The 288,358-nt window shown below is 38.2% G+C and overlaps 6 protein-coding genes across 17 annotated transcripts in view; 3 read left to right on the top strand and 3 right to left on the bottom strand.

The window, feature by feature from the left end:
* Positions 1–2,218, bottom strand: part of LOC137250312 (solute carrier family 25 protein Shawn-like) — a 4,552-nt gene extending 2,334 nt beyond the window's left edge. The window contains exons 1-3 of the mRNA XM_067782891.1: positions 1,768–2,218; positions 1,548–1,702; positions 931–1,434 (exon numbers count right to left, since the gene is read on the bottom strand). Coding sequence (XP_067638992.1) covers positions 931–1,434; positions 1,548–1,702; positions 1,768–1,888 — 780 coding nt within the window. The 5' untranslated portion in view covers positions 1,889–2,218. The remainder of the gene's footprint in view (positions 1–930; positions 1,435–1,547; positions 1,703–1,767) is intronic.
* Positions 2,219–27,985: 25,767 nt separating this feature from the next.
* Tango10 (transport and golgi organization 10) lies at positions 27,986–53,227 on the top strand. 3 transcript variants are annotated; one of them, XM_067782888.1, is made up of 7 exons: positions 27,986–28,085; positions 31,394–31,521; positions 31,593–31,913; positions 31,979–32,456; positions 32,731–32,934; positions 52,438–52,595; positions 52,672–53,227. In XM_067782888.1, exons 1-7 carry the CDS (start codon positions 28,001–28,003, stop codon positions 52,927–52,929), a joined length of 1,632 nt encoding a protein of 543 aa, XP_067638989.1. In that variant the 5' UTR covers positions 27,986–28,000; the 3' UTR covers positions 52,930–53,227. The 3 variants fall into 3 exon arrangements, with proteins under 3 accessions (XP_067638989.1, XP_067638991.1, XP_067638990.1); XM_067782890.1 differs by having other exon boundaries at positions 52,676–52,818; XM_067782889.1 differs by lacking the exon at positions 27,986–28,085 and adding an exon at positions 31,195–31,323.
* A 46,242-nt stretch (positions 53,228–99,469) lies between these two features.
* On the bottom strand, positions 99,470–261,480 carry inaF-D. Of its 10 annotated transcripts, none has more exons than XM_067782881.1 (3): positions 221,278–221,349; positions 112,892–113,044; positions 99,470–106,823 (listed from the first exon to the last, which is right to left on the bottom strand). In XM_067782881.1, the coding sequence occupies exons 2-3, from the start codon at positions 112,977–112,979 to the stop codon at positions 106,003–106,005; spliced, it is 909 nt and encodes a 302-aa protein (XP_067638982.1). In that variant the 5' UTR covers positions 112,980–113,044; positions 221,278–221,349; the 3' UTR covers positions 99,470–106,002. The 10 variants fall into 10 exon arrangements, 9 of the variants coding, with proteins under 9 accessions (XP_067638982.1, XP_067638977.1, XP_067638976.1 ...); XM_067782876.1 differs by lacking the exons at positions 112,892–113,044; positions 221,278–221,349 and adding exons at positions 148,459–149,315; positions 160,287–160,800; XM_067782875.1 differs by lacking the exons at positions 112,892–113,044; positions 221,278–221,349 and adding exons at positions 148,459–149,315; positions 160,310–160,800.
* Positions 221,340–222,032, bottom strand: inaF-C. Its single transcript, XM_067782886.1, has one exon. It carries the CDS (start codon positions 221,852–221,854, stop codon positions 221,462–221,464), a length of 393 nt encoding a protein of 130 aa, XP_067638987.1. The 5' UTR covers positions 221,855–222,032; the 3' UTR covers positions 221,340–221,461.
* On the top strand, positions 230,787–261,947 carry LOC137250309 (uncharacterized). The gene is made up of 2 exons (XM_067782885.1): positions 230,787–236,367; positions 261,814–261,947. The coding sequence occupies exon 1, from the start codon at positions 232,514–232,516 to the stop codon at positions 233,414–233,416; it is 903 nt and encodes a 300-aa protein (XP_067638986.1). The 5' UTR covers positions 230,787–232,513; the 3' UTR covers positions 233,417–236,367; positions 261,814–261,947.
* LOC137248673 (niacin transporter NiaP) lies at positions 261,658–272,713 on the top strand. The gene is given in 7 exon segments (XM_067779575.1): positions 261,658–261,694; positions 261,814–262,159; positions 262,161–262,315; positions 265,298–265,338; positions 266,212–266,345; positions 267,508–267,731; positions 272,177–272,713. Coding segments are annotated over 7 exon segments (1,296 nt in total). The 3' UTR covers positions 272,536–272,713.
* The last annotated feature ends 15,645 nt before the right edge of the window (positions 272,714–288,358 follow it).

Genomic DNA, 288,358 nt, shown 5'->3' with positions numbered 1-288,358 from the left:
GATCCAATCCCCTCTGGGGTCTTCGAGCCATCAGTATACCATACTATACTGTTTAGCTGCTGAATGCTCTCAATTCTGCTTTCTTCCCACGTACCCTTGTCTCCCAGTTCTACTTTATATCTTTTCTCATATACTATGTGCCTGAGGATATCATCCCTCGGGAGTTGAGAGATTGGGATCTTCTCTCTCAATTCCTCTATGTTCCGGGACGATATGACTTTACCTTTGCCCGAGCCCTCCTTAACGATATTAAGGAGGGCTCGCTTGGCTGATTGCTCTATCGATATATGCAGCGGGGTCAGATCGAGGATAGCCTCCAGCGCTGTTGTGTGGCATGTGCGCATAGCTCCCGTGATGCATACACATGCCAGTCGCTGAAGTTTTGACAGTGCTTGCCTCGTCGTCGCCCGAGTTGTTCTCGATGCCCAGGCTATTGAGCCATATGTTATCATAGGTTTTACTATCATGGTATACATCCATCTTAGCACGTGTGGGCTACAGCCCCATGATTTGCCTGCTAGACGTTTGCATACCATGATGGACCTCGTGGACTCCTGTTAGAGGATATTGATGACAATTTGTGATCGGTCGCAACTATTGGATGGGGCGAAGCACTGCTACAACAACAACAAGGAGGATATCCGTAAAAAAAACTAAGCATCCGACCTTCGATATCGTAGGCTTGCACACTTCCTTTATACTACCATAAAATGCATGGGTTAAGAACCGAGCGTAGTGCCATTAACACGCAGATTAGACGTGGATTTAATCAAAACTGTTAAAAACAAAACGACCCTAAAATTGCTCTTACGACAGTGTTTCTCGTATATGTGCCCCTTACTTTCTGCACGGAAACATATACCCAATAAGCTTTCCAGCTAAAGCACGATAACCAGCAAAGTATAATATAAGATGCTCGCTATTACTTACCGAACCAGATATTGCACCTGCCATAAAGCTAAATCCGAACGTCGGTTCCATTACACCGAAGAAGCTTTTTATATTCTCATAACAAGTCCAGTATATGCCGGAGAAAGGCACATCACGTAAGATAGTTGGTGGTAGACCACGAAATAAGCCGAAGAAACCCTGCGTTTTCAATACTGCACGTATTGTGGATATCATTTCAGCGTGACTCATCTTTTGTGATTGCATTTTCGTGCGTATCAACTCGATCGGACTGACAAAGGTGACAGCACAAACGCGCGCTGATACTCCACTAAGCAGCGGTATGTGGAAGGGTATCTCGCGGCCACGTGGTGAGCCCTTCACTTCTGCCAAATACTTATAGTGGAACTCAAGTGCATGCATTTTAAACTGTTCGTAGGCGACGAAGTAGACAATAGTCGATGGAAGCGCTGACACTAGCGTGGGACTTAGTCCCGACCATAATGAACCTACGCCTTCGTTACGTGCGATTTTCACAAAAGCATCCTAATTACCAAAAACAAAAAAATTAATGTCTGACAAAAATATATGTTTTCATGTACACTATATTTGCGCACATGACTGTAAATATGACAGACATTTAAACAAGAAATACATACAATTGTGCCATTTAAACGATTTTCAGGTTTTAGTTGTGGCATAGTTGGATCACATGGGCACAAATGATCCATAAGGCCGTTGCAGTAAAGAAAACATTTATTTGCTGTACTTTGTTGTGCCTGTAGACGCGTCTTCACAACGTCCAATGGAGTCACTAAATAGAGTGTAAATTAAAAGTGCTATGTAGGTACGATGAACCAGATTTATATAAAAACTTACTGAAACATGCTGTTATAAGTGCGCCTGTACAAGCTGAAGCCACCTGTTGTAGTGGACGTATACGAAATCTCGGATCTTCTAATACAGGCTGTAGCTTCCTCTGCGTAACTTTTGTACTCATTTTGGTGCACGAGGGTTTGTGGAGTATATATATATGTCTTCATATGTACACACATAAGTTGTTTATAAAGTATTCGAGTTAACTGATAAGCCGGCAATATATTTTACCATATGTTAGTGGGTAGAGTTCATTGCTATAATACGCGATTTTACTCTTTAACTTGAATGTTTCTCCGTCAGATAAATTTTTTCCGATTTTCTGTTAAATGTATTACCAGCATATGAAAAATCAAAACTAGTGCTCAATTATTTTTATAAACTTTTCCCTACAAGAAACGCTGATAGTTTTACTAATACACTCACACATTGTAAATTTTACCAAGTAGCGCAACTAACAGCTGATCGGTGAAAATTCGCACATCACACGCACAGTTGTCGACTCAGTTTCAAAAAAAAACTTTAGAGATAATCCTTACAAATTTATGTATACAGAATATATATGGCGTTTTTGTTGTTATTGAAACAATAGTTTTATTTATATTAAAGCTTTTATCATTTTTTTTTTAACTTTGAAAAATCTCCGAACACCATTCCTTCATTATATGACATTCGACTGCCTAGTCCACTGCCTTCCACTCTATTCGCAACATAACCTCTACTTAAGCTGCCAAACTATATAGTAAACAATGCACTCACACTTATAATTGACAATAGGGCCGTTCCATTGGTTTATCGAGCTCTGGCTCTGGCTCAAATCTCATTGGAACGATCTGGATCAACTTTATGAGAACTGGCAGCACTAATATAAAACATCTGTTTTGTTGAAAATAAGAAGAAACGTACACAAAATTTTAAGATACTGATAGAATTATTAACATTTAAATAGTTTCGCACGTAAGCAAACTATTTAGTTTCCTTACATCATCTTCAAGTTGTTTACTCTTTCAGTGTTTTTGCTTTTAAATATGGCGAATTCTTTTATGTATACACAAATGTACACATATTTAGTTCAGTGCTAAAATGGCTCAACTATATGGTTGGCTCATCTCACCAGCTGATTTTATTTTTTTCATTTCACTGTAGTAGGGATTGTCAGAAGGAAATGGCAAACTTAAAATGAAACCAACGAATTTACAACATTTTCTTACTACATACAAATGTTGCTAAGTTTTATGTTTTCATTCCATTCCATTCGTCTAACAGCAACACTCTGATTTTGGCAATGTGAACAAATGTATGTTGTTGCTGTAGAGATGAACCAACCATATAGTTGAGCCATGAGTGCTACCAACTCAAAAGTGGTTGGCTGTCAAAAAATCTACTACAGAAAACGAAACGAACAGAACTGCTATACGGATAAGAAATTGAACCAGATAAATATCAGGATCACAACGTTGTTGTTGCATTTGCATGTTAAATTTCTATCCGTATCTCGCTCAAGTCTCAATGGAACGTAACTAATGCTGATCCTGCGATGACGTAAACATTGATACTCAAATTTATGTATGTTCCTTTGTTCGCTCACGCATGTCCGCATATTCCCAACGACAGCCTATATTCATGAAAAAGAACTCAAACTGGGAAAGCTTCGGACACCTGGTACAGAACAAAAGAACATACAGCAGATACCATTATGCATGTGAGACAGATACATAATTCTCAACGGAATTTTATGTATGCGAGAACAGTTTATCCAATTTAATCATGTTGTCACTACTGACTGTCATATGACAATCAAATGATTATCACGGTTGTTTTTTTATTTTTTAAATTCCGTCATTTTCAACCGACGAAAACCATATAAAAAGTAAGTTTAAAAAATGAAAAAGATAGCATTTGTTATGGTAACGCATTTACTATGGAAGCAGTAAGGAAGGCGGTCGGCATGATGTGTTGGTGCACAGTGGCTAGTCATTGTCGGCTGGGGCGGGTCCTTGCCAACCTTACTGTTCCTGCGCCATAAACAGAAAAAAGTTCCTATCATGCCTATCAAAACGAGCAGCTGTCGAATTCAAAACAAACTGACAGAAGCGCAGAGACCGACTCAAAACGCTTATAATTTAAACTAAAACAACATCCGGCTGAACCGGATGTCACGGACAGACCGTTAACATTCAAAAAAATTCAAAAATCTAAAATTCAAAAAAAAACTGGCGCAAAAAAAAATTACCGAACCGGACATGACCGGTTACTAACTCTAAAAACCAAATTCAAAAAAAACTGCTGAAATTAAAATAAAATAACCAAAGGGAAAATAAACATAAAGGGCCGAATATATATAGGGGGCGCCGCGGGTGGTGTTGCGACGCCCGGTGCTTGTCCCTCCCTCAATAACCATGGCCACCGACGCACCTGTATTTCGGTGGCCCCTTACCTGTGTGCCCTAAGTGCCTTCTAAACAAGTAAGGAAGTCAGCATTCCCATATTGTCAACAAATTTATTCAATGCTCATTATTACTACTAACATAGATTTCTCTTTTGTTTTCTCTTACTTCCTACTACAAGGGTTTTGGAACCTATTTAAGCTTATAAACAAATTTTTTTGAAAAAATTGTATAGCAATCAAAAAGGCTATATATGTACTAAAATAAAAATATACTATATATGTAATGAAATAAAATTTTTTTTTGTAGAACTTTGGTCAAATGCCCTTTTTTCTCCTTTTTTTTTTTACAAATCCATCTTAGGGCTGTACAGTTTGGATACAACTCTGCTAATTGGGGCCCCCTTACAAAATTAATAGTTGTTGTATTAAAATTACTTTGAGTTTAACTAAACATCAATTCGGTATTACACATAGTATAATGACAGTAATATGTACTATGCGCTGAGAAATTAGTCATAAACGCAACTAGGACTAAACTTGGGGTAAATCCTACCCCTCAAAAAATATTGTTCACAAGCTCAAGCAAAACGAAAGCTTTTAGCTTCATGGAAAAATTACCGAAGTCATTCACCTGTTCAGGTAAAACATGAACCTTTTAAACTTATAGTACAATTACTGAAATCGTTTTACTTGTTCAAGTGAAACGTAAACTGTTTTACAAGTAAGTGTTAGGGTTGGTATTGTTTCGGGTTTAGTTCGACTCAGTCACCCAAAAAAAAATGTATACAACAAAAAGTTTTGTTTTGCTAACGCAAGCCAACCCGCATTACTTGTTATTTGCGTCTCTTAATATAGAGTTAATGCATTTTACTGATAATGCAACTGAGCTTGAATTACGAATAAAACTTTATTCCTTACCAAAACAATATCAACACTTTTGCTCACTCCAAAATCATATTCGCCACAATGGCATCAATAAAAAAAATGTATTAGTAAAATTTTAGCACAACGCAAAGCAGATTTTAATGCCTGAAACACATTTTTCTTTGTTTCACAGGCAGTATAAATTGCACACCCATGACCATTAAAATATGCTTTGTTTTTTTGTTGGTTAAAATTTTTTCTTGTAGAAAAAGGGAATTTACTATGACTTAAACATTACATAGATATATACTCGAATATGGTTTTTTTTTTTCTTTTAATTAGCTTTATACCCTTTTTTGCAACACTAAATAGTTACGTTAAATTGATCTTCGTGGTTTTTAGTTATAGGACATAAACTTTACATTACTATCAATCTTGAGTTGTTTTTATGCTTTATTAATATTAGTGCCTTTAACTACAGGGAATTAATTTTTCTACCAAATTGCAATCCTATTTACAGTGCAAAGGTATTTAGCACATTGGTCTTTGTGTTTTATATAAACAATTCACTTTTAATTTAGTTGTGGTTACATTAACGTTATATAATTTTGCGGAGTCAAAAATATAATTTAAAAAAAAGGTTAAGGCTACAAATACATAATTTTAGTTCAGTAGTGGAACGAACTCACCGCTTTAACCGCTGATGTTCGTTATCGCAATTGGAATGCCCGCAGGCCTATATTCGCTGTCCTGTGATTGTCATTGTAGCAGGTTTATTGTAGCCCAATCTGGTCGTAGTTGGTAAGGGTTGCGCTAGTAGTGTTAGTGCCGGTATGGACGCAGTTAATAAAGATGCGCTAGTAGTGTTATTGCCGGCATGAGCGCGGCTAGTAAGGATGCGGCTGGTATTATTGCCGGTATGAGCGCAGTTAATAAAGGTGCGCTAGTCTTGGGGTCGGTGGAACCGCCTGTTGTTGGTGTTAACCTTAATGGCCTCAAGCCTATGTACGTGGCCCCGCTACGTGCGTTGCAACTGGTGTGGCGGTACGTCTGATGGTTGTTGCGCTCGTGGTTGCGCTTATGAAGGAGTTGGGGGAGGTACTACCGATGGTGATGCCCGTGGTAATAGTAGGCACCGTTGGTGGTGGTTGGCGCGGTGGTCCGAGGTGAACAAAAGACCCAGGTGGCGATAAAGCTTCGTGCTGGCCTTTACGCCGGTGGTAGTGTCCTCCTAGGTTAAGATATATTACCACCCAATTCCCCCTTTTTTTTTTTTTCTGCGCAGCATACAATTGCCACTTGAACATGCCTAATGGTTGATAGGTTAGAATGTAGATCTAATTCTGGCGTTGTTTTATTGATGGGAAAATGTTCACGTTGTAAGTCCCAATAATCATTTAAAAACACCATCGGTGAATACGTTTTACCACCATCATCTAATTTGGTGTCGATTTGGCCGGCAACTCGGCGATTTTTCTTGATTTAGTTTTTCTTACCAAATTTTTTCTTTCCTTATGTGTATGCGGCGGAAACTCAATCTTCAAAAAAGGGGCGATTTTTTCGTAGTGAGGCCGGTCTGTCTTTTTCTTGTTTTTTCGATATCTTTTTATCGCAACTTTCGCCACATCGCTAGGTGTGTTCGCGTGAACACGCTCCCAAGTGGATCGTAGCCGTAGACCGTAGCAGCAGACCGTAACAAACCTGCTTCGCTTTGAAGACCTGACGATGAAGTGAACAGGAAGCCGGATTATCTGTGGGAAGCTATTGCCAGGGATCTCCGACGACAAGCAACGTGGGGCACGACTCACCCCTGAGATAAGAGTCTCAAAGTCCTACTACGAAGCCAGCCGGGCAACATAGGTCTATCAAAAAAAAAATTTAAGTCAAGTTGGGAATAATTTCTGTTTCCTAGTTAAAAGGGCTTTGCGGCAATTAGACATTTGTTATGGAGAACTCGTCAAAACTCCGAAAGGTGATTTCTAGTGGGTATCGCTCCCACAGGAATGCAAAACAAAAAGTGTAGACATTTTGATATGGAGAACGCGTCCAAACTCCGAAAGGCTAGTCCGACCCAAGCGTGGACTGCCAGGGTGTTCACGGTCCTCGGTGAGTACGCGTGTGAACAACCTATGAGGTCATTGCTCGGGGAGAATACTGGGCGAGATGTCCCCGACCGCCAAAACGCCCAGACAAAAAAAGTCCAATTGGTAGGTGTATAAAAAAAAGGTTTATGTATATAAATTTATATGCAAAAAAAAAAAGAACTTCCAAAAGCTGGAAAAGAAAAGCGATTAAGCAATTTAAATATATCGTGAAATCAATGGGAATACTGACATTCCCTTCCCGAAGCCACTCGGCTACCGGCGAAAAAAAAAAAGATTACATTAACTCATTCATACTTGTCCCTAGTGCTCCCAACCGCAGTGCGAGGGGGTCTTAAGGCCCCCCTCCGAGACTGGTTGGGGCCACTAGGGTCACTCCAGGCACACACGGGTTGGTCTCAACACGCCCAGCCGCAACGCAGGGGCAGTCTCCAGGGGCTTGCCCCTGGGACTGGTTGGGGGTGTTGAGGCCTCCCGTCCATTCTCGCTGGACACCCCTCCTGCCTCCGCCGCAATAGGTGGAGCGGTTTCGGAACCGCTCCCAAGTCTGGTGGGACAGGAAGGGGTGTCACTCTGAATCCCAGCTCACCCCGTCACAATCCAGGTGGCACTATGGGTTGCCACCTGAGACGTGGGATGAGCTGGGGTCCTTGCAATTCACACACACACTCACTCTAACAACACAAATTCGGCATAGAAAAAAAATTAAAAAAAACTATTAACTGATATTAGAGAAAAATTGTAAGTTTACAAACGGCGATGGTTACTAGGACATGTTTCTGAATTTCACTTCTTCATCAGCTAGCTTTTCGGGAGCTGAGCGTTGAACTCGAGTCTCCAACATTCATATCAGTGCAAGCCTTTTTAGCTGCTACGCCATATGAATGTTCCGTTGTTCGCTGTACAATTGGTCTCTAAGAGTTGCCTTTTTTGTTTATATTCCTTTTGATCACCATGTAGGCACATACACTCTGTATGTAGTTTATTCCTAATGGTGTGGATATGATTTTTAGGCGTGCTTTTGAAAGCTTAGTAACATTTGTTCGGATTTTTACAGTATTTGTTTTTAATACTTCCGCTGTTACTATTATATCAATATGATCATATGTATTTAATTAGCGAGCTTTGCTCATATTGCTTTATACAATGGTTTTTGTAATTGATATTAGAGAAAAATTGTAAGTTTACAAACGGCGATGGTTACTAGGACATGTTTCTGAATTTCACTTCTTCATCAGCTAGCTTTTCGGGAGCTGAGCGTTGAACTCGAGTCTCCAACATTCATATCAGTGCAAGACTTTTTAGCTGCTACGCCATATGAATGTTCCGTTGTTCGCTGTACAATTGGTCTCTAAGAGTTGCCTTTTTTGTTTATATTCCTTTTGATCACCATGTAGGCACATACACTCTGTATGTAGTTTATTCCTAATGGTGTGGATATGATTTTTAGGCGTGCTTTTGAAAGCTTAGTAACATTTGTTCGGATTTTTACAGTATTTGTTTTTAATACTTCCGCTGTTACTATTATATCAATATGATCATATGTATTTAATTAGCGAGCTTTGCTCATATTGCTTTATACAATGGTTTTTGTAATTGATATTAGAGAAAAATTGTAAGTTTACAAACGGCGATGGTTACTAGGACATGTTTCTGAATTTCACTTCTTCATCAGCTAGCTTTTTGGGAGCTGAGCGTTGAACTCGAGTCTCCAACATTCATATCAGTGCAAGCCTTTTTAGCTGCTACGCCATATGAATGTTCCGTTGTTCGCTGTACAATTGGTCTCTAAGAGTTGCCTTTTTTGTTTATATTCCTTTTGATCACCATGTAGGCACATACACTCTGTATGTAGTTTATTCCTAATGGTGTGGATATGATTTTTAGGCGTGCTTTTGAAAGCTTAGTAACATTTGTTCGGATTTTTACAGTATTTGTTTTTAATACTTCCGCTGTTACTATTATATCAATATGATCATATGTATTTAATTAGCGAGCTTTGCTCATATTGCTTTATACAATGGTTTTTGTAATTGATATTAGAGAAAAATTGTAAGTTTACAAACGGCGATGGTTACTAGGACATGTTTCTGAATTTCAGAATTTAATAGTAACAGCGGAAGTATTAAAAACAAATACTGTAAAAATCCGAACAAATGTTACTAAGCTTTCAAAAGCACGCCTAAAAATCATATCCACACCATTAGGAATAAACTACATACAGAGTGTATGTGCCTACATGGTGATCAAAAGGAATATAAACAAAAAAGGCAACTCTTAGAGACCAATTGTACAGCGAACAACGGAACATTCATATGGCGTAGCAGCTAAAAAGGCTTGCACTGATATGAATGTTGGAGACTCGAGTTCAACGCTCAGCTCCCGAAAAGCTAGCTGATGAAGAAGTGAAATTCAGAAACATGTCCTAGTAACCATCGCCGTTTGTAAACTTACAATTTTTCTCTAATATCAATTACAAAAACCATTGTATAAAGCAATATGAGCAAAGCTCGCTAATTAAATACATATGATCATATTGATATAATAGTAACAGCGGAAGTATTAAAAACAAATACTGTAAAAATCCGAACAAATGTTACTAAGCTTTCAAAAGCACGCCTAAAAATCATATCCACACCATTAGGAATAAACTACATACAGAGTGTATGTGCCTACATGGTGATCAAAAGGAATATAAACAAAAAAGGCAACTCTTAGAGACCAATTGTACAGCGAACAACGGAACATTCATATGGCGTAGCAGCTAAAAAGGCTTGCACTGATATGAATGTTGGAGACTCGAGTTCAACGCTCAGCTCCCGAAAAGCTAGCTGATGAAGAAGTGAAATTCAGAAACATGTCCTAGTAACCATCGCCGTTTGTAAACTTACAATTTTTCTCTAATATCAATTACAAAAACCATTGTATAAAGCAATATGAGCAAAGCTCGCTAATTAAATACATATGATCATATTGATATAATAGTAACAGCGGAAGTATTAAAAACAAATACTGTAAAAATCCGAACAAATGTTACTAAGCTTTCAAAAGCACGCCTAAAAATCATATCCACACCATTAGGAATAAACTACATACAGAGTGTATGTGCCTACATGGTGATCAAAAGGAATATAAACAAAAAAGGCAACTCTTAGAGACCAATTGTACAGCGAACAACGGAACATTCATATGGCGTAGCAGCTAAAAAGGCTTGCACTGATATGAATGTTGGAGACTCGAGTTCAACGCTCAGCTCCCGAAAAGCTAGCTGATGAAGAAGTGAAATTCAGAAACATGTCCTAGTAACCATCGCCGTTTGTAAACTTACAATTTTTCTCTAATATCAATTACAAAAACCATTGTATAAAGCAATATGAGCAAAGCTCGCTAATTAAATACATATGATCATATTGATATAATAGTAACAGCGGAAGTATTAAAAACAAATACTGTAAAAATCCGAACAAATGTTACTAAGCTTTCAAAAGCACGCCTAAAAATCATATCCACACCATTAGGAATAAACTACATACAGAGTGTATGTGCCTACATGGTGATCAAAAGGAATATAAACAAAAAAGGCAACTCTTAGAGACCAATTGTACAGCGAACAACGGAACATTCATATGGCGTAGCAGCTAAAAAGGCTTGCACTGATATGAATGTTGGAGACTCGAGTTCAACGCTCAGCTCCCGAAAAGCTAGCTGATGAAGAAGTGAAATTCAGAAACATGTCCTAGTAACCATCGCCGTTTGTAAACTTACAATTTTTCTCTAATATCAATTACAAAAACCATTGTATAAAGCAATATGAGCAAAGCTCGCTAATTAAATACATATAAAAACTATTAACTTTAAAAAAAAAAATTAAAAACCCAGTTAGCGGACAAATATTTTTCCAATGCCGACTAACGGACAACATTCCGGGAAAATAAAAACCCCACTTACAAAAAAAAATAAAGTGCGTGCAGCACTGCCTCATCGGGTGAATGCAAAAGTCCGGAGGACACGACGTCAAGTCTCGTGACGCCTTCGACTACTGCCCCCAATGACCAGTCCGGACAACCTGATCCGTCAACCATCCCACCGTAACGTAGGTGGCAGCTGCTGTGGCTGCTCACTTGGACTGGTGGGATGGTCAACCTCACAGGTTGACCCGACTGACCCTCGCGGCCAGCGCCTTAGTTGCCACGTTGGGCGCCATCTGTTATGGCGCCCTCAGCAACTGTTAACGATAATCACTCCGGACAACTTGATCCACCTAACCATCCCACCGCAACGCAGGTGGCTGCTCCTGCGGCTGCTCACCTCGGACTGGTGGGATGGTCAACTTCACAAGTTGACCCGGAATGACCAGCGCGACAGCGCCTCGGGCACCAAATCACGCGTTGGGCGCCATCTGTTATGGCGCCCTCAGCAACTGTTAACGATGATCACTCCGGACAACTTGATCCACCTAACCATCCCACCGCAACGCAGGTGACTGCTCCTGCGGCTGCTCACCTCGGACTGGTGGGATGGTCAACTTCATGACCGGAATGACCAGCGCGACAGCGCCTCGGGCACCAAATCACGCGTTGGGCGCCATCTGTTATGGATTTGCATTTACTATGGAAGCAGTAAGGAAGGCGGTCGGCATGATGTGTTGGTGCACAGTGGCTAGTCATTGTCGGCTGGGGCGGGTCCTTGCCAACCTTACTGTTCCTGCGCCATAAACAGAAAAAAGTTCCTATCATGCCTATCAAAACGAGCAGCTGTCGAATTCAAAACAAACTGACAGAAGCGCAGAGACCGACTCAAAACGCTTATAATTCAAACTAAAACAACATCCGGCTGAACCGGATGTCACGGACAGACCGTTAACATTCAAAAAAATTCAAAAATCTAAAATTCAAAAAAAAAAACTGGCGCAAAAAATATTACCGAACCGGACATGACCGGTTACTAACTCTAAAATCCAAATTCAAAAAAAAACTGCTGAAATTAAAATAAAATAACCAAAGGGAAAATAAACATAAAGGGCCGAATATATATAGGGGGCACCGCGGGTGGTGTTGCGACGCCCGGTGCTTGTCCCTCCCTCAATAACCATGGCCACCGACGCACCTGTATTTCGGTGGCCCCTTACCTGTGTGCCCTAAGTGCCTTCTAAACAAGTAAGGAAGTCAGCATTCCCATATTGTCAACAAATTTATTCAATGCTCATTATTACTACTAATATAGATTTCTCTTTTGTTTTCTCTTACTTCTTACTACAAGGGTTTTGGAACCTATTTAAGCTTATAAACAAATTTTTTTGAAAAAATTTTATAGCAATCAAAAAGGCTATATATGTACTAAAATAAAATATACTCTATATGTAATGAAAGAAAATCTTTTTTTTGTAGAATTTTGGTCAAATGCCCTTTTTTCTCCTTTTTTTTTTTACAAATCCATCTTAGGGCTGTACAGTTTGGATACAACTCTGCTAATTGGGGCCCCCTTACAAAATTAATAGTTGTTGTATTAAAATTACTTTGAGTTTAACTAAACATCAATTCGGTATTACACATAGTATAATGACAGTAATATGTACTATGCGCTGAGAAATTAGTCATAAACGCAACTAGGACTAAACTTGGGGTAAATCCTACCCCTCAAAAAATATTGTTTCACAAGCTCAAGCAAAACGTAAGCTTTTAGCTTCATGGAAAAATTACCGAAGTCATTCACCTGTTCAGGTAAAACATGAACCTTTTAAACTTATAGTACAATTACTGAAATCGTTTTACTTGTTCAAGTGAAACGTAAACTGTTTTACAAGTAAGTGTTAGGGTTGGTATTGTTTCGGGTTTAGTTCGACTCAGTCACCCAAAAAAAAATGTATACAACAAAAAGTTTTGTTTTGCTAACGCAAGCCAACACGCATTACTTGTTATTTGCGTCTCTTAATATAGAGTTAATGCATTTTACTGATAATGCAACTGAGCTTGAATTACCAATAAAACTTTATTCCTTACCGAAACAATATCAACACTTTTGCTCACTCCAAAATCATATTCGCCACAATGGCATCAATAAAAAAAATGTATTAGTAAAATTTTACCACAACGCAAAGCAGATTTTAATGCCTGAAACACCTTTTTCTTTGTTTCACAGGCAGTATAAATTGCACACCCATGACCATTAAAATATGCTTTGTTTTTTTGTTGGTTAAAATTTTTTCTTGTAGAAAAAGGCAATTTACTATGACTTAAACATTACATAGATATATTCTCGAATATGGTTTTTTTTTCTTTTAATTATCTTTATACCCTTTTTTGCAACACTAAATAGTTACGTTAAATTGATCTTCGTGGTTTTTAGTTATAGAATATGAACTTTACATTACTATCAATCTTGATTTGTTTTTATGCTTTTTTAATATTAGTGCCTTTAACTACGGGGAATTCATTTTTCCATTTTTCTACCAAATTTCAATCCTATTTACAGTGCAAAGGTATTTAGCACATTGGTCTTTGTGTTTTATATAAACAATTCACTTTTAATTTAGTTGTGGTTACATTAACATTATATAATGTTGCGGAGTCAAAAATATAATTAAAAAAAAAAAAAAGGTTAAGGCTACAAATACATAATTTTAGTTCAGTAGTGGAACGAACTCACCGCTTTAACCGCTGATGTTCGTTATCGCAATTGGAATGTCCGCATGCCTATATTCGTTGTCCTGTGATTGTCATTGTAGCAGGTTTATTGTAGCCCAATCTGGTCGTAGTTGGTAAGGGTTGCGCTAGTAGTGTTAGTGCCGGTATGGACGCAGTTAATAAAGATGCGCTAGTAGTGTTATTGCCGGCATGAGCGCGGCTAGTAAGGATGCGGCTGGTGTTATTGCCGGTATGAGCGCAGTTAATAAAGCTGCGCTAGTCTTGGGGTCGGTGGAACCGCCTGTTGTTGGTGTTAACCTTAATGGCCTCAAGCCTATGTACGTGGCCCCGCTACGTGCGTTGCAAATGGTGTGGCGGTACGTCTGACGGTTGTTGCGCTCGTGGTGGCGCTTATGAAGGAGTTGGGGGAGGTACTACCGATGGTGATGCCCGTGGTAATAGTAGGCACCGTTGGTGGTGGTTGGCGCGCTGGTCCGAGGTGAACAAAAGACCCAGGTGGCGATAAAGCTTCGTGCTGGCCTTTACGCCGGTGGTAGTGTCCTCCTAGGTTAAGATATATTACCACCCAATTCCCCCTTTTTTTTTTCTGCGCAGCATACAATTGCCACTTGAACATGCGTAATGGTTGATAGGTTAGAATGCATATCTAATTCTGGCGTTGTTTCATTGATGGGAAAATGTTCACGTTGTAAGTCCCAATAATCATTTAAAAACACCATCGGTGAATACGTTTTACCACCATCATCTAATTTGGTGTCGATTTGGCCGGCAACTCGGCGATTTTGCTTGATTTAGTTTTTCTTACCAAATTTTGTCTTTCCTTATGTGTATACGGCGGAAACTCAATCTTCAAAAAAGGGGCGATTTTTTCGTAGTGATGGCCGGTCTGTCTTTTTCTTGTTTTTTCGATATCTTTTTATCGCAACTTTCGCCACATCGCTAGGTGTGTTCGCGTGAACACGCTCCCAAGTGGATCGTAGCCGTAGACCGTAGCAGCAGACCGTAACACATTTCAAAGCTCCATGCTAAAAGAAAAAAAATCGAAAATAATATTAAAAAATACCAAAAGCTGTTGGAATGTATGGGGCGCACTCAAAAAATTGAAACGCGAAAAATAATAGTGGTTAGTGGTGATTCATTTTTAAATGTGTTTCCGCATGAGGAAAGCGCTCTTTTGTTGTTTTGTTATTTTCTGAATTTAAATTGAACCTCGCCTTGGGCTTTGCGAATCACTGTTATAAGCATTCTCAGTATACATGAAATATACTTGCTAATATATTGTAACGAATTTGCTGCAAATCCTCTTATTTGCAATCCTCTGCTAAGTTCGAATCACTAAACTGTTGAATAAATAACTCCAATATTGAATGATAGAAAAATGGCCTTTATTAAAGTACTTCACAATAACACTTATACTTTGCTACTCGCTGGCTTAATAACCAAACTGAATAATAACTCAACTCAAACTGAATTACTTCTTACTCGCCTGCACCGCTTTTATAGTTTATGCTGCATACTTCTAGGTTCTTCGATTTCCAGAAGTTACTAGTTGTTTCGGCTACAAAATCGCCAGCCACAACTACGTGCACAAATTATTGCCCTCTCTTGTGACCACTGAGATAAGATATATGCATGTGTTTGTGCATTGCCGCTCCGCTGCTCGTATACGTACATATGTGTAGACGCAATTATTTATTCGTTTATGTAAACACATAAAGATTGAATTATTGATGTGAATGTTTGTAGTTTACAGTCTCGCGCGCACATAGCCGTATAAGTAAATGCATCTGTGTGTGACATCTCTCTGGGCTGCCTTATATATGTGTATACTTGATTTGATTATTAACGTAAATACTGCTTGGCATGGCCTTAGCATCGCCTTAGTGATGGGATAACTTAGGGGTGGTAATATCCGTGACACTGCCCTCCACCTAAGTCTGATCGTCCCGATCAGACAAATCTCTCGATCTAAACGTTGCCAGCCTTTCCAAATGGACCACTTTCATTTTGGTTCGTGGTTTACCGATGGTTTGTATGCGGTACACTACATCGTTGATCCGTTTTACAACTTTGTATGGGCCTTCCCAATTACACTGTAATTTCGGGGACAAACCTTTTTTACGTTGTGGGTTGTATAACAGCACCAAATCTCCTTCCTGAAAACCTTCTGAATTAATTGCTTTATCGTATCTGGCTTTCATCTTGTCACTCATAATCTTTGTTCGTTGCCTTATCAGATCATGTATTTCTCTTAGCTCTTCTTCCAAATCACTAGTGGATTTCCTGACATTTCTCTCCGCATTGGCATATATCCCAAATTTCAAATCAGCTGGCAGTCTAAGGTCATTGCCAAAAATTACTTTTGCAGGGGTTTGGCCCGTTGTCTCATGCACTGCTGATCGGTAAGCCATCAAGAATAATGGTATGCGGGTATCCCATTCTTTATGGTACTTGTCTACTACTTTCCTTAAGTGCTCCTCCAATGTTCTATTGAATCGTTCTACCATACCATCGGATTGAGGATGCAATGCAGTTGTCCGTGTTTTTCGAATGCCCAATGACTTACACATTTCCTGGAACACAGCTGATTCGAAATTCCTGCCTTGGTCAGAATGTAACTCCATTGGTACACCATACCTTGCAACCCATTCGTTTTTAACCACTTCTGCTACTGTTTCTGCTTCTTGGTTTGGGATTGGGTATACCTCTGGCCATTTACTGAAATAATCCATAACCACCAGTACGTATTTGTTTCCGCGGTTGCTAGTAGGAAATGGACCTGCGACATCCATGGCGATCCTTTCAAATGGTGCACCTGAAATATACTGCTTCATCTGGCCACGACTTCGGGTTTTGGGCCCTTTCGCTCTGTTGCATACCTCGCAATTGGCAATCCACTCGGTGACCGACTGACGGCAACCAACCCAATAGAATCTCTGTTTAATCTTCTCGAGCGTCTTCGTGATTCCAAGATGACCTCCGCTTGGACCATTATGCAGCTCGCTGAGCACGTCAGGAATCCTCTTTCTGGGAACAACTATCAGTTTATTCTTGTATTTACCATCCTCACTCTCCCATACTCGATGAAGGCAACCGGATATCAATTCTAAACTGTTCCACTGTGCCCAATATGACTTCGCAATGGGACTCTCTGCTGACATCTCTTCTCTGTTTGGTCTTTCATTTCGTTCGAGCCCTTGCATAACACGTGACAGATCTGCATCTTCTAGCTGGCACTTTCTTAGCTGTTCCTTGTCCCATTCATCTGTATATGTTATATTCATTAGCCGGACATCTATAATGTCTTCTTTAGCCTCGGCTTTTGAACAGTGCTTGCATTCCAAACTACATGGTCTTCGTGACATTGCATCAGCATTTCCATGGGTACTACCTTTTCGATGCTCAATGGAAAAGTCGTAGCTTTGTAGTCGCTCGATCCACCGTGCCAATTGTCCTTCCGGATTACGGAACTGCAGAAGCCATTTCAACGCTGCGTGATCTGTCCTGACACGGAATCGCTGGCCGTAGAGGTATTTGTGAAAATGTTTAATGCAGTCTACCAATGCCAACAGCTCTCTCCGCGTAACACAGTAGTTCCTCTCTGGTTTTCCAATCGAACGGCTGTAATATGCAACTACCTTCTCCTGTCCATCGACCAGTTGTGATAAAACGCCTCCTACAGCATATCCACTCGCATCTGTATCCAGAATAAATGTTGCTCCTGGAATCGGATATGCTAACATTGGGGCAGTGCACAAACGCTCCTTCAATGTTTGGAAAGCCACTTCTTGCTATTTCTTCCATTCAAAAGCTTTGTTTTTTCTTGTAAGCTCATGGAGGCTATGGGCTACGCTGGAAAAATTTGGTACAAATCGGCGGTAATATGTGCACAGCCCAAGAAAACTTCTCAATTCATGTAGGTTCTGTGGTCTTGGCCAATCCTTTACAGCCTCTATTTTTTCGTTCGCATTGCAGATGCCCTCTGTCGTTACCTTGTGACCCAAATAATTGACTTCCTTTTTAAACAGCGCACACTTTTTGGGACTTAACTTCAGACCAGCGCCAGCTAATCTCTGGAAAACTTCCTCCAAGTTCTTAAGATGTTCATCAAAGTTCTTGCCCAATACGATGATGTCGTCCAGGTACACCAAGCATGTTTTCCAATATAGTCCTTTCAGTACCTGGTCCATGAGTCTCTCAAAAGTAGCTGGTGCATTACAAAGTCCAAAAGGCATCACTGTAAATTGCCAAAGACCATCACCGACACTGAAGGCTGTTTTCTCTTTATCTTCCTCCTTCACCTCCACTTGCCAGTAGCCGCTTTTCAAGTCCAGCGTGGAAAACCATTTCATACCAGATAGCGAGTCCAGAGTGTCGTCAATTCTTGGCAATGGGTAGCTATCCTTTTTCGTTACGTCATTCAACTTCCGGTAGTCCACGCAAAACCTCATTTTTCCATCCTTCTTTTTTACAAGTACTACCGGTGAGCTCCATGGATTAGCTGATGGTTCGATGACGCCGCTGTCGCTCATTTCTTGAATGATTTGACTCACAACTTCCCGCTTCGCCAGTGGAACACTACGTGGAGCTTGACGGATCGGCCTCGCATCTCCAGTGTCAATTTGGTGTTTCACAACGTTGGTGCGGCCTGGTTTAGAATCATCCTGGTCAAATATGTTCGCGTACTTTAGGAGCAGTTGTTTTGCCTTACTCTGATAGGGGTCCTCTAGCCCATGCGTCCATGCCGTGATATCATTTGAAAGATCAGTATTACTAGATGAAACGTATTCCTGGAGCTGTTCACAGTTAATAACTACTTCGGCCTCTTGGCATCTTCCCAAAATAGCTCCTTTGGTCAAATTGAATGGTGACTTGAACTCATTGAGTACTCTTACCGGAATACGTCCATCTTGTTTTGTCATAGCCAGGGGTTTTCCTACAAGTATGTTCAGTGCTGATTTATTTGCTGCTTCGACAACCCACAATTTGTTTGTCCCACCATCTCCATCTACCTTTGCACAGATGACTGCTTCTGATTTTGGTGGTATTTGCTGACTCTCTTCCACCAGCACTCGTTTATTGCTGTAGCCTCTCTCGTAGCCGAAATTAAGTGGCACATCCATGTTCTTATATCGCATCGTCTTGCTTTGCATATCGATCTTGATGCCTTGGTTGATTAAGAAGTCCACTCCAATTATGATTTCATCAACAATACCTGCCACTATAAAATTGTGAAGTAACGTGACGTTCCCAATTGCTACTTCACATTCTACTTCTCCAATTACCTGGGTGTCCTCTCCCGTGGCTGTACGTAGTCTTGCTCCAAGCAATGGTCTTATCTTATTGTTGACTAAATCCGCTCGAATGATGGAATGAGATGCACCCGTATCTACAGTCAGTAACCGTTCCTTTCCGTCCACATGTCCTCCAACAGTAAGATTGCTTGACCTTCTTCCAATTTGCGAGATAGAGATTATGGGGCATTCAATATAGGGAGCCAGCTGTCGCCCCTTGCGGCTGACTCGCTTTAGTTTAACGATTGAGTGGATTTGGAGATTTGCTCGTCTCCTTCAGCTCTGCGTTTACGGCCACCCACATTGTTGGAACTATTGGAATTGCTACTGCAATGACGTGCAATGTGACCTGGGTTACCGCACTTGAAACATTTCATAACTCCGGCATTTTTCTGTTGTGATCCCTTCAGAGCTTCCAAAATTGTATCTACCCACTCCGGCCTTTCTACTTCCACACGATGAGCTTTGTATGCTGGTTTACTCAATAATGACGCCGTTTCCTGGGTCAATGCATGGGATACCGTTTCAGCAAACGTTAGTTTTGGATTCGCATATGTAGCCCGCTTCGTTTCCACATCTCGTATGCCATTTATGAAGCTCTGGATTTTTATCCTTTCAGTGTATTCCACGGGTGCGTCCGCATTTGCAAGATGAGCCAATCTTTCAATATCTGAAGCAAACTCCTGCAATGTCTCATTTGCTTTTTGGTAGCGGTTTTGCAACTCAATTTGGAATATCTGTTTCCTATGCTCGCTTCCATAACGTCGTTCTACAGCAGCCATCAATGTTTCATAACTGTTCCGTTCGTACTCTGGAATCGTCTGTAAGATTTCCGCTGCAGGCCCTTTCAATGCCACGAACAGTGCAGCAACTTTATCTTCCGCATTCCAGTTGTTCACTGCTGCGGTCTTCTCAAACTGTAGCCTAAAGACCTGGAAAGGAACAGAACCGTCAAAGGATGGTGTTTTTACCTTTGGATTACTCGCTGAAACTGCTGGACGATTTAATTGTAACTGCTCCATACGACCCTTCAAATCATCGACTTCTGCCTGAAATTGAGCGATTTTTGCATCCTGCGCTTCCAGCTTTGATGTTACCCTGGCTTCCTGTGCTTCTAACTGTGAAGACATTTGTGCCACCTGCAATGATAAGCGCTCCTCTTGTTCTTCCATCTTTGATGTTATACGGGTTTCCTGCGATTCCAGTTGTGAAGATATTTGTGTCGACATTTCTGAAATACGTGTTTCTTGTGCTTCAATCTTCGATGTTATTCGTGTCTCTTGGGATTCCATCTGTGATGACATATACGTTTTCTGTTCTTCTAGTTGAGATGCCAGTTGAGATGTTATATCTGTCTTTTGCGATTCCAGTTGAGAAGCCACTGTCGATGTTTGAGCAGATATTGCAGCCAAAATCATGTTCAAGTCTGTGCTGGTAACCGTCTGCGATGTTTCGTTTTTCTCTTCAATTTTTGTTGTCTCCTCGGCATCAAGGTGAAAGATATACTCTTCCACATCAATTCCTTCTGCTTCCATTGCCTCTCGTAGCCGTGCCTGAAGTTCGAGTTTAACGCCGCTTGTATTCAATCCACGGCTCTCCAACTCCTTCTTAAGTTGCTGGATCTTTAATTCACTGAACTTTGCCATATCCTTGTTGTCTTCTGGAATTTATTCAACAATTCCTCTTCTGACACCAATTGTAACGAATTTGCTGCAAATCCTCTTATTTGCAATCCTCTGCTAAGTTCGAATCACTAAACTGTTGAATAAATAACTCCAATATTGAATGATAGAAAAATGGCCTTTATTAAAGTACTTCACAATAACACTTATACTTTGCTACTCGCTGGCTTAATAACCAAACTGATTAATAACTCAACTCAAACTGAATTACTTCTTACTCGCCTGCACCGCTTTTATAGTTTATGCTGCATACTTCTAGGTTCTTCGATTTCCAGGAGTTACTAGTTGTTTCGGCTACAAAATCGCCAGCCACAACTACGTGCACAAATTATTGCCCTCTCTTGTGACCACTGAGATAAGATATATGCATGTGTTTGTGCATTGCCGCTCCGCTGCTCGTATACGTACATATGTGTAGACGCAATTATTTATTCGTTTATGTAAACACATAAAGATTGAATTATTGATGTGAATGTTTGTAGTTTACAGTCTCGCGCGCACATAGCCGTATAAGTAAATGCATCTGTGTGTGACATCTCTCTGGGCTGCCTTATATATGTGTATACTTGATTTGATTATTAACGTAAATACTGCTTGGCATGGCCTTAGCATCGCCTTAGTGATGGGATAACTTAGGGGTGGTAATATCCGTGACAATATTTTGTGTCCTATTCATTTGTCAAATTGCAGTTTTCAGCTGTGAAAAATGTTAGAAAACTTAACGTGGGAAAAATTAATGTGGGAAAAATTATTTCACTTGCAAAGTGTGAAATTACCCTTAGCCAAAGCACAGTCAAATTCTTCTTCTTATACTTTTTTTTTTTAATTTAATTTAATTTAATTTATTATTACGGCTGTTTAGGCCTAAAACGTAAACTACTAAGTACAATTTATTATTATATCACTTATTTCTATTGAATATGCTGTTGGAATGCCATTTGATTCCGATCAGCATATTTAATGGCGTGACAAACGGACGATTCTGGGAGCCAGTCATTTAAGGAAGGTTGGAAAGGACGCGTTTCCAATCCTCCAGTGCTCCCAGCTTAAGGCAACAAAATTTGGAACTTATATTTTTTCAATTATATTTGTATTTTAAGCTGTCGGAATGTATTGGTCTCCGATCAACACAGCTAAACATGTCTTTGGATGTTGGAAATTGAAAACAACGTGTACCCAATCACCCCTCAACTTTGATTAGTAAAGACGCTTGTTGTATATGTATACCCATAATATTTATAACAACACAACTTGTACATGCATAAGTGAACTAGGCAACCCTAGTTCAGTTATGCATTAGAAAACACATCTCTATGTACAATGACGAATCATTAAATAAAGCACGAGGTTGAAGACAACACGTATTTATAACATGGTGCCAGGTGTTCGAACCATTTATTTAATCAATAATAACTAAATTAAACAAATTCACAAAAGCCAGCAATGACTTTTGCTTCAACCATTGGGCCAATAAATTTGGCTACAAGTAATTTGGCAGTAGAGTGGAAAAATTGGTCTACTCAATTAAAATTTTTTTACGCGCGTCAAATTTGGAGGACCAACCAAACGCGCGAAAAGTCGCTTTATTAATACACCATCTCGGGGCAGAGTCCCTACAGATATTCAACTCATTTAATGAAGATGTGGAGGCGGTCGAATACAGTGAGTTGATTAAAAAATTCGAGGGCTATTTTGTGCCAAAAGCCAACATAGCGATGGAGCGCCACACATTTTTCACACGTGGTCAACTTACAAGCGAATCCATAAATGAATATGTGGCTGTCTTAAACAATTTAAGTTCGACGTGCGAATTTGGCAGTCTCCGTGACGACCTTGTCCGGGACATTTTTATATGTGGCCTGTCACACAAATTTTCAAAAATAAAGGAGAGGCTTCTGAGCGAAGGTGACATACGCTTGCAAAAAGCACTCGGCATAGCAAAATCCATTGAATTAGCCACAGCTCACAAAAACGTCATTTGAAAATTCGGGAGAACAAGAAGTGATCACCATTACGGCATTGACGCGTTCAAAAGGCAAGTGCAGAAAGCCCTTTAGGAAGGAGCAAACGACAACAACGAAATGTACGAAGTGTGGTCAAAACAAATGTCCAGCTGCAGGTGTCAAATGTCATGCTTGCGGTAAGCCAAACCACTTCGCCATGTATTGTCACAACAAACAACAACGGAAGAAATACATAAAAAAATTAGAGAAGGATGAAAGCGAAAGTGAAAGTGAAGACGAGAGCGAGGAACTTTTTGTGGGCGTCATGAAAAAACTAAAACCACGTCAGTCAAATAGGGAGTGGAACATCACCGTGCAAATTGGCAGCAGCAAGATTATTTGTCAGATAGATACAGGAGCACAAGCGAATGTTATGTCATTGAGTAGTATAATACATTGAAGCTCAACAATTTAAAAAAACATGTCAAAACCAAAATATCAACTTTTAGTGGCGAAAAATTGCCAACTGTAGGCAAGTGCAACATACGAGTGTTTTTTAAACAGAAAGTATAATCACTTGAATTCTATATTATAAATATGAATTGCAATAATATTATAGGTCTACAAAGCGCCATTTTGATGGATTTAGTGAAACAGGTCAATATGGTAAAGTGCCTAAACAAAAAGTTCGAAGATTATTCAAATGTGTTTGAGGGTCTAGGGCTACTTAAAGATGAATGTCATTTAAAAATCAATCCGGAGGTGGAACCAGTAACAGATCCTCCTAGGAAAATTCCGTTTACACTGTATGAGCCTTTACAAAAGGAACTAAATAGAATGGTGGATTTAAAAGTTATTACACCTGTTAAAGAACCAACCGAGTGGGTGAGCTCAATTGTGTTAGTTACAAAACCTAATGGCAATTTACGCTTATGTCTAGATCCACGAAATTTGAATAAAGCTATTTTGCGACCACGTTTTGCGTTTCCGAATATTGATGAATGTAAATCTAAATTAAGCGGGCCTAAAGTTGTTAGTACACTGGATGCGAATTCAGGTTTTTGGATGATGAAATTGGATGAACACTCCTCCAAGCTATGTACATTTAATACACCAGGTATCGGTTTTTATGCTTACCCTTTGGTATCAATGCAGCGACAGAAATATTTCATGCCGAAATGGTAAAATTATTTTCTGACATTGAAGGGTTAATAATTTACATGGATGACTTTTTCATACATGCATCTAACATCGCGGAACATGACAGAATATTGAAGAAAGTACTGTAAAGGGCTCAAAACGTAGGTTTGAACTTTAATAAAACCAAATCACATTTTTATAGACGCGAAATTAAGTTCATAGGGCATATTTTTAATGAGCAGGGAATTAAACCATAACAGAGTTACCAGCACCACGTTCAGTGCCTGAGTTACAGAGATTCCTGGGCATGATTAAATATTTAAGGGCTTTTATAGAAAATATGTCAGCCAAAAATAAAAACTTACGCGAATTACTGAAAAAAAAATATACAGTGGCATTGGAATATGCTCATGAAAAGGAATTCATTAATCTAAAAAATTAAATTAAAAGAGCACCGGTGCTGACGTATTTTGATACCCGCAAACAGCTGAGGTTGTCTGTAGACGCCTCTAAATTTGCAGTCGGTGCTGCTATTTTTCATGAGGAAAACCCGATTGCGTTCGCCTCAGCCTCTTTGACTAGCTCTCAGATTAATTATGCACAAATATAAAAAGAACTTTTCGCTATTTTTTTCGGCTGCGACAAGTTCCACCAATACGTTTACGGGTTGAAAGTTATTGTAGAGACCGACCATAAACCTTTAGTATCGCTGTTTAATAAACCTCTTTTTAAAATTCCACCGCGACTACAACGCTTTATGATGCGTTTACAACGTTACAACTTACAAGTTGTGTATAAGCCTGGCAAATATTTATTTGTAGCCGATACACTCTCTAGAGCGCCACTGAAGGAAAAAACCAACCTTGATGTGGATAAAGAATTGTATTTACAGTGCAATTTGTTAATGTCTCACATAGGACTTTCAGAAGAGTTCATAAAAGAAATAAAGAATGCCACACAAGTGGATGAAGTCTTGCAAAAATTGAAAAAGGATGTTAAAGACGGATGGCCATCAATTAAAAAAATAGTTGACCAGGCAGCCATGCCTTACTTTAGTTACAAAGATGACCATTCAATTGTAGATAATTTACTTTTAAAAAATAATCGCATTGTTATCCCCAAGCTACTTCGTAAAAAGGTTTTATTTAACATACATGAGGGCCATATAGGCGTGCAGCGCTGTCAAAGTCTAGCTAAAGAATCAGTGTTTTGGCCTAACATAAATAATGACACCTTAAACGGAGTCTCTAGGTGCGAGCTTTGCATGTAATACAGAGTAGCAAATCGAAAACAAGAATTGATGAACCATGAGGTACCAGATATACCATGGTACAAATTAGGCTGTGATTTATTTGAGTTCAACAAAAGAACGTATGGACTGGTCGTAGACTACTATTCAAAGTATAATGAAATTGGACTTCTTAACTCGGGTTTCTCAAGCTTGGCCGTAGTAACTAAATTGAAAATCTATTTTTGCCCGACATGGGGTACCGGGAATCCTTGTTTCGGATAACGCTCCGCCATTCAATTCTATTGATCTTAAAAAATTTTGTGCCGAATGGAATATTCAACATACAACTTCCAGCCCATATCTACCTAGGTCGAATGGCCTGGCCGAGAGGTCAATTCAAACCATTAATAAAGTGTTACATAAATGTCTAGATGAAAAAACCGATCCATATACAGCACTTTTACATTACAGAACAACTCCGAAAAATAGCATGCCAAGCCCAAGCGAGTTGCTCATGTCTCGAAGACTGAGAACTAAAATACCATCAATGACACAAAATATTGAAGCAAGGTTTGTTGATAAATCGGCGAATAGAATGGAAATCGAAAAACAAAGTAAAAAATCAGCTAAAAATTTCAATAAGAAAACCAGACCTCTTAAACCACTTAATGAAAAAGAGAAAATTATGTATAAGAAATCTCCCACTTCTTTTTGGTAACCCGGTGTAATAATTAAAAAATGTCCAGAGCCGAGGACCTATTTAGTTCAAGATACTGAAGGCGGGTTATATAGAAGAAGCCGAGAACATATTCTCAAAAAACCTTTAAATGAAGAAAATATAAATGAAAATGGCGCAATAAGTGATGATATGGCAAAAGACCGGAATGTAATAGATTACCATACACATGTAAGTGAAAAGGCTAAAATCCAAGAAAACAAGACTGTAGAAAATAAAAATATGAATTTTGAAAATACTAGTATAGCTAACCAAACTGAAATCCAATAAAACAAGACTGTAGAAAATAAAAATATGAATTTTGAAAATACTAGTATAGCTAGCCAAACTGATAAACCAAATGAAATGTATACAACTCAAAGAGGCAGAAAAGTTAAACCACCAGACAAACTGAACTTGTAAAGCATAATATTTCAAATTGTATTGATACATATTTTATAAAGGGAAGATGTTGTATATGTATATCCATACTATTTATAACAACACAACTTGTACATGCATAAGTGAACTAGGCAACCCTAGTTCAGTTATGCATTAGAAAACACATCTCTATGTACAATGACGAATCATTAAATAAAGCACGAGGTTGAAGACAACACGAATTTATAACAACGCTGTCGGAGTGCATGAAGATTCCGATCAGCACAGCTCAAAATATAATGGGAGGTTGAAAAGGACGTGTTTCCAATCCCCCTGCTCCAACTTTTGTTTGACGTTATTTTGGTTAAGCGCCAAATACACGACACGAACATTTGCGAACATTCCCGTTATGTCATGTTTCTGCGACCTTTTCTGTCGTGTATGGTGGTGTTTGCCAGTTCGTGTGTGTATGGCGAAATAGCTCATAATCGTAGTAATTTCTGAACGGAACAGACGTGCGCGGAAAAGTAAAATGGACAATAAAAAATTTCTGAGTGAATTTATTGAAATGTATAAATCTTCTCTCTTTTTTTTACGCTTAATTGCCACAGCGAGCAATATTGCTGCAGCACAATTGTTGTCCGTATTCATCGCTGTCTGAAAGAGAACTAATGTTCGGCCAAAAGTTCGTATGGTGTATGGCCAAAGCTGCGAACAAGATTGCGGAATGTTTCCGGAAATGTTCGTGTCGTGTATTTGGCGCTTTACACATCATATAATTCGATTGTTATATTAATGCTGTCGGAATGCGAGTGATTCCGATCAGCAACAGTAAATATAGGCTGAAAATACCGAATTCCAGCGAAATTAGTTGTTGGAACTGTCTGGAGTTACGGGTGGCGACTGATTGTCTTTTCCTTAGGGCCGGCTGCATTGTATTTTGCTGCTACCAATATTACCATTCCCTTTTCGCGCTCCAGTATCGGTATATCATGTAACAAAAGTTGGAAGTTGGCTGCTTTTCATGTCAGATGGCGCCAGTGTCGCTCAATCCGTCGTTCTCCATAAAAATACGTGTATTCTACTCATAATGCATAATACTGTTTTCACACAGAAACTTAATGATCTCATTTCACCTGCTAATGAAATCGTAAACTTTATGCTTTCACACAGAAGTAACTGCTCGATTAGTATGAAGGATGAGACAGACAATCATGGCGGAACGATACAAGCTGGGAGCATGGTGACATACCTACAAACAAAAAAAATTCCATGTACTTGTAAATTCGATGGACAAATGTCAAAATCGTACTGCGCCGGTAGTTGATGTATCAAATCAAATAAAAAAGGTTATAATCAGCTGTTCGATGCGGCCACCTTGTATCGTTCCGCCATGCAGACAATGACATTTGCTTTGAAAACTAAGAAACAGAAATGGAAGCGGAACGCTGCCAATAGAGTTGCATTGTGCTTTTGACTTCATTAGGCATTCGATTAGCTAATAATGAAATAATAATAGACTCGAATTTTGTAGGGAAGATTGAGCTCAATAAGCGTCTTAATGTAGAAAACTGTCTTTATTATTCAATAAGCCGTCTGTGTGAAAACAGTATAAGATTGATTTAAACACATTTGTAGGAAAAGCTGCTTATAGCTGTGTCTTTTTTACATCTATAGACGTTTACGCTTTAACTTTATAAGGACTGCTAAGCGTCAAACTTTAAATACACCTCTGAAATTGCTGTGCATAATATTAGTACTACTAAATTTCAGTACGCATTATAATCAGATGTAACTGAAATATGTGTCTATGTTTCACCTCTACACTAATTCTATGTATCACCTCTTAAAATGGTGCGTGTCCACTATTCATCGCAACTGATTCAACTATATGTTATACATTATGGCCATCAGAGGCTTGTGTCTCCGATTTTAGGTAAGGGTCTTTAGCTAGTTATTTAATCACTACCGCTAGATGGGTCTCCTAAGCATTATACAAGCGAGGATAAGCGTTTTTTTTACGCGCAAACATAAACGTATACGCTTGCAAAAAAAAAAAAAACACGGCTTATGTGACAGGACTTTCACTGGCATTCATAGAACTGCTTTGAACTCATCTATATGAAGAACGTTCATTGTGTCTCGGCCGTTACCGCTTTGTTCGTGGCAGAGCTCTGCTTAGAGTACTAATACAATTACTGCACTTAGTCATGAGCCAAAAAATTGTGCCTAAATGTGTACTTAGTCAAGTACAGACAAATACTATGAGTGATTAGCATATAAAATAGAAAATACATATGAGTGCCCCGTAGCACATATGTCCCATACATATATGACATTGTTGAGTCTAAACAGATGTCATAGTCGCTTTAACTCGGTAGCACGTTGATTTCGTGTGTAATACACTGTATACTTCGTTTATCATCGGTTTTAAGCTGGAGTCATTGGTGCCGTATGTCGTATCGCTGTATCCGTATCCCTAACGTAATCAGCTGTTTATCGTTACGACGGTAAACCAAAACCCAATTGGTTGGCTACGATACGGTTACGACCTTAGCGGCACCAATAATCGATTGCATTGATTCTCATAAGGTTGGTCGAATCAGCTGTTAAAAGGTTACCGATACGGTTACCGATAAAGCACCAATGTCTCCAGCTTTACTTTGGCGCTGTATTCAGTTTAGTTTCGTGTACATCGTAGTGTTGCTAGCGTCAGAAGACTGATATCATTGTAAATTTTACCAAGTAGCGCAACTAACAGCTGATCGGTGAAAATTCGCACATTCACACGCACAGTTTCAAAAAAAATTTAGATTATTTAGCTCAAATTTCAAAGTGAGATAATCCTTACGAATTTATATATATAGAATATATAAGGCGTTTTTGTTGTTATTAAAACAATATTTTTATTTATATTAAAGCTTTTATCATTTTTTTTTAACTTTAAAAAAACTCCGAACACCATTCCTTCATTATATGTCATTCGACTGCCTAGTCCACTGCCTTCCACTCTATTCGCAACATAACCTCAAAATAAACTGCCAAACTATATGGTAAACAATGACTGATATGACTTTATTCATTTTATTGCACTGTTAGTCTTACTTATTCCATTTAGTGTTTTCGTATAACACAGTTGACTTTCTTGCTCAATAAGACAATTCAGTACCGAACTGCTTCGTGGTAATTCATTTTACGAAGCAAGACTATGTAAATGTGTGTTAGTGGATATAAGTGCTTGGTATTCTCTGTTTGCATACGCACTAATACTCATTTTTTGATTAGTCCACTAATAACCTTAAAAGATGAATAATTCCAGCTCACTGGTTCGTGGCATTTATGTTCAGTTCATCTGCCTTTAAACACCCTGTCACATACCACAGATGACTCACATACTACACTATGGCAGCAGCATTGTAAATTTTACCAAGTAGCGCAACTAACAGCTGATCGGTGAAAATTCGCACATTCACACACACAGTTCTCGACTCAGTTTCAAAACAAAATTTTAGATTATTTAATTCAAATTTTGAAGTGAGATAATCCTTACAAATTTATGTATACAGAATATATATGGCGTTTTTGTTGTTATTAAAACAATAGTTTTATTTATATTAAAGCTTTTATCATTTTTTTTTTAACTTTGAAAAATCTCCGAACACCATTCCTTCATTATATGACATTCGACTGCCTAGTCCACTGCCTTCCACTCTATTCGCAACATAACCTCTACTTAAGCTGCCAAACTATATAGTAAACAATGGGCAGCAGTGTTGAATGTCTGTTCTTTTGCAAGGCGAATTCAGTATGGATTCGCCTTGGTTGTTTTGCTTTCGTGTTTTTGTTTGCTATCTGCTTTCATATTTTCTATTGTGTATTGGATGACAGCAACTGATTTATAATATGATTTATGATAAAGCTGGAGTCATTGGTGCCGTATGTCGTATCGCTGTATCCGTATCCCTAACGTAATCAGCTGTTTATCGTTACGACGGTAATGCGGCAGTTACCCACCGACGTGTGTCGTACGTACGGGCGTTTGTCGTATGAAGCACGTTTGACCGAACTCTCAAGCCCGTAGGAATCAATGTATGCGTCCGTGTACATGTACATAACATATTTGTGTGTGTATTGTTTACAACAAAGCACTGTTGCCATTGGCCAGTTTGCATGCATGCTTATGGAAACATCAACTTTTTCCAATTTAATTTTTGATATTGTAAAAGGCCGGAATACATATTAAATAAGTATAAATAGATTACATATTTATAATCAGCACTTTTACATAATTATTTCGAATTATTTTCACAATTTTTCAAACTTTAATTAGGTGTTTTTGCAAAAAATTGCAAACGGTCAAAAATTAGCGCACAAAAGTTTACTAGGCAACTTTGTCTAGTGAGAGAGCGATCAGCTGACACGTTCTTACGGAAAAAATCCAAATTGTTTTGATTTCTACGTTCCGGGCTACGTACGTACGGGCGTTGCACGTCGGTGAGTTTTCGTTTACATTGTACACTCATAAGATAGGTCGTGTCAGCTGACATGTTTTTGGTACGTACGTTCGTGAGTAACTGCCGCATAAACCAAAACCCAATTGGTTGGCTACGATGCGGTTACGACTTTAGCGGCACCAATAATCGATTGCATTGATTCTCATAAGATTGGTCGAATCAGCTGTTAAGGCTCCATTACTGATACTTAGCATAGACTTGACTTGGCTTGCGAACTGTCACTTACAGTTCTGTTAAATGGACATTGCATGTTACTGATTACTCAAAACTTCACTTGACTTAGAAGTCTGTTGAATTTTGATTTTCTATGTAAGTTCTAAGTGACGTTTACATTTTGAGATGCCATTTGTTTGTTTCCATTTCATTTTGACATTTTGTCATACAAATTGACATTTATTTAAAAAAAAATTTCAACGCTGATTATGATGCCAGATTTTATGCGCCAAGTGGAGTATAATCGTGGCTAAGTTGCCAAGTTTACGCCAAGTCAAGTCAAGTCTATGCTAAGTATCAGTAATGGGGGCTTTATAAGGTTACCGATACGGTTACCGATAAAGCACCAATGTCTCCAGCTTAAGATTTGTTACAAAATTAGTTAAATGTAATAAAATTAATAAATATAACAAGGAAAATATTAAGTGTTACTTGAGCAAAAATTAAGTAAGTAGGAGTCTGAGTAGTGGGCATCTGTGAATACAAAAAATATTTGCTCGTGCTTCAAATGTGGCAGGCAAAACGGTCGTAGCAGAATTGGATGCAATGGATAGTTCTCTAAATCTTGGTGGCGACGGAGATAAAAGAAGCAATACAGCGATTGAAATGGAAGAATGCGAAGAACTTAGTCAGGATTCGAGTGTGGTATGCCTAAGTGGTTCAATATTTATAATTTTAAATCGATTTTATGCTTATTTTTTATCTTCATACAATAGATGAACAACTCGCAAAGTGTACTGGAAAAGATTGCAAATCTCTATGCAGAACAATTGATGTCCGATATTATTTTGGTAGTGGGCAATGAACAATATCCCGCACATCGCGTCATACTTTGTGCCAGCAGCGAAGTGTTTCAAGTGATGCTGATGAATCCAGAGTGGAATGAGTGCCGCAAACATGTAATCGAATTAGTCGAGGAACCTTGTTGTACAGCAGTTTTTCCTCAATTTCTAAAATATTTATATGTTGGACAAATTAAAATATCATTGCAAACGGTGATGCCAATGCTGGCTTTAGCTGACAAATATAATGTTAAGGTAAAGATAACATTTGATGAAAGCATATATTAGATGTACATGTAATTGATTTAATTTTTATGCAGGATCTCGTCGAGCTATGCGTTGATTATATGATGAAGCATATTGCAAAAGCAGCAACTCAAGGCTATCTCGTTTCTTGGTTGCAATACACGATCGCTTTTAGTCCTTATCATACAGAGCTGACCGAAACATTAAAGCGCTTTCTTAAATGGAATTTGGAAATGGTTAGCGAATCTAAAGATTTTGTGGAGTTAGATACGTCAATTATGGTGTTATTACTACAACAAAATGACATTGTTGTCACTAGTGAGTATCAATTGTTTGGTATATTACAACGTTGGCTTTTGCATCGCAAAGAAGCTTACGATATTGATGATTCGCTGACAGTGGAAGAAAAGAATACTTCATTTATACAGCTGGTTGAACAAACTGTTGATCATATAAGATTTGCAATGATGACGCCACGTGAATTGGCACACTTATTACTCTTTCCTCTTTTAGAGTTTCACAAGCAGTATATCGTACAACGAATGGCAATAGGTAAGTGAAATAGCGAATTCCAGAAAAGTAATAAATATTATGTACATTAGACTGGGTCAATTTATTAACCGATATCGCGTCATCGATTTTTCCATAGGATTTGGGCTCAGGAAAAAAAGTTCCACTACGCATACCCAAAAAATATTTTTTTTTCAAAAGAGTTATCGACAAAGTCTTTAAATCAAAAAGTCGATGGCGCGATATCGGTTAACTTTCGTTCACACAAATCGACCAACCCTAATGTACATATTTATAAACTTCTCTCTATTATTAGGCATGAGTTATCAGTCTGGGCAAGATGATCGTGTGCGCGAAGTCCGCTATTCATCTGATGGCAAGTTGCAATTTACACCGCGTCTATATTCCAATGATACGTGGAGTGTTAGTGTACATGTAAAAGAGTTTGATCAAATCGAGAAATATACGAATTATGTCACTTGCTTCTTCTCACAGCGTAGCATTGCCGAAACCGAAGATGGTAAGATTTAAGTTCTGCATGTTTAGGATTTTTTTTTTCAAATAAATCTGAAGCATAATATGAGGTGATGTGTAATAATATCAATGAAACTAACGTCTTTCAAAAGCGAATTAATGTCAATGACATTAATTCCAAATCCCGAAAGAAAAATAATTTCAGAATCATTCATTTGTTTATGAGAATCATTATTGAATTGACAGTAATTCTCTTTGCAAAGCGAATTTATATCAGAACTTCTTATGGACGCCATCGCCGAGCTTAAAAATAAAAATCCGCACAAATTTAGTTCCAATATTAGTCGCATATGGGAATAAAAATTCAATTCCAAATAACCATAATATAATCCCATATTAAGATATTTTCTCAAATTAATTTCTGCGCCTGTAATTTCAGAGTAACCCCGTTTAATTTGCTGCGTCTCTCCCAAAAATTGTCATCCCGGGAGCAGCTCCTCGCAGCTCGACTGCTCAATGCCCTCCTGCTCCGGGAAGATGTTGAACCTAACCCCGGTCCCAGGCTGTGGTTCTGCTGCATATGTCCGAAAAGGATTTATCTCACCGTTCGGGCTGTTCTGAGTAAGAACCTAACGCTTGTCGCCCTCGCTTTCTACAAAACCTTTGTGGCGCCCTGCTATTTTTGCAACCTAATTGTAATGGGTTAACCGGAAAGATCGCAGAGATAGTTGACTACGTGAATAAAAATAATATCCGTCTAGCCGCAATTCAAGAAACAAAGCTAACTGCCATATCGGACCTCCGAACTTGCGATTGATACAACATGCATAGGAAAATCGTACAAGGGGCAATGGTATATTTAAACCCTATATCAGCCGACGGATAAAACGTTAGAAAGTCAAGGCATAAACATCCGGGCAGGCGATGTTGACCTAGAAATAATTAACATCTATTTTTTTTTGAGTTTGGTTGAATGGCACGGACGTTAGTCAATAACGCCAGGTTGTATATCAGATGGTTCTTTCTTCCGATTGTTGTTATTATCAAAGTGTATATGTAATTTTGGCGCCACTGATACACAATGTTAATACTATAGAGGCCAGAACCATGTGTAGCAGCTTGCGATTTGGTATTAATTCTTGTTATTGTTCGTATTTTAATTAAGGCTGGGTTTTACATGGCACCACGCCAGGTTATATTCAATTTGTCTTTAGTTAAGTTATTTATTTTTCATTTAGAATTGACGGTGGTTTTTGTCCAAAAGTATATTCAATTAAAATTGGTTTTTACATGGCACCACGCCAGTGACAAAATTACATTCAATTGTTGGTTTTTGTCCAATAGTAGTTTCATTTCATTTTCATTTCATTTTCATTTCATTTTCATTTCATTTCATTTAATCGGAAAAAAAATACATTAGTACAATAAGACAAATTGTCTTTTGTAGTACAACAAACATAATTCATATAATTCATTTAAATAAATAAATAAAAGATGCTAGAAAACAAGCATATCAAAAACAATACTACAAAACTTTAAATTTTTAATTTTTTAAATTTTAAATTTTGGTTAAATTAGATTAAGATAAGATAAAAATAAAACAAATGCCCAGTTTAAGTTTGTTGACTAGAAAAATAACTGAAAATAATATGTTTGTAGTTGCTTTGGTTTACATTATTCCTAATTGCAGCTGGGATAGAGTTCCAAATACGTACGGTGTTGACGAAAAACAGCCTTGTCGAAGCAACGAAGTTAAAGTTAGGCACAACTAGATTACTCGTCCTGGGAGACCTAGTGAATGTCAATTTCTCAAAAAGATATGCTGGTGATTTTGTGACAATCAAGCGGTACAAAAAAATCACACTTCTAGCTTTTTGGTAGTCAAATATGTTACATCCTAATAGCTTGGACCTCCAAGCCGAAATATGATCAAATTTTCGTAACCCGAAAACGTAACGAGTTACATGATTAAAGGCGACCTCAACTTTGTGTGCAGAACATGAGTCCAACTTGTTATAAACGAGCTCTGAATAGTTTATTATTGGCAAAAGAAGCTGTAGGGCCAGTTTTCTTCTAATATGCGGAGGTGTGAAAGGTGCAGATTGCCTAAGATTGCGCAAAGTGGTATACACTTTACCCATGACTGTATTGATGTGGTCTTCACAAGTTAGATTAGAGTTGATAACGAAACCCAAATTTTTAGTTCTAGAAACAATTTGTAAAGCCGTGTTTCCAATGTATATTGGTGAGGCAAGGGCATCAACGGACCTATTCTTCGAAATGGGCAAAATGAACGATTTAGTTGCATTAAGGCAGAGACCATTATTATTGGCCCAGCTCTGTACTGACAATAAATCATTATTTACTTTAAGACAGAGGTTGGCTACGTCCGTGAAACTACCAGACAAATATAATTGTATGTCATCTGCATATGCGTGCATTTTCATGTGCTGACAAACCGAAAAGATATCGTTTACGAAGATACTGAATAACAAAGGCCCAAGAATGGAACCCTGCGGAACACCTCGGGGTAGGTGTTTGGTCCCCGAAATTTCGCAACCAGTATTAACAAGTTGTGATCTTCCTGTTAAGTAACTCTCCAGTACCATCAAAGCACTGTAGGCAAATCCAAAATATGTTTTAAGTTTATAAGAAAGTAACGCATGGTCAACAGAATCAAAAGCTTTAGAAAAATCTAATAGACAAAGCAGAGTTAGTTGGTTTTTATCAAAAGGTATGCGTATGTCATCAAGAATTTTAAGTAGTGCCGTTGTACAACTATGCTTGGCTCTAAAGCCCGATTGGTGTGGTGATAAGAGGTTATTTCTAGAAATGTGCAAAATTATTTGCTCTGCTAGCAGCCTTTCAAAAACTTTCGACAGCGCGGGCAATATGCTAATGGGTCGATAATCACGGACCGAGTTTCCAAGCCGTTTCTTCGGGACGGGTACCATAGCACATTTCCACGATTCAGGAAACCGAGAAGTTGTGATGCAATGGTTGATGATGTGTGTGAAGGTACTCAGTATAAATGGTAGAATAATTTTTACAAATTTTATTGGTATACCATCAACCCCGATGGCATTGGATTTAACTTTAAGTAAGCACCTTACCACGTCGCATTCGGATACCGCCCTGAACTCAAAATTTTCTCCACAGTAGCGCCAATAAGCATTTGGAAAAGGCGAAGTAGGATTTACAGCAGGACTACTCACAAACGCATCATTAAGGGTGTCAGCATTTAGTTCGCATACATGTTTGTCCCTTCCATATACTCGCAAGCTTTTTAGATTACGCCAAAGAGTTTTTGGAGGTAGCGAAGGGTTTAGCCTTGAGGTAAAAAATCTACTTTTTTCGTTCCTTATTATCTTATTAGCGATATTTCTGGCAGCTTTATAGGCAAGCCATGCAACATTACTTTTACTCCTCCTCCACGATTGGTATGCCCTACTACGTGCTTTTATTGCCGCTTGAACTTGGCTATTAAACCACGGACACGAAACATTTCTAGGCCTACTTGAGCGAATAGGCACATGTATGTTAAAGGCATTAACGATTTTGCTGTTAAGGAACTCAAGTTTTTCATCAGCAGAAACTAGTAACCAACAATCACTCCAATTAACACAGGACAAATCAGAACACAAAGCATTATAGTCAAGTAAGCGGTAATCCCTAAAACTAAAGGTACTACCAGTATCACAGCGGATAAATTGTATATCTAAGGAACAAAAAATAAGATCATGGTCTGATAAAAATGGCATCTGGTCAAATTTTAAAACTATTGAAGGGTCAGAAACAATAAAATAATCCAGAAGACTAGGACAACAATTAACACCAAACCTGGTTGGCACATTGTTATTGACAACACTTAGACCAGCACCAGATACATAATTTAACATACTATTACTATATGAGTCACGAACAAGCAGATTAACATTGAAGTCTCCACAAACTATTAAGCTGTCATAGTCTACAAGGTACCGAGACAACGTAGCAAATAACATATCAGGGCTGTTGGTTTTGTGGGGACTATAAACACAAGATACAAGGACTTTGGTAGACAAGTCGTGCACCTCGACAAACAAGTATTCAATGCTCGAATCCACCGACTTGCAAATGAGTTTCACGTTAATGTGACTCCTACAATAAACTGCTACGCCACCTCCTTTCCTACCCACCCTATCATTTCGAAACAATTTGTAGTTATTAATATTAAAGTGTCTATCATCAAGATCCTCAAGAAGCCACGTCTCCGACACGCAAATGACATCAACACATGAGTTTTCAAACACATTTAAACTTCTGGCGTTAAAATTAACAATATTAAAACCATTGCTTTGCTGACATAATATGTTTATCATGGCAAGACTGCTGTCGCCCGCACCACACAACTTGCTGCTAAGGGTCATAATGAGTAATGTAAACAAAAGCAACCATACAAACAAACAAAGTCACAAAAGAAAAAACGGGCAAAAGGAAAAAACAAAAATTAAGATTAAAGAAACTTAAACGGACCATTTTTACATGTAGGAAAATACGGAGTATATATATGCATAAACAAATATAAAGTAAACATACAAAAGTTAAAACTAAGTAAATTATACTGCATACGCATACGGCTGATAGTCAGCAGTAAAGTTTTAAATCATCATTCGTTGATATTTTCACTGCTACGGACTCTTTGGTAACTCTTCCAAACACCTCACCACGAAGTGTAAATACAGAGACAAATTTGCCTGCGCGTCTCAGCTTGATAGCTTCTTGAAGCAGCTTTCTATTTTCTCGTGATACGCTCTCATATATTCTAAATTGGCCATCAATACCAAGCGGAGCAAGAGAGATAATAGATTTTGTTCGCTTTCGATGTTCACTAAATGCTCGCAGCGTACGATTTCGATCCATCGGACTATAAAATTTAATTATTATTGCGCTGTCTGCATTTGTTGATGAGCGCGCAATTCTAAAAATATCTCTTATTTGCAGCGAAAAGAAGTCAATCGACAGGCAGATTTGGTTGTATAGACTTTTCAAGTTTTCTCCCTGTATATGCGGCACACCAAAGATTACCGCATCAGAGGCAAATTCCGGCATCGCTTTCGCAGTTTGCAAACTCTTCAGTTGATTTTGCAGGTTACTCATTTCACTCTTGCAAACACCAACCAACGCTTCCAAATTGTTTACGCGCATCTCTGCTTCGACCGCTTTTTCTTTAGAAGCACCAACTTCCTCATCAACTCTCTTAGTAATGCTAACTTCAAGTGCAGTTAACTTACCAGATATGTTGTCAAAGAGAGACTGCAATTGGACCGCATGTTGTTGCAATTGGTCTGATTGTTGTTGGACCTTTGCCTCCAAATCACGAAGCGCAGCAAGAACCGTACTTAAAATTGCGCTCTCCTCCAATTTTGCTGTTTTAGCTAATGGAGAGCCCTTGCTTGACCGGCGTTTGAGAGGTGGAACGTTGGCAGAGGTAGCAGACATCATATGAAAAATGTAAAATGTAAATTAAGCGCGAAGCAACAAAAAAAAAAATAAACACAGAAGACACAGCGATGATGTATATTATTTTTTTATTTTATTTTTTTTTCGCAATCACACAATTATAATGAAAATAATTGGTAACACGAACAAACTTCTTGGAAAGTTGCTTATTTTCAGTTTTTGAGTTTGTTATATTAAAACCAAACTTTATCGTCCATCAATATAAATATTTGCACGGAGGTAACAAAAACACGTCCGAACACGCCTTCGATTTCACTTGTTCCAAATTAATTAAATTGTTGTTTCAATTAAAATTGCGGTACTTATTTTTCGGTTATCTTATTTTTGTAAAAGCATTTTCGTCGTATTAGGTCTTATATTTTAAAGAATTTATATTCATTCTGCTTATGTGTACATGACTGTACATTAATATATAAGGGTATTTTCTATCCCGTTATTTGTTCCATTTGTCCTCGGTGGAGTTATCAGAAAGGTTATGAATGTATGTAAAACGAAAGTTTTACTTATGTATATGTTTATATTTCACATAATTTTAAATTAAATTTCTATGTTGACGACATTTTTTTAACATTTTAATAATGTTATTTGATTTTCATTGTTCCGAATTTTTGCCCGGTTGCACTAATATATTTTTGCACAAAATGCTTAATAACGAAGTTTTATCGATATATATTAAAAAAATTGTTAAACGCGAACGCGTTTTATTTGATGCCTGATTTTTAATCAACCACGTGTGACAAGTCCCAATTATTCATGTGGTTGAGCTGCAAGGAATTTTAAGCACAACCTTACACGGTAACGCGAACTGAAATAACATCTGTATCCCTCCTACCACCTGCTGTCCAAGTGGCTATCGCCTGATATCAGTACGCTACTCTGTGGCGAAAACCGCCTTACCCTTGGCGATTTCAACGCTCACCACGACCGGCATTGCAGTGCTTTCCAAGGCAGTCAGTCGGCTCTATGTACCGGAGCGAGTCGGGATTTTTTCCGACCAAGGACTGTCATATCAGTGTAACCCCATTTAATTTGTTGTGTCCCTCCAACAAATTGTCATCCTCCAAGCAGTTCCTTGCAGCAGGACTGCGCCATACTCTTCTGCTCCGGGAGGGTATCGAACCCAATCCGGGTCCGTCTCCTGACCCCGGTCCTGAGAAATGGTTTTGCTGCGTTTGCCGGAAAATAATCTTTTTAGGACGATCATACTCTTGGAAGTGTGTCACGTGCAAAAGATGGTTGCATCGGATAGGTTGTTCTAGGCTAGATCCCAAAACCCGACGTCCTCGTAACTGTTACAAATCTTTTGTGGCTCCTTGCTGTTCACGTCCAAGGGCGTCCCGTAGCCTACGCCTTAGCGCCCCAGCAGTTGCGTCCTAGCCTTTCACAACTCAGGCGTAGTCACCCGTCACTTACTCCCAGAGTGACGTCGTCAGAGAATTCTGCAGTTAAACTGTAATGGATTAACTGGTAAGATCACGGAGATAGTCGATTTCATGAAGCGGCACAACATCCGCATTGCTGCGATTCAAGAGACTAAACTCACAGCAAGATCTGCTCTGCAGACCTGTTCTGGGTATAATGTCCACAGAAAAGATCGCGAGAGCGGAAATGGAGGCGGCCTCACGTTTATCATACACCACTCAGTGCAATGTCATATATTTGATCCCGACATCGGCCGCAGGGACAGTGTCGTAGAACGTCATGGCTTATCGTCCGGTCAGGCGATGCAAACCTAGAAATAATCAGCTGCTACCTCCCTCCTGCCACCTGTTGCCCCAGTGGATACCGCCCTAATATCAGCACCTTACTCACTGGATATAATCCCTTTATCTTTGGTGATTTCAATGCCCATCACGATCTATGGTATTCAAACTTGCAGGCAGACAGGGGTGAGATGTTGGCGGATCAAATAGAAGAAACGACGTTCTGCACAATAAACGCAGACGCCCCCACACGTATGGTAGGAAGCTGTCCCAGTTCGCCAGATATATCAATCGTGAGCGCAGAACTCGTAAACTGCGTCAATTGGCAGCCCATTGTAACATTGGCATCCAACCACCTGTCTATACTTATTTCGCTCGAGCGTACCGCCGACTTCATCGTCACCGAAAAACGCACTTTCATAAGCTTTATAAAAGGAAAGTGGGATGAATACAAATACTTTACAGACAACCGCTTTGCTGCCCTCCCTATCCCGACTGATGCTCGCCAAGGGTAGCGTGCTTTCCGCAAGGTGATTGAATCAGTCTCGGCTCGCTTTATTCCCGCCGGTAGAATTTCCGAAATTCGGCCTCACTTTCCGGCGGAGGCCGAAAATTTAGCGGGATCCCGGTTACCCCCAAATATGGGATATAAACCAACGCATCAGATTGCTTGTGGATGAACACAAGCGGGCGAAATGGGAGGAGCATCTAAGCGATTGTAACCTCTCTGCCGGTGTAGGTAAGCTTTGGTCCACCGTACAGTCCCTATCGAATCCACCTAAGCACAATGACAAAATTTCCATCGCCTTTGGCGATAAAGTGCTGTCGGATGCGAAAAAATGCGCGAGCGCTTTTTGTCGACAATATGTAATGCATTCTACGGTTGACAAAGATAGACGGAGGGCCAACAGACACGCACATAAACATCAATTCAGCGCGTCCCCAATTACTATCACCGCCAAAGAGGTTGAGAATGCCATCGGTCATGCTAAGCCATCCAAAGCAGTGGGCCCAGACGGCATAGCCATGCCGATGCTTAAACGCCTAGGGAAAGAGGGTTTCAAATATTTAGCACATGTCTTCAACCTGTCTCTTTCCACCTTTGTCGTTCCCGAAAAATGGAAAATGGCTAAGGTGGTCCCGCTACTAAAGCCTGGGAAACTAGCTAACATGGGATATTCATATCGCCCGATATCTCCAAGACACTTGAAGCCATTTTGCTCCCCTATTTCAAAGCAAATTTGCAACTAGCCTGTTGTCAGCATGGCTTCAGAAAACTTCATAGCACAACCAACGCGCTAAATGCCATTAGCATCCAGATAAATTGCGGTTTAAATCAAAACCCCCACCACAGAATAGTACTCGTTGCGCTAGACCTATCAAAAGCTTTTGATGTGGTCAACCTCGGAACGTTACTGCAAGACGTGGAAGGGTCTACCCTTCCCCCAAGTCTTAAAAGGTGGACCGCAAATTATCTGGGTGGTCGGCAGGCATCGGTGCAATTTAGAAACGCACATCAAATCCAAGAAGAATTAAACAAGGGATGCCAGGGGTGGTGTCCTATCACCAGTTTTGTTTAATTTCTACATATCAAAGCTACCTTCGCCACCAGAAGGAGTTACTATCGTTTCCTACGCCAATGACTGCGCAATAATGGCCACAGGCCCGGGCCCACAGATCGATAAGCTTTGCAACAGAATAAACGGCTACCTACCTGATCTCCCTAGTTTCTTCACCTCGCGAAACCTGACATTATCACCGACTAAATCATCGGCGACCTTATTTACAACATGGACGTCCCAAATGTCGATCATTTTGAACATCCACGTCGATGGCACTACGCTACCGACTGTCCTACACCACAAAATCTTGGGTGTGACGTTTGATCAGGATCCACATTTTGGTGAGCATGCAGCCGCAATTGTACCTAAAATCCAGAGCCGTAATAAAATCCTCAAATCTCTTGCTGGCCTTACCTGGAGAAAAGATAAAGAAACGCTCATTACCACTTACAAAGCAATTTGCCAGCCGATTGCATGCTTCGCAAATTATCTTGGTGGTCGGGAAGCCTATAGAATACTCACTGGAAGAAGCTACAGGTCTGCCAAAATACTGCCCTCAGAACCGCAACGGGTTGTCTTCTTATGTCCCCAGTACACTATCTACACAATAAGGCGAGAATACTCCCCATTAAGTAGAGAAATGAAATGCTAACCAAACTATTATAATCTCACGGTTTTATAATAATAATTTATTTGAAATTATATTAAGCGATACAGAAAACAGTTTAAATTATGGTAAGAAAAATCTTCAACTGAAAAAATATGACAAAACATTTTTTTCTTCATAAACTTGAATTACATAGATTGCTACAATTTCAACACCCCTTTTCAATCATCATGGCGCAATGATACAAGGTGGCAGCATGGAACAGCTGATTTTAAGCTTTTTTTATTTGATTTGATACATCAAAATACGGCGCAGTACGATTTTGACATTTGTCCATCTAATTTACAAAAACAAAGTACATGAAATTTTTATTTATGTTTGTTGGTATGTCCCCATGCTGCCACCTTGTATCGTTCCGCTATGTCAATCATGCAATCCTAGCTTCCCAGCCAGCATTTTTTGAAAATTTTGATCAAAAAATATTTAAATATCATACCCCAAGATGATTAAAAACGTTCAAATTTGAAAGCATTTTCTGTTCGAAAATTTATGTATCGTCGGGAGAAAAATGTACCATAAATGTGATTATTCTTGAATAACCATTTATGATTCATACTTCGAAACGCTTTTTGGTCATATTTGATATCATTGTAAGATTGAGATTTAATTATTTTAGATTAATATTTGAATGCTTTTCACAGTCGTTTTCTAATCATATTTCAATTGTTTTGATTGAAATTTTTGAATCATTTTTGAATGCGATTATAATGCATTTATTCTTCATATCTCATTCAAAATTAGATACTACATAGAAATCTTATTTCATCAGGGGAGGAAAGCATGTGGAAGTGAGTTATTTGAACTCACCGATATACACCTCCACTACAACATCCAGCATCAGCTATGATCCTCAACATCTTGAAATACGATATGGTACGGGATGGTGAAGCCATATCCAGGTACATACATATGTATGTCAAGAGAGTTTCACTTACCTGGGGTTCAAATAGTTCACAACCTTTATATTGTCTAATGGTTAGATTTGTATTTTCTGTAAAGCCGAAGGTAGAGAAATGGTTGGGGACATCTTTTCTTAGGAGCAGTATTTACATTATTTTTTGTATTGAAGAATACAATTTTAATATATTTTTTCTGAACTTCATGATTGAAAAAATGTGAGTATGTGAAAAAAATAAGATCTACAATGAAAAGTAAAATTTGAACAAGTATAAAATTCATTATTCGGTCAACAAAGATAGTCAGAAAAGATTCAGAAAGCTGAATGGAAAATGATTAAAAATTTTTAATCACCTAAAGTAAACACATTTGTGATTGAAAAGCTATATTCAGTTTTTGATCATCAAAAGCAGGCAAGCTTAACCAACGAAACGATATCATTTCGTTACGATAATCAACGTTAATAAACGAAACGAAGTCATTTCGTTTCGTTTATTAACGTTAAGATCGTCAAATTAACGAAATGATTTCGTTTCGTTTTCTGCCATATCAAAACGAAATCAAATCGTTTATGTTGATTATTAATTTCAAACTATGCTGGCAAAGCTGATTGATGGCGGAGTCATTAAAGGTGAAAGTATTAACCAAGCTGATTGCAACTTTTCTCATGAATTTTGACAGTACGAACATTTCTCAGAGTATTTTTGACATTACCACCAACGAATTACACAAACAAATTACATAGAGTTTGTGTGTGTATGTGCGCTCGTTGTTGCCACCTTACGGCTTCACCATGGCTATAGCATTGCCAGCACAATTCAAACATAAAGTATCACGTTTTCGTTAACTTTTTTAACGTTAACGAAAGCTTTTCGTTTCGGTTAAAAACGAGATACAATTTATCTTGATAATTTCTTTATCGATAATATTTCGAAGTGTTTCAACGGAAACGGTGGAAATTTTTTGATAAACGATTAGCTTAACGTTAAGGTGCATCCCTGATCAAAAGTATTCATATTTGATTAATTCTTTTGTTCAATTGTATGATAACTCATTATTTAGTTGTTGTTGTTGTTGTTGTAGCGATTAGGTTACTCCCCGAAGGCTTTGGGGAGTGCTCATTATTTAGTCAGAAAGTGTAATCAAATTGTATTGATATGTAGGGAAATTCAAAATTTAATCACCTAAATGCTGAGTGGGTTACAACATAAATTATTAAATCTACTTGTATTTAAAGCTTTTGTAAATAAATCTGCTAACTGATCTTCGGTATTGATTGCAGTCAGTTTTATCATGCCCTTTGCAATCATGTCTCGTAGAAAATGATGTTTTATGTCAATATGTTTTGTGCGTTTAATTTCAAAAGTGTTTGCCATTCCAATGCATCCGTTATTATCTTCAAATATTTCTATTGCTTGATCTGTGATTTGTTTTAGGTCTTTCAATAAACCATGTAACTATACTAATTCAGTTACTGCCGCACTCAATGCTATGTATTCTGATTCGCTAGAAGAAAGCGCAACGGTCGGTTGTTTCTTACTTGACCAAGAAACCGTACATCCATATACTTGAAATACAAAACCACTCACTGATTTCTGATCAGTCACATCACTTCCCCAATCTACATCAGCGAAACCAATAAGAAGCTTGCTAAGAGTTTCCTTGAATATCAACTTCTTTCTTTTGGTGCCTTTGAGATACCTCAAAACTCTCTTTAGGCATTGCCAATGCTCTTCACTTGCATTCTGCTGATATCTCTCCATGTAGCCAATTGAAAAACAAATATCAGGTCTTACGCAAAGGATAAAGTACATTAGGCTCCCTAGCAATTCTCTATAGGGCTTGTCACAACTGGATTTTTCTTTACTTTGCAATAGTTGTAATCCTTTTTCCATAGCACTTCGCACATTATTACAATCTTCCATTCCAAATTTTCTCAATACTTTATCAATACTAGCTTCTTGTGATAAAGTAATATGATCACCAAAATTCTCAATTTTAATTCCCAGAAAATATTTCCATTCACCACAATCTGACATTTCAAATTTTTCATTCAAAGTCTTTTTCAACCAGTTAATAGAAGCAATCGGCTTACCAGCAATAAGGAGGTCATCAACATACATTGTTACAATTAAGAAATCACCATTAGAAAATTTAGTGTATAAACAATAATCATGATTTGATCTTTTGAATCCTATACTTAACAAATGTTTATTGAATTTTTGGTTCCAGCATCGTGGTGCTTGTTTTAACCCATACAAAGATTTACGTAGTTTGCACACTTTGTCTGGTTCTGCTTCAATGCCTTCTGTAATAGCCATATAAATATCTTGCAATTCACCATGTAAAATTGCTGTTTTTACATCTAGTTGGTGAAACAGCAAATGCTCATGTACACCAACTGCTAGCACAACTCTAATTGTTGTAAGTTTGGCTACTGGAGCATATGTTTCATTGTAATCAATTCCTTCTTTTCGCAAGAAACCTTCCGCTACGAGACGAGCCTTGTAACGAGTTGGATTGCCATTCCTATATTCTTTTACTCGGAAAATCCATTTACTTTTAAGTGGCTTAACATCCTTCGGAGGAGATACTATGTCCCAGACATTATTTTTGTACATAGATTCCAATTCCTCATCAACAGCTTTCATCCAATAACTCACATCACTTCTACTTTCTATTTCTTTATATGTTTCAGGATAATCTGTAGGAGTATAGGCAGGCGAAGTAGCTCTATACCCAATACAATAATCAAACAGCTTACGTGAAGTTCGGCGCTCTCGTTCACTACGCCTAAGATTATGCTCATTTGGAACATCGTTATTCTCTGAAGGAATTTCTTCATCATTCTCATTTACAATGCCATTAAATGTATTTGTTTCATTTTCCTGCTCTAGTTCTTGCTGCTGTGGCTTTTGTTGTTGTTGTTGTTGCTGTATCATCTCTTCGCTGGAAATTTCTCTGCGTACTGGAACACAATCAGAAACACCATCTGCCACGAGAACCTCATCATCTTTTTCCCCTTCTTGCTCGTGGTAGCGTTTAATACGTATTTCTTTATTATCAGCTTTGTTAAATACTTCCTCTTTAAACAGGAAAACTGATTTATCGAAAACGACATCTCTTGCAATTAATATCTTCTGACTTTGTATGTCCCACAGTCTATACGCATTAGCAACATAATCAATCATTACTGTCTTAAAGCTCTTCGAATCTAACTTCTTCCTCTTCTGTTTGGGTATCCATGCGAATGCCTTACAACCAAATATACGTAATTTACTTACATCTGGCTTTACACCATACCACATCTCAGCTGCTGTAATGAAACCATCATATGACATTGTTGGACTACTATTTATGATATATACACCTGTATATACCGCTTCATACCACATTCGCTTTGGCACGTTAGATTCAATCAACATTGATCTAACTTTTTCCAACAAAGTCCTATTAAATCGCTCGGCTACTCCATTTTGCTGAGGTGAATAGGCAACCGTTGATTCCACTTGAATCCCCTTATTTTTGTACCAACCTTCTTGATCATTGGAAAAGTATTCCCTACCTTGATCAACAGTTAATTTCGATATAGAGGTTCCAAATTTAGCAGTTACCACAGCTTCATATTGCTTCAACATTTCAAAAACATCGGACTTCTTTTTAATATTATAGACGAATGCAAAATGCGTATAATCGTCTATAAACGAAACAAAGTACTTTGGTCCATCCCATGCAACAGGATCAAATGGTCCACATACGTCAGAGTGGATCCTTTCAAGTGGCCGTTTAGCTCGAACACGATGTCCATTGAAAGAATCTCGAGAATGTTTAGCTTCAACATAAATATCGCAAAAATAAAATTTTTCTCTATTTTCTTCTAACCCATTTACCATTTACTTGGTAATTAAATCATCAAATGCTTGTTGGCCAATGTGACCAAATCGTTTATGCCAAAGTTTAACCTTATCCTGATTACACATTAATGCTGACGACCGTTCGTCGTCACAAGAAGAAGTAGAAGACCGCTTAACCTCTATTTCAATTTCATACAACCCACTGATTTGCCCTGAATATCTAGCAGTTAGAGTCTGATTATCTTTAGCTACATCAATGAGAACATGGTTATCCAATTTAATTAGATTTTTATAATACCATTTCTCATTAGCCATCTGGTCACTCGCTCCAGAGTCAATTTTAAATTTAAAGTTTGAACCATAATCTTTCTGCGAATCGTTTCCACGATCAGCAACAAAACAAATACTATTAGCTTTTTTATTATTTACTGCTCTTCTAGCTTCTACTTGCCGACAATCTTTGGCTCTATGACCAACTTTTCCGCATTTAAAATACTTGCCTTGAAACCTTGAAGGCTTGTTCAAGTATTTCTTACTACTGAATGCTGTCTTCTCAGAATAATCCCTTTGATGACGATCAGATAACTTGATCTCTTCTGCCAACAATCTTTCTTTTACAACACTAACCGTCAACTTAGCATCACTTAAGTTTTGCAAAGCAGTCACAAGCGGATCAAATTTTTCCGGTAACGTTAAAAATAACTGCGTCAACAGATCTTCTTCATTGATTGTAGCACCCGCCATCTTCAGCTGTCTCACCAAATTTTCAAAAATATTCAAATGACTGATCACAGAATCGTCTTCCCTCATGCGGAGCGTTGCTAGCTGCTTCCGCACCAACAGCTGGCGCACAATTGATTTTCGTGCAAAACTAATTTGGAGATTATCCCACGTTTCTTTAGTCGTTGTCTTTTCGCGAACATATCCCAAACAATCGTTATGAATAAATCCAACTAACAAGTCTTTGGTCTTCTTGTCCTTCTTTAAAAATTCTGCCTTCGCCGCTTCTTCATTTGGAGGAGAGCCCGTTAAAACTTCGCCCAAACCAAGAGCATCAAAATGCATTTCGACACGGAATCGCTAGTCGTCGAAACCAGTACCATTAAACTGAAGTATCCCGTGATCTTTTAGTTCGCCCATAACCTATTATAATCTCACGGTTTTATAATAATAATTTATTTGAAATTATATTAAGCGATACAGAAAAGTTTAAATTATGGTAAGAAAAATCTTCGACTGAAAAAATATGACAAAACATTTTTTTCTTCATAAACTTGAATTACATAGATTGCTACACAAACAGTTCCTGTTGAGCATCCCAACAGACATCTGATTGATGAGCCAAAACTGCCCAGGGGCTTAAAGAGTCATCTCCGCAACCATTATAAGGAAATATGGCACCTGAGAACACAGCCGTACGAATCCAAAAAACAGAAGCAGGTCCTCAGTGAACTCCACAAACAGTCGTCAGACCTCTATGTCAGGAATTGTTCGGTGAATCCTGTACTCAAAGAACAATACCCTAAACTTGCAGAAGAGGGACGCACACTCCCTAGGGAAACGCGAGTCACTATAGCTCAATTTCGGTCTGGATACTCTAACAGGTTAAACTCTTACCTATCCAGAATCAACCCCGACATACAAAACATATGTCCTGCTTGTAACGTGTCCCCACATGACACCAACCATCTCTTTAACTGTATTGTGGAACCAATGCCTCTAACAACCCTCTCATTATGGGCCACCCCTGTTGAAACAGCAAGTTTCCTTGGACTGCCGTTAGAGGATATTGATGACAATTTGTGATCGGACACACCTATTGGATTGGGCGAAGCACTGCTACAACAACAACAACAACAACAAAAACAATAACAACAATAACAACAAAAACAACAACAACAACAACAGGTACATAGTGAGGCCAAAGGCCTCAACATTAAAGAGCACAACAAAATGCTGAACAGGCAGTTTCTGCTAAACTGTCACAAACCATGACATGCTAGCAAACAAACACCTCCATGGGGATTAAGGGAATATCTTCATAAGAACTATGACGAGATCCGGCACTTGCCGTTTGATCCAGATACGTAGCCCTTAGCCAAATCCATACAGAATCGGTAAATGCTTTTGCCAGGACACGCCCGATGAACCCTGTTATTAATATACAATAACCTACTCTTGTACAAGAAGAAAGCACACTAACAAGGGAGACACGAGTCACTCTGGCCCAACTTTGTTCTGGATACTGTAACAGGTTAAACTTTTGCTTGTCCAGAATCAGCCCCGACACACGTAATGTAAGTCCTGTATGCGATGAGTCCCCACATGACACCAACCATCTTTTCAATTGTAATGTGGAACCTACGCCTCTAACACCAATCTCCTTATGGTCTGCCCGTGTTGAAACTACAAGTTTCCTTGGACTCCCGTTAGAGGACTTTGATGACAATTGTGAATGATCGTGCCCATTGAATGGGGCGAAGCACTGTTAACACAACAACAACGACAACATAAGTCTTATAGTACAACAGAATATCGAACAGCAAAAATATAGACAATTCTTAAATCTAGGTTTGGTCAGAACACAAGAATAAAATAATAAAAAAAGATTTATAAGTTAAACGGTTTTATTGAAAACAATACTTACATTAAATAATAATGATACTAAAAGCTAGAAAATAATAAGGTAGGTAGGTGCTAGTCCTCACACTCCTCATTAATCTAGGGCGCCAAATCGGACCACAAATACAAGTATTTTTAATATCTCAATCCTTGATGGGAATTTTTTTTTTCCATAAAGCGATTTCTATTTCTGTATGTAATATTTGTTCCAAATAAGAGCTAAATCTTACCACAAATACGATTTTTTCGAATATCTCGATTCTTGCGCCACCTGGCGGTGATTTATATACTATATTAATTTTTTTCGCATAACGGTAATCCGTAACGGCATAAACTAATCGAGATAGATATAGACTTCTATATATCAAAATGGTTTGGGCGAAAAAAGAAATTCATTTAGCCAAGTCCGTCCGTCTGTCCGTTAACCTGAGTAAATTTTGGTGAAATTTGGTATGTAGGTTCCTGGGCATACATCTCAGATCGCTATTTAAAATGAACGAAATCGGACTACAACCACGCCCACTTTTTCGATATCGAAAATTTCGAAAAACCGAAAAAAGCGATAATTAATTACCAAAGAAAGTTGGTAGGTTGGTTGACCTTATTACGCAAAATAGAAAATTTTAATTAGAAATTCCTTAAATATAATCAGTCTGTACAGAAAAATACAATATCTGGCCTTCAGATAGTCAGCTATTTCACACCCTAGTAATCGTGTTCTCCAATTGGAAATATGAACAAATTTGTCAAATTCGAACACATAGCGCGTAACGTTGATGAAAGCTACATCGATCTTATGAGCAGAATGGGAGTTCAGCTTGCTGTAGACCAGTTCGGAGTAGCATATGACCGGCGAAATTAGCTGTATTGCAAGTTTTCTCCTCACATGGGGCGTAGTTAACGCCGCTGAACTTCGAAGGTTCCTTAATAGATTGTAAACTTTGCAGACAATAGAGTTTACGGGATCTTCGCATGTCAAGCTACTGTTGATGATAAAGCTAAGATTGGTCACTTTTGGCACCAGTTTTAGAACAGGTCCTCATGGACCGGCCAGTTCAACCTAACCTAACCTATGTTGCCGGTCCCTTTCCTACTAGCAACCGCGGAAACATTAGGCATTCGAAAAACACGGACAACTGCGTTGCATCCTCATTCCGATGGAATGGTGGAACGATTCAATAGAGCCTTGGAGGAGCACTTGAGGAAAGTAGTGGACGAGTTCCATAAAGAGTGGGATACACACATATTCTTATTCTTGATGGCTTACCGATCGGCAGTGCATGAGACAACGGGCCAAACTCCCGCAAAGGTAATTTTTGGCAGTGACCTTCGACTGCCAGCTGATTTGAAGTTTGGGATAGATACCGATGCGGAGAGAAATGTCAAGAAATCCACTGGTGTCTTGGAAGAAGAGCTTAGAGAGATACACGATCTTGTAAGACAACGAACCAGGATTATGAGTGATAAGATGAAAGCCCGATATGATAAAGCAATTTATTCGGAAGGTTTTCTGGAAGGAGATTTGGTGCTGTTATACAACCCACAACGAAAGAAAGGTTTGTCCCCGAAGTTTCAGTGTAACTGGGAAGGCCCATACAAAGTTGTAAAATGGGTCAACGATGTTGGTTACCGAATACAAACCATTAACAAACCACGAAATAAAGTAAAAGTTATTCATTTGGAAAGGCTGACAACGTTTAGATTGGGAAATTTGTCTGATCGGGACTACCAGACTTAGGTGGAGGGCAGTGTGGCGAATGTTAGCAATTTTGATGCATCACTGTGCTGCTACTAAATAAATGCACAAAAACAGCAAAGTAAGCAACCACACATATATATGTGCATGTAAACATCAAAGCAAGCAGCCACACATACATGCAAACAGCAAAGCTAACACCGAAAGAGATTACTCACACATATACACGCGTATTATCAGAAGACAAATGTAAATACCGGATACATAAAGAGAAATTAATTAGCATTAATTATAGAAGGCTGTTCGTAAAAAGTCTAGACCCTTGGAGAGATATGCGAACGAGGCAACAGAGAGTATAAAAGCAGCGCAATCTGAGGAATATTGATTTTATTTATCTTTATGATTTTATCACGCTATTAGTGAAGTACGCGAGTGTTGTAATTGTACTACTGCCACAGTAGAGTTGTAAATAAATAACATTTTGCATACTGAATATTTGAGTATTTATTATAGCGATTGAAACGTTAACAGAAGCTGCAAAGTAATCAGGAATTTCCCAAAATTCGTAACAATATACTTAAGTTGGGTGCGAGTTCGCTTAAAATTTAGATACTTAAACTAATATTATACCGGAACTTTCCAGCACTGCAACAATTTAGGAAAAAACCGTCAAAACTGTGCGAACAATAAAGAACAATAAAATGAAAAGTCGAAATGTGTTTGTTCTTTAAAATTTGACATTTTAGTTTAGATTGTTTAGTATGCTCATTGAACGTCTAAATTGTACTTACTAATTTTATAAATATTAATTGTACTTACTAATTAAATTTTCTATTTACCAAATACTTGTCATTGACCAATTACCAATACCAAGTATATTCATTACTGCACATCCTTGCACAAAAACTTTTAAACAGCAATATATCGGCACTTTGATGTTTGTGAGTGTGTTGTCGTTGTTGTGTTAACAGTAGTTTGTGTGAGTGTACCCAGCCTAGTAGCAATATACAAGTATTACATACATAGATATTATTAATACTTTCTAGATCACACCATAACATGGGAAATAGAATTCTTTCCACGCGGTGTCAAATATAATAAGGCGAAAATAATTTGGGGGGAAGATGTGCCGGAATTTGCATTGAAAACTGTACGCCTGCGCGTTACATGCAAATATCCGCAACTCGACGAGGAACGTTTTAAGGTAAAATAAATACGAATTATGTATATTTTATATTGATACGAATGCATATTTTCACAATTTTTCTCTTTTGTATTAGGTAGCTGTATTAATTACAGGTGTACAAAATAAAATCGATCACATTCTAACTGTGCATGAACGTACCGAATATTTTTCAAATAAGGTGCGCGTTTTGAATATGGACAATCTTATACCGTACGATGAGTTGGCGTTATCTTCCATTAAATTGAGCCCACATCTAATAGGCGCTGAGCGCAATAATTTGTCGATACAAGTGATTATAGCGCCAATGGGTCCGTATACGTGTCGTGACGCGCCGCAATTTGATTTTAAGTGAATTACAAATTTATTTAAAATATATATACTTATGTATGTGTGTATATGCAGTTGCACTGTTAGTGCATATGAATGACATGTTGGATTTAATTGAGTCAGTTTCACGTAATTAAATTGAAAATGTGTACTTATGTATGTACGTTTAATTGAAAAATTTATTAAGTCATATAATGCTGCATGCATTAAGTATTTTGCAACAATTTAATGACTTATGCACTATTTTTTTAAATCTTAATTTCAACGATTTTTTTTACATGCAATTAAACAAAATACTAAGCAGCAATAAAAGTTGAAATGTTTGTGTAAATTGGGTATATATTCGTTAATAGCTGTTGTTTTGTTGTTAAGGAGTTCATGCTTTTGTTTTCGTGTACAATCCTTTACTGGAGTTATTAATTTTTTTTTTATTTTATAATCAAAGCCGGAACATTTTGTAAATAAATACATTATATGAAATTTTTTAAATTTTGAAGATAAATTTGATGATGACGCAAAACGCTATAAGTGTCCATGGAGCTCTTTGCGGATTTCGATGTCATCATATTCTTCTTTTCTATACCTACAAGATAGTTCGTGAAAATTATGCACATAGATAATTGATCTAACTTAATTAAAATTCTCATTAACAAGTAAGGAAGGCTAAGTTCGGGTGTAACCGAACATTATATACTCAGCTGAGAACTTTGAATACAAAATAAGGGAAAATCACTATGTAGGAAAATGAACCAAGGGTACCCCTGGAATGTGTTTGTATGGCATGGGTATCAAATGGAAGGTATTAAAGAGTATTTTAAAAGGGAGTGGGCCATAGTTCTATAGGTGGACGCCATTTCGGGATATCGCCGTAAAGGTGGGCCAGGGCTGACTCTAGAACGTGTTTGTACGTTATGGGTATCAAATGAAAGGTGTTAAGGAGTATTTTAAAAGGGAGTGGGCCTTAGTTGTATATGTGAAGGCGTTTTCAAGATATCGACCAAAATGTGGACCAGGGTGACCCAGAACACCATATGTCAGGTACCGCTAATTTATTTATGTATGTAATACCACGAACAGTATTCCTGCCAAGATCCCAAGGGCTTTTGATTTCGCCCTGCAGAACTTTTTCATTTTCTTCTACTTAATATGGTAGGTGTCACACCCATTTTACAAAGTTTTCTCTAGAGGGCGTGGCTTCAACCTATTTCGCCCATTTTCACAGAAAACACTTATCGTCATAGAATCTATGCCCCTACCAAATTTCATAAGGATTGGTAAATTTTTGTTCAACTTATGGCTCCGCCACGTCCATTTTGAAACTTTCTTTTTATTTTGTATTTTGTTGCACCATATCATTACTGGAGTTGAATGTTGACATAATTTACATATGTATATACTGTAAAGAATTCAATTTTTTGTTAAAATTTGATTTAAAAAAATTTTTTTTGAAAAAGTGGGCGTGTTCGTTATCCGATTTAGCTAATTTTTATTTAGCACACATATAGTAATAGGGGTAACGTTCCTGCCAAATTTCATCATGATATCTTGAACGACTGCCAAATTACAGCTTGCAAAACTTTTAAATTACCTTCTTTTAAAAGTAGGCGGTGCCACGCCCATTGACCAAAATTTTACTAATTTTCTATTCTGCGTCATAATGTCAACCCAACTTTGGTAATGAATTATCGCACTTTTTCGGTTTTTCGAAATTTTTGATATCGAAAAAGTGGGCGTGGTTATAGTCCGATATCGTTCATTTTAAATAACGATCTGAGATGAGTGCCCAGGAACCTACATACCAAATTTCATCAAGATACCTCAAAATTTACTCAAGTTATCGTGTTAACCGACAGACGGGCGGACGGACAGACGGACGGACGGACATGGCTCAATCAAATTTTTGTTCGATACTGATGATTTTGATATACATATGTATGGAAGTCTATATCTATCTCGATTCCTTTATACCTGTACAACCAACCGTTATCCAATCAAAGTTAATATACTCTGTGTGCACAGCACAAGTATAAATAGATTACATATTTATAATCTGCACTTTTACATAATTATTTCGAATAATTTTCACAATATTTCAAGTTTTAATTTGTTGTTTTGGCATAAAACTGCAAACGGTCAAAAATTAGCGTACAAAAGTTTACTAGGCAACTCTGTCTAGTGAGAGAGCGATCAGCTGACACGTTCGTACAAAAAAATCAAAATTGTTTTGATTGCTAGGTTCCGGGCTACGTACGTACGTGCGTTGAACGTCGGTGAGTTTTCGTTTACATTGCACATTCATAAGATAGGTCGTGTCAGCTAACATGTTTTTTCTACGTACGTTCCTGGGTAACTGCGGCATATGCGCCTTTTGACGTTTCGTAACAAGTCTTGCCAGTTATTCCTTTTTTGCGATAACGGACGCCAATTGGGAGCACCAATGGAGGTCAATTCTGCCTCCACCTGCCTCTCCCAACTCAGTGGAGGTTTCCCGATTCCCCTGCTTCCAAACTGCGGTACCCTTGGGTTCTTGTTCCCTGCACTATCGTCATATCTGCGTAAAGGTCATACAGTCCATCCTTATACCTCCTTCGATACTCGCAGTCGGCACCACGGACAAGATCATGAATCTTACTTGACATCTGATTTCTAAAATTGATATGCCATTATTTTTATTTTGAGAAATTCTAAAATTCCTACTTATCACCTCTGCAGTCGTTTTTTCATAGTTTGATGAAGGGGCTACAACTGGCTTAGAGCTGCTGTTGCCATGCAGAATCGATTCGACGCTGGCAATAACAGTGGATCAACAGCATCGTAAGAAAGTGGACTAAGGAACTAATACCTAAACTGAATCCATGGTTTAAACGACCACACGGAGAGGCAGACTTGTCCCTGACCCAGTTTCTAACCGGACACGGTTGCTTTCGCAAATACCTGCACAGAATGGGCAAGGTTGATAATCAGAGTTGCCTGTGCCGTGGGGAGATAGAGGATCCTCGCCACACCTTCTTCGAATGCGGGCATTTCTCCGATCAGCGAAGGAGGGTTGAAGAGGTACTTGGCGACTTGAGGCATATACTAATCAGTAAACGAGAAGATGGTTGCCTAGCCCATTAGCGTGAGAGTGGCCATCGAGCTCACGGAGCACGCACCCGTACCCGAAGTAATGCTAAACGCGGTCCCAGGTATGTGGATTTCCGCGGGCCTTTGGAGGTTGGGTTTTGGTTGGTAGCCCTTCACGGAAGAAGGGAGTCCTACACTCGGAGAGTGAGGCTTAAATATCCCGGTGAGTGCATAGAGCATTTCCTCCTTCCACGAAACACAAAAGAAAAACACAACTGAAGTAGTACTTCCCAACTTAAATAAAACCAAACTGATTCATTAATCCTCAGCGCTGCTTTTATATTCTCTGTCGTCTCGTACGCCTATTTCTCCTATGGTCTAGACTTTTCGCGAAGAGTCTTCCCCAACAGCTGCTTATTTATTTCTCTTTTATGTATATTCAAAAGGCAAACTGTGTAAGAGTGAGTAATAACTTCTCTTATGTGCTGAATGGCGGCCACATGGTAGCGTGCTCCGCCTATCACACCGTATGCCCTGGGTTCAACTCCCGGGCAAAGCAACACCAAAATTTTAGAAATAAGGTTTTTCAATTAGAAGATAATTTTTCTAAGCGGGGTCGCCCCTCGGCAGTGTCTGGCAAGCGCTCCAAGTGTATTTCTGCCATGAAAAGCTCTCAGTGAAAACTCATCTGCCTTGCAGATGTCGTTCGGAGTCGGCATAAAACATGTAGGTCCCGTCCGGCCAATTTGTAGGGAAAAATCAAGAGGAGCACGACGCAAATTGGAAGAAAAGCTCGGCCTTAGATCTCTTCGGAGGTTATCGCGCCTTACATTTATTTTTTTTTATGTGCTGAATGTATGTGTAACATTCTGTGTGGCTGCTTGCTTTACTGTTGTTGTGCATTTACTTAGTAACAGCAAAGTGATGTACAGAAACGATAATATTCGTCCCACTATTATAAAACGACTTCAGACCCAAAAAGACATTGGAAGGAATTATAACCAAGTTAAAATACAAACACAATTTAAGCTGTATTTGTAAGGCTAAAAAAAATTGTTTTAAATTCTTCCGAAACTTTCTAAACATAAGGCGTGCTAAGAATCATTGCAGAGACTTCGCTCAAGCTGGACCATACATCTATACAGGGTTCCCGGTCATAAGGGGACAGAAGGTAACGAAAAGGCCGACCAGTTAGCGAGGGAGAGTGAACCACTCGATTAATCGTAAACTTCCCAAGCCGTATGGGAGAAATCAAAAGGAGACAGGATTTGCTTATGATCCATCAATTGTGCATATCATACGACGTTAAACTTACAAAGTTGCTCATTATCTAAAGAGAGAAGACTTAAGGCACACGATGTGCATGCTAATTGGACGCTGCCTTCCGGCGTCACATGCTTACTAGTTAGGCCTCGTCAGTAAAAGCAGATGTAGGAACTGCTGGTTGTAGCTAGAAATGGTTGAGCACGTTCTGTGCTCTTGTCCTGCGCTCGCGGGGTCAAGGCTCCAGCTGCTAGGAGCGGCACAGTTGCCGGATTTCGAGGTAGCTATAAAGGTCCTAGAAAACTTATAGTATTTGCGAAGAGGACGGAGTTATTTCATATCGTAAGTCCTAGAGCTGGATTCGATTCGATTTTTTTAAGAATCGATATTTTCGATTCGATTCTAGAAATAAATCGATTTAATCGATTAAATCGAACCAAACAAAGTTTCCCTGCAAAAATTGTTGGATTACGTGTTCCATTCTCTTCATGTTGGAGTACTCTAACGCAATGCGTTTGCGGACCACCATCAGCCGATCATTGCTCGTACTTTGGAAAGTACTCTCACGTATGTACTCTATGAAATACTCACAAACAAAGCGAGAGTGGGATCACCTACTCCTCCTAATTGGAGCACATTTTTTGTATGAATACAGATTAGTTTTGGAACATTCCTTACACTATGGAGTACTCGCGTTTTTTGAAGGGTTATTCAAATTTTGCTTATTCTTTGTAACAGTGTATTTGCTTACGTAAATAATTTCATAAAAATTGCCACTTCTGTTTTCGTGTTTGCTACTGTCTATGTCATAGAAAGTATTGATTTTATATATTTGTTAAAAGTGTGTTTCATAATGTTACTCGTGAAGGCAGAACATACCGAGGATCCAAGCATTGTGTAAAAGATCTGAATCCGTTATCTTCGACAATCCTAAAGGGTTGCATATCTGTGGCAATCATTCTAATCAAAGCACAATCCAGTTGTTTTTTTCGCTCATCTACAGACTTCCTTATGTTGTTGTTATTAGGTTCAAAAAAGGATTCTATAGGAGCTGTTGATGAAGACATTTGCATCAACGTTGGATGTGACCGCTTCAAGTGATTTAACAAATTGGTTGTATTTCCACCTGTTTTACATTTTTTGCCCACAATAACCTTGGAATGTGTTTGTACGATATGGGTATCAAAAGAAAGGTGTTAACGAGTATTTTAAAAGGGAGGAAGCCGTAGGTCTATAGGTGGACGCCTTTTCGAGATATCGCCATAAAGGTGGACCACGGGTGACTCTAGAATGCGTTTGTACGATATGGGTATCAAATGAAAGTTGTTAATGAGTATTTTAAAAGGGAGTGGGCCTTAAGTCTATAGGTGGACGCCTTTTCGAGATAACGCCATAAAGGTGGACCAGGGGTGACTCTAGAATGCGTTTGTACGATATGGGTATCAAATGAAAGGTGTTAATGAGTATTTTAAAAGGGAGTGGGCCTAAGTTCTATAGGTGGACGCCATTTCGGGATATAGACATAAAGGTGGACCAGGGGTGACTCTAGAATGTGTTTATACGATATGGGTATCAAAAGAAAGGTGTTAAAGAGTATTTTAAAAGGGAGTGGACCTTATTTCTATAGGTGGACGCCTTTTCGAGATATCGCCATAAAAGTGGACCAAGGGTGACTCTAGAATGCGTTTGTACTATATGGGTATCAAATGAAAGGTGGTAATGAGTATTTTAAAAGGGAGTGGGCCTTAGTTCTATAGGTGGACGCCATTTCGGGATATAGACATAAAGGTGGACCAGGGGTGACTCTAGCATGTGTTTGTACGACATGGGTATCAAATGATAGGTGTTAATGAGTATTTTAAAAGGCAGTGGGCCTTAGTTCTATAGGTGGACGGCTTTTTCGAGATATCGCCATAAAGGTGGACCACGGGACTCTAGAATGCGTTCGTACGATATTGGTATCAAATTAAAGGTATTAATGAGTATTTTAAAAAGGAGTGGGCCTTAGTTCTATGGGTGGACGCCTTTTCGAGATAACGCCATAAAGGTGGACCAGGGGTGACTCTAGAATGCGTTTGTACGATATGGGTATCAAATGAAAGGTGTTAATGAGTATTTTAAAAGGGAGTGGGCCTTTGTTCTATAGGTGGACGCCATTTCGGGATATAGACATAAAGGTGGACCAGGGGTGACTCTAGAATGTGTTTATACGATATGGGTATCAAAAGAAAGGTGTTAAAGAGTATTTTAAAAGGGAGTGTACCTTAGTTCTATAGGTGGACGCCTTTTCGAGATATCGCCATAAAAGTGGACCAGGGGTGACTCTAGAATGCGTTTGTACGATATGGGTATCAAATGAAAGGTAGTAATGAGTATTTTAAAAGGGAGTGGGCCTTAGTTCTATAGGTGGACGCCATTTCGGGATATAGACATAAAGGTGGACCAGGGGGACTCTAGTATGTGTTTGTACGACATGGGTATCAAATGATAGGTGTTAATGAGTATTTTAAAAGGCAGTGGGCCTTAGTTCTATAGGTGGACGGCTTTTTCGAGATATCGCCATAAAGGTGGACCACGGGACTCTAGAATGCATTTGTACGATATTGGTATCAAAAGAAAGGTGTTAATGAGTATTTTAAAAAGGAGTGGGCCGTAGGTCTATAGGTGGACGCCTTTTCGAGATAACGCCATAAAGGTGGACCAGGGGTGACTCTAGAATGTGTTTGTACGATATGGGTATCAAAAGAAAGGTATTAATGAGTATTTTAAAAAGGAGTGGGCCTTAGTTCTATGGATGGACGCCTTTTCGAGATAACGCCATAAAGGTGGACCAGGGGTGACTCTAGAATGCGTTTGTACGATATGGGTATCAAATGAAAGGTGTTAATGAGTATTTTAAAAGGGAGTGGGCCTTAGGTCTATAGGTGGACGCCTTTTCGAGATATCGCCAAAAAGGTGGACCACGGGTGACTCTAGAATGCGTTTGTACGATATGGGTATCAAAAGAAAGGTATTAATGAGTATTTTAAAAGGGAGTGGGCCGTAGGTCTATAGGTGAACGCCTTTTCGAGATATCGCCATGAAGGTGGACCACGGGTGACTCTAGAATGCGTTTGTACGATATGGGTATCAAATTAAAGGTATTAATGAGGGCTTTAAAAGGGAGTGGCTCTTAGTTGTATATGTGAAGGCGTTTTCGAAAATGTGGACCAGGGTGATCCAGAACATCATCTGTCGGGTACCGCTAATTTATTTATATATGTAATACCACGAACAGTATTCCTTCCAAGATTCCAGATTTTCATTTTCTTCTACTTAATATGGTAGGTGTCACACCCATTTTACCAAGTTTTTTTCTAAAGTTATATTTTGCGTCAATAGACCAATACAATTACCATGTTGCATCTCTTTTTTCGTATTTGGTATATAATTATGGCATTTTTTTCATTTTTCGTAATTTTCGATATCGGAAAAGTGGGCGTGGTCATAGTCGGATGTCGGACATTTTTTACACCAATACAAAGTGAGTTCAGATAAATACGTGAACTGAGTTTAGTAAAGATATATCGATTTTTGCTCAAGTTATCGTGTTAACGGCAGAGCGGAAGGACAGACGGTCGACTGTGTATAAAAACTGGGCGTGGCTTCAACCGATTTCGCCCTTTTTCACAGAAAACAGTTATCGTCCTAGAATCTAAGCCTCTACCAAATTTCACAAGGATTGGTAAATTTTTGTTCGACTTATGGCATTAAAAGTATCCTAGACAAATTAAATGAAAAAGGGCGGAGCCACGCTCATTTTGAAATTTTCTTTTATTTTTGTATTTTGTTGCAACATATAATTACTGGAGTTGAATGTTGACATAATTTACTTATATACTGTAAAGATATTAACTTTTCTTTTAAAATTTGAATTAAAAAAATTTTTTTTTAAAAAGTGGGCGTGGTCGTTCTCCGATTTTGCTAATTGTTATTAAGCAGACATATAGTAATAAGTTTAACGTTTCTGCCAAATTTCATCATGATATCTTCAACGACTGCCAAATTACAGCTTGCAAAACTTCTAAATTACCTTCTTTTAAAAGTGGGCGGTGCCACGCCCATTGTCCAAAATTTTACTAGTATTCTATTCTGCGTCATAAGTTCAACTCACCTACCAAGTTTCATCGCTTAATCCGTATTTGGTAATGAATTATCGCACTTTTTCGATTTTTCGAAATTTTCGACATCGAAAAAGTGGGCGTGGTTATTGTCCGATATCGTTCATTTTAAATAGCAATCTGAGATGAGTGCCCAGGAACCTACGTACCAAATTTCATCACGATACCTCAAAATTTACTCAAGTTATCGTGTTAACGGACAGACGGACGGACGGACATGGCTCAATCGAATTTTTTTTCGATACTGATGATTTTGATATATGGAAGTCTATATCTATCTCGATTCCTTTATACCTGTACAACCAACCGTTATCCAATCAAAGTTAATATACTCTGTGAGCTCTGCTCAACTGAGTATAAAAAGCTTCCCCGACAAGCAAATATATGTCAGGAACTAATTTATTATCGCTTGAATGCATTTTATTATATTTGTGACGAAAACTACACAGTTTTAAAATGTGCGATGGTTACTTGGCTCCACATTTGCGAAATCTTTAATTAAGATTATTCCGCATTCATAGCTATTTATGCGTTTTGATATTTTAATATCTTTCGAGGAAAAAGTAGCATCCTATATTGATTTTGGCATTAAATATAGAAATAAGTATTCAATGGAAGGAATTATTTACCACACGCGTCGATTTTTAATATGTGTCCAAAAATTTCAGGTGACGCGTTCTAATTTAGGAAGCAATAATCCGAAGGCGACAAAGTAATGCTTTTACTCTGTCAAGAGATTTTTACAAAAAAAAAAGTTTAAAAGTTTCATGTGGTTGGTGTAATTTTGGTGATATCGTTGTACACAGAAAGGAATTAACTAAAAAGATGTTTTGTGCTGATACAGTTTTCACCAGTTTCGGAGCCGTCTGAGGGCAAATATTAGGTTTTTTGTGAATATCTACTAATAAAGGAACAATTTCTTATTTCCGACTTCTGATGATTGAATTATTATTACAGAATTCTTGAATTCTGCTGCCAATTCCTCTTAAAAGAAAGCGTGAAATAAAACACGGAATACAACAAGAACTAACAACAAAAAATTTTAAGATCTGCTTGGTGCGGGCGCTGTTGTACTACTTCCCTCCTTTTTCACCCCTTCTATGTCATGACCGATTTGAGTTCAATTATTTTCTAATAAAAGGGACTTACACTTTGCAGGTCCATGTACCATGGCTATACTATACTATTGTTACGAATATTAGCAAAACTAAGGAGTGCTGCCGTCTCTAAGCCGATGCTAAGCAGTGACGTGAATGCACATCAATAATTCAATCATTATGTATCTACATAAACGAAACAATAACTGCGTCTACTTATATGTACCATGTACGTATACGAGCAGCGGAGAGTCAATGCACTAACACATGCATATATCTGAGATACTGCTATAAGTATGCAATGAGAAAAACTATAAAATTGTGCAATTGTAGTTACAGCTGAGAAGTTTGAGAGCTACTTGACTAGTAGATTCTGGAAGCGCCTAGAAGATGTATAAAATTGTGCAATTTTAGTTATAGCTGAGAAGTTTGAGAGCTCATGGACAATGCTAGTAGATTCTAGAAAATGCGAACGAGGAAACCCAAGTGTATAAAAGGCGACAGATGTAGTGGCGCTGTAATTCAGTTTGATTTGAGTTGTCAAGCAGTTACGACTAAGACGATATCTAGCGAGCAATAGCAGTATTATTTTGAAAGTCAGTTCATTTAAGCTATCAGTTTGGTTATTAAGCTATTCGTTGCACAGTTTGAGTGTTATTGTGAAGTATTTTAATAAGGGCCATTTTTCCATTATTCAATATTGGAGTTATTTATTCAACAGTTTAGCGATACGAACCTAGCAAAAGGGCAAATAAGAGGATTTGCAAGTAAAATCGTTACACTATACTAAACTCCCTTTATTTATGCTAATTTTGCGAAGACAAACCTAAATTTGATTTAACTTGATTATCATTGAATGTCATGCATACTTATTAGTATCGAGGTTAGAGATATCCCTATTCGGTTTCGGGCCTATTAAATTAGGCTTTAACGATTAGGAACACCTAACATTTAAGATTTGCATTATTTTGGCCGTCACATCTGTCTTAATGAAAACAACTTTTCTTTACAACATTCTTACAAACTATATAAACTATTCAACATGAGTATGAGTGTATGAGTGGATATCCTTGCTTTAAGGAGCCCAAATCCGCTTTAACTACATATTCGTTTATGGTGCGAGATTTAAATAATTTTTTAAGTACGAAATTAATTAAATTTTCTTTAAATAAGTATTTTCATGTTCAATTAAAAGATTGTGTACTCAATTTTAAATTGACGGCTGATAAAAAACAGCGAATTTTTACAAAACGTTTGCTAATAACTTTTAAATAGAATTGAATGATAATTATCCGCCACCGGATTATCATTAAAACCCGTTTTCAGGTACTCCTTTGACAATTTTTGTGATATTTTAAGTTTTTGTCAAGTAAAAAATTACCAATTTTATACGTGGAGTCAAGTAACCACGGTTGTAAAGAACAGGGTGAACTTTTAAAATTTCTAAAAAAATTCTTTATAGCGCCAATCAATTCCTGTTTTTCATGCGGTTACCTTGACCATGCTTATTTCAGCTGAAAACTGTGTTTAATACGTCTATGATAGACCAAAATTTCAAATCCCATTTTTAATTTAGATAAGATTTTAACTAAAGAGTATTTTAGTCAGCGACTATGATTACGGGCCACTACCTTTTATTATTTTTAACATATACTTATTTAAACAATTCACAAAGTCTTCTATTCGTTTAATCAAATTTTTTTGTAGCAAACCATGGAAACCCTAACATCGCGTTAGCAACTGCAGCAAGGTTTAAAGCCTCGGAGCAGCTTGAGTGCAGGCCTTATGGCGACATCAGTATAGCGCCATCTAATATCGGTCAAACGGAATATATTATCCGGTACCCTGAGCTTCGAAAGCGATCTTGGAGCCACAATTGAGCCGAAGGGTTGGTGCCAAGGTGCAGAAATTAATGGAAGGGGTTGGGTCTGCTGGTTACCCAGAAATAAGTAGATCCTACAGGCTGCCAGATTACAGATGCCGCGTTTTCAGGCGGAAATTATAGCAGTGAAGAAAGCAGCAGAAATTCTGTAGGAAGCGTGCTTAAGCTGCGTCAATATATACATATATAGATAGTCAGGCTGCGATTCATCTCACACAGTAGTTAATCAAGAAGTGTTCTGGAATGCAAAGAAGCATTGGAAAACCTCTGCTCAGGACGAACCATATATCTTTGCTGGCTTCCCGGTCATAAAGGGATAGAAGGTAACGAAAAGGCCGATGAGTTGGCAAAGGAGGGAGCGACATCCGCTGAGTCGACAATAACATCCCAATCCGTTTGGGAGAAACCAAAATTAGACAGGAGTTGCATATGATCCATCCAGCAGGAAAGGTGTGGAAAAAAGCGCGGGGCTGCAAAATTTCTACGATCATGTGCAAAGCCTACGGCCTACGACATTAGACTCACAAAGTGGCTCATATCTATGAAGAGATATACAATGGGCATACTGACTGAACACTGCCTTCTGGTGTCACATGCTTATAAGTTAGACCTCGTCGGTAACAGCAAGTGCAGGAAGTGTTAGCTGTAGGGAAAACGGTTGAGCACGTTCAGTGTTCATGTCCTGCGCTCGCCAGTTCAAGGCTCCAGCTATTAGGGGCGGCACAGTTGCCAGATCTTAAGGCAGCAATTTAACTGGGTCCTGCTAGTATTTGCCAAGAGGACGGAGTTATTCTATAACATATGTCCTGGCACCTGATTAGGGTTCTTCCGTTTGGTCGTCAAACAAATTCTGGTAACACTATGGATGCATTCAGTCAATATGAGGTTTTTATTGGCTGGTCAGTTCAAACTAACCTAACCTATGGAAACAACCTGAAATTTTAGATTTCACAAAGAGCTCGACACTTTTGTGAATGGCCAAATTGTTTGTAAACCAATTAAAGAATACAAATTTGGTCCATTACTTTGAGATTTGCTCCCAAATGACAACATGGTGTGGCAGCCGTGGACGATATCGTCAAAGCAGGTTTCATCCGCTAAGCGTCTCGTTTGCCAAACAGAATGTGGCTGAATATCTCTTTGAGCACCAAAGTTGTAACTCTTCAAGATTTTGTACAAGTTAACTAAAGATCCCTTGTGAACCCAAATATTTAAGTGATTTATCATGCCGGAACCACAAAAGGTGGCAGCATGGTGATATACATAAAAACATGAATAAGAATTCTATCTACTTTTTTATGCAATTCGATGGGCTATTGTCAGTTGAAGTATCAAATTATATTGAAAAAGTACTAATTAACTGATTTCCGGCCGTAACCTGTGTGGTTCCGCCATGGTGTTTAAAAATGAAATCGGATGTTATGGGCTATGTAGATTTTCAGAGCTAATTACCCGTTTGAAGTCCGCATCATTGTGTATCACATATGTCCAAAATGGTCCTTAATCTCAAAATAAATAACTCAAATATTCAGTATAGCAAAATGTTCTTTATTGAGAACACTACTCTGGTAGTAGTACTTGTAGGGTTCTTATTATTTTTATTTAACTTTGTATTTTAGTTACTTTGAACTTTGTAATTTTTAAATGTATTATCAATATTTTAAGTTTCAATATTGATTTTTCAATTTTCAAAAATATTCATTGTTGTGAATAATAAAAGGTATTGACGCATGCATTTAGGCGTATTCTTTATTGAATACAAGTTTCCTTATATATAAAATTAAAAAGTGGTTTCAATGTCCACATTGGCGATCTCTGCCTATTTTAAAAAATTGTGTGGTGTGCATTTTTTTTTTTGAACAACGTTAAAGGCGAAAGAAAAAGCAAGCCAACTAACTTTGGAGGAAGGAGCAGAGCAGTGTGGACGTAAAAAGAAAAAGTATTGAAAAAGAATTTTCTACACATACCGACACAACGGCAATAACCAAATAAAAGCAGCGGAAACGCTCTCGTGAGTTGAATTACTGAAGACAAAACGGCATGCACATTTGATCGTAACTGCTCGCCGAGCAAAAAATATTAAAAAAAAGAGTTAAAAAAAACTAACGGGAGAGCAACTTGTTTTTGTTTTATTGCAAATTCTCTTCGTCAGAAGTGAAAGAAAAATACCAAAAATATAAACTTTAAACACATCAACAACAGTTCGATCAGCGATCCAATCATTAACATATACCTACATACATAGGACGCGTATTTAATTGAATTCGGAGCAGTGGCAACAACAACAACAACTAAAACTAAAAAATACCAATAACAGTGACAACTGAGTGCAGTTTTGTATGAATTTAATGGAGCACCAATGACCAAACATTGTATAATGAAAATTGGAAAATTTCAACAAAGGGAGAAAGACTACTGCACAACTAAACTTTTTGAAAGCAGCGGAGTGCATTTTCAAAAACTACTATAGCATTTTCAGGTCAAATGAAACTTTTTTGAAGTCAAATGAAACTTTTTTCATTTCAAATGAACCTTTTTTCATTTTAAATTAAACTTTTTTCATTTTAAATGAAACTTTTTTCATTTTAAATGAAACTTTTTTCAAGTCAAATGAAACCATACTCTTAGGTAATTGTGAATATATTTATATCGTACTTTATAACGCTAAGTATTTATCAAATTTTTCTTTAAGACAACTATTTCTAATTAGCCACATTGAAGGCAAAATTTTTGCTTAAATTTTCTGTGTGAATTTTAGCTGCAGTTAAGGTCGGTTTAGTTTAGCCTTGCCTTTTGATCGCTTCAATTTTTAATAGATAAAGTAGCAGGGCTATACGCTAGGCAACTTATATACTACAGTTTAACCACCCAATTAAAACAAGCACCTATATTTTTTACTTGTATCTACTCCTGTTATATATAAATCACATTCTTCTTCTACATATCATCATCATGAAAAAAACCCTTAAAAATCAAAGTCAAAAAAAGTAAACAAAAAATGAAATTTCGCAGGCTCGAAAATTATTTGTTTGGATATCCGTAGTGAAACTTTTTTTCCTGACCCCAAATCCTATCGAAACATCGACGGCGCGATATCGGTTAATAAATCGACCCATTCTAATATATATATTCTAAGTATTACTTTTAAATACAATATACAATGAAAAATAATGGAATAAAAACAAATATATATGTTTTCAAAGTCCCAAACGAGTGAAGTGCAATGTAACTACGCCATAGAGTAGAAAATGTCAGTTTTTACCGTTATTTTTTTCAGCATAGTTAAAAAAGATCTCTCCACAGTCCACATGCTCTACTATATAGTTGGTAAAATTAATGTTTCTCTCAATACCTTGCTATCGTTCTATGTTGTTTGGTAAGACGTTGGTCAAAGAGAAAAGCATAATACAGAGGATTCAACCGATGTGTTAGTTGGTGTCAGACAGTGAATAGGAAATACGCTTACATCATGCTCTTTGGTTCCTTCTATTTGTTCTCTACGTTGTTTTATTAACGAAGTATATGTAGAAGAAGAATGTGCTTTATATATAACAGGAGTAGATACAAGTAAAAAATATAGGTGCTTGTTTTAATTGGGTGGTTAAACTGTAGTATATAAGTTGCCTAGCGTATAACCCTGCTACTTTATCTATTAAAAATTGAAACGATCAAAAGGCAAGGCTAAACTAAGCCGCCTTAACTGCAGCTTAAATTCACAAAGAAAAGTTAAGCAAAAATTTTGCCTTCAATGTGGCTAATTAGAAATAGTTGTCTTAAAGAAAAATTTGATAAATACTTAGCGTTATAAAGTACGATATAAATATATTCACATTTACCTTAGTAGTATGGTTTCATTTGACTTGAAAAAAGTTTCATTTGAAATGAAAAAAGTTTCATTTAAAATGAAAGAAGTTTCATTTAAAATGAATGAAGTTTCATTTAAAATGAAAAAAGTTTCATTTGACCTGAAAATGCTATATCATACTTGAAATCCTTTGCCATTGCACAAAACATTGTCCAATTTCATCAATCAATTTTAAAGCCATTGCACAATATTAAAACCATCGTCAAATTTCATCAATCAATTTTAACGCAATTACTGAATTTAAAGGGGACCCAAATTTGGAAGAAAAAAAATAACAAATATTTTGGAAGAAGAATTTTTAGATTGGTTTGGTCTAAATAAATATATATTGTTTGTTTAAACAGTTAGTATAAAATATAAATATTTTTAATATTGATATTTAATATTTTACTAAATTTGTAAACTCATTCTTCAATTTAGTTAAAATGTTTCATTCTCCACGACACAATACACACACTTCTACACAATATTTAAGTGATTCGCTTATTGATTTACAGAATAATTCTTCTCAAAAAGAATTAATAAATCCATATGCAAATCAAAATAATTCTGAAATGTGTGCTACATCAGTCAAACTTCCACAATTTTGGACTAATTGTCCGGAAGCATGGTTTATTCATGCCGAAACACAATTTAGTGCTAAAAACATTACACAAGAAAACACTAAATATTAACACATCATCACAGCACTTTCGCAGGGAGTGATAATAACTATTTTAGATTTTATCCAAAATCCCCCTATTAATAACAAATTAAAAAAAAAAAAAAAATAAATGTAAGGCGCGATAACCTCCGAAGAGATCTAAGGCCGAGGTCTCTTCCAATTTGCGTCGTGCTCCTCTTGATTTTCCCTACAAATTGGCCGGACGGGACCTACATGTTTTATGCCGACTCCGAACGGCATCTGCGAGGCAGATGAGTTTTCACTGAGAGCTTTTCATGGCAGAAATACACCCGGAGCGCTTGCCAAACACTGCCGAGGGGCGACCCCGCTTAGAAAAATTTTCTTCTAATTGAAAAACCTTATTTCTAAAATTTTGATGTTGCTTTGCCCGGGGTGCGAACCCAGGGCATACGGTGTGATAGGCGGAGCACGCTACCATCACACCACGGAAGGACACTCACTTAGCGAAAATTCGAAACTTGATAAAATTTTAAACGATTCTGAGATGGGTGATCGTAAGCCCTCAGAATTTTATCGTTCATTAATTATATTAGCCGGATCAAGTTTTAGTAAAAATATTTTAAAGAAAATTTGGATTCGTAAACTTCCTAAAAATTTGAGTATGATTTTGGCTAGTTCGAGTTCTAATAATATTACCGAATTAATAAAATTAGCAGATAATATTTGGGAAGTGATAAACAAAAATGAAGTATTTTCGGTTAATAATTTTTCGGATACAAAAACACAAATTTCTGTTGCTGAAAACTTGGTTAAAACCACCTCTTTGATGTGTGAACATTTTCAGAAACTTTCTTTGGAGTTAGGTGAAATTAAAACAGAAATGTATCGGAATAAATCTAGGTCGCGTTCCAATTCTAGGAACAATTTTAGAAATTCTTTTAGGCGTCGTTCTAACTCGCGTAATAATCCAAATTGGTTGTGTAGATTTCACTACAAATTTGGAAATAATGCTAGAAGTTGTGAACAACCTTGTTCTTATAACAAAAAAAAAAAAGATTCAACAAACTAAATTCTTCCGTTCCTGCAGCGACGAACAACGGAAATTTAGAATTTTCGACGCGTCGCTTATTTATTTTTGATAGAGAAAACAAAATTTTTTAATTGATAGTGGAGCAGAAATTTTGATATTACCCGCGTCTAAATTTCCTAATACGAAACGTTCCGACATAATTCTCACTGCAGCTAATGGCTCAACAATTGACACTTAGGGGAAAAGGCTTTTAAACGTAAATTTGGGTTTAAGACGTGAATTTCCTTTTACATTTTTGATTGGGGATATAGCTAAGCCAATAATTGGCGTTGATTTTCTTTGTAAATATGGTCTTCTTATAGATATTAATAGTAAATCCATTAACCAACCTCTCAGTTAATACAGTATCTTACTTTTGTGATATTCCATTACCCAAATTATTTGTGGTTGACAATAAATTTAAAAAATTCTTTATAGCGCCAATCAATTCCTGTTTTTCATGCGGTTACCTTGTCCATGCTTATTTCAGCTGAAAACTTTGTTTAATACGTCTATGATAGACCAAAATTTCAAATCCCATTTTTAATTTAGATAAGATTTTAACTAAAGAGTATTTTAGTCAGCGACTATGATTACGGGACACTACCTTTTATTATTTTTAACATATACTTATTTAAACAATTCACAAAGCCTTCTATTCGTTTAATCAAATTTTTTTGTAGCAAACCATGGAAACCCTAACATCGCGTTAGCAACTGCAGCAAGGTTTAAAGCCTCGGAGCAGCTTGAGTGCAGGCCTTATGGCGACATCAGTATAGCGCCATCTAATATCGGTCAAACGGAATATATTGTCCGGTACCCTGAGCTTCGAAAGCGATCTTGGAGCCACAATTGAGCCGAAGGGTTGGTGCCAAGGTGCAGAAATTAATGGAAGGGGTTGGGTCTGCTGGTTACCCAGAAATAAGTAGATCCTACAGGCTGCCAGATTACAGGCGCCGCGTTTTTCAGGCGGAAATTATAGCAGTGAAGAAAGCAGCAGAAATTCTGTAGGAAGCGTGCTTAAGCTGCGTCAATATATACATATATAGATAGTCAGGCTGCGATTCATCTCACACAGTAGTTAATCAAGAAGTGTTCTGGAATGCAAAGAAGCATTGGAAAACCTTTGCTCAGGACGAACCATATATCTTTGCTGGCTTCCCGGTCATAAAGGGATAGAAGGTAACGAAAAGGCCGATGAGTTGGCAAAGGAGGGAGCGACATCCGCTGAGTCGACAATAACATCCCAATCCGTTTGGGATAAACCAAAATTAGACAGGAGTTGCATATGATCCATCCAGCAGGAAAGGTGTGGACAAAAGCGCGGGGCTGCAAAATTTCTACGATCATGTGCAAAGCCTACGGCCTACGACATTAGACTCACAAAGTGGCTCATATCTATGAAGAGATATACAATGGGCATACTGACTGAACACTGCCTTCTGGCGTCACATGCTTATAAGTTAGACCTCGTCGGTAACAGCAAGTGCAGGAAGTGTTAGCTATAGGGAAAAACGGTTGAGCACGTTCAGTGTTCATGTCCTGCGCTCGCCAGTTCAAGGCTCCAGCTATTAGGGGCTGCACAGTTGCCAGATCTTAAGGCAGCAATTTAACTGGGTCCTGCTAGTATTTGCCAAGAGGACGGAGTTATTCTATATCATATGTCCTGGCACCTGATTAGGGTTCTTCCGTTTGGTCGTCAAACAAATTCTGGTAACACTATGGATGCATTCAGTCAATATGAGGTCTTTATTGGCTGGTCAGTTCAAACTAACCTAACCTATGGAAACAACCTGAATTTTAGATTTCACAAAGAGCTCGACACTTTTGTGAATGGCCAAATTGTTTTTAAACCAATTAAAGAATACAAATTTGGTTCACACTCAGAGAAAAACGCCGTTCTAAAATCCAGCACCACCGGAATCAACTCAAGCTTTTCATGTTCTTACTTTTTTGTTCTTGAAAAACGAACGACCTGTTCTTAAAACAACAACCTTGTTCTTGAACTGACACCATTTTCTTGAAAAACGAACGGCCGGTCTTAAAGTATGAACAAATGTTCTATTAATGAGAACGATGTTCTTAAATCAAGCCCAAGAAAAAAAACGGTACAATTCGTGTGCACTAGAATGTTAAATACAACACTTGGCAGCAGCTATCAAGCTGTTGTAGTGGCCCAGCGGCTATGATGTTGCGCTTGCGATCGTGTTGCGCGAGTTCGATCACCACCAAACTCTCAATTTTTTAAAACAATTTTTTTTTGTTCTATTTTTTAACTCTTATTTTTCGTTCAGTTCCATTCACATATCCACAGGTAATTCTCAAACTTGTTATGAAATGTTTTAAGTATATATGCAGATTACATCTTTAAATAAGAACAATTTCTGAATAAGAAGATGTATGAGAAAATGCTTATTATGCATTTTTTTCATAAACTTTTGAATTTTAATAACAATTTTTTGTTGTAAATATTCTTTATTTATGACAGAAATATTATTATTAATAAAAATTAAATAAATATATTTAAAAAAATACTTTCCCTCCCACCAAAAATCAAGCACGAACCGTTCTTAAATTGAGACCGAAAAATGTTAAATCGGCCCCAAATCGTTCTCGAAGCGTGAGAACGAAAAATCTTATTTTAAGCACAAATAGTGCTTGAAATGAGCACAGAAGGTTCACACATCAATACCAAAGTGGTCATAAAATACGAACGGTGTGCTTGGAAAAACTGTTCTTAAAACAAGCCCATTGGTCACAAGTTAAGAAAAAACGTACTTAACAGACTTTTGTCAACGAATGTTCTTAGTTTTGAACTTGTTTCGTTCGTTTTAGAACGATTTTTTCTCTGAGTGCATTACTTTGAGATTTGCTCCCAAATGACAACATGGTGTGGCAGCCGTGGACGATATCGTCAAAGCAGGTTTCATCCGCTAAGCGTCTCGTTTGCCAAACAGAATGTGGCTGAATATCTCTTTGAGCACCAAAGTTGTAACTCTTCAAGATTTTGTACAAGTTAACTAAAGATCCCTTGTGAACCCAAATATTTAAGTGATTTATCATGCCGGAACCACAAAAGGTGGCAGCATGGTGATATACATAAAAACATGAATAAGAATTCTATCTACTTTTTTATGCAATTCGATGGGCTATTGTCAGTTGAAGTATCAAATTATATTGAAAAAGTACTAATTAACTGATTTCCGGCCGTAACCTGTGTGGTTCCGCCATGGTGTTTAAAAATGAAATCGGATGTTATGGGCTATGTAGATTTTCAGAGCTAATTACCCGTTTGAAGTCCGCATCATTGTGTATCACATATGTCCAAAATGGTCCTTAATCTCAAAATAAATAACTCAAATATTCAGTATAGCAAAATGTTCTTTATTGAGAACACTACTCTGGTAGTAGTACTTGTAGGGTTCTTATTATTTTTATTTAACTTTGTATTTTAGTTACTTTGAACTTTGTAATTTTTAAATGTATTATCAATATTTTAAGTTTCAATATTGATTTTTCAATTTTCAAAAATATTCATTGTTGTGAATAATAAAAGATGTTGACGCATACATTTAGGCGTATTCTTTGTTGAATACAAGTTTCTTTATATATAAAATTAAAAAGTGGTTTCAATGTCCACATTGGTGATCTCTGCCTATTTTAAAAAATTGTGTGGTGTGCATTTTTTTTTTTGAACAACGTTAAAGCCGAAAGAAAAAGCAAGCCAACTAACTTTGGAGGAAGGAGCAGAGCAGTGTGGACGTAAAAAGAAAAAGTATTGAAAAAGAATTTTCTAACACATACCGACACAACGGCAATAACCAAATAAAAGCAGCGGAAACGCTCTCGTGAGTTGAATTACTGAAGACAAAACGGCATGCACATTTGATCGTAACTGCTCGCCGAGCAAAAAATATTAAAAAAAAGAGTTAAAAAAACTAACGGGAGAGCAACTTGTTTTTGTTTTATTGCCAATTCTCTTCGCCAGAAGTGAAAGAAAAATACCAAAAATATAAACTTTAAACACATCAACAACAGTTCGATCAGCGATCCAATCATTAACATATACCTACATACATAGGACGCGTATTTAATTGAATTCGGAGCAGTGGCAACAACAACAACAGCTAAAACTAAAAAATACCAATAACAGTGACAACTGAGTGCAGTTTTGTATGAATTTAATGGAGCACCAATGACCAAACATTGTATAATGAAAATTGGAAAATTTCAACAAAGGGAGAAAGACTACTGCACAACTAAACTTTTTGAAAGCAGCGGAGTGCATTTTCAAAAACTACTATAGCATTTTCAGGTCAAATGAAACTTTTTTGAAGTCAAATGAAACTTTTTTAATTTTAAATGAACCTTTTTTCATTTTAAATGAAACTTTTTTCAAGTCAAATGAAACCATACTACTAAGGTAATTGTGAATATATTTATATCGTACTTTATAACGCTAAGTATTTATCAAATTTTTCTTTAAGCAACTATTTCTAATTAGCCACATTGAAGGCAAAATTTTTGCTTAAATTTTCTGTGTGAATTTTAGCTGCAGTTAAGGTCGGTTTAGTTTAGCCTTGCCTTTTGATCGTTTCAATTTTTAATAGATAAAGTAGCAGGGCTATACGCTAGGCAACTTATATACTACAGTTTAACCACCCAATTAAAACAAGCACCTATATTTTTTACTTGTATCTACTCCTGTTATATATAAAGCACATTCTTCTTCTACATATACTTCGTTAATAACGTAGGAATAAAACAACGTAGAGAACAAATAGAAGGAACCAAAGCGCATGATGTGAGCGTATTTCCTATTCACTGTCTGACACTAACTAACACATCGGTTGAATCCTCTGTATTATGCTTTTCTCTTTGACCAACGTCTTACCAAACAACATAGAACGATAGCAAGGTATTGAGAGAAACATTACTTTTACCAACTATATAGTAGAGCATGTGGGCTGTGGAGAGATCTTTTTTAACTATGCTGAAAAACATAACGGTAAAAAGTGGTATTTTCTACTCTATGGCGTAGTTACATTGCACTTCACTCGTTTGGGACTTTGAAAACATATATATATATTTGTTTTTATTCCATTATTTTTCATTGTATATTGTATTTAAAAGTAATACTTAGAATATATATATTAGAATGGATCGATTTATTAACCGATATCGCGCCATCGATGTTTCGATAGGATTTGGGGTCAGGAAAAAAAGTTTCACTACGGATACCCAAACAAATAATTTTCGAGCCTGCGAAATTTAATTTTTTTTTACTTTTTTGACTTTGATTTTTAAGGGTACTAGTACCTAGGACCTACCTAATTATTTTCTAGCTTTTCGTATTATTATTACTTCATTTAAGTATTGTTTTCAATAAAACCGTTTAACTTAAAACATTTTTTTTAATTATTTTATTTTCAAGCTTTTAGTCTTTATTTAATTGCCTGTTATTTCTCATTCTATTTAGTTCATTTAGTGACTCATTATTACAAGTACTCTTTCCTGACATTTTGTTACAACCTAAGTCCTCAATACATAATCCTTCCAAAGACTTTACTCGACTGCGCCACGTATGCTTGTCCCTCCTCCAACTCCAAAATATTTTGATGTCACTTCTGCTGGACTGTATGCAATATTTGTTCCAAATATGAGCCAAATCGGGCATCATAGGTCGCTTTCTATTCATGTATGTATTATGTGTTCCAAATATGGACCAAATCAAATCGGACCACAAATACGATTTTTGTGAATATCTCGATCCATGCGCCACCTAGCGGCGATTTTTTTCACAGGTCGATTTCTATTCTTGCATGTATTATGTGTTCCAAATATGAGCCAAATAGGACCACAAATGCGAATTTTGCGAATATCTCGATCCATGCGCCACCTAGCGGCGATTTTTTTTTACAGGTCGATTTCTATTCTTGCATGTATTATGTTTTCCAAATATGAGCCAAATCGGACCACAAATTCGAATTTTGCGAATATCTCGATCCTTGCGCCACCTAGCGGCGATTTTTTCTTATTATTGCATTGTCATCGGGTTCTGAAATATATTCCAAGTTTCAAGCTTGTAGCTTATCGGGAAGTTACTTAAATTTCAATTACAAGATTCGTTCACAACGGCCGGCCTGTCAACTCAAGCTAAATAAAACCGTTTAAAAAGAGTTGAATGATTGGCGTCCATGTGGTGATATTAGAAGATTGAATATTGTAACTGTTCCCGATCGTTATCCCTTACCTCACATTCAGGATTTTAATATGAACCTTCATAATAAAAATATATTTTCAAAATTAGATTTAGTTAGGGCATATCACCAAATTCCTATGGCTGAAGAAGATATTTATAAAATTGCTATTACAACTCCTTTCGGTATGTTTGAATTCATGAGAATGCCTTTCGGACTTAGAAATTCTTCACAAACCTTTCAAAGATTCATAAATGAGGTAGTAGGTGACTTAGATTTTGTATATGCTTACAGGCGTCACTCGATACTTTTGTTGTTGCCAAAGCAAATTACTCGATGTTTTCTCAAGGTAGTCGTTGGTTTTTTTTATCAGATGTATTTATAAAAACGCTTTCTATACATTTTCGTGGGGTATTTGTGTTTATTTTACTGATTGTATTAAATTAATTAATTCTCTTTCCAAAAATCGTAATTATGCAAAGTCACTTTACCGCATAACTATATAGGATTCAATTAAAAAAAACTAAACAAAACTTGCTTGAGAATCACATTCGACATGACAGGGTTGCTTTGGCAACAACAAAGTATCGAGTGACGCCTCTTGACAAATATATACTCTTTGTTGCAAGTAAAGACGAAGAACAACATTTAAAAGATTTACGTATCCTTTTTCAACGCCTTACAGAGTACGGTTTAAACACTAAACCAAGTAAATGTACTTTTGGTGTAACAAGTATTGAGTTTTTAGGACATAACATTTCTGAAACAGGTATTCGACCTTCTGATGAAAAGGTATCAGCTATTCGCAATTTCGAACGTCCAAAATCAGTTAAGCAGTCACAGAAATTTATTGGTATGGTAAATTATTATCGTAGATACATTCCAAAACTAGCAGATTTACAAACAAAATTTATGACCTAATTAACAAAGTAAGTAAGAAACGTGACAAAACTTTGGTATGGGACGAGAATTCGAATGAAGCTTTTGAATGCATTAAAGATAAATTTGCATCTACGATACTGTTAACTCATTTTAACAAAGATGCTAAATTATCTTTAACAGTAGATGCATCTAACACAGCAATTGGGGGCGTTATACAACAAAATTACAACAAGTAAGGAAGGCTAAGTTCGGGTGTAACCGAACATTACATACTCAGTTGAGATCTGTGGAGACAAAGTAAGGGAAAATCACCATATTGTAAAAAGAACTTAGGGTAACCCTGGAATGTGTTTGTATGACATGTATATCAAATGGAAGGTATTAAAGAGTACTTTAAGAGGAAGTGGGCCATAGTTCTATAGATGGGCGCCATTTAGGGATATCGCCATAAAGGTGGACGAGGCCTGACTCTAGACTTTGTTTGTACGATATGGGTATCAAATGAAATGTGTTAATGATAATTTTAAAAGGGAGTGGGCCTAAGTTCTATAGGTGGACGCCTTTTCGAGATATCGCCATAAAGGTGGACCAGGGGTGACTCTAGAATTTATTTTGTACGATATGAGTATCAACTGAAAGGTGTTAATGAGTATTTTAAGAGGGCGTGGCCCTTAGTTCTATATGTGGGCGCCTTTTCGAGATATCGCCCTAAAGATGGACCAGGGGTGACTCTAGAATTTGTTTGTACGATATGAGTATCAAATGAAAGGTGTTAATGAGTATTTTAAGAGGGCGTGGGCCTTACTTCTATATGTGGGCGCCTTTTCGAGATATCGCCCTAAAGATGGACCAGGGGTGACTCTAGAATTTGTTTGTACGATATGAGTATCAAATGAAAGGTGTTAATGAGTATTTTAAGAGGGCGTGGGCCTTACTTCTATATGTGGGCGCCTTTTCGAGATATCGCCATAAAGGTGGACCAGGGGTGACTCTAGAATTTGTTTGTACGATATGAGTATCAAATGAAAGGTGTTAATGAGTATTTTAAAAGGGAGTGGGCCTTAGTTTTATAGGTGGACGCCTTTTCGGAATATCGTTATAAAAGTGGACCAGGGTTGACTCTAGAATGCGTTTGTACAATATGGGTATCAAACGAAAGGTGTTAATAAGTGTTTTAAAAGGGAGTGGGCCTTAGTTCTATGGGTGGACGCCTTTCGGGATATCGCCATAAACGTGGACCAGGGGTGACTCTAGAATGCGTTTGTACGATATGGGTATCAAATGAAAGGTGGTAATGACTATTTTAAAAGGGCGTGGGCCTTAGTTCTATAGGTGGACGCCTTTTCGAAATATCGCCATAAAGGTGGACCAGGGGTGACTCTAGAATTTGGTTGTACGATATGGGTATCAAATGAAAGGTGTTAATGAGTATTTTAAAAGGGCGTGGGCCTTAGTTCTATAGGTGGACGCCTTTTCGAAATATCGTCATAAAGGTGGACCAGGGGTGACTCTAGAATTTGGTTGTACGATATGGGTATCAAATGAAAGGTGTTAATGAGTATTTTAAAAGGGCGTGGGCCTTAGTTCTATAGGTGGACGCCTTTTCGAAATATCGCCATAAAGGTGGGCCAGGGGTGACTCTAGAATTTTATTATACGATATGGGTATCAAATGAAAGGTGTTAATGAGTATTTTAAAAAGGAATGGGCCTTAGTTCTATATGTGGACACCTTTTCGAGATATCGCCATAAACTTGGACCAGGGGTGACTCTAGAATGTGTTTGTACGATATGGGTATCAAATTAAACGTATTAATGAGGGTTTTAAAAGGGAGTGGCCCTTAGTTGTATATGTGAAGGCCTTTTCGAGATATCGACCAAAATGTGGACCAGGGTGATCCAGAACATCATCTGTCGGGTACCGCTAATTTATTTATATATGTAATACCACGAACAGTATTCCTTCCAAGATTCCAGATTTTGATTTCGCTCTGCAAAAATTTTTCATTTTCTTCTACTTAATATGGTAGGTGTCACACCTATTTTACAAAGTTTTTTTCTAAAGTTATATTTTGCGTTAATAGACCAATACAATTACCATGTTTCATCCCTTTTTTCCTATTTGGTATATAATTATGGCGTTTTTTTTTCATTTTTCGTAATTTTCGATATCGAAAAAGTGGGCGTGGTCATAGTCGGATTTCGGCCATTTTTTACACCAATACAAAGTGAGTTCAGATAAATACGTGAACTGAGTTTAGTGGGATTCAAGGGGTTGTGTAGCGCAATATATAGCTTCTCCAACCCAATTGTCAACCTCACCTTCGAGCGGCGAATCCCGTTTCACTAACAGACGAGGCTCTGGCGACCCCAAGCTCCTCATGGAACTTGGGGGTGGGGAGGGAGGGATGGCCTGAAGGTTTAATGTGGCCATATAAATCGTTCCCGAGATGGTCGGGCCAGCACCTTAATGGTGCTGTGTTACCGGAGCGTATCGGATCTGTATCCGACAAAGGACCATCACATCGATAACACTCCCCAAAGCCGTCGGGGAGTAACTAATCGCTACAACAACAACAACAACAACAACTGAGTTTAGTAAAGATATATCGATTTTTGCTCATGTTATCGTGTTAACGGCCGAGCGGAAGGACAGGCGGTCGACTGTGTATAAAAACTGGGCGTGGTTTCAAACCGATTTCGCCCTTTTTCACAGAAAACAGTTATCGTCCTAGAATCTAAGCCTCTACCAAATTTCACAAGGATTGGTAAATTTTTGTTCGACTTATGTCATTAAAAGTATCCTAGACAAATTAAATGAAAAAGGGCGGAGCCACGCCCATTTTGAATTTTTCTTTTATTTTTGTATTTTGTTGCACCATATCATTACTGGAGTTGAATGTTGACATAATTTACTTATATACTGTAAAGATATTAACTTTTCTTTTAAAATTTTAATTTAAAATAAAATTTTTAAAAAGTGGGCGTGGTCGTTCTCCGATTTTGCTAATTTTTATTAAGCAGACATATAGTAATAAGAGTAACGTTCCTGCCAAACTTCATCATGATATCTTCAACGACTGCCAAATTACAGCTTGCAAAACTTCGAAATTACCTTCTTTTTAAAGTGGGCGGTGCCACGCCCATTGTCCAAAATTTTACTAGTTTTCTATTCTGCGTCATAAGCTCAACTCACCTACCAAGTTCCATCGCTTAATCCGTATTTGGTAATGAATTATCGCACTTTTTCGATTTTTCGAAATTTTCGATATCGAAAAAGTGGGCGTGGTTATTGTCCGATATCGTTCATTTTAAATAGCGATCTGAGATGAGTGCCCAGGAATCTACGTACCAAATTTCATCAAGATACCTCAAAATTTACTCAAGTTATCGTGTTAACGGATAGACGGACGGACGGACGGACATAGCTCAATCGATTTTTTTTTCGATACTGATGATTTTGATATATGGAAGTCTATATCTATCTCGATTCCTTTATACCTGTACAACCAACCGTTATCCAATCAAAGTTAATATACTGTGAGCTCTGCTCAACTTAGTATAATAATAAAATTGAACCCATTGCATTCTTTTCTAAAAAACTTTCTGCAACTGAAATTAAATATAGTGCTTTTGATAGGGAGTTATTGGCGATTTACTTAAATATAAAACATTTTAGATATCTTTTGGAAGGACGACAATTTAAAGTTTATACGGACCATAAACCTTTGACTACTGCTTTAAATTCAAAAACAGAACGAAGTCCTAGACAAACGAGACACTTGGAATTTATAGCACAATTTACTGATGACATACAATACATTAAAGGAGAATCCAATGTTGTAGCAGGTACGCTATCTAGAGCTTTTGAGGTTAATGCAATATATAATACAGTTCTGAATTTTAAAATTTTACAAACTGAACAACAAAAAGATGATGACTTAAATCAACTTGTATCTGATTCTCAATATCTAAATTTAAAACTAATTAGTATTCCCTTTTTAAATTTTAATATTTGGTGTGAAATTTCAGGAGAAACTCCTAGGCCATTTGTACCGAGTAATTTGCGAAAGACAGTATTTGATGCTGTAACGATTTTACTTGCAAATCCTCTTATTTGCAATCCTCTGCTAAGTTCGAATCACTAAACTGTTGAATAAATAACTCCAATTTGTAATAATGCAAAATGACCTTTATTAAAGTACTTCACAATAACACTTATACTTTTCAACTAGCTGGCTTAATAACCAAACTGATAGCTTAAAGGAAACTGACTTTCAAAATAATACTGCTACTGCTCGCTAGATAGCGTCTCAATCCAAAACTCAAATCAAACTGAATTCCAGCGCCTCTACAATTGTCGCCTTTTATACTCTTTGATTTCATCCTTCGCATCTTCTAGGCGCTTCTAGAATCTACTAGTCCAGCAGCTCTCAAACTTCTCAGCTGTAACTACAATTGCACAATTTTATAGTTTTTCTCATTGCATACTTATAGGAGTATCTCAGATATATGCATGTGTTTGTGCATTGACTCTCCGCTGTACATGGTACATATGTGTAGACGCAATTATTGTTTCGTTTATGTAGATACATAATGATTGATCTATGGATGTGAATTCACGTGACTGCTTAGCATCGGCTTAGAGATGGTAGCACTCCTTAGTCACGTAATCAATAACTACCAAAATCGAGAGACGTATTGTTTCTTTTAAATGGCAATACTCTTATAAAACTCAAATGTCCGTTTTTAGTGCCACAATAACAAGGTGCTTCAAAATTCATCGTAAAATTTTACATGTTTTTTGTTTTTTTTAATTTACAAGCCAAATATGTATTTTATTAATAACTAAAAGTTATTTAAAGTGGTTAAATGAAATCTTATTTGATATCAAGATTAAACAGCCAACGAATTTTGGAAAAGGGGAGTGGCACTGCCCATTTATGCTAAAAAGTTTGATCTTAGTAACCGCTTTACCAATTTGTACCAAACTCGGTAGACGTATTGATTTCTATAAAAATTTAATACTCGTTTGAAGGCGAAATGCCTAAGCTTTAAAACAAATTTGATAAACTTTAGAGAAATGCAATAACGAAAAGTATATATTTATAAATTACTAAATTAATTAATTCTTTTATTTGAAATAAAAAATTAACTTGTACATAGATATCTTATTTTTCAATAAAGTAACAAATTGATTAGTAAATCTGTTTTTCATTGTTGTAATAAGAAATGAGAAACTTATTTTATCTTAACATAGTCATCGTCACTTGAGCACATATCTAACAAAGCAACCATTTCTGAGCTATACGCATCTGTAAGATCCTTTTGTGTTCTTACATACTTCATAGATGATATGACTGCAATCCTCTAACATGTTGAAAAGGTATTCGTTTTGTCTAACTAGTGATACTTTGCAGGTGTGCTAATATTTTATGTACCGTTGGTGTAAGTTTCTTCTCAGGATACTTTTGATGCAGCATCTCTGTAGTTTTAGATGCATATTCTCCAAATTTGGGTCCATTAACTGGTTCATGGCAGTTTAAAATATTTAAAATTACTCCCAATCTTTTCACAATATCTCTATCAACTCCTGTTATGCGAGCAGTCACTGCATCGTTTTCAAAAAATCTTCTTGAGGAGTTACCATAATTTGTATTTCCGTATCCATACTTTGGACAGTCAACTCTAAGGTTAATCTCTTTATAGAATGCATCCTGAATTATTTTTTTCTCCTGTTTTGTTTCTCCTTACATGTTGTATTGTCGTCGAAAACTTCTCCTTGTTGTGGTAGTGTATAAACCAGCTTCAAAACAAATTCCATACGTCTTATCCTAGCATGCAAAGGAGATATTCCATACTCATAATTTAGTTCGTCAGTTATTGAATCATCAAGATTTTCAAAGTCCTTTTGGCTCTTCTTATAAATTGGACATTTCATTGTAGATGTCGTATTTGTTATTAAGTTCAAAACTTTTCCGTCGACCATTGTTAGAAGAAAATCATGCTTTATTGTAATAACATTCCCCTCTTCAATTTCAATTATTGTTGGTTCTAATTTGGCAATTTGATTTTTTATATCACTCACTGTAGCTTTTATGAGTTCCGAAGACTCCTTCTCGTATTTAAATAATATCTGGCGGCACAATATAGTTGATGACGGACGTGGATTTTTCCAATATTCTGAAGCTTCGTATTTTAGTCGTAATGGAACAATAGAAGCCATGCGTAGGTAGGACACTCTTCTATGGGTTTTGTTGGTCTCCCTCTAGTTGGATTGGTTGACGTGCTAGACGTTTCTTCGTCCAAAAAAGTTTTGTTAGCCAGCCACTTTTCATGCTTACTGAGAAATTTTGAATTGTTACGATAGACGTCCTTCCATTTTCTTTCTATCATAATGTATTGTAAACCAATTTTTTCTTCCAGGCCTTCCTTTTCTTTAATGCTTGTTTCACTCGCTGATTCTCTCATAATAGCCTCAACGAAGTCCCGTCTTGACTTTGTAGATTTAAACACCGCAAATAGTTTTGAGGTTTCTAGATACATATTAGAATTGGCTTCGAGTGTATCTGACTAAATATTAAACTGTGAACTATATTTAAAAATACTAAAAGGAAAATAATAGCTGGACGACTATGACATATACTGGAAAAGCGACATATAAATTGGCAAACTTCTTTAAAAAATACAACATTAACACAGCATTCAAAACATCGAACAATCTAGGGCGAAAACTAAGAACCAACATTAACTCAGAGGATCCGTTTAGCAGCCACGGCGTATACAAGCTTACCTGCGGATGCCAGCATAGTTACATAGGACAAACAGGACGGCAAATAAGAACGAGGTTCATAGAACATATTAGAGATTACAACAAAAAAATACGGAATCCAAACATTATACCCGAGTCTAACTTCGCGAATCACATGGTCGAGAATGAATGTTCCCCAGGAAACATCAATAAAACAGTTAGGGTTCTTCACATACAAGAAAAGGGCCGACGTCTCAACGTACTCGAAAACATGGAAATCTACAAACAGAAAACATTCGACGGTAGAATAATAAACGAACAGATAAACACAATTTCTGATACAATATTCGAGCCTTTAAAACTTGTTTACAGGAAACAACTTAATCACACAGGTACAACAGACAAACACACAACAACAATTAACACACCAAAACAAAAAACCGACAAAGAAGGTCAAACGACTAAAATCACAGATTTCTACCTACCCCAGTCAGCCACACAAATCGATTAGTAAACCACCCTCGGTTCTGAACGAACACACAGCACATACACATAACTAAATATACACAAGCATCAATTTGACAATACCTGTTCATGTAGCTACGAACTATAAATACAGGACAAATGACAACAACAGATCAGAACGAAAATCGACACTGATGATGGCACAACGCCGAAACCGGTTTGTCTCAAAACAAAATTTGACAAGGGATGACGGAAAATCGTTCCAATATACATCAAATACTATTCACTTTATTTAAGTAAACAGAATACTTAGTTCTTTAATCTCCAAAAGACGAATGATAATGTGCATTGTATGATGGATAGCTTTATATACCTACTCAAATTATTAAAATTAATTTAAGGTATACAATTCGTAACTAAAAAAACGTATGTTGTTAATAAGTTCCAATAACAAAAACGACCTTACGGCCGTACTGAATTATATATACCTGCTCAGGCGCGTATTTATGCCCAAGGTTGTTTAACTTTATTTGATGTAAAAAGTGAAGTTGCAGCTGGACGCAGGTAGACTTTATGAATTTAGGTAACTGAATATTTCACAAATAACTACTGTTAATTTGACGGAGCACATATTTTAACGGCGGTTGGTCATAGGCGCAGATGCAAATGCGCACCACAATGCGTGGGGAGGAGCAGATACGAACGAGAGAGGCGAATCTCTATTTTGTTACATCCTGCAAACCAATTTGCAGATAGCCAACAGGGGAAATGTTCCTACATACATTGGTCCAACATCCAGCAATGTTCTGGATATTACATTGAGCTCCGAGCGTGATATATCAAGGTATGATTGGATGGTTCTCGATAGACCATCCTTCTCCGACCATGCGTATATAAGCTTCAGCATCCCACTAAAGAGGGTAGAGAAGGGAGGAACCTTTAGAAACCCTAGGGCAACGAATTGGACTAAATTCCAGAAACATGTAGAAACGAAACTGGGACAACCCAAAGAGGTTGCTAATGTAGAGGAACTGGAGGAGTCGAATGAATTCCTAACAAGGACGCTTATGACTGCGTATAACAAAGCTTGCTCTCTAAGAAGATTCAGAGGAAAAGCAAAGCCGCCATGGTGGAGCAATGAGCTGAGTCTTCTAAGAAGACAGGTAAAAGAAATGTTTAAACTCGCAAAGACCGCGGAAAGCGAAGCGTGTCGGGACGAGTACAGGGATCTACTGAGGATCTACAAGCGTGAAATTACCAGGGCGAAGAGAAACTCATGGAAAAGTTTCTGTACGGACATAGAGTGCTCCAGTGAAACAGCACGGTTGAAAAAAGTCCTAGCAAAGGGAAACATAGTCCAGGGACTAATAAAGAAAGAGAACGGGGAATGGTCACGTGATAGTGAGGAATCCCTTGAGGTGCTTCTCGATACACATTTCCCATCGGCAGACGGTTTAGAAGAACCAGCAGACATCACTCACACTTCGATCACGGAGCTAGTGGTGCCGGGCTTGGTGACCGATACCAAGATCGAGTGGGCAGTGAAGACGTTTTCTAAGTTTAAATCGCCGGGCCCAGATGGTATATTCCCGGCCATGCTACAATTCTCAAGCAGGGCGGTCGTGGAATGGCTTAAAATAATATTCGATGGGTGCATAAGACTGAATCATGTTCCGCACTCTTGTAGAACTGCTCGTGTAGCTTTTCTACCAAAGGCGGGGAAGATCGGTCACGTGTATCCCAAAGACTATAGACCCATTAGCTTAACATCATTTCTGCTCAAAACCTTTGAGAGGCTGATAGATGTGTACATAAAGTCCAACGTGGATGGAAAGCTGCTCTCCACAACACAGCATGCGTACACCAAAGGCAAGTCGGTAGACACCGCATTGCATAGGGTGGTAATAAGCATAGAGAAATCCCTGGAATATAAGGAGTATGCTCTAGGAGTATTCTTGGACATTGCCGGGGCTTTCAATAATGTTGCAAAATGGGCGATTATGGATGGTCTTAATTACATTAAAGTACATCCTGCCTTAATCAGATGGATCGGCTGCATGTTAAATTGCAGAAAGATTACATCACAATGGGGATTGTACGAGGCCACGAAATCAGTGGACAGGGGCACGCCGCAGGGAGGGGTGCTATCACCTCTGCTGTGGACACTGGTCATCAACCAACTGCTCAGGCAATTCGATGAGGGACCCGTAAAACTTACGGCTTACGCAGATGACGTTGCAATTGTCATAAGTGGAAAATGCCTTCCAACGATTAGTTCTTTGATGGATCGGGCGCTTCGGGATATTCATACCTGGGCATCTAATGTCGGGCTGAAAGTCAATGCGGAGAAGACGGATATGGTCTTGTTTACAAAGAGGTACAAGGTCCCAAATTGGACCAGGCCTAAGTTAGGAGCGGTGACCTTACAGGAGAAACCTTGCACAAAATATTTAGGAATCATCCTAGACAGTAAGCTGTCATGGAAGCTCAACGTGGAGGAGAGGGTCAAGAAGGCCTCAACGGCACTCTATGCATGTAAAAGAATGCTGGGGTGTACGTGGGGCCTATCGCCCTCTCTTTCTCATTGGGTTTTTACAGCGATTGTAAGCCCTATTCTATACTATGGAGTTCTTGTTTGGTGGAAAGCCACACAAAAAACAACATACCTCAAAAAATTAGAGGGGGTATGCAGACTATCGATGCTTTGCATTACGGGAGCCCTGAAAACAACCCCGACGGCTGCACTGTATGCCATTCTGCACATTCCACCTGTAGACCTGGTAGCAAAGAACAAAGCGTTAACGACCGCAACCAGGCTCGGTGCTTCGGGGCAGCTTGAGCGCCGACCATATGGCCATAGTAGTATAGCGTCCTCAGTCACAAGACGAACAGACTACATGATTCCCTACCTGCACTTTGAGGGAGATCTTAAGGCCACAATAGAGGTGGACGGTTGGCGCAAGGGTGCGCAAATGGCGGACGAGGCGATACATGTGTACACCGATGGTTCCAAAATAGTGGAAGGAGTAGGGTCTGCGGTATACTGCGCTGATCCGGAATTAAGCAGATCCTACAGGCTGCCGGATTGCTGTAGCGTTTTCCAAGCGGAAATATTAGCCGTAACCAAAGCAGTAGAAACCCTGGAAGAGAATAGCTTAAGCTGCAACCGTGTTAACTTTTATATTGACAGTCAAGCAGCAATTAAGGCAATAATCTCGCATAGCACAGCATCTAAATGCGTGTTAGAGTGTAAGCAGTCTCTGGAGAGAATCGGGACAGGGAGAAGCATACATCTATATTGGGTCCCAGGGCATATGGGAATAGATGGGAATGAAAAAGCGGACGAATTAGCTAAAAAGGGCGCATCCCTTGAAGCTTGCTCCGTAGACGTCCCAATTAGATTGGGCGAGATTAAGCGAAGGCGAGAGGTGCACATGATCGACCAAGCAGAAAAGGCGTGGGTTCAAGCGCGGGGCTGTAAAGTGTCGAAGATTATGTGTAGGTCTTACAACCTTAGATTAACACAGTTGCTTCTATCATTAAAAAGAGAGGACTGTAGACTCATGACGGGTATTCTGACTGGACACTGCCTTCTGGCGTCACATGCCTTTAAATTAGGCTTGGTCAGTGATAGCAGGTGTAGGAAGTGCGGGTTGGAGGAGGAAACGATCGAGCACGTTCTGTGCTCGTGCCCTGCACTTGCCAGGCTAAGACTCCAGCTATTAGGAGTGATACAGCTGTCAGATCTAGAAGCAGCAAGTGGCTTAAGTCCTAGGAAGCTTCTAGTATTTGCCAAGAGGACGGAGTTATTTTATAACATAGGTCCTGGTTTTTGATAGGGTTTTTCAGTTTGGTCGTTAAAACAAACTTCTGGTAACACTACGGACTCAATCAGTCTATGTGAGGTCCTCATGGACCGGCCAGTTCAACCTACCTACCTACATATTTTAACATTTTTTCCATCAAAATTTTAAAAAGGGCCTAAAAATAGGCATTTCGAAAAACAGGTATATCCGCCAAATTTTACCAAAAACAAAACAATTTTTTGTATGTTTCAATCCTAAATTAAATTGTCTTTAATAGCTATACAAGAAAACGACAACCAACCATTTTAAATACAACGAAAAAGAAGAAAAATTTCAAATTTTTCCCCAATGTTGAAAATTGGTCAACTTTGAGCGGCTCTACCTGGTAAACTATAATTTTCTGTGAAAAAAAGTTGTATATTCTTGCCATGCTTTAACGGAACATTTTCGAAATGTTAGATCAAATTTAAGTCATCATAAAGATGCTGATACTGGAATTTATGTTCCAAAAGATCTTCAAACTTATAAATTTGCATTTGTTCGAGTCATTAATAAACATTCATTACAACAACCATATGAAGGACCTTACAAAATTGTGGAAAAAGACCAAACATGTTTTAAACTTGAAATAGATAATAATATTAAAACTATTCCTATTGATAGATTAAAACCTGCAATAATTAAAACAACAGACACAAACAACACCAATAATTTACATAAAAAGAGGGTTACATTCAATTTGTTTAATGATACAGTTTCTTGAAGGGGGGGGGGGGGGGGGGGGTAATGTAGGGTTCTTATTATTTTTATTTAACTTTGTACAGTGGACCCTCGGTTAATGAACGCCCCGCATAACGAACATTTCGCATAACGAATACATTTTTTTGGGAAAAAAGTTTCGCTTTACGAACGAAGTCTCGCATAACAACCTAAACAGGGGAAACCCCGAATTCACATTATTGGGCTGTCTGCGTTTAGCTTTTGCTTCATAGTTCAGAATTTTGTTTTATTTTAGTGCAGAATTGTTCGTAAAATTAACAAGACGTGTTGAAACATACAAATTTTTTATTTTTAATTTTGCTTTTATAAAAATTGCAAAATAACTAACATAAAATGCCCTCAAAAAAAAATTCGGAAAAGGAGAAAAATACAAGGACCAAAATAACTATTGAAATGAAACTCAAGATCATTCAAAAACATAAAGGAGGTTTGGGTGTGGCTGATTTAGGACGTGCGTTCAACTTGTCGAAATCAACGATTTCTACTATCCTCAAGAATCAGGACAAGCTTGAGGTGCTAAACGCTTCAAAGGGAGTATCAAGAGTTTCTTCGCAACGACCACAAATTCTCGATGATGTTGAAAGATTGCTTTTGATATGGATTAACGAAAAGCAAATGCAAGCTGACACAATTTCGCAGAATATAATTTGTGAGAAGGCTAAAACGATATTCACTACTCTGATTGAAAAGTCGCCAGGAACATCAACAGCAAGAAGGGAAGACTTCAAAGCAAGTAAGGGGTGGTTCGAGAATTTCAAAAAACGTACTGGTATTCATAGCGTTATAAGGCATGGTGAAGCAGCAAGCTCAGACGCTAAGGCTGCCGAGAGTTATGTAGGCGAATTCAAGAAGCTTGTGGATACTGAGGGTTACTTGCCCCAGCATGTGTTTAATTGCGACGAAACGGGTCTTTTTTGGAAAAAGATGCCCAAGCGAACTTACATAACAGTAGAGGAGAAAGCAATGCCCGGCCATAAGCCAATGAAAGACCGCCTTACTCTGCTTTTTTGTTCCAATGCAAGTGGCGACTTGAAAATAAAACCGCTACTTGTCTATCATTCAGAGAATCCACGTGCCTTCAAAAAGCATAATGTTGACAAGAGTAAGCTAAATGTCATGTGGAAGTCGAACAGTAAAGCTTGGGTGACACGTGTTCTTTTTACTGAGTGGATCAATAATGTTTTTGGCCCCTCTGTGCTGAAATATTTGATTGAGATGGATTTGCCTCTTCGTGTCCTGCTTATTATGGATAACGCTCCTTCACATCCACCAAGTTTACAAGATGAACTCATTGAAGAGTTTAAATTCATCAAAATTCACTTTTTGCCACCTAATACAACCCCATTGCTTCAGCCCATGGATCAGCAAGTGATTTCTAACTTCAAGAAGCTTTACACAAAAGAACTTTTCCAGCATTGCTTTGACGTGACTGAAAAAACAAATCTTACTCTAAAAGAGTTTTGGAAAGATCACTTCCACATTGTTGCCTGTCTCAAAATTATTGATAAGGCATGGAAAGGCGTTACTAAGAGAACACTCGAATCTTCCTGGAAAAATCTTTGGCCCGACCGCTTTGCCGAATGCACATTTGAAGGACTCGACGCAGTATCTACGGATCCAATAACCAACGAAATAATATTTTTGGCTGACCGTATTGGGCTAGAGGTGGATGGAAATGACATCGCTGAACTTGTGGCAGAGCACAGTGAAGATCTGACTACCGACGAGCTTATAGAATTGCAATGTGATTTACAACAAGATGTTAAGAAGCAAACTTTATCAGACGAGGAGATAACCGAAGAACAGCAACCGTCTAGTGCAATCAGAGAAATGCTCAAAGCATGGGAGTTTGTGGCATCATACGTTAAAAAGCATCACCCCAGTCAGACAGCGGCAGTACGTGCAACAGAATTATTCAACGATAATGCTGTGTCCCATTTTGAACAAATTTTGAAGGGACGTCAGAAACAAACGACTCTAGACAGTTTTTTGCTTAATGTAGATTAATAATGCTAGGTACTAGGTTTCTTTCAATAAAAATTCAAATTGAAACATATAAGACTGTATTTTTTTTCGACCTGGAACGCATTATTTTAGTTTACATTGATTCTTATAGGAATAATGGTTTTGCTTAACGAACGTTTTGCATAACGAGCAAGATGCTAGAACCAATTGTGTACGTTAACCGAGGGTCCACTGTATTTTAGTTACTTTGAACTTTGTAATTTTTAAATGTATTATCAATATTTTAAGTTTCAATATTGATTTTTCAATTTTCAAAAATATTCATTGTTGGAAAAATAAAAGATATTGACGCATACATTTAGGCGTATTCTTTATTGAATAAAAGTTTCTTTATACATATATAAAATTAAATTATACTAGCTGCAGAACTTAACCGCTCTGAAACAATATTCTATAAAAGCGTGCAATTGCTGGCATATGCTGATGGCATTAGTATCATCGGCCTGAACACGCGCGCCGTTAGTTCTGCTTACTCCAATTGGGAAAAAGAAGCGGTTAAAGATGGGTTTGATGCAGAATGAGGACAAAACGAAGTATCTGCCGTCCTCGAGTCAGGGCATATGCGCCTTCGCAACCACGCTACTGTTGGTAGTCATAATGTCGAAATAGTAAAAAAAAAAAATAAAAAATAAAAAAACTACTTTGGACTAGGTAGACAATTGAAAAGTAAAGTCCTCTCTCGGCAAACGAAAATCATGCCCTACAAGTCACTTATCGTACCCGTCCTGCTATATGGTGCAGAAGCATGGACCATGACAACGGCTCTGGGAGTGTTCGAGAGAAAAGTTCTTCGAAATATTTATGGACTTCTACGCGTTGGCGTTAGCGAGTACCGAAGAAAATTTAATGATGAGCTTCACGCGGCTACGCTGGCGAGGCCATGTTATGCGAATGAAAGATGACGCTCCGGCTAAGAAGTGTTTCTATCTGAACCCGGCTATGGGAGAAGAGGAAGAGTGCGACCCCCACTCCGCTGGACCAGGTGGACAACGATTTAAACTCTCTTGGTGTGACTAATTGGCGCCAGTTGGCATAGCGAAGAAGCGACTGGCCAGAGAGGGTATGCAGAGTATCAATAGTACATATCCCGCCCTGCAGACCTAACGACCAAAAACATCGCTTTAGCAACGGCAACAAGGCTTAAGACTTCGGGGCAGCTTGAGTGCAGGCCTTATGGCCACAGCAGTATAGCGCCATCTAATATCGAGCAAACGGAATATATAGTCCAGTGCCTGAGCTTCGAAAGAGATATTGGGGCCACAACTGAACCGCAGGATTGGTGCCGGGGTGCAGAAATGCCAGAATATGCTGTACCCGTGTACACAGATGGTTCCAAATTAATGGAAGGGGTTGGGTCTGCTGTTTACTGTGTCGACCCAGATATAAGTAGATCCCACAGGCTGCCAGATTACTGCAGCGTTTTTCAAGCGGAAATAATAGCAGTGAAGAAGGCAGCAGAAATTCTGGAGAAAGCATTGGAAAAACTTCGCTCAGGCCGGACCATACATCTTTACTGGTTTCCCGATCATAAAGGGATTGAAGGTAACGAAAAGGCCGATGAGTAGGCAAAGGAGGGTGCAACAGTCGCTGAGTCGATGATAGACGTCCCAATCCGTTTTGGGAGAAACCAAAATGAGACAGGAGTTGCATATGATGCATCAAGCAGGAAGGGCGTGGACAAAAGCGCGGGACTGCAAAATTTCGAAGATCATGTGCAAAGCCTACGATATTAGACTCACAAAGTGGTGCATATCTTTGAAGAGATATACTATGGGCATACTGACTGGACACTGCCGGGATTCAAGGGGTGCGCAACCCTCCCAAGAGGTTGCCAGCGCAATATATAGCTCCTCCAACCCAATTGTCAACCTCACCTACCCGCGGCGAATCCTGCTTCATTAACAATCGAGACTCTGGAGACCCCAAGCTCCTCATGGAACTAGGGGGTGGGGAGGGAGGGATGGCCTTGAAGGTTTAATGTGGCCATATAAATCGTTCCCGAGATGGTCGGGCTAGTCCTTAGTGGTGCTTTGTTACCGGAACGTGCCGGATCTATATCCGGCAACGGACTATGAACACCGATAACACTACCTAAAGCCTTCGGGGAGCGACTTTATCGTTAATACAACAACCACAACACTGGACGCTGCCTTCTGGCGTCACATGCTTATAAGTTAGGCCTCGTCAGTAACAGCAAGTGTAGGAAGTGTGAGCTGCAGGAAGAAACGGTTGAGCACATTCTGTGTTCAGGCAGCAATTAAGCTGGGTCCTAGGAAACTGCTAGTATTTGCCAAGAGGACGGAGTTTTTCCATAGCATATGTCCTGGCACCTGATTGGGGTTCTTCCTTTTGGTTGTCAAACAAATTCTGGTAACACTATGGACACATTCAGTCTATGTCAGGTCTTAATTGACCGGCCAGTTCAACCTAACCTAACCTAACCTCCCGTACCAACCGTGGAATGCTCCAGTAGCAATTATTATGAAGAGCGGGTGAAACATTATCAATATCGCTGGGTGCTTCAACGCTACCTCCGTTTAAGAACACGTAGATGACTTCTCTCTAGAACCTGAGCACTCCCTGAACATTGGTTACCAGGTCGCCCTTTTCGTTCTGGCAGAAATTAGACCCGGGTTTGAAACCTTCCGTCTCTCTTCGAATGTAATATTGTGGCGAATTTTCACATCACTAAATAAATGAACAGCAACAAAAACATTAAAGCAAGCTAATCATCATTACCCACACACATACATACAAGGCAACGAGGAGATACTCATAAACACACGCATATGGCTATGCGAGAGGCTATAAACTACAAATATACAATCATATAGCTGGTAACAAAGTAGAAGATTCTAGAAGGAGAAACGTCTAGACATTTGGAGAAATATGCGGACAAGGCAACAGAGAGTATAAAAGCAGAGCAAGCTGAATAGTCAGTAATCAGTTCTGATTTAAGCACGCTATTGGTTGTTAAGTATAAGTGTTATTGTGAAGTACTTTCAAAGTAGTCTAATATGGACCATTTTGCATTATTGAATATTGCAGTTATTTATTCAACAGTTTAGCGAACGTTAGGAGAAGTTTTCAAATAAGCGGAATTTCACTAAATTCGTTACAATATTTTAAATTTTTCCTCTCTGTGCAGTATTTTTCGATCGGGTGACAGCCATGAAGCTTTATGGATCGTTAAATGTTTGAACTTTTATCTGGCTATGAAAGTATTTCGGGAAATAGCGAAGACCATCCTCCTCACTCCATTTATTATTATCTGAAATTGCTGTGTAAATGTATTTTTGTACACAATTTTTCATCGCCAAATACATAGAAAGAAGCGGTAGAGTCTACAGATCTCGAATTTGTATGTGTGTTCTATATGTGTATATTTCATTTTTATATAGAAAGTGGGCGTGGTAATCAACCGATTTTGTGATTCTATTTTGAAAAGAAAAAATGGTTATAAATAATGTTACAACATATTCAACCGTTTTTGAAATCTATGCAAAGATTTTCAAAAGATTTGAATGGCCTTAGTAGGCGTCGCCACGCGCGTTTTTTAAGATAGTCAATTAAAGTTTTTAAGTAAGTCCACCTTACGAAGTTGATGACGTAAAATTTTAGCAGTGTATCCTTATAAATTACGGAAATATCTCGTAAAGTATTGAATTATCACAGAACTATATTTCATTTTGAAATAATATTTCTTACAGGAGTATTAGTCGTGGTTAGAAGAAGTAGTGTGTTGAATTTCATTACCATACATTTCTCTATACGACAGTTATTGCAAAAAAAAATGTGATGACCTAGGGCGCTATCACCGATTAAAACGATAGTGACTACCGACACTACTCAAGACCGCCGGTTCTATGTACCGGAGCGACTCGGCGGTTTTCCCGACCAAGAGCTGTAATTTCAGTGTAACCCCATTTAATTTGTTGCGTCCTTCCCACAAGTTATCAACCTCCCAGCAGATCCTTGCAACGGGAATGCGCCATATCCTCCTGCTCCGGGAAGGTATCGAACCCAGTCCGGGGCCTGTACCTGACCCCTGTCTAGAGAAATGGTTTTGCTACGTTTGCCGGAAAATAATCTTTTTAAGTCACACTCTTGTGTGTCTCGTCCGCCCCGTCTTATTATCCCCTTTTTCCGGCACTAGCACACGAGTAGGCCAGGGAAACAGACTCTTAGTCCCTACCGCTTTCTGCACCATTTGCCAGCACAGAATATATATGTTTGCGACATCTGCCCAATGCAGTTCCTGCATTTAATACTCGTTGCGCTAGACCTATCAAAAGCTTTTGATACGGTCAACCACGACACGTTACTGCAAGACTTGGAAGGGTCCTCCCTTCCTCCAAGTCTCAAAAGGTGGACCGCAAGATATCTGTCTGGCAAGTATCGGTGCAACTCAGGAACATAACATTTAACTTCTACATATCGAAGCTACCACAGGCCCAAGCCCACAGATCGATGAGCTTTGTAATAAAATAAACAGCTATCTCTCTTATCTATCCAGTTTTTCCGCCTCGCGAAACCTGACATTGTTACCGACCAAATCATCAGCGTCCTTATTTACAAAACGGACACGCAAATGTCGACCATATTGAACATCCATGTCTATGGCCTTACGCTACCGATTGTCTCACACCCAATCAGGATCTACATTTTGGTGATTATGCAACCGCAATTGTGCCTGAAATCCAGAGCCGTAAAAAAATCCTCAAATCTACCGGCCAGACAAAGAAACGCTCAATACCACTTACAAACTACTGTTGCCGCTTTTATACTCTGCGATTGCCTCGTTCAATACTTCTAGGCGTTTCCAGAATTAACTTAGTTACTGCTATAAAATTATAACTACAGATGCACGTGTATAGCTTCTCATATGCGCGTGTATATGTGAGTGTTACTTGCACAAATTATTGCCCACTTTTGAGCGCATCTCAGATAAGATATATGCATGTGTTTGTGCGTTTTCTCTCCGCTGCGTGTACGTACATATGTGTAGGCATAATGATTGATTCGTTTATGTAGATACAAGCGACTGCCTGCTTTATTGTGATTGTGGCTTCATTTACTTAGCATCAGACTAGTGATGTGAGTATCACTTAGCGTCACTAATATTCGTCACAATATTTTATTGGTTTCGTGGAAACGAACCGACTGGGCTTTTTAAGCATCACTGGAAGATTGTTCAAGTGTAGGGCTCCCTACTATTTTGAAGGGTTACCTCTCACCGCATGCGAAGTTTTCCGTACCTGCAACCGCATTTTGGCACAACTTCTTGTTCTGAAGTGCACTTCTTGTGCTATATGGCTGACGAACATATCCCATTCTGCACTTGCGTAGGTCGTGTAGGTTGATGACGCCATCCGAGGATAGGTCGCCACATGCCTCTTCTACTATAATTCGCTGTTGAGCGAATTATTGGAAGTCTAGGAAGATGTGCGGTGCGTCGTCTATGTTTCGGCGTACAGGCATTTCGGGTTTTTAGCTTTTCTTTTTTTCGATGTTTTCGATTAGAAACAAGTTTTTCCAAGCGAAGTCGACCCTCGGCAGTGGTTTGGCAAACACTACGAGGGTATTTCTGTCACGAAAAGCTTCTACATTTATGAGCTGATTATAATGGTTTAAGTTAAGCAATGACAGCAGCCATGTCGTTTGTGAAAGTATTGAGAGGTGCTGTCTGCCAATTTCAAACTAAAAACACTATTGTAAGTTACATTTTAGAGCTCTGCGTGTTATCTTCACTTTTCTTTGACCGTGCATCATTTCATACGTTAGATACCGGTTATATATTTTTATATTGCTGTACCTTGAATGATCAACGATACTATTTGCCTTGCTTGGTGGCAAACTGTCGCGGGATCTTCTTCGCTCTTCGGAGTGAAACCTAGCCCAGCTGTCTTCCATTTCATGGCGGGAAGATATTTGCTTCGATACTTTTGTTGTACGTATGTACCATTCTACGCAGGAATGTTTTAAGCTTTTGTTCATGAAATGCTTCCACGTTGCGGTCTTTTTGGGTAACAAACTCTTTCTCTATGGGTGGTTGGTTTCTCACATTGTGGTCGGTCATCAAATGGTTGGATGTCGGAATGTCCCTTTTACTATTCTTTATGCTTGTCATCAGGGATATGAGGTAACGAAAAGGCCGATGAGTTGGCAAAGAGGGGTGACGCTCTCGATGAATCCGCTTAAGAGAAATTGAAAAGAGGAAGGAGTTGCACATAATCCATTAAACAGGAAAGATATGGTTAGGAGCGCGGGTCTTCATAATTTTTAAGATCATGTGCAAATTCTACAATATCAGACTTACAGAGTTGCTCATATCTCTAAAGAAAGAAGGCTTTAGGCTCAATGTGGGCGCAGTTATTGGATACTGCCTTCTGGAGTCACATGCCCTTAAATTGGGCCTCGTTAGTAACAGCAGATGTAGGAAGTGTGAGCTATGGGAGAAGAGATTGAACCATTCTGTGTTCGTGTCCTGCTTTATAATTCAAGTCCTGGTACCTAATTGAGATTTTTCTGTTTGGTTGTCCAACAAATTCTGGTAACGCCATGGACACATTAATCTATTTGAGGTGATTATGGCCTGCCTGTTTAACCTAACCGAATCCAAAGGGTTTCGATCCACTTCCACGCAAAAAACTTTCCGAATTTGCTTTAATTTAATGTGGCGCCGGGAGGTTTCTCCATTTTCTAGTATACTTCCCACTTTTCTAGGGCCTTAGGATGGTCACGCGCAGTTTGATAGTCTTCGCCTGCCGTTTACTTGCTTCTTTCCTTCACACGTTCATCTGCATGATATGGAGACATTACAATCGGCTCATCCCTGTATTGGTACCGTTGTTTATCCGTCGGGAATCTGCCAGTACCAATGCACAAATATTGCAATTAAAAAGGCGGTTGGCGTCATGTGGAGGTGCATTGCATTTAGTATATAAATTGCGTATTTCGGAGTTGATTCTTGATAAGTATGAGATTACCCTGCTCAGTAGACAGATCGAAATTGTGCCAGAGTGACGCGCTTCTCCCAGGGAAGTTTGCTTCTATCAACTTCTAGGTTCGGGTATTGGACTATGAGAACGGGGCTCACCAGGCATTTACGGACTTCTAAGCGCGGTATTTTACCAGGGCTGCAGCTTCCTCCAGTGTTACTTTTAATCTCGGCTACCATATCATGGTTAGCACATAAGCTCAGTTGGTTTAAAGCAGGGCTTTTCATTTCATAGCACAATTGTGCTCTCTCAATTCACACGCATATGATTCGCTCTTTCGTCGTTAATTGAGTTAAGCTGGAAACATTGGTGCTTTATCGGTAACCGTATCGGTAACCTTATAACAGCTGATTCGACCAACCTTATGAGAATCAATGCAATCGATTATTGGTGCCGCTAAGGTCGTAACCGTATCGTAGCCAACCAATTGGGTTTTGGTTTACCGTCGTAACGATAAACAGCTGATTACGTTAGGGATACGGATACAGCGATACGACATACGGCACCAATGACTCCGGCTTTAGTCGCCGCTTGGCACTTGGCGTAGCAACATCGGTGATGGGTATCGGCTTATCGGTATCAAAATATGTATGAATAATTATGCGCGATACATATGTTTGTTGCCGGGTGCATATGTTTGATGACGATTGCGCTCTCACTAATACAGGCGCACTTTCAATTTAATTTTGAAAAGCCCTGGTTTAAAGTTAGCTGTGAGCGTTTCTTTGTCGTTGCTACCAGCGAGGAATTTGTTATGATTCGAAGCTTTAGGTTCAATTACGGCTGCTTGCTCAACAAAATAAAAGTTATTATGAAACGCCACTTCCACTAATTTTGGATGCCGGACAGTAGGTAATGAATGCCATCGTCATGGATGTCGAATTATTTCGAAATTTGTCCCGTTTACGGCGTGAATAATGTCCGCGAGGATTTGGTCGGTGATAGTGCCAGGTTAGGCGAGGCGAGAAAACTGTTAAGACTAAGGAGATAGTTGTTAATTTCACAGTATAGCTAATCAATGGGAGAGCCAGGACCTGTTGCCATTATCGTCGAGTCACAGTGGTAGGGGTGGGACATGGAGCTTCGATATATTAAAAAATTAAAGTCGATCATACATGTCCATATGTCCCTGATGATGACTTCAGATTGAAGTCGAAATATCGACCAAAATTAAAATTTATGAATATAAAACAAACCAAAAGGAAGTTTTATTCATTAACCGCGGCCTTTCAGCTCAACTAATATACATAATTAATTAAACAAAAGTGGGGATAGGACACCACACTGCGAACTGTTGCACCCCTTGTTTAATTCTTTATGGTTTTGATATACTATGACTGTCACTTACCGGGATCGGCGAGGTAGAAAATTATTTAGTTGTAATTAGTGCCTGTGAGGTCAAAAAGGACTCTCCACTGGTATAAGGTGCTTGCGACTAGTCACAGGTTCATTCTTTCTCAGGGACGTGTGTATGTTCCTTCACCAACAGCAACACAACCTAACCTAAGACAAACATCGGGTTTAAAAATGTGTATCGGACATGGCTGCCTCTTTTAATGAAAGTCTTTATTTACCACCTTACTTACCATTCTATTCGTTATTTTATTTTCAAGTTAAAATACTAATTCGACATTTTTTGTCTATTTTACACTTTTATTAATCATTTCTTCGTTTTGGTTTTTTTATTTGTATTACTTTTCTTTTGTTATGTTTACGTCATTCTCGTTTAGTAATTTTTAACTAACTTTTTTTGTTGGTATGCAGTTATTGTAATTACAATAGACACGTCTTATCGTTTTTTTGGTTGTTTTGTATTTGTAACTGAAAACTAAAAGTTGCATACATACTTGTTGTTGTTGTTAATATAAAGGCTTTTTTATTTGCAGTTCTTCCCATTCATCACATTAATTGTAAAGTACAAATCCATACATACACACATATATTTGTATATATGAACATATTTATTGTTTGTTAATTAGCAAATTCGCATTTTTTGCTCTGACCAATTGATGCTACTTCGTTTCTTCCTCGCTAAATAACTTTCTCAAGCTATCAAATTATTTTGCAAAGTTTCATATCTTCCTTCTGCTACCACTTTGGCTATTTGCCTGTGTTTAAGGCCATTACTAGGTAGGTAATTTATTTAAGAATTAATACATACGGGTATAAGTTACATACATATATATGTATGGTGTACATACATGTGTATGCCGATATAATTCAAGAACTATTTTATTTGATCCTCTTTTGCTTTTTGTTGTTTATTTCATATAATTTTTTATTGTTGTTGGTGTTGATTTGATTTGGTGATTAAATTCTTCTCTATAGTGAATGCACGCGTGTGTGAGTGTTGAAGGAGTGAATAAGTGAGTGAGTAACTGGGCAAGTGAGTGAATTTAGTCAGTGAGTGACTTTTGGCGTGGGTGACGGCGAAGTGAGTGAATAACGATTTCATGCGTTTAATGCGGTTTTATGCATTTGAAAAAAAAAAAAACAACTTTCTCAACTGAACATCAAACTTCGATCACACTGAAATTTTCCAAAAAAGTATGTAGTATTAAACTCGTAAAAATGTGATTCCGCTTAATATAGTTGAACTGAACAGTTTTGGTTAAAATATATCGTCGGATGAACATCTTAAGGTGTGGCTGTCAGCTCGTCTACCGAATTTTGCTTCTTCTAAGCGGTGGATGTAGAAAGGGCGTGTACGCTCCTACCGGCGGACACGGTGGGGAGGCGAAAGGCGTGCATTTACTCAGATAGTCAAGCGGCGCTTATGGCGCTTGACTTCCCCACCACATCATCAGAAGCCGCAAGAGGTCGCTTCAAACCGCAGCTAACTTCGTAAACATAGCTCTCACGTGTGTACCCGATTACAGAAACATCGTAGACAACGAGAAAGCAGAGGAATTTGCAAGGGCAGGGGTACTGCTGGAGGCTGCCAATGCGGTCGGGATGCATCATCTTCTAACATCAATAAAAAAAAACTTACATAGCAGATTCGAGGAGTTAGTAGTCTTCAATGGGTACTCCTCGCACAACTACAAGATAACAAAGCAAGCCTGCCCAAATTACGATAGTAGGAGAACAGGCCGACCAACCACGCTAAAGCAGCCTTTGGTGCCAGGAGAAATGTGCATTGAAATGGCGTCCCGTGCGTTACTAAGACCGGGGTCTTTAGTGTTCGGGCAGCACTGCAACCAATCACCGGTTGGGTAGTTGTCACCCTATTGAACCTATCGGTCCCAAATAAGGATTTGTTAGAATAAGCCCTCCAAGATCGTATAAATCCTATCTGAATGTGTCCATGTTTTTAAACTTATCTTGAAATTGTCCACAAGGGTATTAGAACTTTGATTGGATAACGGTAGTACGCTATGGCTTAAGGGAATCGAGACGTACATATGAGGTATTCCATCCCATTTCGACCAATTTTGAACCCGACCCCTTTAGAATTGGCTGAAAGTTTTTCTCCTTTTTCTAGCTTACGAAAGACGTTTTTCAGAATTTTTTCAAATTTTTTCATCCAACTCAAAAAAAGTTATGAATTTAAAAAAAAAACACCGTTTTTGTTTTCAAAATGCTATAACTTTTTCCAAAATTGACTGTTTGGGATCTTTTTTTTTTTAAATTTGTTTTTAAATGTGCTTTTCGGAAAAAATACAAAAAAATTTTTAAAGGTTTTTTTTTGTAATTTTTCCGTTTTTCGAGATTTTTCGAATTTCATAAAAAACTACAATCAATTCTGTAATCATCCCCACTAATCCCGGAGTGGGGCCGATATATATTTTTTTTATTTAATTGAAAAAAAAACTTTAAACATTTTTTTGTATTTTTTCCGAAAAGTATATTTAAAAACAAATTTGTAAAAAAAAGATCCCAAACGGTCAATTTTTGAAAAAGTTATAGCATTTTGAAAAAACACCGTTTTTTTTGTAAATTCATAACTTTTTTTGAGTTGGATGAAAAAATTTGAAAAAATTCTGAAAAACGTCTTTCGTAAGCTAGAAAAAGAAGAAAAACTTTCAGCCAATTCTAAAGGGGTCGGGTTCAAAATTGGTCGAAATGGGATGGAATACCCCATATGTACGTCTCGATTCCCTTAAGCCATAGCGTAAAATTGGTCGAAATAGGATGGAGTACCCCATATATAGACTCAGCATCGAAAAAAGTTAGGATTGAGCCATGTCCGTCCGCCCGTTCGGCCGTCAAGGCGATAAAAAATTAAAATAAATGCAAAGCGCGATAATCTCCGAAGAAATTTTAGGCCGAACTACTTTTCAACGGAAGGGGATCTACATGTTTTATGCCGACTCCGAACGGCATCTGCAAGGCAGATGAGTTTTCACTGAAAGCTTTTCATGGCAGAAATACACTCGGAGCGCTTGCCAAACACTGCCGAGGGACGACCCCGCTTAGAAAAAGTGTCTTCTAATGGAAAACCTTATTTCTAAAATTTTGATGTTGCTTTGCCCGGGGTACGAACCCAGGGAATACGGTGTGGTAGGCGGAGCACGCTACCATCACACCACGGTGGCCCCGAAGATATAAAAAACCTAAGCAGCCTTTGCAGGCGTTGCCACGCCTGTTTCTCGAAATACTTAAATATTGCATTATCACAGAATTATATATAATTTTCAAACAATATTTGATATATTAGAAGTGAGGAAGGTTACAAACCTCCTGCGCATTTTTTGCAGAAGTCTTAGTCGGGGTCGGGAGAAGTAGTATGCCGAATTTCATTACAATACATTTCCTTAAATTAAAGTTATTGCTTTAAGTAGTTTAATCGGATTTTATTTGTAATCTTATTTGGATAAACCAGTTTTAGGCTATTTAAATAATAAAATTATTGCACAAAAAAAAAAAAAAAAAAACATGTGAGGATGATCCCTCGGACGGATAGGACGCGAGACCCTAACAGCGAGCAAGTCGGTAGTGGCTACCGAAAAAATTGGTAGACGCTACCAATTTTTTTTTTGTGGAACAACGCTCTCTCGAAGGCATTTATCTATCTTCTACGCCAAATAAAAATTTACTTTAGTTTTTAATCAGTGAAACGTTGGCAAGGAGATTCTAAGGTACAATTCTTGCTGGAATTATTCTCCCTGATATCTCTGGTTCCTAACCAGAATAAGTACAGAAAATGTTAGTAGCTTAAACAGACCCACAAAGGGGTTAAAGCACTTGCTTAAAATTAGTTTGAAGAACAACTCCTACAAAACAAAATATTTCAGTTGCCAATTCTACCTTGTTTGATTTGCCTGGACTAACATACTTGAGAATCATGGCATTCTCAACAAAAAGGGCATTTTTGTTATCTCAAAAACTTGCACTCGAGAGCAATTCTCTAATTGGACTCAAATGTAAGATTTAACATTTTATTTCAATTTTTTCCAAAAATTTGTTTATTGATAATTTGAAAAATTTGTGTGAAATATTAAAAATATCAATTCAAATTATCAAATAAAAAAAATTTACAAAACCAAAATTTGACAAAGAGAAGAAAGATAGCACAAAGCAAGTCGCTGAGCACAAGAAACTCGGTTTTCCTCCAAAAAAAAATTGTGTGTAAACAACGACCAACGGATGTTTTTGTTGGATATTAGCTCAAGAACTATAAATTTTAAAAAATTTTCCTAAAGGTGAATTGAATATTTCTCGAAGGATGGAGAAATATTTTTTCGATGTTTGTTGGAAATCTCACTACTAATGAATTGCTAAGTACGACTAAAATCCGATCTTCAGCTGAGAAATTCTCTTCCGTTTGATGCTGCTCCAAATGGGTTAAATGCCATGCATTGTAGTTATATAAATAGGTGTATAGGCGGGAAGGTTTATTCCGATAATACATATACATATAAACATTCAATACGAGTATAAATAGTACATATGTATATATATATAGTAGACGATTACAAGTGTTATTGAGTGTTGGGTATACGGATATATAAGTTGTTTGTTTTTTTTTTTTGATTTTATGGTATTCTATTTTTTAATTTTTGTTCTTCTTTGCTAACACTAATCATATTTTATTTGCTACACATTCAAAAATTTGCTATATACTTTGTATGAACTTATTGTTGTTTTCTCATTGTTTTGCTTATTGTTTTCTGGTTTACCATAGTTATTTGTTTGCAGCTGTAAGTTGCTGCCACCACAATATGCAGCGCAGTTTATGGGGCGGCAATACTGGCAGTAAGTATTTGTTTATGTTAATCATCACTTATACGGAAACGGTCTTTCATTTTAAGCACGGTATCCACATCATAAGAAATGCTCAAGACAATTTTTTTATATATTTCTTGTGTGAAAAATAGAGCAGCTAAGCAATTTTAACATTTCCTTTATCTCTCCCTTCTGTATGAAGCGCCGTCACATCCGTGCAAGACACGAAATTATTCAAGGGGTTGTGTAGCGCAATATATAGCTTCTCCAACCCAATTGTCAACCTCACCTTCGAGCGGCGAATCCCGTTTGACTTACAGACGAGGCTCTGGCGACCCCAAGCTCCTAATAGCACTTGGGGGTGAGCAGGGAGGGATGGCCTGAAGGTTTAAAGTGGGCATATAAATCGTTCCGGAGATGGTCGGGCCAGCACCTTAATGGTGCTGTGTTACCGGAGCGTACCGGATTGTATCCGGCAAAGGACCATCACATCGATAACACTCTTCAAATCCTTCGGGGATGAACCTTAGCGTTATAACAACAACAACAACACGAAGGTAATATTCAGCAATGCATTAGAAGAAAATTTGTTAAATTTAACATATTCGGATTGAAAATGCACTCAAGTTACAGGGAATATACTTAGCTGGAGAAAAAGAAAACACTTGTGCTCTAACCGAATTGAAAATTCCATAAAAAAACTGGAGCTTAGGATTTCTTCTCGAACACAAGCGAAATCGAGAGCTCGGCTTCTCGCGAGATTCTCGACATTCAATCAAGTGCATTGGCTGTATTCCGAGAATTCCTGCGTTTTGTACTTGTGGTTTTGTGGAAATTTGCTCTAGAATAAATTGTTAGCTCTATATAAAACTCGCAGTGCAGCGATTCAATTGAATGTCTATAAGCTCGCGAGCTTTGCGAGTATTTCGATATTCGAGAATCTTGCGGGAAGCCGAGACAAGCGAGAACCTTATTATCGAACAAACTCGAGATTTCGTAAGCTCTAAAAAAATATAAACATAGTCACGGGTTTCCCTGGTCCTTACAGGGTGGGTCATTGCTCAATAATTAATGAGACGCACACATTTTTCTTGACGAAAAGCGGGTTCACCTGTGCACATTGAGAAAAAGTTAGCAGATAGCGTTTAAGTTTTCTGGAGAGGTGAATACTACTTATTTGACAAATGAAAATTTTCTTGAGCATTTCTTGAGCGTTTTTTTTTTGTATGGCATTCTTCACGTTCTTGGGATGTATGTCGCGCTTTACATATAAATCGACTTGCAGTAACATGAAAAATCGGTAATAATTTACAGCAGCGGCGAAGAATTTTGAGTAGTTCAAAAGATAATAACGAAAATGACATTCGGGTCCCTCCGAAACCACGGATGAGATCCATAGTATTTTTGCGCAGAACACCTTTCTATATAAGTCGTCAAACAAATTTTGGTAACACTATGGATACATTAAGTCTATTTGAGGTCTTTATTGACCTGCCAGTTGAACCTAACCTAACCTACATTGGAGGCCTTCTGTCGCGCTTATACAAAATTACGCTGGCCGGCTCACCAATAGTGTGGAATCAAATTTATATCTGTGCAAAATCCGTTTGTATACAATTTTTCTCTTTGTGCACAACATTACAAACACCACATAAAAATTGCCATCTTCAAAACCAAATATCTTCTGACAGAGTCTAAAATTCTCTTTTCCGCCTTTGGATTATTGTTGTCCCGGTCAATACGCGTCGTTTGATACTCCCGCGGACACGTTTCAGCAGTTGACCTGAAATTATTACCCTAAAATTACCGTTTATTTCGGATTGCATCAATTATATGCTCCTTTTGTTATTCCCAACCCGGCGCTCCGCTAAAGTAAACTAATTTTCTTTACTTCTATATCCTCCCTCTACACAGTTTTCATGCCAATTAAGTTGCTTTATTCTCCCTTTTAAAGCGAATTTCTTTATCAATTTTAAATATACTTGTATACAAAAAAATTACTTCTCGAATATAAGTTCACCGGTCAGTAATGGATTCATATATGTTTGCGTATCATAACCCGCCCGCTTTCGTGCTGCTGCATTACCTCCCCCGCCCCTTCTATCAATATGCGTATAATACACTGGACGTTTGTCTTCACGCGAATTCAGCACTAATGGTATTGGTAGTTGTGTGTACGGTTCCTGCACGACGGATAAAATGGGAGGATTCATTGGCGGTGTTTCTACTACAAATGGTTCAGGTTCGTAATCGTTGTTATTATCTAGATTGCTGTTCTCAACGACGGGAACATTCTTACGATGATTTTTGCGTGATGTATGTCTATGATGATAGTTGTTGTTGTTGTAATGCTTACGATGCGTTTTACGTTTGCCATGTCCATTGTTGGTATTGGCGGCGTTAGCTGTTGCCATTGCTGTCGCTGATGATGATGAAGTGGCTAATGCTGATGCGGGGGCTAATACGGGAATGGGCCCTTGCGCCGTATCCAATATGGGTATGCGTGGTTCAATGCTATCGACTATGGGACGCGATGGATCAAATAGGTAGGTGCCGTTTGTTGGTGTGATCGCTTTACGTATGGGATCATTTGGATTTGCTTGTATTATTGTCGCTGTAGCAAAGACTTCTTGAAATTTATTACCAGCAGCTAGTTGTTGTAAATGAAAATGCTGTTTTTGTAGATATTGTTGTCGTTGTTGCTGTAGCTGATTGAGTATGCGATATTGTTCGAGTATGTGTTTATAGAATTGCTCGGCGGTGACCTCTGATGAATTGAGTAAACGTATGGCGATTTTTTCTGGTATCACAACTTTGTCTGGAAGAGAAAAAAAAGGAAATTAAATGTCTAATAATTAACTCAAGCCATTATGTTTTATTCTAATGAGTTTATGGATTCTTGGATGGTATTCTATCTCAAGGTCATAAAAATAGTTTACTTGTGTAAATTAACTACTGTTATTATATTTTTTGTTTATAATTGAAAACTTCTCCGTGTCCTTGCACAGTTGGCGCCACGGAGGGCAAATAATAATTGGTAAATCGGAATACAAAGCAATATATTAGACAATCAAACCACCGCTGTGGTAGCCAAATGGTATGCGTGGAAGGCCTAAAGGATAAGTTCGATGGGGATTTGGCAATCCTCGAAATGGTTCAATCTGCTCAGCTATGTCAATTAAAAAAACAACATCAATTATGAATAAAATTATAATAATATAAAAAAAATTTGACGTGATTTACCTCCGAGGAGATTTAGGCCGAGCTTTTCAAATTTGCTCGTGTTGCTTTTAATTTTCTCTACATATTGGCGAAATGGGCCTTTATGTTTTCAGCCGCACGGCCGCTGCGACGCAGATGAATTTTCCCAGACCAACTTTTAATGGAAGAAATACAATCGGAGTTTTTGCGTCTAATTAATAAAACTTCTATCTAAATTGTCGATGTTGCATGGCCCGTGACTTACGGTATGGTAGGCGGAGCACGCTACCATCACACCATTACGGCCGGCATAATAATTATCACAAAATAACGCACGTTGTTTAATCAAAAACCAACCAGTAATACGCAAAGATATTCAGACCACTTGAAAATATGGGTATCGGTGCATATATAACCTTGGAATTGTTTGGTGTCGATTGAAATACTCTAAAGTCTTCGTCCATTCGCTGCCCTATCTTTATGGATGCGGCAAGTTCGTACAGCGCGTATTTATACTTCCTTCGATTATCGCCGTCACCATCATGCAGTGCAGCATAAATCTTCCTGAAAAGAGCAATCTCATATTGCCTCAACATCGTCCATGATTCCGAGCCAGACATCAAGATAGGTGTGATGAGCGACTTGCAGAGCGTAATTTTTGTTCGTCCAGAGAGGACTTTGCTTGTAGATTGCCTACTTAGTTCATTGACATTGTTTTTGCTGTTAATATTGGTTACCAGATAAACAAAGTACTTCACAGTTTCGAATTTATATCCGTCAACAGTGCCATGGCAGCCAAGGCGCGGATGCACCAATTTTTTCTGGAATGACATCATGTACTCATTTACCAATATTTACGTCCCATATAAAACAATGATCCCACAATTTCAATAGACGCATATACACCGGAAAAATTCTATTCCTCATCAATGATAAAGAATAAAATCAAGGTGACTAGATGGATTCACCATCTCAAGTATGGCATCGTTTAGCTTACTAGAGTTGAAAATTATAGGATGCAAAAAATCTACTTAGATACCTTGAACAAAGTCGCTAAATGGTTGTGGAATCACAAATAAAATTTACCATCACATTTCCGGTTCTATGATATTACAAAACCAGCAATTTTAAAATGTAACTGTCAAAGGGACTGATCAATTTTCACCGTATGGAGGCCATGGTGGTAGGCCAGTAATGGTGGCCGTTTTGGGGGAATCCACTCATTCACATGTGAACCTTGAGAACATGCTTTCGTTGAATTTGGCATAGTTTCGGGATTTTTCGGATAGTTTAATGACTGTTTCGGGAATTTTTTTCGGGATCGTTTCGGGGGTTTTATTACGGATAATTTCTATAGGCTCAATATTCTTTCGGTAATGCCTCGGCATAATACGGGGCCATTTTAAGGTTACTTGGGGATCAATTATGGACTATTCCGGGCTTATTTCAAAATTATTATGTCATTGTGACGAGAAGTTTTGCCATTTTAGCTTTTTTCAAGCTATATTTAGCCTTTTTTTCCTCCGTTAAGCCTGAAAAATTACGATTTAGCTTTAAGCTTTTTTTAAACTTCTTCAGAAATTTGTTTAGCTCTTGTTAGCTTTTTTATACTCAGTTGAGCAGAGCTCACAGAGTATATTAACTTTGATTGGATAACGGTTGGTTGTACAGGTATAAAGGAATCGAGATAGATATGGACTTCCATATATCAAAATCATCAGTATCGAAAAAAAATTCGATTGAGCCATGTCCGTCCGTCCGTCCGTCTGTCCGTTAACACGATAACTTGAGTAAATTTTGAGGTATCTTGATGAAATTTGGTATGTAGGTTCCTGGGCACTCAGATCGCTATTTAAAATGAACGATATCGGACAATAACCATGCCCACTTTTTCGATATCGAAAATTTCGAAAAATCGAAAAAGTGCGATAATTCATTACCAAATACGGATTAAGCGATGAAACTTGGTAGGTGAGTTGAACTTATAACGCAGAATAGAAAACTAGTAAAATTTTGGACAATGGGCCACTTTTAAAGGAAGGTAATTTAGAAGTTTTGCAAGCTGTAATTTGGCAGTCGTTGAAGATATCATGATGAAATTTATGTCTGCTTAAATAAAAATTAGCAAAATCGGAGAACGACCACGCCCACTTTTTGAAAAAAAAATTTTTTTAATTCAAATTTTAAAAGAAAAGTTAATATCTTTACCGTATATAAGTAAATTATGTCAACATTCAATTCCAGTAATGATATGGTGCAACAAAAAAAAAAAAATAAAAGAAAATTTCAAAATGGGCGTGGCTCCGCCCTTTTTCATTTAACTTGTCTAGGATACTTCGAACAAAAATTTACCAATCCTTGGTAGAGGCTTAGATTCTAGGACGAAAACTGTTTTCTGTGAAAAAGGGAGAAATCGGTTGAAGCCACGCCCAGTTTTTATACACAGTCGACCGTCTGCCCTTCCGCCCGGCAAAACTTGAGCAAAAATCGATATATCTTTACTAAACTCAGTTCACGTACTTATCTGAACTCACTTTGTATTGGTGTAAAAAATGGCCGAAATCCGACTATGATCACGCCCACTTTTTCGATATCGAAAATTACGAAAAATGAAAAAAATGCCATAATTATATACCAACTACGAAAAAAGGGATGAAACATGGTAATTGTTTTGGTCTATTGACGCAAAATATAACTTTAGCAAAAAAACTTGGTAAAATGAGTGTGACACCTACCATATTAAGTAGAAGAAAACGAAAAAGTTTTGCAGGGCGAAATCAAAAGCCCTTGGAATCTTGGAAGGAATACTGCTCGTGGTATTACATATATAAATAAATTAGCGGTACCCGACCGATGACGGTCTGGATCACCCTGGTCCACATTTTGGTCGATATCTCGAAAACGCCTTCACATATACAACTAAGGGCCACTCCCTTTTAAAACCCTCATTAATACCTTTAATTTGATACCCATATCGTACAAACACATTCTAGAGTCACCCCTGGTCCACGTTTATGGCGATACCTCGAAAAGGCGTCCACATATAGAACTAAGGCCCACTCCCTTTTAAAATACTCATTAACACCTTTCATTTGATACCCATATAGTACAAATAAATTCTAGAGTCACCCCTGGTCCATCTTTATGGCGATATCTCGAAAAGGCGTCCACATATAGAACTAAGGCCCACTCCCTTTTAAAATACTCATTAACACCTTTCATTTGATACCCATATCGTACAAAAAAATTCTAGAGTCACCCCTAGCACACCTCTATGGCGTTATCTCGAAAAGGCATACACCTATAGAACTAAGGCCCACTCCCTTTTAAAATACTCATTAACACCTTTCATTTGATACCCATATCGTACAAACAAATTCTAGAGTCACCCCTGGTCCACCTTTATGGCGATATCTCGAAAAGGCGTCCACCTATAGAACTAAGGCCCACGCCCTTTTAAAATACTCATTAACACCTTTCACTTGATACCCATATCGTACAAACAAATTCTAGAGTCACCCCTGGTCCACCTTTATGGCGATATCTGGAAAGGGCGTCCACCTATAGAACTAAGGCCCACGCCCTTTTAAAATACTCATTAACACCTTTCATTTGATACCCATATTGTACAAACGCATTCTAGAGTCGCTCCTGGTCCACGTTTATGGCGATATCCCGAAAAGGCGTCCACCCATAGAACTAAGGCCCACTCCCTTTTAAAACATTTATTAACACCTTTCGTTTGATACCCATATTGTACAAGCGCATTCTAGAGTCCACCCTGGTCCACTTTTATAACGATATTCCGAAAAGGCGTCCACCTATAGAACTAAGGCCCACTCTCTTTTAAAATACTCATTAACACCTTTCATTTGATACTCATATCGTACAAACCAATTCTAGAGTCACCCCTGGTCCATCTTTATGGCGATAGCTCGAAAAGGCGTCCATCTATAGAACTTAGGCCCACGCCCTCTTAAAATACTCATTAGCACCTTTCACTTGATACTCATATCGTACAAACCAATTCTAGAGTCACCCCTGGTCCATCTTTGTGGCGATATCTCGAAAAGGCGTCCATCTATAGAACTTAGGCCCACGCCCTTTTAAAATACTCATTGATACCTTTCATTTGATACCTATATCGTACAAAATAAATTCTAGAGTCACCCCTGGTCCACGTTTATGGCGATATCCCGAAAAGGCGTCCACCCATAGAACTAAGGCCCACTCCCTTTTAAAACACTTATTAACACCTTTTGTTTGATACCCGTATTGTACAAGCGCATTCTAGAGTCAACCCTGGTCCACTTTTATAACGATATTCCGAAAAGGTGTCCACCTATAGAACTAAGACCCACTCCTTTTTAAAATACTCATTAACATTCAGTACACTGCTCAAGGTCAACTCAAACATTTTTCCGACAAGCTTATGCTTGGTTCTGACTTTATCAAATTTGACCACGGACTGGGCCATATCAATGAAAACGACTTGTTATACAGCGTCAAATTTTTAACTAAATCGACTAAACTGATATTAAAACTTCATTTACTTACATGTTGGCGTTTTATTTCCGTTTGCCAACTGGCGTCCCAACAACAATTCCACATTTTCATTAGGTCAAAATAAATGACTTCGAAACTGCGTTAAAGCGACTCCCTGGTAATTTGGTGATAAATGCGTTCCATTATATCACTTATCTGATTCGAAATCGATAAATTAGTGTTTAATATTTCCCCTTGTTTCACCCGATGTGGCATTATTTGATGATGGGACGTCAGCTTGAAAACGAAGGCAAACTTTATATCGAATTTGCAAAGACATTGGGCAGTTTCTGCTTTCAGTAATTGGCTAATTTAACTGTCACATTGTAGTCGAGACGGAAGGCAAACTCATTTGGCGTTGTATGACAAGCTTTGTCCTGGTGAAAATCAAGCATAAGTAATAAAGCCATAGTGTGTAAACCAACGGGAAATAACAAAGAGGATTAGTGAAATAATTGAACACAAAATTTTAGCGTGGTTTGGACCATGCTCTGCCTTATCTACTTTGACTCAGTAATGTGACATAATGAAAACGATTTTGACCCCAACTGACAAGCGGGTCTAATTGAGGGAGTTTTTGATGCCAGCCATTTTGATCTAATAGAAACCAAGCATTAGTTCTTCTCTTTTTAGAGATATGAGCGATTTTATTTCTTATTCTTTTTTATTTCTTCCAAGTTGATTGAGAAGTCTACCAAACATACATACACCGTAAGTTGCCCCCTCCTTTGCGAACTGCTTGGCATTTTCGTTACCTTCTATCCCTTTATTAGGCTTGTTTGCACTTCAGGACACTCCTTGATGGGCTTATTACCTAAATGGCCGCCTGAATATTAATACATATATATTGTAACGAATTTAGTGAAACTCCGCTTATTTTACACCTTCTGCTAACGTTCGTATCGTTAAATTGTTGAATAAATAACTCCAATATTCAATAGTGCAAAATGGTCTTTATTAGACTACTTTGAAAATACTTCACAATAACATTTATACTTCGCAACCAATAGCGTGCTTAAATCAAACTGATTCTGGCTTATCCATATTTCACTCCTTTTATACTCTCTGCTGTCTCGTTCGCATACTTCTAGGCGTTTCTTCTTCTAGAATTTACTACTTAGTTACCAGCTATAAACTTACCAGCTATAACCTCAGATGCACGTTTATAGCTTCTCGCATAGCAATACGCGCGTGTATATGTGAGTAATACTTCCACCGATGATTGCATAATTTTGTGAGTATCTCAGATATATGCATGTGTTTGTGCGTATCTCTCCGCTGCTTCTCCGCCCACTTTTTCGATATCGAAAATTACGAAAAATGAAAAAAATGCCATAATTATACACCAACTACAAAAAAAGGGATGAAACATGGTAATTGTATTGGTCTATTGACGCAAAATATAACTTTAGAAAAAAAACTTGGTAAAATGAGTGTGACACCTACCATATTAAGTAGAAGAAAATGAAAAAGTTTTGCAGGGCGAAATCAAAAGCCCTTGGAATCTTGGAAGGAATACTGTTCGTGGTATTACATATATAAATAAATTAGCGGTACCCGACCGATGACGGTCTGGATCACCTCGGTCCACATTTTGGTCGATATCTCGAAAACGCGTTCACATATACAACTAAGGGCCACTCCCTTTTAAAACCCTCATTAATACCTTTAATTTGATACCCATATCGTACAAACACATTCTAGAGTCACCCCTGGTCCACGTTTATGGCGATATCTCGAAAAGGCGTCCACATATAGAACTAAGGCCCACTCCCTTTTAAAATACTCATTAACACCTTTCATTTGATACCCGTATCGTACAAACAAATTCTAGAGTCACCCCTGGTCCACCTTTACGGCGATATCTCGAAAAGGCGTCCACCTATAGAACTAAGGCCCACGCCCTTTTAAAATACTCATTAACGCCTTTCACTTGATACCTATATCGTACAAACAAATTCTAGAGTCACCTCTGGTCCACCTTTATGGCGATATCTCGAAAGGGCGTCCACCTATAGAACTAAGGCCCACGCCCTTTTATAATACTCATTAACACCTTTCATTTGATACCCATATTGTACAAACGCATTCTAGAGTCGCCCCTGGTCCACGTTTATGGTGATATCCCGAAAAGGCGTCCACACATAGAACTAAGGCCTACTCCCTTTTAAAACACTTATTAACACCTTTCGTTTGATACCCATATTGTACAAGAGCATTCTAGAGTCAACCCTGGTTCACTTTTATAACGATATTCCGAAAAGGCGTCCACCTATAGAACTAAGGCCCACTCCCTTTTAAAATACTCATTAACACCTTTAATTTGATACTCATATCGTACAAACCAATTCTAGAGTCACCCCTGGTCCATCTTTATGGCGATATCTCGAAAAGGCGTCCATCTATAGAGCTTAGGCCCACGCCCTCTTAAAATACTCATTAACACCTTTCGCTTGATACTCATATCGTACAAACCAATTCTAGAGTCACCCCTGGTCCATCTTTATCGCGATATCTCGAAAAGGCATCCATCTATAGAACTTAGGCCCACGCCCTTTTAAAATACTCATTAATACCTTTCATTTGATATCCATATCGTACAAAATAAATTCTAGAGTCACCCCTGGTCCACGTTTATGGCGATATCTCGAAAAAGCGTCCATCTATAGAACTTAGGCCCACGCCCTTTTAAAATACTCATTAATACCTTTCATTTGATACCCATATCGTACAAAATAAATTCTAGAGTCAGCCCTGGTCCACGTTTATGGCAATATTCCGAAAAGGCGTCCACCCATAGAACTAAGGCCCACTCCCTTTTAAAACACTTATTAACACCTTTTGTTTGATACCCATTTTGTACAAGCGCATTCTAGAGTCAACCCTGGTCCACTTTTATAACGATATTCCGAAAAGGCGTCCACCTATAGAACTAAGGCCCACTCCCTTTTAAAATACTCATTAACACCTTTCATTTGATACCCATATAGTACAAACAAATTCTAGAGTCACCTCTGGTCCACCTTTATGGCGATATCTCCAAAAGGCGTCCACCTATAGAACTAAGGCCCACGCCCTTTTAAAATACTCATTAACACCTTTCATTTGATACCCATATTGTACAAACGCATTCTAGAGTCGGCACTGGTCCACGTTTATGGCGATATCCCGAAAAGGCGTCCACCTACAGAACTAAGGATTACTCCCTTTTAAAACACTTATTAACACCTTTCGTTTGATACCCATATTGTACAAGCGCATTCTAGAGTCAACCCTGGCCCACTTTTATAACGATATTCCGAAAAGACGTCCACCTATAGAACTAAGGCCCACTCCCTTTTAAAATACTCATTAACACCTTTCATTTGATACCCATATAGTACAAACAAATTCTAGAGTCACCTTTGGTCCACCTTTATGGCGATATCTCGAAGACTCGTCCACATATAAAACTAAGGCCCACACCCTCTTAAAATACTCATTAACACCTTTCACTTGATACTCATATCGTACAAACCAATTCTAGAGTCACCCGTGGTCCATGTTTATGGCGATATCTCGAAAAGGCGCCCATCTATAGAACTTAGGCCCACGCCCCCTTTTAAAATACTCATTAATACCTTTAACTTGATACCCATATCGTACAAAATAAATTCTAGAGTCACCCCTGATCCACGTTTATGGCGATATACCGAAAAGGCGTCCACCCATAGAACTAAGGCCCACTCCCTTTTAAAACACTTATTAACACCTTTTGTTTGATACCCGTATTGTACAAGCGAATTCTAGAGTCAACCCTGGTCCACTTTTATAACAATATTCCGAAAAGGCGTCCACCTATAGAACTAAGGCCCACTCCCTTTTAAAATACTCATTAACACCTTTCATTTGATACCCATATAGTACAAACAAATTCTAGAGTCACCTCTGGTCCACCTTTATGGCGATATCTCGAAAAGGCGTCCACATATAGAACTAAGGCCCACGCCGTCTTAAAATACTCATTAACACCTTTCACTTGATACTCATATCGTACAAACCAATTCTAGAGTCACCCGTGGTCCATCTTTATGGCCATATCTCGAAAAGGCGTTCATCTATAGAACTTAGGCCCACGCCCTTTTAAAATACTCATTAATACCTTTCATTTGATACCCATATCGTACAAAATAAATTCTAGAGTCACCCCTGGTCCACGTTTATGGCGATATCCCTAAAAGGCGTCCACCCATAGAACTAAGGCCCACTCCCTTTTAAAACACTTATTAACACCTTTCGTTTGATACCCATATTGTACAAGCGCATTCTAGAGTCAACCCTGGTCCACTTTTATAACGATGTTCCGAAAAGGCGTCCGTCCACCTATAGAACTAAGGCCCACTCCCTTTTAAAATACTCATTAACACCTTTCACTTGATACTCATATCGTACAAACCAATTCTAGAGTCACCCCTGGTCCACCTTTATGGCGATATCTCGAAAAGGCGTCCACCTATAGAACTTAGGCCCACTCCCTTTTAAAATTATTATTAACAAATTTCATTTGATACCCATATTGTACAAACAAATTCTAGAGTCAGGCCTGGTCCACCTTTATGGCGATATCCCTTAATGGCGTCCATCTATAGAACTATGGCCCACTTCCTCTTAAAATACTCTTTAATACATTCCATTTGATATACATGTCATACAAACACATTCCAGGGTTACCCTATGTTCTGTTTACAACATGGTGATTTTCCCTTACTTTGTCTCCACAGCTCTCAACTGAGTATGTAATATTCGGTTACACCCGAACTTAGCCTTCCCTACTTGTTTTTGTAAAATTTTGGAAACTCTAGAGAACGAATTTAGTGTAGATGCAATTTAAGAATGCATGCTGATGAAATTGATATACTCGGCCTGAGTTCTACTTACTCCAAACTGGAAAAAGAAGCGGTAAAGATGGTAAACAAGTGCCTGCTGTCATGGAGCAAACAGTCAGTGCATAACCGCCTTGGCAACCACGCTAATTTTGAAATAGTAAAATACTTGATTTATTTGGGAACTGGCATTAACACTAACAACAACATCAGCTCTGAAATCCAGCGAAGAGTCACCCTTTGCTGGTTAGAAATTGAAAATTAAAGTCCTCTTTCGGCAAACGAAAATCATGCTTTATAAATCACGTATCGTACCCGTCCTAATATATGGTGCAGAAGCGTGGACCATGACAACATGAGATCAAGCGGCTCTGGGAGTGTTCGAGAGAAAAGTTATTTTGACCTAAGCATAACTTTATAAAAACTTGACTACGTTCTGTCTTCGGGCAAATATGCATGCATCTTTCTAGCTGATCGCCAGACAACCAAAAGGAAATGGAAAACGTGACGCAGCTCAACCTTTTTTATATGTGCTTTCAAAATTCGCATGTTTTAAATGAAGTATTTAAGTATTTAGCCAACGAGGCAATTCTGCCAGAAAGCTAATTTAACAAAACGATTATTTTTTCTACATACGGTGAAAACAAAAAAACACAAATTTCATAAATAGTCCCAGTCAGTGTAGTTTGTGTGCATATTTTGTTTATCCAAATGTTTTGCGCTCTAATACCCATAATAATGACAGTGGGACACAAATAAATAAAGCGGAAAGAAAAAAAATTTATCAGTCCGCCTTTAATGAACGTCTTGGCATATACAATAATCATATGTCAACAAATGTGTTGTGCCAAACAATTAATCAAATAATTAACATTTTTTATTCTTATGAATTTTAAAACATACAGTCTGTATGGTCTAAAAGCACAAACATTCATCGACGCTATTTAGTCTAACAATTGTGCAATATTGTTGGACGTGAACTTTTTGTTGATTGAAATTAATTTTGTATATTAAAGTAAATAAAAATGTTTGTTTTGTTTGATGAATATATATTCTTATTCATTTAAATAAGGAACAAAAAAATTAAAATATTGTGACGAATATTACCATCTCTAAGGTTATTAAATAAAGGCACAACAGAAACATTAAGCAAGCTACATAAACACATTAAACATCATTTACCCACATACATACAAGGCAACGAAGAGATAACTCACATACAGATACAGTCATCGGTGGAAGTATTGCTCACATATACACGCGCATATGGCTATGCGAGAGGCTATAAACGTGTATCTGTAGTTTATAGCTGGTAGCGTATAGCTGGTAACCAAGTAGAAAATTCTAGCAGAAGAAACGCCTAGATATTTAGGCACAGAGTATAAAAGCAGTCAAAGCTGAGTAATATGGAATCAGTTTGATTTAAGCACGCTATCAGTTGTGAAGTTAAGTGTTATTATGAAGTACTTTCAAAGTAGGCTAATAAAGACCATTTTTGCATTATTGAATATTGGAGTTATTTGTTCAACAGTTTAGCTATTCGAACGTTAGCAGAAGATTTGGAATAAGCGGAATTTCACTAAATTCGTTACAATATTATATATCAGTACACTGCTCAAGGTCAACTCAAACATTTTTCCGACAAGCTTATTCTTGGTTCTGACTTGATCAAATTTGACCACGGACTGGGCCATATCAATGAAAACGACTTGTTATACAGCGTCAAATTTTTAACTAAATCGACCAAACTGATATTAAAACTTCATTTACTTACATGTTGGCGTTTTATTTCCGTTTGCCAACTGGCGTCCCAACAACAATTCCACATTTTCATTAGGTCAAAATAAATGACTTCGAAAACTGCGTTAAAGCGACTCCCTGGTAATTTGGTACTAAATGCGTTCATTATATCACTTATCTGATTCGAAATCGATAAAGTAGTGTTTAATATTTCCCGTTGTTTCACCCGATGTGGCATTATTTGATGATGGTACGTCAGCTTGAAAACGAAGGCAAACTTTATATCAAATTTGCAAAGACATTGGGCAGTTTCTGCTTTCAGTAATTGGCTAATTTAACTGTCACATTGTAGTCGAGACGGAAGGCAAACTCATTTGGTGTTGTATGACAAGCTTTGTCCTGGTGAAAATCAAGCATAAGTAATAAAGCCATAGCGTGTAAACCAACGGGAAATAACAAAGAGGATTAGTGAAATAATTGAACACAAAATTTTAGCGTGGTTTGGACCATGCTCTGCCTTATCTACTTTGACTCAGTAATGTGACATAATGAAAACGCTTTTGACCCCAACTGACAAGCGGGTCTAATTGAGGGAGTTTTTGATGCCAGCCATTTTGATCTAATAGAAACCAAGCATTAGTTCTTCTCTTTTTAGAGATATGAGCGATTTTATTTCTTATTCTTTTTTATTTCTTCCAAGTTGATTGAGAAGTCTACCAAACATACATACACCGTAAGTTGCCCCCTCCTTTGCGAACTGCTTGGCATTTTCGTTACCTTCTATCCCTTTATTAGGCTTGTTTGCACTTCAGGACACTCCTTGATGGGCTTATTACCTAAATGGCCGCCTGAATATTAATACATATATATTGTAACGCATTTAGTGAAACTCCGCTTATTTTACACCTTCTACTAACGTTCGTATCGTTAAATTGTTGAATAAATAACTCCAATATTCAATAGTGCAAAATGGTCTTTATTAGACTACTTTGAAAATACTTCAAAATAACATTTATACTTCGCAACCAATAGCGTACTTAAATCAAACTGATTCTGGCTTACTCATATTTCACTCCTTTTATACTCTCTGCTGTCTCGTTCGCATACTTCTAGGCGTTTCTTCTTCTAGAATTTACTACTTAGTTACCAGCTATAAACTTACCAGCTATAACCTCAGATGCACGTTTATATCTTCTCGCATAGCAATACGCGCGTGTATATGTGAGTAATACTTCCACCGATGATTGCATAATTTTGTATCTCATATATATGCATGTGTTTGTGCGTATCTCTCCGCTGCTTCTCCGCTGCTTGTATGTGCATATGTGTAGACATAATGATTGATTTGTTTATGTACATACAAGTGTCTGCTTAGTATCGGCTTAGAGATGATAGTATCCCTTAGTGTTGCTAATATTCGTCACAATATATTGACGGTCTGATTTACCGGTTTCCTTCCATTAAGCCTGAAAGACAATTCAGTAGTCTGGCAGTGTGAAGGATTTATTTATTTCTAGATTGACATGGTATATAGTAAACCCTACCCCTTCGTTATTTTGAAACCATTGGTAATTACTACTCAAATTTACTCTGTCTATAACTTTTTGTTATGATCCTCAAGACCTATGACTTTGTCACATTTTTCGATTATGCTTTCCTTAAATCACAACCGTTTACGTCGATTCCTCATATTTTGTATCGCAAATGCTCTTTTCCAATTGTACCGTACTTCATATCCTTCAATGGTAGCGACATTGATGTTCTTATTCTTCCATTTTCCATGCAGTGAAATCACATAATATCAAACTACCTCAGAACTAGTATAAATACACTTAAACCAACAATGTAGTCGCCCAACAGTCTCTTTCCAGAACAATCAATTTATGACGTGAAGGAAACTAAAAATAAGACGGCAACGCATTTATTAAAAACACTTCTTGGAAAACTTGGTTTTTGATTCAAAAATAGTTTAGAATACTGCCAAGTCTCCTATTTGATCAAGTTGTAGTCCTTCGAAGGGTAACCGATATTTTTACATGTAAATGCACATGGAACTTGGCTCAAAGCGGCTACTTTAAACATTCTATCGTAATTTTTTTGCAGAGCAAAAATAAAGTTTTTTTGGCACAGGAAAAAATAAGACCAGAATGAAACGTTTTTGACTTTTGTTAAAATAATAAAGAAAGAACTCATACTGATTATCTATAACAAATCTAAAAAGGTAAGAATCCACCTTGAACATGTTAAGACCATGAGTTAATTACGTATAGACCACCTTAACAGTTACGTTTCATCATAATATTTCTTACAGGTAATCTTAATATTTGTGCGACAGCCGTGTTTATTCGTTGCTGTCTCGTTAACGACTGAACGATGGAGCGTAAAAATATGTGTGAAGCAAGTCCGGCTCGATTGAGCTATGGCGCGCCGACCACTGAGCTAGAGGGACGCGCGTCTCCCTGGGGAGGTTGCTTTCCTCTACTGCGAGTATGGAGTGTACTAGTCTCATCTTTTTAAAAATGGACAAAAAAGTACCCATTCATATCATTATCAGTAGATTTGGGAACGAGAATAGTATACCCTGTGTGACTGAGTGTAACCAAATATGCGAGCATATGTCTTGCCTCGTTGTTCGTTAGTCAAGGACTAAATTATCACCACTGCGATGTAAGAACACTTACTAACACACTCACAGTTTCATGTTAAGGGATCAATCCTGTATATCACCTACAATCAGTGCATGGACTTTTAAAAAGAGAATGTTGGTAGACGAAAAATTAAAATAGTGGTAGAAGTTGGTAGATTTTTTTTTTCAAAAAAACAATAGCTACATTTTATATTTGTACAAAACAATTCATATTTTATTGTAAAACAATTAAAGCACATTTCACGGAAATAACACTTAAAAAAATGTAAACAAAACAAAAAAAATTCATGTAAATTTGTATATACATAGCTAATGCCTATATCATACTTGCTTTTTTCCTGTATTTTGAGCTTGAAATACTGAGGAAACTTTACCGATAAGTCTCATTACAACAATAATTTTCCAATGTACCAGTATTTTTCTGCCACAAAATAACAGACTTTGGCATGTTATCGTTTACTTAAAATTTTTTTATTTTCGTTCAAAATTATTCATAAAAAACTGATGAAAATATAGCAGGAAAATTTTTGCGAGCTCATTCACTACATTTCTTTCATAAACAAATTTATTTCTATTTTGAATTTGTGCACAAATTTTTCAAAATAAGAACCGAATTTCAACAAAAAAAAAAATAGTAAAAAAAAAAACAAAAGAAAAATCTAGTTCCATATGGGTGTTATTAGGAAGAAACAAAATCACCTTCTACAAAGTAAAATTTTTTATAAAATCTTATTAATTTAATTGGAGGCTGAAATAAAGTCCGTCCGATACAATACTCTTTTATTAATATTTTATTGGAAATGCTTGAAATTTTTAATCCATTACGCTTGGCGGTTTTTATGTCGTTCATTATAGAGGACTAGCTTTCTGCGGCTGCACTACTGTGAGGTAATATTGCTAAGGGGAACATTTGTTCACTCAGATTTTATTTTAGAAGACTTTTCAGTTCCCAATATTATACGTCCTTTAAGAATATCCTCGGAAAATATCTTTTACCATGGAAGTCTTGTGAAATGGAAAAGCTTTAAGTAAGGGAATAATCATTGTCATTTGACTAGAATTAATATTTTATTCATCATCATTTTCCAAAAGGTGTAAGTTTTCGTCTTCGAAATTGAATCGTTACTTAATTTCCTTACAAAAGCAAATGTTGGTAGATTTTTGGGCTTTGGTGGTAGAAAATGAAAATGGGCTAAAAAGTTGGTAGATCTACCAATAAAGTGGTAAAGTCCGTGCACTGCCTACAATACGTGGTGTTACATTTGCTAATACTCTCACCTTTTCTCTCTCTTACTCTCTCACACATTTTCCGCGTTCCCAACGGCAATTTCATCCCCTTAAAAATTTCATCCAAGTCAATATTAGGTGATCCTCCTCGAATGAATATCATGGTGTGTCCATATTTAATTGAATGATGGTATGTCCTTTTCTTATGGAAAAAAGCGGCGAATCCCTGTTTTATTGCATGAATCGATGTATCGTAGTTCCAGATTTATTTATTTATTCACTTAAAATGGTAATTGCCATTTTTACCGCTCCTTATTGTTTTCCCGCTCTTTTACGGATATTGGTCATTCTGGCAGAACAGACACCACGTATAAAAAACTTGAATAAAATGATTGCGGTTTAATGTATGAAAAACGTAAAGCAGTCACACAAATCCTCTAGGAAACCTATTTTATTAAGTTTGGCCGTTTTGTAACAATTCACCACTCCAATTGGGAGCCTGCCTCTCCCAACCCATAAGAGGTGCAAACTGCGTCTGCTTCCAAACTGCGGTGCGACTGAAATACTTTCTTGACCGGAGCGTCTTCGTCCATTCGCATAACATGACCCAGTCAGCAAAGTCTTTGGGTTTTTATTCACTTCATCATTATACCTTCTTAGATACTGGCCGTCGGCATTAAGGAAAAGACCATAAACCTTCCGTGGAACTTTTTCTCTACACCGTCCATGATTGCGAGCCATACATCAGGCCAGGTATGTAGTTCCACCTGTCACTTTCAAATACCCCATATGTTAATAAGTTTCGCTTTTACTCATTCTTAATATAGCAAATCCCCTTTTTACCACACCAAACATTCATTTAAGCAAACCATTTCGCTTACAGGCCCAGACCACCTTATAGTTCTCAGCTTTCATAGATTGCTGCGATAGGTTGGGCACCAGTCAGCTGTTCTCAGAGGACCCTTTCACCGGCCACTCGATTCTACTCAGTGGATAGTAGTCCATTCACTTGGAGGTTCTGACTTGGATATCGGTGGTGGCAACAGGACAATTAGAAGTACAAACCGCATTTTCTAATTCTATCCGTTTAAGTGTTCTGCTGTTTAAACTTTGGATTCGTTGTTGAATTGGCAACACAACGGTCATCGAATTCTAGTTTTCAGCTGGTGTGTTTCGTACCTACTTTGATGTTAGACTTTAGGGTATGTTTAAAGGCTTGCTTTTGCTGTTGTGCATTTGTATGTACATTAGACTGGGTTGGTCCCCATACAAAAAAACAGTAGCTAATGTCCGCCCCTAAATTTAAAGATTATGTTGAGAGGGTTTCGGAAATATTTTTTTAAATTTTTTTTGATCCTTCGAAATACAGCCGAAAAGGTTTTTCGTTGTAACTTGGTTATTTGACGTCCAATTTTTAAAATTGGTTAAAGGCTTGCTTTTGCTGTTGTGCATTTGTATGTACATTAGACTGGGTTGGTCCCCATACAAAAAAAAAAGTTGCTAATGTCCGCCCCTAAATTTAAAGATTATGTTGAGAGGGTTTCGGAAAATTTTTTTTAATTTTTTTTGATCCTTCGAAATACAGCCGAAAAGGTTTTTTCGTTGTAACTTGGTTATTTGACGTCCGATTTTTAAAATTGGTATGTCATTATTTTGGCCTTGAGAAGCTTCACATTTCCGTTTAATGTTCCTTTAAGCTATAAGTCGTTTTCACATGATTAGGTCAGCTAACAAAATTGATTTTGTCGCATAGTGTTATTATAAATACGAAACAGCAGGTTTGACTCACTTATTTACTTTGACTTCCCCTATTCATGATATTTGGCATATCTTTATTAACTTTTCAATGCAAATCCTGCAATTTTTCCTCCAAAAGTATCATGAGTTTCAGGTCTAAGTATAATAATAATCAGGTAAAATAACAGTTGCAATAAATATTGAAGGTGCTGTAAATTCTTTGTTTATTATTTTAGTAATATGGTTTCAAAGCAACTTTTTCTTGAATTTTTAAGTACTTTCGTTTAAAAAAAAAAAAAATAAAAATAAACTTTCGTTTGGTAAGGAAAAAAATAAACATTAGGGGGGGGGGGGGGGGGTAAAATTTTGTTAGCTGACCTAATCACGTGAAAACGACTTCATAGCTTAAAAGGACATTGGCTTCTCAAGGGCAAAACAATGACATATCAATTTTAAAAATCGGACGTCAAATAACCAAGTTACAACGAAAAAACCTTTTCGGCTGTATTTCGAAGGATCGAAAAAAGTTAAAAAAAAATTTTTCCGAAACCCTCTCGACATAATCTTTGAATTTAGGGGCGCACATTAGCAACTTTTTTTTTCGACCCGGTCTAATGTACATGGTCATAACCTTGTCGCCGCCAATAGTTGGTGGCGTCTACTATGTCGACAAATTTTTTTAGTGTAGTTGTTATTACAATCGTCGCGCCTGCCACCTTGAAAATGCCAAGTACAAATTATGCCAAATAACAAGTTTGTTTTGCTCCCCATTTTTGTTTGCGTACCGCTGTTTGCTCTACTTTTTTATTTAGTTACATGGACTAGCTATTTCCAGACTAAAGCTTGATTTTTCTATTGCTGTTTGTGTTGTTGTTGTTGCTGTAAGACACTAATGCCATATATAAAAAATATTAGAGCAAACGCAACTTTGCAATTAAAACTGCAGCAGAAAAAAGGATGGAGGCGGTGTTGTATGGGTGAGGACGTGTGAGCAGTCAGCTAATGAATGAATATGGGTGGTAATTATTTCAATTTCTTGTTATGTATGTGAAAGGGTAATAGGTTGGTGGGTTTGCTTTTGGTAAATGCATGAGAAGGCAGTGAACGGCAGCACGAAATTGTGAGCTAGGGCTTATTCGGATTTTGACCTGTCAAATTGCCCTTGAAGTACACATTATAATTGATGTGGTGCGGGTAGAAAAAAGAACAGAAATAAATACCGTCCCAAACGAAAAAAAATGTAAGGAGCCTATCGATCGCGAGTCCACCAACCGCCGAAATTAACAGTAGATTTCACCGAAAAAATCTTTTGGCTAAGGTTAGGACTGGTGACCGCTGTTCACCATCCATCGAAATTAACGGTAGCGTTCACCCAAAAAAATCGTTTCGCTAAGGTTAGGATTGGTGACCCTAAACACCCTAAAGTCCACTGTGATGCCACATTAACCCATGGCGACAATGGCTTTCATTCATTAAGTCAATAGCCGGGTAGCACCCATGGTGATTTCAAGATTGCCTACCAAGCTTTACACATAGTTTTGGAGTCGAGGCCCTTAAATAGCTGTCTGATGGTCCTTGCAGTTAAAAGATGTCCACCGCATTTTTTATAGCACGTATTTTGCTTGGAAGACGCTGCACTGGTTGAGCAGCCTAGACGTCCAGCTGAATCCGAGCTTCTGACCGAATGATCCTCCCCAACTAGTATCCATCCGTAAAAAAGTTCACCGTACCAATTCCCCAAAAGAGCTTCCCACGTACTCGTATCTTGAGGATTTGTTAGATTTAAGGCATGAGAAAAAACAGCAGAACAGGTCTTGATAGCGACGAAGTCCCAACTATTAAGAATGCTTGGGTGCCCGTTGTCCATAAGTCTATATTCCATATTGTAAAGCCTAATTATAGCTGCGGGCACTGGCAAGGCGCAAAGAAACGAATTCTACAGTCAGCTCAGACGTAATCAACCACAAGTTTTTAAATACTGTCGGCGAGGGTAGTCGGAAGGGCGGTTGTGAGATGAATTTCGAGTCGACTTTAACAAAATACGTGGGCCTTGAATATGGCGAAACAGCGCACATTTTGGTGGTGCCTATCCTATTTTGGAGTAGGAATCAGCATATGAGATCAGGTCAAACCCTTCCTGGAAGAATATACTTACAATAGCCGTATTTTTTTTACACGCGTATACGTTTACGTTAACAAATAGCTCAATCGGTTGCGACGAATAGTGGACACACACCATTTGTAGAGGTAATACATAGACACATATTTCAGTTGCATCTGAGTATAATGCGTATTGAAATTCAGGAGTACTAATTTTATGCGCAGCAATTTCAGAAGAGTAGATAAAGTTTAAGGCTTAGCAGTTCATATAAAGTTTAAGCGTAAACGTAGATAGACGTAAAAAATACAGATAATATTGTAACGAATCTGCCGCAAATCCTCTTATTTGCAATCCTCTGCTAAGTTCGAATCACTAAACTGTTGAATAAATAACTCCAATATTGAATGATGGAAAAATGGCCTTTATTAAGTACTTCACAATAACACTTATACTTTGCTACTCGCTGGCTTAATAACCAAACTGATTGATAACTCAAATGAAACTCTACTATTGGCCGCCAGATCGCGTGCTTAATCAAACTGATTGATAGCTCAACTCAAACTGAATTCCTTCTTACTCGCCTGCCCCGTTTTTATAGATTACGCTGCATACTTCTAGGCTCTTCGATTTCCAGAACTTACTAGTTATTTCGGCTACAAAATCGCCAGCCACAACTACGTGCAAAAATTATTGCCCTCTCTTGTGACAACTGAGATAATATATATGCATGTGTTTGTGCATTGCCGCTCCGCTACTCGTATACGTACATATGTGTAGACGCAATTATTTATTCGTTTATGTAGATACATAATGATTGAATTATTGATGTGAATGTTTGTAGTTTACAGTCTCTCGCGCATACATAGGCGCATAAGTAAATGCATTTGCGAGTGATATCTCTTTCGGCTGCCTTATATATGTGTATACATGATTTGATTATTGACGTAAATACTGCTTGGCATGACCTTAGCATCGCCTTAGTGATGGTACAGCTCAGCGATGCCAATATCCGTGACACTGCCCTCCACCTAAGTCTGATCGTCCCGATCAGACAAATTTCTCGATCTAAACGCTGCTAATCTCTCCAAATGAACCACTTTCATTTTGGTTCGTGGTTTGGTAGTGGTTTGTATGCGGTACACTACATCGTTGATCCGTTTTACAACTTTGTATGGGCCTTCCCAGTTACACTGCAATTTCGGGGACAAACCTTTTTTTCGTTGTGGGTTGTATAGCAGCACCAAATCTCCTTCCTGAAACCCTTCCGAATTAATTGCTTTATCGTACCTCGCTTTCATATTGTCACTCATAATCTTTGCTCGTTGCCTTACCAGATGGTGTATCTCTCTCAGCTCTTCTTCTAAGACATCAGTGGATTTCTTGACATTCCTCTCCGCATCGGCATCTATCCCATACTTCAAATCAGCTGGCAGTCGAAGGTCATTGCCAAAAATTACCTTTGCGGGAGTTTGCCCGTTGTGTCATGTACTGCCGATCGGTAGGCCATCAAGAATAATGATATGTGTGTATCCCAGTCCTTATGGTACTTGTCGACTACTTTCCTTAAATGCTCCTCCAATGTTCTATTGAAACGTTCCACCATACCATCGGACTGAGGATGCAATGCAGTTGTCCGTGTTTTTCGAATGCCCAACTTCTTGCACAGTTCTTGGAACACAGCTGATTCAAAATTCCTGCCTTGGTCAGAATGTAACTCCATTGGTACACCATACCTTGCAACCCATTCGTTTTAACCAATTCTGCTACTGTTTCTTCTTCTTGGTTTGGGATTGGGTATACCTCTGGCCATTTACTGAAATAATCCATAACCACCAGTACGTATTTGTTTCCGCGGTTGCTAGTAGGAAATGGACCTGCGACATCCATGGCGATCCTTTCAAATGGTGCACCTGAAATATACTGCTTCATCTGGCCACGACTTCGGGTTTTGGGCCCTTTCGCTCTGTTGCATACCTCGCAATTGGCAATCCACTCGGTGACCGACTGACGGCAACCAACCCAATAGAATCTCTGCTTAATTTTCTCGAGTGTCTTCGTGATTCCAAGATGGCCTCCACTTGGACCATTGTGCAACTCGCTGAGCACGTCAGGAATCCTCTTTCTGGGAACAACTATCAGTTTCTTCTTGCATTGACCATCCTCACTCTCCCATACTCGATGCAAGCAACCGGATATCAATTCCAAACTATTCCACTGTGCCCAATATGACTTCGCAATGGGACTCTCTGCTGACATATCCTCTCTGCTTGGTCTTTCGTTTCGTTCGAGCGCTTGCATAACATGTGACAGATCTGTATCTTCTAGCTGACACTTTCTTAGTTGTTCCTTGTCCCATTCATCCGTACACGTTATAGTCATTAGCCGGACATCTATAATGTCTTCTTTAGCCTTGGCCTTTGAACAGTGCTTGCATTCCAAACTACATGGTCTTCGTGACATTGCATCAGCATTTCCATGGGTACTACCTTTTCGATGCTCAATGGAAAAGTCATAGCTTTGTAGTCGCTCGATCCACCGTGCCAATTGTCCTTCCGGATTACGGAACTGCAGAAGCCATTTCAACGCTGCGTGATCTGTCCTGACATGGAATCGCTGGCCGTAGAGGTATTTGTGAAAGTGTTTAATGCACTCTACCAATGCCAACAGCTCTCTCCGCGTAACACAGTAGTTCCTCTCTGGTTTTCCAATCGAACGGCTGTAATATGCAACTACCTGCTCCTGTGCATCGACCAGTTGTGATAAAACGCCTCCTATAGCATATCCACTTGCATCTGTATCTAGAATAAATGTTGCTCCTGGAATCGGATATGCTAACATTGGGGCAGTGCACAAACGCTCCTTCAATGTTTGGAAAGCCACTTCTTGCTCCTTCTTCCATTCAAAAGCTTTGTTTTTTCTTGTAAGCTCATGGAGGCTATGGGCTACGCTGGAAAAATTTGGTACAAATCGGCGGTAATATGTGCACAGCCCAAGAAAACTTCTCATTTCATGTAGGTTCTGTGGTCTTGGCCAATCCTGTACAACCTCTATTTTTTCGTTCGCAGTGCAGATGCCCTCTGTCGTTACCTTGTGACCCAAATAATTGACTTCCTTTTTAAACAGCGCACACTTTTTGGGACTTAACTTCAGACCAGCGCCAGCTATTCTCCGGAAAACTTCCTCTAAGTTCTTAAGATGTTCATCAAAGTTCTTGCCCAATACGATGATGTCGTCCAGGTACACCAAGCATGTTTTCCAATGTAGTCCTTTCAGTACCTGGTCCATGAGTCTCTCAAAAGTAGCTGGTGCATTACAAAGCCCAAAAGGCATCACTGTAAATTGCCAAAGACCATCACCGACACTGAAGGCTGTTTTCTCTTTATCTTCCTCCTTCACCTCAACTTGCCAATAGCCGCTTTTCAAGTCCAGTGTGGAAAACCATTTCGTACCAGATAGCGAGTCCAGAGTGTCGTTAATTCTTGGCAACGAGTAGCTATCCTTTTTCGTAACGTCATTCAACTTTCGGTAGTCCACGCAAAACCTCATTTTTCCATCCTTCTTCTTTACAAGTACTACCGGTGAGCTCCATGGACTAGCTGATGGTTCGATGACGCCGCTGTCACTCATTTCTTGTATGATTTGACTCACAACTTCCCGCTTCGCCAGTGGAACACTACGTGGAGCTTGACGAATCGGCCTCGCATCTCCAGTGTCAATTTGATGTTTCACAACCTTGGTGCGGCCTGGTTTGGAACCATCCTGGTCAAATATGTTCGCGTATTTTATGAGCAGTTGTTTTGCCTTACTCTGATAGGCTTCCTCTAGCCCATGCGTCCATGCCGTGATATCATTTGAAAGATCAGTATTACTAGATGAAACGTGTTCCTGGAGCTGTTCACAGTTAATAACTACTTCGGCCTCTTGGCATCTTCCCAAAATAGCTCCTTTGGTCAAATTGAATGGTGACTTGAACTCATTGAGTACTCTTACCGGAATACGTCCATCTTGTTTTGTCATAGCCAGGGTTTTTCCTACAAGTATGTTCAGTGCTGATTTATTTGCTGCTTCGACAACCCACAATTTGTTTGTCCCACAATCTCCATCAACCTTTGCCCAGATGACTGCTTCTGATTTTGGTGGTATTTGCTGACTCTCTTCCACCAGCACTCGTTTACTGCTGTAGCCTATCTCGTAGCCGAAATTAAGTGGCCGAAATTAAGTGGCCGAAATTAAGTGTTCTTATATAGCATCGTCTTGCTTTGCAAATCGATCTTGATGCCTTGGTTGATTAAGAAGTCCACTCCAATTATGATTTCATCAACAATACCTGCCACTATAAAATTGTGAAGTACCGTGACGTTCCCAATTGCTACTTCACATTCTACTTCTCCAATTACCTGGGTGTCCTCTCCCGTAGCTGTACGTAATCTTGCTCCAAGCAATGGTCTTATCTTCTTGTTGACTAAATTTGATCGAATGACGGATTGGGATGCACCCGTATCTACAGTCAGTAAACGTTCCTTTCCATCCACATGTCCTCCGACAGTAAGATTGCTTGACCTACTTCCAATTTGCGAGATAGAGATTATGGGGCATTCAATTGAGGGAGCCAGCTGTCGCCCCTTGCGGCTGACTCGATTTAGTTTAACGATTGAGTGGATTTGGAGATTTGCTCGTCTCCTTCAGCTCTGCGTTTACGGTCACCCACATTGTTGGAACTATTGGAATTGCTACTGCAATGACGTGCAATGTGACCTGGGTTACCGCACTTGAAACATTTCATAACTCCGGCATTTTTCTGTTGTGATCCCTTCAGAGCTTCCGAAATTGTATCTACCCACTCTGGCCTTTCTACTTCCACACGATGAGCTTTGTACGCTGGTTTACTCAATAATGACGCCGTTTCCTGAGTCAATGCATGGGATACCGTTTCAGAAAATGTTTGCTTTGGGTTCGCGTATGTGGCTCGCTTCGTTTCGACGTCCCGTATGCCATTTATAAAGCTCTGAATCTTCACTCTTTCCGTGTATTCCACGGGGGCATCCGCATTTGCAAGATGAGCCAATCTTTCAATGTCCGAAGCAAACTCCTGCAAAGTCTCGTCAGCTTTTTGGTAGCGGTTTTGCAATTCTATTTGAAATAGCTGTTTCCTGTGTTCGCTTCCGTATCGCCGTTCTACAGCAGCCATCAATGCGTCATAACTGTCCCGTTCGTACTCTGTAATAGTCTGTAAGATTTCGGCAGCTGGTCCTTTCAATGCTACGAAGAGTGCGGCAACTTTATCTTCCACATTCCAGTTGTTCACTGCTGCGGTCTTCTCAAACTGTAGCTTAAAGACCTGGAAAGGAACAGAACCGTCAAAGGATGGTGTTTTTACCTTTGAATTACTAGTTGAAACTGCTGGGCGATTTAGTTGCAACTGCTCGATACGTCCTCTCAAAGCATCCACCTCGGCCTCGATTTTTTCTTCAAACTGTAAAATTTTTGTATCTTGCGCCTCCAACTTCGAGGAAATACGTCCTTCTTGCTCTTCCAGTTGAGCAGAGATCTGTGATGATATCTGTGCTGAAATTTGGGCCGACATTTCGGATATACGTGCCTCTTGTGCTTCAATCTTCGCTGTTATACGGTTCTCCTGCGATTCCAGCTGAGATGACATTTGCGACGACATTTCGGATATACGCGTTTCTTGTGCTTCCATCTTCGATGTAATCTGTGTCGACATTTCTGACATACGCGTTTCTTGTGCTTCCATCTTCGATGTAATCTGTGTCGACATTTCTGACATACGCGTTTCTTGTGCTTCAATCTTTGATGTTATACGTGTCTCTTGAGATTCCATCTGTGATGACATTGTCGATGTTTGAGCAGATATTGCAGCCAATATCATGTTCAGGTTTGTGTTCGCCATTGTCTGCGGTGTTTCTTCCATTTTTGTTATTTCCTCGCCATCAAGATGAGTCATACTCTTCCACATAAATTCCTTCTGCTTCCATTGCCTCTCGTAGCCGTGCCTGAAGTTCAAGTTTAACGCCGCTTGTATTCAATCCACGGCTCTCCAACTCCTTCTTTAGTTGCTGGATCTTCAATTCACTGAACTTTGCCATGTCCTTATTGTCCTCTGGAATTTATTCAACAATTCCTCTTCTGACACCAATTGTAACGAGTCTGCCGCAAATCCTCTTATTTGCAATCCTCTGCTAAGTTCGAATCGCTAAACTGTTGAATAAATAACTCCAATATTGAATGATGGAAAAATGGCCTTTATTAAGTACTTGACAATAACACATACTTTGCTACTCGCTGGCTTAATAACCAAACTGATTGATAACTCAAATGAAACTCTACTATTGGCCGCCAGATCGCGTGCTTAATCAAACTGATTGATAGCTCAACTCAAACTGAATTCCTTCTTACTCGCCAGCCCCGCTTTTATAGTTTACGCTGCATACTTCTACGCTCTTCGATTTCCAGAATTTACTAGTTATTTCGGCTACAAAATCGCCAGCCACAACTACGTGCAAAAATTATTGCCCTCTCTTGTGACAACTGAGATAAGATATATGCATGTGTTTGTGCATTGCCGCTCCGCTACTCGTATACGTACATATGTGTAGACGCAATTATTTATTCGTTTATGTAGATACATAATGATTGAATTTTTGATGTGAATGTTTGTAGTTTACAGTCTCTCGCGCATACATAGGCGCATAAGTAAATGCATCTGTGTGTGACTTCTCTTTCGGCTGCCTTATATATGTGTATACATGATTTGATTATTGACGTAAATACTGCTTGGCATGGCCTTAGCATCGCCTTAGTGATGGTACAGCTCAGCGATGCCAATATCCGTGACAATATGTAGAAACTCAAAAGTTTTAAATAAAAGTAGTAAAGGTCTCTAAGTTCTGGTTTAACCGAATATTATATACTCAGCGTGAGCTTCAATTGTGCATTTCATTTCAAATAAATTACTTTTCTATATAACACGTGGCACCGCCCATCAAACAAATTTCTCATAATTTTCTCTTAAAATAAAACTTTGTAAGTGAAATATCATTGATTTTAAACTTCTTTTATATAAAGGTAGGCGTGGTCTTTAACCGATCCCGTCCATTTTTACTAGAAATATTTCCTGCTATAAGGAAAATATGTGTACCTAATTTTATTACCATGTGCTAATTTGTCTTCGAGTTATGGCTCCCGGAACATAGAAAATTGCTTAGTCATAAAAGGGGCGGTGCCACGCCTATTTTGAAATATTTGAATTTTTTCCTATTTCTTGTAATTAGTCCACTTGGGAAATAAAATACCATTAATATAAAGCTCCGTTTTGCAAAGATATAGCTTATTTTATTCGTCCACGACCTTTCTAAAAATCTTTTATATAAAAATGGGCGTGGTCCTTAACCGATTTCGTTAATTTTTCTTCGAAGCATTCCTTACAGTGAAGGCAAGCTCCTTGCTGAATTTTTAACGGGTTTTGATTTATTATTAATAATATTTGTTAAATTGTATTTATCACAAGTGGCCAGTGGTGCCACGCCCCTTTTCAAAAATTTTTTCAAGTTTTTATCAGGAGGCTCAGTACCAGTCCAAACAAATCTCAACATTCTAGGTGTATTATTTACTGAAAATCAGGCTTTTTTGTTTTCCAAAATGTTATACATATAAAAAGTGGGCGTGGTCATCCGATTTTACTCAATCTCAATACCAGTCTATTCTGTGTCCAGATAAGCCCGTATACCGAATTTGGTGAAGATATCTCAATATTTGACGGACGGGCATGGCTTAATACATTTTTTTTCGATCCTGATGATTTTGATATATGGAAGTCTATATCTATCTCGATTCCTTTATACCTGTACAACCAACCGTTATCCAATCAAAGTTAATATACTCTGTGTGCAAAGCACGCTCAGTATATATAAAAATAAATGTAAGCCCCGATATCCTCCGAAGAGATTTTAGGTCGAGCTTCCTTCCAATTTGCGTCGTGCTTCTTTTAAATTTTCATACAAATTGGCGTTGCGGGACCTACATGTTTGATGCCGACTCCGAACAGCATTTGAATGGCAGATCAGTTTTCCACGGGCCGCCAATATTGGAGTTTCTCTGTGGGATTGTTTCCAGAATTAATTTGGTACTATTTTTTGGATCATATCGGAGCGAAATAATTTCGCGACTATTTGGAAATAAATTCGGGATTGTTTCGCAATGTAAGGCTATTTATAATGTAACGAATGTTAGCAGCATTGAGCGATGCTATCGTCTCTAAGCCGATGCTAAGCAGTGACGTGAATGCAGATCAATAATTCAATCATTATGTATCTACATAAACGAAACAATAACTGCGTCTACATATATGTACCATATACGTATACGAGCAGCGGAGAGTCAAGGCACTAACACATGCATATATCTGAGAAGTTTGAGAGCTACTGGACTAGTAGATTCTGGAAGCGCCTAAAAGATGTATAAAATTGTGCAATTTTAGTTATAGCTGAGAAGTTTGAGAGCTCATGGACAATGCTAGTAGATTCTAGAAAAATGCGAACGAGGAAACCAAAGAGTATAAAAGGCAACAGATGTAGAGGCGCTGCAATTCAGTTTGATTTGAGTTGATCAGCAGTTAGGACTAAGACGATATCTAGAGAGCAATATCAGTATTATTTTGAATAGTGGAGTTTCATTTGAGCTATCAGTTTGGTTATTAAGCTATTCGTTGCACAGTTACTGTTGTGAAGTATTTTAATAAAGGCCATTTTTCCATTATTCAATATTGGAGTTATTTATTCAACAGTTTAGTGATTCGAACTTAGCAGAGGATTGCAAATAAGAGGATTTGCAGCAAATTCGTTACAATTGGTGTCAGGAGAGGAATTGTTGAATAAATTCCAGAGGACAACAAGGACATGGCAAAGTTCAGTGAATTGAAGATCCAGCAACTAAAGAAGGAGTTGGAGAGCCGTGGATTGAATACAAGCGGCGTTAAACTCGAACTTCAGGCACGGCTACGAGACAATGGAAGCAGGAGGAATTGATGTGGACGAGTATGCCTTTTATCCTGATGAGGACGAGACAACAGCAAAAATTGAAGAGAAAAATGAAACACCGCAGACAATGGCGAACACAGACCTGAACATGATGTTGGCTGCAATATCGGCACAAATGTCCGAAATGTCATCACAAATTTCTACACAGCTCGAAGAACAGAAGACATATATGGCATCCCAACTGGAGTCGCAAGAGAAACGTATAACATCTAAGATGGAAGCACAAGAGGAGCGCTTATCATTGCAGGTGGCGCAAATGTCTTCGCAGTTGGAAGCACAGGAAGCAAGGGTAACATCAAAGCTGGAAGCACAGGATACAAAAATTGTGCAGCTCGAGGACAAAATTGATGCTGAGATAGAAGCTTTGAAAGGTCGTATACAGGAGTTGCAATTAAGTCGCCCAACAGTCTCAGCGAATAATCCAAAGGTAAAGACTCCATCTTTTGACGGCTCTGTTCCTTTCCAGGTCTTTAAGCTACAGTTTGAGAAGACCGCAGCAGTGAACAACTGGAATGTGGAAGATAAAGTTGCCGCACTCTTCGTAGCATTGAAAGGACCAGCTGCCGAAATCTTACAGACTATTCCAGAGTACGAACGGGACAGTTATGACGCATTGATGGCTGCTGTAGAACGGCGATACGGAAGCGAACACAGGAAACAGCTATTTCAAATAGAATTGCAAAACCGCTACCAAAAAGCTGACGAGACTTTGCAGGAGTTTGCTTCGGACATTGAAAGATTGGCTCATCTTGCAAATGCGGATGCCCCCGTGGAATACACGGAAAGAGTGAAGATTCAGAGCTTTATAAATGGCATACGGGACGTCGAAACGAAGCGAGCCACATACGCGAACCCAAAGCAAACATTTTCTGAAACAGTATCCCATGCATTGACTCAGGAAACGGCGTCATTATTGAGTAAACCAGCGTACAAAGCTCATCGTGTGGAAGTAGAAAGGCCAGAGTGGGTAGATACAATTTTGGAAGCTCTGAAGGGATCACAACAGAAAAATGCCGGAGTTATGAAATGTTTCAAGTGCGGTAACCCAGGTCACATTGCACGTCATTGCAGTAGCAATTCCAATAGTTTCAACAATGTGGGTGACCGTAAACGCAGAGCTGAAGGAGACGAGCAAATCTCCAAATCCACTCAATCGTTAACCTAAATCGAGTCAGCCGCAAGGGGCGACAGCTGGCTCCCTCAATTGAATGCCCCATAATCTCTATCTCGCAAATTGGAAGTAGGTCAAGCAATCTTACTGTCGTAGGACATGTGGATGGAAAGGAACGTTTACTGACTGTAGATACGGGTGCATCCCAATCCGTCATTCGATCAGATTTAGACAACAAGAAGATAAGACCATTGCTTGGAGCAAGATTACGTACAGCCACGGGAGAGGACACCCAGGTAATTGGAGAAGTAGAATGTGAAGTAGCAATTGGGAACGTCACGGTACTTCACAATTTTATAGTGGCAGGTATTGTTGATGAAATCATAATTGCAGTGGACTTCTTAATCAACCAAGGCATCAAGATCGATTTGCAAAGCAAGACGATGCGATATAAGAACACTTAATTTCGGCCACTTAATTTCGGCTACGAGATAGGCTACAGCGGTAAACGAGTGCTGGTGGAAGAGAGTCAGCAAATACCACCAAAATCAGAAGCAGTCATCTGGGCAAAGGTTGATGGAGATTGTGGGACAAACAAATTGTGGGTTGTCGAAGGAGCAAATAAATCAGCACTGAACATACTTGTAGGAAAAACCCTGGCTATGACAAAACAAGATGGACGTATTCCGGTAAGAGTACTCAATGAGTTCAAGTCACCATTCAATTTGACCAAAGGAGCTATTTTGGGAAGATGCCAAGAGGCCGAAGTAGTTATTAACTGTGAACAGCTCCAGGAACACGTTTCATCTAGTAATACTGATCTTTCAAATGATATCACGGCATGGACGCATGGGCTAGAGGAAGCCTATCAGAGTAAGGCAAAACAACTGCTCATAAAATACGCGAACTTATTTGACCAGGATGGTTCCAAACCAGGCCGCACCAAGGTTGTGAAACATCAAATTGACACTGGAGATGCGAGGCCGATTCGTCAAGCTCCACGTAGTGTTCCACTGGCGAAGCGGGAAGTTGTGAGTCAAATCATACAAGAAATGAGTGACAGCGGCGTCATCGAACCATCAGCTAGTCCATGGAGCTCACCGGTAGTACTTGTAAAGAAGAAGGATGGAAAAATGAGGTTTTGCGTGGACTACCGAAAGTTGAATGACGTTACGAAAAAGGATAGCTACTCGTTGCCAAGAATTAACGACACTCTGGACTCGCTATCTGGTACGAAATGGTTTTCCACACTGGACTTGAAAAGCGGCTACTGGCAAGTTGAGGTGAAGGAGGAAGATAAAGAGAAAACAGCCTTCAGTGTCGGTGATGGTCTTTGGCAATTTACAGTGATGCCTTTTGGGCTTTGTAATGCACCAGCTACTTTTGAGAGACTCATGGACCAGGTACTGAAAGGAGTACATTGGAAAATTTGCTTGGTGTACCTGGACGACATCATCGTATTGGGCAAGAGTTTTGATGAACATCTTAAAAACTTGGAGGAAGTTTTCCAGAGAATAGCTGGCGCTGGTCTGAAGTTAAGTCCCAAAAAGTGTACGCTGTTTAAAAAGGAAGTAAATTATTTGGGCCACAATGTAACGACAGAAGGTGTCTGTACAGCGAATGAAAAGATAGAGGCAGTAAAGGATTGGCCAAGACCAAAGAATCTGCATGAATGGAGAAGTTTCCTTGGGCTGTGCACATATTACCGCCGATTTGTACCAAATTTTGCCAGCGTAGCCCATAGTCTCCACGAGCTAACAAGGAAAAATAAAGCTTTTGAATGGAAGAAGGAGCAAGAAGTAGCTTTCCAAACATTGAAAGAGCGGTTGTGCACTGCCCCAATGTTGGCATACCCGATTCCAGGAGCAACATTTATTCTAGATACAGATGCGAGCGGATATGCTATAGGAGGCGTTTTATCACAACTGGTCGATGGACAAGAGAAGGTAGTTGCATATTACAGCCGTTCAATTGGAAAACCAGAGAGGAACTATTGCGTTACACGGAGAGAGCTGTTGGCATTGGTAGAGTGCATTAAACATTTTCACAAATACCTCTACGGCCAGCGATTCCGTGCCAGAACAGATCACGCAGCGTTGAAATGGCTTTTGCAGTTCCGTAATCCAGAAGGACAATTGGCACGGTGGATCGAGCGACTACAAAGCTATGACTTTTCCATTGAGCATCGAAAAGGTAGTACCCATGGAAATGCTGATGCAATGTCACGAAGACCATGTAGTCTGGAATGCAAGCACTGCTCAAAGGCCGAGGCTAAAGACGACATTATAGATGTCCGGCTAATGACTATAACGTGTACGGATGAATGGGACAAGGAACAACTAAGAAAGTGTCAGCTAGAAGATACAGATCTGTCACATGTTATGCAAGGGCTCGAACGAAACGAAAGACCAAGCAGAGAGGAGATGTCAGCAGAGAGTCCCATTGCGAAGTCATATTGGGCACAGTGGAACAGTTTAGAATTGATATCCGGTTGCTTGCATCGAGTATGGGAGAGTGAGGATGGTCAATGCAAGAAGAAACTGATAGTTATTCCCAGGAAGAGGATTCCTGACGTGCTCAGCGAGCTGCACAATGGTCCAAGTGGAGGTCATCTTGGAATCACGAAGACACTCGAGAAAATTAAGCAGAGATTCTATTGGGTTGGTTGCCGTCAGTCGGTCACCGAGTGGATTGCCAACTGCGAGGTATGCAACAGAGCGAAAGGGCCCAAAACCCGAAGTCATGGCCAGATGAAGCAGTATATTTCAGGTGCACCATTTGAAAGGATCGCCATGGATGTCGCAGGTCCATTTCCTACTAGCAACCGCGGAAACAAATACGTACTGGTGGTTATGGATTATTTCAGTAAATGGCCAGAGGTATACATAATCTCAAACCAAGAAGCAGAAACAGTAGCAGAAGTGGTTAAAAACGAATGGGTTGCAAGGTATGGTGTACCAATGGAGTTACATTCTGACCAAGGCAGGAATTTTGAATCAGCTGTGTTCCAAGAAATATGCAAGAAGCTGGGCATTCGAAAAACACGGACAACTGCATTGCATCCTCAGTCCGATGGTATGGTGGAACGCTTCAATAGAACATTGGAGGAGCATTTAAGGAAAGTAGTAGACAAGTACCATAAGTACTGGGATACACACATATCATTATTCTTGATGGCCTACCGATCGGCAGTACATGACACAACGGGCCAAACTCTCGCAAAGGTAATTTTTGGCAATGACCTTCGACTGCCAGCTGATTTGAAGTATGGGATAGATGCCGATGCGGAGAGGAATGTTAAGAAATCCACTGGTGTCTTGGAAGAAGAGCTGAGAGAGATACACGATCTGGTAAGGCAACGAGCAAAGATTATGAGTGACAAGATGAAAGCGAGGTACGATAAAGCAATTAATTCGGAAGGGTTTCAGGGAGGAGATTTGGTGCTGCTATACAACCCACAACGAAAAAAAGGTTTGTCCCTGAAATTGCAGTGTAACTGGGAAGGCCCATACAAAGTTGTAAAGCGGATCAACGATGTAGTGTACCGCATACAAACCATTGGAAAACCACGAACCAAAATGAAAGTGGTTCATTTGGAGAGGCTAGCAGCGTTTAGATCGAGAGATTTGTCTGATCGGGACGATCAGACTTAGGTGGAGGACAGTGTAGCGAATGTTAGCAGCACTGAGCGATGCTATCGTCTCTAAGCCGATGCTAAGCAGTGACGTGAATGCACATCAATAATTCAATCATTATGTATCTACATAAACGAAACAATAACTGCGTCTACATATATGTACCATGTACGTATACGAGCAGCGGAGAGTCAAGGCACTAACACATGCATATATCTGAGAAGTTTGAGTGCTACTGGACAATGCTAATAGATTCTAGAAAAATGCGAACGACGAAACCAAAGAGTATAAAAGGCAACAGATGTAGAGGCGCTGCAATTCAGTTTGATTTGAGTTGATCAGCAGTTACGACTAAGACGATATCTAGTGAGCAATAGCAGTATTATTTTGAATAGTGGAGTTTCATTTGAGCTATCAGTTTGGTTATTAAGCTATTCGTTGCACAGTTACTGTTGTGAAGTATTTTAATAAAGGCCATTTTTCCATTATTCAATATTGGAGTTATTTATTCAACAGTTTAGATTCGAACTTAGCAGAGGATTGCAAATAAGAGGATTTGCAGCAAATTCGTTACAATAATTTTTATTATTATTATTAATTCGGGACCATTTCGAGATTCGGGATAGTTTAAGGGATCGCGTTGGGTTTAATCGTACTAATTTTTTTGCTGTACTGCTTTGAGCCTTTTCGAAGTAGATTAATAATATTTAGTATGTGGGTCAGATTAGGGCCAATGCAATTCTGGAATGCATAAACGAGTAAGGTGACAAAAGGTCAACGGTCAAAAGCCAATTGACGTTATGCCCACTTCAAATGGCCATAAGATCAATTGGCCTTATGATCACTTCAAATGATCATAACATCAATTGCCTTTGTGCCCTATTTTAATTTGACTTATCGGCCATTTAGGAAATTTCCGTTGTACCTTATGACCATTTCGACCATTTCCAAAAATGGAGTGGGAGGGCCGTATGGCCTAGAAGGTCGCATGTGGTCATAACAAATCTTTCCCGAGAAGGCGGGCTTGGTGCCCGAACGTACCGGATCTGCATCCGGCAAAGGACTATCAACTCGATAACAATTTCCACGGCCTTCGGGGACTGTCCTTATCGCTACAACAACAACAACAACAATGTAAGATATGCATTGGTTTGGTTAGACGTTTAGTTCAAAGGAGTTCTCCCGGTCAATCTTTTAATTTATTTTTTTAAGGAAACTAGCGTCGCATTTTGCGCTCCAAATTTTCTTTAAATTTTTAATTGAATAAGTTGCTCTTATCTCAGAGGGGTCCTCATTGGCTTTTCAAATAAAAAAAAATTTCTCATTTCATTCGACAGAACAATAAAAGGTAATCGTAATTCAAAATTTGTTAACATTTGAATACTTGGAGGTGCACACAAAATAATTGAATTATGGTTACTTGAGAGAAAAAGGAGTTGACTTTATAACCATTTCGGAAAAGCAGGTTGGTCATTAGCCATTATGTAATTACAAGGTGACTGACGTTGGCAGCTTCTCTTTCTAATCCGCCATCTTGAACTCCCACTCCGAAACTCAATTTGACTGTTTGCAAAACTACTTTTTTATTCAGAAGAAAAGTATGCTAAAAACTTTAGAGATTTTATGAAAAATAATGCAACGGCATGACTTTTTTCTGCCAATTCTATTTTGTGGTAACTTTTATATCGCTCAAATTCGATAAAATACTTTTGTTTATTGTGGATAAAACTAGTGTGATATCTTATCCGTCAACTGCCTGACAGGATGTTCAATATGGCTACTTTTTAGCATTTTTGCATCGTTTTGATAGGGTGTTCAATATGGCGGCGCATAGGGCCGGCTATTTTCAGCGGGTGATAGAAAGAGATACAGAATGAGACAGCGATAGTCAATTAAAAATCAGGTGATCCATTCTATTTGTAATTTTGGCGTCTTTGCAGAAGTTATCACACTTGTCTTATCCACAATGCTTTTGTTTATTGAACAAAATTCAAGAAATTGGTATATTTTGGAAAAAAATTAAGATAATATGTTTAAAATAATAATCATAATGTATATTTAAATGACTTTTCTGATTTGGGTCGACTGCTTTCCTTTCTAGATACTTTACTTTCGGGCTCTTTTGGCGTTCCCAGGTGTCTTACGAAAGCATATCTATCGACTATTTCAATATAGTCGACATGATTGGATCGGACTACAGGACAGGGGGATAAGATAATGTTTTGTTGAAAATGTCGATTAGCCTTAATCCATTGGGTGAGGTATCGTTCCAGAGGCTACACTTTTGTTTACCCTAGCATTAAAGTCACCACTCTTAAGTTAATAGGGTTCCTGCAACCTTGATATCAGGGTATCTCATAACTCGAGTAGAATCATCAGTCCTACATTCCGTCAGGTTTAAGGGAAATTATAGCAGGCCGTCTGGTATTTTCAGCGTCAGCGGATCCTTAGTGAACTATAATAACTGGCTACCGATCCATACTTTGGCATAGAACTCTCTTCCCTCACTGCACCTACATATATAGGTAAAATAAGGTTGGGTGACCAGGGGGAAGCAGCTCACTTGAACAATTTCCGTTGTGATACCACATTAACTATTGGCGAAACTGGTCATTTAGAGAATCGCTGCTTGTACATCCCTACCGATATATTTACGCCTTGTCCTTTCAAAAGCGGGGAAATTAAGCATGAAGTGATTGGCTGACTTCACCTCGTCATCCTCCATGCAAGCGCACCACATGGATTCCTATAGAGCAGTACCCCGTCAAAGCTCCAATCATCATTGAGAGATGGGCTCTATAAAACATTAGTTATGTCGCTGAGTGTTTGTCACCCACAACCGGTCGCTTGCTTCGCTGGCAGCAGTCCCATCGTTCAAGAAGCAGAATGCAAGTGGCAAGATGTGTGTCACAGTCCCCACTGGAATTAACCTCCTGTTCGCGCGTACCAAGCTCTGACTAAGAGATCCGCGCGACAGTCGGCAATAGCACCCAAATCGGCTTTATAGAAAAGTAGCTTCCTGCGACCGCGAGCGATTTCAGGCACTCGGCGACTACACCCGACTGCAAAGTTTTACAGTTCAGTGCATTGACAGCCGCCTGTCTATCGAAGCAGATACACACGTCAAATTAAAAGTAGCTCTCATTGCTCTTAAAATACGTCCGAGACAGTGAAAGTAATTTCGGCAAGGTAGCTGCTTTTCCTGCTCTTAACTGATTCTGTTAAATATAAAAGCAGAAATGATCCCTCCTAGACGGCAGCCTTAGGCAGAGAGCGTGGTGAAATATGTCGTCGCGGCCCTGCAGATTTTGGAATAAGGGTTTTTATAAAGCATCCCCGTGCTGCGTGCAGTCTTATTCAGCCCTTCGGGAGATAAAGCTGGGGGAAAAGCTGTCAGGTTTGTCGAAGCAATCCTCTAAGTAGAGGATCTCTATTTATATCCCTCCGTTAACCAGTATTGAAGTCTATATATCTTCGTAATACTGGTCTGCATCTTAGGCACACCGCACACCGCAATGAACTCCGTAAAGTGGCTGATGATGGTACCGCTCTCAATACCACATAAAACAATACTCGCACGAGTATTAACAAATCAGCTCCTATCGATACTAAAAATGTAGGCAGCGAGATAACGTGCTCAGGAACAAAGCGGCAATGCTGTTACAATAACTAGGGGTAATATAGGATGGTTTCCTATCTACAATCACAAACATGGTTAATGCAGCTAAGGCTGATGGATTCTTCTGAGAAGGTTTTCGAAAAACACCCTCGTTCAAAAAAAACTTTTTGAAGCTTTTCTAAAGTATTTCGATTATAGGTTCACTGGATCTGAATTAACATTGTCCATATTTTTCAATATTTTGGATAAAGTGCGTTAATACAAAAAAGTACTATATTTAATACTATCAAACAGCCTATTTTATTCTTCTGCTTTCTCCATCCTTCGTATTGTATGGGAGTTTTCAAAATGAGCTGTCACTACATATACCACCTTGTCGTTATTGCATCATGGTCATTTGCTCAATAACGGTGACATTGTAAGCATTTGAAATTTCATATGGTCATAACTTCAATTGGCTTTGTAACCATTTGAAGTGGTAATTAGGTCTGTTGATGTTACGCCCGTTGACCTTATGCCGCCCCTCCGTGAAGTATGATATTCATCCTCAAAACAATGAAATATTTCTAAAAAACACGGACTTTTTTTTATTATTAAACAAGTAAGGAAGTCTAAGTTCGGGTGAAACCGAATATTAGATACCCAGCTGTACATTTGAAATGCTGTTGTTGTTTGTTCCGTGCTCTTAATAGTGTTACAAGGCAATAATACATATACATATGGTTCTATTCTTCTGTGGCGGCCACCGTGGAGTGATGGTAGCGTGCTCCGCCTACCACACCGTATGCCCTGGGTTCACACCCCCGGCAAAGCAACATCAAAATTTTAGAAATATGGTTTTTCAATTAGAAGAAAGCTTTTCTAGGCGGGGTCGCCCATCGGCAGTGTTTGGCGAGAGCTCCGGGTGTATTTCTGCCATGAAAAGCTCTCAGTGAAAACTCATCTGCCTTGCAGATGCCGTTCGTTGTCGGCATAAAAAATGTAGGTCCCGTCCGGCCAATTTGTAGGGAAAATCTATAGGAGCACGACGCAAATTGGAAGAGAAGCTCGGCCTTAGATTTCTTCGGAGATTATCGCGCCTTACATTTTTTTATATTTTTTTTTATGGTTCTATTCTGAACTAGTTTTCGTTTAAAAGAAGCAAAAGGATACAGAGGCTAACACCAATGACCTTGAGCCGGTAATAATGCAGTTTTCCTTCAGATATGAGGATTTCCCTATTGTTTACAAGTAAGTATATAAAAAAAAGTAAAAAAAGGCAGGGTTATTACGAAATTTTCCAACTTTTACTAGAAATAGCTTATTACCTGCATCTACGCACTTTTACAAAATCTTTTATATAAAAGAAGGCGATTTAACCGATTTTGTCCATATTTACTGAAAATATTTCCTGTTAAAAGCATACATGTGCACCAAATTTTTCATCGAGTTATGGCTCCCGAAACAGAAAATTGCTAAGTCATAAAAGGGCCGGTGCCACGCCCATTTATTGTTATAAATCCACTTGGGAAATGAAATACCATTGATATAAAGCCAATTTGTAGAAAAAAATGTGTAGGAAAAAAAAATAGGAGCACGACGCAAATTGGAGGAGAAGCTCGGCCTTAGATCTCTTCGAAGGTTATTGCGCCTTGCATTTATTTTATTTTTTAATTTTCTATGTTTCGGGAGCCATAACTCGAAGAAAAATTTACGCATCTTAAAAAATTGGGAACACAATAGTTAACTTTTTAAAGCGCTACGTGGACGCTCAAGCTCGGTCAACTTAGCCGAGCGTTTAACTTTCTCGAGAGTTAACTTTTTCGCGATTCTATCGTACAGATAAAGTTATGCACTTAGTCCATATAAAGCTCAAGTGCATATGTATATGCGCTACAATAAAAACAAATTTGAATTATAGGAACAGTTGAAATTTTTTATAACAATTGTAAGTCCTCGTAGCCGGCATGAGGGTGTAAATTGAGGAAGTTTTCTCTTTGAGTGCATAGATATACAAATTTTTAGTTCAACGAAATGTTTCATTTTCTGTCTACGAACTGAGTCGCGGATAAAGGAAAGTTAGCATCTATATGCCTTAAGGGCCAGTCAGGAGGCTTATATCGTTTTAACAGTTTGCTTATTTTATAATTGATGTATCTAATATAAAGGAGGGGTTTTACCCTTGTACTATATCTGGGTATACAAATACGGTTAAGTTCCAGTATTATTTCTCTAAAATAAAAACGAGTCATCAAAAAACCTCATTTTGTTATAAAATATTATAGGGCAGCCTATTGTACATATTGATGCATATATGTATGTATAACTGCTGGCCTCCAAGCGCCTGTATGCATACATGCATACAAATGCATGTGTTTACGTGTACCTGAGCGCATAATATATTATGTGTTGGTGCAGCAACGCCTGCTTATCACTACCTTCCCATCGCACACACGCTGTAGCACTTGAGCAGCCCACTTTACACATGCACACACGCATAATATATTGCCACCCATTGACCTAATTTTTGGTGCAAAGCAAATTTGCAGCGCTGCAACCACAACAAAAGACTCAAACGAATAAGAGTAACAAATTGCAGCTGTGATGATATACATATTTATATATATAGACAATAATAACAATATTGCTAGCATTTACGAACAATGACAGCACAAACAAACAACAACAAAAGCAATATTAATCGCGTAAAATAGACGTTGCACTTGTTAGATATTCGCAGCTATTACATTTTTTCGCCCTTCCCCCGTTTCACACTCAACACTGCTCTATTTAACCAGATATCCTTGCTGCAGCTCCTGTTGCCGCGCGACGCTTCTCAACCACAATCGTTTGTATTTGTGTACTTTTCTATCGCTCATTTTCTGTCCTATCTTTGTTACGTATTCTCTCCACAGAACGACCATGCCGACCGCCGTTTGTTTTCACGCATGAATGGTTGGTTTACTCAGTGAAATGTTTGGCGGGAGGATGCCTTGTGGCCTAGAATTTCAACAGCTGCCACAAGTGGAGGAATTTTCAATTCATAATAATACAATGAGACATGAGAAGATGATATAACAACAACTACTTTTTTCATTAATGGCACACTTCTCTTTCTGCCGCTTAGCTCCTCTGTGTGCTCTTATTCTACTTTCATTAAAAAAGTTTTTATTTTTTTATTTCCTCTGTGTTGTGCTGCATGAAAGGGATGTTTTTGCTTTTCTTTTTACTGCACATACTAATTTGCAAACTCTTTGTTGTGTTGTTTTTTACTTTCTTTGCTTTATGTCCGTTTTGGGGACGGGTGCTTGCTTAGGCAACCAACTGACTTATTCACGTACGTAACAACTAATTTGCACAGGGGTCGGAAAGAGGTATTTGATTGATTAAAAAGGACAATAGAAAGTTAAATTCTTTACATAAACAATCGAAAGTTTGGACAAAAACGAAAAACACCGTATGCAAATTACTACGTGATGATATTATCTTATAAATTTTGTTTGCCTCTAGAGCACAAAAGATAAAGGAGAGGAAAAGAGATAATGAAATAGAGAAGGAATTGGAAAGAAGAGAGTAGTGCAGGGAGGACGAAATGAAGGGACAAAAGGAAAGGGAGAGAAGTCGAATATGAGCACTGAATAAACCGGAATAATGGGAAGGGAAAAGGGGGAGAAAGGTAGACTGAAAGACTTGACGACAGGACCTTTGCCTTTGTATTAGGTTTCTTATCAGATTTCTGACGCCCTAGAAATGACAGCGCATCCTCAGATTTCACCACACATGATATCGATACCTTGGCATTTTTAGCTTTGGTATCTCTTTACTATTCACCACCCGAAAGGGTGCGCTTGTGCTTTACCTTAAAGATGTTGGTATCTAAGTCCCTTTTGCCATTCATAGATTGGGATATTGTTGCATCCTATGAACTTAACCACATTGTGCCACACCGCTAAATCGAAGTATAGAACAGGCTTACTTGGCTCGTACCGCAACATTCTGATCATGATTAGCACCATCCGATACACATCTTTCTAAAGCGATTGCTATGAACAGTGGGTAGTGCAGTCAGGAACTACTTCGTCAAGTCACTCATCCTCGCGGGGAAGCCCGCATTCACAGAGTTACCCACCTTTTGATTCTTGGTGTTACCTAATTTTGGTTTAAAAGCAACTTTATCTCTCCTCTTAGTGCTGGCATATCACAACGGTATGCGCGCCCTTCTGATTTACAGCTTTGGAGAGCTTCCTGGCTGTTGGCATTCGTCTGCCTATCAGCTATGAATGTGCATGAGTTGTCAAGGCTGCTTCCCTACTTCACGGGTACTGAGCTCTGTTCTCTTCTTCTTGCCTTTTTGTCAGCGAATAGCCTTTGATTTGTTCCTACAGGAAGCAGCACTCATGCTAAGCAGTCGATTTATCAGTTGGTTGGGTCGACCACAACTCCCGAAAAATTTACAGTTCTTTTTGTTTCCCGGTAGTGTAAGATATCTCCGTTAATTTCTCGACTATTAGCATTCTCCTCTCTTCATCTCTATTTGGGCTCGCCCGCCGGTGCCGCTCCGAACTCAATGACTTTCGCAAACTTAATGTCTGATTTAACTCTTGTACCGATATCATGGTTCCTAGTTTGTGAACTTTTTATTTCCTCTCCCTCCATATCGACGCTAAAAACTTATGAGTAAACCACCATATGCCCAACTAGAAGGGGTCAGGGATCTATTATTAAGTATGCCGGAGTAGATACTTCCGCTACTTCCGCTTAATAAGAAATTTCCAAAACTTTATATTCTCAGCCCCACTGTGCAACCGACTTATCATTAGTTACACATTTTGGAAGCTTAAATGAATTCCTTTATTCTGCAATCACGCTTAAACTAAAACGCATACATGCATAAACCACCAGCGCACACATTTATACACTCAATTCGTGCATTTACTTAAGTTACAAAATTTGTGGCGGACAAGTTTTATATTATAAATTTTCACTGGCTTACCACATTGGTTGCCCTTCGTGACAAAGGGTCTAATCGTAGGATCCCAAATGAAGATGTAGTACAGTGACAACATAATCGCCGCCAACGAAACGCATAACACATACACAGCTACCGTTAGAATGCGAATAACTTTGCGATTCTTGCCTGGCGACTGATAACATCGGCTTATCGTCTCCGTTGGCGGTAATTTTACTTTCTCCTCCAGCGAGCTGACTTTCGAACTCATCGCACTTCCGGCGGTCTCCTCCAGTTTTGCGGCTTAAGTTGCGCTACAGCGCTACTTGGCGAGTTAACAATTAAGTTTTGTTGTTATTAAAATGCACTTAGAGCACCAAAAGCCCAGCTGTTGTGCTGCTGATTAAAGTGTGAGTATGTGTGTGTGTGTGTACGTTTGTATGTGGGTGTGGTCGCTACACGCAATTGTTTTAGTTTTGACGGTTAAGTGCGTTTGTATGTGTGTGTCAATAACTTTGTATGTATGCGTGTGCTTGAAAAGATGGAAAGTCGTCGTTGTTTGATTTTAAATTGCTGGTTACTCTAATTTTATATATTGTTGTTATTGTTGTTCTGCTACTATTATTTTTAGACTTGTATAGTTTTTGTAGTTTATTTTTCTTTTGTTTTTAAAAGTTTTCGCTGGTATTAGCAGAGTTGTGTGTGTGCTAATGTTGTTGTAAAGTGTACGTTAAATTGCTGCAATTAATTTTTCTTCTTTCTTCTTTATTATGCACCCGTTTGAATTTGTTTTTGTGCCTTTTATTTTCCACTTTTGTTGGTGTTGATATGTTAAAAATTTCATTGAAATGCAATTATGTCGATTGTTCAGTTTTTTGTTAAGATTTACGATGCGGCTTATTCTAAAATAATCAAAGCTTTAGGGAAAATATGCGCAGATTCTTCACTGATGTTACTTAATTTATTTATATTTATTTATTTTCGTGATTGTTTTTATTGATACTTTAATGGGTATTAAGTATATAAAATTAATTTTAATTTTGTGTGTTTGTTTATTATGATTCTTCTGTTTCCAATAGATGGGAGAAGTCAGTTAACTTGTGTTCCAACTTTAATAATTCTGTTTTTGCTTATGCCCTTAACTTAAAGTAATCGTAGAAATCGTTCCAAATTTTCATTAATGCCGGTTAATGCATTAGCCTCTTTTTTGAAGCCCAGTGGCTTAGGAGGAGTTTCGAAAAGAAATATACATGTGAAGATGTTAGAGAAGAACAACAAAACTTCATACGGCGTTGACTGCTCAGGCATGTATCTGAATCGCTAATTCTTTCGCTATCTCGTTGTTGGCATGTGGCCCAAGTAAATGCCATCTTTATGCTGGAGTAGTGGACAAGCGCTTCAATGCACTCCTCCATTCATATAAAAGCCATACAAAATTGGCAAAATTTTTAGTCGAAAATTCGTATGTTAAAATTTTTAAATTATATATGTCTATCTACTTTGAAAAGACTTTTTCTTAGCTCAATCCTAATAAGGCAAAGACTAGTCTTTTGAGTAAATCTCTAAAATTCGCCTAAAACTATACACTTTTACTTGCTAACAAGTGCTACTTTGGACTGAGTAGGTAATAAAAAGTAAAGTCCTCCCTCGACAAACAAAAATTACGCTCTACAAGTCGCTCATCATACCGGTCCTGATATATGACTCGAAATCATGGACGGTATCGGGATAAGATGAGATGGCTCTTGGAGTGTTCGAGAGAAAAGTTATCAGTAAAATTTATGGTCCTGTCCGTAATGCCGACAACGAGTATCGAAGGAGGTATAGTAACGATGGAGCCGTACGAAACCAAACAAGGTTTCGCACAGGGTGACTCTCCATCGTGCAATTTCTTTAAGTAGATGCTGAAAGGAATTATAAAATTGTAGAACTTGGGAACACATTTTTTAAGAGCGTGCAATTCATAGCGTAAGCTTGGAAACAACGCCCGCGTCGCACATTCTGCCGCCTCTAGTTTGGATAAGGTGACAAAAAAAAAAAAAATCGGATCTTGCGCTTGTAGAAGCAAGACAAACTATTTGCTGTGACCAAAGAAATAATCGGCATCTTATCGACTCGAGACTCCTTATCTAATCCGAGTTCAGACTTCGAATTCCGTTCTAGTTTCTATTCAGAATATCTAAATACACAAGAAATATACCTCATTGAATTGGTAATTTTGTTGCAATCATCTCAAATCTAACTAAAATTTCGGAAATATGGGGATCTAAGCGGTATAGAGCACTTCTTGTTTTATGTGCCAGTATAACTAATTAAATTAACGGATAATTTTAAGTTAGCATTTTTTTGTTTCTTGGGCTTGTGCGGTTTTTATGATTTCAAATATGTATATTGATATTCCCGTTATTACATTGAAATCGCGTAGGCAGGAATGACATTTGATCGGGGTACACGCACCCCTCATACGCCCTGGCCTCATATTTTAACTGGCAAGTAAGACTTTTTAGTTACTCATTATACTTCTGTTTCTGCATATTCATTCTTAGCCTTAAACTGTGTTTCATATTACTAAGGAATTTCTTAATGTATACATACACATACATACATACATATGTATGTATAGTTCGGAATGGGTCCATTTACATTCATTGAAATGAAAATTTTAATTGTGTTGAAGGCAGTGAGGAAGAAAAGCTGGTATGATTACCATGCATATGGCTTAATTAATTGTATCACATACATACATACGTATATACATATGCATGCAGTAAATACCCATAACAAAGGAATGTTTGAAGATTCCGACTTACATTTAAATGCTATTCAAGGAAATGACATGCACCAATGAATGAAATGTCCCAAAAATAACCGGAGATGATAATAAATTATAACAAATGGGAAAAAATTACTACTTTGCAGGGGTGTATTGAAATTTCTTGCGCCTTGAGTGAGTTTCTAAATTAAAAAAGAGCAAGCAAGAAAAAGGCAAAGGGGTGCCATAACCATGCTGCTAGAATAATCTACAGAAGTCACATGGAAGGGAGTTGCCTTTTGTGAAGCCTCGGTTGAATTCGAATGGCTTGCAGAGGGCCTTAACAGTTCTTTTACAGCTTTTGCTGTTTTTTACCCAGGGATGCCAGATGTTACTTACGTACTGAATAACAAACTGTTCGATAAGGATAGTAATAGTAAGCACTATGAAGTTATGTATACCCCAGGCATGCTTAACCAACGAACCGATATCATTTCGTTACAATAATTAACGTTAATAAACGAAACAAAGTAATTTCGTTTCGTTTCTTAACGTTAAGATCGTCAAATTAACGAAATGAATTTGTTTCGTTTTCTGCTTTATCAAAACGAAATCAATTCATTTATGTTAATTATTAATTTCAAACTATGCTGGCAAGGCTGATTGATGGCGGAGTCATTAAAAGTGAAAGCATTAGCCAAGCTGATTGCAACTTTTCTCATGAATTTTGACAGTACGGACATTTCTCAGAGTATTTTTGACATTATCACCAACGAATTACACAAACAAATTACATGGAGTTTGTGTGTGTATGCCCGCTCTCTGTTACCACCTTACGGCTTCACCATGGCTATAGCATTGCCAGCACAATTCAAACATAAAATATCACGCTTTTGTTATCGTTTTTAACGTTAACGAAAGCTTTTCGTTTCGGTTAAAAACGAGATACAATTTATCTTGAACAATCCTTTATCGATAATATTTCGAAGTGTTTCAACAGAAACAGTGGCAATTTTTGATAAACGATTAGCTTAACGTTAAGGTGCATCCCTGGTATACCCGCTGGTTTGGATCATAATCCATTTTTTATCGGTTATCAAGATCAATGGTCACAAAATTTAATATTTCACAAAAACCTCGCTTTCTAAGCCTAAACAAACTTTTTGCTTACAGCATATTTTTTTATAAATCAGAGATATAGGCTAATGCAAGGTCTAATTTAAAGGTCGAGGTTTGGAAGCTGTAACTCAGAAACTGTTTTGACCGGTTTTTTGTAAAGAAAAAAAAGAGGAAGTCATTTACACCAATTTCAGTATAGCCTTCGACCATGTTAGTCATGAACCCTTAGTTCACAAACTTGATTTACAGGGTTTTTCTAAGCTTTTGTTAATTTTGATTGCAAGTTATATTCAAGATAAGCCTCAACTAGTTTTATTCCAATTAAAAGAACTGGTAGAGTCAACCAAGTTAGGGGGCATTTCAACCGATGTTTCTGTAAATTTTTATCCATCACAAATAGCTGTTGAATCAACTCTGCAAAAATTTTTGATTTTGAATTGAGTGTTCTAACAGTCCAATCAACATAAAAAAATCCATTAAATGTAAGCCACAGCTCTGTCAAAACAAAAAAATAAATGCAAAATTTGAGGGGGCGGCGCCGCTCAGAAAAACACTTTTTTTCAAAGATTTTAATGTAACTTTTTCTAGACCTTCAACACAGGATTTTCGATAAGGTAGGTGTAACACCTTTCACCTGTAGCGCACATTACTTGGATTGGAAAGTTGGTAGGAAAGGAATATTATTATTCAATAAATTGCGCTCCACCTTTATATTTTTACTTCTCATAAATATTTTTGCAATTTCTATGTCAAAATTTAAAAATCAAAGTATAGCAAGAATATGTCGTTATATAAGGAGACATTTTTCGCAGGTTTTTGTCCATTTATATAAAGAAAGTGATTAAAATTTTTTATTTTATTTTAATTTTCTCCTATCTGTTAAGTTTTACGCTTGTAGCTCAATGAGAACTTACATAAAAATCAATCCCAAAATTCCCTCCGTTCCGTTTGATTTTTCTAAATATCTCAGTCCGTGCGCCCCCAGCGGAACTTTTTGTATTGTGTCACCGGTTGTCATCGATTTCTGAATTAAACTCAAAATTTTTATCCTCTAGCTCATCGAGAAGTTACTTAAAACCCGGTTTCAAATTTCCAAATTATTGTCTAATTTTTTCGATCCGTGCGCCACCTAACGGAATTTTTTTCTCCTTTTGTTCCTTTGTCATGGTGTCTTAACCTGTATCTCAGGTTTTATATTTGATATCAATGAGAAGTTACTTTAAAATCGATCTCAAAACACAAAATTTTCAAATTCTTTTCTAAATATTTCTATCCGAGCGCCACATAACGGGCATTTTTTCTCCTTTTCTTAAGTTTTCTCGGCGTGTTATCCTATCTGTGAAGTTTTACAGTTGTAGCTCAATGAGAACTTCCATAAAAATCAATCCCAAAATTGCCTCCGTTTCGTACGATTTTTCTAAATATCTCATCCCGTGCGCGCCTTAGCGAATCTTTTTGTATCGTGTCATCGGCTGTCACCGACCTCTGAATTAAGTTTAAAATTTCAAGTCTCTAGCTCATCGACGGCCGTAACCGTTTAGACGGCTAAGCGCCAATTAAGTAAGTAAGTAAGCTCATCGAGAAGTTACCTAAAAGCTTGTTTGAAAATTTTCAAATTCTTATCTAATTATTTCGATCCGTGCGCCACCTAACGGATTTTTTCCTTTCGTTGCATTGTCACGGTGTTTTAAACTATGTGTAAAGTTTCACGTTTGTAGGTCAATGAGAAGTTACTTAAAACCCGATTGCAAGATTTGTATGAAAAGCGGATAACCGACCTAATATAAAGGAAGTAAAATTTTTATTATTAGTTAAAATATAAGCGGTTTCATAAATTAAGATTCGTTAATGTTTTTTGCAGAAGTCCTTTCTTACGTTTGTATTTAAATGCAACAAAGACCTCAATATCGAGGGCGTATGAAAAAAAACTAAATCAGACTTTGGCTGACCTTATGAATTGCCTTTGAAATGTACAAAAATATCTCACTTAAAAAGTCGGACATGGAAAAGGGATGTTTAGGCTCGGATGTGACAAAAAATAATGCCACTCAATAGTCAAGTTTTTTATTATCTGACCTCTGCGAATACATGAAAGCGTTTTTTGTTTAATCTGTAACTTCGAGTTGTATACTATAAGACATAAATATTTGCGAAACCAGAAATCCATATACTTACCCTGATTCAGAGGTCTGGTTCCCGGATGTATCGAAGTTTGATGACGGAAAAACGGAAGCCGGTATCTATGGACCGAAATTTAAGAAATGGGATGCTAGCCCACCCACTATTTTTTAGCCAGATATCCATGCAATAGAAGTTTGCAGTAGATTATGTCTACGGAGAAGCATATCGCCGAGGAGTCAGCCTCATCATGTCAGCCTTGCGTGGCTTGCAGTCCTACATAATTGCTTCCACACTAGTGGATGAATGCATCGGAATTCTAAATGATCTGGGAGGAAGAAACAAGGTTTTTTGTAGGATGGGTACCCGGGCATCAAGGACATAAAGGTAATTAACAGGCAAACTACCTCAATAAGCAGGTGCTATAGCAGAATCTTATGATCCAGGGCCCTTCTGTAGACTCACAAAGGCACACAATAGGGAAGCCAAAAGTAAATGGGAAACAAGGCAGTTCAGACGATACTAGATTGAATGCGCAGGGCAAAGACAGGCCAAATTGTTCTTTCTCCCAGCATCGAGAGTATTAATCTAAGCAGAGAGAACCTACGAACTCACATTGTTTTCTACTATATCACATAAGTAAGATAAATCTAATCGATACACAAATCTGTCGCTTTTGTGAGCTGGAGAATGAAACGACGGTTCACATTCTCTGCGAAAGCGTCGCTCTGTCAAGGCAGGGACTCTCCCATCCTGGTGACGTGACTCTTTGTGATTTGGAGTGAAAAGCCGGAAGAGGTACTTAAATGCATTAAACGAATGAATCTCTGTTGAAAACACATCTAAATCGTCCCTTAAGCGACAAGGCGATCTGCCCTAGATTAGTTTACGATATTCTAAAATATGGTTACAATTTCGGACTTCGATTGTTTCCGAAAGGTACCATTTAGTAGAATACGAGTATTTTGTATAACTTTACTCATCGCTTTTAACCTACTACAGACCACCTCCTCGTACAATAATTTAATGAGAAAATAAAATTCCCGAACATAGTTTAATCCGGAAATTTCTTGCTTATTCATTTTTTTTTAACTCGGTTTATATCCCAGATTTCGAAGTTTAGGTTCTAATGGAAACATTGTCCAATTTTGTATATCAATGACGAAAAATCGTAACTTAAAAGTTTTATTAAGAAGGACGTATCTCAGAAATTCTGTTAATTTGCCCATGTCTGAGCGAAGTCAACAATAAATTCGAGCTTAATTTAGTTCACAATTCGCAAAAGACATAAATTGGTAAACCAGAATATAGAATTCTTGGGTCTTCTATAATATAGTTTAGCATTTTTCGTTAACGTTAAAAGAAATTAGACCAAATTTAGGTCATGTTTCTTCTGTCAAAGTTCTTTTTTTTCAATTTAAATCTTTTTAACCGGCCCCCTGAGATATGTACAACTTTATTATTATTGACAATTTTAAATAATTTTTATTTATAAATATTGTTTGTTTAATTTTTTATCTTTTATTGATAATGCGTTGTTTTGTAACACTACATATTTTTTTTTTATACTCAGTTGAGCAGAGCTCACAGAGTATATTAACTTTGATTGGATAACGGTTGGTTATACAGGTATAAAGGAATCGAGATAGATATAGACTTCCATATATCAAAATCATCAGTATCGAAAAAAAATTTGATTGAGCCATGTCCGTCCGTCCGTCCGTCCGTTAACACGATAACTTGAGTAAATTTTGAGGTATCTTGACGAAATTTGGTATGTAGGTTCCTGGGCACTCATCTCAGATCGCCATTTAAAATGAACGATATCGGACTATAACCACGCCCACTTTTTCGATATCGAAAATTTCGAAAAATCGAAAAAGTGCGATAATTTATTACCAAAGACGGATAAAGCGATGAAATTTGGTACTAGGGTTGAACTTATGACGCAGAATAGAAAATAAGTAAAATTTTGGACAATGGGCGTGGCACCGCCCACTTTTAAAAGAAGGTAATTTAGAAGTTTTGCAAGCTGTAATTTGGCAGTCGTTGAAGATATCATGATGAAATTTGGCAGGAACGTTACTTCTATTACTATATGTACGCCTAATAAAAATTAGCAAAATCGGAAAACGACCACGCCCACTTTTTACAAAAAATTTAATATCTTTACAGTTATAAGTAAATTATGTCAACATTCAACTCCAGTAATGATATGGTGCTAAAAAATACCAAAATAAAAGAAAATTTCAAAATGGGCGTGGCTCCGCCCTTTTTCATTTGATTTGTCTAGGATACATTTAATGCCATAAGTCGAAAAAAATTTACCAATCCTTGTGAAATTTGGTAGGTGCTTAGATTCTAGGTCGATAACTGTTTTCTGTGAAAAAGGGCGAAATCGGTTGATGCCACGCCCAGTTTTTATACACAGTCGATCGTCTGTCCTTCCGCTCGGCCGTTAACACGATAACTTGAGCAAAAATCGATATATCTTTACTAAACTCAGTTCACATAATTATCTGAACTCACTTTGTATTGGTATAAAAAATGGCCGAAATCCGACTATGACCACGCCCACTTTTTCGATATCGAAAATTACGAAAAATGAAAAAAATGCCATAATTCTATACCAAATACAAAAAAAGGGATGAAACATGGTAATTGGATTGGTTTATTGACGCAAAATATAACTTTAGAAAAAAACTTTGTAAAATGGGTGTACACCTACCATATTAAGTAGAAGAAAATGAAAAAGTTCTGCAGGGCGAAATCAAAAGCCCTTGGAATCATGGAAGAAATACTGTTCGTGGTATTACATATATAAATAAATTAGCGGTACCCGGCAGATGATGTTCTGGGTCACCCTGGTCCACATTTTGGTCGAAATCTCGAAAACGCCTTCACATATACAACTACCACCACTCCCTTTTAAAATTCTTATTAATACCTTTAATTTGACACCCATATTGTACAAACACATTATAGAGTCATCCCTGGTCCACCTTTATGGCGATATATCGAAAAGGCGTCCACCTATAGAACTAAGGCCCACTCCCTTTTAAAATACTCATTATCGCCTTTCGTTTGATACGTTTGATGCGTTTGCTGCATTCTAGAGTCAACCCTGGTCCACCTTTATAACGATATCCCGAAAAGGCGTCCACCTTTAGAACTAAGGTCCACTCGCTTTTAAAATACTCATTAACACCTTTCATTTGATACCCATATCGTACAAACATATTCTAGAGTCACCCCTGGTCCACCTTTATATCGATATTTCGAAAAGGCGTCCACCCATAGAACTAAGGCCCACTCGCTTTTAAAATACTCATTAAAACCTTTCGTTTGATATCCATATTGTATAAACGCATTCTAGAGTCATCCCTGGTCTACCTTTATGGCGATATCTCGAAAAGGCGTCCATCTATAAAACTAAGGCCCACTCCCTTTTAAAATACTCATTAACACCTTTCTTTTGATACCCATATCGTACAAACAAATTCTAGAGTCACCCCTGGTCCACCTTTATGGCGATATCTCGAAAAGGCGTCCACCCATAGAACTAAGGCCCACTCCAATTTAAAATACTCATTAACGCCTTTCATTTGATACCCATATCGTACAAACAAATTCTAGAGTCACGCCTGGTCCACCTTTATGGCGATATCTCGAAAAGGCGTCCACCTATAGAACTAAGGCCCACTCCCTTTTAAAATACTCATTAACACCTTCCATTTGATACCCATATCGTACAAACAAATTCTAGAGTCACCCCTGGTCCACCTTTATGGCGATATCTCGGAAAGGCGTTCATCTATAGAAAAACTCATTAACACCTTTTAAAAAACTCATTAACACCCCAGCGGGTTAGGGGGTCAGAATATACCCGCGGTAGGTATGCCTGTCGTAAGAGGCGACTAAAATACCAGATTCAAGGGGCTGTGTAGCGCAACCCTTCAGGTTGCCAGCGCAATATATAGCTTCTCCAAACCCAATTGTCAACCTCACCTATCCGCGGCGAATCCTGTTTCACTAGCAGACGAGGCTCTGGCGACCCCAAGCTCCTCAAGGAACTTGGGGATGGGGAGGAAGGGATGGCCTGAAGGTTTAACGTGGCCACATAAATCGTTCCCAAGATGGTCGGGCTAGCACTTTAATGATGCTGTGTTACCGGAGCGTACCGGATCTGTATCCGGCAAAGGACCATCACATCGATAACACTCCCCAAAGCCTTCGGCGAGCAACCTTATCGCTACAACAACAACAACCTTTCTTTTGATACCCATATCGTACAAACAAATTCTAGAGTGACCCCTGGTCCACCTTTATGGCGATATCTCGAAAAGGCGTTCACCTATACAACTAAGGCCCACTCCCTTTTAAAATACTCATTAACACCTTCCATTTGATACCCATATCGTACAAACAAATTCTAGAGTCACCCCTGGTCCACCTTTATGGCGATATCTCGGAAAGGCGTTCATCTATAGAACTAATGCCCACTCCCTTTTAAAATACTCATTAACACCTTCCATTTGATACCCATATCGTACAAACAAATTCTAGAGTCACCCCTCGAAAAGCCGTCCGCCTATAGAACTAAGGCCCACTCCCTTTTAAAATACTCATTAACACCTTTCATTTTATACCCATATCGTACAAACAAATTCTAGAGTCACCCCTGGCCAATCTTTATGGCGATATCTCGAAAAGGCGTCCACCTATAGAACTGAGGCCAACACCCTTTTAAAAAACTCATTAACACCTTTTTTTGATACCCATATCGTACAAACAAATTCTAGAGTCACCCCTCGAAAAGCCGTCCGCCTATAGAACTAAGGCCCACTCCCTTTTAAAATACTCATTAACACCTTTCATTTGATACCCATATCGTACAAACAAATTCTAGAGTCACCCCTGGCCAACCTTTATGGCGATATCTCGAAAAGGCGTCCACCTATAGATCTGAGGCCAACACCCTTTTAAAAAACTCATTAACACCTTTCTTTTGATACCCATATCGTACAAACAAATTCTAGAGTGACCCCTGGTCCACCTTTATGGCGATATCTCGAAAAGGCGTTCACCTATACAACTAAGGCCCACTCCCTTTTAAAATACTCATTAACACCTTCCATTTGATACCCATATCGTAAAAACAAATTCTAGAGTCACCCCTCGAAAAGCCGTCCGCCTATAGAACTAAGGCCCACTCCCTTTTAAAATACTCATTAACACCTTTCATTTGATACCCATATCGTACAAACAAATTCTAGAGTCACCCCTGGCCAACCTTTATGGCGATATCTCGAAAAGGCGTCCACCTATAGAACTGAGGCCAACACCCTTTTAAAAAACTCATTAACACCTTTCTTTTGATACCCATATCGTACAAACAAATTCTAGAGTCACGCCTGGTCCACCTTTATGGCGATATCTCGAAAAGGCGTCTACCTATAGAACTAAGGCCCACTCCCTTTTAAAATACTCATTAACACCTTTCATTTGATACCCATATCGTACAAACAAATTCTAGAGTGACCCCTGGTCCACCTTTATGGCGATATCTCGAAAAGGCGTTCACCTATAGAACTAAGGCCCACTCCCTTTTAAAATACTCATTAACACCTTCCATTTGATACCCATATCATACAAAGAAATTCTAGAGTCACCCCTCGAAAAGCCGTCCGCCTATAGAACTAAGGTCCACTCCCTTTTAAAATACTCATTAACACCTTCCATTTGATACCCATATCGTACAAACAACACATTCCAGGGTTACCCTAGGTTCAGTTTCCTACATGGTGATTTTCCCTTTTTTTGTCTCCATAGCTCTCAACTGAGTATGTAATGTTCGGTTACACCCGAACTTAGCCTTCCTTACTTGTTTTTTTTTTTTAACTTTACTTGCATTCCAAATTCTTGTTTTATGCTGCTATTTAAATTTTGTGTAGTTTTCGCATAGTACTTAATGTTTATTGTCACTCTGTTTCGGTGTTGTTATTGTTGTTATCAACTTTGCTGTGGTGCTGGATTATTTATGATGCATTCGAGTTTGTTTTTTGTTCGTACATGTAAACATTTTTACTTTTATTAAACTAAACCATTTATTGTATATATGTGTGTGCGTTTTGATGCGATTAATTGCGATTAGCAGACTATTTACTTTGTATATATGTATGTGGTTGTATGTTTGTGCTACATTTCGATGTGCGTTTCGTAGTTCGTTTATTTGTTGATTACATATTTAGTAAAACTAAATTTGTTTTCGTTCACACTCTCATTTCTTATTTTTTCTTCTTTTCGCGTGATAAGATTTACCCGAAATTTTTTTTCACAAATTTCAAACCGTTTTACTACTTGCCGAATTATTTTGCTATGTGTTCTCCGACGCGATAACAAACTGCAACTAAACTCAACTCAACCGAACAGAATCAAACTTTACTGATTCCTCCGTTTTGCCTTCGCCACGATGAATCTCATAAACGCAACGTTACAAACATCCATTCAGCCAACCTGCCACCTCATTCCGTATGCAATGACATATGCTTTTTGTGCCTTCCGAAGGAGTTGTTCGCAAACGTTCGTTTCCTTATGTGTGCGCTTATTACCATACCATGGCGCGCTGTTGCAATTCGGCCGAAGGCATTTTGCTATCGTGCAGAATTTGTTTTTTTTATTATGTTCTTTTTTAATTTTTTATTTTTGTTTATAACTTTACGTTTACTGAACAAATTTTCTCTGTACTGTGCAAACGCTTGAGTGGGTGTTGGTTGGGTGAAAACCAGCTGTCCAAAGCAGTCATTGCATTAGTTTCTTTCTCATCGTCGATTAAATTATTTTTATTGAAAAATATTGCCATGATCGTTATGCGATTTGTTGTTGCTGTGTTTTGTGTAGTTCATAATACCGACTTTCAGTATATCGAAAAGGCACAATGCAGAGAATTTTTAGAAGTTCTGACAAGTCCTTATCAAGGTATGCCAAAATAAGGACGTAAAATATCGGAACCTTTAAATGATAAAAAATTATCACAGGTCGCAACCTTGTGAAAGAAAAATAGTCGGGTGTGATGACAGAAATCTGTGTGATATTTATTTTGGCATATTCTCTTAAATTGATTAAAATATTTAAATAAATGCCAACTTTTTAAAACATTCAAGTAGTTAAGAGTACTAAAATAGGTGGCAACCTTGTAAAAATATTCTTCGCTCGAATGGGAAATTCTTTTTCGAAGTGGCTACACTAAAAAAAACTCCCTTAAAACATGGAAATACGATTGATCGCCATAAGAATTTCTTCCTCAATTTAGTATAAGAATTTCTTAAAAATGAAAAAAGTGTCCATGTGTGTAAATAAGAGGGGTTTCCTTGTTAAATATTGTTATGAAGAAGAAATTACCATGACGAAAACCACTTCCATTTTAGGAAAACGCATTTTCGAGTGAATATAAAAAAAATTAAAATTACGCTGCCACTCTAAGTGAAAAATGCTTTTTTGATATATTGGCATACATCTTTTATTAAACATAATTTCAACTTGATGGCAACTTTTAAGGCATCTTCAGAAGCATTATATGAGTAAGGTTACTTAGAAGGTAATGCTCTACTTTTACACAAAATTTAAATGGAGTCAACCGCTGTTAAAACAGCAGGGACATTGCAATCCTAATTAGAAATACTTCATAGAAAGGCGCCATAAAGTACCGTTTGTCTGCTCCTCCTGCAGGTAAATCTCATTTAATATAAAAGGTGGAAATAGGTGACAACGTAGTAAAAATAATATAAGGGGAAACATCCCGGTTAAAGAGCTTCGAATGCTATTCAATACATAATGGAAATTGGTGGCAACCTAAGAAAGTTTAGAATGTAAAATGTATTTGTTTACAAAATTTGCAAATAAATGGGCTCTGAGTTAGCAGTCGACATGCAAAGAAATATGTTAAAAATGGACAGGTGGCAAAACTAGTAGACTAGTTTCTCTATAAATGCAGCAGGGAACATAAATAGAAATGGTAATTATTATCGAGTTTCGTAAATTTTTTATTTTTTTTTATTTTCAATAGTTTAAGCAAAAATTCTATGAACTCTGTAACTGTAATTATGCAAATCAATGTCGAAAAATTTTCGAAAAATTCGAACTTTTTATTTGAAGTTCTCTGAAATTTTTTGAGTACGCAGTTTTGTAGTCCGATTAATTTTAGTCTAACAAAGTACACGTTAAAGGCTTACCAAAATTCGAATTAGTTTTGGACAGTTTTTTTTCGAAGTGTGTTTTAGATACACCTGCATAAAATGTGTGAACAATTTTATTTATCGAAGAAAATCTGAAACATCCTTCGGAAAAAAATTGTCAGAAATCAATGCGAATTTTGAAAGACCTATATTTTATACTTTGTATAGACTAAAATTTATTGCGCTAGAAAACTGCGAACTACAACATTTCGAATTTTGCTTTGTTTGAAAACGTTTTCGGGGCTAGTTTGCATATTTTCAACTACAAAATATATTGAAGTGTTTTCTAAAAATATCGGAATCTTGAAAAAAGAATTTAATTGAGGTAGTTTGAAAAACATTTCAAACAGGTGGCAACCTGTTTGAGGTACCTAGATAAAATATTCTTTAATGGCTACGTTGGTTACAAATCTAATTTCTTATAAACCGTGGGAAAATTAACCGTGATTTTGTGCATGGATTGTGCCTTGTCAGTTTTATGTCGGGATTTAGTCCTATTAAAATTATTTAGGATCGGGATTCGGCTGCGTCTAGATTATGTCAAACCCCCATTTGCCACAATTTCTTTACACTTCCCGATTTCATCTACTCTTTTATATGCATCTGAGCTGTGGATTTCGTTGTATAACCAATATTCTCTCTGTTCATTGCGGCGGTCGGTCGATCCTACTTGACTGGGGCGGATAAAGAACCAAAACAAACATGTAACAAAGAAGTTGAACGAATGAACTCCATTCAGTAAATATAAAGAAGTATCTGTTTGCATACACATACATACATATATATGTACATTGCCTATAAGTGCATATGTATGTATGTATGTATAAAAATTGATTGGAAATGGAAAGTGCATGGCAATCGTTCGATTCGTTTAGAGGAAGGAGTGCAAACATGGGAAAAAAGCAAATATAAAATGAGAAACGGAATTTACTTTCTCAGCATATTATGAGAAACATGGACAGTTCTTATTTTTCTTTGTTCAAGAGCATCCTAGAGATGCAGTAAGTACTTATGCAAGTGAAGTGTGTTATACAATCATTTCGGAAATATTCCGGAAATTTTTAATTGGAAAAGTTATGGGCAGCTTAAACAACACTTAAGAATATTGCATCAAAAAAGCGATAGTAAAATGGTCGCCTGTTTAATGCAACTTATTGACAAACGTAAAATTGTAGGGTAAGAAAAGTAATTTTTTAAGATTTTGATGCGCTGAAGGGGAATCTAAAAGATGAGGAGGGTAGATTTTGTTTGATTGCAATGTTATGCTCGCAAAGCTAAAAAGTTTTATGTGCATATTTCTTTAAAAATACAAAATATTTTTACAGTGCAAGTTAAGTTTTTATTAAAATATAAAATTTTGGGAAGGTTATTTTGAAGGTATTAAGAGAATTCTAATTGTATGACGTACTTTGAGACGGCAGATTCTATTTGTCAATTAGTGAGTCTTTTAACAGGCCACGGTGCTCATATGGGCCTGCAAACAAGTGACATCTACAGAAGGGGAAAAAAGGCTCGTTCGTGGTATCGCAACATCCACCACGTGAGTCTCCGCCATTTTTACCTAACCTAACCTTCGGGCATTGATCCACCCAAGAGAAATCTCAATGCAGCAGGGGTAGCCATGTAGCGACTTTTTCCTCTACTAAGGAGACTCCTGAAGGTTTTGGAGAGTTTTATCGATGTTGTTGATTTTTGTCGGATATTATTCCAGCACGCTACGGAAAACAGCACCTTTAAGGTATTGCTTCTGTGAGGAACTTGAGATCGCCAGAGAATCGCCTGCTTAATGAACAGGACTCCGCACGGGTAGATGAGGTTGACAATTGAAGTGGGGAAGCTGAAAATTGAACTTTAAGCGCTTTGAAAAAGTCGCGATAAATGCAATCGACTTCGATGAACAACAAATAAAATTAAATAAATGCAATGCGTGATAGCCCCCCAAGAGTTTTTAGGCCGAGCTTGTCTTTCAATTTGCATTGTGCTCCTTCTCCGACAAACTGGCAGGTCCCCTACATGTTTTACTCCCACTCCGAACGACATCTGCAAAGCAGATAAATTTTCACTGAGAAGCTTCTATGAACTCTTCACTAATACGCGCTTCGCCTACCACACCGTATATCCTGCGTTCACTCCCCGCGCAAAGCAGCATCAAAACTTTAGAAACAAGTTTTTTAATTAGAAGAAAGTTTTTCAAAGCGGGGCCGTCCCTCGGCAGTGGTTTGTTCCTATAAAGTTGCTACCTCTTTGGGGTACTAAGTTTAATTTCTAAACATTTTTGGAATTTTCCCTAGGATATCTAAAGGTACATCCTTTCTTTACCTTCTTAAGGGGTATACTGGAGCTAACTATGCACGCTGTGCGAACGTGAACAACTACGTACATGTTCATAAACAATCCTGAATGTTTTTGTCTCAAGCTATCTAAGGGTAAAGGCATTCAAGTCATTAATCAGGAAAGGCATTCTAAGCTGACACAACTTTCGGTATTGAAACTGCTCCGAAATAGGTAAAATCATTCCGAGATTTGAATTTCCACACAAAATTTCCACAAAAAATCCACGGACTTGAAACCTTCGGTCATCAGAAAAATTGTCTGACTTTTTAGGCATTCTGGAAACATGGGGAACGTTATTGGTTGTGAGAGTGGGAATGAAAGTGAGTTTGGGAGTGGAAATGGGGACGAAAATGGGAGTGAGAGTAAGAGTGGGAGTGTGAGTGAGAACGGGAATGCGTGTGGGATCGGTAGTCAGAAGGAAAGTGAAATTGGGAGTGCGAAAGGAAGATATAGAGAATGGGAGACGAACAGGAATAGAAATAAGAAATGGGGCACGGGGAGGAGAGTGTTCGCTAAATTTCAGTAGGTACTCCAATTTTGGGGTACGCTTATGCTAGAACCATCTTGAAATTGAGAGATAACTATTCTTGAAAAAAAAAAAACACGCTAACCGCTCAGATGTTGATCGCTATCCAGGCCAAATGATAAATTTTCACTAATTTAATTTTGATTTAGAAATTCTACTGGATTAAATAAAAAGATGTGAATGTTACAATGCTTGCCAAAAGTAACTTAGCTTACAGATTTTCATCCGGGCTAAACATTGCACTTCCTTATATTATTTGTATTTATATTGCAATGATTGAATTTAAAAGTTTTATTGTTTTTATTAGATATTCTTGGGACGGGGAAAAGCATACATCTATACTGGGAATGATAAAGCGGATGAACTAGCTAAAAAGGGCGCATCCCTTGAAGCTTCCTCCGTAGACGTCCCAATTGGATTGGGCGAGATTAAGAGAATGCGAGAGGTGCACATGATAGACCAAGCGGGAAAGGCGTGGGTCCAAGCGTTATTTGTAGGTCTTACAACCTTAGACTAACAAAGTTGTTTCTATCATATAAAAAGAGGACTGTAGACTGTAGACGTCATTCTGACTGGACACTGCCTTCGGGCATCCCATGCCTTTAAATTAGGCTTGGCCAGTGATAGGAGATGTAAGAAGTGCGGGTAGGAGGAGGAAACGATCGAGCACGGCTTGTGATCGTGCCCTGCGCTGGCCAGACTAAGATAAGACTCCAGCTATTAGGAGTCGGACAGCAGTCAGATCTAGAAGCAGGAAGGGCCATAGGTTGTAGAAGGCTTCTGGTGTTTGCCAAGAAGACGGAGTTATTTTATAATATGGGTGCTGGTTTTTGATACGGTTTTTCAGTTTGGACGCTAAATAAACTTCCGTTCATACTACGGACTCATTCAGTTTGAGGTCCTCATAGGCCAGTTCAACCTAACCTATTATTATACTCAGCTGAGCAGAGCTCACAGAGTATATTAACTTTGTTCGCATAACGGTTATCCGTAACGGCATAAACTAATCGAGATAGATATAGACTCCTATATATCAAAATGATCTGGGCGAAAAAAGAAATTCATTTAGCCATGTCCGTCCGTCCGTCCGCCCGTAAACACGATAACTTGAGTAAATTTTGAGGTATCTTGATGAAATTTAGTATGTAGGTTCCCGGGCGCTCATCTCATATCGCTGTTTAAAATGAACGAAATCCGACTACAACCACGCCCACTTTTTCGATATCGAAAATTTCGAAAAACCGAAAAAGTGCGATAATTCATTACCAAAGACGGATAAAGCGATGGAACTTGGTAGGTGCGTTGACCATATGACACAAAATAGAAAATTAGTAAAATTTTGGACAATGGGCGTGGCACCGCCCACTTTTAAAAGAAGGTAATTTAAAAGTTTTGCAAGTTGTAATTTCGCAGTCGTTAAAGATATCCTGATGAAGTGCGGCAGGCACGTTGCTTCTATTACTATATGTGTGCTAAATAAAAATTAGCAAAATCGGAAGAACACGCGCAATTTTAAAATTTTTTTTTAAAGTCAAATTTTAACAAAAAATTTAATATCTTTACAGTATATAAGTAAATTATGTCAACATTCAACTCCAGTAATGATATGGTGCAACCAAATATAAAAATAAAAGAAAATTTCAAAATGTGCGTGGCTCCGCCCTTTTTGATTTAATTAGTCTAGAATACTTTTAAGGCCATAAGTCGAATAAAAATTTACCAATCCATGTGAAATTTGGTAGAGACATAGATTCTATGACGATAACAGTTTTTTGTGAAAATGGGCGAAATCGGTTGAAGCCACGCCCAGTTTTTATACACAGTCGTCCGTCTGTCCTTCCGCTCGGCCGTTAACACGAAAACTTGCGCAAAAAACGATATATCTTAACTAAACTTAGTTCACGTACTTATCTGAAGTCACTTTATCCTGGTATAAAATATGGCCGAAATCCGACTATGACCACGCCCCCTTTTTCGATATCGAAAATTACGAAAAATGAAAAAAATGCCATAATTCTATACCAAATATGAAAAAAGAGATGAAACATGGCAATAGGATTGGTTTATTGACGCAAAATATAACTTTAGAAAGAACTTTGTAAACTGGGTGAGACACCTACCATATTAAGTAGAAGAAAATGAAAAAGTTCTGCAGGACGAAGTCAGAAACCCGTGGAATCTTGGCAGGAATACTGTTCGTTTTATGGCATATATAAATAAATTATCGGTACCCGACAGATGATGTTCTGGGTCACCCTGATCCACATTTTGGTCGACATCTCGAAAACGCCTTCACATATACAACTAAGGGCCACTCCCCTTTAAAATCCTCATTAATACCTTTAATTTGATACCCATATCGTACAAACACATTCTAGAGTTACCCCTGGTCCACCCTTATTGCGATATCTCGAAAACGCGTCCACCTATAGAACTAAGGCCCACTACGTTTTAAATAATCATTAACACCTTTCTTTTGATACACATGTCATACAAACACATTCCATGGTTACCCTAGTCTCATTTTGCTAAATGGTGATTTTCCCTTATTTTGTCTCCAAAGCTCTCAGCTGAGTATGTAATGTTCGGTTACACCCGAACTTAGCCTTCCTTACTTGTTTTTTATTGGAAATGATATGTACATCATTCGCACACCTGCAACAACCAATTACTGCCGTCATATTTGGGTCATAAATATTTGCAATTGGAGAAAAAACAAATTTATTTGAATGATTTGGCCACACCGGCAAAAACAATGAAACATTTCCGCTTATTGTTTTTTTCTTTAAGTAATATTTTATCTATATTTGAATTGTGCCAATCGGGTAAGCACTCATGGTATTTGCACATTTCGGATATTTCACATTTTCTGCTTGTCCGGTGCGATATCTACGCTAAAAATAAAACCGACGCGACGTAAACAAGCCGATGGTGCGTTAATAATTTGATTTACACATTTCACTCGAATGAAATAAAAGCACACTAGGAATATAACCAAAAAATTCGTAGAGCAGTAAAAAAAATCTCAAAAAAGAAAAGTTGGAATTGCAAATTTTGCAATTTTGAAACTTTTTTCAGCACTCAAATAATTTGGTGTTTTTTTTTTTGATAGCAATTGATCTTTTATTTTCAAGTGTTCAATTTTACCACTAGAATGATTCCAAATTTTTAAATGTCCATAAATTGCTATCAGTTAGCTTATTTAGATTTTCTTGTGCCAATGGTGATTAAGCTGCTAACATATTTCAATTTGAAAAACTTCAATTTCATGCTTTAATTGCCTTTAGATTTCGATATGCGAATAACTCTACGTATTAAGTAAATCTTCTGCAAAATTGGCAAAATTAGTGAGAGGCTACTTTGAGTAGCGGCGAAGCCCCATATGCCGGAAGGTTTCACATATTGCATCTAGAATATTTACTTTGGCTGGAGGTCACGAACGAGTACATACGATTTTATCTGACCTCTTTTGTTAAATTTCAACTAATTAAGCCAGAGCTGGGATTACGCTTACATTTCGATTACTTATGATTACGATTATTGAAATTCTGCTCACCAAAATTCTATGACCACGGCTAAATAAATAAATAAATGTAAGGCGCGATAACCTCCGAAGAGATCTAAGGCCGAGCTTCTCTTCCAATTTGCGTCGTGCTCCTCCTGATTTTTCCCTACAAATTGGCCGGGCGGGACCTACGTGTTTTATGCCGACTCCGAACGGCATCTGCAAGGCAGATGAGTTTTCACTGAGAGCTTTTCATGGCAGAAATACACTCGGAGCGCTTGCCAGATACTTCCGAGGGGCGACCCCGCTTAGAAAAATTCTCTTCTAATTGAAAAACCTTATTTCTAAAATTTTGATGTTGCTTTGCCCGGGAGTTGAACCAAGGCCATACGGTGTGATAGGCGGAGCACGCTACCATCACACCACGGTGGCCGCCATGACCACGATTACTGTAATACAATAATGATAAACAAATTATTAGACGCTTCACAAAGACTCCAATGTAAACCACGAAACAACTCAAATATTAAAAATTTACGTGAATACGACACTCTTGTGAATTGCCCACAGGATTACGTAATAACGGTAAGGGCGTGTTGCAGGGGCGGTACAGTGCCGATTACGCTAAGAAGGCTCAATTAATTAAAACACGAACTTTAACCACTGTGCGACAACCCCCTTAATCTACAAAGTTTATTTATTAATTGCTTACTTCGCTTACTTAATAATTACTTTTCGATGTAATAATTGCGAAGGGAAAATAAAAATTAATTTGACTATTTTTATTGCACACTCATTTTGAAATCAGTTCCGAAAGGCTGCCAAAATCATACTCACAACAATAATGAAATTATATCGAAATCATTCTGAAATCATCCCAAAATAGAAAACAGTTAATATCAAAGTAATCGTTAAATGATCCCGAAAGCTATTCCGAATTATCAAAAAGCAACCCTAAAATAATCGCGAAATTAACCCCAAGAAAATAGTACCGAAAATTATTTTGAAATATTCCTGAAATTATTTCGAGCACAACTCCGAAATAAGTTATCTTGCAAACATGCAATAGTCCGAAGTCATTCCGAAATGATTCAAGAAGAATACATAAACTGTCTCAAAATTATTCTGAATGATCCCGAAAACATTTTCGAAATTATCACCAAGGCAGGTCCGAAATAGTCGTAAATGAAAAACCAATCCGAAATGCTCCCTATTATCCCCACAGTGATCTAAAATGGTTCTTATTGAAGCTGAAATACTTCCGAAATAGTCCGGAAATAACGAACAAGCCCGAATTTATTCTTAAATTATACCAAAGGAGTACTGAAATAATCTCGAAATAGTTCTTAAATGATCTGGAAAATATTTTCAAAACTATAATGAAAACAATACCGAAATTGTCACAAAATGACAAAAGTAATGTGATAGTGACAACGAAATGACTCCCAAAGAGTGCCAAAGAGATCTAAAAATGGTCCGGGAAATTAACCCTGTATGCTCATTTTACTATAATACACTGAAATGAAAAAAGCTGATTACATCAATCGAATTACGGTTCAACTCAACCGAGATTTCTGTAAATTTTTATCCATCGCAACAAACTGTTGAATGAACTTCGCACATGCTGTTGATTATGAATTGACCGTTGCAACAGCCAAATCGACAAAAGAAAATTTCCATCATACCTAAGCCAAAGCTCTATTAACTTAATGGTTATTACTGTCAACCCAAGAATTGCAATAAGAACTGTTAAAATAACAGATTTCCGGCAATATTAGAATTACCGTGAAGGCTGTTGATATCGCAGAAACTTCTGTGGCACCATGATCATTAGAATAAAGTAGTGAGCGCAGCGAGTGTAAGCTACTCTTTAGGATGCAAATGTATCAATTGCATAATATTGACAGTTGTTCGTAGTTGAAGTGACTATTGAAATAAGTTCGCACAACGGAAAACTCAATACTATTAATTGAGAATCTGTAATTTTTACAGAACAGCCTTGTTTTGAAACTAACCAACTCTTCTGTTTAAATTACTAAAAAAATGTGTTCTCTTAACTCTGTTGAATAAACCATAATTTTTTTAGGAACTCGGTTTATGCAAAAATAAAAAACCCCATTTGTTGATTTTGCTATCATCATTTTTTTCGGTGTACGATCTGAAACCGGTATAATCGGGCCTGTTCTGGATTTCGATTCCGACCAATTTATTCGGAATCGAAAAGGATTGATGTTGAATATCGATTCCGGCCAGACTTGGTCGATTTGAAAAGTTTTGCCTCTGAGCAGTCGGAATCGAAAGTAATTAGCCTATTAAGCACAGATAATTACATTATGTTTCCCACAAATAAGTTTTATTAAATTATTAATTTTATTTTGAAGATCTATAACAACTTTTTGCTGGACTACTTGTTTATTTAGTATAACAAATCTTAATATGAAAATTTCTATCAAAAATTTTCCAAGCTAAACAAAGCGATTCGGGTCGAAAGGGAACCGACGTGTTCTAAATTTCGATCGATCGATTTTTGTGATTTTTAGGCACAATTGCACGTCTTATTGCCTCTGCATTTCCGAAAACCATTGGTGCTGGCATTTTGTTAAAATTTTTGCAGAATTTTAATTTAACTAAAACCAAAATAAGTGTTTTTGTTTTTATCGGCCTATTGATAAATGATTCAAGGTTCGATTCGAACTCAAGGCCAGAACAATAATTTTTTTCTAATGATAATTAATGTTATTTTATTAAATTTGAAAAATTGTATTTTGTTTTTGTATTTTGTGTTTGGAGACAACCCGCCATAGCTGCGCAGATAGATCCATTTCGAAGGGTGCTAAGTCTTCATCATCAGTACGCTTTAGGCACGTTGCGCTAATCTTTTAGCTATACAGCGGTGGTTTGTTTGACTGACAAATTGCTACTTCTATTCCTTCTTACCAACCATATTTATTCAGTTTTTCGCTATCTGTTGCAAATCACTGATAATGCTGGATTTGTTTATTGTCAATTACTTTGTTTGACATTCCCAAGTGCTCATGGTTTATTAACAATTGTTTTTGTTTTTGTCGGCCTATTGATAAATGATTCAAGACAAATTAAAAATTAACAGTAATTATCATTAGAAAAAATTATTGTTCTGACCTTGAGCTCGAATCGAACTTTGAATAAAACCAAAATAAATAAAAACAGCTGTTTCGCTTGATTATCGACTCGAAATGAAAACGATTCGAAATCGACTTCGAATCGATTTGTTTCAAACAGAATTGAGAACACCAAAAACAAAACGACTCCGGAATCAACTTCGTTTTACTTTTGAAAACGAGTCGGAATTCGGAACATGCCTGAATAATTGACACTGTGCTAAAGGGCCTCAAATAATTCCTGAAGGAACTCTGCATTGTTCAGCTTTGTTATATAATCAGTCTGCAGTATAAAGCACAGAGTAGGATAACTCGGAAAATTAATAATATTATTATTGAAAAGCAATTTTTTAAAGTAAAACTTATTACTGTTACGTTAACTCTTAAAAATGGAGTAATTTTTAAATGGACTAATTTATTTTGTTAGATGTTTACACCCCAATTAAGTAGAAGAAAAAATTACATATGTGACTCAGATAAGTCAAAAGAATTCCACCACAAACAGGATACAGCTTTTAAAGAACTGAAGTGGTTTGATTAGGAGAGTAGGAACAAATCCGTGTGGTTTCACAATGGCCTATAAAGGCCTAAGTGTGCCGATGTGGACGGCAGCCACTTGAACCTAACCTAACCTAACCTATAGTCTCGCAGGGGCTTTATGTATAAATGTATGTAAAAAGGCATTATTAACGCTTCTTTAAGCTGGCAGTGGGAGTTTAATTCTAACGACCATTCATGCTTAGTCCCTTTTCACTTTTTACTTTCCCTAAAACCCAAATAATTCCATTATCGCTCTCTTAAATATACATGCATTTCATACATACATATGTAAAACAGTTCATACTATAAAGCAATACAAATGTATGTATGTATGTACGTATATATATTCATTTAAATTTTGAACAACGTGGCAGCAACTGTATAATGGATGAAAATATGTCAAAATTACTCCTAACTTCAATTACACAACATAAAGCTGGAGACATTGGTGCTTTATCGGTAACCGTATCGGTAACCTTTTAACAGCTGATTCGACCAACCTTATGAGAATCAATGCAATCGATTATTGGTGCGGCACCAATGACTCCGGCTTAAACATACATCGAGAAGTACATAAACTTAACCAGAGATATGTCCTATTTGCTTATTCAATTCATCCTTTGCATTTATACTTACACATACACACACACACATACTTGTGTTTTATATATACATATGCAAGAGTGGATCACTATATGCTTGTCAATACCTATTTTTTACTATTTAGGTGTTGAAATTCCGAAATTCCTTTTGACTACTCAATGCAACCAAAAATCTATATATCACACAAGCATATTTGATTTTATATGCACATATGCAGGATATACAGGGCTGGATTCGTCGTAGAGTCAGTCGAGTTATCCTTTCCAGTTCATAACAGCAGAAGTTTTACAATTACAAATCAAGTCAAGGAAATATCTCTCGTTGAATTTCCTTCCTCAGTTTTAATTGTTTCTCCTGATTGTCCCAACCTCAAAATGCACAGTAGATCTATCAAGTTAATTATAGAAAAATATAAGAACAAAATAAAGCAGCGGGAACATATTTTCCTAAGGAACAGAGAGAATTTTATCTACCGCGTCTTCTTTATCATCCAGCTTACAGTTCCTACGGCTTCTCTAAGAGGGAACGTACATAGTTTTTACGAGTCGTCTTACAAGTAGGTGCTTTAGGCTTTAGGTGTTTTGAAGCTATCTTTATTCAGGCTTCAAGAAGCTGTGTTCAGCTGCCATATTGCAATCCACTCCAAGTCCTAAGTTTTAAGATTTAGTTTTATTGATTTGTAAACATCTTTGCTCACGGTATGGGGAAATCTAAAATGTAACCGTAAGGTAAGTATAGGCGGGAGCGTTGTGTTTGGAATCGGTATGCTGTATGGGGGAATACGGAATGCAAGCGTAAGTGAACAATATACGTATTTGCACAAACAAATCAAGGCAAGGAAAGGAATGTAAAGGAAAATAGGGGATAGTTATAGTGTGTTATCGACGAGGCATATACGAGTTATCGATTTATTATAAATTTGCTAGTGATAACAAAGGTTATGGTTAGGTAAGGTTCAATAACAAGTGGTAACCACCACTGAGCTATCAATTTTTTATCTACGGAATATCTCTTTGTTATCAATAGAAAAGTTATCGATAAGTTATTGAAACGTTATCGGTTATTTATCGAAAATGTATAGATTGTTTTCGAAAGTTAAACGCTAACCACAAATATCGCAAATTTATTTTATTTCAACACAAAATTTATATTAAAAAAAAGAGGATTCAAAAATCTGGCTGGACAGTTATCTTGCAAACCTCAAAACCTTTTATAAAAACAAAAAATGTCAAAATTGGCTAAAAATTACGACCTGCAAAGATAAATAAAACAAAATATTCAATTCGTCCTCACAGTGCGTTGTGGTGTGATCGTAGCGTGCTCGCTTATTATACCGAAGGGTTCAAGTCCATTTCAAGAAAAAACACATCAAAATATTTTCAAATAGTTCCTGTTTTTATTATTTGAGGCTATGAGCGAAAAATGGGGTTACGTTAGCGTAAACAAATTGGTTTATTCCGCTTCGCCATTCAAAGTCTGGGCTACGACTGAGATATTTTATCATTGTTCCAACAATTATGCTTTCAGTGCCGATAGTGGAATTTACTACTGTATTGGGGGTTCAGAATGGATGCAAGTACCTTACACTGTAACGGAAATTCATTGCGAGTTAAATCACTTTTGCGCTATTAGTTTCATTTAATGCACAACGCTCCACTCTTGATTGAAAGTTGGAAAGGACGTGTGCCCAATCTTCTCCTACTCCCTCTCTATTAAATACAGAGTTACTCATATTATTCGGTTGCTATATATAGCATTTGTTGTTCTTGTCCGAATAAACGTGATTCCGAGAGATAATTCAACTAACGGCCTGAAACTAACTCTCCAGTGGAACGTGAAACAGTACCCGATTCCAATTCTCAATTTTTCAATATGATGTATGTTACATTGCCTTATACCACTATACTTCCCAATGACGCACCCTGTGGTCACATTGCAGTACACGTGACTCCATTGCTCCAATTAAAGTTCACAGAAGAACTTTCGCTGACACGACACACGCGCAAGCGATCCGTCGGCGTTGGTAAAAACAAATTACGAGCCATCTTCCCAGTCGCGAAACACTATATTTTCCGCATATGACGGCGCAAAGAGGGGTGCAGGTTCCACGGGACATATGAACCAATCCCCTAGTAAACAACAAAAGTTATTCCACCTGGTACCGGTAGATAAAGAAGAAACCCTGGATACAGAAAACAAAGAAAAACTCACGGGCGATCAAGTAAATTTTACCATGCGAGCCTCATGTCTGGCGTACCATATTTAGAATATATCACGCATGATCAGGGTACGTTAGAGTTTTTAGTAGACACGGGGGCAAACAAAAATTACATAAGTGAACGCGTAGCACGCAACACCATGCCAGTGGAAAAGCCATTCAAAGTAACCTCTGCGGGTGGCGACATAAAAGTAGACAGGAAAATATGTGGATATTTTTTTAAGTTTGTGGGCAAGGACATTCCCACCACATTTTTCGTCCTCCCAGGACTCAAATCGTTCGACGGGATCATAGGCGACGACACGTTGACTGAAGTTAAAGCGGTAATAGATAGGGAACTCCACGTCCTTAAGCTAAAACCAAATGTAGTACTGCCCCTTAAGCGAAAAATAGCAAAACAAGTTAATAAAATATAAACAAACATACCGCTGGATCCCAATATTACTAACCTTACTAAAAATAGGCTCTGCCAAATATTAGATAAATACGAAACTTTGTTTGGCCCGGTTGACCGCAGTATGAAAATTCAAACCAATGTCCAAGCCGAAATAAGAACTAATACCGGAAACCCTATCTACACAAAAAGTTACCCCTACCCTGTAAACATGCGCGAAGAAGTTGAGAAGCAAATCCAGAATCTACTTTCAGAAGGAATAATTCGTCCTTCGAAAAGCCCATACAATTCGGCCATATGGATTGTGCCGAAAAAATCTCAGTCTGATGGGGAAAAGAAATATCGAATGGTCATAGATTTCGAGCGGTTAAACGCCGTAACTGTCCCTGGCACGTATCCTATACCTGACATTAATGGCACCAGCGCGAGTCTTGGTAACGCTAAATATTTCACGACACTTGACCTCACTTCGGGATTTCACCAAATTCCAATGAAGGACAGCGACATCGCAAAAACGGCATTTTCCACAATGAACGGAAAATACGAATTCTTGCGACTTCCTTTTGGTCTCAAAAATGCACCCTCTATCTTCCAGCGAATGATAGACGACTTGCTCAAAGAATTCATAGGTCGTATATGTTTCGTATACATCGACGACATCATAATCTTCAGCAAAGAGGAAGGGACATCGAGACCATTCTCCACATGCTTCTGAACACGGGTCTCAGAGTTAATCTAGAAAAAAAGGTAATTCCTTAAAACAAGCGTAGAGTTTCTAGGTTATATTGTGACCACCGAGGGAATATTTCCAGACCCAAAAAAGGTAGATTCTATAAGGAAAATGCTACCTCCCGCCAGCTTAAAGGAGCTTGAAAGTTTCCTAGGCTTAACATCATACTATAGAAAATTCATCCCAGACTACGCTAGAATCGCAAAACCGCTAACCAACCTCACACGAGGGGAGCACGCGCAGGTAAGAGCAACACAATCTAAAAAGGTACCGATAATCTTGGACACAGAAGCACTAAAGGTACTTCTTGATCTCAAGGAGATGCTGACGACGTCGGAAGTCCTAACCTTCCCCAACTTCGACAAACCCTTCAATCTGACAACTGACGCCTCCGACTTCGCCATTGGTGCCGTGTTGTCACAAGATTACGATGGTAAAGATAAACCAATAGCATTTGTATCAAGAAGCCTAAGTACTACGGAGGAAACGTATGCTACCAACGAAAAGGAGATGCTCGCCATCGTTTGGGCATTGGACAATCTCCGGAACTACCTATATGGTGCTAAGAAGATACGAATATTCACCGACCATCAACCATTAACATTTTCCCTCAGTAACCGGAACTAAAACGCAAAACTAAAGCGATGGAAGTCTAGGATTGAAGAATATAACTATGAAATAATATACAAACCAGGTAAATCAAACGTCGTGGCAGACGCTTTTTCTCGCTTAAAGATTCAGGCGAATCCCCTTGCAACGCCCATATCCGAGAATGCAAGCCAAAATGCAACCTCAGGATCAGAATCGGACTCGACAAGCGAGGTCGGTTCAACAGGCAACACCGTCCACAGCGCAGGGCAAGATAATTCAGATCTGATACCATTCGTGGAAGTGCCAATAAACGTATTTAGAAATCAACTTGTGTTTGGAGGTAGGTTAGAAATATTCGAGGAACCCCATCCCGGTTACTCGCGGCACTACCTAGGGTCAGAGGGAATTAGCGAAGCAGAGCTTATCGACGTTCTCAAGAAAAAACTAAGACAAAACGTAATCAACGGTATTAAGATGCAAGAAGCTCAATTAGGACTACTCCAGAAGGTACATTTAGAAAATTTTATGCAATATAAGATCCGGGTAGCTCAGATTATGGTAGAAGACTTGAGTGATCTGGAAAAGATTTTTTAAGAGATAATATAGGGAGAACATAAAAGGGCTCACCGCAATGCTAGAGAAAATAAGAAACAAATCCTAGAGAAATACTACTTTTCCAGAATGAATAGTATAATCAAAGGGTATGTCTCGTCCTGCGAAACATGTAAGGTCAGTAAATACGATAGACATCCGAATGCACCAGAGCTGCAAAAACACCAACTCCATCACGTCCTTGTGAGATAATCCATTTGGACATTTTCGAAATTCAAGGGGAGAAATTCCTCAGTGTTATCGACAAATTCTCAAAATTCGCGAAACTTTTCCATTTACGTAACAAGTCCACTTTGCACCTTAAGGACAAAATAATAAAACTCCCACACTATTTCACAACACCTGATATTCTCGTGACCGACAATAAGCGCGGTTTAATTAGTCCAATAATCCAGAACCTGTTAGATTCTTTGGGAATAAAATTGTATCGCACACCATCCCAAAGAAGCGAAGTGAATGGTCAGGTAGAAAGACTTCACTCCACCTTAATAGAAATATTTAGATGCCTGAAGATAGACAACCCAAACTTAATGACAAAAGAATTAATTAACATAGCAGTAGACCGATATAATAATTCAATTCACTCGGTTATAAACCAAAAACCAAGTGAAATATTTTTTAACCGAGCAAAGTCCTCTAACTAAAAAGAGCTGTTAGAAAAAAGTAGAAAGACTAATAAATATTTGAAAGCCTTGCTGCCGAAAAATCAGCTAGAACAGATCAAACGTCACAATAAGAAAAGATCTCTACCGGAGCGTTATGACGACACCGATGTCATATACGTGAAGGACAAGCAGATTAAAGGAAAGCAAAAACCCGCGTATAAGAGGAAGATTGTTGCAAATGACAACAAAGTATCAGTCAGCACGCTAAGTGGCAAGAAAATACACAAAACTCACATAAAAACTGTGAAACACAGGAACACACATCCTAGCACATAAAGCAAAAAACATGTAGGCAATTCACGGGTCTCCTATTGTCTTATGTGCTATCCTTTTTTGAAAAATTTATTAGGGAAACCATGGAAACAAAATACAATATACAGCGATACGACGAATACGAGACCTTTGTGAGTTGCCCGATAAACAAAAAAAAAAAAAAACAAATATCAAAAAAAAAAAAAACAAAATTTAACAAGTAAGGAAGGTTAAGTTCGGGTGTAACCGAACATTACATACTCAGTTGAGAGCTATGGTGACAACATAAGGGAAAATAACCATGTAGGAAAATGAACCGAGGGAAACCCTGGAATATGTTTGTATGACATGTGTATCAAATAAAAGGCATTAAAGAGTATTTTATGAGGGAGTGGGCCATAGTTCTATAGGTGGACGCCATTTAGGGATATAGCCATAAAGGTGGATCAGGGTTGACTCTAGAATGCGTTTGTACGATATGGGTATCAAATGAAAGGTATTAATGAGTATTTTAAAAGGGCGTGGACCTAAGTTCTATAGATGGACGCCTTTTCGAGATATCGCCGTAAAGATGGACCAGGGGTGACTCTAGAATGCGTTTGTACGATATGGGTATCAAATGAAAGGTGTTAATGAGCATTTTAAAAGGGAGTAATCCTTAGTTCCATAGGTGGACGCCGTTTCGAGATATCGCCATAAAGGTGGGCCAGGGGTGACTCTAGAATTCGTTTGTGCAATATGGGTATCAAACGAAAGGAGTTAATGAGTATTTTAAGAGGGAGTGGGCCTTAGTTCTATAGGTGGACGCCTTTTCGAGATATCGCTATAAAGATGGACCAGGTGTGACTCTAGAATGCGTTTGTACGATATGGGTATCAAATGAAAGGTGTTAATGAGTATTTTAAAAGGGAGTAATCCTTAGTTCCATAGGTGGACGCCGTTTCGAGATATCGCCATAAAGGTGGGCCAGGGGTGACTCTAGAATTCGTTTGTACGATATGGGTATCAAATGAAAGGTGTAAATGAGTATTTTTAAAAGGGAGTGGGCCTTCGTTCTATAGGTGTTCGCCTTTTCGAAATATCGCCATAAAGGTGGACCAGGTGTGACTCTAGAATGAGTTTGTACGCTATGGGTATCAAATTAAAGGTATTAATGAGAGTTTTAAAAGGGAGTGGTGTAGTTGTATATGTGAAGGCGTTTTCCAGATATCGACCAAAATGTGGACCAGGGTGACCCAGAACATCATCTGTTGGATACCGCTAATTTATCTATATATGTAATACCTGCCAGGATTTTAAGGGTTTTTTATTTCGCCCTACAGAACTTTTTCATTTTCTTCTACTTAATATGGTAGGTGTCACAACCATTTTATAAAGTTTTTCTAAAGTTATATTTCGCGTCAATAAAACAATCCAATTACCTTACCATGTTTCATCCCTTTTTTCGTATTTGGTATAGAATTATGGCATTTTTTAATTTTTCGTAATTTTCGATATCGAAAAAGTGGGCGTGGTCATAGTCGGATTTCGTTCATTTTTCATACCAAGATAAAGTGAGTTCAGATAAGTACGTGAACTGAGTTTAGTAAAGATATATCGATTTTTGCTCAAGTTATCGTGTTAACGGCCATGCGGAAGGACAGACGGACGACCGTGTATAAAAACTGGGCGTGGCATCAACCGATTTCGCCCATTTTCACAGAAAACAGGTAACGCCATAAAGTCTATGCCCCTACCAAATTTCAAAAGGATTGGTTAATTTTTGTTCGACTTATGGCGTTAAAAGTATCCTAGACAAATTAAATGAAAAAGGGCGGAGCCACGCCCGTTTTTAAATTTTCTTTTATTTTTGTATTTTGTTGTACCATATCATTACTGGAGTTGAATCTTGACATAATTTACTTATATACTGTAAAGATATTAAATTTTTTGTTAAAATTTTACTTTATAAAAAATTTTTTTTAAAAGTGGGCGTGGTCCTTCTCCGATTTTGCTAATTTTTATTAAGCGTACATATAGTAATAAGAGTAACGTTCCTGCCAAATTTCATCATGATATCTTCAACGACTGCCAAATTACAGCTTGCAAAAGTTTTAAATTACCTTCTTTTAAAAGTGGGCGGTGCCACGCCCATTGTCCAAATTTTACTAATTTTCTATTTTGCGCCATAAGTTCAACTCATCTACCAAGTTTCGTCGCTTTATCGGTCTTTTGTAATGAATTATCGCACTTTTTCAGTTTTTCGAAATTTTCGATATCGAAAAAGTGGGCGTGGTTATAGTTCGATATCGTTCATTTTAAACAGCGATCTGAGATGAGTGCTCAGGAATATACATACCAAATTTCATCAAGATACCTCAAAATTTACTCAAGTTATCGTGTTAACGGACGGACGGACGGACGGACATGGCTCAATCAAATTTTTTTTCGATCCTGATTATTTTGATATATGGAAGTCTATATCTATCTCGATTCCTTTATATATGTACAACCAACCGTTATCCAATCAAACTTAATATACTGTGTGAGCTCTGCTCAACTGAGTATAAAAATGCCTCCTTCGCCTAATCAGTTGGAGATGCCTTCCTCGCTTAAAATTCGTTGGAGAAGACAGACACAAAAAAAAAGAAAAAGAAAAAATTTTTTGAGCTTATGCGCTAAGCAAATATGAAAAAGAAGAAAACCGAAAAAATCGTTAAATGAAAAAGAAAGAAAAAAAAAGAAGAAAAAACATAACTTGTACACGACTGACATACTAACAAGATAATATCGCAGGAAAAGCGAAAATCCTAAACCAAGATTGTAACACTAGGTTAATGATAATCAATCTAATCCTAAGAATTCCGCTTACTAATAATACCTTCCTACTATCAACAACATTTTTGCTTTCCACTAAATAGATAACCGTAACTCACCCTCTTAGAACCTAACAAATACTAACATACTAATAACATTAAATTAGAATTAGATTCCCACTGCTGGCAAATGCCATCAGCGGTTTGAACATTTTCAATTACAAGGCTCCGATCGTAACAATCCAGGATGGAAACGGGTGGATCATGGCGGGTCATTCAAACTGGTACACGTCATCAACCTACAACAATATGCTACAACTATGAGGCAAATGGAGAACTTAACAAACCGAATTGAGGATCAGATATTAGCACAGCACTACATTAATCAAACGCTAGAACGACTTCATGAACTAATGGACAACACAAGAAGAAGAAGGAGTACTCGATCTATTGACTGGCTAGGCTCAGCATGGAAATGGATAGCAGGATCACCTGAATCAACGGATTGGAGCAATATCCTGCACAGTCAGATTCAGATAATTCAGAATATCAACCATCAATACAGGGTCAACAGGAAACTATTCACGGCTACACAGGAGGTCTTGAAAAAAATCGACGAGGTCGTGGACCGCATGAATAACGCGGCAAAAGAAACAGAAATCATGGAATTCAGACAAAACGCGCTCCACAACATTTTTATCCTTCGCGAGGATGTAAACGAAATGGTGCGGGGATGTCAGTTGGCAAAGAATGGAATTGTTAACACCAACCTACTGGATATGGACGAAGTTAACCAGATCCTATCCGAAATAGAAACACTCCCATATCAGAACATAATAGAAGCAATCGAATATGGCCAACCGTCGGTACTGACTAACGGGACACTTCTGCTCTAGGTCCTTTCAATGCCAAAAGTAATAACTAAGAAATATAATCTCCTGGTCACTCGCGCTGGAGTCTATGGAGGTAAGCAACTAAATCTTCCTTTTGACAGGATGCTCGTCAACCAGGAAGACGTACGGCCTAACAAAAGATTGCATGGTAAGCAGCTCATCCACGGTACGTAAAGCAGAATCCTTCACTAAACTGGAAGAAGCAGTCTTAAAAGGCGGAGAAGCCAACTGCGAATTCATCAGACAGAATGGGTCACAAATAGAGCTGATAAACGAGAACACTGTGTTCATATCAAACTTCCAAGGAGTAATCAAAAGTAGCAATGCCTCGGGTATGGTAAATGGCACTTATGTAATCCAATTAAATAACGAAACAGTCACCATTGGTGACCAAGTATTTTCCAGTTATGAAACCATTACCGCACAGACCCTTCCAGCAGTACTATCAAAGGTGAAGAGCCACACCATGAAGGTCAACCTAGAATACGTCCACGACCTGACTATGGAAAACATAAAGTATCTTGGGTACGTTAATGAAAAAGTAAATTTCTCTCTCGCTTCAGAAATCCTCTCGATATGAGCAATTGGTCTTATAGCCGCCATGCTGTGGAGATGCTACAATAGAAACCTAGACCTTCCGCCAGTTGAAATCCCGACCCGTTGGGCAGATAACACTCACAACAGCAAAATCATTAGAGGAAAGTCAGCTCCTGAAATTTATCGCCTGGACAATAGCCTACCAGTCACACCAGTCACACCAGTCAACACCAATATGTCGCCAGGAACTGTAATTACTCTTTACAAATATTTACCCCCTCGCAATTTTCGACTTTTGATCTACGGGACGCAGATCTTTAAAGGGGGAGGAGTTACGTTGCCTTATACCACTATACTTCCCAATGACGCACCCTGTGATCACATTGCAGTACACGTGACTCCATTGCTCCAATTAAAGTTCACAGAAGAACTTTCGCTGACACGACACATGCGCAAGCGATCAATAACAATATCCAATGCTTGGGAATTGCAATGCAAGCATATTGATCAACACGCGCAACCCAACGATTACGAAATACCGGCAAGTGGTGGGAATTTCAGCGTTAGCAAATTAGCTTAGGTTAAAAAGTTAGGTGGTAAGAAGAAATGATTATTAAAATCAGTTAGTGTTGGAAGTGCGATGAGCGCACAATAAATTTTATACTCGTGAATTAAATTGATATCAGTCTTTTATATATACCGGTGAACGAGTTGGTTCACCGCAACTTTAATTTTTTGACCGTTCCTAAAAGAGGAACTGTAAGTTGTATGTATTTATTTACGGACAAGACATTTAGGATATGCTGTTCCAACATGAACTTAGTAGTTTAGTATTGAAAACTTTTTGACAACTTAAAAATGTTAAGTACACCGACTAGTTATTTTTTCTAAAAGCCCAAATACGCTCATGTTCATTTGTATTACCAGAAATCAAATATCGATAACGGCAGATAGACGAATAGTCGATTGCTTTGCAATTTTTACTTTGCTATGGCTTTTGCTGTTGTCACAGCTGGTTTCTCTACTCCATCTTTAGCGCACAAATGCATGCATGCAAAGTTGTACTAATACAAATAAACTTAACCAAGAGTATATAGAAATTTATGCATGTACAGTTATTTACTATAAACATATGTCACTCCTGTGCCATCAAGGGCTAACATATGCATTCCAGCGCTTATTTGCAATCCATTTGCAAGCTAGTACCACTTAGTATTCACTGCTTACAATAACTTATGTATGTATGTTTATACTTAAATATCCCTGCAAAAAATGCGATTAGTCTAGGATGAATCCGGAATGAGTAGCAAATGAGTTTAAGACCAATGTCTGTTTTGATCTCTTTGTATGCGTTGAACTGTTCCCTTTTGATTGAGCATGTTCTATACACTATGAAGAATAGTGCCTTTTTGGTTCAATAAGGACTGAAATAGGGATCTGTAAGTCCAGCCAAAATTAAAAATTAATTTTGTATAAAAATGAAGTACGTTGAGATAATAATAGTAGAGAGTTGTGTTTTTTTTTTAATTAATGAATATTTAATAAAACAAAAATACTTGATTTTCCTCTGGTTGGCCATCCAACTCCGAACGCATCTGTTAAGGCAGATGACTTTTTTGCTGAGAAAATTTTCATGGCAGAAACACAATCAAAGGGTTAGCCAAGCCACCAAATCTATTTGATGTAAGTTATTCGCCCGCTTTTCAAAGAGGAATAAAAAAATATTCTCCGAAAATTTAACCACAACTCCGGCGTATTCGTTAAGTCTTAGTAATTTAGGTTCGGCAAGGGGTCGCATTTTTCTTAAATTATTCTATTCAGTCACCTGTAATCTTTTTATTTTACTCATTTCGTTGCCGTTTTTCATATTTCTTAAAATGGGCTACATAGATTTCCAACTGTACCCGAAAGGGACTAAATGTAGACAAAAGAGACCAATCGGATACCAATCACTTTATCGCACGCTTTTTTGCAGGGCGACTAATGCCAGTTTTAATCTTTTTGTATGCGCTGAACTGTTCCCTTTTGTGTGAGCATATGAAGATAATAATTGTACCCATTTTTACCCTAACGGGAACGATGGGACCAATCCCTTTCGTCCCCATATGAGAACGAATGAAGACTAAGCTCTTTTCTCATCAAAAAGGGTTAGGTTTCGTAAAGTACGAGGTTATGTACATTTTAAATGCAATATTAAAACTGGCAAAAAATTGTTAGATGCATCCATATAAAAATATTCTTAAGTGGTCAACTCATTCCGAGAAATATGGGTCGACGATATAGGAACATATGGTCCAAGTTATTGAGGTTCGGTCTAGGGCTCCGCATTTTTCTTAAATAATTCGAATCAATCACTTTTAACTTCTCGAAAAAAAATTAGATTTTTTCGGTAGCCACTATTGTTTTAATCGGTGGTAGCGCCTAGCGGTTTATTTTATATCCTACTTAAGTAAACCGGAAAAATCGCTAGTCTCAACCGAAAAAAAGTTTATGTTAGCATTGCTCATCAATTGATTGGTCTATGCGTCAGCCTATTTGTCCGTGGGGTCATCATCACCCATTTTTTTGCAATAACTGCCATATGAAGAAATGTATTGTAATGAAATTCAACACACTACTTTTTCTGGCCACGACTAATACTCCTGTAAGAAATATTATTACAAGATGAAATATAGTTCTGTGATAATTCAATACTTTGCGAGATATTTCCGTCATTTATAAAAAATAATTTTTTTAAAAATCAGAAGATAATTACAAAAAAAAAATAATAATAAATGTATAACAAAATAATAATGTGATCCACTTCGCAAGGTGGACTTAAAAACTGTATTTGGCTAACTTAAAAAAAAGCGCGTGGTGACGCCTACTAAGGTCATTCAAATCTTTTGAAAATGTTTGCATCGATTTCAAAAACGTTTGAAGATGTTGTGATATTATTTATAATATTTCTTTCTTTTCAAAATAAAATTGCCCTAGACTAGAATCACAAAATCAGTTGATTACCACGGCCACTTTCTATAGAAATGAAAAACACACACATAGAAACCACATATAAGTTCGAGATCTGTAGACTCTACCGCTTCTTTCAACGTATTTGGCGATGAAAAATTTTACATATATTGTTCACAAAAATACATTTACATAGCAATTTCAGATAATAATAAATGGAATGAATGTTTTTATATCCAGCTCAAAGATCAAACATTTAAAGATCTATAAAGTTTCATGGATGTCACCCGATCGAAAAATACGGCATAGAGTATAGAAAAAATTTAAAATATTACATTCGTGGAAAGACGGAAGGTTTAAAACCCGGGACTAATTTCTGCCAGAATGAAAAGGGCGACCTGGAAACCAATGTTCAGATTCTAGAGGGAAGTCGTCTACGTCTTTTTAAACGGTTAGGGAATTTAACATCTACTCTATCTATCAAGGCCTTGAGTTCAATTACAGTGCGATCGAGGGTGGTCTAGGAGTGCGTGACCTCGCTTGCGATTGCATCGAACTATTTTATAATTAAGATTATCTGGGTTCCGGGCCATAGTGAAATCCCGGGCAACTGCCAAGCGGATCTCTTAGCTCGCATCGGTACAATTGAACCGGATGAAGATGTAGGGATTTCGGGATTCCGTTGGCCACCTGTGGTTTGCTTCTTCATAGTGTGGCCGCGAAACAGCTCAACAGACGTTGGGCGGACACCACCCCTTGTAGGATAGTAAGATATTTCTGGCCGGAAGCGGATGGCAGGAGGTCTGCCGAAATAATTGGGTTCACTTAGGCTCATCTATCAATCGTCATTGGGGTTTTGATAGGGCACTGACCAATGGGAATCCATGCGGTACGTCTCAATATACTGGAGACCCAGCCTGCTGTAGCTGTATGGATGATGATGAGGTGGAATCATCAAATCACTTTATAGCTATGTCACCGTTATTTTGATGTACATATGTGGTATCACAATCATGTTGTCCAAGTGAGCTTCCCCTATAAGAGCAGCTACCACCTAACCTAACCTAAATCGCGCTGTACCAAACAAAAAATGTTACGTATACGCACCGGTGCTCTTATTTTCTGTTGTTTGCGTGTTGGTTTATAATAAAGTAGTTTTGGCATGAAAAGGTTCTCAGTGAAAATTCATCTGCCTTGTAGCGGCGTTTCGGCCGTTCACCACACCGTATGCCCTGGGTTCACACCCCGGGCAAAGCAACATCAAAATTTTAGAAAGAAGAGGACAATTTTTCTAAGCGGGGTCGCCCCTCGGCAGTGTTTGGGTGTATTTCTGCCATGAAAAGCTCTCAGTGAAAACTCATGTGCCTTGCAGATGCCGATCGGAGTCGGCATAAAACATGTAGGTCCCGTCCGGCCAATTTGTAGGGAAAATCAAGAGGAGCACGACGCAAATTGGAAGAGAAGTCCGAAGGTTAATCGCGCCAAGTGATATTATTTTTATTAAATCGTAATATTTTTGAATTAGTTAGGTTAGGTTAGGTTGAACTGGCCGGTCCATGAGGACCTCACATAGACTGATTGAGTCCGTAGTGTTACCAGAAGTTTGTTTTTACGACCAAACTAAAAAACCCTATCAAAAACCAAGACCTATGTTATAAAATAACTCCGTCCTCTTGGTAAATACTAGAAGCTTCCTAGAACTTAAGCCACTTGCTGCTTCTAATTCTGACAGCTGTATCAATCCTAATAGCTGGAGTCTTAGCCTGGCAAGTGCAGGGCACGAGCACAGATCGTGCTCGATCGTTTCCTCCTCCAACCCGCATTTCCTACATCTGCTATCACTTACCAATCCTAATTTAAAGGCATGTGACGCCAGAAGGCAGTGTCCAGTCAGAATACCCGTCATGAGTCTACAGTCCTCTCTTTTTAATGATAGAAGCAACTGTGTTAGACTAAGGTTGTAAGAGCTACACATAATCTTCGACACTTTACAGCCCCGCGCTTGAACCCACGCCTTTCCCGCTTGGTCGATCATGTGCACCTCTCGCCTTCGCTTAATCTCGCCCAATCTAATTGGGACGTCTACGGAGCAAGCTTCAAGGGATGCGCCCTTTTTAGCTAGTTCGTCCGCATTTCTACTGCTTTGGTTACGGCTAATATTTCCGCTTGGAAAACGCTACAGTAATCCGGCAGCCTGTAGGATCTTCTTATTTCCGGATCAGCACAGTATACCGCAGACCCTACTCCTTCCACTACTTTGGAACCATCGGTGTACACATGTATCGCCTCGTCCGCCATTTGCGCACCCTTGCGCCAACCATCCACCTCTATTGTGGCCTTAAGATCTCCCTCGAAGCGCAGATAGGGAATCAGGTAGTCTGTCCGTCTTGTGATTGATGACGCTATACTACTATGGCCATATGGTCGGCGCTCAAGCTGCCCCTGAAGCACCGAGCTTGGTTGCGGTTGTTAATGCTTTGTTCTTTGCTACCAGGTCTACAGGTGGAATGCGCAGAATGGCATACAGTGCAGCCGTCGGGGTTGTTTTCAGGGCTCCCGTAATGCTAAGCATCGATAGTCTGCATACCTCCTCTAATTTTTTGAGGTATGTTGTTTTTTGTGTGAATTAGTTAATACTTCTATAACAAATTTCAATCTTCGAGAAGAATTGGCCGCACTTTCTTAATTCAAATATATTTCCGTAAACCATTACATTTTCATAGTAAGCTGTTTTACACAAAGGTTCGTATGTGGGCTTTTTGAAGTGTTGTTGCATCAAGGTGGCTTAAATTGGTAGATGAAACGCTAAAGAATAAAAGGTGGTGGAAAGTGGGGATGAATGGTCTCTTGAGAAAATTCTAGTGGTAATAAATACTGTACATGTGAATGTGTATATTGTTTTTGCTATTACTGCAATAGCTTGTACTGGTATGTCGGGTGTATGTCTGTGTGTGCTTGTTGCCGCCATATGCAAGTATTGGTGTGGACTTTCGCTTAAATCGAATTTATGGCAGGGGTTAATAAACTGAAACTAGGTCACTAGGACGACGTGCAATTTCAAACAACAACAACACTAACATAAAGCAATCCAAATACCAACAAAAGTAACACTTGCAAATATAGGAATTTACAATAGCAAAAACGGCATTGCAGCGAAGATTTCTTGCTCGGGCCGCAGGCGACGAAGTAGCTCAGCCAAAAAGCATACAAGCATAAGCAAAACAGCTGGCGTGTAAGTAGTAAGTCAAAGGGAGCGGATACGGAAGAGCCAACACACACACACACGCGCGCATACACATATACACGGAATGTATTTGTTTGCTTTTGGCCCCACGTTACCAACAGTCAAATGGGCGTAGCTTTGGTGAGTAGGTTGGCCAGTTAACTTGCGGTGACGCGTGTGTAAGGCACATCGATACAAACAATAACAACGACAATAACATAGAAATTTAATTCACACCAACTGACTACTCAACCATTAATACGTACTCACTCACTGGGTCGACTTAGAACGACTGATACGCGAACAGTTTGGCGTATTAGCAGTCGATTCTTGTCTCAATCACGGCACAGCGTTCTCTACACCATATGTAGCTATACATGTGTGTATGTATTAGAGATATACGCCGCCGATTTTGGTCGTTTTTCGCACGCCGCCGCCGAATGTCAAAAATATCGGCGTGGCGCGCGGCGTCCGGCGCGTTACTATATTTTCTACTCGTTTGAGACTGTTTAGGCCATTTATTGTTCATGTCGAAAATTGGTCGGATATGGTCGAAAGTGGTATCAACGGATGCGGATCACTGCCCGTTATAAGAAACTAATAGCGAAATTTAACTCTTTATAACTATTCAAAAGTTATTTAAAATAACAGGCGCTTTCGATGTCAACTCAACACGGACTTTCCATCACCCAATTCAGCAAGTTATTAAAACAAAATACTAAAAGAAAAGTTATATAATAAATTTATATACTCACTTTGCATAATTCAAATAACATGACCCAAGGCGAACATGTTTTTAAATTGTCCTCAAGAATAAGCGAAATCAGTGATGCAAAATCCTTTAGTAGGTTTTAGGGGCATAAACACTCCTTTGAAATTATTCTTACCTCATACTTAAGTTGAGGATATATGTACTTATGAGAAGGGTTTGAAAAATCACTAAGTCTTGCATTCAAACATCTGCTGTTTATTTGTGAAGCTATACAATAGCGTAAGAAATGTTAATTTTGATTTTCACCCTTCACCCTTCAACACCCAAGTCACCCGGTTGGACATTTCCTAAAGTTGGCGGCCCTATCCAAAACTAGTTCCTTGGAGTGAATCACATTGATTATAGCCTATCAACCAAGTTTAAATATCACCTACACGTTACGGCTCCTTTTACAATTGTGAATACGTAGGCACATATATCTACCAGGTGAGGCTTTGTCCTTCGCAAGAACACTCAAAGTGGTGAGGCAAAAGCTTTCCCAAGCCAGTGGAACTAATGACCGTGTGTGATACTACCCTAACGTCGAACTTGTCTGAAAACTGAAGCTACGCGGTTATCCATAATGAGCTCCTATATCGTAAGGCCGGAAAACAGTAGTTAACAACTTTCAACTTAAAATCTGTTGACTTTCATTCTAAATTTGATTTAACGAAGACTATTGAAATCAATGTTGTGAACACAAACGTCTGCAATCTTTGGTCTACATTTTAAAAATTTTATCCAGGGTCCTTGTAAAATTTTAATTATGTAGATGCATAGAGGATTATACGGATTTTCACCCATGACGCAATGACATCCACTTAGACTGCTTATGTTTTCGAGGGCGGCATCTTTGGCCGAATAGTCACTCCCTAACGGGTCAAAATGTAGCTCGGCAGCATAGCGCGACAAAAGCATCCGTTGGAAAGTCTTCGGAGCTACACCTAGAGCTTCTAGGAAAGTGACGTCGACCAAGGTATGAGTTCGATGTCGCAGTCCTATAGCTTCTGTACTGGCATATGGTGTGAGGCTCAGGAGGCGTGGTAGCGACTGGTTGTAGGGATTCCTACTGTTCGCACATCGGAAATTTTAGCTCTTAAAAACAGCAGAAAAAACTGGAGGCGCCCTGTGCCAACGATAGTCATGAGTATTAATAGACCATTCATAGCAACCCTAAGTCGCCTTTATGCGTGACTGCCAAGGAGCCACAAATGATTTAAAGAAATTGTGTTCGGGACGATTATTAGGAGTTAACCCTAGGTGAAACTACGCTTTGCATGAGATATACAGGCAAAAGTGTGACTATTTTATGTATCTCTATTTCTTTTCAGCAGACGCAGCAGTACCAATTCCAAAGACCGGGGTTAGGTTCGAAGCCTCTCTGGAGCATGCGAACGAGGGACAATTCCTTCGCAAGGAGCTACTCCTGAAAATTTTTGAACGATCTGCGATATTTTGATGCAAAAACCCCGGATCTCTCTGAAATGGCCAACACGTTGATTTCCTTAAATACATATAAACAAAACCTTTCCTAAATATTATTTTTTTAAATAGAAAAATCAAGCTTTTAAAGTAAGAAAACCGGCGTACGCCGGCGCGCCGCCGCCGATAAATTGATCGGCGTAAACCTCTGGTATGTATGAAGTCTGTTTGTTCGACTCTCAAAATGTATATCAAGACCAACAGTTTTAGATGTAAATGTGCACCGCATTGTTAAATGGAAAGATTGCGCAGCTATAAGCCCCGTCTTTGTGTTGTAATGGGTAAAAGTGTAAGTAAAGGTGTTGAACGTTGTGAAATTTGTTTTGTGCAAATTGCCTTTGAGTTCTACATTTTGGCCTCTAAAAACATTAAAGGCAAAGAGGCAGCGCAACACAGCCGTAGGTAGTGGAAATTGGCTTTACGAATCACCTACAAAAACAAATAGTTGGGTTTTGCATGTGAAATGTGTTGGCCGCACATATGCACTTACATACGTGCGAGGGTGTAAGCGAGCATTTAAAGCATAAATATACAACTACACGCATACATATATAAGCATGAGTATAAGGTGTGTTTGTGTGCGTAATACGTTTGCTTCACTTTTACTTGGAAATACTTGTATATGGACATAGTCGCAGTAAAGCTGGCTTGAGACAGAACGCGCTGTTCGCAGAGATGTGAGATAGATTTTGTGAAAAGGTAATTATAATTCATTTATATCTTAATAAGGTCTTATGCAATGTAATTTATGCATATCAAGGTTATTTATAAGCGGGAAAGAGAGAGTTCAGGTTGATTACATCAGTTAGTAAAGAAACTAATTTTAAGATGAGGGGGCGTAGCATCTTCTTTTTCTTAGTACAATTTATAGAAAAGAGGATCAGGAACCAATTTTTGAGAAAAAAGTCAAATAACAACTCACACCGAGATAAAAAGGAAGATAAGTAAAAAGTCTGAAATTTTGAAGTACTACAGGGCTTCCCTTTTCAAGAATTGCCGGTCTGTATACTCTATTAAATATTAGATCCACTACTCACCTACTCACACTATAGTAAAAACCAGACCTGTTAAATTTGAATTAGCATTAGTAATCAATTAATTAGATGCCTATTTTAATGGCCAATGATTATTTCAATTGTTTTCCGTAAAAAGCAATTACTAATTGATTACCATTAGAAAAAAGTAAAAAAAAAATCATGACTTTTTCCGTTTATTGAAAAAAAATCAAAAAAATCAAAAATAATCAAAAGTAATCAAAAAAGGCCCTTTTGATTACTTTTGATTATTTTTGATTTTTTCGATTTTTTTTGATTTTTTTTGATTATTTTTAATTATTTTTCTGCTTTGTTGAAAGAAAAATTCTCGTTTGTTGCATGCACGGAATAATTTCTACATACAAGTACATTTTAGGATGCAATATTAAATCGTAACCGCTTATCGAGGCAAATATATACATACATGCACCATATAGGATAAGTATATACACGTGCATAATTTGCTACACTCATTATCAAAAATAATAACGTTATGGTTCATCCTTAAGTAAAGCCAATTTTGTTTTGTATACAAAAGTAATATATCCACTATTTTGGATTACGTTATGGCTATGCACTGATTGGTTTGTACATACCAGAACATTGGAGGATGTACCGGTATATCGTGAGCGCTTATGCTCATACAATAGGTATGAGTAATACTACTTAGGTTGATAGATTCACTTCCAACTGGAGCGATCCTCTAAGTAGTCATTCATCATCATGATTAGCTGTCTAACCGAAGGTTGTTATGTCCCAGATAAATTTATTAACAGATGTCCATGTACATTAGATTAAAGTTTCTTTTTCTATCCTTTTGATTACGTCTAAGATATTTCCTATAAAATCTTAAGTTTTGCATAGTGAACCATATTTTTAGTATTAGGTTTATTAGGTTAGGTTTCGTACTAATCTAATGTACATGTTCAATGGTACAGTTAGAAAATGTAAGCTGTGGTAATTTCATGTTATTTTTTATTAATTTTATATATATGTGGTTTTGTAAACATAAAAATTGCATAAATTGATGTTTTAAAAGGAAGTAGTGATGTTATGAAATGTGTATCTAATTAATAATTATTTGAATCAATTACAAATTTTTTCATTAAATTAACATTGCCAAAAATAACGATATTTCGATGGAAATTAAAACTTAAAGGGCAGTAAAATAAGAGGTATATTCATTATCTAAAAGTTGTTTTAGCCTATTATACAGTATTTTTCAACATGGTTGCATATTTTACAAGATATATATATATATATATATGTGGTAAAAGTCTATAACAGCGGCCGACTGTTAATACGCATCCTAAAAGACTAGATCTCAGTATTAATAATCCGAAGGCGGAAAACAAAAATTTTGAGTCGTTCAAAGGATATTAAGGAAACAAATTTATAACAAAGCTCTCTAAACGGGACGAAGAACACTCATATAATGGCGATGATATGAAACCAATATTACTTAATAAAGCGGACAATATGATAAACTTTGATTACAAAACAATCAGTGCATTGCCATAACGTAATCCAAAATAGTGGATATATTAATTTTGTATACAAAACAAAATTGGCATTACTTAAGGACGAACCATAGAGTATCGTTATTATTTTATACAATGGGTGTAGCAAATTATGCACGTGTATATATTTATCCTATATGGTGCATGTATGTATATATTTGCCTCGATAAGCGGTTACGATTTAATATTGCATCCTAAAATGTACTTGTATGTAGAAATTATTCCGTGCATGCAACAAACGAGAATTTTTCTTTCAACAAAGCAGAAAAATAATTAAAAATAATCAAAAAAAAAAAAAATCAAAAAAAATCAAAAATAATCAAAAGTAATCAAAAGGGCCTTTTTTGATTACTTTTGATTATTTTTATTTTTTTTGATTTTTTTTCAATAATCGGAAAAAATCATGATTTTTTTTGATTATTTTTTTTTATTAATTGAAAAGTAATCATTAAAAATAGAAACTAATTGCAAGTAATCATTAAATGGCGTTTAAAGAAAATAATCAATGGGACGGCTAATGATTACCATTAGTAATCATTATTTAACAGGTCTGGTAAAAACTAAACTACGAAAAAAGTAATCGGTTTTTCGAACATTATAATTTCAGTTGATCGCTGTTTTGATCTAGCTGCGCGATATGATTCGAAAGTAAAGGCAAAGGGATAATAGATAGGAAGGGAGGGAGGGAGTGAGAGGAGAGAGATTTGGGAGGGCAAGGAATAGAGGTATGAAAGAGGTAGAGGATAAGAAAAAATGGGGGGGGGGGATCGTTGTTAGAGAAATAACGTCATTAAAGTTATTTTAAAATCAAGCACGTGAACCAAGTTTAGGCATAATACTACTTGCCGTGCAATCCTCATATGAGGTGACCATTAATTATACTCAGCTGAGCAGAGCTCACAGAGTTTATTAATTTTGTTCCCATAACGGTATTCCGTAACGGTATAAACTAAGATAGATAAATTGAGACTTCTATATATCAAAATTATGAGGGTGAAAAAGAAATTCATTAAGCCATGTCCGTTCGTCCGTCCGTCTGTCCGTAAACACGATAACTTGAGTAAATTTTGAGGTATCTTAATGAAATTTGGTATGTATGTTCCAGGGCATTCATTTCAGATCGCTATTTAAAATGAATTAAATCGGACTATAACCACGCCCACTTTTTCGATACCGAAAATTTCGAAAAACCGAAAAAGCGCGATAATTCATTACCAAAGATGGATAAAGCGATGAAATTTGGTAGGTGGGTTGACCTTTTGACACAGAATAGAATATTAGTAAAATTTTGGACCATGGGCGTGGCACCGGCCACTTTTAAAAGAAGGTAATTCAAAAGTTCTGCAAGCTGTAATTTGGCCGCTGAGTATGAAATGTTCGGTTACACCCGAACATAGACTTCCTTACTTGTTTTTTGATGTGTCAAACATAAACATTTTTATATCCTTGCCAACTTCAAAGCAACTTTTACCACCGTGAAATGGAACTGCTTATCTACGTACATATGTATATCCGAATACGCGTTCCCTTTCTGAGGCTTCTCCAAGTCATGCAAAGCCAAACGGGGTGCCAGACAATGATCTTCTATCTTGGGGCTCTTCAATCTGATTCTATCAGAGCTTGCCCTAGCAGCAGACCTGTATAACAAACGTGCAAATTATTATTAGGGCAGGCAATTGCTGACCCATACTGATTGTCTTGATATCATCTACCTTAATAAATGCGACGTAGGTTGCACTTCCTGTGGTCTGGATTAAGAGGCCCAAAAGAGGATCTCACGCGAATTATGCGTTGGCTCAGATTTATGAATATCGAAAGAAGATGTCATAAAGCATAGAGTAATCGACAGAGGAAGAAATTATAAGTATTTCTGGACAAGATAGGAGAGAGTGATGAAGTTCCTTATGTTCTCTAAAGGACTGGATTAGTTTCAGTACTGGTGAAACAAGAAGTCCCTATTTGGAGCCAAAGTCTTTGAAGCGCGAAATAAAACGGTTTGCGTTGAATTTAGTTTTCATGGTCTATGGGTAAAATTTGACCGACAAATTTCGCGGATCAAATTTTTTTTAATTCATGATTTTTATTTATTTTAAAAACCAAAATGGTAGTGGTAATTTTCTATTTCTATTAAATACCTTTAAAGCTAAATAATTTTTTACAAATTCAGGTTTCTGGTTAAATTTGTTTGTAAACCATTATTATTATACTCAGCTGAGCCGAGCTCACAGAGTATATTAACTTTGTTCGCATAACGGTAATCCGTAACGGTATAAACTAATCGAGATAGGTAGGTAGGTAGGTTGAAGTGGCCGGTTCATGAGGACCTCACATAGACTGATTGAGTCCGTAGTGTTACCAGAAGTTTGTTTTAACGACCAAACTGAAAAACCCTATCAAAAACCAGGACCTATGTTATAAAATAACTCCGTCCTCTTGGCAAATACTAGAAGCTTCCTAGGACTTAAGCCACTTGCTGCTTCTAGATCTGACAGCTGTATCACTCCTAATAGCTGGAGTCTTAGCCTGGCAAGTGCAGGGCACGAGCACAGAACGTGCTCGATCGTTTCCTCCTCCAACCCGCACTTCCTACACCTGCTATCATTGACCAAGCCTAATTTAAAGGCATGTGACGCCAGAAGGCAGTGTCCAGTCAGAATACCCGTCATGAGTCTACAGTCCTCTCTTTTTAATGATAGAAGCAACTGTGTTAGTCTAAGGTTGTAAGACCTGCACATAATCTTCGACACTTTACAGCCCCGCGCTTGAACCCACGCCTTTTCTGCTTGGTTGATCATGTGCACCTCTCGCCTTCGCTTAATCTCGCCAATCTAATTGGGACGTCTACGGAGCAAGCTTCAAGGGATGCGCCCTTTTTAGCTAATTCGTCCGCTTTTTCATTCCCATCTATTCCCATATGCCCTGGGACCCAATATAGATGTATGCTTCTCCCTGTCCCGATTCTCTCCAGAGACTGCTTACACTCTAACACGCATTTAGATGCTGTGCTATGCGAGATTATTGCCTTAATTGCTGCTTGACTGTCAATATAAAAGTTAACACGGTTGCAGCTTAAGCTATTCTCTTCCAGGGTTTCTACTGCTTTGGTTACGGCTAATATTTCCGCTTGGAAAACGCTACAGTAATCCGGCAGCCTGTAGGATCTGCTTAATTCCGGATCAGCGCAGTATACCGCAGACCCTACTCCTTCCACTATTTTGGAACCATCGGTGTACACATGTATCGCCTCGTCCGCCATTTGCGCACCCTTGCGCCAACCGTCCACCTCTATTGTGGCCTTAAGATCTCCCTCAAAGTGCAGGTAGGGAATCATGTAGTCTGTTCGTCTTGTGACTGAGGACGCTATACTACTATGGCCATATGGTCGGCGCTCAAGCTGCCCCGAAGCATCGAGCCTGGTTGCGGTCGTTAACGCTTTGTTCTTTGCTACCAGGTCTACAGGTGGAATGTGCAGAATGGCATACAGTGCAGCCGTCGGGGTTGTTTTCAGGGCTCCCGTAATGCAAAGCATCGATAGTCCGCATACCCCCTCTAATTTTTTGAGGTATGTTGTTTTTTGTGTGGCTTTCCACCAAACAAGAACTCCATAGTATAGAATAGGGCTTACAATCGCTGTAAAAACCCAATGAGAAAGAGAGGGCGATAGGCCCCACGTACACCCCAGCATTCTTTTACATGCATAGAGTGCCGTTGAGGCCTTCTTGACCCTCTCCTCCAAGTTGAGCTTCCATGACAGCTTACTGTCTAGGATGATTCTTAGATATTTTGTGCAAGGTTTCTCCTGTAAGGTCACCGCTCCTAACTTAGGCCTGGTCCAATTTGTGACCTTGTACCTCTTTGTAAACAAGACCATATCCGTCTTCTCCGCATTGACTTTCAGCCCGACATTAGATGCCCAGGTATGAATATCCCGAAGCGCCCGATCCATCAAAGAACTAATCGTTGGAAGGCATTTTCCACTTATGACAATTGCAACGTCATCTGCGTAAGCCGTAAGTTTTACGGGTCCCTCATCGAATTGCCTGAGCAGTTGGTTGATGACCAGTGTCCACAGCAGAGGTGATAGCACCCCTCCCTGCGGCGTGCCCCTGTCCACTGATTTCGTGGCCTCGTACAATCCCCATTGTGATGTAATCTTTCTGCAATTTAACATGCAGCCGATCCATCTGATTAAGGCAGGATGTACTTTAATGTAATTAAGACCATCCATAATCGCCCATTTTGCAACATTATTGAAAGGCCCGGCAATGTCCAAGAAGACTCCTAGAGCATACTCCTTATATTCCAGGGATTTCTCTATGCTTATTACCACCCTATGCAATGCGGTGTCTACCGACTTGCCTTTGGTGTACGCATGCTGTGTTGTGGAGAGCAGCTTTTCATCCACGTTGGACTTTATGTACACATCTATCAGCCTCTCAAAGGTTTTGAGCAGAAATGATGTTAAGCTAATGGGTCTATAGTCTTTGGGATACACGTGACCGATCTTCCCCGCCTTTGGTAGAAAAGCTACACGAGCAGTTCTCCAAGAGTGCGGTACATGATTCAGTCTTATGCACCCATCGAATATTATTTTAAGCCATTCCACGACCGCCCTACTTGAGACTTGTAGCATGGCCGGGAATATACCATCTGGGCCCGGCGATTTAAACTTAGAAAACGTCTTCACTGCCCACTCGATCTTGGTATCGGTCACCAAGCCCGGCACCACTAGCTCCTCGATCGAAGTGTGAGTGATGTCTGCTGGTTCTTCTAAACCGTCTCCCGATGGGAAATGTGTATCGAGAAGCACCTCAAGGGATTCCTCACTATCACGTGACCATTCCCCGTTCTCTTTCTTTATTAGTCCCTGGACTATGTTTCCCTTTGCTAGGACTTTTTTCAACCGTGCTGTTTCACTGGAGCACTCTATGTCCTTACAGAAACTTTTCCATGAGTTTCTCTTCGCCCTGGTAATTTCACGCTTGTAGATCCTCAGTAGATCCCTGTACTCGTCCCGACACGCTTCGCTTTCCGCGGTCTTTGCGAGTTTAAACATTTCTTTTACCTGTCTTCTTAGAAGACTCAGCTCATTGCTCCACCATGGCGGCTTTGCTTTTCCTCTGAATCTTCTTAGAGGGCAAGCTTTGTTATACGCAGTCATAAGCGTCCTTGTTAGGAATTCATTCGACTCCTCCAGTTCCTCTACATTAGCAACCTCTTTGGGTTGTCCCAGTTTCGTTTCTACATGTTTCTGGAATTTAGTCCAATTCGTTGCCCTAGGGTTTCTAAAGGTTCCTCCCTTCTCTACCCTCTTTAGTGGGATGCTGAAGCTTATATACGCATGGTCGGAGAAGGAAGGTCTATCGAGAACCATCCAATCATACCTTGATATATCACGCTCGGAGCTCAATGTAATATCCAGAACATTGCTGGATGTTGGACCAATGTATGTAGGAACATTTCCCCTGTTGGCTATCTGCAAATTGGTTTGCAGGATGTAACAAAATAGAGATTCGCCTCTCTCGTTCGTATCTGCTCCTCCCCACGCATTGTGGTGCGCATTTGCATCTGCGCCTATGACCAACCGCCCTTTGCGCCCTTCCTCCTGTACTAGCCTTTTTCACTCCATCGGTGGAACCTCCGCAGCATGGGCCATGTAGCAGGACGCCAGGATAAATGCCTGCTTATTCTTTTGCTCAACGGCCACCGCTACGAGATCCTCGGTGGTGTAATTAGGCAGCATATATGAATGCAGCTGTTTCCTTACCATTACTACAGCTCGCACCCGTCCTTCCGTTTGTGCGTAGTAAACGCCAAACCCGCGCGCGCTAAGTCCAGAATCCTTTCCTCCCGATGAGAGCCACGGCTCCTCGATCAGCGCCACGTCAAACGAACCCTGTTAGGAGGAGTTCGCTCGACGCCACTTTACTGTGTTGGAGGTTTATCTGTAGGACTCGCAGCTCCATTGGGCTGTTTGTCCCCCTCCAGCACCTTCGTCTTGACGTCGTCGTCCTCCTCTTGCCCTTTTGGTTTAGAGTATTCGAGGCCCCCTTCAGCCCCTCGTGAATGTTGTGCCGTGTGTTCCTCTGTGCGAGTCACAGCACCATTTAGCGGTTGGTCCTCTTCTAGCACGTTCGTGGTGACGTCGGGGACCTCCACCTGTCTTTTTTCCCTTAGGCTTCTGAGGTCCTTTTCGACTTCGCCCACTTCCAGCGTGTTAGGATTTTTATCCTCGGGACTTCTTTTCCTGAGTCGCATGTAAATTTTGCCAGTGCCAAAGGACATTTTGCCAAGCTGCGTGTACAAAATATCCTCCGCCTGCTTGTTTATTTGGAAGATGTAGAACTGACCATCCTCGGTAGGCCGAGATACAGTAAGTACCTTCCAATCCTGTGTCGGTATGTTCGGATTCTGATTCTGCAGAAGTCGCAGTGTATCCTCCGACTTCATCACGCATGGTATCCATACCTTAACTTTTGGTACCGTGGGGATTTGCGCTTTATCCACCACCTCAAACCGCGCGTTCGTGCCTTGCCTTTGGAGGTTTGGAACGACTTCCTCCAGCCACCGCAAGCTCGCGATGTTGTCGCACGCTATCATCTTCACACCATTATACCATCCCCCCGAATCAAAGGTTGGAAGGGGCTTACTTGGTTGTTCCCGCATCATCTTAAGCATTAAGCTAATAAGCTCCCTTTCCACAGATCTCCACCTTTCAGTAGTCATTTGTCCGAACGGACTGCTACGATCAACCAGCGCCACAGTCAGTGACTGCTTTGCCACATCACTCATCTTCTCGGGAAAAGCAGGAGTCTTAGTGTTTTCTCCCTTTGGAACCTCCGAGAACACCGGAGTCTTCGCGTTAACTCCCTTTAGCGCCTCCGAGAAAGCCGGAGTCTTAGCGTTATCTCCCTTTGGCTTATCTCCTACTTCCGTAGTTGGAACTTCCCTCTGACTGGCAGCTTTCGAGGTAGTTGCTACCTCGCTATTGGAACCCATCTGTCTTACAGCTTTGGGCCTACTTGTCTTGCCTATGCGACTGCCCTGCCTCGCGGCTCTAGGACTGGGTCCTTTCTGCCTCTTGAAAGTAGGCTTGTCGCCTTCTGCCGAACGTTGCCTCTTCATTCTGCCATTCGACGCTTCTTCCTCCTCGTACCGGTTGCAGAACCGAGGGTTTCTCGCAGCAAACCTTTTGAACTGCCTTCGACCTACTTCTACCGCTTCATGGGCCCATTCCAAGCGCTCGATCTCCACTTCTGTTGGGTCGACCACTGCTCCCAAGCGTTGTACAATTCTTAGTGCTGCACGGTACTGCGAGAGAGCTCTTTAACTTCCTCTGCTCCGTACCCTTCTCCACTCTTCTACTCCGTTTTCATTTGTGTGCTTCTCCAACACGGAGTTCATTGAATCAGCACTACTCTCGCTCCCCGAGTCCGACGCATCACTTAATTCGTATTTGTCGTCCTTGGATTGCGACTCAGTCCTCCTCTTTACATCCTCCTTATTACATTCAGGTAATGAGTTGTTCATCTTGGTCGTACGACCACCTGCCCGACAAGGCGGGCTCAGCGGTCCAGTATTATATACGGGGAAAGAACCGTCCGCCACAGCAGCGCCCCTTACTGCGGTAAGGCCATAAATACTTCCCGAGATGGCCCGGTATCGGGAAGGCTCCGTTCGAATACAGCCGAATTTATCCCCTGACTGCAAATCGTCCAATAGGCACGGTCCGCATAACACCCTGGATTAGGGGGTTGGCAGTTCTTGGTCACCGACATCCCGCCGCCCTCCTATGAGGCGAAACGGCGTAGATGTCAGTCCTAAACAGCTCCGCCTCATAGTCGGGCGCTATGGAGTTCGGCTAAGCCCTCACACCAACGACAAGGTGCCTACCCTAGTGAGGGTTAGATAGATATAGACTTCTATATATCAAAATGATCTGGGCGAAAGAAGAAATTCATTTAGTCATGCCCGTCCGTCCGTCCGTCCGTAAACACGATAGCTTGAGTAAATTTTAAGGTATCTTGATGAAATTTGGTTTGTAGGCTCCCGGACGCTCATCTCAGATCGCTATTTAAAATGAACGAAATCGGACTACAACCACGCCAACTTTTTCGATATGGAAATTACGGAAAACCGAAAAAGTGCGATAATTCATTACCAAAGACGGCTAAAACGATGAAACTTGGTAGGTGCGTTGACCTTATGACCCAAAATAGAAAATTAGTAAAATTTTGGACAATGGGCGTGGCACAGCCCACTTTTAAAAGAAGGTAATTTAAAAGTTTTGCAAGCTGTAATTTCGCAGTCGTTGGAGATATCATGATGAAATTTGGCAGGTACGTTACTCCTATTACTATGTATATGCTAAATAAAAATTAGCAAAATCAGATGACGAACACGCCAACTTAAAAAACAATTTTTTTTTTAAATTAAAATTTTAACAAAAAATTTAATATGTTTACAGCATATAAGTATATTATGTCAACATTCAACTCCAGTAATGATATGGTGCAACAAAATACAAAAATAAACGAAAATTTCAAAATGGGCGTGGCTCCGCCCTTTTTCATTTAATTCGTCTAGAATATTTTTAATGTCATTAGTCGAACAAAAATTTACCAATCCCTGTGAAATTTGGTAGGGGCTTAGATTCTGGGACAATAACTTATTTCTGTGAAAAAGGGCGAAATCGGTTGAAGCCGCGCCCAGTTTTATACACAGTCGACCGTCTGCCCTTCCGCTCGACCGTTAACACGACAACTTGAGCAAAAAACGATATATTTACTAAACTTAGTCCACGTACTTATCTGAACTCACTTTATCTTGGTATAAAAAATGGCCGAAATCCGTCACGCCCACTTTTTCGATATCGAAAATTACGAAAAATGAAAAAATGCCATAATTCTATAGTAAATATGAAAAAAGAGATGAAACATGGTAATTGGATTGGTTTATTGACGCAAAATATAACTTTAGAAAAAATTTTGTAAACTGGGTGTGACACCTACCATATGAAGTAGAAGAAAATGAAAAAGTTCTGCAGAGCTAAATCAAAAGTCCTTGGAATCTTGGCAGGAATACTGTTCATGGTATTACATATATAAATAAATTAGCGGTACCCAACAGATGATGTTCTGGGTCACCCTGGTCCACATTTTGGTGGATATCCCGAAAACGCCTTCACATATACATCTAAGGGCCACTCCCTTTTAAAACCCTCATTAATACCTTTCATTTGATACCCATATCGTACAAACATATACTAGTCACCCCTGGCCCACCTTTATGGCGATATCTCGAAAAGGCGTCCACCTATAAAACTAAGGCCCACTCCCTTTTAAAATACTCTTTAATACACATTCCAGGGTTACCCTAGGTTCATTTTGCTAAATGGTCATTTAGTGGCGGCCACCGTGGTGTGATGGTAGCGTGCTCCGCCTACCACACCGGATGCCCTGGGTTCAAACCCCGGGCAAAGTAACATTAAAAATTTTAGAAATAAGGTTTTTCAATTAGAAGAAAATTTTTCTAAGCGGGGTCGCCCCTCGGCAGTGTTTGGCAAGCGCTCCGGGTGTATTTCTGCCATGAAAAGCTCTCAGTGAAAACTCATGTGCCTTGCAGATGCCGTTCGGAGTCGGCATAAAATCATGTAGGTCCCGTCCGGCCAATTTGTAGGGAAAATCAAGAGGAGCACGACGCAAATTGGAAGAGAAGCTCGGCCTTAGATCTCTTCGGAGGTTATCGCGCCTTACATTCATTTTCCCTTATTTTGTCTCCAAAGCTCTCAGCTGAGTATGTAATGTTCGGTAACATCCCTTACTTGTTTTTGATCTGTTAACATCTTTACTCAGGGAATGGAGAGAAGCAGAATGTAAGCGTAAGGCAAGTGTAAGCGTAAGCATCGCCCTTTGTGGCTTGTATGTTGTATGGGGGATACACGCGTAAGTGTAGTCACTACACCGATCGTACGTTGTAACGTTGATATGAGAGAACGGTTTGATGACGATTTGTTATCGATATGCTATCGGTTTGTTATTGATGTGTATGTTGCATGTTTGTTATCGACGAGGCATGGGCTGATTATTGATTTTTATCGGGGTCTTATAAATTTACTATCGATAAAAAAAGTGATCGATTTACTATCGAAGAGTTGTCGACTTGTTATCAGCAAGTTTTCGATTGTTCATCAGAGATTTGCTATCGGCGTTTTATTGGTTTGTTATACAAAAATTATTGGTTTGTAAGTTGTGAATTTACTATCGAAAGATTCTCGTTTATTAATTAAAAAGTTATCGATTTGCTATAGAAATATTATATTGATATGTTTTCGGAGTGTTCCCATTATATTATCGGCATCGTATGGATTTGTTATCGGAAAGTTATTGATTTGTTTTCAAAAAGTTGTTGATTTTTGATCGAAATTATCAATTTATTTGCGGGGGGTTGGTTGGAGTGGGGAGTCCCAATTGACTCCAATTAGCGCTCATGCACCGTTTTGATACCACAAACTCGTGAGTTAACCAATTATAGGGTGTTGTAAGAATACTAATGAACATTTTCACGCGCCTCAGGGAAAAAGCCGTCCCCCTATGTCGATCCCGTGGATTTTATGAATTTGAGAAGCTCTCCCGTCCTAACATCCTTGAGTTCTGGGAGGCTTTCGAAAAAGGGCTTTCCAAGAAACTTTATTCTGATTGGACAGTGTGCTCGGCATTCGCACAGCAGATGCTCAACCGTTTCCTCCCCCTCCGGACGCTTGCAGCTGCGACAGGAGTTATTGTGTTCCAGTTCCATCCGTGGCGCATGTACCCCAATTGTCCAATGCCCCGTGAGCATTGCAACTACTCTGGATATATCCCTTCTGTTCATCTTAAGGACAGCTACCGATCGTTTTTCGTTGTATAGTGGCCACATGCTCTTGGAAACTCTACAGGTCCGCAACCGATTCCACCTATTGTTGGCCTCACCGAACCAGTGCTGGGAGATGCGACACTTGATGAGTCCCAGGGGTGTAAGGACCTCCTTCGCTCCTGAGACATCAAGAGCCGCTCCACGCCGTGCCAGCTAATCCGCCATCTTGTTACCCTGTATGTTTCGATGCCCCGTCACCCATATCAGGGTAACGATCTGCCGGCTCCTCAGAATCATGGAGCTCTCCCTACACTGCCCAACCAGGTCTGATGATATCGTCTTTGATCCGAGTGCACCAAGAGCCGCCTGGCTATCTGCGAAAATGGCTACCTTGTTACCGTTACCTTTGATATCCGTCAACGCTTTGCACGCCCCTCGGATAGCGAAAATCTCAGCTTGAAATACACTTGCAGAGTCGGGAAGCGAGCGGGACAGTCGCAAATACTCCCGCTCCTACTCCGCAAGCCATTTTGGATCCGTCCGTGAAAACCGAAATGTGGAATCTCTGAGTGATCCCCCCATTTTTCCAATCTTTACTTGTGGGGAAGAGAATTGTGTAGTTTGTGCCGGGGACTTTCCTTGGACATATGTAGTCCGTTTTTGACAAGATTTGGGAATCGTTAATATTGAGAAGGATACGGCCGTGCCCGTATGTACGCTCCCTCCAAAGTCCGAACTCCCGAAGCCTTAGGGCCCCTTGAGATGCCGTTTCCTTGATAAATAGATCTAACGGTGGAATATTGCAAATCACGTTTAAAGCTTCCGAGGGACACGACCTAATTGCCACCGTGATCGCTCTGCAGGCAGATCGTTGAACTTTCCCTAGCATGTTAGTTATGTATTTCACCTCTATCGCCTTCCACCATACGAGTTCCCCATATGTCAGAATTGGTCGAATAACTGCCTTATACATCCAGGCCATGAGGTCTGGCCTCAGACCCCACTTTTTACCTAGCATTCGTTTGCAGGCATACATAGCCCCGTAGGATCGTTTGATTCTGTGCTCTGTGTTAAACCTCCAGTTCAGCTTTAGTTTTAAAAACATTCCTAGATATTTGGCCCTATCAGAAAGACTTAACTCCTGGCATCAAGAGTGGGAAGGTTAAAACTTGAGATTTTCGTCCTAGTGGTGAAGAGCACTAGTTCCGTCTTTGAGGGGTTAACGCTTAGTCCGGTGGTCTCCGCCCAACTGCTCAGCTTTCTCAGTGATCCCTGCATGATTCCACTAATCACATTGCGACACAGACCAGATACCAGTATTACTACGTCATCCGCGTAGGCCACCACTTTAACCCCATCCTTGTTAAGTTGACGAAGTATGTTGTCTATAACGCAAAGCCAGAGCAGTGACGACAAGACCCCGCCCTGAGCGGTCCCTTTCCACGGATATGCCGTGACCTCACTAGCCCCTAGTTCAGCGCTTATCATTCTGGACCGCAGAGCCGTCCCTATCCAGTTTACGATAGGGTCCTCTATTCCGAGTACATGAAGGGCGCCTTCTATTGCTTCCAGCCGGACATTATTGAAAGCTCCTTCAATGCCCAAGAATGCAGCCAGGGTAAATTGTTTGTTTTCGAAGGACGACTTACCTTGTGGACCACTTCGTGTAAAGCGGTGTCTGTTGAGCGGCCCCTGAGATAGGCGTGTTACTTTTGTGGAATTTAGAAAGGATCAAGAAAATATGGTTTTTGATTAAATCTATAGTATTTTGGGAAGTTCATAATATGCCACCAAAAATCTACAAAAGTGTTAGCTCGATGAATGTTTTAATTTTTAAATAAATTTTCTAACCGTTTACATATTTTTATCAACGCGCATGCTTTCAGGGTATTTGAATACGTGACATACCCAGTTAGCAAAAAGGAGTTGAGTTTTAAACATTTCAGATGAAAAGTTTTAATATATACAGAAATAATATTTCCTGAGCGAAGAGTGAAGCTAAAAACAACGAAAAGTAAAAAGAAGTTATTTGAAACTTATTTTGATAACGAAGCCTTTAGTCTTACGTGCCCAAAATTTTTCTTAAAAAATATATGTATGTATGAATATGTTTCAATTGTGCAGTTCATTTCAGATATATTCCTTTCCTAATCCTACTGGGGCATATTCAAAACACAAGCTATTCCCAAAAAAGTAAGGGAGTTCAAGTTCGGGTGCAACCAAAGTTGGATTTACGCTGCTGTTTATTTTACATATTTACTTACACATCTACAGTTTAAGGAAACATACCTAAAACTCGAAGCTTTCGATGTGTTTCAATATTATGAACATTGGTAACATAACGATTGATCGTAACGGCATAAACGAATCGAGATAAATATGGACTTCCATATATAAAAATTTTCAGGATGAAAAAAGGAACTCATTTAGCCATGTCCCTCTGTCTGTCCGTCCCTCCGTCTGTCTGTGATCAAGATAAATTGAGTAATTATTTAGAATCTCATTGAAATTTTGGTATATAGGTTCCTTGGCATTCAAATCCCAACATAATTGTAAATAATTACTGATTAGTAAATAATACACCTAGAATGTTGAAACTTGATCTAGGTTATTTTTACTAGAAATATTTCTAATATGTGTATCGAATTTTGTTAAGAGGGATTTATTTCTTTTTGAGGCTCTAGAAATGTTGTGTAATACTTGATCGAAATGGGGATGTGACACCACCTATTTAAAAAAACATGTCTCCCAATTCCCTCTCTCAATAAAACTTGGTAAGTGTAATATCATTGATACAAAACTATTTTCGCTCAGATATAGCGTATTATTCTAGTCTACAATCCTTCTAAAAATCTTTCTTATAAAAGTGGGCGTGATCCTTAACCGATTTCGTAAATTTTGTTATGATGGGTTCAAAGCTTTTCGATTTATGGTTAATAATATTTGTAAAATTTATTTTATCAAGGGTGGGCGGTGCCACGCCCATTTTACAATTTTTATCAATTGTCATAATATCAGTCCGCACATCAAATTACAACATTTTAGGTGTATTATTTACTAAATAATCAGTTTTTTGTTTTCCAAAATATTATATACATAAAAAGTGGGCGTGGTTATCATCAGATTTCGCTCATTTGAAATAGGGATGGGAGGTGAGTGTCAAGGAGCCCATATAATAAATTTCCATATAATATCTCAATGTTTACTCAAGTTATCGTGATCGATTATTCGAATAATCGATTAGTCGATTAGCAAAAGTTTTTTGGTAAAATAATGCATTATTAGTTATCGACTAGTTGTTTTTATTCGATTAGAGACAGATTCGACTGAGTATTCCTAAATACGTTGTTGACTTACTGTTAGCTATCTGCCGCTCACATATCTGGCACTTTGCTTCTTTGGCATTTCCATACGCAGAAACGTTTCCAGAAACTAATTTTAAGTTTTTTTTATTTCTATGACAACCAATTTAATTTATACAATTTTTATACTCAGAGTGCTTTGCATACAGAGTATATTAACTTTGATTGGGTAACGGTTGGTTGTACAGGTTTAAAGGAAAATAGATAGATATAGACTTCCATATATCAAAATCATCACTATCGAAAAAAAATTTGTTTGAGCCATGTCCGTCCGTCCGTCCATCTGACCGTTAATCCGATAACTTGAGTAAATATTGAGATATCTTCACCAAATTTGGTAAACGAGCTTGTCTGTACCCAAAATAGATTGGTATAGAAAATGAGCGAAATCGGGCGATAACCACGCCCACTTTTTATATACATAACATTTTGGAAAACACAAAAAACCTGGTTATTTAGTAAATAATACACCTAGAATGTTGAAATTTAACGTGTGGACTGATATTGAGACTCTTGATAAATATGAAAAAACATTTTAAAATGGGCGTGGCACAGCCCACTTGTGAAAAAATCAATTTTACAAATATTATTAATCATAAATCAAAAATCGTTAAACATATCGTAACAAAATTCGGCAGAGAGGTTGCCTTTACTATAAGGAATGCTTTGAAGAAAAATTAACGAAATCGGTTAAGGACCACACCCACTTTTATATAAAAGATTTTTAAGAGGGTCGTGGACGGAATAATAAGCTATATCTTAGCGAAAAAGAGCTTTATATCAATGCTATTTCATTTCCCAAGTGTATTTATAACAATAAATAGGAAAAACTTCAAATTTTAAAAAATGGGCTTAGCACCGCCCCTTTTATGACTAAGCAATTTTCTATGTTTCGGGAGCCATAACTCGAAGAAAAATTAACGGATCGTAATGAAATTGTGTATACATATTAAAGACCACGGCAACTTAGATATAAAACAAGTTTAAAAGGGTCATAGGCTAGAATAATAAGCTATAACTTAGCAAAAAATAGTTTGAATCAATGATATTTCACTTATCAAGTTTTATTGTAAGAGGAAATGGTGAGACTTTTTTAAACAGGCGGTGCCACGTGTTATGTAGAAAAGTATATTATCTGAAATGAAATGTACAATTGAAGCTCACGTTGAGTATATAATGTTCGGTTACATCCGAACTTAGACCCCTTTACTTGTTAAATTTTATTTATGACGACATCAGCAGTCGAATAATGAAAGCTAGTTAATTTTATGCCATGTTGAAATCGGATATCAGATAGTCGATTTTCAATCAATGCAAAAGTTGCTAGTCAATTAATCGACTAGTCGAATAATCGATTATTAAAGAGAGCCCTACGTGGGTACATATTCTCCAGTTCTAGGTTTGCTATATAACCGTTGGTGAGGGCATACGCTTAACCAAAAGAAATCTATTGATAAGGTTAAAGGAATGCCTGCTAATTTTTACTAACATGTTGTAATAAATACGTACACATAACTCTTCTTCATTGGGTAACCACAAAAACATATATGTGTACATTAATTTAACTGATTTAGCACCCTCATCTACATATGGGGTATTCTATCCCATTTCGACCAATTTTGAACCCGACCCCTTTAGAATTGGCTGAAAGTTGTTCTTCTTTTTCTAGCTTACGAAAGACGTTTTTCAGAAGTTTTTCGAATTTTTTCATCCAACTCAAAAAAAGTTATGAATTTTTACAAACACACCGTTTTTGTTTTCAAAATGCTACAACTTTTTCAAAAACTGACCGTTTGAGATCATTTTTTTTTTTTAAATATGTTTTTGAATGTACTTTTCGGAAAAAAAACAAAAAAAATGTTAAAGTTTTTTTTCAAAAATAAAAAAAAAAAATTTCGGCCCACTCCGGGATTAGTGGGGATGATTGCAGAATTGATTGAAGTTTTTTATGAGAAAAAAAGGGCGAAATTCGAAAAATCTCGAAAAACTGAAAAATTACAAAAAAAAACTTTAAACATTTTTTTGAATTTTTTCCGAAAAGTACATTTAAAAACAAATTAAAAAAAAAAGATCCCAAACGGTCAATTTTTGAAAAAGTTATAGCATTTTGAAAACAAAAACGGTGTTTTTTTAAAAATTCATAACTTTTTTTTGAGTTGGATGAAACAATTTGAAAAACTTCTGAAAACGTCTTTCGTAAGCTAGAAAAAGAAGAAAAACTTTCAGCCAATTCTAAAGGGGTCGGGTTCAAAATTGGTCGAAATGGGATGGAATACCCCATATACACGTACACATTAGCTTCTCCTTCAGCTTACCAGATCGTGCCTTGCTTGCACTTTAAGATTAAGAGCTTAAATGAGAAATGACTTTTCGCTGTATTTGAAGTTTCAATAGAAAATAGGTTAACACACAATTTTATCTTACCCCCCGCAAACAAAGTACGTACTTTTTGCCATATGCATTGCTAACTTTGCATTCATTCGGTGTTTTTTTTTGCTTTGTCAATGAAATGTTGAAATGTCATAGATAAGTTTATTGCTCTTGCCGGTAGAAGGCGATTGTGGTTATCGATTTAATGGCGATTTTGTTTTAGCTCGTCGTTTGGCAATCGCTAGGGCGTATCCTCTAGCTGTCGGTAAACAAGTATGTTGAAGGATTTTGTTTATGATTTACGAGTATGTAGATATGTATGTATGTATGTAAGTTGAGCGCTGCTATAGCAACGAGCGCAGGAAGTTTTGTGTTTGCACACAACGGAAATGTGATGGAGGAAAGTGATTAAGGTGAGAATGAATTAGCAAACTAATAAATGGATTATAGTGCTGAGACGTATACATATACATATACACATGTGTATATAAACTAGTAAAAATTGTTTGCAAACGTAATTTCATTATCATATTCAAGAGTTTAAAGGCTGTTGGGGGCTATATTTAGTCTAAGACCTTAAGCATAGGTAAGAAATATAAAGATTTTGCTGAAGGAACTCGTAATGAATTTGCTCTAATTTGAAGGGATAGATAGTATCGTATAAAAAGTAAGTGTTTGTGTGTGTTTCCTTTGGCCATCAAAAGTATTGAATCGATCTTGGCGAAATTTGAAAAGGACAGGAGACCCTAGCAGTAAGTCCACACACTGCTTGTCAGATGCTTGAGCCAACCCCGAAATATGTTTTTGTGGACAGAATATACCGGCTTACTTCACTCACATGATGGAGTACTGCACCTAAAAGTGCCCAAAACCTGTAGAATTCAACAGCGAGCAATCGTGCTCACGTAACATATACCACAGTTGCGAGATAGAAAGAGAGACACTACTTCAAGCAGGAAGAAGTCAGAGTCATGATATCGATACTTGACATAAGGTCAGCGTAGCGTCGATGCCTGCTCCGAAGCACGAGAAGACAGTACAAAAAAATGCCAGCCAAGGTGGAATAACTCAACAAAGGTTTGCTGTACTCATCGATTTATCCCGGAGTATCCGGTTACGATCGCACAGGGAAGTGGATTTCTAGCTCACCCAATAACAAACATAACCGGGCACGAATTGGTAATCAGCTCACCTGTACAAAGAGGCTGAAAATATAATATCAGACCGCTGTGGAGGCGATGTTCTATAATTATAGATTAATGCTAAGAAATATATTTCGAGACGATTAGAGACAGTTGTACATATAAATTTTATCAAAACAAAAATAAGAGAGAATGATGAAGAAAAAATTGAGGGAGAAGGAAGATAAGACGAATCATATTTTCAAGGTTAAAAATGGCGATCTTTACATCGAATTTGTATTTTGATGTGAATGCTGATTCGTATGTAAATTTTAAGGTCACCTTGGGGGTGACAGTTAATTTGTAGACTAATACGAACGCACCGGCCACCGTGGTGTGATGGTAGCGTGCTCCGCCTACCACACCCGATGCCCTGGGTTCAAACCCCGGGCAAAACAACATCAAAAAAAAAAATTTTTAGAAATAAGGTTTTTCAATTAGAAGAAAATTTTTCTAAGCGGGGTCGCCCCTCGGCAGTGTTTGGCAAGCGCTCCGGGTGTATTTCTGCCATGAAAAGCTCTCAGTGAAAACTAATCTGCCTTGCAGATGCCGTTCGGAGTCGGCATAAAATCATGTAGGTCCCGTCCGGCCAATTTGTAGGGAAAATCAAGAGGAGCACGACGCAAATTGGAAGAGAAGCTCGGCCTTAGATATCTTCTGAGGTTATCGCGCCTTACATTTATTTTTTATTTTTTAATCACATGGGCGAATTTTGACAGCCTTGACATTTATTGCTAATTAACGGTATATGTTTGATCCACTAAGAATTAGCTGGCTAATCCTAAAGCAAATTCGAACCAAAATTTTGGGGCAAATTCGCAGTAAAATATTTGTAAGCTAACGAACTCGCAAACAGAACTTCTGTTTCCTTAAAATAAGATAAAAATTCACTGGCAGGTTCTCAGAACATTTTTGACAGATTTTTTTTTACTGAATGAGGTTTTTCTATTGAATTGAATTTTTCTCCAGCATCAAATTAAAGTCTGAAACCTCGTTTAGTTTCGAACGTCTCGGACAGGTCCTCCCCAACTCTGACTGAGCTGATGGTGTTGCTCGAAGCAATTTTGTACAGTCGTATAAGTTTTGCGGGAAAACCAAATCCAAACATAGCGGCATATAGGCAGCTCCTTTTCGTGCTGTCAAAGGTGGCTCTAAAATCAAGGAAGAGGTGACGTGTGTCGATTCTTTTTTCTCGGGTTTTCCAAGACTTGGCGCATTGTGAACATCTGGTCGATGGTAGATTTACCAGGTCGCCTGAAGGTCGCACTGATAAGGTCCAATTAGCCGCGTCACGGTTGTCTTCAATCTCTCGCACAATAAACTTGACAGGACCTTATATGCGATATTAAGAAGGCTGATTCTGCGATAGTTGGTGCAGTTTGCAGTATCACCCTTCTTCTGGACTGGGGAAAGGAATACTTAGATGCCCTTATTGCTTTTATTAATTTAAATTTATTAAATAATTTGGGAAATATTGTTGGCGAAGGTATTAGCAAATTTTTATGTGAGCTCGCAGTTCTATTGAAGGATAAGTTTTATGGCAAATGCTGCTGAATTTTAAGGTGAGTTTGCTGTTTAATTTTAATGTAATATCTTTAACGGCTATTGATTTACGTCTTGCTAAACTTCCAAATTTGTGTTTTACGTCATAAAACCAATCCACCTACAAAATTTCATTAGCATAGCGGTTTTTACACTCAGCTAAGCAGAGCGCACAGAGTATATTAATTTTGTTCGCATAACGGTAATCCGTAACGGCATAAACTAACCGGGATAGATATAGACTTTTATATATCAAATGTCGGCGAAAAAAGAAATTCATATAGCCATGTCCGTCCGTCCGCCTGTCCGTTAACACGATAACTTGGGTAAATTTTGGGGTATTTTGATGAAATTTGTTATGTAGGTTCCTGGGTACTCATCTCAGATCGCTATTAAAAATTATCGAAATCGGACTAGTAAAATTTTGGACAATGGGCGTGGCGCCGCCCACTTTTAAAAGAAGGTAATTTAAAAGTTTTTCAAGCTATAATTCGGCAATAGTTGAAGATATAATGATGAAATTTGGCAGGAACGTTACTCCAATTATTATATGTGAGGTAAATAAAAATTAGCAAAATCGGATGACGAACACTTTTTAAGAAAAAAAAAATTTAAGTAAAATTTTAACAAAAAATTTAACATCTTTGCAGTATATAAGTAAATTATGTCAAAATTCAACTCCAACAAAATACAAAAATAAAAGAAAATTTCAAAATGGGCGTGGCTCCGCCCGTTTTCATTTAATTCGTCTAGAATACTTTTAATGCCATAAGTCGAACAAAAATTTACCAATCCTTGCGCAATTTGGTAGGGGCTTAGATTCTGGAACGATAACTGTTTTCTGTGAAAATGGGCGAAATAGGTTGAAGCCACGCACAGTTTTTAGATACAGTCGACTGTCTTTCCTTCCGCTCGGCCGATAACTTGAGCAAAAATCGATATATCTGTACTAAACTTAGTTCACGTACTTATCTGAACTCACTTTACCTTGGTATAAAAAATGGCCGAAATTCGACTATGACCAAGCCCACTTTTTCGATATCGAAAATTACGAAAAATTCAAAAAATGCCATAATTCTATACTAAATACGAAAAAAAGGATGAAACATGGTAATTGGATTGGTTTATTGACGCAAAATATAACTCTAGATAAAACTTTGTAAAATGGGTGTGACACCTACCATATTAAGTAGAACAAAATGAAAAAGTTTTGCAGGGCGAAATCAAAAGCCCTTGGAATCTTGGAAGGAATACAGTTCGTGGTATTACATATATAAATAAATTCTGGGTCACCCTGGTGCACATTGTGGTGGATATCTCGAAAACGCCTCCACATATACAACTAAGGGCCACTCCCTTTTAAAACATTCATTAATACCTTTAGTTTGATACCCATATCATACAAACACATTATAGTCACCCCTGGTCCACCTTTATGGCGATATCTCGAAAACGCGTCCACCTATAGAACTAAGGCCTACTCCCTTTTAAGTAATCATTAACACTTTTCATTTGACACCCATATCGTTCAAACACGTTCTAGAGTCACCCCTGGTCCACCTTTATGGCGATATCTCGAAAAGGCGTCCACCTATAGAACTAAGGCCCACTCCCTTTTAAAATACTTATTAGCACCTTTCTTTGATACCCATATCGTTCAAACACATTATAGAGTCACCCCTGGTCCACCTTTATGGCGATATCTCGAAAACGCGTCCACCTATAGAACTAAGGCCTACTCCCTTTTAAGTAATCATTAACACATTTCATTTGACACCCATATCGTTCAAACACGTTCTAGAGTCACCCCTGGTCCACCTTTATGGCGATATCTCGAAAAGGCGTCCACCTATAGAACTAAGGCCTACTCCCTTTTAAAATACTTATTAGCACCTTTCTTTGATACCCATATCGTTCAAACACATTCTAGAGTCACCCCTGGTCCACCTTTATGGCGATATCTCGAAAACGCGTCCACCTATAGAACTAAGGCCTACTCCCTTTTAAGTAATCATTAACACTTTTCATTTGACACCCATATCGTTCAAACACGTTCTAGAGTCACCCCTGTTCCACCTTTATGGCGATATCTCGAAAAGGCGTCCACCTATAGAACTAAGGCCCACTCCCTTTTAAAATACTTATTAGCACCTTTCTTTGATACCCATATCGTTCAAACACATTCTAGAGTCACCCCTGGTCCACCTTTATGGCGATATCTCGAAAACGCGTCCACCTATAGAACTAAGGCCTACTCCCTTTTAAGTAATCATTAACACCTTTCATTTGACACCCACATCGTTCAAACGCGTTCTAGAGTCACCCCTGGTCCACCTTTATGGCGATATCTCGAAAAGGCGTCCACCTATAGAACTAAGGCCCACTCCCTTTTAAAATACTTATTAGCACCTTTCTTTGACACCCATATCGTACAAACGCATTCTAGAGTCACCCCTGGCCAACCTTTATGGCAATATCCCGAAATGGCGTCCACCTATAGAACTATGGCCCACTCCCTTTTAAAATACTCTTTAATACCTTCCATTTGATACCCATGTCACACAAACACATTCCAGGGTTACCCTAGGCTCATTTTCCTAAATGGTGATTTTCCCTTATATTGTCTCCAAAGCTCTCAGCTGAGTGTGTAATGTTCGGTTACACCCGAACTTAGCTTTCCTTACTTGTTGAATTATCTAACTCTTTCCATTTTTATACATTTTCGATATCGAAAAAGTGAAGATTTCGCTCATTTTCAATAGGAATCTATTTTGGGTCCAGATAAGTCCGTATACCGAATTTGGGGAAGATATCTCAATATCTACTAAAGTTATCGTGTTAACAGAAGGACGGACGGACATGGCTTAATCAATTTTTTTTTTCGATACTGATGACTTTGATATACATATGGAAGTCTATATCTATCTCGATTCTTTTGTACCTGTACAACCAACCGTTATCCAATCAAAGTTATAATACCCTGTGTACAATTTCAGCTGGGTATACAAATTGGAAATTATGGTTCTTAATGGAGCTTATGCATTTTGTACTCAATTTTTGATAGCAATCGGCAATCACTTTAAAATATCTTTAAAATCGGAGTTGTTACATGATAATGGTTTGCTTAAAAACCACTAATTTCCACGCAAATTTATCCATACTACCTGAACAGACGGACACCGGGGAGTATACGTCACATTCTTTTATAAGCTAATATTAGCGTCTTACGCCCCGATTCTAGTGTGGTAACAACATCCTTCACCACGGTAACGAAATCATGTGGCAACTTTTACACCCTTTTGGTATTCTAACCGCGAAAGTAGCCGGATAATTTTTTACCCACAAAAGTAGGTGGTTACATCGAAATAACCACACAACAGCTGTTGTTTAGAAAAAGGCAAAACTGAAAAATAAAGAATTGTAAGCGCAAATAAGTAAAGATAATAGTAAAAAAGTGTTGCCTCTTGCTATACATATTTGTTTACATTATGTACTTTTACAGAATAAATTACAATATACCTATGTACAAACTTATCATGCATAATATGCATATACACATCGTCTCGTTTATTCGTTAACCTCGTATCTACAATTTCGGTAAAGCGAACACGGTCGCCACACCGTGTTTTCATTTGGAACCAAAATTCATCGAAAAAAGGAACACATTTTTGTTTTATTTTATTAGTATAAAATACAATCATTTTAGGATGTTTCCATATAAAATTTTACTAAACATAGTGAAGACTTTCCTTTAATTCAAGCTGAACAAACAAACAAAAATGGTACTTATTTTGACATAGGATAAGTCTATGTCTTTCGCCAACCAAACGATGTGAACATAGTTTTGGTCACAAAGCTCTTGGTCCTAGCATTATGCTGTTGTAGCATTGAAACGGTTCAAAATTTGCGTACTGGTGTTGCCGAACTATGTATGTGGAAAACTCAGTAAATCATAAATGAAACTAGTCAATTTTGTTAGTGCTATTTTTTAGACCCTTACTTTTTCCCTTAACGTTTAAACTTCATATCAGAGCCTAGATTAAGTAAGTTTGAATTTTGATCCCAGTCCTCAGGAGCTCTGCTAGCACCGGGTATAATTTTATACAAAACATTTCTTCCGAAATCAAATCTCTTTTGCATTTGCTTCCTTCTGTCTTCGAGTTAAAATATTTCTTGCGCCAAGATACTTAGTTTTCAATTACCTTGCGTGGCTCAACACCACAATAGTCCTGAAATTCCTTGAACTTATTGAGCTGGGTGAGAAAGATTTAAATATCAACGTGCCAAATGAGAAGTAATGCAAGGAATTTCTTTGTGTAAAGTTTGAAAGTGTTAGGCTCACGGCAGAGTGCTCGCCATAAGCTATGCTATGCGAGAAGCAATTTTTATTTTCATATATTTTACATAGTATTGTATAACGGATCAAAATATCTAGCCGTTATTAATAGCCGTGTTTTTTTCACACGCGTATACGTTTCGTTTGCGCGTGAAAAAAAAAGCCTATCCTCGCTTAGATAATGCTTAGGAGATCCATCTAGCGACAGTGGTTAAACAACTAGCTACAGCACAGGGTGTACCGAAAAGCGGAGACACAACCCTCTGTTGTATTTCTGAGTATAACATATAGCTGAATCAGTTGTGATAAATAGTGGATGCGCATAGAATACATAGAATTAGTGCAGATGGTGAAACATAGACAAATATTTCAGTTACATCTGAGTATAATGCGTGAAATTTATTAGTACTAATTTTATGCGTAGCATTTTCAGAGGTGTATTTAAGAGGTATTTGTCGCTTAGCAGTCCATATAAAGTTTAAGCGTAAACGTATATAGATGTGAGAAAAAAACTTAGCTAATATTATTATAAACCAAGAGTTTTTTTTGATTAATCGGTTATTTCATCAACACTTAACGACAATGTGTTTGCCAACACTTTTTCTTTTTAATGCCTGGCATAAATTATACCCTAGGTGAAATGTTATTGTTCTGGTACATTTTATTTATTTATTTATTTACGGACATAGATGTACATTTTATTGACTGAGCAATTTTTTTATGGCGAGATTTTCATTGAAGTAAATTCAAAATTATATGGGGGCTAACGAAAGTGTGGCGAATTTTTGGGCAATATTGTGAATTTTTACCTGATTGAATAAGAAAGAAAAGTACCAGTCGTGGCTACTGTCTAAAAAGGACCAAAATTGAAGAAAAGGGACCACCGGACCAAATAGGGTTGGAAGGGACCATTTTTGGTCCAAATGGACCAAAGTGGCAACCGTGAAAGCGAAGAAAACTACCTTTCAAATTTCTCCACAGACACTGGTGAGTTTTTTTGGTGATGACAGCGTTACCGCTTGGGCCAGAATCGCGGATAAAAAACTGGTAACGATATTCGGTTACATAATGTTCTGGGTACTATTTTACCGGTAACGCTCAGAATCGGGGCGTTAAAGAGGCTTTCCACTGGGTAATGCTTATGTCCGAATATCTTACGTTTTCGAGTATTCCAACCTAAAGCAATACACAAAAATTTATTTTTTTCTCGGAACTGCATTGGAAAATTGAATAGTATTAAAATGTGTCTGGATAGCATTTAAAGTTATCCAAAATATTTTTTTATTTGATTTAGCTTGTCTCCTTAACACAATTTTAAACAATTTCAAAATAAGTTAGCTAAATTTGTCACTGTCGCTATTGATCGGTAAATAAAGAACGTGCATGTCTAAGCACACATCCACACACCCGCAATTAATGTACTTTCGCAAAAACAACAACTTAATCTATATCGATTTGTCGTTGCAAGGTTTCCTTTCTACTAGAAAAGTGTGTTAGCAGGTTAGACATGAAACAAGCCAAATCAAATCAAAGCTACCATAAAAAATAAATAAATATAAGGCGCGATAACCTCCGAAGAGATCTAAGGCCGAGTTTCTCTTCCAATTTGCGTCGTGCTCCTCTTGATTTTCCCTACAAATTGGCCGGACGGGACCTACATGATTTTATGCCGACTCCGAACGGCATCTGCAAGGCAGATGAGTTTTCACTGAGAGATTTTCATGGCAGAAATACACCCGGAGCGCTTGCCAAACACTGCCGAGGGGCGACCCCGCTTAGAAAAATTTTCTTCTAATTGAAAAACCTTATTTCTAAAATTTTTGATGTTGCTTTGCCCGGGGTTTGAACCCAGGGCATCCGGTGTGGTAGGCGGAGCACGCTACCATCACACCACGGTGGCCGCCAAAGCTACCAAACTATGGGAAAATAAAACTTTGACAGCAAAACATAAAGCTAAGGTAGCGGAATTACCTTTGAGATAATGTGAAAGTTAAGTGTTATACAAATACTTATATATTTGGAATATTCTTATGCAAAACTTCCTCTAACCGCTAGAAAGGCTTCTGCATACAATGGTCATTAGGGTGGGTCAAATTTATTGTTGAAAAGGCACATCCAGTTTCTGAATCTATGGGTCATACTGAGTAATATTGCCCATGGGACAATAGGTCTGAAATGAATTTCGAGCCGCCCTAATTTTGTTAGAAAATATTTTTTTTAGAAATTTTTGTTACTATTTTTGTTAGAAAGTATTTTGGGCTATTTAAAAATTGAATTTGCAATATGGAAAATTAAAATATTCGTCGCTATAGGGCGCTTTCCTACTATTTTTCGCAATTTATCGCTTCTTTTTGGGGGAAATCGACGAATATTTTACTTTTCCATATTGCAAATTAAATTTCTAAATAGCCCAAAATAATTTCTAACAAAAATAATAATAAAAATTTCTAAAAAAAAAATATTTTCTAACAAAATTAGGGAGGCTCGAAATTCATTTCAGACCTAAGGTCCCATGGACAATACTATTCAGTATGACCCATAGGTTCAGAAACTGGATGTGCACCTGAAGTTTTTTAGCCCCATACAATTTGACCCGCCCTAATGGTCATAATTGGTTTCTAACCACACTTCCCACTTCACTCCCTCCTCCACGGTGGGTTTCTACGACAACTTACTATCTAAAATGGTTTCAATATATTTTTTCGAAGGTTTCTCCTGCAGGGTTACCTTTTCTAGCCAATTTGGGACCTTGTGCCTCTTAGTAAACCAGACCATATCCGTCTTCTCGGCGTTGGCGCTCAACCATACAATAGATGCCCAGGTTTGTATGTCTCGCAGTGCCCGATCCATCAAAGAGCTAATTATTGGCAGGCACTTACCACCTGAGCAGTTGGTTGATGACCAGCGTCCACAACAGGTCCCCGCCCTGTGGCGTGGCCGTGTCCTTTAAGTTAATATAGAAGTTTACAAATTTTAAAAAGGTCGTGGAGGAACCTACATTGGCAAAACCAACTTATTAAATGAACTAACCACCTTCTTTGCGGATACCCATTATTGATTCGCCACAGTGCCTCAAAGATCCAAATCCGATCCTGGATGTTATGAAACATTCATAGCATAGTTTGCCGGTGCAATTCAGAAGGTTATTTTACATAAACATCAGTGACCGTAACGGTTACGCATCTTCTGAAAAAAGACCAAACCTGGAAACTCACTTGCTTCTTTTCGAAGATTAAAAAGATTCGTTTTTGTCTCCAAGAGTAACTCAATTTATATGTGAACGAAACGAAATGTATTGGTCTTCGATGCAAGCAACGGTTTGCGCTAGTCTTCCATGCAATAAGTTAAATATGTAAGCCTTCATCTTGAGCTTAAATTTAAATACCTTTATTTTCGGTCCCTGCTAAATATGTTTGTAGACATATACAAATCGGCGCAGCGTTTAGCGAATTGGTGACAAAGATATAACGTCACATGGCTGTGATTTGCTGCCTAACGTTTACGAAATGGCGTAGCACGGCTAAATTCATTGGGTTGTACTTGCGGTTGTTAATATAGTATTAGGAAGGGCTCACAACCTGGTGTGGGGTGGCAGTCAGTACTGTTTTAGAAAGTTATGTGAAGGTGCTTGAGACTAATTGAGTTAGTAAGCTTTGACTTTTGCTTTGAAGTCTATGCTAAAGTGTAATTTCTGTTACTTACCGAACATGCAATCATTCTAGAAGTGCTAAGTCACAATATTTGTAATTGAAACAGATACCACATTTTATAGCTAATTAAAAAGCTTTTATAATCCATTTAATTTTGTAAAATTTTTTGTTGTTTTAAGTTAAAATTACACATTCATAGCCCTTACAGTTTTCCAAACACATTTCTTGCCGTACATTTAACCATAACCCAGTGGCTTCTTTTGTATCATACTCTTATGCACTGGCGGCATACGTGAGTCCCAAAAGAAAATATGATAAATCGAAAGGACAAAGCCCAAACTGCATAGGCCACATATATAAATTAAAACCATTATATAGCGTATGCAACGTTCTGAAAAAGTTGGTTTATGTGCCATTATTTCTTCGGCTTCATGTAAACGATAAGAGGGCAAATGACCAGTGGATACTTGGATTGTTGTAGGTCGTGAGCCTCTTTTAAGCGAAGTAGATGGTGTCGCTGCTACTGTAGACGCGTCGGTTGCCCCCGGCATTATGCTGCCCTCATCATTTTCAGGATTCGTGACACTCGTTTCAATTATATTAACAATTTTTGCCAAATTTTCCGCCATATTTCCCGCAAACCGCGTGTCAACACAATTTAGAAGCGAATCAACATTGGTTAAGTAAATTAAATCAAAATCGCGTTTAAATATTCAAAAAATTTCATTTAATTAATTGACAGACGCAAAAATGCAGAGACACGTGTTTAGTGGCTCTGTCAAAAAGTTAGTGGCTGCTAGAGCTACATTGCTGAATAAACTGACAAGTAAGTGGTATAATAAAAGACCAAATAGCCTAGCGCCTGGGATTTAGTGAAATGAAAAATAGGATTATGCACATTTTCTATTGACAAGTTTTTGCTTTTAGTTTTTGATAGCTACGAATTTTGCTATAATGGCATTAATTAATCCACTGTGAGTAACTAACGGTAATGAGCAAATGAACATTGGCACGTAGAGCGATAATAGGTGTATCGATTGGTTTGTGAGGGAGCTTTGTATACAGTTTTAATACAAGAATATAATCATAGGAACCAATTAAAGGTAGCTTAAAATATACGGATTGTGTTTAATTTAAACAAAAATGTTGTTGTTTTTGTTTTTGTAATTGTTATTAGAACTCTAAAACGCAGGCAAACTATTTTCAGCTGATACGACAGGGTTTATGATATTTATGCAGAAATCACCTGTTCAACATTTCATTGTCACGGATGGGATGTATGAAAAATTGAAACATTGACATTTTCGCCTCACTATGTAAATGGTCTGTGGCCTTCATAGGGAGAAATTCCTTGGCATGTCTGAGTGCGATCTTTTCGCACACCTGCAACTTTTTGTAGTGTCTAACACACAACTCATGCAAACATATTTCCTGTAAAATTTCCCACTTTTGGTATCAGGTGCTCCCAGTAAAAGAATTGCTGTTGGTGGTTTGGTTAATTGGCAAGAGGAGGATGACTCTTCAGGCATTTGGGATCCTCCTTGGTATCCGCACATTACTTTTTCCCCCTACCGGTGTCTTTGGGACTTGCATGACAAAAAAGTTACATTTATACTGTGGAATTGTTGATGTCTAGGTAGTAAACCAGTACCGTTCTGAGTGACACCACCGGTAATTAGCCAGGATATTCTTCTACTCCACACTGGTCGGTCTTATATGGAGTTGGTGACCAAAAATACTTCCAGTAGAGATATCAAATTTGTGCGGGTGATACCTTCATACCGACCCACAACCACCCACTTTCACCGAATGCATACAAAAAATAAGTAGATGTGGGGGGGGGGGGGGGGGAGTGGTAAGATATGTATAGCACAAATACAATTTACAATGTTTAATAACATTAAATAAATAAATTCGAGTTATTAAATGATCTTACATACATAACAATAACAAAACAACAAAAACACACAAAAGTTTACATTTGCATATCGTCGACTGGATAAAATAATGTCGTATGTTACATGTGAGCTCATATAACTTACGATAATAATTTATCCGGGTGATGCTATCAGAAAACTGTCGCAAAACATAGTTAGTGGCAGAAAGTGGCAGACGATATCAGCACTTTAGAATTCTAAAACTTTGACTAATAACAATATATAAGTCCCAACGTGAGAATCGGTGAGGAACCCAACTAATACCGAATTGAAATATTTGTGCAAATAAACACTAATAAAGGCACAGTTGAAATTTTAAATAAAAACAAGTAAGGACGGGACTGTCTTCGGCTGTGCCGAAAACTTCATACCTTTCACGAATGGGGCTCAACAATAATCTTATCCCATTCGTAATCTCCAAATAATGCGCTGTATAAGATAAGAAATGTATAGTGAACAGATGTACATACTTAACGATTTTAAGATAAATATAAAAAAATGGAAAAAACCCCCCTATCTAAACGATCTGTTGTATGGGATATAACTATATATAGCTCCGATCATAGTGATTTTTTCAGGAAATATTCTATGGTATATTAGAATAAATATCACTTAGTTCAACGTTTTTATATTAGAAATTAAGGGAGAAATGGCTAAAAATATTTCTATCTGAACGATCGGTTGTATGGGATATATACCATATATAGCTCGGATCAAAGTGATTTTTTCAGAAAATCTTCTACGATATATTAAAATATACATCACCGAGTTTCACGTTTTTATATTGGAAACTTAGGGAAAAATGGTCAAAAATCTTTCTATCGGTTGTATGGGATATATACTATATATAGCTCCGATCAAAGTGATTTTTTCAGGAAATCTTCTATGGTATATTAGAATAAATATCAATTAGTTCAACGTTTTTATACTCAGTTGAGCAGAGTTCACAGAGTATATTAACTTTGATTGGATAACGGTTGGTTGTACAGGTATAAAGGAATCGAGATAGATATAGACTTCCATATATCAAAATCATCAGTATCGAAAAAAAATTTGATTGAGCCATGTCCGTCCGTCCGTCCGTCCGTCTGTCCGTTAACACGATAACTTGAGTAAATTTTGAGGTATCTTGATGAAATTTGGTATGTAGATTCCTGGGCACTCATCTCAGATCGCTATTTAAAATGAACGATATCGGAATATAACCACGCCCACTTTTTTGATATCGAAAATTTCGAAAAACCGAAAAAATGCGATAATTCATTGCCAAAGGCGGTTAAAGCGATGAAACTTGGTAGATGGGTTGACGTTATGACGCAGAATAGAAAATTAGTAAGATTTTGGACAATGGGCGTGGCACCGCCCACTTTTACAAGAAGGTAATTAAAAAGTTTTGCAAGCTATAATTTGGCAGTCGTTGACGTTATCATGATGAAATTTGGCAGGAATGTTACTACTATACTATATATGTGCTAAATAAAAATTAGCAAAATTGGATGAAGAACACGCTCACTTTTTAAAAAAAAATTTTTTAAAATTCAAATTTTAACAAAAAATTTAATATCTTTACTGTATATAAGAAAATTAAGTCAAAATTCAACTCCAGTAATGATATGATGCAAAAAAATACAAAAATAAAAGAAAATTTCAAAATGGGCGTGGCTCCGCCCATTTTCATTTAGTTTGTCTAGAATACTTTTAATGCCATAAGTCGAACAAAAATTTACCAATCCTTCTCAAATTTGGTAGGGGCATAGATTCTATGACGGTAACTGTTCTCGGTGAAAGCCACGCCCAGTTTTTATACACAGACCACCGTCTGTCCTTCCGCTCGGCCGTTAACACAATAACTTGAGCAAAAACGATATATCTTTACTAAACTTAGGCCACGTACTTATCTGAACTCACTTTATCTTGGTATAAAAAATGGCCGAAATCCGACCATAACCACGCCCACTTTATCGATATCGAAAATTACGAAAAATGAAAAAAATGCCATAATTCTATACCAAATACGAAAAAAGGGATGAAACATGGTAACAGGATTGGTTTATTGAAGCAAAATATAACTTTGGAAAAAACTTTGTAAAATGGGTGTGACACCTACCATATTAAGTAGAAGAAAATGAAAAAGTTCTACAAGGCGAAATCAACAGCCCTTGGAATCTTGGCAGGAATACTGTTAGTGGTATTGCATATATAAATAAATTAGCAGTACCCGACAGATGATTTTCTGGATCACCTGGTCCACATTTTGGTCGATATCGCGAGAACGCCTTCACATATACATCTAAGGGCCACTCGCTTTTAAAACCCTCATTAATACCTTTAATTTGATATCCATATCGTATCAGTCTAGAGTCACCCCTTGCCCACCCTAATGGCGATATCTCGAAAAGGCGTGCACCTATAGACCTAATGCCCACTCCCTCTTAAAATGCTCAGTAACACCTTTCGTTTGATACCCTTATCGTACAAACATTCTAGAGTCACCCCTGGCCCACCCTAATGGCAATATCTCGAAAAGGCGTTCACCTATAGACCTAATGTCCACTCCCTCTTAAAATGCTCAGTAACACCTTTCGTTTGATACCCATATCCTACAAACATTCTAGAGTCACCCCTGGCCCACCCTAATGGCGATATGTCGAAAAGGCGTCCACCTATAGACATAATGCCCACTCCCTCTTAAAATGCTCAGTAACACCTTTCGTTTGATACCCATATCCTACAAACATTCTAGAGTCACCCTTGGTCCACCTTTATGGCGATATCTTGAAAAGGCGTCCACCTATAGAACTAAGGATTACTCCCTTTTAAAATACTCATTACCACCTTTCATTTGATACCCATATCGTACAAACACATTCTAGAGTCACCCTGGCCCACCCTAATGGCGATATCTCGAAAAGGCGTCCACCTATAGACCTAATGCCCACTCCCTCTTAAAATGCTCAGTAACACCTTTCGTTTGATACCCATATCGTACAAACATTCTAGAGTCACCCTTGGTCCACCTTTATGGCGATATCTCGAAAAGGCGTCCACCTATAGAACTAAGGATTACTCCCTTTTAAAATACTCATTCCCACCTTTCATTTGATACCCATATCGTACAAACACATTCTAGAGTCACGCCTGGCCCACCCTAATGGCGATATCTCGAAAAGGCGTCCACCTATGGAACTAAGGATCACTCCTTTTCAAAATACTCATTAACAGCTTTCATTTGATACCCATATCGTACAAACATATTCTAGAGTCACCCCTGGTCCACCTTTATGGCGATTTCTCGAAAAGGCGTTCACCTATAGAACTAAAGCCCATTCCCTTTTAAAATACTCATTACCACCTTTCATTTGATACCCATATCGTACAAACACATTCTAGAGTCACCCCTGGTCCACCTTAATGGCGATATCTCGAAAAGGCGTCCACCGATAGACCTAAGGCCCACTCCCTCTTAAAATGCTCAGTAACACCTTTCGTTTGATACCCATATCGTACAAACATTCTAGAGTCACCCCTGGTCCACCTTAATGGCGATATCTCGAAAAGGCGTCCACCGATAGACCTAAGGCCCACTCCCTCTTAAAATGCTCAGTAACACCTTTCGTTTGATACCCATATCGTACAAACAAATTCTAGAGTCAGCCCTGGTCCACCTTTATGGCGATATCCCTAAATGGCGTCAGTCCATAAAACTATGGCCTACTCTCTCTTAAAATACTCTTTAATACCTTCCATTTGATACACATGTCATACAACCACATTCCAGGGTTACCCTAGGTTCATTTTCCTACATGGTGATTTTCCTTATTTTGTCTCCATAGCTCTCAACTGAGTATGTAATGTTCGGTTACACCCGAACTTAGCCTTCCTTACTTGTTATATTAGAAATTAAGGGAGAAATGGCTAAAAATATTTCTATCTGAACGATCGGTTGTATGGGATAAATACCATATATAGCTCCGATCAAAGTGATTTTTTCAGAAATTCTTCTATGATATATTAAAATATACATCACCGAGTTTCACGTTTTTATATTGGAAACTAAGGGAAAAATGGCCAAAAATCTTTCTATCTGAAAGATCGGTTGTATGGGATAAATACCATATACAGCTCCGATCAAAGTGATTTTTCAGGAAATCTTCTATGGTATATTAGAATAAATATCACTTAGTTCAACGTTTTTATATTAGACATTAAGGGAGAAATGGCTAAAAATATTTCTATCTGAACGATCTAAAAATATTTCTATCTGAACGATCGGTTGTATGGGATATATACTATATACAGCTCCGATCAAAGTGATTTTTTCAGGAAATCTTCTATGGTATATTAGAATAAATATCACTAAGTTCAACGTCTTTATATTGGAAATTAAGGGAGAAATGGCCAAAAATCTTTCTATCTGAACGATCGGTTGTAAGGGATATATACTATATATAGCTCCGATCAAAGTGATTTTTTCAGAAAATGTTCTATGACATATTAAAGTATATATCACCGAGTTTCACGTTTATACTTTCTAAATTGCGGCAGCAATGACCAAAATCGTTTTATCTGAACGATCGGTTGTATGGGAGATATATGGTATAGTGGTCCGATCCTACCGGATCCGACAAATGTCTAATATAATACAAAAATACATCCTTGTGCCAAATTTCATTGAGATATCTCAAAATTAGAGAGATTAGTTTGCGTTCAAACAGACAGACGGACATAGCTATATCAACTCAGTTCGTCGCCCTGATCAATTCGGTATACTTAATGATGAGTCTATCTTCTATATTTCTCAACGTTACAAACATCGGACCAACGTTAATATACCATTTCATGTTCATGAAAGGTATAAAAAACACAACAAGCTAAACACACTAAAATTATTTCAGAATGAAGTAAATACCTTTGACTTCAATATTCATTTTTATTTATTTCAATACAAAGATATTTTATGCATTTTTAAATAGCTTAAACTTGCACTTTATTTTTAACTTGCTCACACTGCAATAACCAACTAATACCATAACCTCACTTTTGAAGCTATTCTTAAAGAGTACAGTTCTAATAAGAGATACTAAGGACACATTTGGTGACAAACTTTTCACTTTGATTTTTTTTATTTTTTTCCTATGGAACCGACCACTGTGCACTCGTTCGATACATCATTCAATATATTCAAAGCTGCCTAAACACAGGAGATACATATTTTCTGCAAGTTGAAAGGAGTCATTTGTCATTCCACTTTTTTAAATTGGCAGTAATTTTTGTATCACAAACTTTTTAGAAATCGTGGAACTTCATGTCATTCCAAAGGTTTTCGAATCAATCATTACAAAGCGATTGGCATTCTCAGTTTCATCATATATTGACCGGTTGAGCAAGGAAGCCACTTTGGGCCTTTTTATTCTTGTTGTTTATTAATGATCTCCCTAGTATCTTGAGTCATCTAAGCCTTTGATGTACGCCGATGATGTTAAGTTGTTGGTGCTCATGCATACACCAGGGCATAGATTATGCCTTCATGCCGACCTATGTAGCCTGGTTGATTTATGCTCTGTGAACGCAATGTAACTAAACTTGAAGAAATGCAAGACTTTATATTTTAATAGGAAAACATTGCATATTTACAACTACACCATAGGACACTATAAAAAAGAACAAGTTACTACCTTCTCTGACGTAGGTGTAACCATGGACTCTAGACTTGACTTCAAATTACATGCTAAAGAAACCTCAGCATCCATCAAGAGATTGGCTGAAATTTCCCAACACCTTTATTATCAGGCTGCCGCCGTGGTGTGGTGGTAGTGTGCTCCACCTACCACAATGGGGATCCTGGTTTCATGTCCGGGCAAAGCAACTTCAAAATAATTTCAGAAACAAGTTTTTTAAATTAAAATAAACCTTTTCTACAGTGATTTGGCAAACACTCCAAGTGTATTTCTGCCATGAAAAGCTTTTCGGAGTCGGCGTAAAACATGTGAGTCCCGTCCCTCTAATTTGTAGGAGAGAACGACGCTAATTGGAAGAGAAACTCAGCCTCAAATCTGTTCGGAGGCTACCGCGCCTTGCATTTATTTAATTTTTCTATTAGCAGGGCCTTTTTAACATCGTTAGTATGATCTATTTTGGAATATGCTTGTGTCGTATGGAGCTCACGTTATCAAGTTCATTGTGATGAACTAAAAGCTGTTCGGAAACAGTTCCTGGTTCGTTGAGGGGCTTGCCATGGGATCCAGGAAAGCACCTTCCTCCCCACTCTAGTCCTCTGAAACTTATGCACTTACACTAGCTACAAAGTCGGGGAGATATGCTTGTTGTGTTATTCAATGCACACAATGAACATCAGCACTGAAATCCAGCGAAGAATCAATCTTGCCAATAAATGCTACTTTGGACTAGGTAGGCAATTGAAAAGTAAAGTCCTCTCTCGGCGAACGAAAATCATACTCTACAAGTCACTTATCGTACCCGTCCTGCTATATGGGGCAGAAGCATGGACCATGGCAACAGCAGATGAAGCGGCTTTGGGAGTGTTCGAGAGAAAAGTTCTTCGAAAGATTTATGGACCTCTACGTGTTGGCGATGGCGAGCACCGAAAAAGATTTAATGATGAGCTGTACGAGCTATAAGCAGACATCAACATAGTCCAGCGAATTAAAACGCAGCGGCTGCGCTGGCTAGGCCATGTTATGCGAATGAATGATGATGCTCCGGCCAAGAAAGTGTTTCTATCGGAACCCGCCTATGGAAGCAGAGGTAGAGGGCGGCCTCCACTCCGTTGGAAGGACCAGGTGGAAAACGATTTAAACTCCCTTAGTGTGACCAATTGGCGCCGGTTGGCGAGCGAAGGAGCGACTGGCGCGCCTTGTTGGACGGCCATAACCGTTTAGACGGTTAAGCGGCAATTAAATAAATAAGTAAGTAAGTTATTCAATGCGAAGTTAACCAGGGGCAATTTTGACAGTGTAGGTTTCGCCTCGCGAAACCTGGCATTATCACCGACTAAATCCTCCACGACCTTATTTACAACATGGCCGTCCCAAATGTCGACTGTTTGACATTATCAAACCATCAACCAATAAAACACCAATCGATTCAGAACAATCATCAACATGGAGTAAAAATTATCTGATTGGTAAAACGAATCGGATCGACAAGGATCCAATTCGTTAGCACCAACGGAACACAGCTTTTCAACATATTGCTATGCAGCTGACTTCACGTTCGCAAGTGACAAAATCACTCATCTCTATATTTTCGCTGAATACACACCTACAAAATTTTCTACCACCATTCAAACTTTGTAAATGAAATTATACTGTAAATTTAAAGTTAAAGTTTTATTAAATCAAAATTGAAACCTTAGCTCTCTGAGTTTTGTGCATTGGGTGAATAACAAGGAAGGTAATCCAGTTTCAGCAGCCGTTCCATTTTGCTCCTGTGAATTGAAGTACAAACCAATCTAATTGCCACCACACGATAGGGTGCGCCCGTTTTGCCGGATAACCTCACGTAAGTAAAAAACCAAATTTTCTTTTTGTAAGTTCAATATTGCATTGAACAAGCTGGTCCTTCGAGTCGGATATCTTTATCTGGCAAATCGAACACAAGCAACTTTTCCTGTTGAAAAATTAGTCCCCCCAACATGGCCGAAGTCAGGTCCCTCGAGTCCAAAGTCCAATTACAACAAAATCGTTTTGAATTATTAAAAATCGCCGCTGAGTCTATATTAAAGGCCTCTGTAGCGGAGTTAACCAAAATTAAAATTCAATCGCGCCTTGACCACCTGGAAAAAACTTGGGAAAGAATTGAACGCATTAAAATTTGGGGTTATAAAAGATAGCGATTACATAACCAACAACGTGTTCGCTAGTATGTACGAAGTTTACGATCAACAAAAGGTATTTTTATTAGAAAAGCTTGCTGATTTCAACGCAGCAAATCCACACGACGGATCTGTCCTCGCCGAAACTTCCTTAGTAGCCCCTGCCTTATCCACCCGAGCAAGATTACCTGAATTGGTTCTTCCCACGTTCGATGGAAACTTCAGAAATTGGAGATCTTTCAGCGACATGTATACTTCACTTGTCGGGTCGAGTACGATTCTCGACAAAGTCACAAAGTTACAGTATCTTAAGCGAAGTTTGTCCGGGGCAGCAGCGCGTCTTCTAGCCACCTACGCAATCACTGCTGATAACTTCGTTCCCGCATGGAATAAATTAGTTGCTCGCTATGAGAACAAACGTGTTCTTATTGAAACTCAACTTGAAGCCTTATTTACGATTAAAAAGCTCACGCAGCCGTCTGCAAAAGGGTTACAAGGGTTGCTCTCAACTGTCTCCGAAACCCTGTCCTCTCTGAAAGCTCTTGGAGCTCCTGTCGACTCCTGGGACATCATGATTGTCCATCTTGTGACTCGGTGCCTCGACTCAACCACACGTCAAGTATGGGCGCTGGACCAAGGTGCATCCGCAACCCCAACTGACCTTTCAGCTCTCACCAAGTTCATCGAAGCTCGTGCTGCTGCACTTGAAACCATCGATCGTCATGACTACGTTAAGTCGCAAAATAGTAACAAGGCGAAAAGTCATGCCACAACCTCGTCAACTTCATCAACCCGATGTTGTTTGTGCGCCGATAATCATAAGTTAATTCAATGCCCAACCTTTGAACGAAAATCTCCTACTGAACGCAGAGATTTCGTTAAATCAAAACAACTACGTTTTAATTGCTTAGGCCCTCACGTGTTAAAGGATTGCTCGTCAAAAGGAACCTGCCGTAAGTGTAAACAACGCCACAATACGTTGTTACACATCGTTTCATCAAAACCTACCAAATCTACTGTCAACCACGTGACAGCAGATTCTGATGACTTACAATAATCAACCGTTCAATCGAGTGATTTGCAGTCAAACAGTAGTGAGGAAGCTGCTGTCGTCAACCATGCCACCGCAGGAGCTTGTAAATGATGTTTTGTTAGCAACTGCACTCGTAGAAATTCAAGTTGAACACGTGCGTCACATCGCGCGCTCATTGATTGATCCAGGTTCCGAGCTGTCATTTATCAGTGAAAGAATGGTTTAACTTCTTCGATTGAAGCGTACAGCGGCCGCAATTAGCCTTCTTGGCGTAGGCGATTCCCATGTTTCCACTACTCGCGGAGTAGTATCTGTCAACTTAAATTCATTAGCGACAAAACGATACGCGTGCACTGTTACTGCATTCATTTTACCTAAGCTTACTGCATTTTTACCGTCGAGAGAATCTAAATCCATAGAATGGGCTCACCTTAAAGGGTTACAACTTGCTGACCCAACATTTAACACTCCTGGCAAAATTGATATGATTCTAGGCGCTGACGTCTACTCCGAAATCTTACAAAATGGTCTTCGGAAAGGTCCAATACATACGCCGCTCGCGCAGGCTACAGTCTTTGGCTGGATTCTTTCTGGATCAATCGCAGAAAATCCAGCAATGCTTTCAGCCCGTGTTCATTATTGCTCGCCGGATGACGAAATAAATACTCTCATCCGAAGGTTTTGGCAACAGGAGGAGGTTACCACCCTAAGATCTAAGTTGACTCCAGAAGAGGAGGCGTGCGAAACGCATTTCCAAAGGACGCACACACGCACCGAAACTGGACAGTACGTTGTCCGATTACCTCTGAAACAATCCGTTTCAGCATTAGGGGATTCACGATCAAACGCTGTTCGTATCCTATTTTCTTTAAATCGACGACTGAACGCCAACCCGGAATACGCCCGAATGTATACCGAATTTTTGAACGATTACGAAACCAGTCTTCACATGTCCAAAGTCCCTGATGACTACGTACCTAAATCAATCATATATTATTTGCCTCATCATGGTGTGCTCCGACCATCCAGTACGACTACGAAACTACGAGTTGTTTTTAATGGTTCAGCTCGAACAATGAGCGGCAAGTCACTCAGCGACATAGTTTACGCCGGGGAAAAACTCCAAACTGATCTTCGCGTCGTGGTTCACCAGGATGATTGGGATTTACAGAGAATACTATGGTTGTCAAATGGGAAGTTAGTCGAATACCATCTCCGCACCGTAACTTATGGTCAAGCATGTGCACCCTTCTTAGCCCTAAGAGCATTTAAGCAGCTTGTGATTGACGAAGGACATCGATTTCCACTAGCGACTCCAATGCTATCACTCGGTCGATACGTAGACGACGAATTCGGTGAAGCTGACAGCTATACAGGAGTGCATTGAAATGGAGTACCAACCAACCGACGATCCTCACACATCTGGAGCCCAACCTCTTGGCTACTGAAACCAACATCAAGTTTGATTCAAGAAAAATTATTCGAACCCTCGGCTTAAGCTGGAATCCCGAGTCTGACAGCTTTCATTTTTATAACAACTTTATTCCTATTAAGACCATTACAAAACGTAACGTCTTATCTAAGATTGCGCAAATATTTGATCCTCTGGGATTTATTTCTCCGGTAGTCATCACTGCAAAAATTCTCATGCAAAATCTCTGGCTTCACAAGCTTGAATGGGATCAACAACTCCCTGATACGTTACAAAACTCTTGAAAGGATTTTGAGTCTAGCCTCCAAGACTTGCACACTCTCACAATTCCTCGGCTAAATCTGCTTTAGTGGAAATTCATGGCTTTTCTGATGCATCACTCGCAGCCATGAGCGCAGTCGTCTACCTTAAAGTTTTACATGAGGACAACATTACAGTGAGTTTGGTTCAAGCAAAGACCAAACTAACTCCTATTTCCAGAATGTCAATTCCTCGTCTTGAGCTCACCGCAGCAGTCCTGCTCACTCGACTAACACATTACGCGATTGATGCGTTCAATCTATCATCGGCCTCTGTCTGGCTTTGGACTGATTCTTCAGTTACGCTCACTTGGCTCACGAACCATCCCTCAAAATGGAAGGACTTTGTAGCAAATCGAGTGAGCTTCGTCAAGAAAGGCTACCAACGACAAGTTGGAGGTTTGTTCCGGGTAAGCAAAATCCCGCGGATTGTGCATCACGTGGTATGACGCCTCGTCAATTGCATTCACACGAACTCTGGTGGCACCGTCCCCAGTGGCTTAGGTTGGATAGCTCGGTTTGGCCAACGAATAAATTCACTCAATCCCAACAAGCAGAAAAAGAAGCAAGGAAAAGGAAAGACAAATCTACATTTCACACCAAAACTGATGATTTCGAAATGAAATGAAATGAAAATGAAATGAAAAATTATTACGCGTCACTTCATGGTGTTTTCGATTCGCGAACAAGGCTCGCCGATTCCCAATGATCAGCGATGACAAATGGCTATCAGTTGCAGAAATGCAGTATTCCTTATAATTTTGGATAAAATTCGTCCAGCAGATTGCTTTCAAGGAAGAAATAAAGCTTCTATCTAAAACCAAAACCACGGTTGCAAACACTTCTAGTTCCATTCGTAACCTCAATCCATTTGTGGATTCTGACGGCTTTCTTCGAGTTAGGGGACGCCTCGAAAACTCCGCATTACCATATGACGCGAAACATCCTATATTTTACCACGAAAGTCTAACTTAGCTAAGCTGATTATTCTAGACACCCATCTTCGCACGCTCCATGGAGGCACAAGTTCCACGCTCGCCTTACTCCGACAACGGTTCTGGATCTTGGGCGGCCGCGCAGCGGTACGAGAATCAATTCTTCGCTGCATCGTATGTGCTCGATATCGTGCTGAACGCCAGCAACAGCTTATGGGACAACTCCCGTCGTCGAGAGTCAATAGCGCTCGTTTGTTCCAGCATACCGGGGTGGACTATGCCGGTCCATTCACCTTAAAAGAACGTCGCGGTTGCATTAGCACTACATATAAGGCATATGTTGCTCTCTTTATCCTACAAACGGTTTTCCGGAATCTACGATGTAAGCAAAACACTAACTAGTGATCAAGGAACGAACTTTATTGGCGCCGACAAAGAACTTAAACAACTGTTCAGTTCAGCATCAAGCGAGATGTCTCGCCTATCTCATTTATTATCAAAGGATGGAACCCAATGGCGTTTTAATCCACCATCTGCTCCAAACTTCGGCGGTCACTGGGAAGCCGGAGTAAAGTCAATGAAACATCACTTGAAACGCGTCATGAAGAGCTATTTATTTTCATTTGAAGAGTTTACAACAGCCTTACGACAAATTCAAGCTGTACTCAACTCTCGACCCCTGTGCAGAGTTACGGATGATCCTGATAATATGAACTACCTAACACCAGGTCATTGTTTCGTTGGTGGACCCATTGCCAGTTTACCTGAGCCGAGTTTAACTCAGGTGCCTCAATCTCGCCTTTCACATTGGCAACTAACAAAGCGGCTAACTGAACAATTCTGGGAAAAATGGCAAAAGGAATACTTGCAGCAACTACAATCGCGTTACAAATGGCAACTGCCCACATCCTCCATTCAAGTTGGTTCAATTGTCCTTTTCATCGACGAAAGGTACCCTCCATCGAAATGGCCATTAGGGAAGGTCATAAAACTACATCCCGGTCGCGATGGGTTAACCCGAGTAGTTACCGTCAAAACCGCAATAACAACTCTGGATCGTCCTATAAATAAACTATGCTTACTTCCTAATCCTGTGAATCAAACAGAAGAAGGTTCTGATATTCAACCTAAAGAGAAACGACATACAACTTAATTTCGCCTTTTTCGCAACCATGCATTTGCCCCTTTACTTGGTGCAACGCGGGGAGTATGTTTGACGCATTATCAAACCATCAACCAATAAAAAACCAATCGATTTAGAACACTTATCAGTATGGATTAAAAATGATCTGATTGGTGAAACGAACCGGATGGGAAAGGATCCAATTCGTTAGCACCAATGGAACACAGCTTTTCAACGTATTGCTACGCAGCTGACTTCACGTTCGCAAGTGACAAAATCACTCATCTCTATATTTTCGCCGAATACACACCTACACATTTTCTCACACCATTCAAACTTTGTAAATGAAATTATAATGTAAATTTAAAGTTAAAGTTTTATTAAATCAAAATTGAAACCTTAGCTCTCTGAGTTTTGTGCATTGGGTGAATAACAAGGAAGGTAATCCAGTTTCAGCAGCCGTTCCATTTTGCTCCTGTGAATTGAAGTACAAACTAATCTAATTGCCACCACACGATAGGGTGCGCCCGTTTTGCCGGATAACCTCACGTAAGTGAAAAACCAAATTTTCTTTTTGTAAGTTCAATATTGCATTGAAAATTGACCATTTTGAATATCCACGTCGATGTCACTACACTACCGACTGTCCTACACCAAAATCTTGGGTGTGACGTTTGATCAGGATCTACATTTTGGTGAGCATGCAGCCGCAATTGTACCGAAAATCCAGATCCGTAATAAAATCCTCAAATCCCTTGCTGACAGTACTTGGGGAAAAGACAAAGAAACGCTCATTACCACATACAAAGCAATTGGCCAGCCGATTGCATGCTACGCGCCCCCTATATGTTCGCGAAGCCTAAATACTACTCACTGGAAGAAGCTACAGGCCTGCCAAAATACTGCTCTCAGAACCGCCACGGGCTGTCTCCTTATGTCCCCAGAACACCATCTACATAATGAGGTGAGAATACTCCCCATCAGGGAGAGAAATGAGATGCTAACCAGACAGTTACTGTTGAATACCCAGAAATCTGGGCATCCCAACAGACATCTGATTAATGAGCTAGCACCGCCTGGGGGCTTAAGGAGTCATCTCCGTAAGCATTATGAGGAAATACGGCACCTGAGAACCCAGCCGTATGAAGCAAAAAAACACAAGTAGGTCCTTAGTGAACTCCACAAACAGGCGTTGGACCTCTATGTCAGGAATTGCCCGGTGAATCCAGTACTCAAAAAACAGTACCCAAAACTTGCGGAAGAGGAACGCATACTCCCCAAGGAAACGCGAGTCACTCTAGCTCAACTTCGTTCTGGATACTGTAACAGGCTAAACTCTTACCTATCATAAATCAGCTCCGACATACAAAATGTATGCCCCGCTTGTAATGTGTACCCACATGATACCAACCATCTCTTTAATTGTAATGTGGAACCAACGCCCCTAACACCCCTTTCATTATGGTCCACCCCTGTTGAAACAGCAAGTTTCCTTGGACTCCCGTTAGAGGATATTGATGACACCCTGTGATCGGTTCCACCTATTGGATGGGGCGAAGCACTGCTACAACAACAACAACAGTATAGGAAAAATTTTTGAAATACACAAACCTTTTCGCTGTTTGTGCCAAGAATTAATAGGAATTGTGCTCATTTTGAAACCTCTGACACGCTCTTCCTCATTAAAAATATTGTGACGAATATTAGTGACACTAAGTGATACTCACATCCCTAGTCTGATGCTAAGTAAATGAAGTCACAACAACAATAAAGCAGACAGTCACTTGTATCTACATAAACGAATAATTCATTATGTCTACACATATGTACGTACACGCAGCAGAGGAGAGATGCAAAAACACATGCAGATGATCCCAAAAGTATGCAATTGTAATTGTGGAAAAGTCGCTCACAAATACAAGCATATGAGAAGCTACATACGTGCATCTGTAGTTATAATTATATGGCGGTGACTAAGTAAATTCTGGAAGCGCCTAGAAGATGCCACGAGGAAATCACAGAGTATAAAAGCACCAGCGGTAGAGGCGCTACGAGCAGTTTCAGTTAAGCACGCTATCTGTCGGGCAATAGATCAGTTTGGTTACTAAGGAAGCTAGTTGCAAAGTATAAGTGTTATTGTGAAGTACTTTAATAAAAGCCATTTTTCCATTATTCAATATTGGAGTTATTTATTCAACAGTTTAGTAATTCGAACTTAGCAGAAGATTGCAAATAAGAGGATTTGCAGTAAATTCGTTACAATATTATACTTAATGCCTTAAATGATTGAGACATAAATTGGGTGGATGGCTTGACAACACGTTCGTACAGACTTCTAACGCATTGCATTCTTTATAGATGCTTTGATAATTGCGCATGTTTTCATTTGATTTGCTATTCAATGTTGAAAAAATAAACTACGGTTTTCGAGGTTGCATATTTGCCAGGACGTTGCAAATGCACATCCGCATAATTTGTTGGCGTTTTTGTAGACCATTTGCACAAAATCCTGAATTATCTTGATAATTTTAATTATATATGCAATTGCCTGCATGCCGAGAGTTTACAATTTCAAAAACCTATCAACAAAACCGTATTATGGTACTCGGAATCACGTCCATGACTTCATCAACAATTCAATTACAAATTTATGTTTTCTACGTGTTTGGTTAAAAGCTAATCAGTTAGTTCTGTAAAATCTTTTATCTTTTCGTATATTCATCTGAAAGATCTCTGCAATTGGGCTCTGCCGATATTATTTTCATAAATACAAAAGCAAAATACTCTTGCATATTTTCTTAGTTCTTAACATTTCTGTCACGCCATTGAGTGTAAAAAGTAAGGTGTTATGTCAATAACGCGTTGCCGAACTGCCACGAAATGACCACTAAAAAATTATGTATGTAGGCAAAATATATCAAACAAACTAATAATATACTTGACAGCCCTCTATACTCTGTAGAAATTCTTGCGTCAAATGAAAAAATGTTAGCCCGATGAATCTATATTTATTTTAGAAATTAAAAAGTTTGAAATACAAATAATAAGGCAATTCTCTCAGTCTAGTATCCCTAAAAAAGGTAGAGTATTTTTCACCTTTTCTAGGCTAAATTAAACACACATAGAGAAAGCGCGATTTACACCATCGCCTTCCTTCGATTTAAAAATGTAATCAGCGGCGAAGATGAGTTATTAAATGCATATATATTTAAAATATTCAAAAAAACATGGGATTGTGTATAGGTGTATAGAAAATGTAGAAACCCTAAAAAAGTTTCACAAACGTATTTTTTGTCGCATAAAAAAAAAACTTTTGACAGTAACTTTTGACAGTGAAGATGTTAATTTACCCGAAGTTGATTCCATCGAGTTTAAATGCATCCGAATCTTAATAGACCGGGGTCATATTTACTTAGCCGTTTGCTATATTCCACCGTCTTCTGATCTATCAGTGTATATGCACCATATACGCGACTTTAACCTGCCACATATATCTTGGAATTCTGTTGATCACAATATTGTCCCCGTATCACCCAAGATGCATAACAATGATTTTTTGGATGGAATTACTGATCTTTGCTTTAATCAGATCAACTTCTTTCCGAATAAGTATGGAAAATTCTTAGACTTAGCATTTGTTGACGACATATCTAAATTATCTATAAATCGGTGTGAACCTCTTGTTTTGCCAGAAGACGTTTACCATCCTTCTCTTGAGATAACTTACGAAATCATAAGCAACGAAGTCGGCTGCACTAACTAAACATGTGTCTCTACCAGGTGCTTTGATTTTTCCAAAACTAATTTTAACAATTTAAATAAAAGGCTTTCTGAGATAACGTGGCCTCGATATAAAGAGGATGTAGAGCAAAACGTTTTACATTTTAATAAAACCATTTATACTTTATTTTAAAAACATGTGCCCAAACGCACATGCTCGTACATTGAACCAGTGCAAGCCTGGTTTACTAAAGAGCTAAAATCTTTAAAAAATAAGAAATCACGTTTATTAAAATTATATAAGAGAACCGGTTTACATTCTGATTATGCACAGTACGCTATTTTCCGTCATAAGTATTTTGAACTTAATAAAAAGTGTTATAAAGCTTACATATGTAAAATTAAAAGAAACATTATTTGCAACCCGAAGTCTTTTTATGATTTCGTAAATTCTAAAAGAACTAACGGGTTTCCTTCTGTCATGAAGTTTAGAAATAGCATTTCCAGCGACAATCGAGAGATTGCAAACTGCTTCGCTCAATTCTTTCACTCTAATTACTCTGCTGTGGTTGATTCATCACCTATAAATTATCCATATGAGCTCCATTCCAGTAACTCAATATATGCTCCACATTTGTTGCCTGAAGATGTTCTATTACGTCTAAAGACCTTAAAAGAATCCTTCAAATACGGTCCCGATTTGATGCCAACATATTTTCTTAAAAAATGTGCCGAATACATTTACCAACCCCTTACTGATCTGTTTAACCTCTCTTTAAAAATGACATTTTCCCGACGGCTTGGAAGGAATCTTTTCTTATCCCACTCCATAAAAAAGGAAGCAAGTCGTCTATTGAAAGCTATCGTGGAATAGCAACGCTCTCCGCTATCCCTAAGCTTTTCGAAGCAATCGTTACTAACCACCTTACATTTTCGATTTCTACATTGATAGATAGTTCTCAGCATGGCTTTTGTAGATCCAAATCAACCACAACCAATTTGCTTGAATTTACAACTCACGTCTTTAATGGGTTTAGAAACAATCATCATACCGACGTTATATACACTGATTTCAGCAAAGCATTCCACAAAGTACGCCGCTCATTACTTGTTTATAAACTCGAATTGCTTGGCTTTCAACCTGGCCTAACTCGCTGGATCTCCTCCTACCTTTGCGGTAGAACTCAAAGAGTCATTTTTAAAAACATTTGTTCGAATGTCATCGATGTTCCCTCCGGTGTGCCTCAGGGTAGCCATCTCGGTCCTATTCTGTTTTTGCTCTTTATAAACGGTGCAGTGAAATAACTCCCAAATGCAATAACTCCCAACAAAAAAATGAAATAACTCCCAAATATTTTCCATACAAATTGGGACTTATTTCATTATGAAATAGCTCCCAATTCATTGGGACGTATTTCATAATTTTTACTGGTAATTATTTCATAATGAAATAACTCCCAAATGAAATAATCCCCAATAAAATTTCTTTGGGAGTTATTTCATAATTTTTTGAGATTGGGAGTTATTTCATTTTTATTGGGACTTACTTCATTGTTTGTAATTCAGGCATTGGGAGTTATTTCATTATACTCAGTTGAGCAGAGCGCACAGAGTATATTAAGTTTGATTGGTTGGTTGTACAGGTATAAAGGAAACGAGATAAATATAGACTTCCATATATCAAAATCATTAGGATCGAAAAAAAAAATTGATTGAGCCATGTCCGTCCGTCCGTCCGTTAACACGATAACTTGAGTAAATTATGAGGTATCTTGATGAAATTTGGTATGTAGGTTCCTGAGCACTCATCTCAGATCGCTATTAAAAATGAACGATATCGGACTATAACCACGCCCACATTTTCGATATCGAAAATTTCGAAAAACCGAAAAATTCAATGCAATAATTCATTACCAAAGACAGATAAAGCGATGAAATTTGGTAGGTGAGTTGAACTTATGACGCAGAATAGAAAATTAGTAAAATTTTGGACAATGGGCGTGGCACCGCCCACTTTTAAAAGAAGGTAATTTAAAATTTTGCAAGCTGTAATTTGGCAGTCGTTGAAGATATCATGATGAATTTTGGCAGGAACGTTACTCCTATTACTATATGTATGCTTAATAAAAATTAGCAAAATCGGAGAAGGACCACGCCTACTTTAAAAACAAATTTTTTTTAAGTAAAATTTTAACAAAAAATTTAATATCTTTACAGTATATAAATAAATTATGTCAACTTTCAACTCCAGTAATGATATGGTGCAACAAAATACAAAAATAAAAGAAAATTTCAAAATAGGCGTGGCTCCGCCCTTTTTCATTTAATTTGTCTAGGATAATTTTAATGCCATAAGTCGAACAAAAATTTACAAATCCTTTTGAAATTTGGTAGGGGTATAGATTTTATGACGTTAACTGTTTTCTGTGAAAATGGGCGAAATTGGTTCGAAGCCACGCCCAGTTTTTATACACAGTCTTCCGTCTGTCCTTCCGCATGGCCGTTAACACGATAACTAGAGCAAAAATCGACATATCTTTACTGAACTTAGTTCACGTACTTATCTGAACGCACTTTATCTTGGTATAAAAAATGAACGAAATCCGACTATGACCACGCCCACTTTTTCGATATCGAAAATAACGAAAAATGAAAAAAATGCCAGTTATACCACACACCCGCACCTGGCATGGTGAAGCTCAGGGTTATTTTTTATAAGCGCGGCCGAAGGCCGCCTATGCAGAAAGGTGTTCTACGCAGACTTGTTCCTTTTATTTTTTACTTTTAATAAATTATGTTAATTTCATAAAAAAAATGCGATTTTTTTAAATAAATTACGTTTACTTCGACGACACTATTCAAGTTTTCTTGTAATTGTAACTTTTACATATGTACACAATAGTTTGCTGTATTTTTCAAATCTCATTTTAACTGATTATATAGTATAAAGATACCATTTGAAATTTTGATTTGGGATTAATTAAATTTTTTGGGACTTATTTCATTTGGGATTTATTTCATTTTTTTTTTGGGACTTGTGGTTTCATTATGAAATAACTGGCAAATATTGGGAGTTATTTCATTCCCTTCTTTGGGAGTTATTTCATTTTTATTGGGATTTATTTCATTGGGAGTTATTTCACTGCACCTATTTCCACAGCTATAAAATATTCTAAAATTTTAATGTATGCCGACGACGTAAAACTTTTTAAGTCTTACGCGTCGGTTGAAGAACGTCCTGAACTCCTGGCGGATTTAAATTGTTTAGTTACTTGGTGTAATGCGAATTTTATGCCGCTCAACATAGAACAACGTAAATTTATATGTTTTTCACGTGGGAACGTACAGCCAGCTTCTTACACAATTAATGGCCAAACTCTGGAAAGCGTTGATGTTTTTGTCGACTTGGGAGTTACAATGAATTGCAAACTTAGTTTCAGCCCTCATATTAATGCACAGTCAATAAAGCAAGAGGAGTTTTAGTATTTGTGAAAAGATGGGGAAAAGAGTTTAGTGATCCTTACGTTACAAAAACGATTTTTACATCATTGGCGAGGCCGATATTAGAATATGGATCGATAATTTGGAAACCGCGTTATCAAGTTTATGTGGATAGACTAGAATCAATTCAAAAACAGTTTTTACTTTTCGCCTTGAGAATCTTCAATGGGACTCTCCGTATAATCTTCCTCCTTACACTAATCGTTTAAAACCAATAAATCTTCCTACCCTTGCAAGTCGTAGAGAAATGCTAGGTGTACTATTTATGGCTAGACTTTTAAACGGATCGATTTCAAGCCCATTTCTTTTGAACGAAGTAAACTTGAATGTTCCATGCGGAGTTTCAAGGCATTATAAACCTACAATTCTTAAACAATGCAGAAGCAATTTCCAAATAAACAAACCTTTTCTATGTTTTTGTAAAGATTATAACTCTCACTCGAGAATAATTGATGTTTCGGAATCGCTCTTTGCCAAAAAAAAAAAAACGGTTCTATCTTCTCTTAATAACTAAAAAATTATATTTATACTTTTAAGCTATTGTATTTTGTGAATCTGTATTTCTCAGCTGATGAGTTTCTCTGTAGCTGAGCGGTTTTAGATCTCGCTTAAGAAGCCACTGCCTCTCAAAGACTCGGTAACAATAAAAATTATAAGTAAAACATAAATAAGAATTAGGATGCAAACAAAACAAAAAAAAAAACAAAACAAAAACTATGTATGAATTAAAAAAAACAAAAACAAAAAAAATAACAGGATTAGGTTTCATCGGGCCACTTGAGGGCAGTGCGCTGCCACAACGTCCGAGAAAAAAAAAAGATAAACTTTCTACGTTTCCTATGGTTTCTAGACTGGAATGAATTATCGAGCTCATCAAAACAGAGCGGCAAGTGTCGATAACCTCCGGCAAGCAGTTGGAGCTTGACCTTTTCGGGCTTTAGATCTATTGATTCTATGCTTTTTCTAATACATTTGCTAACTGACACGTGCGCTAATGTTTTATTGCAGTTGCCCACTATTATGATGGTAGGATAATGGTCAGCGCAAACAGTTTCGAGCTGTTGTAACTACAAAAACATGCCTTGAACATTTAGCATACTAGACCCACTGCAACGGAAATAATTTGGTTGGCCCCTGAAACCTGTGGGTCTGTGGATTATAGTCTCCTCTAACCACCAGCATGCTGAGTCCGTATTACGTTTTACGATCAATTACTGAAAACTATTTGAATAACTCAAACGATAACTATGCAACTGCCAAACTATTTCTAAAAAACATAATATGATATGGATCTAACGAGTTCTACTTGTCGCTAGTACACATACGCCATTAATCCAGAGCTATTCTGATTTTAAAAATGAGTTTCGATCACGTATCGTAAAACATGATACGAGCCCTGGATATCGTCATGCTGCCTTCTTATCCGTTATCTCTTGAAGCCGATTTATAATAAATTTACTTTCGATTCGAGTTGCGGTATGAAAACTGCCGGTGAGTGGATGCAAATATTCACAAACTTTTCGACCTGTCGAATATTCCAAAACACATATACATATCTATCTTCTACACCAAAGTTGAAGTAGTTGGCAAGAGTGATTCTCGATACAACTCGTGCTGAAAATTTTCGCCCTCTGGTTTACAAGTTTTAGCATATAATTTAGAAAAAGGGTTAATGCACATGATTATAATTTTTTGAAGTAAGAATTCCTACAACAACAAAATATTTCAGTTGTCAGTTCTACCTTGTTTGATTTGCCTTATACATATGTATGTACATAGGTTTTTACTGAGGTTTAAACTTCATGCTTTGAGCAAATGAGTAAATCGTGTTAATGCAGGTGACAAAACTTGTCACTTTACAACCATAGGCAAAGTGCGACAAATCACAAGTACCTTCGGTGACCAACGGCTTGATAACAAAACATTCATTTGGACACGCAAAGTGAAATGAGCAAAGCTGGTGCTATTAAAGCTTCGCATATTTCGTGGAAGGAAAAAAGAAATACGGGGTAGATAAGGGGCGCAGCGTGCCTAAAGCGTACTGATGATGAAGGCTTAGCACCCTTCGAAACGGATCTATCTGCGCAGATATGGCAGGTTGTCTGAAAAATTTTCTACTTACTATTCCAAAAACAAAATACAATTTTTCAAATTTAGAAAAATTAAAAAATAACAATAATTATCATTACCATTAGAAAAAAATTATTGTTCTGGCCTTGAGCTCGAATGAACCTTGAATCATTTATCAATAGGCCGATAAAAACAAAAGCATTCAATTTTTATTTTATTATATTAAATATTTTCACGTTAAGCTCAAACTTTTGTATGAGAACCACCATATATGTAATACTCCTATACTGCTACAAAAGGCTCGGTACGTTCCAAACATCAGAATGCCGATATATTGCTGTTTACACGTTTTTGTTTTTGTCATATATGTAAATCATTCAAAAATGTTTTATGCCTGCATATTTCTCGCTGTAATTTTAAAGTAATAGGGTGCACAATTTTGGCAAGTTTGGTGTTTCAGCTATGTAAGAGTTCAATATTTGTGGTACTTGAAACGTTATTCGCGATTACACATCAGTTTTATTTTTACCTCTCATACGTTTATGACGGAAGTGCAAGACCGCCCTGCAGCCAAACATACTAGTCGTATGCTAGATAAATACTAGTTTGCCAAAAATCCCAACTAGTTTGAGTTCTGTATTTTTTCCATATAAGCAACTGATATTTTTAACACCGCCATGTCCTACGAAATATCAATTGTCAGTCAGTGCATCAGCATCAAACCAGTTGTCCTACTAGTTTATGCAAGACTGCCATACCACTTGGCATGCTAATCAGTCTATGAATCAGGGTTATATCATTTGACATGTTAATCTGTCTAGGCATCAGCTGAATGCCTTTTGATATACTAGTCGGTACAAACATCAACATCCTACTAGTTAATATACTAGTTTATGGTACGGTTCGTATTGAAAAATCACGCGATAACTGCTAAATTGCTTAAAATTCATAAAATATAAAAATTTAATATCAAAATATCCTCGAAATTCTAGTCAATGAACTATTCTAACCAGGGACCCATTTTAATAGTTATATTCTTTCTTTGAGTCGAAAAATTGTCCTAGGTAAAATTTTATGGGATCCGGCGATACGACGAATCATGTATCCTTTTTACTTTTCGAACTTTTTTTCAAAAAAATACACAAATAAAAATAAAATCCGAACTTTTATTTTATAAGTCCGAAAATTAAAGATAAATCCAGACTATTATTTTGTAAGGACGAATAAAAGTTCGGCATTATAACTATGGAGTGGCTTAAATTTTTTACTATTAAATTCTTCAAAACTTTTAAATTTGAAACCTTAAGGGCCCATTACTGATACTTTGCATAAACTTGACTTGACTTGGCGTAAACTTGGCAACTTAGCCATGATTATACTCCACTTAGCGCATACAATCTGGCATCATAATCAGCTTTAAAATTTATTTTTAAATAAATGCCAATTTGTATGACAAAATGTCAAAATGAAATGGAAACAAACAAATGGCATCTCAAAATGTAAACGTCACTTAGAACTTACATAGAAAATCAAAATTCAACAGACTTCTAAGTCAAGTTAAGTGTTGCCAAATTTCGAGTAATCAGTAGCATGCAATGTTCATTTAACAGAACTGTAAGTGACAGTTCTCAAGTCAAGTCAAGTCTACGCTAAGTATGAGTAATGGGTCCTTTAATGATCGTTTGAAAGTGTTTGTTACTAATACTAGAAATTTGTCCTAGGAAAACTAAAACCAACTCTCATAGTACTATATTTATTAGGCCGGGTCGATTTGTGGGGAGGCAAAAAAATCGCCAATTGCTCTATGAAAATCATATTCTAGGGATCAAAATAAGAAACTTTGCCGAAGGAACCATACCTCTAAAACGAATTCTGATGTCCCCCCCCCCCCCCCCTCTTTGGGTCGTGGGGTAAATTTTGAAAAATCCCACTTTGAAATGCCTATGTTTTTTCTTTTTGGAGCTTAGTTTTCTCTTTAGAAATTTATTTAGTCAGAACATATGTAAATGAAAAAATGAATTTAACTTAGTAATAGAAAAGAAATTAAAAAAAATTATTAGAAATTAGCGTTTTTACAACCCCCTTTTAAAACCAAGGCATCACTGTGATGCATTTGCATGTCGTAAACATAGTTGTGTGGGTTTTTTATTCAACCGTTTTAAAAAATGAAGGTATCACTGTGACACAATTGCAGATTATAAAATTGGTGTTGTTTTTTAAGCCACCACAAGACACAGCAGGTAGAATTGAAATTGCCCCTACCCAAAAGTTCGACCCAAAGGGGGGGGGGGGCATCAGAGTTCGTTTTAGAGAAATGGTTCCTTCGGCAAAGTTTCTTACTTTGATCCCTAGAATACGATTTTCACAGAGCAATGAGCGATTTTTAAATCGACCCGCCCTAATATTTATACTTTTCCATAGTAGGATTGCATCTCTTTTTTCGCCATAAAATTTGATCCAATTAAGATTTTGCCTTGAAATTTGATATCCCACTTTCTGTTGAAACGGTATAAAAAGGTCGTTTCATTTGGATGAGTAATTCCATAGCTATAGGGCCGAACTTTTACTCTCTCCTTAAAAATAAAATTCCGGATGTAACTTTTATTTTCAGACTTATATAACTTATATAAGACTTTATAAAATAATCTGGACTTTTATTTTAATATTTTTTAATAATTTCTTTTGAACTTACACTAACTGGTATGAATAAGCCCACAATATTCTAATCAATAAACTAGAATTCAACGTTTACAAAGCCGCGTTAGCATCAGCAAACATTTTTATCATGTGCAAGCCTTAAACTATTTTGGCGCCATTTTGGGTTGTGCGGTTTTGCATTTTCATTGTTAATGCTTCTAAAATAACACTTCCCTTAACATTTTTACATTTTATTACTTACAATTATTTATGTAATCGGTTAGCGCTTAACAATTACACTTCTTAAGGACACGCGTTTTTCGGCTAACGTGTTCTTTTCCTCGCTCCCTTTTATCCCGCATGATGCGCGTGTTTATACTCTGGCAATGGTGGCATACTTGAATCCCAAATAAACAAATAATACATGGCTAATGTCATGCCTAAACCGCTAATGCCACCCATATACAGAACCAGCGATATCAAGCGAAATGTTTTTGAATCGAAAAAACTATCAGATTGTGGTACTTGTACTTCTTCATCCTTGTTTTCGCCCAGTTTGGCTGCTCCCGGCGGGGCTAGCATACTTATTAATAATTAATTCGAATTTATTTAAAGAGGAAGTAATTAACGAAAAGGTTGCAAATTTTGTTTGACTTTTATATGGCTCGTTTCACCGTCTTATTGCATCGCACTCGGCTTTACTAAGTCTGAGTTCTAACTAACGGACTTACAAACAATATTCATAGACAATGCTTACTTTAGCCACAATGTCTATGATGTTCCTCAAGTGTAGTTTTGCGGTGTCTTTTTTGACTAATCGTTTGTTGTACGAATATGTAGTTTCTTGGCGCGCATTTCTTTAAGTTGGTAGCTTCGGGCCAACAGCCTACGGCAAGACTCTGAATGTTTAGATAGATTTATGTACAAGTATGTATGCAAATATGTACGAATCATTAGTAGGGTGTTCCATAAACGATTTTGTTGGATTTTAAAGGTACTAGCCTTTACGTTTCTATTATATCGAACAAACTTATAGGCTACTCATAAGTGCAAAGTACAAAGGCAATTTTCCCTCGTAGTTTCGTAAATCTTTTTTATGATAAGCACTTTTCATTAAAATAACATAATATCACTTGAAGTCTTGCTTCTAGATCCACTTCGACACCTTCTCCCACTCCCCCTCTCACTTCCTCTCTACAGTAAATATTGTAGGGAAATCTATTTGAAGGTTAGGTTAGGTTAGGTTGAACTGGCCGGTCCATGAGGACCTCACATAGACTGATTGAGTCCGTACTGTTACTAGAAGTTTGTTTTAATGACAAGACCCGCACTTCCTACATATGCTATCACTGACCAAGCCTAATTTAAAGGCATGTGACGCCAGAAGGCAGTGTCCAGTCAGAATACTTGTCACGAGTCTACAGTCCTCTCTTTTTAATGATAGAAGCAAATTTGTTAGTCTAAGGTTGTAAGACCTACACATAATCTTCGACACTTTACAGCCCCGCGCCTGAACCCACGCCTTTCCCGCTTGGCCAATCATGTGCACCTATCGCCTTCGCTTAATCTCGCCTACTCTAATTGGGACCTCTACGGAGCAAGCTTCAAGGGATGCGCCCTCTTTAGCTAGTTCATGCACTTTTTCATTCCCATCTATTCCCATATGCCCTGAGACCCAATTTAGATGTATGCTTTTCTCTGTACTGATTCTCTCCAGAGACTGCTTACACTCTAACACGCATTTAGATGCTGTGCTATGCGAGATTATTGCCTTAATTGCTGCTTGACTGTCAATATCAAAGCTAATACGGTTGCAGCTTAAGCTATTCTCTTCCAGGGTTTCTACTGCTTTGGTTACGGCTAACATTTCCGCTTGGAAAACGCTACAGTAATCCGGCAGCCTGTAGGATCTGCTTATTTCCGGATCAGCACAGTATACCGCAGACCCTACTCCTTCCACTACTTTGGAACCATCGGTGTACACATGTATCGCCTCGTCCGCCATTTGCGCACCCTTGCACCAACCGTTCACCTCTATTGTGGTGGCCTTAAGATCTCCCTCGAAGCGCAGATAGGGATTCAGGTAGTTTGTTCGTCTTGTGATTGATGACGCTATACTACTATGGTCATATTGTCGGCGCTCAAGCTGCCCCGAGGCACCGAGCCTGGTTGCAGTTGTTAATGTTATGTTCTTTGCTACCAGGTATACAGGTGGACTGTGCAGAATGGCATACATTGCAGCCGTCGGGGTTGTTTTCAGGGCTCCCGTAATGCTAAGCATCGATAGTCTGCATACCCTTCTAATTTTTTGAGGTATGTTGTTTTTTGTGTGGCTTTCCACCAAACAAGAACTCCATAGTATAGAATAGGGCTTACAATCGCTGTAAAAACCCACTGAGAAAGAGAGGGCGATAAGCCCTACGTACACCCCAGCAGTCGTTTACATGCGTAAAGTGCCGTTGAAGCCTTCTTCACCCTCTCCTCCACGTTGAGCTTCCATGACAGCTTACTGTCTAGGATGATTCTTAGATACTTTGTACAAGGTTTCTCCTGTAGGTTCACCCCTCCTAACTTAGGCCTGATCCAATTTGGGACCTTGTACCTCTTTGTAAACAAGACCATATCCGTATTATCTGTGTTGACTTTAAACCCGAAATTAGATGCCCAGGTGTGAATATCCCGAAGCGCCCGATCCATCAAAGAACTAATCGTTGGAAGGCATTTTCCACTTATGACAATTGCAACGTCATCTGCGTTAGCCGTAAGTTTTACGGGTCCCTCATCGAATGGCCTGAGCAGTTGGTTGATGACCAGCGTCCACAGCAGAGGTGATAGCACTTCTCCCTGCGGCGTGCCCCTGTCCACTGATTTCGTGGCCTCGTACAATCTATTTGAGACAGTCTCCGTACAATTTGTGTTTACCAAAATAGGATGTATAAAAAAATTTGGACTTTTTCTCAAAGAAGGATAGTCAGGAGTGCTTGTGATCGTGACGTCGACTACTCTTCCTAAAACTATTGAGAGTCATCGCAGTTTCAAGGCTACTGCCTCTAGGGTACGGGGTAAGCAGGTCTTGAGGCGGCAATTAAGCTGGCTGCTAGAAAACGTCTACATAGTTTCAACCCAAAGCGTAAACTAATAACCAGAAGACATAGCTTTATAAAGAGAAAAGGGAAATATGTAATGAACCACATTCGCATTCTCGAATTAATGTGCCTTTTCTGATAACTAGTTCACGTTTTCTCAGTACGAAATATCATTTTGTCATTGAATTTAGTTTTCTCAGTGTAATTTACGTTTTTTAGTTACTGTGTTTTTTATTTATCATTTGCTAATAGGAGGAGCTTTTTTATAAAATAAGTCCTGATACCTAAAACCTTTATTTTCTGAAATTTCGGTATTGCTTTGTCCGGGACTTAAACTCAGGTCCTTCGCTGTGATAAGCGGAGCACGCTTCCTCCACACCACGGCGGCCGTGGGGTATTGTGGCATAAAATTGGCTGAAAAGGTCGGATTTTAGCTGGTACATATAGATTGTGATTTGGATTTGGAGACATCAAATAGAGGGACTAGAAAAAACTGGGCGAGCCAGAGTGCGAGAAAAATGTTAAACAGCGAAGAGGAAAGATTTGGGGAAAGAGACGGCAGAAATGGAAGGAGATAGAGTAAAATACCAAACATGAGAAAGAGCAAAAAAAGAGAAATCACTGGATAAGAGAGGAAAGGGTAATGTGATGCCAAGTTACAGAAATATGAAGGTTCCAGAAAGCGAAGGTGTCGAAGTATTTGAATAAAAAGAAGCTAACTATGTTTTTGAATGGCAATGCCCGGAAAAAACACAGAAAAACTTGTCAAATAACTACTTAGAAAATAAATCAATACTTACCTCCGGAGCGTTTTCGCCCTCTTTTCTCTGCCTTTTCGTGTCGAGCTTCTTTTTCCTATAAATTGGCAGATGGGGCATACATGTTTTACGCCGACACCGAGTGGCAGCTGCACGACAGATGGTTTCTCACTGAGAAGTATATGCCAAATCACTGCCGAAGGAAAAACTTTTTTTCTAACTAAAACACATTTTCTTTAATTAATTTTTCATGTTGTTTTGCCTGGGACTTGAACCCAGGACCTTCGCTCTGGTAGGTGGAGCACGCTACCACCATACGATGACACCTTTACTACATTTACTAACAACTAGTCCATTAATGTTTGTCGAAATATAAGTTAAGCTATTCCCAACTGTTATATGTAACTTTTATACTAAACAAGTAAGGAATGTTAAGTTCAGGTGTAACCTAATATTACATACTCAGCTGCCAAAACACAGCTTGCAAAACTCTTAAATTTCCTTCTTTTAAAAGTGGTCGGTCCCACGCCCATTGGTAAAAATTTTACTAATTTTCTATTCTGCGTCATAAGGTCAATCCACCTACCAAGTTTCATCGCCTTATCCGTCTTTGGTAATGCATTATCGCACTTTTTCGGTTTTTCGGAATTTTCGATATCCAAAAGTGGTTATAGTCCGATTTCGTTCATTTTAAATAGCGATCTGAGATGCCCAGGAACTTGCATACCAAATTCCATCAAGAAACCTCCAAATTCACTCAAGTTATCGTGTTAGCGGACAGACGGACGGACATGGCTAAATGAATTTCTTTTTTCGACAAAATCATATTGATATACAGAAGTCTATATCTATCTCGATTAGTTTATGCCGTTACGGGGTACCGTTATGCGAACAAAATTAATATACTCTGCGAGCTCTGCTCAGCTGAGTATAAAAACATGTCCGATCTGCAATGCATCACATCCAGATCAAAACTCCATATATGGCTGTTATATTGGATGCATGAAATGTGTTCTGAACGAATGAAAATAAAAATATTTGTTAGCAAATTTTTCCAATTTCGTTTAAGAAAGTCAAAGAAAATTATAAAATTTTCTTATACATACACTATAACAATTTTTTGTAAACAAATTATTTTCTGACTTAGAACAAATTCGATTAGAATTTTTTCAATTTCATCAGGTACAGTGTTGCTATAATAATTGAGCTTGAAATATTTTTATTTTGATGCTCAAGAACCACCCTAACCTACAGTTTGGTGGGTTACAACCGTGTTGCATATGTATATCATTCCATTATTTTCTATTCATTTGGACAATTTGCTAGCTTGAGTTGTTAATTAGTTGTATGTACATATGAGTGTATGTGCTAAAAACATTATGTTCAAGAAGCCCTTCAGAAAACCAAACTTATATCAGAATTTGTATGTTCGCTGAAAGTTCGTGGGGACGGCGATTTTGGTAAAAAGCAGTATTTTGCGAATAACTGCGATCGTAGTGGAACAGCGGAGGAATAGGCTGCGTGCTTACCTACAATACAGAAGGATCCAAGTTCAAGCACCAAGGCAGGGATTAAGAACAAACATTTTTTAAGTTTTCTAAAAATCTGGTTTGTCATTCATTTTGCTTTTCTAAAACCTTGTGAGTGTATATCTACCACACGCAGTGGCGGATTTAGGATTGTCCTTCAGGGGGGAGGTTGAAACCGAACATTACATACCCAGCTGTACACTTGAAATGCTATTGTTCTTTGTTTTGTGTGCTTAATAGTGTTACAAGGCTGCGCAATAATACATATACTTTTGCACACTCAACTAGAACATGCAATCTTATAGTACCACACTTTAAATATTCAGCTACCTCAAGAATGTTTTTCGTTAGAGCCGTGCAGTTGTGGAACTCACTGCCTAACAAATTAAAAATGGTAGCAAATCCACGGCAGTTCAAACTGGCTATTCAATCCCAATCTTAAATTTAACAGGGTGTTCCACAATTGTGATTATCAGATACTATCGAATGCTACTTTTATACTATCATTATTCAAAATTAAAATTATATCACTGAAGTTGTGCATGTATACCTAAAAATATTGAATACGCCCTTTCTTTCTTTCCTTCTTTCTCTATGTTCTCCTTTATTCCGTTTATGTTTATTTGCTTATTGATCTATGTATCTTGAAATTTATTGTAGAGTTCAAATAACTTGTATTTTTAAGTCATTTATCCCTAATCCTTAATCTTAAGAAAGTATTGTATCAAATTAAATGTGGCACGTTAAAAGACTCTGTCTTACTTGTGTCTTAATAATAATAATAATATGGTTCTATTCTGAACTAATTTTTCTTCGAGTTATGGCTCCCGAAACATAGAAAATTGCTTAGTCATAAAAAGGGCGGTGCCAGGCCCATTTATTAAAATTTGAATCCTATTTATTGTTATAAATCCACTTGGGAAATGAAATACCATTGATATAAAGCTCTTTTTGCAAAGATATAGCTTATTTTATTCGTCCACGACCCTTTTAAAAATCTTTTATATGAAAGTGGGCGTGGTCCTTAACCGATTTCGTTAATTTTTCTTCAAAGCATTCCTTATAGTAAAGGCAATCTCTCTGCCGAATTTTGTTACGACAGGTTTAATGATTTTTATACTCAGTTGAGCAGAGCTCACAGAGTATATTCAGTTTGATTGGATAACGGTTGGTTGTACATATATAAAGGAATCGAGATAGATATAGACTTCCATATATCAAAATAATCAGGATCGAAAAAAAATGTGATTGAGCCATGTCCGTCCGTCCGTCCGTCCGCCCGTTAACACGATAACTTGAGTAAATTTTGAGGTATCTTGATGAAATTTGGTATGTAGGTTCCTGAGCACTCATCTCAGATCGCTATTTAAAATGAACGATATCGGACTATAACCACGCCCACTTTTTCGATATCGAAAATTTCGAAAAACCGAAAAAGTGCGATAATTCATTACCAAATACAGATAAAGCGACAAAACTTGGTAAATGAGTTGAATTTATGACGCAGAATAGAAAATTAGTTAAATTTTGGACAATGGGCGTGGCACCGCCCACTTTTAAAAGAAGGTAATTTAAAAGTTTTGCAAGCTGTAATTTGTCAGTCGTTGAAGATATCATGATGAAATTTGGCAGGGACGTTACTCCTATTACTATATGTACGCCCAATAAAAATTAGCAAAATCGGGGAAGGACCACGCCCACTTTAAAAAAAAATTTTTTTTTAAAGTAAAATTTTAACAAAAAATTTAATATCTTTACAGTATATAAGTAAATTATGTCAAAATTCAACTCCAGTAATGATATGGTGCAACAAAATACAAAAATAAAAGAAAATTTCAAAATGGGCGTGGCTCCGCCCTTTTTCATTTAATTTGTCTAGGATACTTTTAACGCCATAAGTCGAACAAAAATTAACCAATCCTTTTGAAATTTGGTAGGGGCATAGATTTTATGATGATAACTGTTTTCTGTGAAAACGGGCGAAATCGGTTGATGCCACGCCCAGTTTTTATACACAGTCGTTCGTCTGTTCTTCCCCTCGGCCGTTAACACGATAACTTAAGCAAAAATCGATATATCTTTACTAAACTCAGTTCACGTACTTACCTGAACTCACTTTGTATTGGTGTAAAAAATGGCCGAAATCCGACATTGACCACGCCCACTTTTTCGATATCGAAAATTACGAAAAATGAAAAAAATGCCATAATTCTATACCAAATACGAAAAAAGGGATGAAACATGGTGAGGTAATTGGATTGGTTTATTGACGCGAAATATAACTTTAGAAAAAACTTTATAAAATGGTTGTGACACCTACCATATTAAGTAGAAAATGAAAAAGTTCTGCAGGGCAAAATATAAATCCCTTAAAATCTTGACAGGTATTACATATATAAATAAATTAGCGGTATCCAACAGATGATGTTCTGGGTCACCCTGGTCCACATTTTGATCGATATCTGGAAAACGCATTCACATATACAACTACCACCACTCCCTTTTAAAACTCTCATTAGTACCTTTAATTTGATACCCATATCGTAAAAACAAAGTCTAGAGTCACCCCTGGTCCACCTTTATTGCGATACCTCGAAAAGGCGTCCACCTATAGAACTAAGGCCCCGTCCCTTTTAAAATACTCATTAACACCTTTCGTTTGATACCCATATTGCACAAACGAATTCTAGAGTCACCCCTGGTCCACCTTTATGGCGGTATCTCGAAACGGCGTCCACCTGTGGAACTAAGGATTACTCCCTTTTAAAATACTCGTTAACACCTTTCATTTGATACCCATATTGTACAAACAAATTCTAGGGTCACACCTGCTCCACCTTTATGGAGATATCTCGAAACGGTGTCCACCTATGGAACTAAGGATTACTCCCTTTTAAAATACTCATTAACACCTTTCTTTTGATACCCATATTGTACAACCAAATTCTAGGGTCACCCCTGGTCCACCTTTAAGGCGATGTCTCGAAACGGCGTCCACCTATGGAACTAAGGATTACTCGCTTTTAAAATACTCATTAACACCTTTAATTTGATACCCATATCGTACAAACGCATTCCAGAGTCACCCCTGGTTCACCTTTATGGCGATATCTCGAAAAGGCGACCACCTTCACAACAACCACCACTCCCTTTTAAAACCCTCATTAATACCTTTAATTTGATACCCATATCGTACAAACGCATTCCAGAGTCACCCCTGGTCCACCTTTATGGCGATATCTCGAAAAGGCGACCACCTTCACAACAACCACCACTCCCTTTTAAAACCCTCATTAATTCCTTTAATTTGATACCCATATCGTACAAACGCATTCTAGAGTCAACCCTGATCCTACCTTTATGGCTATATCCCTAAATGGCGTCCACCCATAGAACTATGGCTCACTCCCTCATAACATACTCTTTAATGACTTTCATTTGTTACACATGTCATACAAACACATTCCAGGGTTTCCCTCGGTTCATTTTCCTACATGGTTATTTTCCCTTATGTTGTCACCATAGCTCTCAACTGAGTATGTAATGTTCGGTTACACCCGAACTTAACCTTCCTTACTTGTTGATTTATGACTACTAATATTTGTAAAATTGATTTTATCAGAAGTGGGCGGTGCCACGCCCATTTAAATTTTTTTTTTCAAATTTGTATCAAAAGTCTCAATATCAGTTCACACGTCAAATTTCAACGTTGTAGGTGTATTATTTACTAAATAATCAGGTTTCTTGTGTTTTCCAAAATGTTATATATATAAAAAGTGGGTGTGGTTATCATCCGATTTCGCTCATTTTCAACACCGATCTATTCTGTGTCCAGATAAGCTCGTATACCAAATTTGGTGAAGATATCTCAATATTTACTCAAGTTATCGTGTTACCGGACAGACGGACGAACGGACGGACATGGCTCAATCAAATTTTTTTTTCGATACTGATGATTTTGATATATGGAAGTCTAAATCTATCTCGATTCCTTTATACCTGTACAACCAACCGTTATCCAATCAAAGTTGTAATACCCTGTGTACAAGTACAGCTTGGTATAAAAAGAAAGTCGAAGACAAAAATTGCAAAGCGTCTGCCCAACAAGATGGGCCAATGTCCTGAAGCGGTATCCACTTACATTGAACTTCAGCCAGCAATTTTCTAAGCCTTTGAAGAGATAGCAGAAGGGAAAAACGACAAAACTTCAGCACAAGCTTCTCGGTTTCAAGCTGCTATTTCTAGCGTGCAATTCCAAACGTTGCTGTTGTTTTTGTAGCGATAAGGACACACCCCCAAGGCCTTGGGAAGTGTTATCGATGTTAATGGTCCTTTGCCGAATGCAGATCCGGTACGTTCCGGTAACAAGCACAATAAAGGTACCAGCCCGATCATCTCGGCAACGATTTGTTATGACGACATGAAGCCTTCTAGGTCATACCGCCCTCCCACCCCCTTGAATCATCAGGAGTTCGGGGTCGCCAGAGCCTCGGCTGTTAATGAAACAGGATTCGCAATGGGTAGATGAGGTTGACAATTGGGTTGGATAAGCTATATAATGCGCTAGCAACCCCTTGAGAGAGTTGCGCTACACAAGAAACCACACATCAGTAAACATCATTTAAATAGATGCAACGTTGATATTGAGAGCGTCGAAGATTATTATAGAATCGCATTCTATATTCCATTCCTTGATGCATTCATAACTCATATCAAGAGCCGTTACGTGACACACCAACTAATTTTCGAAAATTTCGGTGTTTTGTTACCCAAAAATTAATACAATGCTGAAAAATGCAATAAACTGCATGCATTTTATGAAAATGTTGTGAATTGTTCCAAAACCGAGTTTGCAATGGAAGTCAAAATGTGGACACGGCGAGTTGATGGTCAGAATTTTAAAAACGTGTGTGTTCAAGTGCATCAAGTAGTGGGTACAATTTTGATGATTACCTACAAAGTTTGTATGCTAAATAAATAAAAAAAAGGTTAAAGTCATACTTGCGGAGTACAATCAGTCAAAAACGTTCGAATGGACTCGCTTCATTGAATATACATATTGATATACCATTTTCTGTAAACGAAGTACTAGAAGAGTTTTTCAAAAACCCTAGGCGATTGTTGGGTAATAGTTATGGGAAAAATTAGTTTCTTTATGCTGTATGTGTTTAATGCTTAAATATACAGCCATATTTTACTGACCGATTTTGGCTAGGAACCAATTTTCATGTCATAAAAAAGGTACGAAAAAGACCTCACACCTACACCATCTTCTTCAATTTTGTAATTAATTATTAATTTGAACCCGAAACCCAGAATCCTTTTTTTTATTTGATTGACAAAACGGTCTGGACTAATCCTAAGGAAGAAAGAGTTATGGCAAAAAACAACAAGAAATGCATTCCGTAGGAGCAATCGCTCGATATGCGGTATTGAAAACAGGCGTTTAATCTCAGCAAACACTCTTTAAATGAAAATCAAACTAAAATAGTGAAAATTGTTGAGTGCGTGTTTAAGCATACGCTCCGTAGAAAGTCTCGACCTGTACGTCAGCTACTATTTCGACATTTCTATTCCTGCAGGAATTTTCCAGTCTTGATCCCTCCATCTAAAGCCCCTTGAACTCACACTGATCTGCCTTACGTTTTGCCTTCTTAATAGGCGTATCTCTTCCTTCTTCGCGTCGCGATACCTCTCCAATATGCCGCGTGTTGCCGGCCCGTACGCAGCGTGGCCCTACAGGCAGCGTCTTTTTTTTATGATGACGTTTCTTATCGTAACAGTTGTTTTTGAGGGCTCGCTGGAAAGCTGTGGTGACAGCAGCGGCTGTACGTACTCAGAGAGAAATATGTCTCCACTGGTCGGCTACATCATCAGGTCTAGATAGCTCTCGGAGTGGAGGTGTGAGAGCCGAGTAGAGTAATCATCAGCTGAATGCTTCGTGAGCAAATTTTGAACGGCAAACTTTCCATATGTCACAGCACGCACTTTCGATATTTTGACCTCGTAAAGTACAGGATGCTTACACTTTGCCTACCACGTGATCGATCAGGAAACAACCAAGTACCTTGGTGTATCTTTTTTCCTGGAACTTTGTACTGCAAATTATCATATTTCGAGCCGCGGAGAAGTCAATCAGCCTCTGTCGATTGGAAGATGTTACATCGTGGAGGAAAATTTTTCCGACTGTAGGACCAAAGACCCCTTCCTTGTCCACCCTGGCATGATTAAAATACCATGGTGGGGGCAGTTATCGTATCGTTTTTTTTCGTTTCTAAAAGAAGGCGTCTTTATCTTCGTCATATGCATCATCCATTGGTGCGTTAGCGCATATAAACGAAAGTACCTGGGCGACCGAGCTTTGCTCGGCAATCTTCGAGTATGCCGCATAACATACTTTGTTCTACATGTCATCATTAATCAAACTCTACTTTTTTATATATACACATATTATATATTTTTACTTACCAATATTTGATTTTCCCTAAAAATAGATTTCAAACATATCAAACACTAACCGCAAAATGAACTGGAGTGAAAAATTTGAAATGGGTAATTCCAGCCTATAGTATAAGGGATCGTTATGAAAATTAGTGAAATCGAGAACTAAGTAATTTAGGTCGAGTATCTTCATGCGCCGAATTATTAATTTCAAAAATTTTTTTAGTTGTACACTATGAAAGTCTCACAATTTTATTACATTCCAAAAACTTGTAAATTTCACGAATGACAACTATCAGTTATGACAAATATCAGTTAGTTTAATTAAATGTCAACTTACTTCCCTAAGCGCCATCTGTTGGTAAGTAGTTAAATGGTTGGATGTCGTTTTCAAATTGAACATATGCCTCTAGCGTTCAACGGTAGCAAATAAACACGGTGAGATTTCTTTTTGCTATGGTGAGAAATTTTTCTAATAGTAATCTGTGAGAAATTCCAATTATTCATTTCATATTTGCCAAAAATATGCATTTAAATATATTTTGCTAGAATTTGCCACGGTGCCTTGATATTGCATTTCAATTTTATTAGCGTGTGTGAAATTAAGATAATTAAGTCGAATCATGTGTAAGATTTTTTTACGAAGATTTTTAACTTTAATGTTCTCCTTTAAAGCTTTAATAGAATATGAGTAAGTATAGTACTATTTCGTCTAACTACCCCAACCCTAAATGGCAACACTACTCAAAAATGTCCCTATTGTAATGCGGAGTGATTAACCTTTCGTTTTTTTTCAATTTCGAATAGGTAGCAACCTTCTGAAACATTCTGAGTGGCAACACCTAGGTAGAAAGTCTTGGAAGGTGATACATTATCTCTGTGCCAAATTTCATTTAAATCGGTTGAGTCGTTGCCGAGATCGTCCGGCTATACAAACATACAAATATACAAGAATTGCTCGTTTAAAGTTATAAGATATTGAAAACCTTCGCATAGATGCGGGTCGTGGCGAGGCGGTCGTTCACAGTGGTGAACCACAGCACTTGACGGATAAATCTTTTTCCCACCGCAAAACCAAAACCATGGCTTCGTATCGCAGTTTTCTTCTTATTCATTTTGCATAACATCGTCTATCCTAGTTCGGTTAGTACAAGCGCATGCCTTCAAATTATTTTATTTAAAATTATAGTCCGTTAAGCTTTTGTTCTGGTCATTATCAGAAATAAGGTTCTCACTCGATGCTTATTATTTTGCTTTCTTGCCAGGTCCCAAGTCTAGCGCACATCCCAGAAGCGGGATTTGGATTTTAGTTATCTTTTGCGACAAACATACACACTGCGGGTAATTCTAAGCCACCATAGTCCGATGTAGGTTTTAATGGCTATATTAAACTGGATGGCAAGAAATAAAAAACAATTGCCCTCCTTAAAAACTTGTTTTTGATAGCTGCAAATAGTGAAAAATGTTTTTTTTTAACGCTTGTTAAGCGAAATTCGATTTCTGCAACAAAACTCATAGCTCTTACGATCCCTGGTTCAAAGACCTCCTCACTATGTGCTTCAAATACGAGGGCGGTACTTTCCAACCTTTTTCGACCCGTTTAACCGTTATCTTAAAGCCTCTATTTATAATTGAAACAAGATTGCGGGTAAGTAAAGGAGACAACATACAGTTAGCCACACCAACAACGATGTAAACGATAATAACATCAAATTAATTTATTGTTTGCGACAATATACTTTGTTAGTTGTATTTTATAATTCCTTAAATTTTACCCACCATTTGCAGAATGGAAAGATTTCAACATATTTTTGGCACGTCTCAAATATTTTTGCTCGATTCTCTCATGGAACGTTCATAACTTGAACCTTTTGAACCGGTTTACCGTCAATAGATATCGGAAACCGCAAATGTATATCAGCCATACTAGAATCGAAGAAGAATAAATAATACAACGATAACATAAAACCGAGACCACTTATACCACCGAGGTAAAGAAACAGCGATATCCAACGAAAAAGTTTTGAATCAAAAAAATTTGCTTTTTCAATAGTCACCTCTACATCATCGTTATCTTCCGCTGAACTTTGCGCAGGAATGCTCGCCATTGCGCCGACTAATCAAATAATATTTTGCACAAATTTTTTATACGAAAAGCTAGTTTTTTGCAATAATTAAACATTAATCAATATAATAACTTATGACATTAAATTTACATCAAACCGTATTATATCTTCTTCTTCTCATTTGTAGGCACCCGAAGATATGGCAGACCACTTGAGATTGCACACACCTTCGATGAAGCCATCGCGCTGACGCTTGTCGGTCGTTTTCATTATAAGCTACTACTAATTGCCGGCCTCTGCTTTATGTCTGTCATGGCTGAAACGATGGGCATTAGTATGGTTATGCCAAATATTAAATGTGATTTGAATGCAAGCCAAGCTGAGCAGGGCATACTCGCGTCTGCGGGTTTCTTTGGTATATTGATTAGTTCCCATTTGATGGGCTTTTTTGCGGATACATGGGGACGTGTGCGCTTATTGCGCTATTCATTGATATTCGTCATTTGTGCGACGTTTATATCAGGATTTTCTGTTGCTGTTTACGTTTCGTTTTCTAAACGGTTTCTTCATCTCTGGCTGTCAAGCGTGTGTTTTCACTTTGTGTGGCGAGTTTCATAGCAATAAATCGCGTGCACGTTATATAACGCTACTGTCCATCTTTATGCCATTAGCGTTGATTTATTTACCAGGTAAGTGTCAAATATGGACATTTAGATATTAAGAACGGATTGCAAATAATTTTTATTGGTCAAGCTTTAAACTGATATAATCATACGGTAAGGGTAATGCCACTTACAGAAGAAGTACACCAATGCGTTCCTCATTACACATTACATAAAGTTCCACAGCAAAAATCAAAAATTACTTTTCATACACTTTTTTGTTTTGCTCTGTAAGTAACACTTATTTTTTGAATTTTTTATTTCTCTCGAAAAATAACAGTAATTTTGTTTTAAATATTTTATATCTCGCGGGGAGTAATAGTTTTTTTTTGAATTATTTATTTCTCTCGGAATTTAACAAAACAATTTTTACAAGCAAACCTAATAAAACCGCACTGCGTTTTTTTAGCGCACGCAAACAACCCGCGTCTTTTGCTCTAACCCAAATAAACATGCGTTGCGACAATATAAAGCATGTGTGCAAACGTCAAATCTAAATGCCACGCAGAACAAAAATTGGAAATCGAGGTAGGTTTTCACGCAGCAAATTCAATTTGGGTTGCTCTCATACAAGTTGTATGTGCATGAGAAATTTTTGACAGAAAATGACTTGCGTGCGTTTATATTAGGTTGGCTTGTTATAGTTTTTTTATAGCGCTTGGAAAGTAACAGCTATATTTTGTTTCTCTCATAAAGTAACATTTATTTTTTGAATTTTAAAGTTACAGTTATTTTCTAATTTTGTAATTCTTTTGGATAATAGCAGTTATTTTTAGAGTTTATTATTTCGTTCGGAAAGTAACAGTTATCTTTTGACTCGTTTATATCTCTCTAAAGATAACAGTTATTTTTGCAGTTTTTTATTTCACTCCGGAAATAACAGGTAGTTTGTAGCCTTTTATTAGGCTCGGTAAGTATCAGTTCTTTTTTGAATTTTATATTCCCCTCGAAAATAGCGCAACGTCAACTTATCTCTCGATCTTTTTCTTATTCACACGGTATTATAAATTTGATTGGATAACGGTTGCACGTAATGGCACACGTCGACATAGAAATAGACTTTCTTATTTCAAATCGATCAGAATCGAAAGGATTTCCAGTGGGCCATGCACTTTTGTCCGTCCGCTTGCCTAACCGTCCATGATCATTCGAGTATAAATTGAGATATCTTAACGAATTTTGGTGAATATTCAGAATAGACAATCACCACGTCCATCTTTTCGATATTGAAAGTTTCGACAAATGCAATAATTAATAACCACAGACCGATAAGTTGATGAACCTTGATTAGTGGGTTGACTTTATGACGCTAAATAAAAATGTTTAACAATATTTTTAGGACCGTAACTTTGAGAGCACTCGACTGTTTATATAAGACCGGTTTCACCCGAACTTAAACTTCCTTACTTAACTTTCGTTTTATAGACTATCGAAACCTAAAAATAACTTTTTTTTTGCGAAATAAAAAATTTAACAAATTATTATTAAACATCTTTTTTAAAATCTTAAATATTATAACTGTAAAAGCTTGAGTGCCCAGATGTTCGTCTTTGTAAATCAACCAACTTGGAACGGCGGTTCAGGATTTAAATGAAATTTTCCACGTTGATAGCCAATAGGCTGGAATGGTATGTTGATTTGTTTTTTTGTATGTTTTTATAATATTTTGGTCGTTTTGGCACTAAATCACGCCAGAACGAATGAACAGATTTGGAAGGATCGCCCTAAGCTAAGATGTATGTAAAAATTTTAGCCTTAATGATTTTCGAAAAGATGTAATTTTTCTCTTAACTTACTTACAGAATAATTTCGGGATCATTCTGGGCATACCTTCGGAATATTTCGAGGCTTTTTTTCGGAGGATTACTTCACGGCTTCTTTTGCATTCGTTTTAGGAATTTTTCTGGATTATTTCGGGTTTATGTGGACCATTTCGGTACTGTGTTCGCAATAATTTTGGGATTACTTCTAGATTACTTTAAAATAATTTCGGGACAGTGTTCGAAATCATTTCGGGACTTTTTCTAAATATATTACTTTGGGACTATTTAGGAAGCGTCTTGGGATTGTTTTAGGGGCCCTTGCGAAACTTTTTCTAGATTATTTGGTCTATACCGGCACCGGTCTGGTCCAGCTCTTCTCGGAGCTGTTTTGGATCAGTTTTGTGGTTATTTTCGTAACAACATCGCGCCGTTTATTTCGTTACTATCTCCGGATCATTTTGGAGGCTGCTCGGGAATCATATCTGAAGGATTGCTACCTGATATCTTTGAACTTTCGTCGGCTCATTTCGAGATTGTTTCCGAAACTATTTAAAGACCATTTATTATCGTTTTGTAAAACAGCGTTCCAGGGGAATGCTGGGCTCTAACGTGTTACAAAAACAGCATATCTTTCCTTCTGTGGATGAAAACGGGTTTATTTCCGCGATTGTATGCGTTATAATTTCCGGATGTTGTCGGCACTATTTCAAGATCATTTTCTGAACCATGTCGCAACTGTTTCCAGGATAATATCGGGATATATCAATATAATTATATGCTGTATTTTCTTTGTGTGGACTGGACCGCTGGTATAGGTTAGTGATAAATAAATGCGTTATTATCCCTGATAGGGATAATTTTAAAAGGGACAATAAAAAGCGCTATCGGAAACAACTTACTTGGACTATGGGGTGCATGATTCCTTCTGATGTGATTCGCAAACGTTTTTATCTATACAAATTTTTGTAATATCAATGACGAGTGAGGTTTAAATATGTATATGCATTAGGGTGCACTCAGAGAAAAATGCCGTTCTAAAATCCGGCATCACCGGACTCAATTCAAGCTTTTCATGTTCTTACTTTTTTGTTCTTGAAAAACGAACGACCTGTTCTCAAAACAACAACATTGTTCTCGAACTGACAACCATTTTCTTGAAAAGAGAACGGCTGGTCTTAAAATATGAACAAATATTCTATTAATGAGAACGATGATCTTAAATTAAGTACAATGTTCTTTAATTAAGTTCAAGAAAAGATAAACGATACAATTCGTGTGCACTACAATGTTAAATAAAACATTTGGCACAAGCTATTAAGCAGTTGTACTGGTCCAGCAGCTATAATGTTGCGCTTGGAATCGTATGGCGCGAGTTCGATCACCGACAAACTCTAAAGTTTTTTAAAACAATTTTTTTTTATTTCTCTTTTTTTAACTCTTATTTTTCGTCCAGTTCCATTCACATATGCACAGGTAATTCTCAAACTTATCATGAAATGTTTTAAGTATATATTCAGATTGCATCATCAAATAAGAAAAATTTCTCGATAAGAGAAATATATGAAAAAATGCATAATATGCGTTTTTTCAAACCTTTTGGATTTTAATAATGGTTTTTTTGTTATTAATATTTTTTATTAATGACAAAAAAATTATTTATTAATAAAAACTAAATAAATAAATGGGTAATAATTAAAAAATTACCTTCCTCCCACCAATGATCAAGCACATACCGTTCTTGAATTGGGACCGAAAACTGTTAAATCGACCAAAAATCGTTCTCGAAGCATGCGAACGATAAATCTTAAATCAAGCACAAGTAGTGTTTGAAATGAGCACAGAAGGTTCGCACATCAATACTAGACTGGTCATAAAATACGAACGGTGTACTTGGAAAAACTGTTCTTAAAACAAGCCCATCGGTCACGAGTTAAGAAAAAACGTACTTAACTGACTTTTGTAAACGGATGTTCTTAATTTTGAACTTGTTTCGTTCGTTTTAGAACGATTTTTTCTCTGAGTATGGGTCGATTTGTATACCCTGTCCGCCCCAAAAATGTCCGCTAAAAACGTTGGCTATAACAGTTTTTTGAAAAGAAAAAAATATATATATTTTTTTTTCATGAAAATTTTACAATGAAGTGAACATTTTTTTAGTAGGTCATGAAAAAAACCTTAAAAATGGTTTGGACCCAGACAGTGCCAATGTTTTACAAAGAACGTGTTCTGCATACGCTTAATATTTGTTTTTGCTTGTTTGCGATTTTTGCAATTGCTCAGGGAACAGTTATGTGGTAAGTATTTACAAGTTACTAATAATGATGCACGAAATACTTTTAATTTGTACAGTGAATTTTAGTCCATGTACAAATCGAAATAGATACGGATTTTGATTGAGGCATGTTCGTCCGTAATTGAGATATCTTTAAAAAATTTGCTACACTGGCTTGCCTGTACCAATATATGGGTAGTCATTGAAGCTGTGCGAAATCGGACGATGAAATCCCACTTTTTCGATTTCGAAAATTTCCAAAATAAAACAAATCCAATAATTCATTGTAATTTTTTTTTTGTAAAATTAAAAGGTTTTCATATATCTTATGTATGTATATTAACACTGGGTATAAATTAATCAAACCTTTGAGGACCTCGCTCACATATATATTCTTTTTTATAACCAGCTGTGCTTGCACACATGGTATTATAACTTTCGTAACGGGAAACGGTTGGTTGTATAGGTACAAAGGAATCCAGATAGATATAGACTTCCATATAACAAAGTCATTCATCAGCATCGAAAAAAATTTGTTTAATCCATGTCCACATTTGACGCATTATTAGTAACTTAAGATTTCATTCAAAAATTATAATAGTTTTTTGCTGCCATGAAAGACTTTTTTATGTCGTTTAGCAGTTCTAAGCTCTAAGGCCCACTTTCAGAACGGCATGTTATCTATTTAACTCAGAGTCAACTTGACTCATAAATTAAACTCATACATTTTTGACAAGTTTTTAAAATTAACTCTGAGAATAACTTGCCATTCCGCAAGGTGGCCTAAGGCCGGGCACTTCAGTGCAAGTTATAACTTAAGTTAAAGTTGACTAGATTTTATCCTTGCCCTCTTTGGTCGATAACGCACAATTTCCTTGCTCATCTCAGTTTAATCAGCCAAAATGGCAAGGTTAAATTCTAATCGACTCAGTCAAATTTAACTATTGTTGTTGTTGTATTAGCGATAAAGACATTCCTCGAAGGTTTTGGAAAGTTTTATCGATGTTGATGGTCCTTTGCCGGATACAGATCCGGCACGTTCCGGTAACAAAGCACCATAGAGGTACTAGGCCGACCATCTCGGGAAAGATTAATATGACCACATTAAACCTTCTAGGCCATACCTATGTAAATTGTGTATTAAAAACACTTAACACTTTCGATTTTTTTTTGTATATATGTAGGTATCCTACAATATTGAATGATATAATCGCTAAGAGAGAGCAAGGACTTAGTCTATGTAACGTAGTTAGCGGCATTGTTAAAGGATCTCAAAAAGACAACGATTGCAGTGGTGATGTGGATACGTCAATTTTCTACGTACTTACGTGTTCTTCATTGGGGTTTACTGTAATTTACCTCATATTTGCCTACACCATTGACATTCTTGGCAAAGTTAATATTTTAAGTAAGTTTTGATTATATTATTATTAGTAATATTTATTGTTTAATTCATACAAGTATGGGCGCTTTCAGTAAAAACAACTATTGTTGAGTGATAACTTTCCGAATGCACCGTATAGTATTTTTGATCCACTCAACAGTTAAGAATTTACGACGGCGTATTTGCTCGGCTGACTGGCAGTTTTTGAACTTTAAGTTGTTTAGGAATACAATTTTTCCTTTTAATATTATAATGAAGTGTGGAAAATATGTAATTTATGAAGTTCCTTTCCTAAAATTTTAAGGAAATTTTTTTCTTTACGCAGGTGGCGGCCACTGTGGTGTGATGGTAGCGTGCTCCGCCATCCACAACGAAGATTCTGGGTTTAATCCCCGGGAAAAAAACATCAAAATTTAGAAAAAAGTTTTTTCAATTAGAAGAAAATTTTTCGAAGCGGGATCGCCGCTCGGCAGTGTTTAGCAAACACTCCGAGTGTATTTCTGCCATGAAAAGCTCTCAGTGAAAACTCATCTGCCTTGCAGATGCCGTTCGGAGTCGGCATAAAACAATGAGGTTCCGTCCCTCCAATTTGTAGGAACTACGCAAATTGGAAGAGAAGCTCGGCCTGAGTAGGGAATTCAGGGACATGCCGCGGATTTCTATGAAATGTCCCGCCGTCCCGGAAATGCATTTTGACGAAGATAAACTGTATAGAGAGATGCGAAATTTCCATATGGTTCATATCAATATGTAACTTTTGCAGCTCAGTAGACGCATACTGCATAGCACACATATGTAGATGTCGTTAGTTTACTAAAGTAAGCACATGAGTAAAGGCAGTCTATACACTGATTAACTCTAAGTTTAGTGTTTTCTTTACCAAATTCGCAATGTACGGACAAAAGGAATTTTTCCATGTGGAAAATATGACGCACATTCTGGCCGTGCAACTTAATTTTGCAAAATTGACGTGCAATGATATTTTTCGACATTTGTCAGCCCCTAATGAATGTTAAACTTTTGAAACAAATTGCTATTCAACTGAACTTTAAATTTGATTAGAATATGTCTGAAAATTTTAATGAAGCTACATATATATCGTGTGTATGTTTCTCATGACTATAGGATAATGCGAGAAATCTTTACTGAATATTATAATTTATAATGGAAAAACTACATTAATTGAGGATAGTAACATGAATGTGTGAATCGTCTATTATTTTATTATTTTGCTTAAAAACAAGCCATGTGCCTCTTTACCCCTCCTCCCTCACCCACATATTCGATATTCCCCTTCCCTTCTTCGGGAGTGGAAGGGAGGGCGATTTGAATAAGGCGTCCCGGATTGGCGTCCGGACGATCTGGTCACCTTATTCCTAGGTACACGAGTATTGTCAAAATGGATATCTGTGTACATTTATGTGCATGTGCTATGGTGGTTTTTACTGATCGATTTGTGTGGCTGACTGAGGCAGGTAAAAATCAGTAATTTTAGTCGTTTGACCTTCTTTGTGAGTTTTTTGTTTTGGTGCGTTTATTGTACCTATGTGATTACTTTGTTTCTTGTAAACAAGTTTTAAAGGCTCAAGTATTATGTGAGAAATTGTGTTTATCTGTTCGTTTATTATTCCACCGTCGAATGAACAATCACAAAACAAAATCCCTAATATATTAATAAGGTAGGTCAGAATTTTGTGTATTTGATGTTGAAACGTTGCTATAGCAAATGAAAGCTGCGGATCGTGAACAACCTTTTCCATTTTCGATTTTTTCTTTGCACAAAATCCCGAACTCCCTTAATATCTTTCCTTCATTTCAGTTGTTTTTTCTTTTTTTAAATAAAAAAATTTATAGTTTATTTAATGATTTGGGAAAAATTTAAACAACGTGACATCAGGACGGACAAGGCGACAGCTGTTTCGATTCTACCTTGTAAATCTCTTCAGAGCCTTTTCTCCCGGGAGTGGGATTTTAACCCGCACTCCTACGAGGGTTGAAGTGTTACAAACGCATTCAGCCACGTCATGCCTTAGTTGTTGTGAACCTTATCCCAATTGCCTTCTTTGCATATTTTTTGTATAATTTATATTTAAAACAATTTTTAAGGATTTTTGGAAATTTAATATTTAGTGAGTTTAAAAAGTCAAGAAAAATATTAATAAAAATATGACATAAGTTGCTGCATAGTGCTGCCAAGTTAATAAAACTGAACGAGTGTCTTCAAAGCAATCGAGTGGTAGAAAAACTAGCATAGCTGCAGGCAAAACTGCTGCTTCTGGTATTAAAACTCTATTCAAAAGATAACCGGACTGTTTACTACTGTGACACATGTTTTCACACATTCCCTACTCGTATGATTATACTATATCTCATCATTGTGTTATTTAGTTAGTTTTGTGTCTCTTGAATTATCCAAAGCCAATACTAAATTGACAAACGTTATGGGTGACTATTCTGTTTTTACAGGCTATTATCAAGATTATGGCTTCAAAATAAATAAGGTGATGTTATTTTTCAATAACAGATATGGGAGGTTTGCGACACTAACAACGGGCACGGGTTTGAACATCTGTACATTTGTATATCATATCATCAATATAATCGTACTTCAGTAGATGACATATTCAGTTATCTTAAACGTATTACAGTTAGATTTCGTATCATATTGATCGATTTATTGAATCCGAAACTACCCACCTTGAAATTTATTATACATACATATGTTGTATTAATATCTGTTACGCTCACCGTGGTGGTGGTAGCGTTCTTCCTCTACTACACCGAGGAGAGTCGCCCCTCGGCAGTGATTTGGCAAACACTCCGAGTATATTTCTGCCATGAAAAGCTTCTCAGTGAAAATCCATCTGCTTTGCTGATGCCGTTCGGAGTGAGCATAAAAACATGTAGGACTCGTATCGCTAATTGGAAGAAAAAATTAAAAGGAGCTTGACGTCAATTGGAAGAAAAGCTCGACCTAAAACCTCTTTGGAGGTTGTCGTGCCTTGCATTTGTTTAATCTTTTAATATCTGATAAAAATATTAGGCTTCTAATAATTTTAAAAAGCTTTATAAGAACAAAATTTTAGGATATGTTAAACAAATAATGGAAGCACGAATAATTGGCTTAACTTCGATAATAAACTTAGAAAAAGGTTGTTATTTGGTTTGAGAACTGTGCCCTTCTTTTGAAATACGGTTTCTGTACGGAACATGTTACTGCTCGGGCCATATATGTAATACTCCTATATTGCTACTATAGGCCGGATACACTCACAAACATCAAAGTGACGATATATTGCTGTTTAAATGTTTTTGTATCTAAATTTAAATTTTTTCTTGTCACACTCCTGCTGCTACAATCACTAACATTTTGTAGGCTGTCTTGTTTTTATTTCGAATTCAAAACTCCGTGCGAGCATTTTCTATAAGCGATATGGGAGTATTACATACTGTGACGAATATTAGCAACACTAAGGGATATTATCATCTCTAAGCCGATGATAAGCAGTGACTTGTATGCACATCAATAAATCAATCATTATGTCTACACATATGTTACACGCAGCGGAGAAGAGACGCACATACAATTGCAGATATCTTATCTGAGATGCTCCCAAAAGTAGGCAATGATAATTGTGCTAGTATCACTCACACATACACGCGCATATGAGAAGCTATAAACGTAGCAATTTTATAGCTGATAACCAACTAGTAGATTCTAGAAATGGAAGCGCCTAGAAGTATACCAACGAGAAATCACAGAGTATAAAAGGCATCAACAGTAGAGGCACGAAAATCAGTTTGATTTAAGACGCTATCTGGCGAGCAATAGTAGTGTTATTGTGAAGTACTTTAATAAAGGCCATTTTGCATTATTGAAAAGTGGAGTTATTTATTCAACAGTTTAGAGATTCGAACGTTAGCAGAAGATTTGGAATAAGCGGAATTTCAGTAAATTCATTACAATACATATATGGCTCGGGCTTAATCATGGCTCAACTAAATGGTGGACTCATCTCATCAACTAATTTTATTTTCACTGGAGTAGGAATTGTCAAAAGGAGATGGCAAACTCATGAAACCAACACATTGACAACATTTCTTTCAACACACAAAAACTGCCAAGTTTTATGTTTTAATTCCATTCCATTCGCCTAACACCAACAATTTCACAATTTGACAATCTGGACAAATGTATGCTGTTGCTGTAGATATGAGCGAACCATATAGTTGAGCCATGGGCTTAATATATCTAAGAGGGGCACGTTCAGCATTTGAATTTATATATGCAGAGCAATAGAAGAAACGAGGCGTGTGTAAACTGGTAAATCTTATATGTATGTGACGAATAATTCTAACTTGCTGTCTTAAATATATTATTATTTTATAACTGCTCTTAAAAATATCTAACGCCTCATACGTATGCAATGGTGTTATGTACTAATACAATTAATATTATATAATTTTAGTAATTTGGATGCTGGTATGTTGCGCTGCTGCTGTGATCGTGCAATTTACATCTGAATTTGTAGCGTCTGTCATTCTCTTGACAATAATAGTGAGTGTTGGCAATTGTGGCGGCATTGTAGGAACAATTTCGATGGAATTTTTTCCTACAAATATCAATGCGATGGGTATGTGCTTTGTTATGATGATGGCTCGTTTGGGTGCTGTGGCCGGCTCAAACATTATTGGTTTGGTTCTGTTCGACAATTGTGACCTACTATTTTGGATTTTCGCTATTATTTTCGTATTGTTAGCCGCTCTCTCTTATAATCTGCCTCAAAGGAAAATCAAAAAAACAGTCACAAATAGCGGTACGAAATGAAAAGTGGAGAATGGGCGCACAATATTTTTAATATAAGTAGTTTTTTATAAATCTCCACGGTTACATAAATATTTTGTACAAATTGTAAAATATAAAGATCCTTAATTCACCATATTATTTGTAAGTGTTGCAGAACAACTTTCATTAAGTATTAATAAAATTGGTATTATAAACTGTATTTTTAATTTGCTGAAATTCCACCGAATGTGCTTGATTTTATTTTAAATCTTCATTATTGGTATGAAAAGGTATAGAACCTACTTTAATTTATGTGCATATGTTTTGGTAAATTTTTTAAGGCAAACAAATTTTTTTATAACAAATACATAAGTATGCATATTTCAAGTTCCTTACTTTTATAATATGTGGTCGTAATGGATGGCACCAAAAAGAATGTCACGTGCAGTCTCATCTAGGATGCCGGGGTCTGTGCACGTGACTTATAAGGTTCCAGGGACCTTTTAAGATATCTGTTAACATCCTTAAGTCAACCTATTCCAGACCAGTAATCGTCTCATATCGCTTTATATTATAACTTCCTAACCCGAGCCAACGTGGTCTGTTGTTAGTGTACCCCCACTACCATATCGAAACTTCTGAGTTCAAGAATAAGTTAGCCAGCAGTAGTCCTTTCGCTCTACTGAAATGAATCTCGCTTTTGTGTGCATTACATTGTTGATCTTCGCCATTTGAGGTATAATAGCACCTCCCTATAACTCAAAGAATTTCATCGGCCGCTTGATAACACCATCAGAACAAAAGTTCAGGTACTTGGGCTTATATGGTGAGGCAACCCGAAAATGAGCTTTTAACATGGGTCTTTCTCTTTATTCGTCGGAAGTATGTTCTTTTATGAGGGTATCTACACCAAAGATGCTGTTTTAGTAAAGGCTACGTTCTTAAAAAGGGTTCTTAAGCTATCCCTTCTTTTCTTGTCGTATTTCTTGCTTGTATGCAGTGACCTGCCTCGTATACTCAATGCCCAAGGCTTTGCAAAAGAGCTTTCACACATTTTCGGTCGTATGTGCGAGCTCTTAAGCCCACTCAGAGCCACTTGTCATGACAGTAAGAGTTAAAGACAGCTTAAGAGGAAGAACAAGGTTGTTTTTTAGCTAAAATAATAATACCAATGGTTAAGACAGGGCGCCAGCTTTCATCAATATCTGCTATACGCACTCTCTAAAAAATTTAAACGCAACAACATTCACCGTTTGACGGACACCACAATAACCGTTTGATGCAAGCTTGAGCGGCAGTTGTTGTACAGTTGTCATAGTGTCAGCCTAAGCACACAGCCAGCAAATCATTCCAACAAGAACAAAACTGGCTACCAAATATAGTAAATAGCTGCATCAGCGGTCATTGCACGCAACAGCCATCTTTGGTTATTCTAAAAGCAGCGCACGATCTCATCTGTAGAGTTTATCTTTTTACCCCTCTTTTACCAATCAATACGAATATAGCTAGCCAAAAGCTGAAGTAGTACTGTAGAAATGAAGAAATGTCACTTGCCTAGAATGCTAAACTTTTTTTATATTTTTTTTTTGCTGTTCGTCATAAATACGGTTGTCGTTGCAGTGTTAGCGAATGTATGCACTTAAATGGGCAAAAAGCATTCCAGCTAAAGTGCAGTTGCATATGAATGTGATGTGTGGCAATGTGATGATCGGTGACATATGTATTTACGCACATCCATACATTCATACCTACAGAAGTACATAAAATAGTAAGTACATTGGTTGATGATTACGCGTCGTTGACACATTCAAGTACTCGCTTTCTCTAATAACAACAACACTGCAGCGGGTTCTATTTTATTAGTAATACAAACCAATATGAACGATCACTTCACTTTACCTGTGAAAGATTCACCTTTGATTGAGTTTTGCTGAAGTGGATGGTTTGAAGAGATACGCACAAAGCTACCCTGCAGCGAAACGCCGAAACGGTCACAAAAATTAGTAGTTAACAACTAGAATTCGTTTAGTCCTACCAGCTTCTCTAAGTTAAATGTCTATAGCCTGTGCGTCTACGTGGCAATCTTTTATATTTCAAATAGTTTTTATCCAACAAACTCCGCCAGGTCGACATTTCTACAAAATCAACGCTTTTTACTCTAAGAAAAAGAAATGATTTAGGAGGAAGTGAAGGGGGCATGAAGGAAGAACAAGAATTGAAAGAGGGGTCAAGGAGGAGAAAGAGGTAAATGAAAAAAAGAGGCGGACAAAAAGGAAAATAGGAGACAGGGAATGAAGGAGAGGAGAAGATATACGTTTTAGAGATGGAAGTAGAAATACAGGAATATGATGGAATACTGGCGATGGAGGAGTGACCAAGGCGCAGCGAAATGTTTGGCTGGGAAAGCGAAACAAGTTTTCCTGCACTTGTCTCTTCCAACTGGATGCCGTCGGGGCGTCTTCATCAATTCTCATGACTTCACCTTCACATGGCCTTTAAGCATATTGTGACGAATATTATCAACAGCTAAGGGATACTATCATCTCTAAGCCAATACTAAGCAGTTCCTTGTATGCACATCAACAAATCAATAATTATGTATATACCTATGTCCATACAAGCAGCGGAGAGCAACGCACAAACACATGCATATATCTGAGATACTCCCAAAAGTAGGCAATCATTTGTGGAAGTACACTCACATATACACGCGCATATGAGAAGCTATGACGTGCATCTGTAGTTATAGCTGGTAATTCTGTAGCTGGTAACTAAGTTAAATTCTAGAAACGCCTAGAAGTATGCGAACGAGGAAATCACAGAGCATAAAAGGAGGTAAAGCTAAGAATCAGTAATCAGTTTGATTTAAGTACGCTATCTGTTGAGAAGTAGAAGTGTTATTGTGAAGTACTTTAATAAAGGCCATTTTGCATTATTGAATAGTGGAGTTATTTATTCAAGAATTTAGTGATTGGAACGTTGGTAGAGGATTTGGAATAAGCGGAACTGCACTAAATTCGTTGCAATATATTCCCTGCTCTATGCTCATATCTGTGTAAAGCTCATCCAGGTTATCATTTATCTTCTTCGGTACACGCCGTTGGCATCACGCGAAGGATCGATATTATTTCGCAAAACATCTATCTTTAATACTCGAAGGGCTATCTTAAAACTGGTCCTAAAGCCATTTTATGACGGGCCTTCAAGTTTTTCTGTGGAAGGCACATTGTGTGTGAAGGTGTTAAGGCTTCGGCGAACTCCACAGCGCCTTAGTAAGTGGATGAGTAGTTCAGGGACTTACTTACTTAATTGACGCTTAACCGTTTAAACCATTATGGCCATCCAACAAGACGCGCCAGTCGCTTCACCAAGGGAGTTAAAATCGTTTTCCACTTGGTCCTTCCAGTGGCGGTCGCCTTCTTCCTTTGGTTCCGTAGGCGGGTTACGATAAAAATACTTTCTTAGCGGGGGCATCATTTTCCATTCGAACAACAGACGAGCCAACGTAGCCACTTTGTTTTTATTTGCTGGACTATGTTTATGTCTGCGTAAAGCTTGTACAGCTCATCATTAAATCCTTTTCGGCACTCGATAATAATAAAGGATGATTTGCAGCTTGGAAGCATATGTGTCGGTATTTGAACCCCGCTGCCTTGGAAAGTAACGGCGGTTATACCCCAACAAGATGCGCTGCTATGGCGGATCGCTGAAGAAGCTTTGTCAGGTAGGTGGAATGCACCACCAACACAACTCACTAAAATAGTAAAAATATGAAGGAGAGAAAAAAAAAGCTCGTAAGCAAAGGAAAATGTAAGTTTTACAAGGATAAGTTGGTCTTGGACAAGTCAAGGAGGAGCAGCAGGGAATTTAATGGAGCCCTCTTACAGCTTCAGACAACACTAAGAATTATCCATCATTTGGGAGCCTTTGCTGAATCAACCGATGAAAATAATGGGCGCTTAACATGGTCGTATTCGTTAATTTACTGAGGTCGAACAAGTTTGCCGAAGGAAAAGGTAGCGTGAAACCTCTCTACTGCAACCGGCGATAGTTCCACTTTTGATTCATAGAAACGTTACAGCCCCAGTGGTATGATGAAGGCTAGCTGCTTCGACAAGATATTTAGACCTAAATCTGAAAGACGAAGGGACCTTAGGAGCGGAAAAGCAGATACAACGAAAACTGGAAGCTAGAAAGGGAGAAATAGTGTCGATAGCCGACAAAAAATAGGACAAGCGAAATGTCGAAGTGTTTGACGGATGTCAATCAAAACGTGGAAATCTCCAGAAAGGGGGATTTATGGTCAGGATGTTGCGGGACGAAATAAATAAACCGCTTTGATTATTCGATTAAGACGGTAGCCATCGAACGGCCTCCTTCTTTGCTTTTAATTAATCAATTCTATTTCCAAACAATTTTATAGTTCTTAAAAATTTTAATTCTATGTCATAGTAGGCCCTCAGATCGCTAGAGATTTTGAAATAATTCTAGAAGTGACCACGCTGTCGCCGACAATTTACGAAGCTTTCGGCGAAGTCTTCAAATATTATGATTAGCTTCCCTGGAAGCGACCGTTGAATCTGACTCTAATATAAGTCTCCACACTTCACCGTCATGTATTCCATCTTGACCGATTACTCTTCGCGTAGAACTTCTTCAATGAATGATGAGTCTCCGCATTCTTAACAGCTTTTGTAAAGTGAACTTGCTAATTTAAGACATCGTGAAGAAGCAAAAATATAGTCAAGGTACCTGAGACGTCTTAGTAATTTCGATAGGTCCGAACCAAGTTCGTTGCGCTAAATTTCCTAAAGTAGGTCGTCCAAGAGCATTCATATGAAAATAATAGCTTTTCTTATATGTATTTCGCAGCTTCCCATGACGATTTCATCAACAACCTCTTTCCCTTTATTGATGTCAACGATGATTATGCCGATTGAAACTTGCGGGGATTCAAGGGGTTGATAAGCCCAGCACAAAGCTTTATAGCTTCAGAGCTTCCCCAACCCAATTATCAACCTCACCTACGCCAGGGAAATCCTATTACAAATATGAATGTATCATATACACATTCATCAGACGAGACTCCGGCGACCCCAAATACTTCATGGAGTTAGAGGATAGGGGTCGGTGTCGGGATGGCCTAGAAGATCTAATGTGATCACATAATCGTTCCCGAAATGTTTGGGCTAGTACCTTAATGGTGCTTGTCACCGGAACGTACCGGATCTTTATCTGGAAAAGGACTACGACACCGATAACACTACCCAATGCCTTCGGGGAGTGTATTTATCGTTAATACAACAACAACAACACAACAACATTCAAACTTGCGTATAGAGTTGATACGTTAGCGTGTTTCATACCCCTTAATTTGTTATAAAAGCGATGGCTACTACGCAGTATTAAGCATGGGTGACACTGCGCTTGGGGTGTGTAGTTGTGTTAGCACCGTACTCGGAGTTGACAGCGCTGGCATCAAGTAAAATAATACACTATCACAAAGAGGAGTTATAACCGTCACTATACTGCCGGAATCAAAAATTAACAAATTAACGCAGCACCAAATTAAAATCATTAAGCACCGCCGGTTACAAGGGCAGCTTAAGATATATTAACATTTTTCAACTTAAATCTCAACAAACTTAGCACATTCAGCATAAAAGGTAAAGAGGTCGTCCACAAAAAGACGCAGCGCCAAAAATGAAATAAATAAAGGTGATGAAAATATGAGTTACTAGAATACGAGATGTTGTAAGCGATAAAATGCGCCACGTGACGCTAATGCGTTGAAGTGTTGGTGCGGCAGCAACGCAAAAGTTTTACTATTACCCATGCTTTCGGAGATCGCATATGGTGCCACGAAATGTTCCACTGTCGAGGTCATCTGCGTAGACAACCACCAGCCATTGGCTTCCAGCTCCACAAGAAGATCATAGACTTCCATTACCCAGACAAGAGGAGGTAAAACACCCCTCCCCACTCCGCTGCGAAAGCACCGTATTTAGTGCATTTTCATTCATTGTTCCGATCAGGCTCCAAATCATGCTTATAAGTAAATTTGTTTTGAGTTATTGAGGCCCAATATGATGGTCCGAGTCATTATTAGGACCTTCCAGATTTCGTAAAATGCGGTCTTGGAGTTATGCCCGACATCGAGCATTTTATCACTGATTGCTCATTGAGCCATAGATTTTTGATAGCTTTGTCGGTTTTCCGATCTGGAACCTGATAATAATGACACTTATAAATCAAGATGCGTCAAAGGTGAGGGGGCTTTACCAGGTAAAGTCCTTTATTTTTTTTTCGAAATTATAGAAACCAACATTAACGTGGTCACCAAGACTAGATATCGATGATTCCTTTCATGATAAAGTTAATCGTATTTGAGATAGCCTAGTGTATTGCAAAGTTGGAACCAAACCGAACTCCTCATGGATCTAGGGGTGGGAGGGCGGTATGGCCTAGAAGGTCGCATGTGGTCACAACAAATCGTTGCCGTGATGGTCAGGCTTGGTACCGGAACGTACCGGATCTGGATCTCAGGCAAATGACCATCAACATCGATAACACTCCCCAAGGCATTCGGGGACTGTCCTTGTCGCTACAACAACAACAACAACTATTTGCTTTACAATCGTATGGGGAGCCGTTCATGCTATGGTGACGGGCAAGACTTGAATTATAAAAGTACGAATGTGGTTAAAGTGTGTTAGAAGAATTATTATTACGCAAAACTTGGAAAATTAACAATTATTTGTTTTGTGGCCAATTACAAAGATATCTGAAGTCAAAACTGGTCTAATAATAAAAAATTGGAGGAAAAAGAAAAACGGAGAAACATTTTGAAAGTTGCGGTAAGGGAAAGAACTGAATCCTAAAGACTGGGGTTGGAAATTAATAAATAACATTTGGAACTAAGAGTATGGCCTTAACTCTTCATGCTCCTGAAAAACTTCTTAACACTATTTTTTGACAATTGCAAGAAAGGTTGTAGTGCCAAATGCGGCTGTAGAAAAGGTCAGTCTTGCTCAAATGTTCATTTGAGTAAAATCATTTGATTTTGATGAAGAGACAACTGATAGATCTTCATTTGAACTATTTATGAACAGCCGCAAGAGAGGAAGAAGAAGAGTATGAATCAGCTTAAAGTAAAGAAGAAATCAAAATAAGAATTAAAGTCAACGACCATTATTAATCCGAATAATCTACATGCAGTTACATAAATAATATTTCAAGAACGGCATACTCAGAGAAAATTTTGAGGACCATTTTAGTAGAGAAGTTCGAAATCTACTTTGGTCTAAGTTATTTTTTGATAACATTTACCATTTTCGAGAAAAATATATTATATATCCAAAATTTCGCTTTCTCATATATTTTGTTATTTGATCAATATTTTTATGTCTAAATTGACTGGACTACCGGACTATCAATCTTCCATACAAAATACAAATTCGTAAGTAATAGGTTTTGCTTGGTATCTCGAATTTAATTTCCAATGTAACAGTTGACAATCAAAAGTAAATCATTTTCAATAATTTACGAAAAAAATAAAAATATGAATTCCAAAAAATTTTGGACTATTGGCGGGGTACCACCCATATTTAGAAGAAGAAAATTTGAAAGCTTTACAAGCCGTAAATCAAAAGCCATCAAACATTGCAATTTGACAGAAACATTATCCTTGCAAAACTATATAGACACAGTGCAGACAACTGAAATCGGTTAAAGACTACGCCCACCTTTCCTAAAGATCTAACCTTAACGAATTTTGCAAATACTCTCATTTGTGTTTCAAACCAACTTTTGTTTCAAATGTATCCACAGAAAATGAAACTACAAATTAATATTAATTTTTAAAATGTTGGTAATACACTCAGAGAAAAATGCCGTTCTAAAATCCAGCACCACCGGACTCAATTGAAGCTTTTATGTTCTTACTTTTTTGTTCTTGCAAAACGAACGACCTGTTCTCAAAACAACAACCTTGTTCTTGAAGTGACAACCATTTTCTTGAAAAGAGAACGGCTGGTCTTAAAATATGAACAAATGTTCTATTAATGAGAACGATGATCTTAAATTAAGCACAATGTTCTTAAAATAAGTTCAAGAAAAAAGAAACGGTACAATTCGTGTGCACTACAATGTTAAATATAACATTTGGCACAAACTATTGAGCAGTTGTACTGGCCCAGCGGCTATGATGTTGCGCTTGCGATCGTATGGCGCGAGTTCGATCACCGACAAACTCTGAAGTTTTTTAAAACAATTTTTTTATATTCAATTTTTTTTAACTCTTATTTTTCGTCCAGTTCCATTCACATATGCACAGGTAATTCTCAAACTTGTTATGAAATGTTTTAAGTATATATTCAGATTGCATCATCAAATAAGAAAAATTTCTCGATAAGAGAAATATATGAAAAAATGCATAATATGCGTTTTTTCAAACCTTTTGGATTTTAATAATAGTTTTTTTGTTATTAATATTTCTTATTAATGACAAAAAAATTATTTATTAATAAAAAATAAATAAATAAATGGTTAATAATTAAAAAATTACATTCCTCCCACCAATGATCAAGCACAATCCGTTCTTGAATTGAAACCGAAATCTGTTAAATCGACCACAAATCGTTCTCTAAGCGTGAGAACGAAAACTCTTAAATCAAGCACAAGTAGTGCTTGAAATGAGCACAGAAGGTTCACACATCAATACCAGACTGGTCATAAAATACGAACGGTGTGATTGGAAAAATTGTACTTAAAAGAAGCCCATAGGTCACTAGTTAAGAAAAAACGTACTTAACAGACTTTTGTCAACGAATGTTCTTAATTTTGAACTTTTTTCGTTCATTTTAGAACGATTTTTTCTCTGAGTGTAGGTAAAATATGAGCAGCTAGTTAAGCAAACATTTTAAAATTTGTAAATAACGCAATGTACCGGTCGTCTGCAAAAATTTTTGAAAAACACTATTAAGCAAATGATTTAACTACTCGAACAGCGATTTAACAGGTGATCCAGACTGTTTACTATTGTGAACGTTTTTTTCAAACATTCGCCACTTGTATGTACTCACAATGTTTGGCATAACCATTTTTTTAATAATGTGAAAATTCCCAAGCTCAAATGAATTCATAAATTCATTCACGTGTCGATATTTAATGTTCGATTTTACACGAACATAGACTTTCTTACTTGTTTTAGGAAAGTCTAAGCGTTTTATTGGTCGGGTTTGGATATAAGGATTTTTTTCAGTAGAACTTGCCTGTACACCATTTCCATATAATGTCTGGCACTTACCGCTGTACCTGATGTTTCTGAAATATCTTCCGACAGTTTTACAGCACTTTCCGAGATGTCACTTCTATAATATTAATATCTCCGACCCGGTGGAAGATTTTTCCTTTCTATCCTTGTAAACACATGAACCCCAACTTGTACATTTCCTTCTGACGGTAAAAGTCTAGTTGAGGGGTCGACTGCTAATACGCTACCAAAAATATCGAGAGAGGTGTCAAACGACGCACGCGCCTTGACATCAGTATTACTAATCCGAAGGCGGAAAATAAAAATTTTAGCTCGTTCAAAAGATATTAACGAAAAACCGAGAAATTACCCGCGGGTCCCTCCGAAAACTTTCTGCGTTGGCGACCTTCGGCCGCGCTCATAAAAAATTATCCTGGGTGGGTCCAACACCGGTTTGGATACCAAAACTATATCCGCGCAATACATTTATGTTCACAATTTTTGGGGGGGGCACCAACATTACAACAACCACATGAAAATCGCCAACTTCAACTGCAAATATCTCCGGAGATAAAATTTTTCTTTACCGCCTTCGGATTATTGTTGGCGAGGTCAATACGCGTCTTTTGACACCTCTCCCGATATTTATGGTAGCGTATTAGCAGCCGACCCCTCAACTAGACTTTTACCCTTTTGACTACACATACACAGTTTTTGCAGAACGGCAAGTTTTCTTTTTAAAGCAGAGTTCACTTAAAAAATTTGTCAAAAATTCATCAGTTTGACCCCTCATGTCACGTTAACTCTGAGTTAAAAAGATAACTTACTATTCTGCAAGTGGGCCTAAGAATCTAAATTCGTCTGCTGTCCAATAAAATGGACAAATTATTTCCATATAAACGCCATCAAATGTAATCTTAATCACACTATACCCTATAAGTAGTCCCGTATGCGATGCTGAACGCATTCGATTTGTTGCAGGGATTTATGCGTACGCATATACATACATACATATGTATGGATGTATGCATGTAGGTATTTACGAAGATATTGTTGTACGCAAGCGAGCTGTTTATTCGTTTGCCGTTTACTAATGCTGCACTTAAATGTTGCACTTACTGTGTGGCACTGAATGGAATCCGAAAATGATTGAAGACGACATAATGTACTGGATGTGTGCAGCATTCAAAGTTCACGTGACATGATGCCATGGTTTATAAGATAAATACTTAAATCAATCGATTGTTTCTTCATTTGGGTTTTAGGAAAGTATCTATTACAATGGCAAGTAAATAATAACAAGTAAGGAAGGCTAAGTTCGGGTGTAACCGAACATTACATACTCAGTTGAGAGCTGTGGAGACAAAGTAAGGGAAAATCACCATGTTGTAAAAAGAACCTAGGGTAACCCTGGAATGTGTTTGTATGACATGTGTATCAAATGGAAGGTATTAAAGAGTATTTTAAGAGGAAGTGGGCCATAGTTCTATAGATGGACGCCATTTAGGGATATCGCCATAAAGGTGGACCAGGCCTGACTCTAGAATTTGTTTGTACGATATGGGTATCAAATGAAATGTGTTAATGATAATTTTAAAAGGGAGTGGGCCTAAGTTCTATAGGTGGACGCCTTTTCGAGATATCGCCATAAAGGTGGACCAGGGGTGACTCTAGAATTTATTTTGTACGATATGGGTATCAAATGAAAGGTATTAATGAGTATTTTAAAAGGGCGTGGGCCTAAGTTCTATAGATGGACGCCGTTTCGAGATATCGCCATAAAGATGGACCAGGGGTGACTCTAGAATTTGTTTGTACGATATGGGTATCAAATGAAAGGTGTTAATGAGTATTTTAAAAGGGCGTGGGCCTTAGTTCTATAGGTGGACGCCTTTTCGAGATATCGCCATAAAGGTGGACCAGGGGTGACTCTAGAATTTGTTTGTACGATATGGGTATCAAATGAAAGGTGTTAATGAGTATTTTAAAAGGGCGTGGGCCTTAGTTCTATAGGTGGACGCCTTTTCGGAATATCGTTATAAAAGTGGACCAGGGGTGACTCTAGAATGCGTTTGCACAATATGGGTATCAAATGAAAGGTGTTAATGAGTATTTTAAAAGGGAGTGGGCCTTAGTTCTATAGGTGGACGCCTTTTCGAGATATCGCCATAAAGGTGGACCAGGGGTGACTCTAGAATTTGTTTGTACGATATTGGTATCAAATGAAAGGTGTTAATGAGTATTTTAAAAGGGCGTGGGCCTTAGTTCTATAGGTGGACGCCTTTTCGAGATATCGCCATAAAGGTGGACCAGGGGTGACTCTAGAATTTGTTTGTACGATATGGGTATCAAATGAAAGGTGTTAATGAGTATTTTAAAAGGGCGTGGGCCTTAGTTCTATAGGTGGACGCCTTTTCGAAATATCGCCATAAAGGTGGATCAGGGGTGACTCTAGAATTTGTTTGTACGATATGGGTATCAAATGAAAGGTATTAATGAGTATTTTAAAAGGGCGTGGGCCTAAGTTCTATAGATGGACGCCGTTTCGAGATATCGCCATAAAGATGGACCAGGGGTGACTCTAGAATTTGTTTGTACGATATGGGTATCAAATGAAAGGTGTTAATGAGTATTTTAAAAGGACGTGGGTCTTAGTTCTATAGGTGGACGCCTTTTCGAAATATTGCCATAAAGGTGGACCAGGGGCGACTATAGAATTTGTTTGTACCATATGGGTATCAAATGAAAGGTGTTAATGAGTATTTTAAAAGGGAGTGGGCCTTAATTCTATAGGTGGACGCCTTTTCGGAATATCGTTATAAAATTGAACCAGGGTTGACTCTAGAATGCGTTTGTACAATATGGGTATCAAACGAAAGGTGTTAATAAGTGTTTTAAAAGGGAGTGGGCCTTAGTTCTATAGGTGAACGCCTTTTCGGAATATCGTTATAAGAGTGGACCAGAGGTGACTCTAGAATGCGTTTGTACAATATGGGTATCAAATGAAAGGTGTTAATGAGTATTTTAAAAGGGCGTGGGCCTTAGTTCTATAGGTGGACGCCTTTTCGAAATATCGCCATAAAGGTGGACCAGGGGCGACTCTAGAATTTGTTTGTACGATATGGGTATCAAATGAAAGGTGTTAATGAGTATTTTAAAAAGGAGTGGGCCTTAGTTCTATGTGTGGACGCCTTTTCGAGATATCGCTATAAACGTGGACCAGGGGTGACTCTAGAATTTGTTTGTACTATATGGGTATCAAATGAAAGGTGTTAATGAGTATTTTGAAAGGGAGTGGGCCTTAGTTCTATAGGTGGATGCCTTTTCGAGATAGCGCCATAAACGTGGACCAGGGGTGACTCTAGAATTTGTTTGTACAATATGGGTATCAAATGAAAGGTGTTAATGAGTATTTTAAAAAGGAGTGGGCCTTGGTCCTATATGTGGACGCCTTTTCGAGATATCGCCATAAACGTGGACCAGGGGTGACTCTAGAATTTGTTTGTACTATATGGGTATCAAATGAAAGGTGCTAATGAGTATTTTAAAAGGGTGTGGGCCTTAGTTCTATAGGTGGACGCCTTTTCGAAATATCGCCATAAAGGTGGACCAGAGGTGACCCTAGAATTTGTTTGTACGATATGGGTATCAAATGAAAGGCGTTAATGAGTATTTTAAAAGGGCGTGGGCCTTAGTTCTATAGGTGGACGCCTTTTCGAAATATCGCCATAAAGGTGGGCCAGGGGTGACTCTAGAATTTTTTTGAACGATATGGGTATCAAATGAAAGGTGTTGATGAGTATTTTAAAAAGGAGTGGGCCTTGGTTCTATATGTGGACGCCTTTTCGAGATATTGCCATAAACGTGGACCAGGGGTGACTCTAGAATGTGTTTGTACGATATGGGTATCAAATTAAAGGTATTAATGAGGGTTTTAAAAGGGAGTGTCCCTTAGTTGTATATGTGAAGGCGTTTTCGCCTCATCAACATCATCTGTCGGGTACCGCTAATTTATTTATATATGTAATACCACGAACAGTATTCCTTCCAAGATTCCAAGGGCTTTTGATTTCGCCCTGCAAAATTTTTTCATTTTCTTCTACTTAATATGGTAGGTGTCACACCCATTTTACCAAGTTTTTTTCTAAAATTATATTTTGCGTCAATAGACCAATACTATTACCATGTTTCATCCCTTTTTTCGTATTTGGTATATAATTATGGCATTTTTTTCATTTTTCGTAATTTTCGATATCGAAAAAGTGGGCGTGGTCATAGTCGGATTTCGGCCATTTTTAACACCAATACAAAGTGAGTTCAGATAAGTACGTGAACTAAGTTTAGTAAAGATATATCAATTTTTGCTCAAGTTATCGTGTTAACGGCCGAGCGGAAGGACAGACGGTCGACTGTGTATAAAAACTGGGCGTGGCTTCAACCGATTTCGCCCTTTTTCACAGAAAATAGTTATCGTCCTAGAATCTAAACCTCTACCAAATTTCACAAGGATTGGTAAATTTTTGTTCGATTTATGGCATTAAAAGTAGCCTAGACAAATTAAATGAAAAAGGGCGGAGCCACGCCCATTTTGAAATTTTCTTTTATTTTTGTATTTTGTTGCACCATATCATTACTGGAGTTGAATGTTGACATAATTTACTTATATACTGTAAAGATATTAACTTTTCTTTTAAAATTTGAATTAAAAAAAATTTTTTTTAAAAAGTGCGCGTGGTCGTTCTCCGATTTTGCTAATTTTTATTAAGCAGACATATAGTATTAAGGCTAACGTTCCTGCCAAATTTCATCACGATATCTTCAACGACTGCCAAATTACAGCTTGCAAAACTTCTAAATTACCTTCTTTTAAAAGTGGGCGGTCCCACGCCCATTGTCCAAAATTTTACTAGTTTTCTATTCTGCGTCATAAGTTCAACTCACCTACCAAGTTCCATCGCTTGATCCATATTTGGTAATGAATTATCGCACTTTTTCAATTTTTCGAAATTTTCGATATCGAAAAAGTGGGCGTGGTTATTGTCCGATATCGTTCATTTTAAATAGCGATCTGAGATGAGCGCCCAGGAACCTATATACCAAATGTCATCAAGATACCTCAAAATTTACTCAAGTTATCGTGTTAACGGACAGATGGACGGACGGACGGACATGGCTCAATCGAATTTTCTTTCGATACTGATGATTTTGATATATGGAAGTCTATATCTATCTCGATTCCTTTATACCTGTACAACCAACCGTTATCCAATCAAAGTTAATACACTCTGTGAGCTCTGCTCAACTGAGTAAAAAAATAAAGACATTTTTAATACACCTAGATCAAATGATTTTTATTTGAGTAAATTTAATTATAAAATTGTTTTTTAATTTCTTTATATTAGTTTCGGAAAAACATCCGCCAATTTGCATGCAAATTTGGAGGCTCTTTTGCACAGAGCCAGAGTCTTGAAACTTGGAACATACATCGAAAACCGGAGACAATTTAACGTGAGGGGAAAAACTGTGCTAGGTTGTCCAGGAATCGTGAAAATTGTAAAAAACGGCCGAATTTGGAACGAAGATTTGGGTTTATTACATTGTTATATTTAGGATAAAAGAGTTTTCTAAATGCGACAGGGGTTGAGGTATTTAGAGATATTTAAAAAGTTCGATCACAAAATGTGTAATCTTGCGACCGCTATTTGAGTAACTGCCCGCAGAGATAGATTCTTGAAATTAAGAATTACTTCAGAACCCGATGACAGCGCAAAATAAAGGAAACAAATTTAACCAGGGCGTCCAGAGATCGTGAAAATTCAAAACATGGTCCGATCTTGGATTGCTTTTACGTAACTACTCATTGAGTTAGAAACATGAAACCTTATACATAGTTCAGGTCACCTTGATAAAGAAAGGAAGCAATTAATGTAATTATAAAGGCAACTTATTTTTAAGCTGCTTTGTAAGTCGAAAAAGAGATTCTGCGTGTCGATTCTCTTATCGAAGGACTTCTTAAGTCGTGAAAATCTGATAGGTGTAGACTTGCGGGGACTTAACTCGAACCGATTATGTCCAACTAACTTGTTGACCTTGAGCTTCAGTTTTTCTTTCGCACGTTGCCTGAGATAGAAACTTAAACGCAACATAAAAAAGGTTCGGTTTCGCAATAATTAGATTGGTTCGCAGGATGCCCGGCCGGGCAGACCACACTTAAATTTCATCTGTTGGCATGCACTTACATACATCACAATGGTTTGCATAATGTTGATGCATTTTGGTAACGATGATTTAACACCTCTTCTCCTCTGTGTTTGAACAGTTCGGGGTTTATTCCGTGGCTTTTTAATCGGGATATTGGCATCCTCGCTTTTGTCATAGTAATTGAAGCGTCCATAAATGAAGCGCGCTCTTTGAATCAGTTACCAGGTCGCCATTATCATTCATGCAGGAATTTGAATTTGCTCCCCTGTTGAAAGCTTGCGCTCCCATGCACCCCGGGTTGCTGCCCGTATGTCGTATGGCCGTATTGGTAGCGCCTCTATTCGGCGTGGCGGTTAGATATGCACTCCCGATACTCGGTTACATCGTTTGATCGAAGATTGCTCTCAGTGA

This window comes from Eurosta solidaginis, chromosome 4 (genome assembly GCF_040869045.1).
Source record: "Eurosta solidaginis isolate ZX-2024a chromosome 4, ASM4086904v1, whole genome shotgun sequence".
Taxonomy (NCBI): Eukaryota; Metazoa; Arthropoda; class Insecta; order Diptera; family Tephritidae; genus Eurosta; species Eurosta solidaginis.
This window is presented reverse-complemented; position numbering and strand designations above follow the sequence as displayed.

Excerpts from the sequence above, each read along its gene's own strand:
- inaF-C (XM_067782886.1), bottom strand. The coding sequence starts at position 221,854 with ATGGCGGAAAATTTGGCAAAAATTGTTAATATAATTGAAACGAGTGTC.
- Tango10 (XM_067782888.1), top strand. The coding sequence starts at position 28,001 with ATGGTGCGTGTCCACTATTCATCGCAACTGATTCAACTATATGTTATA. Across the intron at positions 28,086-31,393 it reads GCTTGTGTCTCCGATTTTAG|GCAAAACGGTCGTAGCAGAA; the intron begins GTAAGGGTCTTT and ends CAAATGTGGCAG. Across the intron at positions 32,935-52,437 it reads CATTGCCGAAACCGAAGATG|ATCACACCATAACATGGGAA; the intron begins GTAAGATTTAAG and ends AATACTTTCTAG.
- inaF-D (XM_067782876.1), bottom strand. The coding sequence starts at position 148,684 with ATGAGTTCGAAAGTCAGCTCGCTGGAGGAGAAAGTAAAATTACCGCCA. Across the intron at positions 106,824-148,458 it reads CACGAAGGGCAACCAATGTG|ACAAAGTTGTGATACCAGAA; the intron begins GTAAGCCAGTGA and ends TTTCTCTTCCAG.
- LOC137250309 (XM_067782885.1), top strand. The coding sequence starts at position 232,514 with ATGATTCTAGGCGCTGACGTCTACTCCGAAATCTTACAAAATGGTCTT.